Here is a 288,358-nt window from a genome sequence, read left to right on the forward strand (position 1 = left end):
GCTCAGGTCATGATCCCAGGGTCCTGGGATCGAGGCCCGCATTGGGCTCTCTGCTCAGTGGGGAGCCTGCTTCCCCCTCTCTCTCTGCCTGCCTCTCTGCCTACTTGTGATCTCTGTCAAATAAATCAATGGGATCTTTAAAAAAAAAAAAATGGGGTTTCAGTTGAGTGCCCAATGTGACTTAGAAGCAATTTTTAAGTGATTTAGATACATTAAAAAAAAGTACAAACTGAAACTGATGGATCCCCATAAATTTCTGATGCTGATTAGTATCTGATGTGAATCTCCCAAATAGTTTTGATTTTGTCCAATTTAGCTTGCCTGAGTTTTAAAATGTCTAAGCTCAAGCCTACCTTTATAGATCCGTATACATGACACCAGGATTGTGGAATATGGGCTATGTAAGTCATCCTAATGGTACGTAGAGAAAAGAATCATAACATCCAGATAGTCATATAATAAAAGTATGTTCAAATCATTATTGTTGCACACACCAAGATTGAAAACTCCTTTATGTGATGGTATCACTCAACTGAAATTTATTATCCGCATACCGGATGGCAAAAGAAACACTTGAAGGATGCACTGAAAGATATTAAAGAATGAAATGTTCCTGTGGAGTGCTGAGAAATAGCCATGGAAGAGGAAGAAAGCCCACTATTTCCACTTCCATTGTGTTTTCCAAAGAAGCAGTATGCTTATTTGCATATTTCAAAGGGGTTTTTTTTTTTTTTTTTTTTTTTTTTTTTTTAATTTGACAGAGAGAGGGATCACAAGTAGACAGGCAGGCAGAGAGAGAGAGGAGGAAGCAGGCTCCCCGCTGAGCAGAGAGCCCGATGCGGGGCTCGATCCCAGGACCCTGAGATCATGACCTGAGCTGAAGGCAGAGGCTTAACCCACTGAGCCACCCAGGCGCCCCTCAAAGGGGTTTTACTGTCTTATAGCATTGGTTCTCATTTAATGAGGGGGAAAAGCTCTTTACTTGTTGGCCTCTTTCCAGCCTTTCACATTCATACTAGTGGTGCGTCTGTTTTTAGGGAAAGAGAGCCCGAGAGACATTATTGTCAGCTGTGTCAAAGGTGTGGCCTCTACTCAGCACTTACTAATTATCCACTGCGGGGATAACTTTATTCCCCCCTTGGATTTTCTCTATTTAAAATAACAACCACCATGAGGCACCTGGGTAGCTCAGTGGGTTAAAGCCTCTGCCTTCGGCTCAGGTCATGATCCCAGGGTCCTGGGATCCAGCCCCGCATCGGGCTCTCTGCTCAGCCGGGAGCCTACTTCCTCCTCTCTCTGCCTGCCTCTCTGCCTATTTGTGATCTCTCTGTCAAATAAATAAATTAATTAGATCTTAGAAAGAATAAAATAACAACCACATTTCAGGTTACTTGTTCACTGGCATTCTGTGCGATGAAGACACAAAAATACCAAACCTCCAATTCCACGATTTCTACTGTGTAGAACCTTCTCAAGAGATTAGGCTCTGAAATGTACCAGTTATATTTGGAATGCTCGAGATAACCCTTCCCCATGACTGAAAAACACTAACCCAACAAAGACAACCCCAGATATACCACTTTGGCTATGCCTCTCTCCCAAAACAAACATACAGGAAAACCCACTGGCTGAGTGAAACTTCCAACTTCAGAATGACTCTGGGCTGTAGATATCAAGGCTCAGAAGGATTCATTACTGGGGCGCCTGGGTGGCTCAGTTGGTTAAGCAACTGCCTCCGGCTCAGGTTATGATTCCAGAGTCCTGGGATGGAGTTCTGCATTGGACTCCCAGATCAGTGGGAAGTTTCCTTCTCCCTCTGACCCTCTCCCTGCATGCTCTCTCTCACTCTTGCTCTCAAATAAATGAATAAAATCTTTAAAATAAAGGAAAGAAGGAAGAAAGGAAGGAAGGAAGGAAGGCAGGTAGGTTGGTTGATTCATTATCCTTGGGGCTTTTTTAGTTCAGTGACCTGAGCATGATTTTGTAGGCTAGTCTAGAAAACCAATCTAAAAGACATACATACACACTGTTAATAAAAGACTATTTCTAAGAGAAATACTTCCCAGTAGCAAACAATTTAGTTATAGATACCTTTTGGAAAACAATCTTTTCATTATTTTGAAAAATGAATTTGGGTACATGGCCCTTTCATTAGAAACTTACTGGATGAACAGGTCCTGAGGTTTATTTTTTACTTATGTTACATATTACCAAAATGTTGATTCTGGTTATATCAGAGCCATGCTTTGTTCCTTTTATCTGTTAAATAAGGTACTGAAATGTGGAAATGTGCTATAAGTTTGCATTAAAATTGATCAGTAGGTAAATAGATATGGAAGACTTCAATTTACAATCAGTAAAGAACTGAAATAAGCAAAGATTTGCGTATCCAGTTTGAAGGATAAATTTATTAGGGTCAGATTTTTTTGATCGTGTAGGGTTTTGAAGGCCAGTTGTAATCATTTCTGATTTCCATCCCTTAGTCAATCAGACCTACTTCTGATGCATCTTTGGGTACTGGTCTAACTTCCCATTCTCATCACTGCCAACCCAACCACCAACTCTATCCAGTTCCACTGCTCTCACAACCTGCTCATTCAATAGTTATAATGGCCCTTTTATACATCCTATCCAAACCCATTCCAATCCTCTACTTTGGCACATTCATTCTAGGATTTTTCCATTGCAGTTTTAAGTGTGCAAATTTTTATATTGAAAATTATTCTACTCATCCATAAGATGCAAATATTTTATATATTTTTTGCAATTGAGATATTGGAGCTCTGTTGATCCATTGTTATTTCTTTCTTTTTATTTTAAGATTTTATTTATTTATTTGACAGAGAGAGACATTGCGAGAGAGGGAACACAAGTAGGGAGAGTGGGAGAGTGAGAAGCAGGCTTCCTGCTGAGCAGGGAGCCTGCTGCAGGGCTCCATCCCAGGACCTTGGGATCCTGACCTGAGCCAAAGGCAGATGTTTACCTGACTGAGCCACCCAGGTGCCCCTCCATTGTTATTTCTTAAATGGTGCCTCTGAGCAGGGCACCTGGGTGGCTCAGTGGGTTAAGCCTCTGCCTTTGGCTCAGGTCATGATCTCAGGGTCCTGGGATCGAGCCCCACATCGGGCTCTCTGCTCAGCGGGGATCCTGCTTCCCGCCTCCCCCCCACCCCCGCCCGCTCTGCCTGCTTCTCTGCCTACTTGTGATCTTTCTCTCTCTGTCAAATAAATAAATAAAATCTTTTTAAAAAATGGTGCCTCTGAGCAAAAAATTTCATGCTTTAATTAATTGAGCTGACAAATTTATAGCACATTAAGTGAGCCTATGCATTTATATCATACATTAAATATGCACATCAAATACATTCATAATGTATTTCTACTTGGCCAGCCTACGTCCTTTGCCTCTCACCTTTTTTTTTTTTGTACTTGTTTTTCCCTAGTAACTATAGAACATAAACGAATACCTTTTTTTAAATAAAAAATTAAAAAAAGCAATTTTTAAGTAGTCTCTACACCCAACATGGTATTGGAACTTACAACCCTGAGATCAAGAGTTGCATACTCTGTGGTTATCATATACTCTGTGGCCAGCCAGGTGCCCCTAGATGAATACTTTCCCTATGTAAACTCTTGGTTGGGCTTAAGTTGTGATTTAAGAGGAGAAAGACCATCTCCTTTATACAAGTTGCCTACATAAACATTTATTGACCATCTGCTCTGGGCCAGGTGGCATGTTAAGTATTATGGATAAAAAAATGGGCACACGATGACTATTCTGTTGACAAGAGACTTTGGTGCAGTGGTTCTCATACCTTAGCATTCTTAGGAATCAAGTGAGGGTATTAGGTGAAATGCAGATCCTGGAGTTCTCAACTACCCCAATTTTAAAAGTTTGGGGTGAGATCCAAGAATCTGCATTTTAACAAGGCCTCCCAGTGATTCTGATGCAGGTGGTCTGATGATAACACTTTGAAAACACAATATTAAATTCTTTTGAGTGTTTTATATTTGTGCCTCTAGTTCTGTACTGTTATGAAGTTAAAACAAATGCTATTTCAAAGAAAATGTTACTTAACCAGTTTCCTTTTCCATAAGAAATAAGAAATCTCAGATTCAGAGATTACCAGTTAAGTATAAGTAGATTTAAAGTATAAATACGTTGCCTAAAACCTAGGAATTTATCATGTATCTTTTTTTCCCCAATGTTGTGCAATTAAATACCTTATAACAATGTTATCACTTTGTAAAAGTAGATTTCCAGGTTTACTACTCGGAGTCTGATTTTCCTTTATAGGTCCTTTTCCTGAAGGTAGGGTCTCCTGCTTCCTGGAGGAGAGGAACATTTCGTTCTTCTAGTCGAACTACAGGCCTAAATTATGATTTGCTTGAGATATTGCTTCTAGCCATATGCCCACTATTTTTGAAGAGATTATGAAAATAAGGGTTTTTTTTTAAGGTTTTTATTTATTTATTTGGGGGGGCAGAGGGAGAGGGAGAACGAGTCTTAAGCAGACCCCATACAGAGCACAGAGTCCATCTCGGGGCTCAACTTCACAATCCTGAGATCACGACCTGAGTTGAAATCAAGAGTCAGATGCTTAACCAACTGCACCACCCAGACACCCCGAAAATAAGTTTTAACAAAATAAAACATTAAATAACCTCACTAAGTAAATGTCTAGGGGTCTATTTATTTATATTTTAATGTTTCAGGAGTTTGTTTCAGTTTGTCTCACCAAAACCAGAAAATTTGGGGAAAGTGGAATTCTGTAGTTCCAAATTTCTTTAATGAGTTAAGAAAGTAGAGAGGAGGGATGCCTGGGTGGCTCAGTGGGTTAAGCCTTTGCCTTCGGCTCAGGTCATGGTCTCAGGGTCTTGGGATCGAGCCCCGCATCAGGCTCTCTGCTCAGCAGGGAGCCTGCTTCCCCCTCTCTCTGCCTGCCTCTCTGCCTGCTTGTGATCTCTCTGTCTCTGTCAAATAAATAAATAAAATCTTTAAAAAAAAGAAAAAGGAAGTAGAGAGGCAATGATATTTGCATATATTAGTACAAATGGGGGGATAAAAGAATAATATGACAACATCCTGACATGAAAAAATACTTTTGACAATGTTTCCTAATTACTAACAGTGATGGCTGTGTAGAATTTGATATTTTTCTCGTAAAATTTGGTATTTTGAGATTGATCAGCAAAGGCCCCAACCCCTGCCCAACCCCACTCACTCCCCAGTCTACCTTAAACTTTCTTTTCCAACTCACTATGAAGTCTCTCCTACAGCCAGACTGCTTCCTTTGCTATACACCTTTTTTTTGCATTTCAACTGCAAGTTAGTTATTCTTTTAGAGCCGTTTTTAAAGGGATGCCCTTGCTCACGTTCCTGAGAGGAAATTCATTGTTTTACTTCTCTACCAACTCTGCCCATGCAACTAAGGACATGCATAGACATGGATATAAATTGACAGTTACTTGGCGGCCATAGGTTGTTTATATGGTTATATATATAATATCGGCTTAAATATGTCGACTTTTGAGAGCATTAAAAAAAATATGTGATGTTTTTTAATAAGCAGGAGACAATTATCCACATTGCATTTAAATACAATGAAACAGTCCCACCATGTCTCTTTAAAGCAGCTACAATGCCTTTGAACTAATTGGGATCTCAACAGAAAATCTCAAGAGATCAATCATTTTTAGATGTTTATTCACCAAAAAAGAGATCTAAGAAAACAATATCTTGCAAAATGAACAGTTTCAATTGTCCAGGGACGATATACATAATTTCAGGAGCAAAATATGAGTGTATATTTAATTATTGCCCCCTTGAAAATGGTATCTATTTAACTGTAGATCTTGTTCAGGTACTGTTATCTTCTTAGTGTCTGACATTATCTTGTTGGGAAAGGGGTGTTTGGCTCGTGAAGAGTTTTTCATGTCTTTAATGTTGAGGACTGGAAGAATTGCACTAGTTCAATCTCTACTAACAGCAAATATATAAAAATGCATCTCGGGGAAGTGTTGCTATTGACTCCAACTTGCCAGCAGTAGACATTCTGCATTTTGAACTGATTGAGGAAAGGGGTGTATTAGAAAAGGAGCAGGAATTGAGCAGAATAATGATTCATGGAGTCGTTGCCAAGAATTTTGCACTGCAATTAAAATATTTAAAATGGATGTTTTTCTCTTAATAGAAAATAATTACAATGACTTTCATTTCTAATTTTCAAAATAGTTTATTTATTTTTTTTAAAGTAATCTCTACACCCACTGTGGGGCTCAACCTCATGATCCTGAGATCAAGAGGCGCATTCTCTTCCAACTGAGCTAGCCATGAGCTCCCACTTCTAATTTTTATCCAAATTTTATTTTCTTTCTCAACTACAAAATTTTCTCTCAACTACAAAAATTAACTCCATAATAAAGAGTGTGGAACTCAAAGTTAGAGAATAAATTATCAACTTTGCTTCATGTGTGAAAAAAAATTACAGGATTTCATAAGATTTCTTTACATACTCCTCTTCTTCAGTCAACTTACTTCTGCAAGTATGGAAGATTACAGCACAGATCCACATGAAAGATTGCAACACAAGTGTTGTATATAGTTGTGCAGATTGTACAGTCCACAACCTGCACAACCATGTGTGGCAGCTCTGATTGCAGAGACTGATTTTCCTACATCTCCTGGACTTTGTGTTTGCAGACTATTATGAATAGAAACCAAAGAAATGTATTTCATTAATGGAGAGCCCCAGTTAATGTCCTCTATGCACTGAAATGTAAGACATTTCCTTTCAGCACGTAGGTGTAAAAAAAAAAAGGATCCAAATATGTCAAGACCAGGCAATTGCATTATTAAAGCAATAAATAAATAATAAAAGCAAGTGGAAAACTTGAAGTTATCATGGAGTTGTATCTTGTGTCATTTAAGACACAGGGTTTTTGTTATTTTTTTTTTAAGATTTTATTTATTTGTTTGACAGACAGCAATTACAAGTAGTCAGAGAGGCAGGCAGAGAGAGAGGGGGAAGCAGGCTCCCCGCTGAGCAGAAAGCCCGATGCAGGGCTCGATCCTAGGATCCTGGGATCATGACCTGAGCCGAAGACAGAGGCTTTAACCCACTAAGTTACCCAGGCACCCCAAGACACAGGATTTTGATAAGGCTTATGAAGTTGTGGCAGTAGTGATTCTCTTCCTCCTAAAGTAGGCCTTTCATTCACTCTTAGAATCGGTATTTCCTTCTTTCTTTCTTTTTAAGATTTTATTTACTTATTTGACAGAGAGGGACAGCAAGAGAGGAAACACAAGCAGCGGGAGTGGGAGAGGGAGGAGCAGGTCTCCGCTGAGCAGGAAGTCCGATGCGGGGCTTGATCCCACGACCCTAAGACCATGACCTGAGCCAAAGGCAGACACTTAATGACTGAGCCACCCAGGTGCCCCAGGACTGGTGTTTCTAGGATGGCTCCTAACTTCATGCATTTGATTTATCTTAGCATATGGCTGAGCTCACAGATTCCCTTCTTTGATCAAACGCTTGGTTATCGATACAAGTTTATACTTGAGCAGAATGTTTTGAAAAGCCAATTTAAACAAGATTTATTTTTTTAAAGATTAATTTATTTATTTGACAGACAGGGATCACATAGCAGGCAGAGAAGCAGGCAGAGAGAGAGAAACAGGAAGCAGGCTCCCTGCTGAGCAAAGAGCCGGATACAGGGCTCCATCCCAGGACCCTGAGATCATGACCTGAGCGGAAGGCAGAGGCCCAATCCACTGAGCCACCCAGGCACCCCCAAGATTTATTTTTTTAGAGATTTTATTTGTTTATTTATTAGAGAGTGAGCACAAGTGGGGGGCAGAAGCAGATGGAGAGGGAGAAGCAGACTCCCTGCTGAGGAGGGAGCCCAATACAGGCTTTGATCCCAGGACACCAATATCATGACCTGAGCAGAAGGCAGATGCTTAACCCACTGAGCCACCCAGGTGTCCCTAAACAAGATTTCTTATGGCAATCCAAACTGGCATTATTATTAACCAAGGAAAATTAGAAGATTTTGTACCTTAATCATTCCATGGATTCTGTAACTAAAAACTAAAAAGTACATGTGTTAAAGTATTATTGATATAACAGGCAATTAATTCCAAATCTGAGACTACAGCGTGGAAATAAAAGCAAGTAACAGCATCCTCCATTATAATCTTCTCTTGCGAGCAGGTTCAAGACCTGCCTTGTGGGAATGGCTAGAAAAACAGTCATTACATGTTGGAGTTTGAAGTGTGTACAGATAGCCCCCTAACATTGTCTTAAACTATATCTACCCTTTGGGCCATGACACCCTAAAGTCCATTGTTACAGATTGCTTTCTTTTGTTACCAATAGCTCTTTAAAAATCCAAATGCCCTTTGGAGCCATGATATTTGTATTATGAAAATAACAATATCATGAATAAAATCTTTGTACATCCATTTTGAGCAAAAATTCTCGAGATGTATTCTAGGGCTTATATGATCTTGTGATTAAATTAGATTGGGAAATGATGGAATCAAAGACAATCCGCCTGCACTTTTTCAAAACTCTGAAGATACTAGCGTGCAGTGGGAATCTTCAGAGAAGATTCTAATAGGCAGCACTCCCTGAATGTATCCTACCAAAGAAGGAGAGATTTGTGAGATTGATGTTTAGTGGACATTCTTAGAGAAGTGTGTTCATCTTGCTGGGTAAACCCTTTCTTACATCCAAGCAGAAAGACTGTTAACATGGATATGTGACAAATGGTAAGGATACCATGGGAAGAAGAAGAGAACTAACAACTCAACTCCCTTTTGCTTCTTCCTGGGGCCCTCTCCTGGCTGCCGTGGAATGCCTGACCATGACCTTCACCTAAGAAGACCAAGTGAATTCAGGGTACAGTCCAGGGGAATGGACATTTCAAGTGGGCATCTGTAGTCAGCTCTAATTGTGACTTGAGGGGAGAATGTTACTCTTCTTACACTCTTTTGTTCCAAAGGATGTAAAGGTTAATCTGGAAGGCCTTAGAGATTACTTCTTATTGGGGGACTCCCAGGGTTCCTGAGCCTCAAGGACAGATCCTTGTTCCGTGAGGCTTGAAAGTTACCCAATTTGCAGGTAGAGAGAACTTGTTAATAGAAAGAATACAAAATTAGGGACACAAGTGGCCATTTTAAAATGAGGAAAAGAGTCACAACAAATTAGATTTTATTAAACTAAGAAATACCATGAATATCACAAAATCTAGGGAAAACAACACAAATTTGATTAACTCCCTGACACACTTCTATTTTTAAAGTATAATTTTTTGCTGCATGCTTGTTGTTTGCCTCTTCATAGGAAGGTTTCAAAGATTTTATGTAGACTAGAAAAATCATTCAGGCTTTCCTCTAGCAAGCTTGAAATTTGTTATTTAAAACTTAGAAAAATTTCTTTCAGCATCAAAACTTATCAGAAATGTCAGGTAAGGGGCGCCTGGGTGGCTCAGTGGTTTAAGCCGCTGCCTTCGGCTCAGGTCATGATCTCAGGGTCCTGGGATCGAGTCCCGCATCGGGCTCTCTGCTCGGCCGGGAGCCTGCTTCCCTCTCACTCTCTCTGCCTGCCTCTCTGCCTACTTGTGATCTCTCTCTGTCAAATAAATAAATAAAATCTTTAAAAAAAAAAAAAAGAAATGTCAGGTAAAATTTTAGGATTATCGTCAAATTTTGGGAAACTTTTACCTAGTTTCTTTCATATGTGAGATCTCAGAGCATTTCAGATGTTCTCGTCAGTGACTAATTGAGTGCTCTTTGAGTTGAAGACACTCGCTGAATAGTTTGTCACCAATGTTCTTTCAGAGTGGCTTGTCAACAAGCTTTATGTTGAGCCCTGTACCTTCACATCATGGTGCCAGGTGAATTAGCCCAACACTTTCAAGAGGTGCATATGAGTGAGGGAAGCTGACGTGTAAGCTTCATCAGCATCAGGGTAAATTTGCCTCTGAGGTTCACATCCTTTCACAACCAGGTGCCCCTGAGTTGGATCGTCAATACTCCATTAACCTGACCAGTCTACTCTGCGTAGATCCTACAGAAACCAAGAGTAGGGCAACGTGTCAGCCAAGCAGCACCTTTTACAGCTTTTCTTACAGTTTAGGGTGGCCAGGTGAGACCAGTCCTGGTCAAGGAGGCATTAGTGAAAAGTCACTGAATAGAGGGTTCTGAAAAATCTCTTCCAAGTTTTAGCTAGCACATGCCTTTTGCCCTTTGTCACTTTGCCTTGTCACTTTGTTCCTGTTTAGAATTCAGGTGCAATGCCAGAGATGGGGCAGTCATCTTGTGACCACAGAATACCAGAAGGGCAAAACACCATGTGCTAAGATAGAGATGCAGAAAGATGGCTGGGAAGGCTTCTTGCCTGATGTCACCGTCTACCCTCATACTTTTTGTTACTCGAAAAAAACCATTGTGATGTTTTTCTGTTATTTGCTACTGAATACAATTGCAAATGGAAACACTTCCCATGGTAGTGATTCTGAATTAAGGATCCAGGAGACAGAACTTTCTTCTGCAACCCTCTGTGGGACTTTGAACATTAAAAAAATTTGTGAACCTATGCAATGAATAATGCACATTGTTTTTACACGTCTTTCTCATATTTCTCATTGACATTTTAAAATCAAGAAGTATCGGAGGGCGCCTGGGTGGCTCAGTGGGTTAAAATCAAGAAGTATCGGGACGCCTGGGTGGCTCAGTTGGTTAAGCAGCTGCCTTCGGCTCAGGTCGTGATCCCAGCGTCCTGAGATGGAGTCCCACATCGGGCTCCTTGCTCGGCAGGGAGCCTGCTTCTCCCTCTGCCTCTGTCTGCCAGTGCTCACTCTCTCTCTCTCTCTGACAAATAAATAAATAAAATCTTAAAAAAAAATAAAATCAAGAAGTATCTAAAGTCTTGAAATTATGGTGCCATCAATGTTTGGGTTGGTTTTTCAATTTTATTTAAATTCTCTTACTTCGGTCTGGTTGCATAGAGATTTCATTTAGGATGTGGTATTGACTTAAGATGGTTTTCGCAGTCCATGGTTGACTTATCTATTTCATATATCTTTATTTTGTCCTTTCATAAAATGGAAATAATTACTGGTTCTTGTTAAACACAAATTATGTAAATGAGATGTCATTTCTCTGTATGCCACTGAGAGGTATTAAACATTACTCCTACGAGGTATTTTGCTTGGTTCCTAAAGTGCATATTAGGATCCTGTAAAATAAGGGTTTAAGTGTGTCCAGGATTATTGGTTAAGCTAATGGACTTTTGACTTTTCAGAGTAACAGTTGAGAATTGATCTTAATTTTGTCAAAAGCCTGTCAGATATTCTTCACCCAGGTCAGACTTGAGGGATAAATGAACTTCATTTGATCTCTGTGCCAAGCTTAAGGTCTCTTTAAAATTCAGCCATATCTGTTTTTATATTTCATGTCATGCATAAAGGTTCCTACCCCCTCCCATGACTTTGCAATTCAGTCCAGAGTTTACAATATGTCACAAAGTTGCCCCACAACATGAAGTTTCCTTTTGTTATAGAATATGCTACTCTACCCATTTATTTATTTATTTATTTATTTATTTATTTATATCTCTTGGGGCATCTGGGCGGCTCAGTTGGTTAAGCATCTGCCTCCAGCTCAGGTCATGATCCCCTGGGATTGAGCCCCACATCTGGCTTTCTGCTTGGGCTGAAACCTGCTTCTCCCTCTCCCTCTGCTCATGCTCTCTCTCTCTCAAATAAATGAATAATATAAAAAATATATAAATCTATGCTTATGGTAAATTACTTATTAACTCATTCATTTATTCAACAGTATTTAATGAGTGCCACAGTATAAAGGATATGGTTCTAGGCATTGGGAATGCAGTACAAATAAAGCTGATAAGAATCTTGCTCTTATGAAGTTGACATTCTAGGAAAAGTGGACAATAAACAATGCTGTTTTCCAACTAGGAATGGACCTAGAGAATGCTGGAAACTGGTTTCCTAAAAATCATGATCAGAGTAACCCAGAATCTAGCAGTCCAGAAAATATCTCCAACTTGACAGAAATGGTCTTGTGCCCCCTTCTCCTTAAAATTTTCTCTTGCCCTTCAACTTATGGCACTGGCATAAAGTGTAAGTGCTCATTAATAAGTTAGAGTCATGAATGAACTTAGGAAGGACTTGTGAAATATTGTAGACTTTTAATGGGTATTGAATCATAGAATGTTAAAACTGGAAGGGAATTTATATCTGGGATCCACCTGGATTATCACTTTAAACAATTAGACCTGGGACCCCAATGAATGGAATATCAGGTGTTCATATTTTAGGCCAGGATGTCTTTCCTAGGTGGTGCCAAACTGGGGAGGTTTCTGGAGGTAGATTCCAAAATATGAAGGAGACTCCCTGAGATGGGTGGATTGATGGAAGAAAATACTAAAGATGAGGGGTTTTTTTTTGTTTTTTGTTTTTTCTATTTCTATTAGAATTAACCTTACCTGGACCAAAAAAAGGAAAAAGGAATATCTGGATTTAATGACTTTATTCTCTTATCATTCATTCACCTTTCATCAATTATATAATACAGAAATGTAGAAGTAACTATGAATGGTGATTACAAAGTAATCTGATCATTTAAGCCCAATAACCTACACATTATAACAAGGTGTTCCTGCCCCTATTACTTTGTCGTTTCGGTTCAGATTGACTTTTTGTGCTGGGTTTCTCCTAGCCAAATGGAAAATCGAAGATAAATAAAGTCAGCTTCTTTATGAGGTCACTGTGGGCATTTTGGGTGGGATAATTCTTTGTTGTGTTAGACTGTCCTACTCAATGTAGGCTGTTGACCATCTCTGGCTTCTTGAGACTAAATGACAGGGGCACCTCCCTTGCATCATTATGACAATCAAAAATTTCCCCAAACACCAATGGGAGGTGGGGAGGCTGCATGGTCCTCCTGATTGAAAACCACTGGTAATGGGAAAAAATATATTTAGACACATCACTTCCATATGACATAATCTGTGCTTGGCTAAATGTTTGTGTTCATTGCTATGGGAGCACAGAGGAGGGGCAGCTAACCAAATCTGGTGGTTCTCACAGGCATTTAAATAAGGGTTATTCCTATCAAAATAATCCGGTGATACCATTCCTATTCAAAATATGTTAGAAATTCTTTTCTGGATTACTTTTAGAGTCTGAGTCATGTTCTTTTGAATTTGTTCAACCTAGGAAACTTTCTTCCTTTGGAAACATCCCAAAGTTGCTTGTAGCCAAGTCTTGTGAATAAGACAAGTGAACAAGCTGGACAATATTATTTTTAGGTAAAAACAGCTTCAAAGAGCACAAAATTATGAGCTGATACTTAGTGGTTATTGAATTACAAAAACCACTTAGCCTAGGTTTTATTTTATTTTATTTTTTTAAAGATTTTATTTATTTATTTAACACAGAGAGAGAGAGAGAGAGAGAGAGAGAGAGATATCACAAGTAGGCAGAGCAGCAGGCAGAGAGGAAGGGAAGCAGGCTCCCTGCTGAGCAGAGAGCCCTATGTGGGGCTCGATCCCAGGACCCTGAGACCATGACCTGAGCAGAAGGCAGAGGCTTAACCCACTGAGCCACCCAGGCGCCCCAGCCTAGGTTTTAATAAGCGGTACGACTTACTTCATTATTTTTCATATTTTTGTTATTATTACAAGATTGTTAGCACTCTGTTAAGCACTGTGGATACATAAATGAAAGACAATTCCTGCCTTTAAGGTGATCACTATCTAGTGAGGGAGGTAAACAAGTAAATCAACAATTATAGTTGCAAAATGGATAAGTGCTTCCTATAAGAGATATATTTGTGCTGCTATGGGAGTGCAAAGGAGGGGCACTAGTTCAGTGTAACAATGAGGAATGCAGAAAGTTTGCCGAGGGAATTTGATGCTCTGTTTGGAATGTACAGCACTGATTGGCTCAGAGGAGGAATGGAAGGCATTCTAGGTAGAAGCAGCAACATATCCAAGGATACAATGGGTTGAAAGTGTAGTTCATTCTGTGAACTTCAAGTTCTTTGATGTCTGGAGCAAAGGGGCAGGAGATGACACTGGTGGGATAGGCAGCATTCTTTATCATACCATTTTATACACCTTGGCAAGGAATTTGGATTTTGTATTGAAGATGAAGGATGGCCATGAAGGACTTAAAGGGTAGAAATATGATGATACCTTTATTTTAAATCATGCTAGTAATATAGTGGAAAATGAACTGGAGGAGGGTAAAACCAGAGACAGAAAATGGTTAAGGAAAGAGGAAAAGCAAAGAAAGAGAGAAAAGATAAGGTCTTAAATAAAGAGGTAGGAATAGGGATTAAAAAGCGCCTGGGTGGCTCAGTCAGCTAAGCCTTTGACTCTTGATCTCAGGGTCATGAGTTCGAGTCCAGAATTGCTATTTTCTGAAAAAGGAGAGGAAGGATTCAAGACATTAAAAAAATTATAAAGTAACAATAACTAAAACAATATGGTTCTGGGTCAGGAAAAGAAATCCATTCTGACCAGTGGATCAAAATAGGGAGTTCAGAAACAAACATGTGCATAGGAATTATTTATGCAATAAATATGGCATCTTAATTTAGTAAGAACAGAATGGAATATTTGATAAATGGTGTTAGTTAGAGGGACATATTAATTCTAATTAATAAGTTACCAAAAACCTGGTGCCTTAAACAATATGAATTCATAATCTTAGAGATCTATAGATCAGAAGTCTGACACAGGTGTCAGTGAGCTAAAATCACAGTGTCAACAGGACTGCATTCTTTCTTGGAAGACTATAGGTAAGCATCTATTTCCTTGATTTTTCCAGTTCTAGATGCCACTCTTATTTTTCGGTTCCTGGCCTCCCCTTCCATCTCCAAAGCTAACGGCTTTGCATTTCTCTAACCATTCTGCATTCAGGTTTCCCTCTGGCCACAGCCATGAATAATTGTCCATTTTTAAGGATTCATGTTAATTAGATTGGCCCACCCAAATAATCCAGGAAAGTCTCCTCATTTCAAATTCCATAACCTTAAGCACATCTGTAAAATCTCTTTTGCTGTGTAAGATAATGTTTATAGGTTCTGGGGGTTAGGATGTTGATATCTCTTATGGGCCACTTTCTGCCCATCACAGATGGGGGAAAAAAAAGCCAATTTAGATCCCTACCTCACACCATAAACAAAGAATAAATTATTTATGGATTAAAGATCTAAACATAACAACAAACAAAACTATCAAAGTATTAGAAGAAAATATAGGAACCTATCTTTAAACAAGAAAATCTTCCTGGATAGGATAAGAAACCCAGTGGTCGTAAATAAATTTATGGGACAGAATTGACCCAATAAATATTTAAAACATCTTTACAGTAAAAGTAGCCACAAAAATCTGCAAAGAGACAAGCAACAGAATAGAAAAAAAAAAATACTTGCAACATATACAACAGACAAATATAATATCCATAGTATGTAAAGATTATTTCCAAACCAGTAAGGAAAAACCCCAACCTGATAGAAAAATGGGCAAAGGATAAAAGAGATGATTTAAAGAAGAAATAAAAGTAATCAATAAACAAAGAAGGGGGGAAAGCTAAATTTCTTTAGTTGTTAGAAAACATTATTTAGGAATTTCTATATATGTGCTAAGTCTTTAAAGAAAGTGAGGAATGATAAAACATATTCAGGGTAATGTTTCCTGGGTGGAGGTGTGAGGTAGAGAAGAGCCTACTGGGAAATTTAACATTATTGATTTTCTATTTCTCAAAATGAGTGGTAAATTCATAGACACTCATTTTTATTTTTACTTATTTTTTTTAAAGATTTATTATTTGACAGACAGAGATCACAAGTAGGCAGAGAGGCAGGCAGAGAGAGAGGGGGAAGCAGGCTCCCTGCTGAGCAAAGAGCCCCATGTGGGACTCAATCCCAGGACCCTGAGATCATGACCCCAGCCGAAGGCAGCAGCTTAACCCACTGAGCCACCCAGGTGCCCCTCATTTTTATTTTTAATGTCATAAGTTACGTATACTTTATTTTTATTTTTTTTAAGATTTTATTTATTTATTTGAGAGAGAGTATGAGCAAGAGAGAGAGCACAAGTAGAGGGAGGCAGAGGGGGAGAGAGGAAGAGATTCCCAGCTGGGCAGGGAGCCTGACATGGGGCTCGATCCCAGGACCCCAGGATCATGACCTGAGCCAAAGGCAAAGGTTTAACTGACTGAGTCACCCAGGTGCCCCATAACTTACATTTACTTTAAACTTGTTTTTTTATGTGTATGGTTCCAATGATTAATGATTTTAAAAATGGAAAAACAGGGTTTTGTTTTTGTTTTTGTTTACTTTTTATTTTGAAAGAATTTCAAACTTACAGAAAAGTTGCAAGAATTGTGCAAAGAACTCCCATATATCAATTATCTGTAATATTCTTTATAGTAAAGGATCCACTCCAGGTTTAAGTGTTTGTGATCTCAGGATTTATAACAAGAAATATATATTAGATCTTCACCCTGTTTTTTGGCATGGAGATCCTAAAACCCTTGGAATTTCCTAAGTCATAAGAGCAATAAAGGTGTCTTGATATTCATTACAACCCCTTTCAGCCACAGATGACTTGGAAAGCCCCTAAGGATGGGGACTCATTGCCAGCAGAACCAAACATGTAGTTAGGAGGTTGGAGTCCCACATATCTGACCTCTTTTTGGGAGAGGGTCTAGAGGTTGAATCAATTGCCAATGGCCGATGATTTCATTAATTGCGCCTACGTAGTGAGGCCTCCATAAAAACTCAGGATGGGGGACGCCTGGGTGGCTCAGCGGGTTAAAGCCTCTGCCTTCGGCTCAGGTCATGATCTCGGGGTCCCGGGATCGAGCCCCACATGGGGCTCTCTGCTCAGCAGGGAGCCTGTTTCCCTTCCTCTCTCTCTGCCTGCCTCTCTTCTTACTTGTGATCTCTGTCTGTCAAATAAATAAATTTTAAGGAAAAAAAAGAAAACTCAAGATGGACTTCAGCTGTTGAATTTGAGGAGAAAGTGGCATACCTAGAGGGCATGGAAGCTTCTCACCTCTTACCTTGTATCTTGCATATACATCTCTTCCTGTTATCCTTTTATAATACACTAGTAAACATAAGTAGATGTTCCTCTGAGTTCTATGAGCTGCTCTAGCAAAGTAATCAAACCTGAGGAAGGGGTTGTGGGAACTTCTGATTTATAGCTGGTTGGTCAGTAGTACAGGTAACAACCTGGGCTTGTGATTGGCATCTGAACTGGGAAGAGACAGTCTTGTCAGACTAAGCCCTTAACTTGTGGGATTTGATACTATCTCCACAATAGATAGTGTCAGAACTGAGTTAATTGCTTCATGGTGTTAAAAAAAAAACCATATACGTTAGTGCTGTGCCCAGTGGTCATGTCTCTCTAGTCTCCTTCACTCTGAAAGAGTTCTTCAATCTTTCCTTAATTCCATGACCTTGACCTTTTTTTAAGACTACAGGCCAGTAAATTTGTAAAATATCTCTCAACATAGGTTTATTTGACATTTCCTTACAATCAGACCTGGATCATCCTGGAACATCATAGAAGTGAAGTTGGATTTTTCTTATTGAATCCCAATGGGTAGCCCACAAATGTCAGTTTGTTCCTTTCTGATGACATTGATTTGATCAGTTGCTTAAGATGATATCTGCCAGGTTTTTCAGCTGAAATAATTACTATTTGGGGGAGGTACTTTGAGACTGTGTAAAATTTGCTCCTCATTCCTCTTTCACCCTTTGGTAATAGCATCCATCGATGCCTCTTGCCTGAACTGTTACTATGCTGATTCCAAAAACTGATTTTTTCCCTAATTCCATCATTCCTTCTACATTTATTATTACAAAGATTGAAATGTCCCCATTGCCCTGTCCTCAGAGATATCCATTACTAATATTAATTTTGATAGTCTGGTGATTTTTTTTTCCCCCCAGACATTCAGGTATATGAGAGAGAAGCCAATGGTTGGATTGTTCCAAAATGGGTTCAGTAAGTAACCATTCAAAAAAATAACAAAGTTATTTGCCTTGGCAAGACTGAGGTTGAAGGGATGGATTGTGGAGTCTGGCTGGACAAGGTAGGAAGTGAAGCCAGAGACAGCAAACTGATTAGGAGGAAATGGAAAGAGTTGAGGACCTGGAACCTTGAAGTTAACCACGTTGTTAACGTGGTAGAGGAGCAGCTCTGAAGACATACAGACACTTTAGAGCACTTGGGTTCATGTGTTGGCTCGGTTTTTGACTTTGGATTTCTCAAATGGTCATTAATGCTTCAGAGTCTTTATATTTACACCTCATTGCTTAAGCACATGGAATGATTCATACTAATTGAAGTCAAGAAACAAACCAACATTGCCTTCACTTTGGGTCTGACACTTTGGGGGTCTTGGTGTTGTTACAGTTTTACACCATCAACTTCCATGTTTTATTTCCAGTTCATAAAAGAAACACCATATTTTGTTTCAGTTACTATTTTCCTTAATGAGACAGTAATTCTTCTGGCTTCTGTTGAAAGATCAGAACAAATGGCAGACCTTTACTGTTTTTGTTCACAACCCAAACAGAAACTTTTCTTGTGCTCAAGGTTTCTTATAGAACGAATCTGTTCCTTGATCTAAATATAACTCCTCAATCATCATTATCAGAGTTAATCATCTCTGAACTTTTCAATATTTTCACTAGGCCTATAGTTTTATATCTCGTGAGGGGTATCTTCTCTAACTTCGGACTTTATGTGAAAGCTAAAGATACTTCTCAGCATTGTTTTTAGGTCCACATATTTTTCTAACATGTCAAGTGACTCACCCGCAGAATTTACATGACTGAAAGTTTGGTTTCAAATCTTTGTCTAAGTAACAGTCACTCATTTTTAAGCCAATGTAGAACAGCCTTGTGTGCTACTGAAGCAACAAGTTGAGACATGTTGCAATCTTCTCAGCTCAGACAGTTCCTCCTCCTTTTTCAAGAATCATAGGAAAATACAAGTGTCTCCCTAATTTGCAGCACTACTACCTTGCTAATCTGTGATTTCAATGACTATACTCAAAAGGAAAGATATTAATATGCATACAAAGGTCTATGTTGGGACTTTTTCTCTCATCGGCTCAGCATTTTAATTTCTCTGACAAATATCACTTACTAGCACACTGGGGCCTGGAAGGCAGATGCATTCTCCTGCCTTCTCAGATGACTGTTTTTTTTTTTTTTTTAAGATTTTATTTATTTATTTGGCAGACAGAGATCACAAGTAGGCAGAGAGGCAGGCAAAGAGAGAGGGGGAAGCAGGCTCCCCTCTGAGCAGAGAGCCCGATGCGGGGCTCCATCCCAGGACCCTGAGATCATGACCTGAGCCCAAGGCAAAGGCTTAACCCACTGAGCCACCCAGGTACCCCTCAGATGACTGTTCTTTAATGGCTCCTTAAAACATTCCTTATTTGTGAATAATGAAACTGAGGTGTAAAGCAAATACTGTCTGCTTGATTGTCAAACCAAAAACTGCTTCATCTTCTCCTCCTTCTTTTGTCATAAAAGGAGTAGAAGGGGCTAGCTGCTTAAATGTCAGACTCATAGCAACAGAACCTGGCCATGTTTCAAGCCTCTGAAAGATGTCTGGAGGACAAGTTGGGGGCAGTGGAGGAATCCACACCTCTCTAACCTTTTCTTCCTCTTAGCTAGGATTCCAACTCATGTCTGTCTGATTCTCTTAACTGCTAGATTATGAAAAATTAGGTCTTGAAATGAGAGCGAGAAAGAAAAAAAATGTCATCATGTATATTCATTTGGTTTGGGAATAAAAGGGTGCCCTATAATTTAGAACAAGAGACAGGGATGACTCATTACAACTATGAAGGTTATTAAGGAAATGAATAAATCGGTCACACCACTACAACTGTGCTTGTCATCACAGTAGCATTGCCAATTTCCCTATACAGTTGGTAATTGCTATTCCATATCTTCTTACATGGTATATAAGACCCATTCCAGTATAACAATAAATACTAGAATTGTCTACAAATCCATCTTTAGATGAAGCTATAAAAAGCTGTAACCAGAGCAGGTGCCAGCTACCTCAGAACCTTGAAAAGAGCCATTCAATATGACAGCACTGAAAATCCACTGAATTATCCAATGCAATAAAAAGTATATATAAAATTAGATTGTCTGGAAGCCTGGGTGGCTCAGTCATTAACATCTGCCTTTGGCTCAGGTCATGATCCCAGAGTCCTGGGATCGAGCCCCACATTGGGTTCCCTGCTCAGTGGGGAGCCTGCTTCTCCCTCTCCCTCTGCTGCTCTGCCTGCTTATGCTCTCTCATTTTCTCTGTCAAATAAATAAATAAATAAAATCTTTTAAAAAAAATTGATTGTCATCGGTATAAAAGTCTGTAATACTTGAAAATTAAGACTATTTTGATAATGTTCAGTTAAATTGATACCCCAAACCAGGAAAGTGGTACAAAGCTTAAACCTTATATTAATAACCATTTTATATTTCTTTAGTTTAATAAGTCTATAAATGTTTAACAAAAAGAATAAAAGCAATATACATACAGCAGCCTGGCTTGACTCCATTTAGACAATTAAGATCTTAGGGTTCTCGAGAGTTGTGCTTATAAAACTGATGGATTCTCAATCCACGTCAGCTAACGATGTGCTTAGATACGTCTTGGTGACCTTGTTAGCCTCAGAGTTATCTTTTCACTGTTGTTTCGCCTGTTCCAGAGCTTTTGTTACCGCTGTTGTCACAAAGTTTGTCTGCACCGAAGCCTTCTTTTATGTTTCTTCTTCAAGGAAGAAGAAAGACAGTCAGGAAGTAGGAAAGGGTGAGAGCACCTCCCCCCTCTTCAGCTCTTGTCTGTAATCGAAAGCTCTGTGACAGTCCATCCAAAAATTTAGAAGCATAGTCTTGGGAAATGGAAATAAATTAAAGTCAGTGTGCAGAGCAGTTGAGAGCATGGACCCTGGCCCCAAGCAGACCTGGGTTCCTCTTCTGGTTTTTTCCCTTAATTCCTGTGTGACTTTGTTTTTTTTATTATTTTTATGTATTAATTTTTTCTCTGCCTGACTTTAGACAAGTTTCCTAATCCCTCCAAGCCTCAGCTTTCTCATTTGTAAAGTGAGGATTACAGTAGTACCTATCCCATAGAGTTTGTCGTTAGGATCAGGTTAGATAATGCTTGTAATCACAGTGTGATGCCTGGCATATAAGCATTAAACAATGCTAGCTAATAAAACATCGGTGCTATTGATATAAAAATATTTTTTTAAGGTTTTATTTACGTATTTATTTAAGAGTGAGAGAGAGAGCATGAGTGGAGGTGGGGCAGAGGGCAAGGAAGAAGCAGACTTCCCTGTTGATCAGGGAGCCAGATGCAGGGCTCAATCCTAGGACCCCAAGATCATGACCTGAGTTGAAGGCAAGTGCTTAACCAACTGAGCCACCCAGGTGCTCCTATAACTATTTTTGTTTGAAAATACCCTATACCCTTGGGAGGAAATCCCCCCCATATCCTTATGGGGGCCTTATTCAGAAATGACATGGAGCCTAAGAATTACCATACTTGCATCACTTTATTAGTTGTGAAGAGAAAGGTTTCAGACAGAACTTTCTCTAATATCTTTGATACCTCTTCCTCTTCTTCTTCTTTTTTTTTTTTTTTTTTTAAGATTTTATTTATTTATCAGAGAGAGAGAGCACAAGCAGGAGAGCAGCAAGCAGAGGGAGAAGGAGAAACAGGCTCCCCGCTGAGCAAGGAGCCCTATTCGGGACTCCACCCCAGGACTCTGGGATCATGACCAGAGCCAAAGGCAGACACCTAACCGACTGAGCCACCCAGGCATCCCTCTTTGATACTTCTTTTTCTTCAATGACCAGTTCTGTTTCAAATTTTGTTTCTTTCTCCATGACTCTCCCTCTACCCTCAAAACCACCTACAGTTCTGCATGCCAAGGGATCCCACAGCAGTGTTTGAGCTACAACCCAGGGCTTTTTGTCCCCTTCACACCAATGAATATTTCCTATTTCTGTGGTGAATTTCCTCTATGTATATGGTAACCAGGATATAATTTCTGGGGCCCAGGTATATTAACATTCATTCTAATTATTTATATGTTATTCAGTGCTCCCAGTCCATTATATTATTTCTTGAGTGCCTACCACCATATTTCATTGAGTCTAAAATACATTGATTATTGGTGGGGATGGGGTAATTGGATGCAGGGGGTCAAAAGGCACAAACTTTGAGTTGGAAGATAAATAAGTACTGGAGATATGGAATGCCACATGATGACCACCGTAACACTGCCAAAGCATATATATGAAAGTTGCTAAGAGAGTAGACCCTAAAAGTTCTCATCATAGGGATCTTTTTTTTCCTTTTCTTTTTTTTTTCCCCCGCTCTCTTCTTGGCCTGTGTATGAAGTGATAGATGTTAACTAAATTTATTGCAGTAATTATTTCACCATATATGTAAGTCACTATGCTGTATACCTTAAACTTACTTATACAGTGCTTTATGTCAATTATATCTCAATAAAATTGGAAGGAAAGAAAGTAAAATACATTGGCTATAAGAGTCACTTTTATTTTATGTTAAACAAAGAAAAAAAACCCTGCTAATTTCTCTGTGTCACGCCATTAATTGTCAGAGGCCTCCCAATATCAGATATGTTACGTGTAAAAACAGGTGCTGGGAAACCAGATGTGAACAAGCAAAAGTCAGCCCTTAGGGAGCTTGCATTCTAGAGTGAAAAACACAGAATACTAACAAAGAAAGGATACATATATGTAATGTAATTTCAGGTAGTGATGAAGAGCTGGGGAGAAAAAACAATCGGGCGCCTGGGTGGGTCATTTGGTCAAGCACTGGGCTCTTGGTTTTGTCTCAGGTCCTGACTGTCCTCCCTTCCCTGCTCAGTGGGGAGTCTGCTTTCCCTCTCCAATTCCTTCTGCCTCTTCCCCCTACTCACATACTCTCTCTCCCTCTAAAAGAAATAAATCTTTAAAAAATAAAGAAAATAAAGCTGGTCGGAGGGAAAGCTATACTATAAACAGAGTGGTTGAGGGAGGCTTCTTTGAGGAAGGGGCATTTGTGCATAGACCTGTATGAAGTGAGGAAACAGGTCATGTTATGGTCTGGTGAAAGAGCTTTCTAGACAGAGGAAACAAAGTGCAAAGTCATGAGGTGGGGGGCACCTGGCTGGCTCAGCCGGTAGAGCTTGTGACTCTTGATCTCCAGGTGGGGAGTATGAGCCCCACGTTGGGGGAGGAGTTTACTGTAAAAGAAAAAGGTCCTGAGGTGGGCGTGTGCTAGTTCTGTTTGAAGAAGAACTTTAAGAAGGCCAGTGTGGTAAAAGCAAGCAAGCAAGCCATAGAGGATCAGAAGGAAGGCTGGAGATGTAGACAAGGGCTGGGCCATTTGTGGACTAATGATTTTAGCGATTTTAGTGATTTGGATTTTCTCTGAAGCATGAAGATAGCTACTGAAGGGTTTTAAGCAAGAGAATGGTATGATCAATTTTATATTTGTTCAAGATCTCTCTGGCCATTGTGTGGGAAATGGAGGGTAGAAGTCCAGGAGTGGAAGCAGGGATCCTGATTACCAGTAAGAGATAATGACAGCCTAGCCTAGGGCGGTAGCCTGGGAGGAGAGGTGAAATGGTAAAATTTGGAAAATTCTCTTAGTGTATAACAGATCAGGACTGAATTGTATGGATGTGGAAAGTGAAGGGAGTGTGGAATCAAAAATTATTCTCAGGGTTTTGGTGTGAGCAACTACTAAATGATGCAACCATTTATGCAATGGGAAGACTGGGGAAAGAGTGGGTTTGGGGGCAAAAATCAAGAGTTTAGTTTTGGATATGCTAGTTCTTAGATAGCCCAAGGGAAGCTGTTATGAACCAGTTGGATATTCAAGGTTGAAGCTCAAGGAGAGGTCAGGGCTGGGGATATATATATATAGATGTAGATATAGATAGATAGATGACACATATATATGTGTATATATGTATATATCTATATCTATATCTATATCTATATCTATGTCTGTATCTATATCTATATCTATCTATATCTGCATGGGGATGGCATTTAAAACCACTCAGTGTGATCCTCAACACTGGTCCCACAGAATCACTTAGAGAGCTTTACAACCTCTGAAATCCTCACTTTGTCCACAGGGGCTCTGATACAAAACAGGCTGGGATTTGAAATGTTTTTAAAAAGCTTCTCCGGTTCTTGAAATGTGTAGTCAGGCTTGAGAGCCAGGACCAAAGATAATGAAATAGTTGATGGTCGGAAGAGAAGGGACAAGACAAGAAGAGAAGGGAATCAAGGGACTAAGCCTTGGTGGGCTCGAGCATTCAGTGGATCAGGCAGAGGGTCCGGCAACCAGACTGATAAAATGGAGCCCTCAAGATAGGACGGAAAAGAGGATCGTGCCCTAGAGGTAAAAAAAAAAAAAAAAGTCAGAAGTGCAAGGTGGAGGGAGTAATCAGCTAGTCAAATCCTGCTAGAGCTAGTAAGATAAGGACTGAGGGTTAACCGTTAATTAGGCATGATGTTTGTGTTACAAACAGAACAGGAGATACTAAATGCTCTTCCATTCTTTCTTCATTATATATATACATATTAGGAAAAACTGGGAATCATAGGATGTCTGATCAATCAAAAAGAATTGAAAAAAAATAATTAAGATGGTAAAGGTGTTATAGTATTACTGCAAATTGCATTCTCAATCTACTTCTTCTTTTTTTTTTTTTTTTAAGATGATGAATTAGAATGAATAAGTAGCCACAAAAAGTTTGGGCACTTGAGAAAAAGCAAAAAATTATCACTCATATTCTACTGTACTAGTGCAACCACCTTTATTTACTCATTCATTTTCATTTAGTGAATTCCTGCTCGGCAGCAGACTCTGTGCTGGCGACATAGAAATAAACACAACACAAATCCTTGCCCCCAAGTAATTCAGTGGCTAGTGGAGGAGGGATCATGTTAAAAAAAAAAAAAAAACATTACAAAACAAAGCAGTAAGTGACGTGATGAAGGTTATATGCAGTATACTGAAGGAGCAGAGAAGCTAGAGAACTTAACGTTGGGTTTTATTTTTATTTTTTTTTTTAAAGATTTTATTTATTTATTTGACAGATCACAAGTAGGCATAGAGGCAGGCAGAGAGAGAAGGGAGGAAGCAGGCTCCCTGCTGAGCAGAGAGCCTGATGCGGGGCTCGATCCCAGGACGCTGGGATCATGACCTGAGCCGAAGGCAGCGGCTGTAACCCACTGAGCCACCCAGGCGCCCCTAACGTTGGGTTTTAAATGATAATTATGAACGGCACCTTGGCAAACTAGAAAATTGCTCATGTTTAATTTTAGTGAGAAAAATAAGATGGAAAGTTGGGTGTATCCCATGGTTCTAACCCTGCAAAAAATGTGATCATTGAAGATATCCCAGTCAAGGAAAGTCTTGAACTGAGTCTTAGATGATGGGTCAGGCAAATAAGGTCAGGAAAAGATGCGGGACAAAAGAGAGTTCTGAGCTGAAAAAAGCTAAGAGAAGTGAAACACAGTGTATAACCTGTTTGGCCACTGTAATAACTTTAGTGTGACTGGAGTGTGGGCTTCCCATGAAGGAATAAGCAGGCATAAAACTGGAAAGACAGGCAGGTGATAACAAGATAAAAAAGATAAAAAGAACCTCATAAACTCTGGTAGAGAGTTTGAACTTTATCCAATCACTTATGAGTAGCCACAGAAGAATTTCGAAGTGGAAAAACATGCTCAGAGTTGGTTATATTACAAATATAACCACAGCAGCTGGACTGAAGGGCTGAAACTGAAGGCAGGAACACTAGTTAGAAAACTTTTGGAATAATCTGAGTGGGAAATGATAAAGGCAATGGCAGAGGTTGGATGGATGGGATGAATTCAAAGGCCTCTTGAGGAGACAGTGGGGACTTAGGAAATAGTAAAGGTATGAGGAATGGGGGGGAATAGGAATGACTCTCAGATCTCTGGTTTGGGTAATTAAATCCCTATCCCCATTCTTATTCCTGGCCACCTTTCTACCCAAGATAACAAACGTAGCAGGAAGAAATTGAGGGACTCATGGAACATCCAAAGGGACATGTGTAGTGACCAGTTTGAATACTCTGGAGCTCAAGAAAGATGTGTGGGCTGGACAAACAGATTTAAGAGTCTTCATTACATATGTGATCCTTGGAGTTACAAGAGGGTATGAGACTGGGCAGGAAAGTTGTATGCATATCATTTGTGTGTTTTCCTTTTAGTTATTTTATTCTAACATCTTTAGTTATAATAATTGGGCATACAGAATTTTCATTTTCCTTTTTTACCTGACATTATACCAAAAGCTTTTGTCGTGTTTCACTAGAGCTTTCAAAGCAGTCATCACTGTGGCTGAATAAAAATATACCAAGAGGATATGCTATAGTTATAGTTGACTTTAGCTCTGTGATAAACACTTTTTTTTTTTTTTGGATCAAAAACACTTTTTGCTTTTTAATGTGTCCATATGAAAACCTTCACAAAGGTATAGAAATAAAATCTCTTTCGATAGATCACCTGTATTCGAATTCACATTTAGTGAGGCTTACTGTGACTGTGACTTTGCTAAGTACCAGCTGGGCATTATGCCATAGGCTTTGCATTACAGCCCTATTTTACAGAGGAGGAAAGTAAACCCCAAGAGGTTAACTAATTAACCCAAGGTCATAAGGTAAGTAAGGGGTAATTCTGGACTCAAACCCGGGTCTGTCTGACTCCAGAGCCATGTGATAAACATTTTTATTCATAGTTTTCCCCCCATGGTTTTTTTTTTCCCCCTTGGGAAAGTCTCAGAAATGAGAATATATTTGTGTGTTATATAGTTAATGTGTATCTTACATGGATATCCAAATTACTCTCCAAAATGCTTGTGCCAGGTTTTCCTTGATATAAAACAATGCATAAGAATACAAGTTTAGGGGTGGCTGGCTGGCTCAATTGGTGGAATGTGTGACTTTTGATCTTGGGGGTTCTAAGTTCGAGCCCCACATGGGGTGTAGAGATTCCCTAAAAATAAAATATTTTTTAAAAGATTTTATTTATTTTTTTGAGAAAGAGTGCGTGAGAGCACCAGAGGAAGGAGGGTCAGAGGGAGAAGCAGACACCCCACTGAGCAGAGAGCCAGATGCAGACTCCATCCTGGGACTCCCGGATTATGACCTGAGCCAATGGCAGTCGCTTAACTGACTGAGCCACCCAGGCATCCTAAAAATAAAATCTTAAAGAAAAAAAGAATACAAGTTTAACTAGGTACTTGCCATAAGTTTGTATGATATATTTGTGGCATACATATATTTTTATTATATATGTTAAACATTTTAATGATGCAAAATACATGTGCACCAAAATGTACAAATCTATGTGTACAGTTGATGAATCTTCAACATGAACACACTATGTATCTTGAACCTAAATCAAGAAACAACACATTACCACCATCTCAGAAGTCTCCCTCACACACCCCCAAGGGTAACCACTGTCTTGACTTTTTAAAAATTTTTTTCCTTTTAAAACTTTTTTTAAATTTTTTATTAACATGTAATGTATTATTAGCCCCAGCGGTACAGGTCTGTGAATCACCAGGTTTACACACTTCATGGCACTCACCATAGCACATACCCTCCCCCACGTCCATAACCCAACACTGTCTTTATTTTTAATAACATAGACTGGTTTGCCTGTTTGAACTGTATGTAAATGGAATCATGTAGTATGTAATCTTTCTTGTCGATAGAAATCTTTGGTCCAGCATTATGTTTGTACAGTTTACCCATGCCACTGTATGTAATCATCTGTTAATTCTCATTTCTGTATAGTATTCCATTGGGTGAATGTTTCCCCATGTATTTATTCTGGTGGACATTTGAGTAGTTTCTAGTTTGGGGCTGCTATGAGTAGTACTGTTTTATGAAATTGCTGTAGATGTCTTTTGATGAATATATGTATGCATTTCTGTTGGGAATATACCTAGGAATAGAACCGACAGATCGTAACATACGTGTATGTTTAGTTTTGGTAGTTATACTGCCCTGAGTTTTCTAAGGGTATCGCTTTTCAGTCCCACCAGTGTACCACAGGATCCAACGCTCCACGCACTTGCTGACATTTTGTCTTTTTCACTTTAGCCTTTCTGGTGAGTGCTATCTCGTGTGGCTTTAATCTGCATTTCCTTCTTAACTAAAGATGTTTAGCATCTTTTCATATTTTTGGGGCATTTGGATGTTCTCTTCTGTGAAGTCATTGATCCAGTTTTTTGTCCACCTTTCTACGATTTTATTTGTCTTTTCCTTATTGATTTGTAGGACATTTTTGGTTTTGTTGTTTTACGTATTTTGAATATAAGTCCTTTACACCTATATGTATTGGAAATGTATTTTCCCACTCTGTTTGCTTTCATTATCTTTAATCAAATTTTCTGGTGATCAAAAGTCTTTTGGTGATTATATAATCATATTAATATAGCTTCATATAATATAGTTTCATCTGTCAAATTTGTTCATTATGGTAAGCATAGTTTGTGTCCTTTTTAAAAAACCTTTACCCACCTGTATAGGACACGAAGCTATTTCCTTGTTTTCTTGTAAGAGATTTATTTTTTATTTTCATATTTAGATCTATAATCTATCTGACATTTATTTTTCATGTGGATATCCATTTGACAGCCTAATTTATTGAAAAGATTATCCTTGGGGCACCTGGCCAGCTCAGTTGGTAGTGCACATGACTCTTGACCTCAGGGTTGTGAGTTCAAGTCCCACATTGGGCATAGAGCTTACTTAAAAAAAGAAAAGAAAAAAAAAAAAAAGAAAGGAAAAGAAAGGATTATCCTTTCTCCCATTGCACTGGGTATTAATATTTTAATTTTTGTTGTTGTTATTGTTGTTTTTCCAGTTTAACATATGGAAAGTGGTACTTCTTTGTTTAATTTGAATTATTTGATTATTTGGGCAGTTTGACATTTTTCTATTGTATTAATTAAGACAGAACAGGCTATAGATAGCAACTAAAGTACCAAATTTCAGACACTTAAAACACCATAGGTTTTTTTTTTTTTTTCTTCATCCAAAGTCCAGTGCCAGTGGGCCAACTTCTAAGGCAGCTGGTCTCCCTGCAGTGACTGGGAGATCCAGGTCACTTTCATCTTGTGGCTTCACATTATTATGTGGCTTCTGTGATCCCTATTAAAAGAGAAGAGTGTGATGGTGGCACACAGACTCTCAAATCCTGGCCTGGATGGGACACACCCGACTTTTGCTCATGTTCTATTGTCTCTGCCTGGTAACATGGCCCACTGTCCCTGAAAGGAACCCAGGAATAGTTTTCCCTTGTGCTCAGGGTGGAGAGGTAGTGGTTCCACCACATTCCCCAAATTAACAAATTGTATTTTCCACTTTGTGAATTGCTGATGTCTATGGCACACGCACAAGGAGTATTTAGTGTTTGTATTAAATCAAAATAACCTTTAAGATTTTTTGCCTTGAATTCTATTTTAACTCAATAATGCTATCTCTAATACATTTTTACCAATCCTTTCCTTTCTAGTCTTTTTGTGTTATCTTATTTAGATGTATTTTTTGTAAGCAGCAAAGTATTGGATTTTAATTTTTAACACATTCTGAGTGGCTTTTTCTATTAATAGGGAATCTAATTTTAATAACTGAACTTATAATGCTGAGTCTCTCTATTGCCATGTTTCTGTGCCTTTGTTTTCATGTGTGCATGCTGTTTCTTTTCAGTTTTGTCATTTGCTCTGCAGACTTGGTTTTGTTTGCTCTTATTTTCTACTGTGATTTTAGAAGGTCGACGTTGCTCTGATTCTGCTGGTAGATTCCTGAGAATTTTAAACAAGTACTTTTAAAATCTATATTTGTTTAATTCTGCCAATACAAAGTCAAACAATAACACTTGGAAGCTCTATGGGAAAGAAGGCACCAAACATTCCCCCCCCCCCATTTCCTGTTAATTCTTCCTTTTGTTGCTCCTTATTAATCTGGGGTAGTAAATCCAGTCATTTGAAAGCATACAGGTTTTTTTTTTCCTCATAAAGTAACTGTTATTCCTATAAAACATTCGGATAATAGGACAAAGGCCAGCCACAAAAATCTGCCATCATTGTATCACACCAAGATAACTGCTGTTAATACTTTAGTGTACGTCCTTTCAATTTTTTTACTATGCACATTTTATATGATTGAGACTACATATACTGCTTTGTTCACTGAAATCAGTGAATGGGTTGTTCTTGGTTCTTGTAAAATGTTCACAATCATTTTTTTAATTAAGCGATTATTTATTTATCTGAGGGGGGAGGGGCAGAAGGAGAGGGTGTCCTAAGCAGAGGGTGTCTCTGCTGAGTGTGGAGCAGGAGGTGGGACTCAATCTCATGACCCTGAGATCATGACCTGAGCCAAAACCAAGGGTTGACACTTAACTGACTGGGCTACCCAGGCACCCCTTCACAATCATTTTAATGCCTTTATTATATTCTATAAAGTAGATGAGCCGTAAGTTATTACATACCCTTATTATAGTACATAGGTTATTTTAAATTTTTTATTATTATAAATAATGTTGAAAGGTTATATTTGTGCGTAAAGAGAAACCTCACTTTTTTTTTTCTTTCTAATTTAAGATATTTTCTTAGAGGGGGCACCTGGGTGGTGCAGTTGCTTAGGGGTGGGATTCTTGGTTTCAGCTCAGGTCCTGATCTCAGGGTTGTGAGATCCAGCTGCCAGATGGGATGAGGAGGGTGTTGGGGGGGTGGGGAGGCTCCTCACTCAGCATGGAGTCTACTTAAGACTTTTTTTCTACCCCTCTGCACTCCCTTTCCCTCCACAAAACTAAATGAATAATGAATAAACCTTCAAAAAAAAAAAAGATTATTTTCTTACGACAGATTCCTAGAATGAAATTAGTGCGGGGAGCCCTAGGAGGGGCTCCATCTCAGGACCCTGAGCCAAAATCAAGTCTGACACTTAACCAGCTGAGTCACCCATGTGCCCCAGGAATAATTTTTTAAAAAAGATTCTTGATCCATATTGCTAAATGGCCTCCCAAAAGAAATCCCATCATTATAAATAAAATCTCAATATAATTATTTTTTACTACAGTTCAGTTAGCATTTTAGACTTAGTACCAATTCATCTCTCATTATTCGTGTTTATATTAATTTATGTCTGTAGCTAACATCTGTTTTAGATATCTCCACCAATTCTTTCCAACCCCTATCTTCCAAATCATGAGTTTGTTTTTTTTTATGATTCAGTGATTCATGATTTTATGATTCATCAAATTGTGTCAATTTATGGGAGAATGTTCCTGTATGCTTTTTTGTTGATTACCAACGTAAGTAATGCTTTTGACTTCATTGGAAGGCTTCTCTTCTGCATGTCAAGTAATAGATGACTTTGTTTCACTGGGGAAATTTACTTTTGTTACTAGTGTTCCTGTTCTCTCTCAACCCATCCCAAGCCATAGAGCAAAGAGAATGCTAAATTACAAGATGCAGTTCTACAAGGGATTGGAAAGTATGTAGCGGCTTCTAAACAGGAAACCAAAGGGAAAAAAGTGAAGATTGAACTAAAAGTTTAAGACTACAAGAAAAAGAGAAGAAGAAGAAGAAGAAGAAGAAGAAGAAGAAGAAGAAGAAGAAGAAGAAGAGGAGGAGGAGGAGGAGGAGGAGGAGGAGGAGGAGGAGGAGGAGGAGGAGGAGGAAGAGGAGGAAGAAGGAGAGGAAGAAGAAGAATGGAGCCTTAAGTTTGTGAAATAGATCCAGATTCTGATGGTTAAGTTTTGAATCTTAAAAAGCAAATAATTTAGATCACTTTTTGGTGCCCTTGAAGGCCCAGCTAAAATTGCTACTCTTTTAGGGGGCCTCAAGTGTGATCTCTCCTGTCTCGTCATTCTCCCATTTACTTATACTTTACCTCTGGCATGGATCATTTTTCTTTGGATGGTAGTCATTTTCCTGACTCTTCTTTGCTTTCACCTCTAAGCTCCATGTCTGACTCACCTCTGTACTCCCACGGCACCTGGCAAATTGCTTTACGCAGGATAGGTGCTCAACAAGTATTTCCTGAAATGAATGTTTATCAGTCCATAACTGTGTTTACTGATGGAGGTACAGGTCATCAAATGTTGCCAAACAACTTTCTTTACCAAGTGCAAGAAATGAGCAGTAGTGAAGTAGATATTTACTTGAGGATTTTCTCATAGTGGCATTTCTAATAATTTCATTGTATGTATATGGATTTTAAGATATCATTTTCTTAGTCTCTTCCCATAAGATACCACCATTCATCTCCCCTCATATTAACAACATTTTCCTTAAAAAAAAAACAAACTCCTTTTCATTGTCTCATTAAACAAATTTATTTTCCCTTAAATGTGTGTCTATGTGTGTATATATTTACTTTTAATCACAAATGCCAGGGTTATTTTTGTTGTTGTTTTACATTTTGTCTAACTTTTTATTGTAAGTATACAGTTTGATGAATTTTCACAAACTGTTTAACATGCACTTCTAACTAGCACCTGGTTTAAGAAACAGAATATTACTTGCATCTCAGAAAACCTCCACTTGCTTTATGGTGGCATTTTTACTCCTTTTTGGAGGGGGGAGAAATGCTCATCAATACTTGACATTTCTATATTTTTCAGTTTCTAAATATGTATGAGGTTATAGACATCCCCACTTATTTTTGTCATGTATATAATTAAGAAAGAGTTAGCACTTTATATTTCCCAGAAGAGCGTTAAGTGATTTTGAAAGCCTTTAAATTGTGTCCTTGGAAAAATATTGTCAAAAATCAAGAACGGTATTAATTTTTAAAAAAGTAACAGCAGTTTCTGTGCTTACAAAAAATTTTAAGTTGCAGAAACAGAGTTCAGTGTAAGGTTTTGGAAATCTTTCATCTTCCCTCTAATGTGATGAATTTATATTTCAATTTAATCAGTAAAACTTAGAATGAGTGAAGTGGAACACTAGACTTCTTGGTTTTATATTTTTTCTTAATCACTTTTCTAGTAGACTGCTTTGTTAAGAGATATATTGTTGATTTTAAATCTGCTGTATGAGCACTGTTTGCTTGTTGTACTTTGTTTTTGTAAAAATGTTGTAATACTCATGTCCTTGGAGGACAGCTTCTAGTACACTCCAGGGAGGTAATATTGCACTGAAGTTGATTATGATTTTTTAACCTCTGGCGAAATGAATCAAATCTGAGAATCTAGTAATTAGGTATGGATCAACCCTTCTCCCCCATGAGTTGATAAACCTGAAAGAAACCATTTCCAATGCTAGAGAGAGCAGAGAAAGTATAACCTGGCATATTATATACAAAACCTTGGAACCATCTCTGCGGGAATATGGACACCAAAATCTTCAAGCTTTGTGAATTGTGCAGCACAGTAGGAATAAACTCAGTGAAATGAGAATTCTTCATAATCCAATGTGATGGAGTCATTTGTCTAAGCATCTACCAAAAAGACTTTTGAGGTGGCATGTTGCAATGGTAGGACAGGCATCTTTAGAGCTCCCATCTGTGTGCATACATTTGGACAAAGAAAGAAATCAAGTCTGGGGATGAGTCCAAGCAGAGGAGACAAGGAGGGCATCTAAGTTCAGTCTGGTAAAGAAGCCACAGCTTTCTTCATACCTCAAACATTTGTAAGATAGTATTTCGTATGTAATAAGAGTACATCTTACACACGAGTAACTTAAAGAAAAAGAATAAGACAAACATATCTCCATCCTCCCATCCAACTTAACAAGTAGCACATTTATTTATTTTTTTTTTTTAAGATTTTATTTATTTATTTGACAGACAGAGATCACAAGTAGGCAGAGAGGCAGGCCAAGAGAGAGAGAGAGGAGGAAGCAGGCTCCCTGCTGAGCAGAGAGCCCGATGCGGGACTCGATCCCAGGACCCTGGGATCATGACCTGAGCTGAAAGCAGAGGCTTTAACCCACTGAGCCACCCAGGTTCCCAGTAGCACATTTATTGATGCTTTTGAAGCCCCTGTCAGTTACCCCCTCCTCCCTGACAGAAGTAATCACTTTGATTTTGGCTTCTCATCCCCTTTCCTTTTCTCTTCCTTGTTTTGCCATGTCTCCATTCCTAAACAACATATTAGTTTGATTGGTTTTGAGTATTTTCACATGGAGTCAAAAGGACTACATCCTTCTTTAATTTGTCCTTTTAAACCAGCATTATGCTTGTGAGCATTTTAATTGTTGAGTAGTATCCCATTGTGTGAATATACGTAACTGTTTACTTATCCATTCTCTTGTGGATGCACATTTGGGTGGTTTCCAGTTTTTGGCTACTATGGACATTCTTGTCCTTATGTCCTGTAGCTCATGAACAAGAATTCCTGTAGGACATATTCTTTGGGTGGAATGGAATTTCCAGGTCATAATATTCAATTTTACTAGGTAATAACTCATTAACAATTTTCTGCTTAGTTCAAAAGGGCCAAGGTTGCCAGATTTAATAAATAAAAATACAGGATGCTCAGCTGAATTTGAATTTTTCATAAACAACCAATACATTTTTAGTGTCAGTATGGACCATGCAAAATTATATTTCATCTGGCAACCCTAACAAGGTCAGTAAACTTTACCAAATCACAAACATTGGCTAATGGTGTGAGGGGGTGGCAGGATATTTGGTCCTTTCTTCCTCTGCCAGCATGGCCAGCCTGGTTGTTAGCTCAGAGGGCTCAAGCACTTGCTAACCAGTATGCAGGTAATTAATTGGCTCAGCCAATATATATACAGCATCAACTTGATGCCAGGCAGGTGCTAGATGTTGGGAATACAACTATAAACATGAGAGACAACGTCCTTGTCCTCCTAGGCTTTTAGCCAAGGCAGCGAAATGGACAGCAAGGAAATGATGTATGCACTATGGGAGCAGCGGTATGCTGGTGAGGGAGCCCTGATTTGTAGCTTTTGATGACTTTGGAGTTGTAAATACTGATTTCAAGCTATCAGTGTGACATCACCAAACTGAGTGATGTACACAGTCTGCTCTCTGGGCCATAGGAACTGGCTCTAGCACCCCACTGTATGGGGGCATACTTACAAAGGACACCATCCATCCTCTAGGCTCATTTCTGGTTGGTTTGGGGGAAAGGAACTTAGGCATTAATTATTTCCTCATATTTAGAAGAAATCAAATGTTAAGAGGTATAAAGTGTATTGATTGTCTCTATAGTATTGTCTTGACTTGCAAATATTTTTACTATTATATATATAAATGGAGTCTAATAAACATAGTTGTAAATTATGATCAGTGGATAGGTTAGGGCTCAGATATTCTCTTTTGTATATGATCTGTCAGGAAACCCTTCAAGACCTTTATTCTGCATTGTTCCCTCACCTGTATCCCAGTTCACTGATCTTCATCATTCATTCATTCATTCCACAAACACTGATGGAGCCCTTGGTCTGTGCCAAGCATGGTACTAAGGGCTTGAGTCTGTCTTCATGGAGCACTCAATTCACAGAAGGAACATTTTCCCCAGCTCATCCTGATTGTTTCTGGGCAGGTTTACTGCATTCTCCTTTTCCTTGCTCAGTTCACTCCTGTGTTCTCATGCTGGCTGTCCCTCTGGGAATATTTCACAAAGAGCCTTGCCCAACCCCCTCTTTCAATGATCTTTCCTTGCTTTTTTTTTTTCATTTCTCCTTCCGCAGAGTGGCAGGTGTTCCTCGCTGTCTGAATCCGGACTCTCCTGACTGTTCCGTACCTTGTCATATTGTTCAGGTCATCACTCTAGCCATCCCATCTATCTCTAGCAAACAATTTTTGAATCCCTGTATACTAGCTGATGTGCAAGATGTGGGACCCTCTATTCACCCTTGAAGTTTTCATCTATCATAATCATTTCATAAAATTACGGGTTTGTATAATTTTAGTTTTAATTACTTAAAAATGATCAATTTTCCAATTTTAGAAAATCATAAAGGAGCAAAGAATAATTATCTAATCTCACAGCCCAAGGCTAGCTAGTATTAACTGTTTGGGGTATAACCTTGGAGTCATTTGTTATGTATGCTTATACACAAATTGGGGTCATACCTTTTCACTTACTACAGTGTGAACATTTTATCATCTATCTCAGTATTCTTTGAAAACCTGATTTTAAATGATGGCATGGTATTCCATTTTCAGGCTAAGGCATGGTTTATTTAAGTACCTTTGGACTGCTGGCAATAGCCTCTTTACGAGTAAGTTAGTGTTGGCGATCCTTAACATAAACTACAAGAAAAAAGGAACCAATCATTTAATTGTCCTTCCTAGGCAGCACTCATAATCACAATATACCTAAATTGAATTATGTTTATGCTGTGATCCTCTGTTTACCATTTAAAATAAAAGGAGCAGATCTGCTTAAAATGTAACCTGGTTGATGTAAAGATAACTTGAAGCTGTGGAGAAGGCTGGGAGGAAGATAACCTACCATCAAATCTCTTTGGTTGTGCTTTGTTTACTACCATAGAGGAGCTAAGCTCTGTATGAAGTTTAGGCATTGGAAGGCCCTTTAGAGACGACCTAGAGACACTAACCTCTTTTTCACAGGTGAGGAAATTGAATCAAGAGGGATTGTTACCTGCTGAAACTAATACCCAGGTGTCTTGGCTTCCTCTGTCTTTTGCTCATCTCACCACAATCAGCTAAGCTTAGTCTTAAAATACAGAAAGATCATACATTTACCTACATGTCTTTTAGAGAAACTCTGCTTCCCCTTTGAGTGCATGTACTTTGGTATAAAAGTCGAATGTTAAGGTCCTAGGTATGTATCCAAGAGAAAAGAAAGCATATGTCCACACAAACACTTCTATAGGAGGGAAAGTTCACAGTAGCACTATCGGTAATACCCTGAATGTGGCAACAGTGCAATTGTTCATCAGCAGGTGCATGGATCAACCAAGACAGTATATTCATACAATGGAATACTAGGCAATAATAAAAAAAAATAAAAAACCATGAAGTGCAACAATGTAGATGAAACTCAGCTATGTTGAGAAAAAGAAGCTAGACAAGTACAGACTGTACGATTCCATTATCTAAAATTCTGGAAAATGCAAACTAAGTGACAGAAAGCAGATGTGTGGTTATTTGGGGAAGGGGTTGTTCTCTTGAACAACAGGGTAGAGGAAACTGTGGAGACTGATGGACATATTCATTATCTTGATTATAGAATTGGCTTCCTGGTTGTATACACATCAAAACTTACCATACTGTACACTTTAAATATGTGTTTATTGTATGTCAGTTACACTTCACAAAAACTGTTTGTGAGTTCTGCCTTTTAAGTTTGAAAAGCAGAACATGACTAAAAACTCACTGAAGAATCTGAAGCACAAGAAACCTAAAATTACTTCTGGAGATAACTGACAACCAAGGTTCTATTCTAGTATGATAGTTTATCTGAACACAACATTACTGTGAGAAATGCAAAGTCATAAAAATAAAAAATAGAAATGACATTTTTGTTCCCCTGGTAATCATACCATTTCCTCCTGTCTATGCAGTTGCTCTATATCATAATCTGTTTAGTGTTCTATTCAATTTGTTTTTTTTAGAGAGCAATAACCTTGCTGTATTTTTCCTGAACTATTAGACTGCTCTTTTATGAACAAGATGCCCAATCCCTGGTGTGTCTTACATGTGTGGGTGTGTAGAAAGCTACACTGTATCTATAAATTTTAGCAAATGCTGTAATTTTCCTTGGGATTTTCTAGCCGGGACTCAGCAGTGGCATGGAAACAAATTGGAACTTTCTAGAAACCATACCCTCTTCCACAAGATGAACACAGGATAGTTTCCTTAAATATGTGAGTTAATAAAAATTTTCTATTTAGATTGTCAACTTACTGTTAAAAAAAAAAAAAGAACTGCTATACCACACAGAGAGTACACAACACCGGTAGAGATTCTTTCTCTTTTTTGAAAACATTCAAAGTTTTTATTTTCACCCACCCTTGCCCCCAACTTAGTTTCTTAGCTCTTTTATTCGATAATCACTCCCATTCTGCAGACGGGGAGACGCACGCAGGGTTTTTTTGCACAGTACAGAGGGGCAAGAAAGAAGCAACTCTTAACTTTTCAGTTCCATTTTGAGAAATGATCACCCCGAACTCCTGAGAACGACAGCCGGGCGAGAGCAAAAGCATTTCTCCCCAGGCTGGGTGTAGGTCGGGAGCCAGGCGCGCTTCCGCGGGAGGTGGGGGCGGGGAGTCAGGTGGCAGCGGAGCGGGAGCCGGAGCCCGAGCGACGCGGCAGGGGCGCGTGCGGGGTGCGCCTCCCTCCGGCCGGCGCGGGTGGCGGCCCCCGCGCACGCGAGTCAGCCAGCCCCGGGCTCCCGCGCCGCGCTGCTATCCGCGGGTGCGCCAGGGGCGCCCGGCGCCCGCGTCTCCTCCCTCCCTCGCGCGCTGGCTCCCTCTCCACAACCCCCCCGCCCCCAACCCCTGGCAGGTCCCTCCCCCATGCCTGCTCCCGCGGCCGCCGCCGCCGCCGCTACCGGAGGCGCAGGAGCCTCGCGATAGTGTTTGCACAGGCGGCGCGTGACGCCGCCGCCGCCTGTAACTGATGCAGAGGTTACCCCGCCGCCTCAGCCGCCACCCACCGCCCGCCGCCGCCACCCAGGCGACGCCGGGGGCCGACGCACTGCAGAGGTGCCGGCAGGTTCCGCTCGCGGAAGTCTCCTCAGCCGGCGCAGCCCGCACTCCGCCCGCACTCCGCCCGCACTCCGCCTGCACTCCGGCGGGCGCCCCCTCGACGCCTCCGCTGCCGCGCTCCTTCCCTCCGCCTCTTCCCCGGCGCGCCCTCCTGCTCCTTCGCTTCTCCCCCTTTTCCTCCTCCCCGTCCCCTCTCCTCCCCTCACCTCTTCCCTCCCTACCTCCCCCCTTCTCGATTTCCTCCCCCATCCCCTTGACTCTCCCCTCCCAGCCCTCGCTCCCTCGCTCGCCCTCAGCGCGGCCCCCGCCATGACGGAGGCGGGTGCCGGTGCCGTTGCCGCCGCTGCCGTCGCAGGGGGGGAGTCGGGTTCCCAGAAAGTAGCTTGATGAGTGTCCAAAGTAGCAGTGGAAGTTTGGAGGGGCCGCCATCTTGGTCCCAGCTCTCCACGTCTCCAACCCCGGGCTCGGCGGCGGCGGCCAGGTCCCTGCTGAATCACACGCCGCCATCCGGGAGGCCCAGGGAAGGTAAGCGCCGTCGCGCCCGCGCCCGCTCGCGGGCCTTTTCTCCCGCGCCGTAGCCCCCGCGCGGGTCTCTTCCCCCGACCCCAGGGTGGGGGATGGTGGCGGGGTGGACGCGAGGCCGCCTGGCTCCGGGGAGGTGGTGCGCTGGCTGTGGGTGGTGGTTCGCGGGTGGCGGCGGCGACGGACGAGGGGGTGCGCGCTGGAGGGGACGGGGCGAGGCGCGCAGACTCGTATGGGGTTCCTAAGAGCCAATACTGCTAGGGTGGGAAGCCTCCTCCCCGGACGCCAGCCCCTTTCTGCTCCATTTGCTAGTACACTCAGTACTCTTAACCTCCTGGCCTCCGGTCTCTGGTGGGTTTTCCCTCTGGTTGAAGCATTCATCCTTGAGCCCCCTCCCCTTCCCTCGCGCACTCCTCCCACAGAGGCGGTCCCCGCTCTGCGAGCTTTGCAGCCCGGGACCTGGAGGATGCCCTCGCTAGCAGGGTCCCTGCCCTTTCGGGAGAGTCGCTTAAATTATCAAAGCCGACTTTGATCCCCTGCCTGGCCCTTTAGAGCAATTTGAACGACAGACTGACTCGTGGGCAGGCTTTTAAAACCACCCCCTCCAGATGGCTGCAACTTTCTCTCCTTCGCCATCACCTCCTGCGTGTTTGTGCGTTGTCTCTCTTCTGCAAGTAGGCTACTGTTCTCTGACAGGGTCGTGGGTTTTGTGGGAAATATCGGCGTAAAGGTTAATGCAAACACGCTCCAGATCGGTTACAATTGTTTTCTAAGTTTTCTGGTTTCTTGCATGCAAGTGTGCTGCCACCAGATGTAGCAGTTACACAGCTAGTAAGACGCAGGAGTGCTTTTTGACTAAAATTTCAACTTGCTGTATTTAACTTTAAGTATACGACATAAAATGGAATTTGGGAGAACACGCATTTATGAAGGAAGAAGAAATATGCGTGGAATCGCGTTTAACGCTCTTTTGTCTGGGAAAACGTTCAGCGGTATTCATCAGCAATTGGTAAATGGGTTGTTCACTCCCAGTTGTGTCTCACAAGGAGACTGTAGCCACATTTTCAAAAAACGTCTGGAAGTCCAAGAGTCTGGTGAATCCTTCAAAGAAACCAGGAGCTTTGATTTATGTAGGAAATGGTGGGGTTAATTTATTTTTAAAATATCTCTCAATATTTACTACCCAGCCTTGACAATTGTAAATCAAGTGTTTTGTGCCCTGAATCTGGTGGTTCAGGCATAGCATTCTTTGTCATTTTGTTCCTGTGAGCATGTGTGAAAGTGACAATAGGCTCAAAGATTGGCATGAATTTGCTTCAGAAAATTCATGGAAAGGTTTGATTTATGGCATCCATTAAACATGCTGAATGCACCGACAGACATTTTTCCCGTTTTCCATCTCACCCTCAACACTAAGTTCTGATTATTAGAAGATAAAAGTTTATTTATTGACTAATTCAAATTTAGTGCATCTGGCGATTTTTCTTTTTGCACTTGAAAATTTGTAAATGAATGTTTCAAAACACATTTTGTACATAGAGCAGTTGGTGCTTTTAGCATGCTTCTATTTTTGTAGTTTCATTAAGATGCTTAATGATAGTGTTATCAGGGGTAGTGTAATGAGTGGTGGTAAATGATGGTCTTGGAAAAGCCCGTCTTTTTTTTTAAAGGCTTTATCTTTTTTTTTTTTTTTCATTCTTTCGTTTCTCAGGTATTTATTGAGCCATTTCTGTGACCCAGGGACTGTACTAGATACTGAGGACATAGTGTTGAATTGTTCATCTGTAACATCAACTATCACTATTAGTAATTTGGGGCTGCAAAGTCTAGGTTGTGAGTTTTTGAGGTTACTTCAACTGTAGTTAAAAAAAAACTTCTGTAAGACAAACCGTAAGAAACTCTTAATCTCACAAAACAAACTGAGGGTTGGGGGTGGTAGGGAGAGGGTGGTTGGGTTATGGACATTGGGGAAGGTATGTGCTATGGTGAGTGCTGAGTGCTGTGAAGTGTGTAAGCCTGACGATTCACAGATCTTTACCCCTGGGGCTAATAATACATTATATGTTAATAAAAAATTAAAAATTAAAAAAAACTTCTTTACAATTCTGCAGTTTTCCTGATGATTGAAAATTCTTAGGGGTTAGAATAATTTAGCTTGGACTTCCAAATAAACAGAATTCTTTCTAGAAGTTTGGATTCTAGTAGACTTTTATGTAAAGTAAATTAGTGAATCTTTTGTTAATGAAGTAAGACATGCTTTTGTGATTATGGTATTTCACCAAGTACCTCTGTGGCCACAGTGATATATTTTTGACCAACCAGTATGTAAGTTAAAACTGTTAATTTTCTCATGGCGCCTGGGTGGCTTAGTGGGTTAAGCCTCTGCCTGCAGCTCAGGTCATGGTCTCAGGGTCCTGGGATCGAGCCCCGGGCACTTTGCTCAGCAGGGAGCCTGCTTCCCCCTCTCTCTCTGCCTGCCTCTCTGCCTACTTGTGATCTCTGTGTGTCAAATAAATAAAATCTTAAAAAAAAAAAAACCAACTTAATTTTCTTTAGGGTTGTATATATTTATCTTAAAGATATAGTCTCATATATCACTAATGCTAACAGGAATTGCATGTATGAAACCCTAGACATAATGATGGAGACATTTTCTATTGAGTGAATTCCCAGTTTTCATTGTAACAAGTGTTTAGCATCTTTTGTAGGTATACACATTAGTATTACATAAATTGATGGAAGTTGAAAGAGCGTTGGACTTATGGTGACTGTTAGTAGTAATAGTTAATATTAGTGGAATGTGATTATATGTATCAAGGTGGGAACAAACTTTCTGAAAAATTGAAGCAATTTAATGTAATATATAATAGAAAAACTTAAAAGGCACATATATGTATGTGTACATGTATTTTAAAGTTATGTGATAAACTGCTTTTAAGCAAACTTAACTTTGAAAATGGGCTATTTTGGGGGCACCTGGGTGGCTCAGTGGGTTAAACCTCTGCCTTCTGCTCAGGTCATGATCTCAGGGTCCTGCGATTGAGCCCTGCATCCACTCTCTGCTTAGCAGGGAGCCTGCTTCCCCCCTCTCTCTGCCTGCCTCTCTGCCTACTTGTGATCTCTGTCAAATAAATAAATAAAAATCTTAAAAAAAATAAAAGAAAATGGGCTATTTTTGAAGATGTATCATATACCTGTAAAAATTAATTATTTTGAAGTTTTGATGTATTTGAAACCAAAAATCTAATATTATAATCTGATTATTTTCAGTGCTGCATATTTTGGCTTTCTTCCTTTCTCACCCTGTTCCCATTCTCATTTATAAAATAGACTTTTAAATATTAAAAGATTGGGGCACCTGGGTGGCTCAGTGGGTTAAAGCCTCTGCTTTCACCTCAGGTCATGATCTCAGGGTCCTGTGATGAAGCCCCACGTTGGGCTCTCTACTCAGTGGGGAGCCTGCTTCCTCCTCTCTGCCTGCTTCTGTCTACTTGTGGTCTCTGTCTGTCAAATAAATAAATAAAAATCTTTTAAAATAAATAAATAAATATTAAAAGATTTAGGAGCCTGCTTCCTCCTCTCTGCCTGCCTCTGTCTACTTGTCGTCTCTGTCTGTCAAATAAATAAATAAAAATCTTTTAAAATAAATAAATATTAAAAGATATAGGAATTTGTTGGAATTTAGGAATATCTGTGATACAGTGTAGACAACTTCTTTTCCTGAGTCCTGAAGCTTTTCCTTTATCAGTCTTGCAGTTCCCTGAGAGGTGCTCAGCAGTATAGCTCTAAGTTTCATGTTGGATCTTTTAGACCTGTGATCTCTATCCCATTTTAGCTTTAAAAATCCTGTAAGGAGATTTGGGAAGTTAAGAAATTAAGTAAATTTCCAAATAGAGGTCAGTTTTGCTTTACTGAGACCTAGGAACCCAGTGTCATATTGGCTAGCTGAGCAGATGGGTTTTTTTTTTTTTTTTTTTGGCCTATCAGTACATGGGTGCTTTTGAATCAGTTATTGCTAAGAATCAAATGATTATACAGAAGATTTGCATTTTCTTTTCTGTTTCATCTTACCAGATCTGAATAATTTGCTTACTTTTATGTAAACAGTGAAAGTAGTTTGGTTAAAAAGATAATGTCACAGAATAATTAAACTGTTGCTATGTTTTCATGTTTACAGACTGCATCCTTTAGAAGAATTAAAGTATTTGACTTTGGATGATTGAGTGATACCTGTAGGGAGTTGTTAAAAGTAGAGGTGTACCAGATGACCTTTTAGTTTCTCGAAGTCACTAGTTGGAGGAGGACAGGGTTTTATGTTTAAGGATTTTAGCTTATGAATAGATCCATGGTAGATGCCTTCTTTATAGGAGCACTTTTACGCATCAGAGGAGACAGAAAGGAGGGAATCCTAGAATATAGTTAGCTGTCTGGGAATCTGCCCCTGGGAAACACGTTTTTTGGTCTCAGGAACCCTTTATTCTCTTAAAAATTACTGAGGACTCTACAGAGATTTTATATGGTTATGTCTATTGATATTTACTGTTTTAGAAATAATTTCAAAGTTATTAACTTACCTAAAAATAATAAACTGATAACTTTTATCAAATTTTTAAATGAATAAAAATTCTAAAACAAAAGCTTTAGTGAGACTAGTAGTAGCGTTTAATATTTTTTTTTTAAAGATTTTATTTATTTGACAGAGAGATCACAAGTAGGCAGAGAGGCAGGCAGAGAGAGAAGGGAGGAAGCAGGCTCCCTGCTGAGCAGAGAGCCCCATGCGGGGCTTGATCCCAGGACCCTGGAATCATGACCTGAGCCGAAGGCAGAGGCTTTAACCCACTGAGCCACCCAGGCGCCCCGCGTTTAATATTTTTGTAGCACTTTAATTTCTGACTTAGACAGCTGGAGTTGGCTTCTGCTTTTAGTCTCTTGTGATTTATTTTGACTGAGATATTGTGAAGAGACTCCAGCTTCACATAGATATGTAGTTAGAAAACTTGATGTATTTTAATAGTTCTTTTAGAAATTGTATGTATTCTCTTGATACACCAAAATTTGACTAGTGGCAGGTTTAAAAAAAAAAAATGTTACTTACGGTATGGGAGTACATTGTATTTCAGAATTGTCTCCAAGACCCAGAAGAGATCTGTGGACCATACATTTAGCCTAAGATGAGACCACTGAAAGGGTGGGAAGCATGACAGCTGTCTTCAGGTGTTTCAAAAACATAAATAGCAGAGACAGTAGATCCATTCTGCTGTTATAGAGTGTAGACCGTCAGGTGAAAGAAAGGCACAGATGGAATTCAGTATAATTTGTTGACCAGAATGTAACAAGTGTATAGCAGCTGGACTTGTCCAGCAGTAGAAAAAACTGCTTTTATTGAGCGATTCCAGAAACCAACATAGCACTATATGTTAACTAACAAAATTTAAATTAAAAAACGAAAGTATAAAGTGATAAGAATTTAAAGCGTCTACAGGGACATTTTCGGGTGGGGCGGAGATTCTTATTTTGGATGCTCTTGGGTTAAGTGACTTCAGGTCCCATCCCATTTGAAAATGTAAACATTCTGTGGGTTTTTTTGAAAATAGCTGAATAGTGTAGTTAAATTATACTTATATATATATGAATGATTTTGAATATTCTCTTCAGTAACTAGTATGAAACTACTGTTGGCTTTATTTTGCGTTTTTTATTGTGCTTTTTCTCTTAGTATTTTCTGGAATCAACATGTCAGTCTTCCTGAAATCTTGCTAAATTCCCTGTGAAATATAATAAGCTTTGAAGACATTTTAGGGAATCAGATGCTGCTTGTGATACAGTTTAGTAGAGTTTGTAATATATTTGGGCACAGAATTTTAGGATACTGCAGGGGCTGATTTTCAGTTTTGAAAGAAAAACTATCACCATGTATAGTCTTTTATTTGTGATTGTTTATGCAATTTCAGGAGGACTCTGCTTAATCTTTTCTAATGGTTTTAAAGCTAGAGAGTCTGAAAAAGAGGATACATGAAGGGAAAGTGTCTACGTTGATTAATTTTGACCTTAAAACTGCATCTGAGATATAACCAGGACATAAACTAAAATGAAGAGTTTTAGTTCTCATCTTATTCAGAGGATTATGTATGTAATATTTATCATTACCTAGAACAATTCATATTTTAATTTCATAAGGAACATAGCTCTTCTGTGAATTGGGACTGAAAGGTTAGATTTTAGGGAAGTTAAGCATAAATTCCCATCTTTGTTGAGGTCAACTTAAGTATAGTGCCACACAGGTTGAGACTTCATGTACTTGTTGCATTTGGATTTAGAGCTCATTTTCTCTAGAAGAGCCATAGGAATAAGTCATTTAGTTTCATAAAATTCTTCATGCTTATTAATAATTTTCAAAAGTCTTAGAATAATTTAGAAGAATAGTGTTATGAAGTAGGAGAAGCCTTATGGTACAGATGAGAAAGTACATTGATCATAATTGGAGTTCACATATAGTCCCTGCTTTGCCATTAACTAGCTGTGTAACCTTGGGCAAGTTGCTTATCTCTCTGCTTCAGTTTCTTAAAATGAGAATTGTAGAGCTGAAAGGAACCTTGGAAGCAATTGAGTCCAAACCTCTCATTTTACAGATGAGGAAACTTAGATAATTTGCCCAGGCTTTTACTATGAGAGACTTGGGACCAAAATTCAGTTTTTTGACTCTCAACTTAGTGCTTTTTTCTTTATACTTCATGGCTTCTTTTCATCTATAAAGTGAGGGTTTTGAATTCATGGCTCTCAGAGGTCTTTAACAGCTCAAAAATACTATTTTTTGACATTTGACCTAATATAACTCACTGGAGGAAAATTTGGGAACTTTTATTTATTGGTGAAAGAAACGTTTCCTGAAGAAGCAATGTGACTTTTTCAAGGTTATGTTTTGGTTTGTTAAGAGAAGATAGCCTTCATTATGAAAAAAAAAAAAATTTTTTTTAAAGATTTTATTTATTTATTTGACAGCAGGAGAGAGACAGCAAGAGCAGGGGGAGTAGGAGAGGGAGAAGTAAGCTTCCCGCTGAGCAGGGAGTCCAATGCAGGGCTCCATCCCAGGACCCTGGCATCATGACCTGAGCCAAAGGCAGACGCTTAACAACTGAGCCACCCAGGCGCCCCATGAAATAAAATTTTAAGTTTATTCATGAGCGTGGTAAATAGTGTGCTGAGTGATCTGTTTTTTTTTTGTGTGTTTTTTTTAAAAGAATGATCTACATTCTATAATATTGTTATGAATATATTAAGAACTGTGTTAATTACATAAATGACAGTGTGGTACGCTGAAAAAAGTAACAAGGTTTCTGGAGTGTTTGCCCCCCGCCCCCCCCCCAACGCCTCCGCCCCCATTAGGTGCTCTGTTTCTTAGTATTTTACAGGATTGTCATGATTTTGTAGCAGGTCCATCATGCTACCTTTTATATTATAGTTTTATTTATGTTGCCTACTAATGGAAAAGTCTTTAATTCAGAGACTGTTTTTTGTTTGTTTCTGTATTCTTGGTGCATACTAGGATGTCCTCTCTAGGGGCTCCTGGGTGGCTCAGTGGGTTAAGCCTCTGCCTTCAGCTCAGGTCATGGTCCCAGTGTCCTGGGATTGAGCCCCACATCGGGCTCTCTGCTCAGCCAGGAGCCTGCTTCTCTCTCTCTCTGCCTCCTTCTCTGCCTACTTGTGATCTCTGTCTGTCAAATAAATAAATAAAATCTTAAAAAAAAAAAAAGGATGTAAAAAGTTTTGTTGAAGGACTATTATATTTGCTTAAAAATGGAGTGATTACATATCTTAATGTGCTCATATTTTCAGACCCAGGAAGATTTTTATGTTACTTGCTTATTCTTAAGCAAATTATATTTTAGAGCATGATATGCATTGCAGCAATAATGACAGCTACAATTTATTGTTTGCATATATATATTCATTTAATTCTTATAACTCTGTGAGGTATGTACAATTTTTATTCTCATTTTACGGATGAGGAAACAAGCACAGAGAAGTGAAGAAACTTGCCCATGATCACAGTAGTGAATGTTAGGGCTGATATTTGAACAAAATCTGCATTTTAACCATAAGAATATATTGCCTGAGATAGAGAAATTTGGTTTTGGTTAATTCCTCAGTTATTTTTCCTTCATAAATTTTAATTTATTAATCAGTCTTTTAAGCTCATTCACTTTATCTGTAAAGTTTTGTTAATTTTTTTGCATGAGTTTTATACATGTATGAAGATAAGATTAAAAAACACATAATAAGTCCCAAATCAAACAAACCAATTTAGAAAGCTGTACCAGCTGTGCACATCTTAGATTTCATTTTTTTCAGATTGTTTAGTTCTTTCATGGGAAATGTTAGTGGTACACTAATGAAAAACCTTATTTTTATGTTTAATAATCTAAATTAGAATGCCATTTATCTTCCTCTTTTGGCCTCATAAGCCCACCACAGCCATAACAAATAAATGTTAGCATTCGAACAAAGAATATTCCACTGTCAGGACAGGAGTTACTACTTAGCTGTGGAGGCTATATAACCTCGTGCTTAAGGCTCTGAACAAAATTGAAGTGGTTTTGTGGCAGATCTTTGTTATTTGACATGGGCAGGGAAGAGGCTTGAAGCCCAGTATGGCACATCTTTAAGAAGGATTTTTAAAGCACTTAGTTTTAATTACTTTATTGCATACAAAACAAATCTCTTGGTAACATATATTATTTAGTAAATCTAATGAGAGACAGAATTTGAATAGGTTAATAGGAATTCAAAACATGGTGTGGAAAGACACAAAGAGCTGATCCAGGGAGTAGGTTATGAAACGTAAATCTTCTCGTGTGGCTTCATTATTAGGTCTGAAATGTTGGGAATATCAAGAAGACAAGTTATACCAGTTTTTAAGCAAAAATGCTTATATTCTACAAAGATGCATTACAAAGCCAAATGTGAGTGACTTTTGGGGGGTGACTTAGAATATTTGTTCCTTTTCACTTATAGGGATTATTAAGAATTGGTTGTACTCGTAAATGTGTGCCTTTCTTGGAAACTAATTTAGCTGGAGATAATGACAAACTTTTCCTAGATTTAGATTTTTAAGTGTTACTGTTAATAGTATCTGCTAGTATTGTTAAATGTGATACATTGTGTGATTTCATGATTCCACACTTGACACTAGGTATGTGCTTCCTATCTGATGATAATGGGGAAGGTCATAGGGATTTGTTTGAAGCCAGTCAGATTCATTCTGTCTCTCTTGAGATCTGAGGCATGTTCCAATTATTTTTCCTTTTTGGTAAATAGTGTGTTTGCTTCTTTAAAAATACAGTTTTTCCTTTTTCTGGGCACAAATTTTTAAAAATATTGTTGTTATTATATGGTTTAGTCAACTTTGTTACTTTTTTTACTTACATGTCTCATTTATGCATATACTTGTTAATGTTCTAGGTACTTTGTAAATAGTAACTCATTTACTTCCAACAGTCATATGAAATAAGCATCCTTATATCCCTATTTTACAAATGAGGAAATTGAGGCCCAGAGAAGTTCAGTAACTTACTGAAGAACACATAGAGACTATGTAGCAGAGCCAGGATTCAGATTTGGCTCCTAAGTGCATGCTCTTAACAGTTATACTGCTTCGTCAACGGGTATTCCATTGAATAGATGTAATGTAATTTACTCAGTTAAACATTATGATGGTAGCATGTTCTCTTGCTTACCTGTGAGAAAAACTTAAAACATGCTTTGATAAGTTAAAAAAGGAATTTATTAGGTTACATAACTGGGAATTGTATGTGTGGTGGATGGAATGGCTTTGAAAATAGTTTTGAGCCAAGATCTCAAATAATGTCATTGAGCCCCTGTTTCCATTTCTGGGTTCTTCTAGCCTCTTCTTTTTGGAGCTTCCAGAAACACATTGCTTTTTTTTTTTTTTTTTTATTTGACAGACAGAAATCACAAGTAGGCAGAGAGAGAGAGGAAGGGAAGCGGGCTCCCCGCTGAGCAGAAAGCCCGACTTGGAGCTCGATCCCAGGACCCTGGGATCATGACCTGAGCCAAAGGCAGAGGCTCCAACCTACTGAGCCACCCAGACACCCTGTGAAATGCATTGCTTTTTAGTGTGCAACCACAATGGAAAGACAGCCTCTTTCCTGATGTCCATATGTCAGTTAGTTCTGGGTTGATGACGATGTATTCTAATTGTCAGTGTCTTAACCAGTCCCTGAGACCTGGGAGATTAAGTACTGGGAGGTCTTTAGTCACTATGGTCTGGTTAGGGTGAGTTGGGGAACCCACAGAAAATCATGATTGACAATCCCCTTAAGATCATGCAGATTAAGTTGAGTGGCAGTTTTCCTGAGAAAGGGATTATGATGAACACATACAACTATCGTAGGTAGTTATTTAGATTATTTTTTTCTTTTTAATTTAAATTTTATTTTTTGGCTATTATAGATAATGATATAATGAGTATCTTTTGAGTAAAAGCTTTTTTTTTATTTTTTAAAAGACTGTTCTCAATGAAATTGTCAGGGTAAAAAGCATGACAATTTCAGGACTTTCCATGAATGTTACCAAATTACTATTTGAAGAATTGTATTCAGCTCATGTATCAAAAATACATGAGATGAGCATGTATTTTTGAATTAGGTAGGGTTCAACTCATCCTAGAAAGTACTGGACTTCAGTATTATTAACACAGTGTCTTGCACTTAACTGAGAGGTTACAAACCTGACACTGAACATGTATCTAATGGAATTTATTAAGTGTATCCTGCAAACTCTTGGCTCTTCTCTTTCTTCCTAGTGTCCTACTTCTTTGGCCTAGTTGACAACATTATACATAGTTTTTGGATATTGATACCATATGTTAAAAGCATTATGATTTAGAAAGGTAGTGTAGTGTAATAGTTATAAGCATGCATTTGTAGGCCTGGATTCCATTTGGATTTATTACATTTACTAACCTCTCATTGCCTCACCTGTAGGTTTTCTTTTCTTTTCTTCCTTCCTTTTTTTTTATATAGTGGTTCTATTATTTTTAAAATTTTATTTATTTACTTGAGGCGGTGGTGAGGGAGAGGAGGAGAACCCTAAGTAGGCTTTCCGCTCAGCAGGAGGCAGGACTCAGGGCTCAATCTCCTGACCCTGAGGTCATGACCGGAGCTGAAACTTGAGTCAGAGGCTTAACCAACTGAGCCACCCAGGTGCCTCAGGTACCTGTAGATTTTCTTGGTTGTAGGATGAGCTAATAGTAGTAACTACTTCACAAGGTTGTGAGAGTTAAATGAGAAATTCGTGGTATATTAACCAGTCATTATATGTTAAATATTGCTATTATATATAAATAAAATGATGCTTTCAAATTTAAATTTTTTCTTTGTTTAAATGGTAAGAATAAGAAAGTACCATCTGGATAAAGGTCTCTTATGGCTGGAGTACACTTGTTTTCCATGGATTGTCTCCCTGGACTGTTGAATTCTAGTAGAGTTGTGTCTGACAGAGGCAGATTTCAGAGGATGTATAAAATTGCTACTTTCATTATTTTAGTTCTTGCAATTCTTTGTGGCTTGAGAGTTGATCAGATTTATGAGATATGTTTACAACATTTAAGCAAGCATCAAGCACTAGATTTGGATTAGCAGTGTTTATGCTTTATTTTGCTTTCCATCCTGCTTTTGATATGCAGAAATACACTTTAAAGCACGCATTGAAACTTGTAAAAGTGGCATGTGTTGTGTTTTTGTGTGTTCTTATTTGCATCAAGGAGATTGCTTTACGTGCACTAGGTGCTTAATAATGTGTGTTTATTAGTGGGTGTGTAGGCAGTGTAGTATAAGGGTTAGGATTATAGGTTTACTATAGATCTGGGTTTATATCCTTTCTCTGTCACTTCTGAGCTGTTTGACTTTGGTTAAGTTACTTGCTGTTACTATTGTTTGTGTATGTGTGTTCATGCATTGGTGAATTTTTTCTTTTGAGAAGAAAGGCAGGGATAAAAAAAAAAAGTTCAAAAAAATTCATTTTAGAGAGTCATTGAAAATTAATGTTTAGGTTGCATTTCCTCATATGTATATGTTCTCATCTTAGAGTTTTCATAATTATATTTTAAATTAATGTGTACCAACTCATTTAGTTGATATGTATACCAGAATTTAATCATAATTGTGATCTCATTTCTTTTCACTGTATAATGTGGCATTTGTTATGCATATAATATTTTTTCTTCCTTTAAATTGCTTCTTTGGTATACGTTTGAAGGATTTGGTTTATTGGGCAAAAGGATACAAATATTTTTTATGTGTTATGTGTTTTATATTTCATTTTATATTGTTATTGTTTTCTCAATGGGATAACTAGGATTTGTGAGTCTGTTATTGCTTCTCAGATATGAATCAATTGTCAGAGCTTTAGTTTTATAGAAACCTTATTGACATAGTTTGTTTATTCGTTCAGCAAGTGTTTTTGGATCTAGAGCCTAGCACTGGGAAAATAGAGATACATAGATATAATCTATACCTCTTAGGAGCTTGGTCACTGTTTGGTGAGGAAGACTGTAATTCATAATACATAATTCATATTTTGAAAAACACCTTGTGGGCCAGGTAAAACAATCTGTGAGTTGCCAGTTCTCAACTTCTGATATAAACAGAAGAACTGTAGTATAGTTGTAGCATGTAGTATATCAAGGTGTTCTATCCATTGGTTATTTGGTTGCTAGAAAAAAAAAAACTTAAGCAAAACAGATTTATTATTATTAGCTGGGTATATCTTAGTACCCTGTTAGACCCCTAGGGGACTGAAATAAAAACTGGAAATTCAGGAACCACAGTAGTACTGTTCTCTTTTGGATCCTAGAGCAACTCTTCCCAGCTGTGAAGGAAAGTTCTTTAAAAAGGTAAATAGGAAGGGAGGAAATTGTATTTCTATCATGGAGGTATGAACAAAGTGCTCTCTAGAAAAAGGAATTACAGTTTTCCTTCAACTTATTAAGTAGTATCTTCTTGTTTCATTTAATGTCTTGATTGCTAAGGAGATGAACTTAATATTTGTACAAAAACCCATTGTTAATTTTTCTTGAAGTCTGTCTGAGGCATTAGAATATATCTAGTAGTGATGTCGGTCCTTGTTATAGTTGATGGAACAGTTTTCTCCATCATTTTCCTTTTTGTGTTCGTAAATTTTTCATTATATGAAGTCTTCTACTTTCATTAACTTCAACACAAGTTTTCCTTGTGATATTTTTAAATACATGTCTTTAAAAATTATTAGCCTTTAAAGTTCAAGTACTATAATTTTACTGTGATGCAGTTTATTTTTTTTTAAATATTTATTTTTTTGAGAGGGGGAGCATGTGTGCTGGGGGTCGGGGAGTGAGGTGGAGTGGAGAGGGAAAATCTCAAGCAGACTCCCTGCTAAGCTCAGAACTCCACTCAGGGCTTAATCCTAGGACAATGAGATCATGACCTGAGCCAAAACCAAAAGTCAAATGCTTAACTGACTGAGCCACCCAGGTGCCCCATGCATTGATCTTAATTTTTAATTTTGTATGTTGGTTTATCTTTCATTATTGAAGTATAAAACTTAGAGGAAACGCATGCAAATTTTTGCTCAGTGAATTATTATAAATCATAATCGGTGTAACTACCACTCAGTCAAGAAATAGAACATTGACAGCACTTCAGAAGCCCTCTCCCTTCTACCATCAGTCACTGCATTCTCTCTTCTCCCCAAAGAAATCACTATTCTGACTTGTTATGCCAGTTTTTTGAATGTTATATAAATTGACTCACATAGTATATGTTTTATTTCTAGCGATTTTTGCCCCACATAATGTTTTCGATATTCATCCATGATAATGTCTGTAACTGTAGTTGATTTTCATTGTTTTATGTTACTTCGTATGTATATACCACAATTAATATAATCTGTTGATATTCAGGTTGTTTCCACTTTCTTATTACTACTAATGCTGTATGAATGCATTTATACTAATCTCTGCATGTACTATATCTGTTGCATATATACCTAACAGTAAATTTATTGGCTTATGTGTATGAATTTGCTGGTTTTCCAGAGTGGTTGTAACAATTTATATTGCCATGAGCACTTTTTGAGAGTTCCCATTGCTCCACAGCATCACCAGCAAACGGAATTGTTAGTATTATTTATTTTTGCTAATCTGATGGCTGTGAGGTGGTATTTATGGTTTTAATTTTCATTTCCCTGATGAGTGAAGTTGTTAATTAGTTTTTCATATTGGCTTTTGAATATCTAATGTATATGAAGTGTTCAGATCTTTTGGTCAGTTTTCCTTTGTGGTGTTTGTCTTAAAAAAACAGTAAGGTATTTGAAGGAATTCTTTTGTATTTTGGGTAAGTACTCTTTTATTTTTTAATATACTGCCCCCCCCATTTCTGTGGCCTGTTTTTCCCTTCTCTTTATGGTATTTAAGAAGTATGTCAAGTTAAACATGTTTTCCTATATTTCCTCTCGTAAAGTAGGCATTTACAACTGTAAATTACCCTCTAAGCACTCAATTAGCAGTTCATCAAGTTTTGATGTGTTTTTGTTTTTATTAATCTCAGGTGTTTTCCAGTTATCCTTTTGATTTCTTCTTTGGACCTGTTGCTGATCTAGGAGTATATTAATTTCCACATATTTGCGGATTTCCCAAGTTTTTTTCTGTAATTGATTTCTAATTCATTTGTGATTGGAGAACATACTTTGTCTATTTTCAGTCCTTTTCAATTTGTTGACACCAAGTTTTATGGCATAGCATATGGGCTGTCCTTGAGAATGTTCCATGTGTGCTTTAGGAGAATGTGTGTTCTCTTGTTGGATGGAGTATCTTCTACATGTTTCTTAGGTCTTGTTGGTTTATAGTGTTTAAGCTTTCTGTTTCCTTGTTAATTTCTGTCTCGTCCTATTTGTTATTGAAAATGGAGTATTGAAGTCTTCCAACTGTTGCATGGTTGTCTGTTTCTCTTTGATTCAGTCAGTTTTGTGTCATGTATTTTGAGGCTCTGTTGCAAGGTGCATAGGTGTTTATAATTTTTATATCTTATAGATGGGTTTACCCTTTATAATATGTTATAAAATGTTTCTCTTCACCTCTAAAAACATTTTAGATATTGTCTGATATTAGTGTATCCACTACAGTTCTGTTATGGTTGCTATTTGCATGGTGTCTCTGTCCATTCCTTTGCTTTCAGCCTATTTGTGTCTTTGAGTCTAAAGTGTGACAGCATTAGTCAGATCTTGTTTTTTTTAAATCCAGTTTTACAATCTTTGCCTCTTGATTTTAGTGTTTAGTCCATTCACATTTAATGATATTGATATGGTTGGATTTATGTCTGCCATTTGCTTTTTGTTTTCTGCATGTCTCTTTTTGTCTTTCTTTGCCTCTATTGCATTCTTTTGCACTGAGTATTTTCTAGTGTAACATTTTAGTTCCCTTAATGATTCTTAAAGTATTTTTTGCGTTATTTTCTTAGTGATTGTTTGAGGGGGAACATCACACAACTTACCAGAATCTAGTTCAGATTAATAACTTAGCTCTAGTGATATATAGAAACTTTATTTAGCTCTGCCCTGTCCTTCCCTTTTTTTTTCTTCCCCCTTTTTTTAAAGCACATTGCTATGTTACCAAAAAATACATCACTATAATTATTACTTTATATAATTCTATGTCTTTTAAAGAAACTGAGATAAGAAAGGAAAACATAAACACACCTACGGTTTATGTACTAACTTATTCATCATTTCGGTTCTTTTCATTTCTTTCTGTAGATTTGATTTACTATCTGATATTATTTCTTTACTCAATAAAGTTTATCTCTACCTGCCTCCTTCATGCTATTGTCAAATGTTATATTTCTAAATGGTTTTTTAAAAGTTTTTTTTTTAAAGATTTTGTTTATTTATTTGACAGAGATCACAAGTAGGCAAAGAGAGTGGGGGACGCAGGCTCCCCGCTGAGCAGAGAGCCTGATTTGGGGCTCCATCTCAGTACCCTGAGATCGTGACCTGAGCCAAAGGCAGAGGCTTTAACCCACTGATCCACCCAGGCGCCCCATATTTCTTTCTTTCTTTTTTTTTTTTAAAGATTTTATTTATTTATTTGACAGAGAGAGAGATCACAAGTAGTCAGAGAGGCAGGCAGAGAGAGAGGGGGAAGCAGGCTCCCCGCTGAGCAGAGAGCCCTATGTGGGGCTCGATCCCAGGACCCTGAGATCATGACCTGAGCCGAAGGCAGAGGCTTTAACCCACTGAGCCACCCAGGTGCCCCATATTTCTAAACGTTTTAGGCCCAATGATATAATTATATACATGGCATATATGTAATTACTTTTTAAATTAAGAGGATTAAGAAGAAGAAATATGCAATTATGCTGTCTTTGCTGGCACTCATGTTCTTTCATGTAGATTCAAATTACTCTATGGTGTAGCCAGAAGAACTGATTCTGATTCTTATGCCAGTTGCAGTGTGCTATTCAGCTCCTGCAGTGGGTTTTTCATTTTAGTTATTGTACATTTAAACTCCAGAATTTTCATTTAACTATTTTGTAAGATTGCTCTTTTCATTGGCATTCGCTATTTGCTGAGACATTGTCATAATAACCTTGCTTTAATTATTTAAACATGGTTTCCTTTAGTTGTTTGAGCATATGTACAATAGCTGATGTGAGCTCTGTCAGCTGAATCCAACATCTGGGCTCTCTCAAAGGCATGTACCGTAGTCTCCTTGACCATCAGGTATGACTCTGGTTTTGGCCCTGTTCATTGTGTCTCTTTCCCTGATTTTCCCATTAAGCTTTTGACTGGCTTGTTTCTATTGCTGTCACATCTCAGCCTCCACTAAGTGCTGGCTGATTGCTTTGTTTTCATCAACGTCCTGGGAATTGCTTGCTCCACAGTCGGATTGCTGCATTGTCAGGTTTCTGCAGAAGCTAAGGGTTGCCAGTTTTTGAGATTTGTGTTTGCTTTGAGAGGTACCTGCCTTTCTGTTTGCCCCATCCTTAGTAGTTAAACTTCTAGATAGTCTGTAGCTTTGCTTGTTGCTACTTCTGTCACTGAACTACAATTCTTTTAGTTATTCACCTTCAAGATCTCCATAGTTTTAGAAAATGCCCTCGGGAATGAACTTTTCCACAGTTGGCCAGATAAAGTCTCTTCCCTTAGGTAGAGAATAGAGCTGTCAGTTCTTAGGGCCTGGTTTTTTTTTTTTTTCCCCTCTGGAAGAACCTCTGCTTTGCTTCAGTGGAGTTAGGGAGAGAGAAAGGAGAGTAACTGCTTTTTTTTTCTTTTTTTCTTTTTCTTATTTTAAGAGAGAGGGGGAGGGAGAGGAACTTAAGTAGACTCCATGCCGGGCATGTAGCCTATATCTATCTCACAGGCCTTAGGTCATGACCTGAGCCAAAATCAGGAGTCAGGAAATCAAGAGTGGAATACTTAACTGACTGAGCCATCCAGAAGTCACAAAAGGACATAACTTCTGTTGAAGTGACACCCAGCTGTAGCAGTAGGCCCTTGGGTAAGGATGGTAGTCCCTTTTCTCAGCTTGCCTCTCCTATGAACAAGTTTTACTTATAAGTGAGCAATTGTGACCCAGTACTTTTGGCCTACTATACCTAGAACAGAGCTTCAGCCTTATAAGTGGGAGTTGGTTGGGAAGAGGGACTCCATAGTTTTCTCATCCATGCTTGCCTGGTGTAGAGTTTCTGCAACATGGAGCTGGGGGCGTTGGTGGTGAGAGATGCCAGCATCCTTCTCCTCTGGGGTGAAATTATCCTCTTGGACTGGGATAGGAGAGCTAGCTCCTGGAGCACCCATCTGGTGTAGAACTTCTGTCACATGGAGTTGTGGGGTGTGAATGGGAGTGAGTTGTGGCCCAGATGTCATAGATGCTTGCTTTTCTCACCTCAGTTTGCTATATTTTCTTGAATAAATGTTTCTCCATTTGTTGTATGCCCTTAGGATGATCTCCAAAAACATTAAATTGTTGGTGGTTCTTTAAAAGAAAAAAAGTTGGCACCTGGGTGACTCCGTCAGTTAAGGGTCTGCCATCAGCTCAGGTCATGATTCTGGGGTCCTGGGATCGAGCCCCACATCGGGCTACCTGCTTGGTGGGGAGACTGCTTCTCCCTCTATCCCTCCCCCATTCCCCAGCTGATGTGTGTGGGCACTTCTCTCTCTCTCAAATTAAAAAAAAAAGTTAAGGAAAAAAAGTTTCACCAGTTAAATGGTTGTTTCAGATGGTCCACTGAGCTCCTCGTGCCACTATTCCTGAAGTCATCCTATTCTACTAGATTGTCTTTCAGAAACTTTGTTATTGTTGTGTTTTTTGTACTTAGATCTATAATCCTCCTGAAGTTGATTTTTTTTCCTGTGTGGTGTGAGGTAGTACTGTCATTTCCATATGGCTGTCCTGATATTATCTTAGCACCATTTACTGAAAAGAACTGTTCTTTGCCACTGTTTGGCAGTGCTTCCCTTTTTTGTGAATCAAGTGTCTATACCCAGAAATAGGTCTGTTTTGGGGCACCTGCATGGCTCATTTGGTTGAGCCTTTGCTTTTGGCTCGGGTCATGATCCTGGAGTGCCAGGATCAAGCCGCTGGATCAGACTCCCTGCTGGGTGGGGGGGGGAGACTGCTTCTTCCTCTGCCCCTCACCCTGCTTGTGCTCTCTTTCCCCCTCTCTCTCTCTCATAAAGAAAAGAAAGGGAAAAAAGGAAGAAAGGGAGGGAGAGAGGGAAAGAAAGAAAGAAAGGTCTGTTTCTAGGCTGTACATTTTTTTTCAAGATTTTATTTATTTATTTGACAGAGAACACAAGTAGGCAGAGAGGCGGGGGTGGGGGGGTGGGGGGGGGAAGCAGGCTCCCCGCTGAGCAAGAGAGCCTGATGCGGGCTCCATCCCAGGACCCCAGGATCATGACCTGAGCCGAAGGCAGAGGCTTTAACCCACTGAGCCACCCAGGTACCCCATAGACTGTACATTTTCTATCATTTGTCTGTTCTTGTGCCACTATACTGTCTTAATTACCAGCTTGATACCTAGTAAATGTAATTAGCTTGATATCTAGTAAAACAAACTTTCCTGACTTTTTTTTTTTTTAAGATTTTTTATTTTATAGTCGACAGACAGAAATCACAAGTAGGCAGAGAGGCAAGCAGAGAGAGAGAGGGAAGCAGGCTCCCCGCTGAGCAGAGAGCCCGATGCGGGGCCTGATCCTAGGACCCTGGGATCATGACCTGAGCCGAAGGCAGAGGCTTTAACCCACTGAGCCACCCAGGCGCCCCTTTCCTGACTTTTGGTAGGTGAAATTCTAAAGATGTTCTCCCAAGATTTCTTTCCTGTGAGTATTCAGTTGAATACTTCATCTTATGCAGTGCTTTGAAGGGATTTTGCAGATGTAATTAAAGTTACAAGCAACAAACCTTAAAATGGTGAGATTGCCTTGGATTATTTGGGTGGGTCCAGTTCAGTCACACAAGCCCCTAAAATACAAAAAAGGCAGAAGAGAAGGCAGGAGAGAGAGGTGGGGCAGAAAAAGGTCAGAGGGATTTGGCTCAGAAACATGAAAAGGACTTGGCCTGCTGTTGTTGCCTTTTAAAGGGGACGATGAGCCAGGAGATGTAAGTGGCTGAGACTCTCTCACTTGACAGACAGGAAAGAGATGGGGACCTTTGTCCTATCATTGCTTGGAACTGAATTTTACCAGCATCCTAAATGAACCTGGAAACAGAGTCTGTTCTCGAGTGTCTAGACAGAAACACAGCCTATCTAATACATTTCATCCTTGGGAGATTCTAAGCAGAGAACCAATTGAGCCATGCTGATCCACAGAAACTGGAGATAATACATAGGTGTTTTTAAGCCTCTGCGCTTGTGGCAACTTGTTAGAACAGTGATAAAAAATTAATACACATTTTATTGATTGTCTTCAAAATTGTCTTGGCTTTTTTGGGGTACCTTTTACGAATGAAACAGAACTAAGATCTTTTGATGGTTTGAAATTGCATTGAATCTGTTGATCATATCTTCACAATAATGAGTGTTCTAATCCATATAGATTGTGTGAATATTCATCATTTCAGTAATATTTTATAGTAATCTCTATAATGATCTTGCATAATTGTTACACTTGGTGTTTTATTTTTATTTTTTGATATTACTGTGAATAGTCTCTCTTTAACTTATTTTCTGTTGCTGATATGTAGAAATTCAGTTAATTTTTGCATATTGCCTTGGTAACCAGCAATTTTGGTTATAATTCTGATAATATATCTCAACTAGATTGACTTTCTATAAACGTGGCTTATGAGTGAAAAATTCATTTCATTTTACCAATCCTTATACTTCTTGTTTTTCTAACCTTATTGCAGTGATTATAACTGCCAGTACAGTGTTGAATAGATTGTTGTAGTGGGAATCCTTGTGTTGCTCCTATTTTAGAAGTATGGGAAGAATCAGTATTTTACAGTTTAGCTTATAGGCATTTTGGATCTATCCTTTCTCAAATCAAGGAAGTTCCTTTCTATTACTGGTTATGAGTTTGTTTTTGTTTGTTTAAATCATTAATGGATATTGAATTTTATCAAATGTTTTTTAGCATTCAGATAATTTTAACTTTCAGCATTTTAAAAAATGTGAATTATTTTATTGCTCCTTAATTATTACACCAGTCTTGTATTCCTAGACAAAATCCAATTTAATTGTGAACCATTAGTTTTTTTATATGAATTACTTTGCTGATTTTTCATTTGTATTTTTGCACCTACATATGTGAATGACATAGGTGTGTAACTTTCCTTTCACATAATGTCCTTGTCAGCAAGGTAACACTGGCTTCATAAAAATGAGTTGGGAAGTGCTCTTTCTTTTACCACTATCTTAAGAATTTATGTAAGAAGGGTGTTAGAGCTTCTTAAAGTATTTGGTAGATGTCAGTGAGGAAGCTTTCTAGGCCTGGAGTTTTCTCTGTGGAGAAATTCTAAATAATGACTTCAATTTCTGTAATGTCACAGTTTTTCTTTAGAGTTTCAGTTTTCATATCAGTTTTGGTAAATTGTATTTTCTAGTAATTCCTACATTTTATCTAAAATTTCCAATGTGTATGCATAAAATTGTAAATAATATTCCCTGTGATTTTTCTGTGTCTACTATCTATAATGATGTCCTCTTTTCATTCCAGATGGTCACTATCTGTGTCTTGTCTCTTTTTTTTCCTTTTTTAAAAAAATATTTTATTTATTTATTTCACAGAGATTGGAAGAGAGGCAGGCAGAGAGGGAAGCAAGCTCCCTGCTGAGCAGAGAGCCTGTTGTGGGGCTCGATCCCAGGACCCTGGGATCATGACCCGAGCTGAAGGCAGAGGCTTTAACCCACTGAGCCACCCAGGCGCCCCTCTCTTTTTTTTCTTGATCTCTTTTACCAGTTTATTAGTTTTTTCATGGAACTGGCTTTTAGCATTCATTCTTTGTCTTTTATGTTTGTTTTCTATTTGATTTTTATTCTGATTTTTATTGTTTCCTAATTTGACTTTCTTTGGGTTTAATTTGCTGTTCTTTTTCTAGACTTGTGTGACACAGGCTTAGTTCTTAGATTTTTAGCCCTCCTCTCCATTCTTCCGCTGTCCCCACCCACAATGAATGCATTTGAGGTTATAAAGTACCTAAGCATTTGTATAAAGTACCTAAGGTTTGACTTCCTTTCTCTGATTTTTTTTTTCTTGCGTTACCCCCCAAATTGAGGTGAAATTCATATAAAATACAATTAACCATTTTAAAGTTTTCACTACTGCAGGTTTTGATGTGTGCATGTGTGTGTGTGTGTGTGTGTGTATGTATGTATTTCAGCTCAGAATATTCCGCAACTTCCATGATTTCTCTTGATCCATGGATTATTCAGAAGTACAGTTGACCCTTGAACTATGTGGGAGTTAGGGGTGCCAACCCCCACACAGTTGAAAATCTGCATGTAACTTTTGGCTTCCCAGAAATTTAATTACTAATAGTTTACTGTTGGCTGGAGGCCTTACTAATAACATAGAGTTGGTTAGTACATAGTTTGCGTAAGTATTATATACTTTAAAAGGCTTTTATTGCTTTCTAATCTAGCTCCACTGTAGTAAGAACTAAATTTGTTTGATTTCATTTCTCTAAAATAGACTTGCTTGATGACCCAGCATATGGTCTTTCTTGGTAAATATTCCTTGTATAGGCCTTTCCAAAATTTTGACTGTGGTGGTTAGATGCGAGTGTGTGTGTGTGTGTGTGTGTGTGTATAAAAATTATATCAGGTTTGTTTCTTAAGATTATCATTACTTTTTTTTGCTTGTTTGCTCTTACTTAGAGCAGGTTTAAAGGTTTAAAATGTCCCAGGGGCGCCTGGTGACTCAGTCAGTTGGACCTCTGACTTCAGCTCAGATCATGATCCTCCAGGTCCTGGGATGGAGCCCTGTGTCCAGCTCCCTGCTCAGCAGGGGGTCTGCTTGTTCCCCCCACCCCCCGCCCCCTTGTGGACACACTCTCTCTCTCAAATAAATCTTTAAAAAAAAAAAAAAAGTCCCAAAGTGATTGTAGATTTGTCTCTGTATAGTTTGTCATTTTTTAGGTATTTATATAATTTTTGTTGTAGCTGCGTATAGATTAAGGACTTTTGTATCCCCCCCCAAATCTTTTATCATCATGACATGTTTCTCTTTATCTTTTGTAATGCATTTTGCCTTGCAGTGTACTTTTATCTGGTGATTAAGACAGATACTGTTAGCTTTTAGTTGCTAAATGTTTGTATGGTATATCTTTTTCCAGACTTCTCCTTATAACTTTTACTTATATTTTAGCTATCTCTTATAAGTAGCGTATGTTCTGTAAAAAATAACTAGTTTGAACATGTTTGTTTTAGTTGGAAAATTGAGTAAATTTGTATTTAATATACTTAGTGATATATTCGGTTTAAGTTGATGTTTCTCATTCTCTTTACTGTTTATTTGAACTTTCTTTTAATCTCTTTTTTACCTTGTTTTGGATTGTTACTATTTTATTTCAAATAATTCCCCACAGGTGGCTTAATGGTTATATTCTGTTTTAGATTACATCCTAATTTTTTTTAGTGGTTATCCCAGAAATTAAAATATGCCTCTTTGACTTATTAAAGCATAGTATAAGTCAGTTTTTTTTCTGCTTCCTGGTCAAGCAGCAACTTCAGAGACTGTTAACTGTACAGTTCCTGCTCCTGAATTATATACTGCTATTACTGCATAGTAATAGTGGTTTGGTTCTTTTTTCTTTTTCAAGATTTTCTTTATTTGAGAGAGAGTGTGTGCACAAGTAGGCAGAGGGGTAGGGGAGAAGGAGAAGCAGAAGCAGACTCCCTGCTGAGCAGGGAGACCAATGATATGGGGTTCCTAGGACTCTGGGACCATGGCCTGAGCTGAAGATGCTTAACCAACTGAGCCACCCAGGTGCCCTTGTATAGTTTGGTTTTACATTATTTTAACCGCCATAAGATATTATTAGTGTTTTGTATAGTAATTCTGTATTTACATTTACAAACATAGTTACTACTTTTTTTATTTAAGTGGAGTTAATTCTGTTTGTGTAAAGAATGCTCTTTAGGGGTGCCTGGGTGGCTCAGTGGGTTAAAGCTTTTGCCTTCAGCTCAGGTCATGATCCCAGGGTCCTGAGATCGAGCCCCGAATCGGGCTCTCTGCTCGGCAGGGAGCCTGCTTCCCCCTTTCTCTCTGCCTGCCTCTCTGCCTACTTGTGATTTCGGTCTGTCAAATAAATAAATAAATAAAATCTTTAAAAAAAAAAAAAAAGAATGCTCTTTAATGTTTTCTCTGTTTGGGCCTATCTGGTGTGGAATTCTGTTACTGCTTGTCTGATAAGTCTTTCCTCCATATTTATTCTTGAGGAATTTTTGTTGTTTTTGTCTGACATAGGAATCTGAGTAGGCAGTTATTTTCACTCTTTAAGCTCAATGTGTGTTATTCCACTGAGACCTGATTTCCATTATTTTGTTCTGGAGTCAGCTGTCTGTCTTATTGCTTCTCCTTTGGTGGTAATCTAGTTTGCTATCTCTGGTTGCTTTTCAGGTTTGGGGAGGTTGTTTTTGGTTTTCAAGCAGTTTTACTCTGATGTGTATAGGTATGCTTTTCTTTTGTTCTTCTTGGTGTATGGAGGACTTCTTTGATCTTTGACTTGTGGCTGCACTATGCAGTGCCACTACATACATGTGTCTATTTAAATGATCATTTAAGAAGTTAGAAATCTAAGTTCCTCAGGTACTCAGTAGCCACATGTAGCCACATGCCTGCCTTTTTGGCAGATGGAGAGCATTTCATGTCCGTCATTGTAGAAAATTTTGTTGGACAGCACTGTTGAAGCCTTTTATAAGTTTTGGGAAATTTTCAGCCCATATCATTTCAGATAGTTTTCCTATCCTGTCATCATCTCTCTGGGAATCCAGTTGTATATATATTAGATCTTCTTACTGTATGCTGTATATTTGTCATGCCCTTTTCTGTATTTTCATCTTTTTATTCCTAATGTGCCTTTGAAAGGTAAATTTTTCTGAGATATCTTCTAGTTCATGAATTTCTCTCTCTCTCTCTCTCTCTCTCTCTCTTTTATTACAGAGGGAGGGGGAGGAAGGAGCAGGAGGAGAGGGAGACAGAGAATCTCATGCAGGTTCCACACCTAGTGCAGAGCTTAACTTTTGGGGCTCAGTCCCACAACCCTGGGATCATGACCTGAGCTGAAATCAAGAATCAAACATTCAGTCAACTGAACCACCCAGGCACCCCTCATTAATTCTCTCTTAAGCTTTTTAATATGTGTCAAACTCATCTACTGAGTTCTTAACTTAAATCCTCTTACTTTTTTTAGTTCTAGAAAGCAATTTGGTTCTTTTTTGTAGTTTCAGGTTCTCTATCAAAGTTCTTAGTCTTGTTATTCAGCATAATTATTTAGAAGTGTTTGATAATTTCATTATCTAGATCCCTTTGAGTCTTGTTCCGTGTTTTATTTGCTTTTCAGTCATGTGTTACTTTCTTGGGTTTCTCTTTCATTGTTTTGTTTTTTAATTGGATATGGGACATTTTTAATGAAAAGCCATAGAGATCATTTGGGGCCTAAAATAATGGCAGTCTTCCATGATAGGACTTATGTTTAATTTTGGCAGAAATATAGGGGCACTGTAAACCTCAGATTTTTCTTGATCCACTTTTAAGGATTGAGATTAGAAGCTGGACCTTAATCCTGTTTACTTTTGCTCAGAGATGGGGATCCCAATACAGAATTTTGGGGAGGCTCTGGATTTCTTTTTTTTTCTTTTTTCTTTTCCAGGACAGCCCAGTGATACTGCCAAAGTTTTGCTTAGCGTCTCAGTTTCTGAGTCACTAGTTCGGAAGTCAGCAGATACTTCTAGAGTCTGGGGAAGCCTCATTTACCAGACTCAACTCTCTGGAGTTTCTTTTCCTGATTTTGTCCCCATGATTCTTCACTGACTGATAACTATAAGCAAACTTTAAAAAAATAATAATTTAGTCCAGGTTTTCAGGTTTCCCGACCCAGAATATTGGTCTGATTTATCGAATCAGCATTATTATTAATTATTAATAATTATTAATAATTAATTATTATTTATTATTATTATTGCTTTTGTTTTTAATACTTCAATTTGTTGGAACATCTTGGGTGAATTTAAATCTTTTTTCTTCCTCTCAGTAGTTTTTTTTTTTTTTTTTAAGATTTGATTTATTTGTCAGAGAAAGAGAGAGAGAGTGAGAGAGCGAGTGAGCACAAGCAGGGGAGTGGCAGGCAGAGGGAGAAGCAGGCTGTCTGCTGAGCAAGGAGCCCAAGTGGGACTTGATCCCAGGACCCTGGGATCATGACCCAAGCCTAAGGCATTTGCTTAACCCACTGAACCAGCCACCCAGGTATCCCTCCTCCTTAGTAATAGTTAATATATAGTTGAGTAAACGTTATCTGGGACTTTTTTTTCCCCCCTGTTATTACGAAAGGACAGTGCATTGGTAACATTCTGAAATAACATTTGGCACACAATCCCACCACACTAATGATTTTTTCTGATTCTGGGAGAAACTGTTTTTTGATGATTACAGTCATAATGGAGTTGTGTCTTACTCAGGGATTAGGTTCTAAGAGGTCATAGTTAATCTTTGCACCTTTTTAAAAAAAATAATAGCTGCGACATATACACTTCCTTTCAGGTTGGATGTATTCTCTATTTTCTGTTTTCAGTTCTTTCCACTATAGGTAAGAATGTGACACACATCTTTGTTACTTAGCTTCTCTTAGATTATTGCCCTTTGAGCAATACTGTTTCAGCTTTAGAAATTGACTTTGGGGTTTGCTAAATACAGTATAACACTTTGTATGCCTTTGAAAATTGTCATGTCTCAAATGTTACAGTTATTTCAATTTAAGTTAGTAAAAAAGTATGCATTTCTTTCTAGATGTTGCTGTATTGTAAGGGTTGTACCTGTTTAGGGGCGCCTGGGTGGCTCAGTGGGTTAAGCCGCTGCCTTCAGCTCAGGTCATGATCCCGGGTCCTGGGATCGAGTCCCGCATCGGGCTCTCTGCTCAGCGGGGATCCTGCTCCTCCCCCCCTCTCTCTCTGCCTACCTCTCTGCCTACTTGTGATCTCTGTTTGTAAAATAAATAAATAAAATCTTTAAAAAAAAAAAAAAGTTGTACCTGTTTACAGTGTCACCAGCAATGCATATGAACCAGTTTATTGGAAGCATCACTGCTCTAGTAGTAGTATATTTTAAAACTGTTTGGCTTGCGTGGTTGTATTCCAGGTTGTTTTACTTGTATATATTTGATTACCAAGAACATAAGCAGTTTTCCACATGTTTATTACCTTTTTTTTTTTTGTGGTTTGTTTTAAAAATTACTCAGGTTTCTCAGAATTTACTGAAGAGGATATAACTTTGAATTGCTTGATCATAAAATTATTTAGGTGGATTTTTTTGGGGGGGGGGAGGAGCAAAGTTAATTAACTGAGGTCGCAGTGTTGATACTGTGAACCCATTACTACAGGTTATTTTTACCAAAGCTTACTTTTACTACGGTATGTACTGATTACAAGGACTGTGACAGTTCTTATGTTAAAACTACTTGCATTTGTTTGTACTGTCTAATTTAGTTCTCTAGATTACAGAGCAGCAGAAGAAAGATGATGATTGGCAATTTTAAGGGGGGGGGGGTTAATGATTTCAGCTTATTCCCCAAATACTGGCATCTGAGATTTGAAATAGAGATCAGTATATCCTGCTGTGGTAGCCTCCTTGCTAGGATCAATTTATAGTAATTATTTACTCTTTACTTGCTAAAACGTAGGTATATATGTTAAATGTTGTTTTAAATATCTTGAAATTTAACAAATGTTGTTCTTAAATTTTCTGTTAACAAATTATTGACTAAAGCATAGATGCATATCTATCTAGAACTTGATGTTTAAAGCATTTTAGTTATCTTTAACAACTAACATTGTTGCAACCCTTACCTCTACCTCACAGTTTGCTTTTAATAAGAAAATGATAAAAGTGATGCAAACTCTTTATTATCAGAGCTCGCAGCGATTTTATTTTATATTTTAACTGTTATTTAAGATACCTTTTCTATACTGTATAAAGTAAAAATGAGTTTAACCCGGTTATTTGTGAAGACAAAACTGTGTTATTAAGTAGTTGTATAAATCCTGTATTTATTGAGTGCCCGAAGAGCTTATAGTTTACCCTAAGATTGAGGCTTAACTCTAGATGCTGCAGATATTTAAAATAATGCATGTTCTCACATGCCTGTGTGCGTCTTTGTATATGCAGATGTCTTGATGGTAGAAATCAAAAGCCACATAAAAGATGTTTCTTTTGTATTTTGAAAAGAATCATTAAATCAAAATTTAAAAAATTATTTACTCTTAATTTACTTCATTTTATTTTTGCTTTGTACCTAATTCCTTGTTTTGGAATTAGGTATAGAGCATGAGTTGGCATACTTTTTGCAAAGAGCATGTTAATAAGTATTTTATGCTTAAAAGGCCAAAAGTTCTCTCTTAGAACTACTCTGCCCTTGACTCATATAAGGGCAGCCATAGGCAATGTGCAAATGAATGGGTGTGGCTTTGTTCCAATAAAGTCTTATTTGTGGACACTGAAGTTTGAATTTCATGCAATTTCTGCTTGTCACGAAATGCCCTTCTTTTTGATCTCCCCTTCCCAGTCATTTAAAAATTTAAAAGTCTTTTAGGTCATGGATTGTACAAAAACAGGTAGTGCTCCCTATGACTAGTATAGAGTAACTTTTTCTGAGGAAATTGAACACTTTAAATTAACCGGTTATCCAAGTAGATAGCTCCAGATCTGTTTTATCTTGCAAAACTGAAACTGTAATACCCATTATATAAGAGCTTTCCATTCCCCTCTGCCCTCAACCCCTGAAAACCACCATTTTATACTATTAACTACTCTAGGAATATAAATGCATATAAATGCAGTCATACATGTTTGTCTTTTTGTGACTGGCTTATTTCATTTAGCACAGCGTCCTCAATGTTCATCTGTATTGCAGCATGTGTTGGAATATCCTGCACTTTAAAGGCTGAATAATACTCCATTTTATGTATATACCACATTTTGTTTATCCATTTATCCATTAATGGTTACCTGGCTTGCTTGGCTGTTGTGCCTTGGCTGCTGTGAATAATGCTGCTGTAAACATGGGTGTGCAGATATCTCTGAGATCCAGCTTTGAGTACTTGTGGGTATACACCCAGAAGTGAGATTGCTTGGATCATATGATAATTTTATTTTTAATTTTTTGAGGAGCTGCCATACTGTTTTGCACTGCACCTGTACCATTTTATGATTTGATCCACAGTGCACAAGCATTCCAATTTCTCTATATCCTTGCTAACACTTACGTTCTATTTTTTAAATAGTAGCCATCCTAATGGGAGTGAAACGATATCTTTGGGTTTTATTTGCATTTCCTTAATTATTAGTGATATGAGCATCTTTTTCTGTGCATGTTGACCATTTGTGTTATCTCTGGAGAAATGTTTATTAAATTCTTTGCCAATGTTAAAATCATGTTGGCCGACTATATTATTTTCAAGAATACAGTTTTTTTCCTCTCTTGCAGTGTGTTCTATGAGTACAGATAAGTAAGTTAATGTAATTTATTATTACTTATAAAAGTAATAACTTAATGAGGAGCACAGTAAGTGGAAGTTCTAATTGACCAAAAGCCAGTCGAAATAGAGAAGCCAAACATTCTGTAATTGTTTTCAAAGTGCATGAACAGCAGCCTGGGAAGAGGAAGTGCATATAATGTGACTAAAAAAGAAATAGGGTTGATTTTTATGTGTCCTGTAGACTTACTCATTCACACCATGCTGTATATTGTAATCAAATAGTATGTTAAGCAGTTTAGAGAGTTATTATGCTCTGTAGTATTTAGACATACATGGTAAGTAGTTCATAAAATTGGTTCTGATGTATCCAGCCACAATCATTTCAAGTTTTATTCTTTTACATTGTCTTTCTCCTCATTGATATTGTGAGTTCATAGTGTGAGCACTGTCTTGTCTCTTAGGCCCAGTGACTTACAATAGAGCTGATTGTATAAGTGATCCATAGTATGGATGAATTTTTAAATATCTAAATGGTCAGTAAAAACAGTTTTTCCTCATCCTCTGTGCTTTATTTTTTGTATATTGAGCTGGGCTTTCTTTGTACCTATCCTTCCTTCCTGCTGTTCTGTGCTCTTTGCTAATGGTTATTGAACCATTACCTTAAAAATAGGTAACTGTGAGGTTAGTCTTCATTGTTAGGTGAATAGATAAGTGAGGCCTGTGTGAAGAAACTCACTGTTGTCCCTAAAACACATCAAGTTCATTGTCTTCAAATAGGAATTCATGATCTATCTCCCTGAAGCAGTTCCTTTTATAGTGACTGTTCTTACCAGTTATTCATGTGTAAACCAGAAACATTTCCCTTTCCCTTACTTTTCAGATTCAGTCTACTACCAACTCCTGTTGTTTTTTCATCTCCTAGATACCTTTCTGATCTTATGTGGTACTTGTTCAAGTTAGTGCCTTCTCTTACTGGATCACTACAGTGGCCACCTAACTGGTGTCCATGAATCCACCCTGGAGTCTATAATTAGGCAGAAATGCTGCTGCTGGACTACTTCCCCAGTAACAGTACTTAATATTCTACATGATTTAATACATTTTTTAAAATCTTTATTTATTTATGAGAGAGAGAGAGTATGCCTGGAGGTAGTGGGGAGGGGCAGAGGAAGAGGCAGAGAGAAACTCAAGCAGACTACCCACTGAGCATGGAGCCTAATGCAGGGCTTGATCTCACAACCAAGATCAGACCTGAACCGAAACCAAGAGTCCAATGCTTTAACCAACTGCACCACCCAGGTGCCCTTAATTTTCCATTTTTTCATTTTTCTTTATTGTTGGCAGTTTGGGGTTTATGACCAATAGTAAAAAGAGGAAGAAGTGAAATTGCTTATTTCTTGTCACGATAAAGATATGTGTCCTTTTTTTCATAAGGCAGGTAGCTCGGCATTGGGAAATAAGTGTTAAGTCAGAAAATTACTGTAACTGAAAGAAAACTTGGTATAAGACTTTTTGAATGTACAGATTGCTGAAAGACTATGAGGGTCAACCTTATAAGGTATAAATTTAATAAGGCTTTGCATTTATCACTCCCATTTGGGCAGCTTTGAGATAATACACAAATTAAAAATGTATGAGAATGATGTGACCCACAGTTTCTTTGAGTTCTGTATTCTGTATTGAATTTCCATAAAATGACAGTCATAACATTTGTAAAGATACTAGAGGATTGGTTATACTCTAAACTATTCTGGTCATGGAGTGAATAGTTTGAGCCATACAAACCTATTTTATAGACTTAAAATGTGTGAATATAACTTCATGTGGTTCAGCCTGTTTAAAAAAATCACAATTTCTTATCCTTTGTTAAAATTGATTTACTTATATATTTATCTAAAGTTAGAGATTTGTTGGGTGCCTGGGTGGCTCAAGTGGTTAAACATCTGACTTGGTTTCAGCTCAGGTCATGATCTCAGGGTTGTGAGATAAAGCCGTGTATTGGGCTCTGTGCTGGACATGGAGCCTGCTTAAGATTATCTCTCTCTCTCTCCCCCCTCACTTGATATTAGATCTCCCCATCCCCCCCATATATATACATACATATGTATATATATACACATATATATATGTATATGTACACACACACACATATATATATTTATAAATATAAATTTAAAAAGTTACAGGTTGGCATTTCTATCAAGGTTGAAGGTAATAGAAAATGTTACTAAAATTATTTTGTATCTTGGGTGATTTGGTCTTGGAAATGTATCTTTCTAGAGAAACGTTATGATCTTGATGGGTGTATACACTCATTTATGTATCTGGCGTCTAAACTTTTGGCATTCTCTGGAGTTGTACAGTAATTTAGAGTTGGGAATGTTGGTTAAAGATTGTTTTTATTTTCATTGAGCAGCATAATTTATGTTGAACGTGTCTTTGTGGGCATTTGGAGTGGGTAGGGTTCCTGAGCAGAGTGGTTTATTTTTTTGGAAATCTTTTGGATTTATTAATTTAAAAATTCAATTTTTTTCTTCTTTTTTTGAAGGTTTAGGCTAGTGAATTGAAAGTGAATAAAGGAATGCTCTACTGTTTGTTAATATCCTTCTGTTGCTTTCTCTTCTCACATCACTTACTTGGCATGCAGTTTTGGGGAGGTTGCTTATTTTTCTAGGACTCAGTAGTAGTAAGTAATAGTAAGTAGAAATTATGGAGGCTGTATATTCCAGGAACCTGCTAAGGGCTTGCCAGTATCATCTCATTGATTTGCATAAGAATCCTGTGAAGTAGGCTCAGTTATTACCAGGATTTTATGGATGAGGACGTAGCTGGGATTTGAACTCTGGCAGCAGAGCCCCTGCTCTTAACCCTAAAGCTATTTTGCTACAGTAAGTGTCCACAGAAATCCATTTTAAGGGTTATTTTGAAGATATGATAGAGATGATGTTGGTGAAATAATAACCTATGTTGAAATCACTGTATAAACATCTAGAATATTTTATCCTTATTATAATACATTATTTCAGATAGTGTTTTATTTATTTATTTATTTATTTTTTAAAGATTTTATTTATTTATTTGACAGACAGAGATCACAAGTAGGCAGAGAGGCAGACAGAGAGAGAGGGAGAAGCAGGCTCCCTGCGGAGCAGAGAGCCCGATGCGGGGCTCGATCCCAGGACCCTGGGAATCATGACCTGAGCCGAAGGCAGAGGCTTTAACCCACTGAGCCACCCAGGCGCCCCTCAGATAGTGTTTTAAAAGGTAGATAGTGCTCAACTTGGGCTTCTTAGGTAGAGTACCTGCAACTTCCTTGTTGGAGATTTACTTCCCTGTTGCAGGTGGACTGTGCCATGTAACTGTTCTGGAGCCCTTCTTTCACCCTGCCCTATTGGGATAGAATAGACCAAGAAGGAGTACTGTGGGGCAGTAAATCATCACTATGCTTTTGAGGGTATATCAAAATGGTTACCTCTGAGGAGTGGGATTTTGGGAGACAGGGGAGTATTGGGACTTTCATTTTTATATTTCTGTATTATTTATTTCAACCAGCATTTATTACACTGATAATGGGGAAAAAGCATGGAACTAAAAAACATTCTTAAGTAACTAGTACTTAGGTTAGTGATAGGATACCAGTTGACTTTGTAGTAATAAGAGGAAAGTAATAAATAGTCTAGGTTTTACCAAATTCCTATTTTGGACCTTTCTTAGAAAACATTGCTTTTTACATGTACAAGCATGTGTGTGTTCATTTTCTCTCTCTCTCTTAAGTACCCCCCCCCCGCCTTACACTCTCCTTTTGGACTGCTCTTTTGGGATAAGGGGTGCTTAATTGAGTGGATATTAGTTCTAACAATAGGTAATAAGACTTAATCTCTCAGTATCTCAATTGCCTTATCTTTAAGATGAGAACTGGATGTTAAAATAGAGAAATAGCCTACTATAAAAATGTTGTGTATGTATACACATGTACATATGTGCATATATATGTGTGTGTATGTATATGTGTATATGAGAGAGATATTGATTCTAAAAATAGCAAACTACTATAAGCTTAAAGAAAGTAGAGGAATGGGAGTTAGTTACATTACTTTGACATTAACAGAAAAAAATTAGGCATTGAAGTATATGCTGTTTTACCTACCAGGAAATTCTAACCACAGGGAGAGAGCTAGAAGGGAGCTTATGATGTACATAATAAATGCCAGTCTTTATTGAGTACTTGTATTGTAGCATACATATATGCTCACACTTACTGACTGCTAAGTGACAGGTTTAGTTTAAAACTCTTCATATACACTTACTTTATTCTAACAGCTATAAGGTACATACTTGTATTATCCATTTTATTTATTTAAAAAGATTTTATTTATTTGACAAAGAGGCAGTGAGAGAGGGAACACAAGCATGGGGAGCAGGAGAGAGAGAAGCAGGCTTCCCGCGGAGCAGGGACCCTGATGTGGGGCTCGATCCCTGGACCCTGGGATCATGACCTGAGCCAAAGGCAGACACTCAACGAACTGAGCCACCCAGGCACCCCCATTATCCATTTTATATATAAAGAAGCTGAAGCATGGTTAAGGAACTTGGCCATGCTTACACATCTTGTCTATTTGTGTATTTATTTTTGATGAAAGAAAAATTAATGGCCAGACATTTATTTATTTATTTATTCCCCCCCAGATCCCCCAGACTATTTTTTATTTATAAGAATAAAATTGAAATTTAATTATTACTCATTATCTAAGGTCATGAGTGGTAGAGAAGAAGAAACCAAAACTTTACTCTGCTTTACTCTGATGCAAGCTATATATTTTTATATGAATAATTTGGTCTCAATATGTCTGCATTCTTTGCTGTAAGGGTTACAACAAAAGTGTTTAAAATGACTAAGTATCTTAAAGATAAGGTGAGGTATTAATCTGATATGGAGTGGTCCTAGATTAGACCTGTCTTTATTTACCACAGGCATATATAATTGAATGTATATACAGGATTCAGGAATCAGGCTTTCATGCTTACTCTCTTCAGTCATTCTAGATGAAATATTTGGGATGTGTGTCTGTGAAGAGTGTAGTTACGTGTGTGTATGTATATATATACATATACGTTAAAAAATTGAAAGAGCAATACTTTATGATATGTGAAATTCAAATATTAGTGCCTACAAATAAAGTTTTATTGAAACACAGCTGTTTTGCATTATGCTGTTTTGCAAGTGATGCCACTAAACAGAACTAATACTATACACACAATACATACATGTGTAGGTAGATGGACAGATTATATAGCTCAGATAGTTTAGTGAAACAGAATAAAGTACAGAAACAGACCCATATTTATGTGGGAGTATGATAGATGGCTAGAAAAGTATTTCAAATCAGTGGGAAAGGTTGCATTTGTGAGAAATTGTATGACATTTTCCTTTGGAAAATGTTATAACTCTATGCAATGAAATTCTAAATAGATTAAATTTCCAAATGTTAGTATTTAAACTCACAAGGAAAAAAATGTGGGAGATATTTTTATTAGATTCATAGGGGGAAAAGGTTATGAAAGAAATTGGGTTGCTTTTGTGATAGCTCATTTAACATGTTCATTTAAGTACCAAAAAATTAGAATATTTGGTTTTAAATTGGCAATCAAGCTGTGGCATAAATGTTGGAATGTAATGTAGTCAACAAAAATAATAGCTATGTTTACTAAATATGTGATACAAAATACTGTGTATGATAATAGATATATTCTATTAACTGTGTTAGAATGGGTGTTTAAAGATGAGTCAGAAGTAATTCTGGAGTGTTGAGCAGTGTAGACTTCTTAAATTCTTTTTGTTTCCTATACTTCGAAATGCGTTAAAAAACTAATGAAAAGGAGTGATTTAAATGGAATATTTTATCTTGTTGAAATAATTCCTAACTTTATCACGGTGTTTCTATTTTTAATCGAGTTCTTTGCTTTATCAAGTATAATGTGAAAAGTATTAATCGAAGAAAGACCTTAACTGTTCTGTATAAATCAGCTTATCAGATGAAATATAAAAAGTAACAATTAAAATCTGGAATGAGTTAAAATATTTTCAGACTTCAGGAAGTTTTAAATTTAAAAATGTAAGGCAGTGGCTTAGTAGCAGTTGAATCTATTAGAAAGGTCTAAGTGGGCAAACTCATTTACTTTTTGGTAACTGGTATTAGCCTTTCTGGTATTAACATACTTTCTAGATATCGTGATTTTGTTTTGACTATCTGCCAAGGAAGATGAAGTCTTAAGGTAATTAAAAAATGATATAATGAAAGATAAATTCCTTGTCATAAAAAGGTGATATAACTATAAAGTGATGCCGACTAAACAGAACTAATACTATGTCTAAATACATGGATCTTTTTTAGACTGGTCACCTTGGGAGGCAAATTTTATAATAACTAACATCTACTGAGTGAGTTGAAAGTGTGTGTGTGTGTGTGTGTGTAAGAGAAGGGGAGAGAAAATGTTTATTAGAAGGGGCCATGACATACTTCCCCTAATGGTTAAAACTGTGGTCTTCCTTTATGTTTACCTAAGTTTTTTCTTTATAGAATAGGGTGTGATCTCTGATTTGGGTAGTAACATCTCCTTATATTTTTTATGTGAAACTTTAGGTTTATAATACATTTTATGGAGCAGTTTAGTAAGAATAGTAGCATAATTAGGAGACAGGTGGCTGTATTTAGAGATGGGTATTCTTTAAGGATGCTATGGTCTTTATAATGGCTTTTATAATTTCTTTTTCAAAAGTATATTAATGTATAATAAAGAATTTAATGGATTTTAGTGAAATTAGATGTTCTTCAGAAAATCTCACATCTTGTAATTAAGGACCAAACTTCTGGTGTCAGAAATAACAGTTTGATTCCATAAAAAATTATAATCTTTGAAATGTGTTTGCTACAGCAGGAGTCAGCAAAGTACATATTTTTGTATGGTTAAAAAAATTGAAAGAGCAATACTTTATGATATGTGAGATTCAAATATTAGTGCCTACGAATAAAGTTTTATTGGAACACAGCTGTTTTGCATTATAATGGCAGACCAGAGTAGTTGTGAGAGAGACCTATATGACATTCTTTTTACTTCATACAGCTTTTGGTGCACTACAAATTTCAGTATTGCTGTTATAACTTGACAGTGTTTTGAGTACCATGTGTATTGCCAGCCTACAGTATTTATTTTTTTATGCCAGTGCATATCTATCATGTCAAAACAAGAAAAGAAAAATGGACTCTGAGTGCCATGCTTTTTTTTTTTTTAAAGAATTTTTATTTATTTATTTGACAGAAAGATAGAGATCACAAGTAGGCACATAGGCAGGCAGAGAGAGGAGGGGAAGCAGGCCCCCCCAATGAGCAAAGAACCCAATGTGGGCCTCTATCCCAGGACCCTGAGATCATGACCTGAGCCGAAGGCAGAGGCTTAACCCACTGAGCCATCCAGGCTCCCCTGAGTGTCATGCTTTTTAAGGCACAGTGGAGTATGTATTATTTTGTTGAATTAGAGAGCAAAACATTTCTTTTATTATGCAGTGACACTGTAGCTGTTAGAGAAGAATATATGTTGACATTATTAGACTAAGCATATATCATACTATTCTCAATTCTATTTTCTTAAAGTAAGCCAATTTAGAATGGAGTATCTTATCACAGCATAATTTCTTCATAGAAATAAAAATTGAAAATGAGGCTGCCACCAAAATAAGTTTCCAAGTGGCTCATTTGTTAGCCAAGCAAAGCCATTTACTGATGGTGAGTTAATTAAATTGTATTTGATTGCAGCAAAAAAAAAATGTGTCCAGAAAAAATAAACTCGTTTTAGAATATAAATTTTTTGGCAAGAACAGTTGATTTAAGAGTTAAGGACATTTGAAGCAATATCAATAGTCAATTAAAAAAACAAGTAATTTATAGTGGTTTTTCTTGGCTTTTGCTGAGTTGACAGATGTTATTGATACTGTTCAGTTGTTGTTTATGCAAGGTGTCAATGCCAAATTTGAAGTGGCAGAACAATTAGACCCTATGAATAGTCTGTGGAGAACAACTACACACAAGAATATTTTCAAAGTTGAGAAAATACTAAGTACAATCTGAAGTGGAATCTGCTAAGATGTGTTAAAACTGATGGTGGTAAAAATATGTGTGGAACAGAAAAAGGCTTAGTTGGATAACTTTACAAAGCTTATAAAAATGTGAGGTGTTCAAAGCTCTGGTTATTTGTTGTGTTATTCATCAGTAGGTACTTTGCATAAAATTTTGAATTTATCATGTGTTATTGAATCAGTATTGTCAGTAGTGCACTTAATTTGCTCTCATGGATTTAATTAGGAGCTGCATGAATTTTTTTGGATATAGAAGCTGAATTTCTTGACTGGTTTAGTAGTAAAAGAGTTTACAATTTTTTGAGCTTAGGACAGAGTTTGAAATTTTTCTGAATGAAGTGGGATGGCCTTCAACCACTATTGTCAAATACTGATTGGCTTTGGAAATTGGCTTTTTTTTTGATATCTGGAAATACTTTTAAATGAATCTAACCTAAAATGATGAGGCGAAATAGTGCTTACATGTGAAATTTAGCTGCAGTTAAGTCATTTCAGTGTCAACTGATGTTTGAATCACAAGTAACATCAAGCTGCTTTATTCATTTCTTCTGTCAAAACGAGAGCTTCATTCCCATATGAATTTGCATGAATATATTTTCCATCATCAAACTACAGTGCCAGCAACATTTTTCAGACATTGATGCACGTGCAAAGGAAGTTTCCATATCTCAAAATCCAATTAATTGCGCACTTGAGGAACTTCTGCCTTACTTCCAATTGGAAGTGATTAATCTGCAGTGTAGTGACCTATTGAAAAGCAAATATCAAAAGAATCTAAGAGATTTCTATAGCTGCCTTCAAAGTCATGAATATACTTAATTAAAATCATGTACTTGTGGGTTGATATCAGTATTTAGAAGTACCTGTTTGTCAGAAAAGACATTTCAAATATAAATACGTAGGCTGATCAACATTATCAGTTGAATATTTGCAATAGATTTTGATGATAGGCAACTAAAATTAAGTGGTACCCCCAATTCCATTTTTTATTAGCATACTTACATTTTATAATATTGTAAAATATTGTACTTAGTTATTATATCTTGAATTTTGTCAATAAAAAGTTTGTAGGAATTTTTCTCTCATTATGTAAAGTGTCTACATGGTATTGCCCTTGGCCTGCAAAGACTGAAATACAGTTGAGCCCTTGTCAGGAAAAGTTGAGGACCCAGATTCTATAGCAGTGCTTCGACATGAATGCACATGATAATTTCCTGAAGATCTTACTAAAATACAGATTCTGGGGCACCTGGGTGGCTCAGTGGGTTAAGCCTCAGCCTTTGGCTCGGGTCGTGATCTCGGGGTCCTGGGATCGAGCCCGCATCGGGCTCTCTGCTTGGTGGAGAACCTGCTTCCTCCTCTCTCTCTCTCTGCCTGCCTCTCTGCCTGCTTGTGGTGTCTGTCAAATAAATAAATAAAATCTTAAAAAAAAAATACAGATTCTGATTTGCTAGGTGTAGGGGTGGAACCCACAATTTTGCATTTCTTATAAGCATCGGAGGGTAACAGATGGCTGCTGGTCAGTGGACTGCGTTTTGGGAAGCACGGCTCTAGTATTCCAGATTATATTTTTATTTAGATAAGTATGCTAGGGCTGCCTGGGTGGCTCAGTTGGTTAAGCATCTGTTTTCAGCTCAGGTCATGATCCCAGAGCCCTGGGATTGAGCCCCATGTTGGGTTCCCTGTGCAGTGGAGAGCCTGCTTCTCCCTCTCCCACTGCCTGCCGCTCCCCATCCCCTGCTTGTACTCTCTGTCAGATAAATAAATAAAATCTTAAAAAAAATAGACAAGTATGTTAATACTTGTTAGGCATCTGTTATTTGTCAGCAGTTATACTAAGGGTTCTTGCATACATTGCTATTAAAATGTCGTAAAAACTTGTTAGAAGTGTTGATTATTAGTATGAGGTTGGGACTCCCTACAGGAGTTTGGTTAGAAACCAGTTTTTGTTTGTTATTCCTTGAGTGTATAGCTTCCTCTAGGATCTCATGGAGGGCTGAGGTCCTAAAGGAAGCTATATATCTAAGAAAAACAGTGGTAAACAAAATACCACATTATTAGTTGGTTCAGGTAAAAGTAGGGACTTAGGTCCTCATCTTCTCTACTACATTTCAGTGGACTATCAACGAGTTACCAAGCCAAAGAGTAGAAATAATATATAGCACATAAATGTTCTATAAATATTTTCTCCCTGTCTCTTGTTTTTCATTTTTACCACCATGTCTTTTGAACTAGCAAAGTTAACATTTTTATAAAGTCCAATTTATTTATTTTTAAAAATTATTTGTAAGAATCGTAAAGTATACATAATACAACATTTACCATTTTAGCTATTTTTAGGTGTACAATTCAGTGCCACTAAGTATATTCACATTATTGTACTGTCATCACTACCATCCATCTCCAGAACTTTTGTATCTTCCCCATTGAAACTCTGTACCCATTAAACACCTAAGTCGTCATTCCACCACGCCCCCTGTCTGTGACAGCCATCATCTACTTTCTGTCTCTGCATTTGGCTACTACGAATCTCATGTAAGTGGAACTATACAATATTTGTACAATTGGTTTATTTCACTTACCATAATGTCTTCAAAGTTCATCTGTATTGTGACCTGTGTCAAAATTTCCTTCATTTTTAATGTTGAATAATACTCCATTTTATGCATATACCACATTTTGTTAATCCATTCATTCATCAGTGGACATGTAGGTTGCTTCTACCTTTTGGCTATTGTGAATAATGCTGGTATGAACATGGTGTATAAAGGTCTATTCTAGGGGTGCTTGGGTGGCTCTCAGTGGGTTAAAGCCTCTGCCTTCGGCTCAGGTCATAATCCCAGGTCCTGAGATCAAGCCCCACGTCGGGCTCTCTACTCAGCGGGAAGCCTGCTTCCTCCTCTCTCTCTCTCTGCCTGCCTCTCTGCCTACTTGTGATCTCTCTCTGTCAAATAAATAAATAAATCTTTAAAAAAAAAAAAAGGTCTGTTCTAGTCCTTACTTTCACTTCTCTTGGATATATACTGAGAAGCGGACTTTCTGGATCATATGGTAATTCTGTGTTCGATTTTTTGAGAAACTGCCACACAGTTTTCCACAATGGTTGTACCAGTTTACATTCCCACTAGCCTTGCACAAGGGTTCAAATTTCTCCACATCCTTACTAACACTTAGTATTTTCTGTTCTATGATAGTAGCCATCCTAATGGGGATGAAGTGGTATGTCATTGTGGGTTTTGATTTACATTTCCCTAATAATTGATATCGAACCTCTTTTCATGTACTTACTGGCCAGTTACATATCTTTGGAGAAATGTCTATGTCCTCTGCCCTTCTTTTTTTTTTAAAGATTATTTTATTTTATTTTATTTTAGAGAGACAGCAGGGGGAGGGACAGAGAGAGAGGGAGAAAGAGCATCTTAAGCAGACTCTGTGCTATGTACAGAGCCAAACATGGAGCACAGAGCCCAATGTGGGGTTTCAGTCCTATGACCCTGAGATCATGACCTGAGCTGAAAGCAAGAGTCAGATGCTCAACTGACTGAACCACTCAGGTCCCACCACCTGCCCTTTTTTTTTTTTTTTAAAGATTTTATTTATTTATCAGAGTGAGAGAGCAAAAGCAGGGGGAGCAGCAAAGGGAGAGGGAGAAGCAGGCTTCCCGCTTAGCAGGGAGCCCAGTGCAGGACTCGATCGTAGGACTTGATCGTAGGACTCTGAGATCATAACCTGAGCCAAAGGCAGATGCTTAACCAACTGAGCCACCCAGGCCCCTCCTCCCCTACCCCTGTTTTAAATTGGGTTGTTTGGGTTCTTTTGTTGAGTTGTAGGATTTCTTTATGTATTCTGTAAGGGATCTTGCATTTTCCCAGGTTTTTTTTGTTTTTTGTTTTTTGTTTTTAAGATTTTACTTATTTATTTGACAGAGCGAGATACACAGCGAGAGAGGGAATACAAGCAGAGGGAATGGGAGGAGAAGTAGGCTTCCTGCTGAGCATGGAGCCGGGTGCGGGACTTTATCCAAGGACCCTGGGATCATGACCTTAGCCGAAGGCAGACACTTAACAACTGAGCAACCCAGGAGCCGCATTTCCCAGTTTGATATCTAAGAAATCATTGTCAGATCCTCCAAGATCATGATGCTTTCCCCTGTGTTTTCTTCTAAGAGTTCTATAGTTTTAGGTCTATACATGCAAATGCAAGATCCCTTGGATATGAAGAAGGAATGGGATCAAAAGCAAAAATTGAAGGCTTCAGCTTTTTAAAGGTAGCGACCTCTTTGAGATGGAAGAAAGAGGAGTGGCAGAAAATATATATTCAGGTACAGATATATGCAAGTAAATATGGAAGGATGGCCATTATCCATCGAGTCCTCTGTCCAGATAAAAATGAAAGATAATGAGGGGCACCTGGGTGGCTCAGTCGGTTAAGCATCTGCCTTGAGCTCAGGTCATGATCCCAGAACCCTGGGATTGAGCCCTGCATCAAGCTCCCTGCTTGGCGGGAAGCCTTCTTCTTTCTCTCCCACTCCCTTTGCTTGTGTTTGCTCTCTCTCTGTCAAATAAATAAAATCTTTAAAAAAAAATGAAAGAAAATGAAAACAATTTTAAAAGATAAAATCTATAAAAATAACTGTTAACCTTTAAGATAGAGGAATGTAAGAGTGTGTAGAAGGGGTCTAGTTAGTTTTGTTTGAAAGTGTCTACACGTGGCTTGGGATTGCCCCTTAATTCCTTTTAAAAACCACTAATTTTTGTCAGTTCTAAGGTTTTAGTTTTATCAGTAGACAGTTGGCAGACACGAATAAAAGAAATTTAAAATTGATCTTTAGGTAGAATTTGTGGTACTTTAGTCTGCATAGTAGCAATTACACGAGGATGCTAATTTTTCCCCTTTAATTCTCCAACGATTGTTTAATAATAGCTGTTACCTCAGTGATCTATTTGATATATGTATAATTTTTATCCACTGATAGAAACTGAAAACCATCAAATGTACCAAAAATCTCTGGGATGTGAAAGTCATAAAACAATCTTTTCCAGGTTAAAATATAGTCAGATAAGGTATAAACAAATAAAATAATTAACTACTAATGTCACTTAGTGTCAAAATTCTGCATAAGCTAACATTATACCATGAGAGTGGTATTTTTCAAACTTAGGACCTATGGTCAATTAATGGCACATGAAGTCAATTAAATAGCTCACAACCAGTGTTTTTTTCCTTAATGGACAAAAATAGACTAGAAAATAGTGGTGTGCACTGCATGCAGTAAGAAGTATTTGTGAAATTTTTTGATACATGATTGTGTTTGTGTACTGAATTGTGTGGGAAATATATTTCTTATTCTGGATTGCAGTCACAAGTGTTGGAAATTCACTGTTGGTTGTTTCATTAAATGAGCGAAGGACATGATAAAATTTTAAAGTCTCTTAATCTTTTTATAGAATACATTCATTAAGTTTGTGTTGACATCTCCACTAACCACATCCCTATATTTTGTGTTTGTATGTATATGAAGATATATATATACATTTGTTTTTTATTTTCCTTTTCTTAATAGGTGCAATGGATGAGCTTCATAGTCTGGATCCAAGAAGGCAAGAATTACTGGAAGCTAGATTTACAGGAGTTGCAAGTGGGAGCACAGGGAGTACTGGCAGTTGCAGTGTTGGAGCAAAAGTGAGTAGAATTACAATCTTTATTTGAATTCTTTCTTTGTAGTAAATGATCCAGAATATATTTTGTAAAAGAATCCTACATATATGCTTAATAGCAAATCATTACTTACTATAATTTTTATAATGTATGGGGAAAAATCCAGTATTTATAAACCTGATTTTTACTATAGCATAACTTACTTCAGGGGCATAATAGGTTTCAGGAGTAAAAATTAATTTAGTAAATTGAACTGCTCTTCTTCCAGTATATAATTTTTACTTTTCCTGTCCTGTGTCTCTTCTTTGCCTCTGTCATCCTTGGTCCTACCTGTATATGTTCCTATTTGTACAATTGCTGCTTAAAACCTTAGTGTATCTATTAGGCTTTCCAGTGATAGATCTCACATTGTCTTCAACTCCCCATTACCTCACATTGTAGTGGATTTCACGTACTTTGTCTTTTATGGACCTCTGTGAGCATTTATTTAGGATATATTCACAGGAGCATAATCGCTGGGTTATAGGGTGTATATAGAGTTAAATTGAATGAATAGTGTAAGATTGCTATTCAGAACAGTTGTGCAGGCCTAACCTGTACTTTTAACAGAATGCATGATCATTTATGTATCCACATCCCAGAAACACTTGGCATCCTCTGGATTTCTCATTTTTGATAGTTTAACAGGTATAAAATAGTATCCCTCTTTCTCTCTCTTTTTTTTTTCTTGTTCCACCAATTATTTTGAGCATTTCTTCATGTGCTTGTTAGCTTTTTGTGAGTCTTTTATAAATTGTTACAATACTTTTCCTATTTTTGTATTAGGATTACTTTTTTCCCAAACTGATTTTCCCATGTTCCTTGTATATTCTCCATATCAGTTCCTTGTTGGTTGTATACAGTGCAGATAACTGCTCTCATTTTGTCAGTCTATCACCTTTGTTCCTGGTATCCATCATTCTAGAGGACTCTTGAATTTTATTGTAATCAAACTCATTGATTTTTTTTTTCCCTTATAGGCTATAACTCAAGTTTTGAATAGCTGTTGGTATGCTAAGAAAACCGGTCATCACTGTGAACCATCAGGGTCAAATAGGTCCTTTTCCTTTTTTCTTTTAAACATTTATTTATGAGAGAAAGAGAACGAGAGTGAGAGCAAGCAGTGGGAGGGGCAGAGAGAAAGAGAAACCCAGGCAGACTCCCTGCTGAGCATGGAGCTTGTTCTTACACTCTGAGATCATGACCTGAGCCAAAACCAAGAGTTGGATGTTTAACCAACTTCACCACCCAAGAACCCCATCGTTTTGCTATTTTTATATTTTAAGTTATTTTACTATTAATTTATAGGAATAAAGGTATAACGAGTGACTTTATTAGATACTTTAATAAGAATTTAAACTAAAATCCTCTTTGTAGCAAGTAAATCTTGGTTTACAAACATCAAAAAAGATAAAGGATATTGTCATGTATCCTTTGAGCATGAAGTGTCCGATTCGTATAGAAGAATATGATGAAGTCCTTCAGTTGAATGACTGACTAATGAAAATACCATGTTTTCTTTTTTTCCTTAGAAATAGGTTATGGAATTCATTGATTCTTGAATTTAAGAAAATTCATCTAGGATAATATCATTTGATGACCCTGAGATTTCACTTCTGTAGTCATTGCCATCAGTTTTAGAGTCTAGAGGTGTTGTTATCTCTTTACACTTACTTTCTGATTTGTCTAATAATTACAAAATGTCTTCCTCTGTTGTTTTCTTCTCTTGAGCATCTCAGGTGAGAGATGAAATTTTCTAATTCTCCACCGGAGTCCGTGCAATCTAAAATCAGTCTGCAAGGATGTTTCTAGTATCTTTATTTTATAAGTTCTTTTTTTTTTTTTTTAAGATTTTTTTATTCATTTGAGAGAGAGTGCACACATCTCTGGGGGGAGGGACAGAGGGAGAGAAACCCAAGCAGACTCCTTGCTGAGCATGGAGCCTGACATGGGGCTCAGTCTCATGACCCCGAGATCATGACCTGATCCAAAGTCAAGAGTCCATACTTAATTGACTGAGCCACCCAGGCTCCCCGTCTCTAGTCTTTTGTACATTCCTAAAAGATAATGCAGTACTTCGGGCAAGACAAGAAGATAACTTGAGCGATGATCACTTATTTCACTATTGCATCACTCTTTTAGGTCATTAAATCTGCATTGTTTTCTGTTTCTACCATAAAAAACTACCTCAGAGTTGCTTAAAACAAAACAATGTCTTGTTTTAAGTTCTGAGGGTCAAAACTCTGACATTGTTTTATAGTTCTGAGGGTCAAAAGTCTGACATTGTTCTCATTGGGTTAAAATCAAGGTGTGTGCAGAACTTGATTCTTTCTTGGAGGCTCTTGTGGGAGGCTAGGGGACCTTTTCCTTGCCTTTTCTAGCTTCTAAAGGCTGCCTGAATTTCTTGGCTGCTAGTTTCTTTCCTCCATCTTCAAAGCCAGCAGTGATGCCGCTCTCTTACTGTTCTTGGAAGTCACATCACCCTCTGACCACAATCAAGAAAGGTTCATCACTTTTAAGTACTTGTGATTAGATTGGCTCATGTCCATCTGGATAATCTGGTATAATTCCCCCAATTCAAAGTCCTTACCCCCTTACATGTGCAAACTCCCATAACATTCGCAGGTTCTGGGGATTAGGATGTGAGTGTCATTGGGGGACATAATCCTGCCTATCATATCATCATTCTTTTTTTTTCCTTAATGGTTTTTGCTTGTTTTAGCATAGTTGGGAATAACTGATGAACTATGATGAGTAATGATGAAGTAATTCCTAGGATGATGTAGTAACAAAATATAGTAAAAATAAAATCAATAAGATCCCATAATGTAATTTAAATTTGTGAAAGGGTCTATTGGATGTCTGGTGATTAATTACAAGATAGAATGCATTTTATCCCATTAAAAATGAATTTTAGTTTTATTCTTCGGATGATCTCTAAGAAAGAATAAAAGTCCCCAAATACCAATCTTCTTTTAGAGAAAGAGAGTGGATGGGGCCAGGGGAGAGGGAGAATCTTAAGCAGCCTCCATGCCCAGCGTGGGCCTGACATGGGGCTCGATCTCAAAACCCTGAGATCATGACCTGAGCTGAAATCAGGGGTTGGACCCTGAACCAATTGAGCCACCCAGGTGCCACCTTTCCCCTCTCTTACCCCACCTCGTGATAAATACCAGTCTTTACAAATAGGTAGAACTACTTGAAAAAGAAGCTCAAACGTTAAAATTGGGTTCAGTGGATCCTGAGGTATTCTAGGAGTGAAGTACTTTTTCCCCATCCCTGGGCCACAAAGATATTCTGCAGATTCTTCTGTTAATTTTATAGTTTTACTGTCATATTTGCACTTTAGGCCCCACCTTTTATATAGTATTGTTAGGGATCCAGTTTTGTTTTTCTCCATCTGGTGAGCCAGTTTTCTCCAAAGTGCTACTTTTTAAAAAACATTTTTAAAAAGATTTATTTATTTATTTTAGAGGGAGGGGTGGGGTCAGAGGGAGAGAGAGATCATTTCAAGCAAACTCTGCACTGCGTGTGGAGCCCCATGCAGGGCTTGATCTCATGACCTTGAGATCATGACCTGAGCTGAAATTCAGAGTTGGACACTTAAACTGACTGAGCCACCAAGGAACCCCTCTCCACATTGCTTCTTAAATCATCCATATTTTTCCACTGGTTGGTGATGCTACTTTTATCATATATTAATTTGCCATATATATCTATATAGGTATCTATATATATCTATATCTATATAGGTATCTATATAGATATATATATCTGTCTGAAATTTCTCTTGTATTCCACTGCTCTGTATTCTTGTTCCAATATCACATTTTTAAAAAATACTGCTGTATTTTTGATACAGCTTTTTTATAAGGTAGAGCAAGTATCTTCTTTAATCTTCTTTTATAAAGTTGATTTAGTTTATTTTATGGTTCTTTATTCTTTCATATAAAATTTGAGCATGACTTCATTTGTTTGTTAGCATTCGGGGGTCTTCTATAATAGATTATTTGTACCTTTTTCCTTAGATTATCAGATAGAATTCTTATTTTGAATGCATTGCGTTTATAGATTAATTGAGAACTAGTGAAATCTTTTTTTTTTTTTTTGAAGATTTTATTTATTTGACAGAGAGGGATCACAAGTAGGCAGAGAGGCAGGCAGAGAGACAGAGGGGGAAGCAGGCTTCCTGCTTCCGAGCAGAAGCCCGAGCAGAGAGCCTGATGCAGGGCTCGATCCCAGGACCCTGAAATCGTGACCTGAGCTGAAGGCAGAGGCTTAATCCACTGAGCCACCCAGGCGCCTCGAGGAGTAGTGAAATCTTTATATGATTAGGTTGTCCCATCCAAATACATGAAATGTGTCTCCATTTATTCAGTTCTGCCTGTGGAGATCTTAAGAATTTTTGGCTAGTTTTTATGAATTCTTTTGGCTAATTTCTGACTACTTTAAAGTTTTTGTGGCTAAAGTATTGACTGTTGGCCTTTTTTTTGGGTTGTAACACTTTGTTGATTCTCTAGGCCTCTCTCACCAATAATTATCTTCCAAAAATGATGGTTTTATTTCTTACACCTCGTATATATATGTATTTTTCTTTGTATTGGTCGTGATCTTCGGAAATGGAAATATTCTGTATTGTTTTGAGTGATATTTACGCCACATAACAACTGTCAAATCTAGAAGGAAAAGCTTAATTTGTAATTTTCAGAATATTGGAAACAACTCAGCTGTTCTCATCTAAGAGGAATGTATTAAAAAGAAATGTGGTATATATATATTTATACAATGAAATACTATTTAGCAGTAAAAAGTAAGAGACTATTGATAACATGCAACAACATGGATGCATCTCAGATGAATGGATTATTCTAAGTTAAAAGAAGTCAGAACCAAAAAACTAAATACTACAATACTTTTTTCACCTTATTTTTTTTTTTTTAATGTAAACTCTACACCCAGTGTGGGGTTCAAAGGGAAACTCTTGAGATCAAGAGTTGCTTGTTCCATTGACTGAGCCAGCAAGGCACCCCACTTCTATATCCTTTTTTAAATTTTAAAACATTTTCTTTTTTTTTTTTTTGAAGATTTTATTTATTTATTTGACAGAGAGGGAGAGATCACAAGTAGGCAGAGAGGCAGGCAGAGAGAGGGCGGGAAGCAGGCTCCCCACCGAGCAGAGAGTCCCTGTAGGGCTCGATCCCAGGACCCTGAGATCATGACCCGAGCTGAAGGTAGAGGCTTAACCCACTGAGTCACCCAGGCGCCCCTATATCCTTTTTAAGACAAGGGTTGGGTGTCTGGGTGGCTCACTCAGTTAAGTGTCTGCTTTGGCTCAGGTGGTGATTATAGGGTCCTAGGATTGAGCCCTGCGTCGGGCACCCCACTTGGTGAGAGCCTGCTTCTCCCTCTCCCTCTGTCTGCTGCTCCCCGTGCTTGTGCTTTTTCTTTCTCTTTCTCTGTCAAATGAATTAAAAAAAAAAAAAAAACTTAAAAAAAGTAAGACAAGGGTTATCAATGGGAATATTTTGAGCTATTCTTTTGTTACAGATTTCTTTTTTTTTTTTTTTAAGATTTTATTTATTTATTTGACAGAGAGAAATCACAGGTAGGCTGAGAGGCAGGCAAAGAGAGAGGGAGAAGCAGGCTGCCCGCTGAACAGAGAGCCTGATGCGGGGCTCGATCCCAGGACCCTGAGATCATGACCTGAGCCGAAGGCAGAGGCTTAACCCACTGAGCCACCCAGGCGCCTCTATTCTTTTGTTACAGATTTCTAATTTATGGCATTACATTTTGAAAATATAGTTTGTATAACATTAATCCCTGAAATGTGCCCTGTTTTATAAACATTTTATATCTAATAGCTCTTAAATTTAGTTCAGATCTTAAATATTTCCTGTATTATCAGCTGGATCTTTTTCTGAGTGGTGTATTAAGATCTTCAGCTGCATAGGAAAAAAAAATACATATATATATATGAAACATCAGTTGTATTGTAACAGCATTGTATGGTGATAGATGGCAGCTACGCTTGTGGTGACCATCGTGTAATGTATAGATTTGTCCACTCACTCTGTTGTACACTTGAAACTGATATAACATTGTGTGTCAGCTGTGCTTCAGTTAAAAAAAAAAAGCATTAGCTATGATTATTGATTTTATGTATTTCAGCTTGTAGTTACCGATATCTTTTTGAAGTAGTTGAGGCCAAATTTTTACATACATACATCTGATTCTGTTCTTTTTATAACCATGTAATTACTTTTTCCTTAAATACTTGCTTTTTTTCAAATCTTAAGATTATCATCTTTGGCTTTCTTTTGGTTTATATTTGTCTTAGATATATGGACATATGTTTTTCTATTATTTTTTACTCATTTTGTTTTTATTTATTTATTTATTTTATTTATTTATTTGATAGGCAGAGATCACAAGTAGGCAGAGAGGCATGCAGAGAGAGAGAGGAAGGGAAGCAGGCTCCCCGCCGAGCAGAGAGCCCAATGCGGGGCTCGATCCCAGGACCCCGGGATCGTGACCTGAGCTGAAGGCAGAGGCTTAACCCACTGAGCCACCCAGGCGCCCCTACTCATTTTGTTTTAAGTGTACTTCTTGTAGACCACATGTCTTTTTTGATAGAATATTAGTATTTTTACTTTTTAAAGGTAAGTCTGGTCTATTGCAAAATGTAATTATTGTTATTTTCTGACCTGGTCTGCTATTTACTGTCTGATGTCTTCTAATTATACTTCACTTTTATTCCCCTCTACTCCTTGGTTTCCATTGGACAAGTGGAGTTTTTCCTGATGTTTTAAAGTTAGTATTAGGATGATACTTTATACTTACTTATTTATTTATATTAATTGTATATATTCTCAAACTGATACTTAAACATTTCTGCAGGATTTCCCACCCCCCACTTTTTTAAAACAACTTTTTTTTTTTTTTAAGATTTTTATTTATTTATTTGACAGAAGGAGATCACAAGTAGACAGAGAGGCAGGCAGAGAGGGGGAAGCAGGCTCCCTGCCGAGCAGAGAGCCCGATGCTGGGCTCGATCCCAGGACCCTGGGATCATGACCTGAGCCGAAGGCAGAGGCTTTAACCCACTGAGCCACCCAGGCACCCCTAAAACAACTGTTACTTTGAAAAAATATTATACCTGTAGAAAATTGAAAATATTGTACAAAGAATACTTGTATACTCTTTATTTAGCTTTAAGAGATGTAAACATTTTGTGAATTTTTGTGCTCATGTATGGACACATCCCTGCCGTCTTTCTAGTATCACTGTGGTCTCTGCAATGAATGTGAACAGATTTTTCTCCAAGTAGCCCTGCTTCATTTTAGTGGGGAATAGTACTTAGGAACCAAGCTCGGTATATTTGTTGTTATGTGATAGTCTCTTGGAGGAATGTCAGCTAATGTAGAAGGGATGTAGAATCAGGAAATCAACATTCAGTATTGCCCAGCATAATTATTAATTAAGGCAAGGATCATCAGTGGATGTTAAAATCCTTTAGTAAAATGTTTTGGAGTCCAGTATATTTTCAAGATCACAAGGTTTCATCTTATAGAAGAGTTATTTATTAGAAAAGAGAAAATGGATATTTAAAATGAAGAGATTTGTCACCACCGCAATAAGCAAGCTCAATTTTTTTATTGACAGTGGCACACAGTCTGATATAAGGCGCATTCTGAAGTGATGCAATAAGAGGAACACAGATCATCTATAGTTCTCATGGTGGAAATGTTGGTTGTCTCCCCCACCCCCTGCCATGGTGGAAATGTTTGATTTTAATTTGGTCATGAGAAAATACTCCTGCAACATCCTGCTGAACAACAGGCCTGGACTCTTTCTTCAAAGTGTTCAGTGCCATGAAGAACAAAGGGAGGCAGAGGGTCTGTTCCAGAGTGGTTGAGACCAAAGAGACATAGATTGAATCTGAATCCCAATTTGCTCCTGGATTGGGAGAAAATGGCTATAAAGGATGTTTTTGAGATATTTCAGGAAATTTAAGTATGTACTATATGTTGGATGATGAATTAATTTTGATTTACTGTTCTTTTTGGATAAGCTTGTATTTTTAAAGTAATTCATTTGGGGTTAAAAATATAGATTAAGGTACAGAATGTAAGATAGTGTTGAGCAATGACTGTTATAATGGTTTTATCTGAATTGGTAGTGACAATATGCCTGTGAAATGCAGTATTATTGTGTAAGCAGCTTTTAGTCATGGTGAACCAGGAGTTTGTAATGTGGAACTTAAAGCACAAGGATTAAATTTCTGATAGTGACAGTGCTCTGTGAGAGGAGGAATGGGAAAAAGGTAAGAAAATCATCTAGGAGTATAGAGTAAAAATCAATTACCTATAATGAAGTATGTTGTGTTTGCTTAAAAGTAAAGTTATAAGCACAGGCAACAAAGATATTGTAAATAGAACTTCTAAATTACTGTGACAGGGTATAGAAGGAGGAAGAAAAGGAAATGTAATCCAATGAAAGTGAGGTAGAGAGAAAGAAGAAAAAATAATTCTAATTTTAACTATTATATAATATGGAAGAAATAAAGCCAAGTATATATTATCACAAGTGAGAATCCATCTATAGGCTGTTGACAAGAAACATCTCCCCCAGAATGAATATTTTAGGTCATCATGGAGAAGAAGAAAGTTAGAATTAAATACAATTTTGAGGTCAGTTTCTCCCTAACTCAGAAGCTTCCAAAGATTTCCCATCACATTTAAGATACAATTCAGTATCTTCATCATGAAAACCTTCTGACCTAACTTTAGACTAACCACCCTATCAACTAACAACCATCCCACTACAACCACATTGTTTTGTTACTTGCCTCAGACATACTTCTAAATGTTTGCTCAACTGTCACCTCTTCAAAGAGGCTTTCTCTGTCTATTCTATGTAAGAAGATATCACTCTGCCCCTCTCTCCCCTTAATTTCTTTAAAAGTACTTAATTGGTTCCTTACATAATACTAAATATTTATGTTTGGGTTTTGTCTCTTTCCTTTCTTGTACAGTATAAGCTCCATGAGCCCTTGGAGTTGTTGTTGTTGTTGTTTTCCATTGCTATATTTCTGGCATCTGCAACAGTAGTAAGGCCTACAATAAATATTTTTGAATGCATGAATGAATATCAAATAAAATGTTCTTTAGAAACAAAAGCCTGAGTGGTATGAAGATAGATACTTTTAAAGGACTAATTAATAATCCATAAGGAAGGTAGGACAATTATAAACTTTTATAGATCAAGCGGGTCTAAAAATCACATGGTGAATTTATTAAAATGCAGTTATAGCAAGGGCTTTTAATATAATTCTTTTAAATTTTGACTGTTTATGTATAAAACAGCAGGCTATACAGGATTTACTATTTGCACAATATAGTTTATAAGCTTGATTTGGTAGACATACACATACAATAGTCCTCTTTATTCAAGGATTCTGTAATTGTAAATGTAATTGTAATTACATTCTCTATTTATTTGTAACCGCAAAATCAATACTCTGATTTGCTTTTGCTGGTCATTTAAGGGCCAATGCATGTGCAGTGTTGAAAAATTTGTCACCGGGGGCTGAATAAAGCAACATTCTGCCTGTGTGTTTCAGCTCTCGTTAGTTTAAACAAGTGTTCTTTACACAGTTTACTTAGTGCCATGTTTTTCACTTTTTTGTGATTTTTATTGGTAATTTTGCTCTTTAAAATGGCCCCCAAGGTTAGTAGTGCTAAGGTGCTGCCTAGTGTTCTGAGCACAAGAAGGCTTGTGAGATGCCTTAGGGAGAAAATATGGGTGTTTATAAGCTTTATTTAAACATGTGTTACAGTGCTATTGGCTCTGAATTCACTGTGAATGAATCAACAATATATATTTAAAAAGGTATCTTAAAGCAAACTTTTATACAGAACAAGGTTATATATTCATTAGTTAACAAAAATGTGGTGAGAAGCTTGCAGGACCCTAACTGTGTATTTCCCTGAGGTAATGATTTAGCAGCATTCACTAGTTCAGTGTTTACAGCTAATAACAAAAATTTACTGGAGGGAGAGAGAAATTTTATTCTATCATATGCCACTTCTCTTTTTTTTTTTTTTTTAAAGATTTATTTATTTATTTATTTGACAGAGAGATCACAAATAGGCGGGGGGGGGGGGGAAGCAGGCTCCCCGCTGAGCAGAGAGTCCCATGCAGGGCTCGATCCCAGGACCCTGAGATCATGACCTGAGCCGAACGCAGGGGCTTTAACCCACTGAGCCACCCAAGCACCCCAGCCACTTCTTTAATCTTACCTCAAGCCTGCTTCATCTGTTAATTCTTTACTTGCCCTAGATCCTTGTGGCATGAGTTTGTGACTCTTGTAGGATTACAGGGAGAAGGTGAAGGTAAATATTATAAAGTGTACTGATGTAAAAGTTATTGTGTAGCTGTCATGTTGGGAAAAGGAGCTAAATGTAAAGATTTATTTTATTTTACATAGTGAGGAATCACACATGGTTTAAAGAATTTAAAAAATTGTGTTTATTTGGTAAGGTAACTATATGAAGAATTTAAAATAAAAAAGATAAATATATCAGGATGCAGTGGACAGTGGTGCCATTGAACTACTGCCATTGAACTTCGGGGTGCATGGGTGGCTCAGTTGGTGAAGGGTCTGCCTTCGGCTCAGGTCATGATCCCAGGGTCCTTGGATCAAGCCCCAAAGTCATACTCCCCGCTCAGTGGGGAGCCTCCTTCTCCCTCTCCTGCCCCAGCTTGTGCTGTCTCTGTCAAATAAATAAAATCTTAAAAACTAAATAAATTCTTCATCTTTCATGGCAAAGTCAATAAAGAACTTCTTGAAATATAGTATATATAGTAAAATTCTCTGCACCTGTTTGAAAGAAAGGAATTAGCAAAGGAAAAAAGAAGTCAAGAATCTGGTATATGTTGATTTGGAATATTCCAACCTATATTAAGAGAAAATGAAGCAATGCAGGACAGTTTATATTGTTATTTTTTTAAATAAGAAGGAAGGAACCAAGTTTGTATATTTCATTTATTAGTGTAGACATACAGCCTCTAGAAAGATAATAAAAAATAAAGTGAAGTAGCTTGTTTGTATTGCCTATTCAAAAATTTCATTAAAAACAGTTTTTAAAAAAATGGTTGCCTCTGAATATTGGGACTGGTATGGGAGGGAGAAATTTGTATTTTGCAAATGAAATTTTCTTCCATGTGCCTGTGTTGCATTTATATTTTTAAAAATGTCCCATGAGTGTTTGCACCCCCAAATCTATTTTTGGAAGGTTTCAAAGGGCTGAGTGTGTGCTTGCATGTATACATAACTGTGTATCTGAGAATATAAACAGTTCTGTACTAGGTTTTATCAAGCTTTCTTTGCCCCTCTGTGTTCCTTTCTCCTCAATAATTTGAAACTTTTATAATCTTTTCATATTGAGATAGAGGTCACATGCCATAAAATTGACCCATTTTACAGTGTATATTTCAGGGGTTTTTAGTATATCACTATGTTATGTAGTCATCACCACTGTCTAATTCCAGAATATTTTTATCACCCCCAAAAGAAACTCCATACACATTAGCAGCAACTTCCTATTCTCTTGTTCTCCTACCCAACGCTTTAGCCCTGGCAGCCATTAGTCTCTTATCTGTCTCAATGGATTTGCCTCTTAGGAACATTTCATATAAACGGATTCATACAAATATGACATTTTGTGTCTACTTTCTGGCTCTGTGGACCTGCCTATTCTGAATATTTCTATAAATGGAATCATACACTATATACCATTTTCTGTGTGGCTTTTTTCACCTAGCATAATGTTTTCACAATTCATGAATGTTGTAATATATATTGGTACTTTATTCCTTTTTGTGACTGAATATTCCATTGTATTGTATCACATTTGGTTTATCCATGCATCAGTTGGTGGACATTTGGTTCTCTAATTTCTGTTATTTTTTAATTATTTTTCAATAATCTCTGAATTCACGTGGTACAACTGCTTTGAACACTGATACAGGTTTTTGTGTAGACTTCTATTTGCACTTTTCTTAGGTATATACCGGGGAGTGGAATTAAGTCACTGATACTAGCACAGGAAAGGAAAAATGACCAATGGAACAGAATGGAGTCTAGCAACAGACCCATTTATGTCTAACTTGATATGTGATAAAGGTAATACTGCAGTGCAGTGGGGAAAGGGTAGTCTTTTATAATAGATGATGGATCAGTTGAATATTCATATGGGGGGAAATGACTCTTGACAGATTTCATAAATGGGCCGCAAAAGGCACTAACCATAAAGCAAATGTTTAATAAATGTAATTATGTTGAAATGACACCAGTAAATAATATAAGTGAAAAGGCAAGTCTAGAGGATTCATACCCAGAATTATGTAAAGAATTCCTACAGATCAAGAAGAAAAAGATGCAAATCCATGGTCAGAGCTGCAAAAGCCAAATTGTTCTACCAGGCCTATAATGAAAATTAGTAGAACTATGTCCTATTCTTCCAACCTTATATTCATTCCTCACAGAAGTAATCCTTTTCATTTTGTAGCTTTTTATTACATTTTATTTATATTTCTGAGTAAGATTATATGAATTTATGTGTATATATATGTGTGTGATACACACATGTATAAGTAGACTGAAGACTCCATGATTATGTTTCCTCTTTGGTACAACTTTCTGTTTTCTCTGGAGTTTATGGTTGATTTATGTCTTTAGTTTTTTAGTATTCAGTGGAAGCATCCATATACTTTGCAGCAGAGATGTGCACATCTCTTAATATTTTCAAATACAAATTTTTCTTATTTTTCTTTAGACATTCTCCCTGAAATTTTGTTGTTCTCTTGTTATTTAGGATAGTAGTTCTCTTTCTGTTAGATGCCTGTCATCCTGGAATCTCGCTTTTTGACTCATGGAAATTCCTTTTGTGTCTGTCCTGTGTTTGAGCTCTGCTTCCTATATGCCATCTCTTTCTTTTTCTTGGTTTATTCCTTTGCTTTGGTAGAACAGATTGTCTGGTCATTTCCTGAGGAAAGGTTAATGAGTAGTTACATTTTTGAGACTTGCATATTCTCCTCCTCCCCTTGGTTGGTTGTCTTGTAGAATTCTAGGTTGGAAATTGTTCTATTAGAATTTTGAAGGTACTGTTCCATTGCCTTCTAGCTTCCAATGTTACTGCCGAACATTCCAATGCCATTCTGATTCCTGATCCTTTGTAAGTAGCCTGTTTGTTCTTCCCTAAAAGCTTTTACGATCCTCTCTTTAATCCCTGTCATTTAAAATATTTTATTATAATGTGCCTTGGTGTGGGTCTTCCTGAACCAGTGTACTTGGTCAGAAGTCTGCCCTTCACTCCTGAAACCAACATAAAGTTAACTAACTTGAGTTTAAAAAAAAAAAAAAAGTATGTCCTTCAATGCAAGAATTCATGCTTTCCAGTTCTAGAAAAGTTTCTTGAATTATTTCTTTGATAATTTCACCTTCTGGATTTTCTTACTCTTTTTTTTTTTTTTTTTTTTCTGGAACTGTCATTATTTGGACCAGGACCTCTTGAATGGATTCTCTATTTTTTTTTTTTTTTTTAAATTTTTGGGGTCCCTTTCTGGCAAGATTAATTCAGTTTTATCTTCAAATCCATCCTTTTTTTTTTTTTACTCTTTATTTTAGCTGTCGTATTTTCTTTTTCCAGGAGGTTCCTCCCCCACCTTTTGGTGGTGGTTCTCTAAATGTTTCGTTTTTCTAGTTTGCTATTATTAGGATATTTAGTAATGGTTTTATATTTGTGTGTTTATTTGTGCTCCCTTGGTTGTCTTTATCTCTTACAGACTTTTAATTTTTTGTTTGCATTTCTTCAGATATGTGGTGATACTGGGTTTTTTTCATATACATGCATTAGGCACTGAACTCTTGTTGGAAGCTTTGTGTGAGTAGGTAGGGCTTAGGGCTTATTGATCAATAGGTTTTGCATCGTATGCCATGACTGGGTCATTTTTTCTGAGAGATTTTCGATTCCTTCTATCTGTAAGTCTTATATTTTGAGAAGCTCTGTTTTCCTGGAGAGAAATTCTGTAGTTTCCTATGTTTTTGCATTTATTTATTTTCCAGCATATGCCCTCTCACTTTCTGGCTGGTGCACTAGCTCCAAACTCTGGTTTTTCAAGCCAGTAAGACTGCATATTTTGATCCAAGTTCAAGCTGCTCTGTGCTGCTCGGATTAGGGACCTTTCTTCAGGTAAAAGCTGTAAAAACACCCAGTTCTAGTCCATCCTTCCAAATGTTGTCTTCTGTCCAAATTCTGCCTACTTTTGGTTGCTCTCAAGTGCCCTCAGGTAGTTGGGTTTTGTCTTATTTTGTTTTTTAAAGATTTATTTATTTATTTTAAGATTTTATTTATTTGAGAGAGAGTGCATGTGAGAGAGCATGAGCAGGGGAGAGGGAGAAGCAGGTTCCCCACTGAGCAGGGAGTCCCATGCTGGGTTCAATCCCAGGAACCTGGAACCATGATTTGAGGCAAAGGCAGATGCTTAACTGACTGATCCACCCAGATACCTCTAAGATTTATTTATTTTAGAGACTGGGAGGCGGGGCATGTATGACTACAGGGCAGGGGGCGGGGGTGGGTGGGGGGGGAGGCACAGGGAGAGGGAAAGAGTATCAGGCTGACTGCTGAGTACAGAGGCCAACACAGGGCTTGATCTCACAACCCTGAGATCACAACTTAAGCTAAAACAGAGAGTCAGGTGCTTAACTGACTGTGCCATCTTAGGCTCCTCCAGGTAGGGTTTTTTTTTTTTATTTTTATTTTTCCCAGAATATGTAGTTATCTGTGGGAATATTGGTACAATAAGCTATTCTATCACTTGTGATAGAATATTATATTTTTTGTTTGTTTTAAAAGGTACAGATACTTCATGAATTTATATCAATACTAACAATTTACATCAGAACAAGGTTTTTAGTTGTGTCTCTTCTTCTATACTAAGAATTGTAGTTCTCAAGGACATAAAGCAGATGATAGAATTAGAATGTCACATAATATATTTACTTCTTTCTACATCTTACAGCAGTCTCAGAATAACAATACTTGTACTTTCACAGTGACCAGAGTGCCCTTTTCTTCTGGCATGTTAGTCTTGGCCTTGGAAAAGTTTGATGTTGGCTTTCTGGATTGATAACTAGGTGTACATCATGCTTTTTCAGTCAGTAGTTTCAAAAAACTTTTTTAATTTTTAAGGGCATTTTCTTGAATTATAGTTTTTACTGTTTTCTTATGGTAGTACTCTTTTAAGACTTCTTTTTACTTGAATGTTGAATTTTTATTGCTTCATTAGTTGTTGCCTTCTCTTTTATCCCTTCATTTGGATAAATGTTCATTGGATGTATGTTACATGTGTTTTTCTCTCAAGTTCATTCAGGCTTAATCTTCATTTCTGAAACCCGCCCCACCCCCCCGCCTTTCTAATGTTTTCCTGAGTTCTGTTAACCTTAAATCTGAGTTTTTTTGAATTTTGATTTATGTTGTTGTTTTATGTCTTGAGTCATTTTTGTAATTTTTTTTAAAGTTCATTTTGAAATAGTAGGTTATAATTTTCAGCTATTTTGTGGATGTGTTCCTGGTGTGGTTTTATTATTAGGATGTTATTCCATATCTTCTTTTCTTTTTTCTTTCCTTATAATAACTTCATGGGATTGACCTAATCATTTTCTGTTGTTTACATTTTTGTGGTTTAGAATGGCTCTTCTTACAGAGCTCCCTCTGCTGTTGTTTCTTGGCACTCTTCAAAAATGTGGCATTTGCTTTCTGAAATTTCTAGGCTTTGCTTCCTTCCTTGCTTTTATCTGAATATTCTCTTTCCTTTATCTTCATTGTACCTTTTGTGCTCGATTTTGATCCCACACCCAGTAGTTTATCCTCACCCCTTAGTCAGGGATGTTTTAAGAGTTCATAGAGGCTGTATAGCTCCAACTTCTTCAAACTTCACCGTGGACTTCCTATACAAAATCACTATTTGAAAGGGGAAACCCTTTGAGTTAGAGCTTTTGTACTCAAATTGCTATTTTCAGTGTCTCTATTCTCAGATCTGTCAGATACTCTGTTTCCTTTTGCTTCCTCTCATAGGACACAGGTCCTGTGGTTATTGGTGGTCCCCACCCGCTATTTTGGGGGGAACTTGTGGAGATTACTTGTCAGCCAGCCAATGTTGTCTGTTGGTTTGGGGTTTATATTTCTATCTGAGGATTTAGGGATGCTCAAAAACACTTATATGGCTTCTGTTGTCCCTGAATCCAATTTACCACTTCCTAATTGCTGTTCATGGTGTGTTTTGTTTCAAGTTTGATAATCTTACATTAATTAGATTATACTGTCCTCCAAATAGTGCTTGAATCTTAATCAGTTTGAGTGTTAGTTTAAGTTGAAAACAGCATAGTTGAGCATAGTACTAGACATATATGCAATGACTCAGAGTCATCAGTTTAGAAGTTAGCCTAAGGGTAATTGTAGGCCAACTTCCAATTAGTACCTACTCTTATCCCCCCCCCATTCCAGAACTTTTATTTTCTTGTTTGTTTCTTTAATTTCAGTTAATTAACATTTAATGTGTTATTAGTTTCAGAGGTAGAGGTCAGTGATTCATCAGTCTTATATAATACCCACTGCTCATTACATCACATGCCCTCCTTAATGTCCATCACCCAGTTATCCCATCTCCCCCACTTCCCTCCCTTCCAGTGACCCTCAGCTTGTTTCCTGTGATTAAGAGTCTCTTATGGTTTGTTTCCCTCTCTGATTTCATCTTGTTTTATTTTTCCCTCCCTTCCTCTATGATCCTCTAACTTGTTTCTCAAATTCCTTATGAGTGAGATTATATGATATTATCTTTCTGATTGACTTATTGACCCTCTAGTTCCATTTACGTTGTTGTAAATGGCAAGATTTTGTTTTTTGATGACTGAGTGGTATTCCATTGTGTGTGTGTATACACATACACACACCTTTATCCATTCATCTGTCCATGGACATTTGGGCTCTTTCCATAGTTTGGCTGTTGTGGACATCACTGCTATAAACATTGGGGAGCAGGTACCCCTTCAGATCACTACATTTATATCTTTGGGGTAAATACCTAACGGTAGCACGTATTCTTAACAAGTTGCTGGAAAACAGGGCTATCAGGTGGCCTGCCTTTACACGAAGGTCAGTCATGCCTGCATCATCTTTGATGTATATGCCATAGGTTGTCATGCTCTGATCTAAACATTCCTGGAAGACATTGATCTAGTGTACTGATGGTTCAAAAAGTCTGCAAAATAATGAGCATCTTAGAAACATTGGAAACATAGCAGATGTCATCCTACAAAATGATAGCTCATTTCCCTTTGTCACTGTCTAAAAATAATATAAAGGAAATATAGAAACTTTTGGGTGAAGCAATTAAAATGGTCAAGATAGTAAAAGATTTCTTAAAAGACTAAGCCAAAACAAACAAAAAAACCAGGGTTTGTCCAGTTAGTTAGTACAAAGAGAGGCAGAGGGGGGTGGATGGGATATGATGGAATTTAATAAGATTGAGAAGGGAATTAAGGAGCACAAATAATACTTTCAGTTAAAGGAGGCAACTGTTTTTGTATATTGGATAGTAATTTTAGGGATCTTCTTATCCTAGTAATAGCCTAGTTCCTTAGCTCCTGAATTTGGTATTCAAAAAAAGTCAGCCAAAACAACTCAGTTCTGGAAACACAGATTTTTATTGAGTTGGTAAAACTTTCCAAGATATTGATAGTGTTAAGAAGTTGATATTTCTTGGGACGCCTGGGTGGCTCAGTTGATTAAGAGTCTGCCTTTGGCTCGGATCATGATTCCAAGGTCGTGGGATCGAGTCCCACATCAGGCTTCTTGCTCAGCAGGGAGCCTGGTTCTCCCTCTACTTGCTGCTCCCCCTGCTTGTGCACTCGTGCTCTCTCCCTCTCTCTTGCTCTATCTCTAGCAAATAAATAAAATCTTTTTTTAAAAAGTTGATATTTCTTATTTTTAAGATGTTTATTTATTTTAGAGAGAAAGAGTGCACACAGGAGAGGGGCAGAGGGAAAGGGAGAGAGAATCTCAGATTGACACTGGGCTGAGCACAGAGCCTGACATGGGGCTCGATCTCATGACCCTGAGATCAGGACGCCAGCTGAGACCAAGAGTCTGTCCCTTAACTGACGGCCACCCATGAACCCTGATAATTATTTTTACTTCATTTAACTTTCTTGCTTAAAAAAATCACACTTTATTTTCATTTATGAAGATAGATTATTTACCTTGTAGTACGTTTCATTTAAAATTACTCCTAATTTTTACCTTTTTAAAAATTTTTAACAGGCCTCAACAAATAATGAAAGTTCTAATCACAGTTTCGGAAGCTTGGGATCTTTAAGTGACAAAGAATCTGAGGTAAGTAACTTCATTTTAAATATGATGCTATTAAAGTAAAAGCTGGAATCATGTTTTTCTTTTAATAGTTCCCGCCTGTGCCCCCCACCCCCAAATCCTTGTACTAGGAACATTTTGTTCTGCTTTATGAAGCACGGTATTCAGACTGAAGACTATTGGGCATTAGAAAAAAAAATACAGTTTCTTTGGTTACATAGCTGAACTTGTACATTAGTGTTATAGATGTTCTTAATGAAAGGCAGTTACTAGCCATTCATAACTCTAGTAGACGAAAGTGGTTTTTGAACTGTGTTCTACAGTTTTCTATTCTTTTTTGTTATACTTCCATCTTAGTTTGGTTCTGAGTAAGGGTTTGATCATTTCCTGAGTTACAGATATACATTTTTTTCATTTTGAAATTTCTTGTCGAATTTCATGCCGTTGGTTTTCATTTTTCATATTTAAAAATGTCTGGAAAATCTTCTCCCCTCCCATCCACTTACTGACCCCACTAAGAACATACATGGAATTTTACAAGTAGGTATTTGGATCCTTGGTATAGTTAACATTGAGCATGATACACTTGGTGGCATCTGTTTGAAATATGCAGACAAGAAGTTCTTTGGGTTTTAGCATTCACTTGCTGCTGCACCATCACTTTTTGTGGCTACAACCTATATTTCCTCTGCTCAGATTATAGACTTCTGTTATGTTTCAGTGCATGCGCGCGCGTGCGTGTGTGTGTATGTGTGTTTTCCCTTCAATGTTAACTTAATTCTCTTTGATCCATTTTGGTCTTTTTTCTACATGGGTTAGTATAGATATAGTTCCTCTAACACCAATAGGTCATTAGCACTTAGTAACTCTTAGCCATTTGGTGTTGGTGTTCAGTGGAAAGAGAATATCAAAGGTAGCATTTTTAAAAGTCCTGTGTTATTGAAAGCATCTGGGAATCTCTAGGTAGACAGTTTTGTGCAGTACTATGCAGGCACCCTGACACTCCAAAGGAGTGTGGCATGGGGTTTTCACTCATCAGGCTTTCCCTTCCACAGAGACAACTGGCAGGCAGCTGAAAGGACTGTGCAAGTGACGGGACTTTATCTGCAGTAGGTTCCCTTGAGGTAAGCGTTAGTAGCCCCTGTAGTACCAGATTATCACAGTTCAGTCTTTTTGTTTTTTTGCCTTTTTTTTCAAATTAGCACCTTATATTAAGTCCTTAAAAATTGTAGGTTTAGATTTAGTCAAAGTACAGCTTTTCAGAAACTATATCAAGAATGTTTTCACTTTATATCTTCTGGACACGAACATTTCTTGATATTTCCAGATTTTGGACTATTTAGTAATTTCACATGCCTTTCCTTTCATTGACTGTTATGTTATGAAGGGCAATAAAGTAATTTTAGATATTTCCCTTTTCTCTTCACCAAATCTGATATTTTTGATAGATTTTTTTTTATACCAAAACATAGTAAAAGTTAGATAATCTATAATAGTTATTTATTTTTATGTTCTTTATAGGTACCCATGATCCCAATATAAGCTATAGATGCAGTATTTAATTTTTTCAAAGGAATCAGTCTGTAAGAAGTACCACGTCCCTTTAGAGAATTCAAAGAATCACTTTTGACTATATTTTTAGTTAAAAAAATTTTTTTAAAGACCATACTGTAATTTACAGTGAATTACAGTTTGGTTAACCATTGCATATATGTAGCTTAATTTATATAGAAATTTTGACATTTGAAGCAGCAGTAGAAAATCTTAAAAATTTGGGGGCTTTTGCTGGTCTGTGTTTGGTATCAGGAATTTTTACAAATTGTTAAGTCAAGTGGCACAGTATTTTGGAAATGACTGCAGCTTATACATTTTCTTTAAGATTTGAAGAAGCAAGGTTTTTTTGTTTTATCATTTAAGAAGCAGCTTATCTGGAAAATGATTTTCAGGTTTTATCTCTGTTCTAGATACTTTATAACAAATTTCCTTGGGGTGAAATTTTACACACCTCAAAATATAGATTATTTGTAGATCATCATGGGAAGTTGTTGGGTGTAAACTATTGTAGGGTGGAAGTACTACTTTTTTCCCCTGGTACACTAGTAGTAAAGTTTATGTAGTATTTCATTGTCTTCTGATGTCATTTTATTCTTTGGTGTTCCATTCCCTGATCCATTACATTTCCTTAAATAATAGTTTTTGTTTTTATGAAAAAGAGTACTGAAGGTTTATTTAAAAAAAAAAAAAAAAAAAAGCGGTTCTCTCCTGCTCACCTCTACCCCACCTGGCTCTTGAGTCCTTCAGCTCTTTCTGGTATTTATTCCTACATTTTAATACAAATACTATGCATATCTTGAACTTTTGTTTCCTCACTTGGGCATTTTCCTCCCACCCAGTACTCTTTCAGACGCCCAGAACCCCTCTGTTTTCTAGTCTTTTACTTTTAAAACTGAAAAGCATCTGATATTCACTGTTAAACTCATTCGAATCTACTTCAACTGAAAATTTTCATTTCAGTTTATATATGAATTACTTCTTACATGGATTTGCCTTTTATTTCTAAATGTAGAATTGTAGAACAGAAAGTTTTTTCCCTTTTTTAATGAAATCGCCTAGTTGGAAGGTGTCGGCCTTGTTTTTACTTTGTTTTACGTAATTCTAGGTCTATTCAGTATGGTCCAAAAATTTGTTTTCAGTAAGCATTTTTTGCATATGTGTTATCTTCTAGCCTCTGTGCCCAAGCACAGAGAATATAAAAAAGTGAATACAGTACAATCCCTACCTTCACATGAGATCACTATCTGGTAGGACAAACAAACTGCATCACAAAGAGTGTAGCCCATGCTATAATAGATGTAAGTACAAGGTACTATGGGAACAAAGAGCAAGAAACCCCTAATTCTATCTACTGGTCAGGGACAAGAGGGGAGAAAAGTGAAGTCTTCCTTTAAAGGAGAGATATAGTTGAGTTGTTAGGCTATGAATTCATCCTAGAAGACAAAGGCAAAGCTAAGAGAAGAAGACAGGCAGAAAGGCTAGGCTATGCTTCTGCTTTTGCATGAAAGCATGGCAAATAGTTTTGTTCAAGACACGAGGCAGTGATTCACAACCCTAACTGCACTTTCAGATCACCTGAGAAGCTTAAAAAACATACCAAGCTGCCAGCTGGTTTGAAGACGTCTGGTATAGGTAGGCTAATGCAAGAATGGTGAAGGATATGTAGGAGTCAGGGTTAGAAAGTCCTTGTACTTGACAGTAAGGAATTTGGACTATTGTCTAGATAATGGAGAGCCATTTAAACAGAAACAAAAGGCAAAGTAGAGATGAAGAAGCTCCCCCAGTTTGTAGTGTAGAGGATAGAATTGGAGGCAATGAAACCTAAGTTGGGAAAATCACTTAGTTAAGGAATATTGTCTGCTTTACAGAACTCCCCAGCCTCCACGGTTTAATATTAGGAAAAACTTCAAGTAGACAGGGTTCTAGTTAAAATGTTCTCAAGTTTACCTTTTGGGTTCTGCCTTCTCCTTCAGATTCTCAAACTTTGGTTATTGATATTACTACCCAGGCCCATGCTTCTCAAACTTAAGTGTGCAAGTAAATTACCAACAGTTCCTTTTGTCTGTAGATCTTGGGTGGGGTTTTCATTTCTAACAAGCTCTCAGATTCCCCTAGATTATAAAATTAGAATCTTCAGGGTTTGATGACTGAATGAGGGTAAAGAAGGAAAAGGAGGAGCTTAGGGTTATTTAAAGGTATGCAGCTTTAGGTGAATGTTAGTGCCTTTGACCAAGATGGACAACACAGAAAAATGAAACATAGGTTTGGCATAGAAGATAATGAATTAAATTCTTGACAACACTGAGTTTGAACATCTGTGAATTGACCAAATGAAGATGATACTTTGGATAGGCAATAGGAGCTAGAGATGAAGACTTGGAGGAGATTTTGGCACAGGTGACCATTTGAGTAGTTGTAGGATTCCTGGGGGTGGGTCTCTGAGAGTCTTTCAGGGGGTTCCCCAGGTCAAAATAATTTTTATAGTAGTGCTAAGGCATTATCCCCTCCCCCCTTTTATTTTTACAATAATGCTAAGACATATCTGGCTTTTCATTTTCTCTTGAGTTTACAGTGAAAATTTCCGGAGTCTACAATGATGCATGATGACATCATCATTCTGATTTATGAATCGTGTACTTGTATATTCTGATGCTTCAAAACTTCTTTAGTTTTAACATCTAGAATAGTAAACATCGATAGTTATAGCCTATGCAAATAAAAACTCTTCGGGGTCCTTGACAGTTTTTAAGAGTTTGTAAGGGAGTCCTGGGACCTAAAAGTTTAAAAACTGCTTCTGTAGGTGAACTCATCTTGATAGTGTGTGTAATGCTGAGAAATGTTAGCAGGTGAGGTAAGCATGCTAGAGAAAGAGCAGTAGTCTGGGTAAGGAGGTAGACAAGCAGTAGGAAGAAAGGGGAATAAGGAGTAGAATTAAATGTCATAGAAGTCAGTTAAGATAATTACTGTAAAAAGTTACTAAGAATTGTCACTTAGGTTAGTTTTAGTAGACTAATGGGAGCAAGATGCTAGACCGTAGTCCATTAAAGAGAGCTTGGATAGTGAGGAAATAGTGACAGCAAATATTGACTACTCTTGGCAGAATCTTTTTTTTTTTTAAACATTCTAGATTTTTTTTTTTTTTAAGATTCTATTCATTTATTTGACAGAGATCATAGGTAGGCAGAGAGGCCGGCAGAGAGAGAGAGAGAGAGGAGGAAGCAGGCTCCCTGCTGAGCAGAGAGCTGGATGTGGGGCTCAATCCCAGGACCCTGAGATCATGACCTGAGCCAAAGGCAAAGGCTTTAACCCACTGAGCCACCCAGGCGCCCCACTTGGCAGAATCTTGATAAGGGAGATGACATCTAGAGTCTAACAGGCTTAACATATTATGTGTAGGGAAGGGCTTGTCGCAGAATTGTGACGACAGGACGAGGAAAGTGCTGAAAAGAGAGAAGAAAATAGAACCAAACTTAACACCTGTTTTTTGGGAAGTGGTATGAAATGCCAAGACCCAGAATCTGGGTGGGCAGGGTTCATTGTGGACAGAATTGACAGGAAATATCTTTTTCGCTGATGGGCAGACTTCCAGCCTGATAACCTTTCTTTTACTCCAAAGTGAAATAGAGATTATCAGCTGAAGGAAGAGTCATGAGTTGGTTGTGGGTGTGAGAATGATAAACATTTTATGGGAGGGACCAGAAAGTGAGTTTGTAGGGGATGGAGGGAAATGGCTATTCATCTTATTTTAAATGTTTTAGAATGCTTGAAGGAGTTGGAAACAGGATCTGTGCATGTTGTCTGCTGTCTAAAAGTCCAGGTTATTTTATAAAGATAAGAGAAGGAGCCCATATTTCTTGATTATCAGTGTTTTCCAAGTTTTTAAAATCTGCCTGATTCACCTTTTTGCAATTCTTCTTCAAGGACCCATCTCTAACTAAGCACAAAGACCTTCTCTACTTTCTCTAAATACTTGGCATTTGCCCTCTCCACTCATCCTTACCTCAGGATGCTAAGAGAAATTATCTTATAGCTCAACTGGAATTCATAATGAACAGTAATATCATAACTCTTCTCCCTGCCTCTTCTTTTGGATGTCCTAGAATGTATTTTATGTTATTCTGTCTTATTTCCTACTAAGCTTTAAATATTTGTGACTGAATATAAATATGATTGAATTACATCATCTTTAATAATGTTGGAGAAACACCTTGAGTCTGTTTATACCTGTGTGCTTACATACAAAATATTACATAATAATATTGGTAAAGCAAATGTCAAATTATTTTATTTTTGCCTCCATCTTTACTATTCATCTTTTTTAAATGTATGGGTTTGGTTTTTTTTTAAAGATTTTATTTATTTATTTTGACAGAGAGAGAGAGATCACAAGTAGGCAGAGAGGCAGGCACAGACAGGGAGATCACAAGCAGGCAGAGACAGGGGGAGCAAAGAGCCCGACACGGGGCTTGATCCCAGGACCCTGAGACCATGACCTGAGCCAAAGGTAGAGGCTTAACTCACTGAGCCACCCAGGTGCCCCTACTATTCATCTTTTATAATTCTTCTGTGTAACCTGAATTATTGATGCTGCACATTTTATTTATTTATTTATTAAAGATTTTATTTATTGATTTGAGAGAGAGAGAGAGACATCACAAGCAGGGCAAGCGTCAGAGGGAGAGGGGAAAAGCAGACTCTCCTGAGCAGGGAGCCCAATGCAGGGCTCAGTCCCAGCACCCTGGGATCATGACCTGAGCTGAAGGCAGACACTTACCTGACTGAGCCACCCAGGCACCCCTGTGTGGAAAATTTTTAAAAAGATTATTTCTCTTTCTAGAGCCAGTTCCCCCCGCCCTTCCTCTTGAGTAATCAATTACCAGTTCTTTAACCCTCTGTCCACTAGCATTGAATTACTGTTTATTTTTGGTCCAAATTCGTTTGATTTCTGAGATATTTATGATTAAGGATTTTAATTATAAGTATATGGAAGCTAGGATAGTTGTTGTATCTAGACACTTAAACTTAGATCCATTTTCAGAATTGTAATGACTGTAATGAGAGAAAAATATGATATGGTGCCTTGATTGTCTTAATTTACCTCTAATGTTGATTAATGAAGGTCATTTTATGAAAGTTCTGATTAGCTTTGTCATTTGAAAGACGTTTCTAGGAGTGGTCTTGAAACCTAAATGAGATTTTTTTTTTCTCATTCGAATTGAAGTGATGGTATAATACTTTGTTCTTTTTTTTAGAAGAATTTTCAAAGGACCATGTTATGTGTGGTTTCTTATTTTCATATTTTGGAGGAAGTAGAAATTAAGAATACCAGGGAATTAGACCTAAAACTAGGTTGAATCTAAATTTAGGAGGGCATTATTTCCATTTCTAGAACTAATGGTAATTGTTTATAGAGTTCTTTAATAGATTATTTTTAACATAAAATCTTTGTTGAAGGAGGTATTTAAAAATTACACAAAAACCTGTGTAAATAGGTTTAAATAGGTTATTTTCTGATATTAGTAAATTGGCTGAATTAGGAGAGTGGTAAGAGAATGTCCTGTTTTTATCTCGTTTCTGCTCGTACCCATCTCTACTTTTTATATTCTTTTTTGCCCTCTTAATAGTGTTTAGCTTAAATGTTTGCTCAGTGAATACTTAGGTATCCTAGATTGATTGGAGATTGTGATTCTATTTGAAAGTAGAGGTAATACTGACCTTAAATTTTAGGGTTTAAGTAGATTTTTTTAAAAAAATTCATTACAGTTTTACTTGTCTATATGTGTTTGTTATAATCCAGAGAAATCTTTTTTCTTAATGTCTTAGTCGAAATACCCAGTAAGAAAGAAGAAAACTTGAAAAATTTAGTGATGTGTAGTTAAGTATCACTGAAGGTTACATTTTCATGCCTATTCCTCCCCTAGGTGAATTACCTTGTTTTTTACTTTATTCTGTTTAAATATGTTACATTTTCATGCCTATTCCTCCCCTAGGTGAATTACCTTGTTTTTTACTTTATTCTGTTTAAATATGTTACATTTTCATGCCTATTCCTCCCCTAGGTGAATTACCTTGTTTTTTACTTTATTCTGTTTAAATCTGTTCAGCTCCTCAAGATTGTTAGATATCTAGTGTATTGCCCTCATCAATTTTAAGAAATACTCTTTTCTATCCTGCTGCCTACATTATTTTCTAAAATGTTTTAGCCTCTTAAATGATTTTTGTGGTATTCTACTTGATGGGTTCCCCCATCTTATTTTTGCGCTGGTAGTATTTTCTCATTACTTCTTACTGTGTTAGGTGGGCAAACCAAAAATCTTAGTAAGTATTACTACATTAATTGTTTTTCTAAGACATTATATTTAACTGTTGCTGTATACAATATATAATGTGTAATAACAATGTCCTCTTGAAGTAGAGTAATGTGTGTGCATGCAAAATGGTGTATTTTATAACAGTAATAAAGACATTTTCTCATTAGAGGAGTTAAGGTTTTATTTTTCTCCCTTACAAGACTAATAATCGTACTTCTAAATTGTAGGATTTAAAAGTTCTTGTGAAATACCTGGAATTATTTGTAAAATTTCCTTTTATTTAAAAAGAGAAAACTATTTAATTCTACCACTATCCATTAAAGGACATGCTAATACAGGAGCTATATTCACCTAAAAATTAGTGTGTCTGACCGTAACATATGTTATATGACAGGGTTCACAGCAAAGGAAGTGGGTCTGTCTTGGTTGAATATATATATGTCCCTAGTCTCCTGGAAGGAAAAGTGAACTGGAAACCAAATGCAGGTCTGATGCTGGCTTTGTGCCCCATTTCCCATAAAGGTGGTGGAGGACTATGTGTGTCAGAGTCTACTGGAAAGATTTTTCAAAGGAAAAAGAATTTCCTACTTAGACGTTCTAATATACTCTGTATAAATAATCTGTCACTTTCTTATAAATCATGAAGTCTTGAAATAATGTCCTATAACCCATTCACTTAGCCAGGACATAAATAGCTGTTAAATGTGCATTTAGTGTCAGTGGTTGGTTGTTTTTAGAAAAAGAACATTCTGAGTTGATTGATGAAAATAAGATTGGAAGAGAAAAATGCCAACCAAGTCATCCTAAGATAACTTTAAAAGTGGAACCTGGTATAGTGCTTGACCATAGTATTATATGCTCAGTAAAGGTTTGTTGAATGAATAAATCGAACATCACTTTAGTTGTAGCAAACTATACAGGTAGTTTTTGTGTCGACAACTACAAATGATTCTTACATATTAATCACACCAAGATTCCTTAACCTTAATGTTGTTGACATTTGGGATCAGATAATTCTTAAGGTGGGGTAGGGTCGTCTGTAAATGTAGTGTGTTTAGCAGCATCTCTGCCTAACACATTAGATCTACCTACTCTCCCCACCCCACCCCCCCAGCCACCCCTCTCCTGCTTGTGACAACCAAAAGTATATCCAGGCATTGCCAGATATTCCCTGGTTGAGAACTCCGCCCATTAATGAAGGAGAGAAATAGTTTGAGCATGTTACCTGTGGAGCTAGATTACAATTCTTTTAAGTTTCATGTCTTCTAAGTATGGAAGCAGAAGCCTAGAGAGATTACCTAATTTGCCTACAGATAGTAAATTAACAGTCAGAATTCTAATTCCAAGGTATCTGTTTTGTTTCGAAGTAACGCTCTCAACCACTGTCTTTGCTCTGCTCTCTCTGTGTAACTAAGATAATGTGTAACTTATTAGTTAGATAAATGTTCCTAGCTAGTCTTTTGGGGGAAAAAATGGTATTCTTTTATTGGAAATATTTAGATTTAAGGTAATTTATAGTAACATCAAATTTGCCAATCCAAGATATGCCTGGGCTAAGAGCATTTCACAAATATTTTATCTGATAAATACTGCTTTTAGTCTGGTTTTTAAGGGCAGTCAGCACAAGCTGACATTACTGATAAGTTTGACTTTAGTATGTTATACTGTAGTAGAGCTTTAAAAATATTAGATGTATTTTTATGTTAGCAGAACATAGTATTATGATTAATTCTCATTTTCTAAAATAACTGAGTAACCATGACAACCCGCTGGACTTCTTATATCCTAATGAGTTTTCTGCTATATGCGACAATTTCGGTCTTTAATTTTTAATAGAAGATTATATTGTTATTATTTTTTTAAAGATTTATTTATTTGAGAGAGGGAAAGAGTGTCTGTGTGCCTGCTTGTGGGTGGGGAGAGGGGCAGAGAGAGAGAATCTGAAGCAGACTTCCGCTGAGGTTGGAGCCCATTGTGGGAGCTGTTATCTCACAACCCATGAGATCATGACCTGAGCCGGAATCAGGAATCAGATGCTTAACTGACTAGGCCACCTAGGTGCCCCAAGAGTAATTTCTTAATTTTAGACAATTTCCAATGTGGAATATTTCAGGACTTACTGTTGTATATATAGATTGCCTATTGCTAATACATTGGCATCACATTTGGAGCTCTCTCTCTTTTTTTTTTTTTTAAAGATTTATTTATTTATTTATTTATTTGAGAGAGAAAAGAGAGTCTTCAGCAGACTCTGAGCTAAGCATGGAGCCCAACACAGGGCTCGATCTCATGATCTATGAGATCACAACCTGCACCAAAACCTAGAATTGGATGCTTAACCGACTGTACCACCCGGGTGCCCCTGGAGCTCTTTGAAAGTAAGGATTCCTTTGGTCTCTCTCCAGAAGTGGTTAAATTTGGAATGGAGTCTTCAGCATGAACTTCAAATAAAAGCTTTATAAGTGATTATGATGTATAGTAACATTGAGAATCCATGCTAATATCTGAATGATAGAACAATTTATTTTAAAAAACTCACTTTTTGAGGGTTATAAATGTATTGCTATAGAGAATAGCAATGGGATACCACTTTTTTTTTTTTTTTTCTTAACACATCAGGTAGATATTTAAAGGTTGGTGGGCATTCTCACAGTGAAAGTGTGATTGATACTGCCTTTGAAAATGCACTTTAGCAATATGTAAAATTTTTAGTGTGCATATTCTGTGACACAACATTTACACTTAGAAGTGTCTGTCCCAAAGAAATAAATTGTTTAAGGATCTAGCGATTCATGTTCAGAGAAATGTCTGTAGGGATATTATACAGGAGTATATTTTACTCCATCATGAGTGTCACACCGGGAAAAAAGTTGTGAAATCACTGTTCTAAATTTTACTATTGTAAGTACTTTCAAAATGCCAACATTTCCAGAATAAGTTATCTTGAAAATTTGCTTTTTCCTTCCACAGCAGTTGCTCTATATGTCTATTTTATTCTGGTTGTACGATTTGAAAACTTAAAAGATCATATGAATAGGGGGAAAGTCCAACTTTATTTTAATTTTTGGTTTATACTGTTCAACAAATAACGCCTTAAAGGGAAAGCCAGAGAAGGGGGAAATGCCAAGAAGTAGTTATGCTTTGTAAATTGTAAGAAAATGGCTAATAAAATTGCATTCATCAATATTGAAGACTTGGTATGCTCCTTTAAACATACATGAATGCAAATTAAAACAGGTCCAGATGATAGGAGCTTGAGAAGTCAGACTATGAGGATGGCAAGTTAAGGTAGCTTTTAAAAATTGAGAGTAAGATTGCGGTAGTATTACAGTTCTTTTAGGTGCTCATGTGCTTGTGGATATTGTCTATTTGTAAGGCGAGTAAAAATGATGTGAGCTGGCACAGTTTAAGTAACCTAAGACAGCACGCATTTTCATTGGGTAGTTACCCAAGTTTATCTTACTGGCTCTCCACCATCTTTGATAGTACATATTATTAAATAATAAAAGCAGTACAGCAGAAAATAGGCTACACTCATGTAGCCTATTTTCATCATCAACACTGATGTGTTGATTGGATTTACTTGAAACAGCAAGGAGATGCTCTTATTTCGTGATAGGATCCCAAAATGTTGCATACATAAACTTTTTTTAAAAATTTAAACTTTATTTTATTTTTTCAGTGTTCCAAGAAATACATAAACTTGTTATACTAAATATTAAAGTCAGCAGTGTAACAAAGATCTTCTTTAGATGTCAAAGATTCAAGCAGACATTTCCAGATAATAATTGTTCTACATGTTGAAGTTTTGACTCTTGGGCAGAGACAGACTGTGAATTTCAGGTCCTGCCAGCTCAAAATCCTTGAATTAGGATGTACATATCTCATGATAGTTTTAACTAAATGTAAATTGGTTGCAAAGCAGCGAAGAAATTTTTACAATAGAATTTTAGTTTTCTTACAGTACATTATTCTAACCAAATTTTTATAGCAAAAGGTTGGAAGAAACAGTATCTTGTACATCTGATATTCTTGAATAGAACATCTATTTTACATTGACTATTTTTATAAAACTCCAGATTTTCCTTTCTACTTCAGTGCTGTTTTGATATGTGCCATTAAAGTAACAGATTTCTTCAACATTTTCCTGTCTCACATCTAGTTCAACAAATTTTGCCTAGAAATATGGAATAAAATTGAACATTGGCATGAATTTGTCATGCCATTTTTTTGAAGTATAGTGACCTTAAATTTGATACCTGAGTAACCCTATGAATCATTGGAATAGCCAGTGATTTGTACTTTTTTAAACTAATCTGTAGCTAAATGAATCAGTTGGAAAAAATACATTCTGACAAGATGGAGGATTGAATATTTTGTTATGGATATTATTTAATAAAAGAGTAAGTAACTTTTCTTTCTATTTTTTTAAGATGTAATTTATTTGAGAGAGAGAGAAAAAGAGAGTGCGCGCACGCGCGCACAAGGCAGGGAGGGGCAGAGGAAGTGGCAGAAGCAGGTTCAGTCCTAGGACTCTGGGATCGTGAGCTAGCCGAAGGCAGATGCTTAACCGACTGAGCCACCCAGTTGCCCCATTTTTCTTTCTATTCTAAAGTATTTTCTCATTTAATGGGAAGAAATTAAATATATCTATGTCATTAACTGTAGTAATTTTATAGAGATGATGATCTCTGACTTTTCTTTTTGTTGTCCAATCAGGGCTGATGAAATCTACTTAAGGTAGAGGTAAAAATTTTTAATATTCACTCCTTCTTTTTTGTGATGATATCTGAACATACTATTAAAATTTCCTATAATGCTTTTATGCCAATAATTTTAAATAGGTCTATTTGGAGGCTGATAGAGGTGGTTATCTTCTATCATGGCACAATCCATACTGATTTATCTCCCTCCTTCTGTGACAGTGTTAAGATTGTAGGAATTTTTTATATTTTGTCTTACTTGCATTGAAGAAACACATTTATTTTTATTTTAAAAATAAGTCAAGGAGTCAGGTAAAACAGGATCCCATATTAGATTTGAAAACTTGTTTAATAATCACTGGCTTAAATTCCAAATAAAATAGAAGCATTAGTTTAATTATATCACTACCACCTCTTGAGTCCTTTAGATTTGTCTTTGTTTTTGGAACATACTTTTCAGTTGCTAGAAAATACCATGTAAATTATCACTAATATCTTAGAGCATTTAAATGCCACAGTAATCGTTCAGATTTTGGTATGATTACAAATTAGCATTTATAAAGCTAAATTGATAAGAATAGTACCACTTTCTACTTTCATCACTTTCTCCTAACCACTGTTAGATTGTACAGCATAATTCTTTGACTTTTTATAATTGTGGTAGTCTTTCCATCTTTCAAAGCCAAATCAGGGGCACCTGGGTGGTGCATTCAGTTGAGCTTCTGACTGTTGGTCTCTGTTTAGGTCATGAATCTCATAGTTGTGAGATGGAGTCTTGCATTGGGTTCTGTGCTCAGTGTGGTGTCTGCTTCAGATTCTCTCACTCTCCTGCTGGCCCTCCCCCAGCTTGTGCTCTCTCTTGTCTCAAATGAATAAATCTTTAAAAATAAAGCCATATCATATTTTGCTTTCCGTATTTATTTTGCCATCTATTTTCTGGTCAGCTGTAATGCAGTAGTTAAGAAAAAAATTAGAGAAGCAAAGAAAGAAATGACTGCATCAGCAAGAGCAGTAATAAACACTCTATAAAATGTGCAATAATGTGCAATTTTTACACCTTGTGCCAAATGCAAAGCTGGCTTGGTTGATGGCCCTTGGATTTTCTAGGAGATCATTGGTCAAGATCAGTGGTTTTTCAAATCTTTTTTTAAGCTGTAGAACTTTTTCTTCAAAGTAAGTCCAGTATGGAACCTCTGATAAAATGAGGGATGCTGTGTTTGCAAGCATGGAGGTGGAGGTAGGATGTGTCTTTGATAGGCTAGCACCTAGGTCAGCCCCCTGCTCCTTCCTTCCCTTTTCCTCTTCTTTAACATCTTTTGAGGCACAACCTCCTTTCCTAAGGTATCTCTGGAGTACAGTTTGAAAATCGCAGATAGCATTCTGAATTTTTCATCACTGGTGAGCCATTTTAGAGATTTAATATTTGGTACCTTTCTGCATATCCTAAATCTCCAGGGTTCTAAATTCCCAAATCCGTGTAGAAATGAGTAACTCAGGAGAATTTTTAGCAGTAACCTTCACTGAGAATTTTAGTTTTGTTAATATAGGTACTGTTCAGACTTAAATTTAAAAACAACAAAAAAACCCCTAATGCACATTTTCCTGAGGTTAGTGATAGCATATTTAGACCATAGAAAGCTGGTTCTATAGTTTATAGTTGAGAAGAGAGTTGAATAGGACCTTAAAGAGGAAACATCGCTTATTTTGTAAGCCCTACAAATTATTTTTAAGCTATTAGGGAAGAAACTGCTAATCATTTAACACGTGATTGAAGTTTTGAAATAGAAAAGTACATAGATTTTTGGAATAATAATAATAATAAACAGTTTTTGTTTTGAAAATAATAATTTTATACGGGCTGTAGTAATTGTGTGTGTAAAAACTGTAACTTTAAATTCAGATAAGAAAATTTACTGGGTGCTTACTGACATTTATAGATGTTTCAGATGGTGTACTGTTTCACAACTGTTTCAGATGGTGTACTAAGTGTGTCTCTGGTGTGTTTCTTATTTAATCCCCACAATCCTACACCTGTATTACCACATTTAAAATTGATGAGAATAGGGTGCCTGGCTGGCTCAGTCAGTAGAATATGTGACTCTTGATCCTTGGGGTTGTGAATTTGAGCCCCATGTAGGGCGTAGAGATTACTAAAAAAAAAACAGATGAAAAATTGGTCTTGGGTTAAATAATATACGGAGAGTTATGATAAATAATGGACCCAGAGTTTGATTCTTAGTCTCAGTCTGTGGTTCTTCAGAGACCAGTGGTTCTTGCTTTCTGGGAAATGATGTTTCTTTTGGGCTGACAGAACAAGTCTAAAATAATCTGAGGTGAGAGTGAGGAATGAGGTGGTAACAGTAGGACATGGGTGAGAAAAGATTAGGGTTTATAGGAAGGGACAAAATATGGTCTGTTCGTAATAGAAACACTTATTTTATAGGTGAATTTAGTTACATCTCGGTTTTCCTTTTTCATTTTTTATTTTGTTAAACTTTTCAGTTTTTTATTACCTATTTCCAACTTCTTTACCTGCACTAGTCATACATCATAGTCTTAAAATTAATTTTAGTCTTGTCATCCTCCCCCCACCCCCCACGTCTTCCTCAAATTCTCTGGTTTAAAGGAGGTAAACTTGTTGCCTTTTTGGTTGTTTCTACACTGTAATAAATATGCATCTGGGTTTTTTCGTTCATTGTTTTTAACAAAATGACATTTTCTCCAAGGACTGTCCCACTTTCCTATGCCATTAAATTTTAAATTTAGGTAGGGAAATTTTGCCTCAGTTTTTACTTAAATAATCTGTAGGTCTTTAAAAAAAAAAACCTTCAAATATCTTCAAATATATATCCAGTAAAGTGGTTAACGAATGTTATTCCAAATAAGTTTGCGAATTTCTTCATACACTGTAACTTTCCATCCCATTCCCCTTTTGGAGATAGCAGGTGAATGTTAGCATTTAAAAGCTTTGTGGTTAATAAATCTGATTTTGTTCACCCTGGCTGAACTGTCCCACTCTGCTCTGTATTTAAAATGTAGCCTCTCAACCTAACTCATTCACTGTTCCTTGGAAAATATTTTAGAAAGTGATATGAAACCATAGGTAGAAAATGTTTCCAGTATAATTTTCAGAATTCTGTTATTCTATGTGATCTTTTTGTTGTTGTTTATTCAAAAGTAGCTAGTCAGGATTTAAGATGGAATATAGATGGGATCCTGCCATGCTTAAAAATTAGTACAGCATTAAACTGTTAAGAAAAACCGTATTTTATTGATCTTAAGTTACATTTTTTTTTTACATGGATTAGATAAAGATGTGAATAAGTATTATTTGGGAATCCTCTTTTGTTTTAAGATAGATTTTAGGGTTCTTTATAAAAATGTTAGCTTAGAGTTTTTATTTGGTGTTATTTTGAGTAAAATAGAAAATTGGTTATTGTTTGCCTCAGTCTGATAAATAATGAACTATTTACCCTAACCTGCTGATACATCAGTCTACCTCCTGAGTAGATTGCCAGTTAGGGAGGATTTCTTTAAGATCTCTGGTTTGTGTTGTGAAAACGTGAAGGCAGTTTATTGGATATAATTTTATTTACAAACTTGATAAAATTTTTGTGTAGTTGATTCATTCAATTTTTGATACAGGACACATAGCATGTTGTTTACAGAAAAAAAGAGCATTTAGGCCATGGAAGTACAGGCTTGAATTTGATTTAAATCCTGGTCACCTTGAATAAATTATTTAATATTAATATAGCTATCAAGTGATAACTGTATGCTAGACATGAGGAAATGAGGGGGATGGGGAGATGATAGAACTCCTGTTGTTGAAGAATTCAGGCACTGGAACATTCGATTCATCCTCTGTATCTGTTATCATGTTGACAAAATGGGGGGTAAGAGAACTTAAAATCTCCATTATTCTGAAGAGGAATCATAGATGCTCAACACAAGTTATGTGTTGTTGTCATTCATACTGTTTAATCATAGACTACTCAGAGACAACAAAATATAGATTATTTCCCTTTCTTGTTTAGGAACTGCACTGGCTTTAGAGGTTTATTTTAAGTTGCTTCGATGTATCGTTCATTCAAACGTTCTTTGTTCTGGCACCAGACATACTTGCTAATCTAGAATTTGAGGGCCTTGGGCCATTGCATTGTGCTTTTTGTTCTTAGTTTTGATTTTTGACTAAGCATAACAGCTTGTCAGACTCCACAAAAATTACTTGTTACTTTATCCTGATGAAAATGCTAATTTGAGAACAAGCAATCATCTAGGGTTGGGGAATCTGCAGACTTCTTCTGTAAAGGGCCAGATGTTTTTAGGCTTTGTGGACCATATAGTTTCTCTGGGAACTAACTCTGCTATCATAGTGTGAAAGCAGCCATAGTCAGTACATAAATGAATGAGTGTGGCTGTGTTCCAATAAAACTTTATTTATGGACACTGAAATTTGAGTTTCTTAAAATTTTCGTATCACAATGTTGTTTTAATTATTAAAATTTTCAGTTACTTAAAAATGTAAAAGTCATGCCTAGGTAATGGGCTTTACAAAAACAGGTGGCTAGCAGATTTGGCCATTGGGCTGTAGTTTGCTGCCACTGATTTAGAGCATAATCTATGAATTTGCTGTAGTTGTTAGATAATAATTGTAAGGATTGTATATATATTGGGGTTTGAATTCTGCTCTTTTCTTTTTCATCCAAGTTTACTTTTATAGACTAAATATGTGTGAATAATAGAAAACGAATAGGAAAAACATAGGGTTTTTTTCTTTACTTATTTTTTGCCCAGTCAGTTAAGAATTTGAAGAGTGCTTTAAACGGCTGCTTACTCTCAGATTTTTTATCCATCTCAACTCAAATTCTGTAAATGTGAATTTCAAGTAATTTGTACAAGGACTTCTGTACTTTGGATGTTTAAAATTTACATAGTAGCAAAATTTATCTTTTAAATAAATTGTATATAGACAACTATACATTTACATCACATGAGCACTATTGAACAAAATAGTTTTTGTTTTGAAAATAATTTTTATACTGGCTGTAGTAATTGTGTATGTAAAAACTGTAACTTTAAATTCTGTTAACTTGCTTTCTGTAGACACCAGAGAAGAAACAATCAGAATCATCCAGAGGAAGAAAGAGAAAAGCAGAAAACCAGAATGAAAGTAGTCAGGGTAAGTGAAGCAAAATCTTTCAGAGCCAAATAAGTATTTATAATTAATCTGATTTTAATAGCTTAATATTTTGTAGAAGTAATATTGTATTTTTATCATTTTTATAGCTATTATAAATTCATGCATTAATAATAGTTTATAAATGTACTTCCCATAAGAAAGAATAATAATACGAAATTGAAATCTTTTGTACCACAGGTAGTGTATGGTTACTGTTTTTAGGCTTTTGTACATTTCCCTTTTTTTTTTTTTTTTTTTTTTGAGAACTAGAAAGGCCAAATGTCATGTCCAAACCTGGCAAACATTACCTTACCACCTTTCATTTTTCTTTCTTTATCTGAATTACAGTGTTGAAATGGCTTCTTGTCTTTGAGTAAGAACGTTAAATGTCACTTTTAAGTGCAGGTACCAAAAGCTTGCTTATTCCTTTTATTTAAAAAAGAAAAAGGCTGTATAAAAATGGTGGAGATGCTTATTAAAGCATCATCTTTTTCTTTCCATACCTGTTCTTCATTCTTTCCTGCATGCCTACCCTTGTGATATAGACTAAGAAGATGATTTTCAAGTCATCTACAAAACTCTTATAATGGACAACAAAACAGTGTTGTTTAATTTGGTCACTCAAAATTAAATACAGTAAATTGGTTCTTAAGTCATATATGTCTATATACATATGATTCATGTTTTGGAGCTGCTCTTTAGCTTTAAGGACTGGGACCAGGACCCATGGCTTACTAGTACTTAAATGTTGCACTGGTATCAAGGAATATATTCGCAGCAACTATCTGTGTGGAAGGAGGAAGTTAAGTCACTCTAGCGTCTTTCTGTAGAAGTGTGGTATTTTGTATCTCCATCTCAAAGCTCAATTTTGGTTTTAGTGTAATTCCACCAGATTGTGGTTAGTGGCCTTGGAGCTTTATTTAGTGTAAAGTTATATTAGTTACGATAGTTTTAACTTTAGATTTAAAAACCCACTTAAAAGCAGGTCCCAAATTAGGGTGAGACTTCTGGGTTGGTTGATTCAACCTGTGTTTTTAAAAATCCATGTTTATTTCTTTGTGGTCTGCTATCCTTAAGAATTGTCTAATTTTCTTATGTTTTTAGAACAGCTGCCAGTTTTGACTGGATTTACTTGTTTGAGCTTTCACACTTGTATTTGTTTTAGAGAGAGGTTGGCTTTCTGTGTTTTTTTTTTCCCCTCTCTTTCTTTGAATATAAGGTTCTTCAAGTCCAGAGCAAACCTCTCCTGTAATCTTGTCAGCCAGAATTGGATCATGAGTCCACATTCATTCCATACCCAGTTATGTCCAACAGACATACTGTTGCCCTTAGAAAAACCAGGTCCGTCTCTGAAATTCAAAGTGGGTAAAGTTCCTTTTAGAAATGTGGACTTTGTGGAGAAGGGATGTTTGATACCTGAACAAAATTGGATTTCTGATCAGGAGGGGACAGGAACTAGGGTGCGACCAGATAGGAGTCAGCTTTCCCTGATAATACATGTGGTATGTAGTGGAGAAGGAATATTAACAGCCAAGTTTGGGTTCAGTTATGGAAAAAGAATTAGGGACATAGCTTCTGGATAGGAAACCAAAACTGTCTCTTTTGTCTTTAAAGAATAGCACCTTCTTCAGAATCTGCAGGAAAATTGTTATAGGTGGAAGGAAAATTCTTTGGGTTTACAGGCATGCCTTATAAATACTGCAGGTTTGGTTCCCGACCATCACAATTAAGCAAGTATCACGATAAATGAATCAAATAAATTTTTTTGGTTTTCCAGTGTATTTAAAAGTATGTTTATACTGTAGTCTATTGTGTGTCAATAGCATTATGTCTAAAACACATCATACATGTCTTAATATTTAAAATATTACTTAAAAATGCTGTCATCTGAGCTTTCATTGAGTTGTAATCACTGATAACAAATTATAATGAATACCATAATAATGAAAAATTATGAAATATTGTGAGAATTACTAAAATGTGACACAGAGACATGAAGTAAACAAATGCTATCTATTGGAAAAATGGTGTCTATAGACTTGCTCAGTGCAAGGTTGCCAAAAACCTTCAATTTGTGTTTAAAAAAAAAAAACCAAAATCAGTGAAAATCAGTAAAACAGGGTGTGCCTTTAAAACTTTTACAATCCTTTCTGACCTCTAAGTAAATCTGTACAAAACTGTTGTTCACACTTTCTAGGTACCATTTATATAGTCCTGGGCACTTACTTAATTTTTCTTGTTCCACAAAAGAATTTAAGGTTGTTGAACTCTTAAATGTAACCTTTGTTCATCTCAGTAATGCTTGGCATGTAGTAACCACTCAAATATTTGTTGAATAAAATAAATGAATAAAAGTCAGTATTGAATTGATAAATATATATGTTTGTATTATCGACAGGTTTTGAGTTCATGGTATTGTCATTTTTTCTTTGTATTGAAGAAATCATGTATTTTATATAGTTCCATTGAAGGGTGGGTGCCTCTCATCCAAAAAAGTATCTCTAACACTGTATTTCTTAGCATCTTCTTAATTCAATATTTATAAAATTGATGATCCAATTTAGAGCAAAACTTTTAATTAAAGAATTGTTATATGTTATGATTTGGACCACTTTACCAATATGGTCATAAGAGCAGTATTTAAAATCTAGTCTGTAAAAAAGCATCCTATTAATCTGGGAATACCTTTTAGAAATCAAAATATTTTACAAAATAACATTCATGTTAAAGCATGTTGTTGTCAGTTTGTATGATTTTGTGCTAAAGCTTTTTTATTATTTGCGGGTATGAATTGATTTGTCGGTTTTGCAGTTGCCACTTTTTTTTATTCATTGATTTGCTTTTATGAAATTAGTAGTCATTAAGTAATATGAATAATGTAGTTTTAAAAACAAAATCCTTTAATGTCATTTATTTATTTGATTCTCCAGTAATTAGAACTTTAAAAATTGACGTGTTTCTATTGAAATGTCACTTCATTTTTGGATTTCTGAAATTGGCATCTTACCCTCTGAGGGCTATTGATACAATTTTTTCAATGTCCCTTACTAATCAACTAAAATATCATGTTGTTTTTATTAAACAGGTGATTTTTATGTATATTAGGGAAATTAAGTTTGACACATTCTTTTTCTGATATAGTATATGATAAGTAGTCATGACTAACTTTAAATCTGTAAAAATTTTTTACTTTTATATTTTAGGAAAAAGTATTGGGGGACGTGGCCACAAAATTAGTGACTATTTTGAAGTAAGTCTATTAACAAATATCTCTAGTTCTTAATACAATTTTACTGTGGGCTGAAATAATTTCTTTGAAGCACAAGGTAAACTTTTGTAATGTCCTATCTTCCTAGGAACTTTAAAATTTACTTTTACAGTGGAATGGCACATCATAATCTTCAGAGTACTTTTTCACATATTTGCTTATGACAACCCAGAAGATAGGTACAGTAGGTATTAGTGTTTCTTTATTACAGAAGAGGAAACTGAGGACCAGAGATGTAAAGTTGCCTATTTAAAGTCAAATTCTAAGTGGAAGAGCAAAGAGGGGCACCTGGTTGGCACAGTTGGTTGAGTATCCGACTCTTGGTTTAGGCTTAGGTCGTGATCTCAGGGTCATGAGTTCCTGCCCCATGTAGGGCTCTCCACTCAGCATGGAGTTGGTTTAAGATTCTCTCCTCTGTCTGTCCCTCTTCTCTCTGTGCGTATCGGTGCCCTCTTTCTCTCTCTCAAATAAATCAATCTTTAAAAAAAAAAAATGGAAGAGCAAGAAGAGAAGTTAAAGTCTAATAGCCTCTGGTTAAGAACTGTTTCTACTGTCATTGCAGCCTTTAGGATAGCACCGTGGCAACATTTGAGCCCCTTAGATAGAAATTAAATAATGATAGAAGTGTGAATCTAAGAGCCCCTGAAAATAATGAATAGTGGTAAATATAGATTCTTACCCAGTTTGGAATATTTTCGTACATCTATGCAGAAATATTTTTGGCTACCAGTTTTATATTACAGAACATTAATATGATTGTTAAAACAACAAACATGATCTACTCAGTAGAAAAAAATTTATATTTACTTGAGTGTGAGAACAGAATTTGCCATTCAGGGGAAGGGCTGCATTAAAATTTTTTTTTTTTTTTACCATCCATTGTTTTTCTTAATTGGGTTTACGGTATCTATGGTAAAAGTGTTGCTCACCGTCTAGTGTTGCTGACCTGATGCTCTTCAACTGAGGTCAGTCCCTCAGTGTTAATATCAATTAACAATCTTTTCCAAAGATTGGATCAGTTCAAATAGATAAATCTCAGGTCTCTTGAATGCTCATGTGCCACGAGCTTCTAGGCACTGTAGTTTAAAAAAAAAAAAAAATTAGACGAAGTCCCGAGGTTACACGAAGATACATTAGGAGGTCACCTGAGAGGAAGCCAGTAGCAGTGAATTGTTTTCTCCTCCTGCCGTTGGAAGAGAAACATGAGAAATTTGAAAGGTAGCTGTGGAATACATTAGGTGGCTTCTCTTCATATGCACCTAGGTCATGCACTGTAATGCATGTTATGGATGAGAGAAAGGATTGATATTTATAAGATTTTGTGCTATTAAAGGGAAGGGACTTAAACTGTGTAATTTTTTATATAGTACTACAAATACTTGGATTTTTAACAGATCTTGAGGATGATGGTTTATTATATTCACTAACATCTACTTGTAACTATGTTAATTTGGGGGTATTAGAGATTATACTGCTTCAACAAACATTTACAATGGGGCTGTATTAAAATTTGAAGGAAAAATAATGTATGTTCATTGTTTGGGGGAAATTAATTTATCTTGAGTCTGCCACAGTAACAGATTATAGTCAGAATGCTCAAGAAATAAGGGTCATTACTGAATAGTCTTCTCACATTCCTGTGATCAGTATTCTCTATTTAGTCTTTTAGGACTCGGCTGTAACTGACCTTAGTTTTGCTTTTTCTTGATCCATTTAAATCACTACCGAATTTAATTTAAAAGAAGATCTATTTAAATTAATTCTTAATGTCATATCAAAAATAACACCTAGCTAAACCTGTTTTAATAAAGAGTGATGTTTCCTTTTTTTTTTTCTCAGTACCAAGGTGGGAATGGCTCAAGTCCAGTAAGAGGCATACCTCCTGCGATCCGTTCTCCTCAGAATTCACATTCACATTCCACTCCTTCTTCATCTGTAAGTTTTTACATATGTAGGTAGTCTTCTGTGTGCTGAACATATGTGTATATATACTGAATAACTTTTCATTGAGAACTTCTACATACATTTATTTGTATTTATCTTTTTAGAAAATCATTCTGTGAGGTAAGTTAAGTTCTTTTTAATGATCTGATGCTGCTAGAACTTTATTTCTTCAAGTGAGATCTTTAAGTTAAAGATTTCCTGAATTAACTATATCCCAAGAAGTCATGTTTCTATAAAAGAATGTGGTCGAGCCTATGGGACTAAAACAAATACTCTTTTATCAGTCTGTATTCAGTTACTGATTTCTAATTTCTAACTCTCTTAGCAATTAAATTTCTTAACCACTGAAGTATAGCCTATTTCCTTTCCTAGGAATCCTTAAGATAAAGGTAGGCACCCTTTATCCCTGGATCATTTTAGTTCAACATAGGAAAAGGATCTTGGGCCTAAAAATTATTTTACAGCTTTTTGGTTTGTTGCTAGTCTTTTAAGATCTAGTTCTATTTACATGCATTGTCTTCCTTTTGGATTTCATTTTTTCTTTAGTTTTATTATATGAAAGTTTAATGTCTAACAAGAAAAGCAGAATTGGCTTTTAGTAATTTAAAAATGAATTAAAGATATTTAAAAATCACAGTATCTCTTATTTTTTTCAAGTACTCTGGTTTTACTTCAGTGTCCCCTTCTACTCCTTGGCTGTAGACACACACTTAGTTGTATCTTACCTTCTTTTGTACATTGGCTACATCATATTGCCATATGTAAAATAAAGTGTCAGACTCAACAAATTTTGAGTTACAGTGATGGCATTGATACGATAATATAATCTGTTTTCAGTGGTGTGTTTTAAAACTAGTAACTAGATAAACCATGAAACTCATCAGTAGATTGATGTTATACTATATATGTGCACTATTGCCCTTGGTAGTAAGATTTGTATATTAAGATTTTTTCAGTTTTATGTATTGAACCACTGTCCTCTGTTCTTAATATTTTTGTTTTGAGATAATGTATTTCACCTTGTTATATTTAACAGATTGAAAGCATTTAAAATTTTTTTTTATGGTTCTAGAATGTAAGCTTCTCGGGCAAGGAATATAAATGGTGGTTTCTTTTCACTGTGCCTTATGTAAGGGAGGGTACTCTAAAAATGAATGCTTATTGAATAAATGATTAAAAGTTTAAAAAGTCAGTTATGTTTTAATTCAGTTGTTATCCTGATGAAAACTTAAAGAAGTGTTATGTAGTTGTTGCTGAGCAATAGCCTATATTTTTCTTGCTAATGTAAAAATTTTAATCTTTTTCTAAGGTTCGACCGAATAGCCCTTCTCCTACTGCATTAGCTTTTGGGGACCACCCTGTTATACAACCAAAGCAGTTATCCTTTAAAATTACTCAGGTAAATAGTAAATAAAATTTTTTGCATGACTTATAAGAAACTTAGTGCAAATAAGATGTCTTCTCTTTTAGACATAGTTATAAAGTAAAATTATAAATCAAGAAAGCTAATTACTAAACAGAAAAACCATTTGTTGGGTGGGGGTTAAGAAATTGAAACACCCACTTTACTATCAGCTTATCCTTTCTTACATGCTGGTTAAATATGTAGATATAAGCATTTCAAATAAACAATAAGCATGACTTGTCAGTTTTGTTTATTGCTTCTTTTTGAACATACCATCCAAGTACATATAATCAGTGTTTTCCTGAACTTAATACTTGTCACAAGTGAACTTAATTAAAGCAGTTCATTTTGGGTGTCTATATTTCACTTAAAGGTATCATTTGAAAATTAGATATCTTTTATGCTTACTTGATTTTATGAATTTGAGTATTACGTTTTTCATTTTAACTTTTTACATGTGACAGTTTTTGGATTTTAGTGTATCAGACTAGGGGACTTGGAAGAGTAAATCTTTTTGCTTAGCCATCTTTATTACCCCAGTTTATTGCCATTAGACTTTTCTGTTAGGTCATGTCCAAGCTATTGCACATGCATCAAAACATCTTTCTTTAGATGATCTTTAGGCTAGGATTGCAGGTACATTGCTTTCAGTCACTGAATAGCTCATGACAGCTTTTGCTGTGTTCAAAGATCAGCTAGCATTGATAGCATAAAGCGGCAGTTGCATTCAATTTTAATGAAGAACATTACAATATTCTAAAACTTTTAGTAATCAGTTTTTTAAATGTTTCTTTGTAAGCTTGTAGAACTTATACTTCTGAAGATATTAAAACTTAAAACTATACTAAGACTTTTTGGGATAACTTTTACATACACAAACTCAAATATTGTTTTTAGGACTAAAATCTAGTTTTTATTTGCATGCAATGATATGTATAATGGAGTTAGTAAAATAGCTTTCTTTCATTTAGACTGATCTCACAATGCTGAAATTAGCAGCATTAGAAAGTAATAAAAACCAGGACCTGGAAAAGAAGGAAGGTCGTATAGATGACTTGCTCAGGGTAAGTAATAAGTCATGGAGAAGGAAAAAAAATTGAGTTAATTACTTGGCAATAATAAAACTTGAAGAAATACTTAGCATTATAAAAAATTCTTCAGCTGGGAAAAAAAACAAACTTTTTCTGGTGGTTGTAAGTATATAAAAAATAACTAATTTAAAGTGAAAATTATTAGCCTTTAAATGTGAATTGAGAGGGGCATCTGGGTAGCACAGTCAGTTAAGCATCCAGCTCTTTGTTTCAGCTCAGGTCTTGATCTCAGGTTCGAGCCCCAAGTTGGGTTCAGAGTGGAGTCCACTTGAGCTTCTCTCCCCTCTCCCTCTGCCCCTCCCACTTATGCTCTCTCTCTAATATAAATAAATCTTTTTTTTTTTTAAAGATTTTATTTATTTATTTGACAGACAGAAATCACAAGTAGGCAGAGAGGCAGGCAGAGAGAGAGCGGGAAGCAGGCTCCCTGCGGAGCAGAGAGCCTGATGTGGGGCTCGATCCCACTGGGATCATGACCCGAGCCAAAGGCAGAGGCTTTAACCCACTGAGCCACCCAGGCACCCCTATAAATAAATCTTTAAAGTATGTATAAATAAATGTGAATTGAGAAACAGTTGGAGAAATATAGAGAAGTTTGTAAAATTTATTTTAATTTGATCAGCTATCATAAGACCGATGGCCATTTCATGTTAGTTTTAAAGGTAATTGATTTTGTTTTAAACCTCACTGACATTTGATACTACACAAGATGAAGTAACTACTGCAATTCTGTGAGATTTTTAATTGAAGCTTTTTATTTTAATATTTTAAAATTTTCAATTTTAATTGAAACTTTATAAAAGGACATATCAAAAAATACTTAAAATGTGAGTAAGGTAAGAAACAGTGCTTCTCAGTCCTTGCCACTCAGTAGAATCACCAAATGGGAAGGGTGGGAAGCACTTTATAAAGGTACATGCCTAAACTCCATCCTGAGGGGTTGTAATTAAATTGATGTGGTGTGGGACTTGGGCATTGGTAGTTTAAAAAGCTCCTCCAAAAAAAAAAAAATTCCTCCAGATGATTGTAATTATAATTTAAGCCAGCACTGAGAACTGTTAGTATAGAAATTCAATAAAACCAGTGTCTCATCCTACCACAATTACCGATACCTTTGAAACATCCAGCTTGCCATTCCTGATCCCATCCCAGTCACTCTCTCACATTCTTTTACCATTAACTACTGTTCTGAGTTCTTTATTATGCCTTATTATTATGGTTTTATCGCATGTATCTGTACATTCTTAACATACGTCAGTTTTTTTTTTTAATTTTTTTATTTATTTGAGAGAGAAAGAGAGAGAGAATGCACAAGCCAGGGGAGGGTCAGAGAAGCAGACTGTCCATGGAGCAAGGAGCCCGACATGGGACTTGGTCCCAAAACTCTGGGATCATGACCTGAGCGGAAGACTGACGCTTAACCAACTGAGCCACTCAGGCACCCCTTTGGTTTATTTTTGAACTTTACATAAAATTATGCTCTCTGTACCCTTTTGCCCTGCTTGTTTTCACTAAACATTATACATGGAATTGTCATGTACTTTGTTCATTTCATGCTCTCTCTATATAGTAAGGCTTTATATGAATATACCATAATGCATTTTTTCTGCTCTTGGTGGACATTTCGTTTCTGCTTTTTGTTAATATGAACAGTTCTGCTAAGAACATTATTGTACATGTCTTCTAGGGCAAATGTGGAAAATTTGTCTTACATTGTATGCTTTAAGAGAGACATGGCCACAGTACATGGCATGTAAATGTTCAGTTTTGCTTTATAATGCCAGATTTTCCCCAAAGTGGCTAGATTAATTTATACTCCTATGAGCAATAAATAATTTTGTTGCTTATTATCTTTGCTAAGGCTTATTATAATCAGATACAATAAATTTTTTGGCCAGTTCAATGGATGTAACAAAGTGTCTTTTGTCTTTTTTTATGTGTTCTCTATTTTCTAGCATCTTTTAAAATACTTATTAATTTTGTTTCTTCAGAGAAATAACTGGTCATGTTTTTTGCTCATTTTTCTTAATAGGTTGCTGTTTGTGTTTTTTTTTTACTTTTAAAACATTTTTAAATTTAGTTAATTAACATATAATATATAATTGTTTTCAAAGGTATAGGCCTGTGATTCCTCAGTCTTATATAATACCTAGTGCTCATTACATCACATGTATCATACAGTTACCCCATCCCTCCACCTCCCGCCCCTCCAGCAACCCTCAGTTTGTTTCCTATGATTAAGAGTCTCTTATGGTTTGTCTCCCTCTCTGGTTTTGTCTTGTTTCATTTTTTCCTCTCTTTCCCTATGATCCTCTGCCTTGTTTCTTAGAGTCCACATATAAGTGAGATCATATGATATTTGTATTTCTCTGATTGACTTATTTTGCTTACAATAATACCCTCTTTCCATTGATGTTGCAAAAGGCAAGAATTCATTTTTTGATGGCTGAATAATATTCCGTTGTATATAATATACTACCTCTTCTTTATCCATTCATCCATCGATGGACATCTGGGCTCATTCCATAGTTTGGCTGTTGTGGACATTGCTGCTATGAACATTGGGGTGCAGATGCCCTCTCAGATCACTATATTTGTATCTTTAGGGTAAATACCTAGTAGCACAATTACTGGATTGGAGGTAGCTCTATTTTCAACTTTTGGAGGAACCTCCATACTGTTTTCCAGAGTGGTTGTACCAGCTTGCCTTCCCACCAACAGTGTTAAGAGGGTTCCCCTTTCTCCACATCCTTGCCAACATCTGTTGTTTCCTGACTTGTTAATTTTAGCCATTCTGACTGATACGAGGTGGTATCTCATTGTGGCTTTGATTTGTATTTCCCTGATGCCTAGTGATGTTGAGCACTTTTTCATGTGTCTGTTGGCCATTTGTATGTCTTTGGAGAAATGTCTGTTCATGTCTTCTGCCCATTTCTTGATTGGATTATTTGGTTTTTGGGTGTTGAGTTTGAGAAGTTCTTTATAGATTTTGGATACTAGCCCTTTATCTGATAAGACATTTGCAAATATCTTCTCCCATTCTGTTGATTATCTTTTGGTTTTGTCAACTGTTTCCTTTGCTGTGAGAAAGCTTTTTATCTTGATGATGTCCTAGTAGTTCATTTTGCCTTTTTTTTCCCTTGCCTTTGGAGAAGTGTAGCAAGAAGTTGTTGCGGCCAAGGTCGAAGAGGTTGCTGTCTGTGTTCTCCTCAAGGGTTTTGATGGATTCCTGTCTCACTTTTAGTTCTTTCATCCATTTCAAGTCTATTTTTGTGTATGGTTTAAGAGAATGGTCCAGTTTCATTCTTCGGCATGTGGCTGTCCAATTTTCCCAACACCATTTGTTGAAGAGACTGTCTTTTTTCCATTGGACATTCTTTCCTGCTTTATCAAAGATTAGTTGGCCATAGAGTTGAAGGTCCATTTCTGGGCTCTCTGTTCTGTTCCACTGATTTTTGTGTCTGTTTTTGTGCCAGTACCATACTGTCTTGATTACAGCATTGTAATAGAGCTTGAAGTCAGAATTGTGATGCCACCAGCTTTGCTTTTCTTTTTCAACATTCCTCTGGCTATGTGGGATCTTTTCTGGTTCCATACAAATTTTAGTATTATTTGTTCCAGTTCTGTGAAAAAAGTTGATGGTATTTTGATAAGGATTGCATTGAATGTGTAGATTTGTCTAGGTAACATAGACATTTTAACGGTATTTGTTCTTCCAGTCCATGAGCATGGAATATTTTTCCATTTCTTTGTGCCTTCCTCAGTTTCCTTCATGAGTGTTCTCTAGTTTTCTGAGCACTAATCCTTTGCCATTTTGGCTATGTTTATTCCTAGGTGTCTTATGGTTTTGGGTGCAATTGTAAACGGGATCGACTCCTTAATTTCTCTTTCTTCTGTCTCATTGTTAACGTATAGGAATACATTTTTTGGAGACCAGTTTTTTGTTGTTCCTCTATATTGATTTTCTCCCAGATAATGGACTTAACTTAGCCAAGGTTATATACCTTAGGGTGTTGATTTGAATCTATGGAGTCTAGATACAAATTCCATGTACTTTCCACTGCACAGTTACATAGCACTTAACAGTATTACCATGGTTAGTAGATGTGTAAAAAAATAATTTTAGTATCATACTCAAACACTTTTCTTTTTTTTTTTTTAAAGATTTTATTTATTTATTTGACAGACAGAGATCACAGGTAGGCAGAGAGGCAGCCAGAGAGAGAGGAAGGGAAGCAGGCTCCCTGCTGAGCAGAGAGCCTGATGTGGGGCTCGATTCCAGGACCCTGGGATCATGACCTGAGCCGAAGGGAGAGGCTTTAACCCATTGAGCCACCCAGGCGCCTCTCAAATACTTTTCTTTTAATGTAATTTATTGAGAATGTAAGAGTATTCCTAAGTGTCTCATATACACAAATTCTAGACCTTTTCTATTTTTACTTATGTTGTAGGCTAACTGTGATCTCAGACGGCAAATAGATGAACAACAAAAATTACTTGAAAAATACAAAGAACGATTAAATAAGTGTATATCAATGAGCAAGAAGCTGCTTATTGAAAAGGTAAGTTTAAAAAGTTCAGTGAATTTTCCTTTTCATTCCACTGGCCCTTTTTCACCTTGCATAGTTTTAAATGAATAAAATTGATGATTTTTTTTCCTCCTTTTTTCAGAGTACACAAGAAAAATTGTCAAGCAGAGAAAAGAGTATGCAAGACCGATTACGCCTTGGGCACTTCACAACAGTTAGACATGGTGCTTCATTTACTGAACAATGGACAGATGGTTTTGCGTTTCAGAATCTTGTGAAGTTAGTCATTCTTACATTTTAAAAAATGTAGTGTTCCTTTGGGTTTTTGTTACTTTCAGAGATTGTAGATTTGGAATTACATTTTATTTCTACTCCTTACTGCTCTTTGAAATCACAGAATTTAGTACATTTGAAAGGAACGTAAAACAAAAGTATTACAATTTCAACTTTAGCAGACTTCTTGATTAGTCAGCATTCATCCATACTATATATTATTCTAAGTATTACTTTCCAAAATATAAACTGATCCTCTAGCTTTATCGATGATTTGGGAGGAAATTTTAATTTTCATTCATATATATGGATATATATGTATCTTGGAATACATACACACACAGATATATATATCTCTGTGTGTGTGTGTGTATATATATAGATATATATATATATATCTGTTGGGATTTATATATATATATCTATATATGTGTATGTATATATATAGATACATAGATATATATCTCTCTTGGGATTTTTGTACTTAGTTTTTTCCACATTCTCCAGTCATTATTTCATTGTTATTATACAGCACTTGCTTGCTTTCTGTTCCTATGGAAAAGACAGGAACTTTTCCTTTTTGCTTTAGATACAATAATTCATAAATTATTTGAGGAATATGTAGCTTTAGCATTTCTAAACATTGCTAAAGTTTGCTTTAGCAAACTTTAAAACAGATACTGAGTTATGATGATGGTAGATAGGGATAGATTGACTGTGAATTAAGGAGTTAGGATCTGTGCTGCTTTTTTGTTTTTCACTGTAAAAATTCTTAAGCCTCAAAAACAGGAGTAGTGCCAGCATCTACATCAGATTTGCTAGAGTTCTATAGAAAATGGAGGCAAAGCTGCATCTAGTATATAAACATTGCTGTTTCAAACACTTGTTCCCAGGACTTAGCACAGAATGGCCTTCTCTCTCCCACAGTTGATTTATTTAGCTTTTGTTCAGCACCAGCTATGCTGGGTGATAGGTATGCCCTTATGAAGAATAGAGTTCTGGCGATGCTAGGGAGTTTGGCTTTTAATTCAAAGGTTTATATGTAGTGTGTGTGATCAGAATTGAGTTTTAGAAAGATAACTGGTGATACATGTGGGACTAATATTGGAAAAAAGATAAATTATTGACAGATGAGGTATCCAAATGAAAGATGATTAGGCTTGAGCTAAAATGCTGACAATGAAAGGTAGAAAATAGGAGATATATTTTAGATAGAAACCATGATTTTTGGATGTTAAATAGGCAAGAACTTCTGCTACTAAACTCCAATCTACAGTTGTCCTGATAATGAATAAAATAGGCTACTTAATATAACCTTAAATACAAACTAAAAATACAAATCTAAAATATAAGTTCTTTGTAGCAAAAATTTCTTCATCAAGCTGTCAGCAAAATTGGAGCCTCTGGGTTGGTGATGGTGAACACCTGGAGGTTTGGGGAGAATCGTGCAGTTAGAGAGCACCTGGAAGCCCCACACTCTTAGCCCATACCTTACCCTATGCATCTCTTCCATCTGGCTGTTCCTTTTTATAATAAACGAGTAATCTAGTTTTTAAAAAATTACATTTCTTGTATTGTGGGCCTATTTTGTGTTATTACATATGCATATATTAAATCAAGCTGCTTATCAGTGTGAATTAAGTAGTTTATCAGTGACATAACCAAAGTAGTTGGTGGATGAGAAGAGAAATAAATATTAGTAATATTAAATTAGTAATCTCTAAATTCTGTAGGCATTCCTAAATAATCAGATAATAGCTTTCTATTCATTCTAGTAATTCTTTACCTTCCATTAGGATTTTAAACATTAGGATTATTGCCATTTGTTTTCATTTATAGCATCTTGATTGTGCTCTAAACTAGCTTTAAAAATTAACTTTTTTCATTAAATGAAGTTATATATTTCTATTTCCAGAGGAAAACTGGATTAAACTCCTGATCTAGCTTTGCCGTTCTTGAATTTTCTCCACCTTTTACTCTTCGGCCTCCGTAGCTATTGATGCTTTCATTCTGGTCATACTCTGCTATCTGGCTAGAATCATAGGATCAGGCAATATGTGTAAAGGCAGTTTTGGGTCAGCAGAATAGAAGTTCTGTAGTTCTGCTTTAAGTAGGGGTGGGGAGCCAAGGAATTGAAACGTTTGTCTTTTTAAAATCTTAAGTACCATAACCACGTAGAGGTTTAAAATTTTTTTCTTAGCATGTTGAGGTGACCTAACAGGGAAGGAACATGGTTACTATGAGAACAAGTTGTGTGATGGGATAGTTTTAAAAAGCTTCACTGTCACTTACTCTTGCTCTGGTCAGATTGCTGAAATTAGAGTTAGTAAGCTTTAGATTCTTGAATAGGAAGCAGTAATACTTTTATTAATTTGCTCATTTTTCAGTCATGCTAATTTTTTTTGTTTCCCTCTTTTTTTTTCTTGTCTCCTTCAAATTGTCAAAATTCTTTCTTCATAAATTTCTTATATTTAGGTCAGTTTTTGTTTCATTTCAAGGTAGCGCTTACACATTCCCAAAATCTTTTTTTTTTTTAAAGATTTTATTTATTCATTTGACAGACAGAGATCACAAGTAGGCAGAGAGGCAGGCAGAGAGAGATGGGGAAAGCAGGCTCCCCGCTCAGCAGAGAGCCCGATGCGGGGCTCGATTCCAGGACCCTGGGATCATGACCTGAGCCGAAGGCAGAGGCCTTAACCCACTGAGACACCCAGGCGCCCCCCCAAAATCTTTTTGACATAGACAATTTTAGAAACACTTCATTAACTTAATTGTCTTTTTCAAGTTTTTCTAGTAAGTGATGAGATGCATGTTTAAAATTTCTGTGCTTATTTCTGTTCTTTATTTTAATAGCCCATTTGTTTCATTGAACAAGTATTAACTAAATTCCTAGTATGTGCTGATGATTATGCTGGGCACTAGGAATATAATAGGATATAAAATAGATGTGGTCTCGGTTTTCATGCAATAATATGTCTAGAGACATTCTAATCAAGTATCTATAGGAATGATACTCACTAGGAAGAAGGAGGTAGAGATTTTTTCCTACTTCAGGGGATTTAGGGAATTTAGAAATGAATGCTTCAAATGAGACCTGGCCAGTGAGTGTAAGTAGGTTCAAAAAGGTGGAACCATAATATTTGTTAATGTTCCATGCTTTTTCATGTTTATTGGTATATTCTTGTTTTAACTGTGAAGAGTAACGAAAAGTTAATACGGTTTTTTACATATATTTTTATACAGGCAACAAGAATGGGTGAATCAGCAAAGGGAAGATATTGAAAGGCAAAGGAAACTTCTAGCCAAACGCAAACCTCCCACGGCTAATAATTCTCAGGCACCCTCTACCAATTCTGAACCAAAACAAAGGAAAAACAAAGCAGTCAATGGAGCAGAGAATGATCCCTTTGTTAGACCAAATTTACCACAACTGTAAGCCTTCATTTTAATTTTCCTTTTTTTTAAAAAAATCGATGCCAGTGAGCATGAGTGTTAGATGTTATTTATATTTACACTAATACTTAAATACTAAAAATAGTTATGACCAGGAAGGAAAGCAGTATTAATATTTACTTCTAAATTAATAATCTCCAAATACCTGAATTCAGCCTTTGTAAGTGGAGACTTATTAATCCTCTTTTCATATGAAGTCATAGCAGCTAAGAGGAAACTGGAATCCTCTTTCTTCATGTCTGAATGATAGAATCAGTTATTAGTTTTGGTTATCTCAATTCTGTATTTCCGTTAATGTTACTTTTTCTGAAAGAATATTAAACAATATAACTGACATTTATTTTCTTAACCTATGAAAGCAATACATTGGTAGGTTATAGGTATTGTTTTTTCCCTTTCTGCTTTTATTTATTTTCTAAGTTTTCTAAATCAGTGATGAACTACTCTTTATAGTTCAGTGGGCAAAGAGCTTTTTAAATAATTAAATGCTTATTATACATAGAAAATTGGAAAATATGAAAGAACATAGTATTATAGACCATGATTCCATCCACAGAGAAGACCATTGTTAAAATTTTGATTTATAGATGTGTCTGAACATGTAATTTTTTTGTTCTGCAGGAACTTAAGTTTTTTGAGTAGAAAATACACACACACACACACACAGGCGCGCGCGCACACTGTTTGATGTTTCTATGTGGGTGTATTCTTTCTTCCCTTGTTGAAAGGTAACGTTTCATCTGTGCTTTGATTCCCATACCCTGCTACATGCGGGACTCTTCTGTGGATACCTCCTTTATCTTCTATCGTCAGCTTTTTGTTCTCTACTGGTTCCTTCCTTTTAGAAGACAAAATGAAACCAAAAACTCTGCTTCAATTATATATCCGTCTGTTCTAGTCTCCATATCCTGTCATCTTTATAACCAGGTTTCTTGAAAGACTTGCTTGTACCAGTCTCTTCTGTCTCACCTTCCATTTTCTTTCTTAAGTGAAATTGCCTTTTAAAGGTGAGCTATCTTTTTGATGCTCCATGCCATAGACATTTGAGTCTTTAACTTGGCAGCATTGAATAGTGTTGATATTTTTTTTTTTAAGATTTTCTTTATTTATTTGAGAGAGAGAGAGAGAGAGAGCCTGAGAGGGGAAGGAGGTCAGAGGGAGAAGCAGACTCCCCATGGAGCTGGGAGCCTGATGCAGGACTGGATCCAGGGATTCCCTGGATCATGACCTGAGCCGAAGGCAGTCACTTAACGAACTGAGCTACCCAGGAGCCCGATTATTGTTGACTTCTTATTTTTTCCCAAGGGACTCTTTCTTGCCTTTAGTTTTTGAAATACCTTGATCTCCGAATTTTCACTTTCTCCTCTGCTCATCTTCTCAGTCTGTTCCATGGACATCATTTGCATTACCAATTTGTAAAATGTAAGTGTCTTTTAAGGATCTCTCTTGGTTATCTTACTTCCTACTTTACATATTTTTCTTGAAAATTAACTACTCAGAGTTTCAGTTATCACATATATATGCTTCTGACATCCAAGTTTCTGTCTCTTGTCTGCTTTTCTTTCTTGCATATTAAATGTATCTCAGTTTTGAATGTCATATCCTTTCTTGTTGTTATCAGTACTTAAGTGCTTCTAATGTAGGCTTTTCAAAACTGTATTTACTAAAAACACAGAACAAAACAAAAACAGAATCCGTTCCAGTCAGTCTCTCTCCATACACACACACTCATACACTCATCTACACATCCACGTACATACCCTTTGCCTTTTGCTGTGTTTTCTCTGTTAGTAAATGGTACTACTGTCCTCTCAGTTCTATATGCCAGGTTTTTATTATCATCCTTAGTATTTTAGATCAAGATTTCATTTATTTTCCTTAATCCATTTTTATTATTTTCCATTAATAAATAGGTGGTAATAAGCTTATTTTTCAAAATCTACCTTAAAATCTACTTCCATCTTCAAACCTTTTCTAATCCTAGGGGCCTTTTGTAAACTGGAATTAAAACACTCAGCTATTGATATTTAAAAAAAAATAGCAGATGGTTTACTTTTTGTAAATTAGTAAATTTGTTGTTTAATAAAGGGTAGATGGGTAGATGAGTGGTAATACAGAATACAGTGTGTGTTAGGTTTAGCTCCACTCCTGCGAGACACCATTGACAGACACCATTCTAACTCAAGTTACCGTCCTCTCTTACTTGGGTTATTTTTTTCACCTACCTCTCCTTTCAGCTTTGGTTTAGCAACCCAGTTCATTTTCATTTTGCAATCAGAATCATTTTTGCAGAATATCCTTTTGTTCTCTTACCACCTTAACGTAGCTGTTTCTTTTTTTCTTTTTTTTAAAGATTTTATTTATTTATTCGACAGAGACAGAGAGCACAAGTAGGCAGAGTGGCAGGCAGAGAGAGAGGGGGAAGCAGGCTCCCCGCCAAGCAGAGAGCCCGATGCGGGGCTCGATCCCAGGACCCTGAGATCATGACCTGAGCCGAAGGCAGAGGCTTTAACCCACTGAGCCACCCAGGCGCCCCGTCGTAGCTGTTTCTTGAATCATAGAGTCCAAAAGTCCTAAGAAGATTTCTGAAAGCACTTTTGATCTGACATTTTCGGACTACTCTAGCCTCATCTTCTGTCACTAACCAGTGCCTACCCTTTATTGCCAACTTTCAAACTCCCAACCCATGGTTTTTAATTCCTTTTCATCTTTTAAATCCTATACTAGGTATTTCTTCTTAAAAGCTTTTCCTTGATCCCTGAAGTATAGGGGTTAATTATCTCTTTTAATGTGATAGTGTCCTCTGTCTCTTCAGTCACAGCATCACCATTTACTGTGTTAATGACACTAGAAACATCCTTCCTGTTTTCCTTTCCCTCATTCTCTGTTTCTGTAACGTCTTGTATTTGTCCATCTTCATTGCCATGATCTTAGTACAGGACCTCAGCTCTTTTTTTAACCTAGATTATGGTTTCTTACATATCTCTTCATGTCAGTTTCACATTTAACCTCCTTCACTGACCTTCAAGATAAAATTCACCCTCATGAAGGACTCTTCATAGGCCTTATTTTTCTCTTTCATTTCACTCCCTACATCTGTCTTACATCTCTTATGTTAAACTCTTTTAATTCTCTAAGTGGATTAGGCGTCCTTGTTTCTGTGCCTTTATACATCTCGTTCCTTGCCTTTCTTCACCTGTCTCATTGCCTGTTCATCTTTTAAGGCTTGGCTCAAATACCAGTTGCAGTAGAAAGCCCTCTCTAACTTTTGTTCTTCCCATTTTCTCCCCCATTTCTCCTCAGGTTAGGTGCCCATAGCCTTTTTATATGTGCCTCTTCTGTATGTAGCATTTATCTCACTGATTTATCTCTATATTCCCAATATGTAGCACAGTTTTCTGACATATGGAAAGTGGTCAGTAAATGCCAAATTCTGGTACGTAAGCATTTGATTGAATTTCATTTTCTCCTTCTCACTAGTTCCTCCTTCATTTTTCTAGTTCGTCACAGGTATTTTGCTTACTTGCCTTCCAAGATACTTAACAGGCCTAACTGTTGTTTAATAGTCATAGACTTGTCTTATTTCCACCTCACATTATATGATACATGTTGAATGAAAACTAACCCTAAAGTGAAATGCTATGTGTTTTTGGAATGACAGGTGAAGTGATACTGCATAAAAGTTTGACTATCTCTTTATACAAATGCAGATTTAAATAGGGAAAAAAGCCATAGAAGCACTTTTTTTTTTTTTTTTTTAAGACTTGTTTATTAGAGCATGCACGAGAGCAGGGGAAGGAAGGGGCAGAGGGAAAGGAGAGAGAGAATCTCCAGCAGTCTCCCTGCTGTGGGAGTCTCAATCAGTGGGGGGCTTGATCACAGGACCCCAAGATCATGACCTCAGCCCAGATCAACAGTTGGATGTTCAACTGTTCAACTGGCTCACCACCCAGGCGCCCTAGAATCACTTTTGTTTATATATTAACTATATTTTAGTGGCTATTCTCTGCAACTATCTTCTAAAAATTCCTTTTGAATAACTGTTTGGTGGTAACTAGAACATATAGCGTATATGCAGAACGTCTAGTTTAATTAGAAGAGAAACCATGAATCTTTAATTATTTTTCTATCAAGAAATTAACATAGAAAATGAAGCTCCTACTGTGTAGTGGTTAGGACTTTAGCGTTGTAGACAGACAGATGTGGAATCTGTCCTTGACTCTTTCAGGTTATTATTTTTGGTAAGCTCTTTTACTTCTTTGAGTCTCCATTTCCTCATTTGTAACAGTACCTATATCATAGTGTTGAAAGGATGATATGAGGTAATGCATGTTAAAGTACTTGCGTGGTTCCTGGCTCTTAACTAATTTTTAACTACCAGCAAGATTCGGTCAGGTTTGGTTTTGTTTTTTTTTTTTAAAGACTTTTTATTCATTTATTTGACAGACAGAGATCACAAGTAGGCAGAGAAGCAGGCAGAGAGAGAGGTGGGGAAGCAGGCTCCCGTGAGCAGAGAACCCGACGTGGGGCTCAATCCCAGGACCCCGGGATCATGACCCAAGCCGAAGACAGACGCCTTAACCCACTGAGCCACCCAGGCACCCCTCAGTCAGGTTTTTTAGATAGCAGTTTCTAATTGTAGTCACAAAGACTTCTTTTATTCAGATTAGTTTGTATAGATAATATCTATGGCTGTCTAAATGACTCTTGTGTTAATTGTAATTAATTAATTTTAATCAAAATTGTGACTTCATGTTAAATACATTTTAAATTATGTTTTAATTTTATTTATGTATTTCATGTTGCACAGAGGATGATTGCAAAGTAACAGTAATATTTTACCTTCTATTTTATATTAAGGAAATTTTAGAGGTCACTATGTTTTCTCATTAAAGCTTTAATTTTGGGGTGCCTGGGTGGGTTAGTGGGTTAAGCCTCTGCCTTCGGCTCAGGTAATGATCTCAGGGTCCTGGGATTCAGCCCCGCATCGGGCTTTCTGCTCAGCAGGAAGCCTGCTTCCCCACCCCTCTGCCTGCCTCTCTGCCTACTTGTGCTGTCAAATAAATACAATCTTAAAAAAAAAAAAGCTTTAATTTTAACTCAAGATTATATTTTCATATCATAAAGTTATTTAGTGGATTGTCTTGTAAATAATATAATGGACTTTGTTAATTAAGAAAATTTATTTTTAGAGCAGTTTTAATATATACCAAAATTGATCAAAAAGTACAGAGAGTTAACGTATATTCCCTGTCCCCACACACAACCTCCACCACTATCGGTATCCTGCAGCAGAGTGGTATATTTGTTACAATTGAGGAATGTGCATTGGCACATCATTATCGCCTAGAGTTTGTAGTGTACATTAAAATTCACCTTTGTGGGGGGGGGGCGCGCCTGGGTGGCTCAGTGAGTGGGTTAAAGCCTCTGCTTTCAGCTCAGGTCATGATCCCAGGGTCCTGGGATCGAGGCCCCGCATCAGGCTCTCTGCTCAGCAGGGATAAACAAATAAATAAAAAATAAATAAAAAAAATAAAAAAAAATAAACAAAATCTTTAAAAATAATAATAAAAAAATAAAATTCACCTTTGGTATAGTGAACATTTTATGGGTTTTGACAAATGTTTAATTGATTTTTTTAAAAATGCTGTCTGAAAAATCTTTCATTGGAGCATTTAATCTGTTTTCATTTCATGTATTTATCTATTTATTGGGTCTTAAATCTGGTCTTTCTTTGTGCTGTCAATTTGTCCTGCCTCCTCTCTGTCCCCGCCCCTTTTTTTTTTCTTTATTGGGTTGCTCAGTTTTTAATTTCTCTCTCTTTCTCTCTGTGAGACACACCCCCTATGTAAAAACATCTTTGTCTGGTATAGTTACTGTGTTCATTTAAATGTTACTTGCATATTTATCTTTTTTTTCCTCTTCATTTATTTTTACAGCTTCAATTTTTTTTACCTAGTAAGATCTTTCTGCCCAAGAAAACCCTTTAGAAATTTTTCTTTTTAGTGTAGGTCCATTGGTAGTGACACCTTTCAGTTTTTTCTTGGTATGAAACTAACTTTATTCTGCCTTCATTCTCAAAATTATTTTTACTGGTTTTAGGGTTTTAGGTTGGTGATTATTTGAAGGTATCTTACTGACTTTTGACTTAAAATTATTACTAGATAAGTCACCTGACCATAGAAGAACCATATTGAATGGAGCAGAAGCAGTACTTGAAGATGAAATAACTGAGAATATTTTTTTCTTTTTTTTTAAAGATTTTATTTATTTATTTGACAGAGAGAGAACACAAGTAGGCAGAGAGGCAGGCAGAGAGAAAGAGAGGAGGAAGCAGGCTCCCTGCCCAGCAGAGAGTCCGATGTGGGACTTGATCCCAGGACCCTGAGATTGTGACCTGAGCTGAAGGCAGAGGATTAACCCACTGAGCCACCCAGGCGCCCTAACTGAGAATATTTTAAAGCAGATGAATAAGATCGATCTATAAATTCACAGTGGCCAGAGAATTCTCAGTATGATGAATAAAAAGAAATACCTAGGAACATCATAATGAAATTTCAAAATAATCGGGGTGCCTGGGTGGCTCGGTGGGTTAAGCCTCTGCCTTTGGCTCAGGTCATGAGCTCAGGGTCCTGGGATCGAGCCCTGCATCGGGCTCTCTGCTCAGTAGGGATAATGCTTTCCTCTCTCTCTCTCTGCCTACCTCTCTGCATACTTGTAATCTCTGTCTGTCAAATCAATCAATCAATCAATCTTAAAAAAAGATAAAAAATTTTCAGAAAAATCGAGGCAGAGAGAAAAAAATTCTTAACAGTCACCAGAGGGGGGGAAAGAAAAAGATATATTGGGAGTATAAGTTAAGAAAAAAATATTCCAGGTAAATGCCAACCAAAAGAAAGCTGTATTATATGAGACACAGTAAAACTTAAGGCAAAAAAATTATGATGAAGTGGTTATTTCATAACTATAAATGGCTCAAATTACTGGGAACATACAGTAATTCTCAGTTTGTGTGCATATAATAACATGGCCTCAAGATAAATGAAAAATTGACAGTATTTAAGGATATATATAGACAGATCCACAAGTCACAGTAGATTTCAACACACAAATTTCTTAGTAATTGAACATACAGATAAAAAATAAACAATAAAAAAAGGACACCTAGTATGGATATAGAAAATTTCAGTGGGATTGATAAACTCGACACTTGTAGAATACCCCTAATATCTACAGAGTAAGTGTTCTTTCTTAAGCATGGTCTCTGAAATAAAAATTTATCACGTTAGGTCATAAAGCAAGTCTCAACAAATTTCAAAGAGTGAAAGAGTTTATATAGGACTGGGATTATTTCTTACTTAAATTTTTGTTTGAACTCATGGATAAAATTTAGAGGATTAGAATCATAGAATATGTTCTCTGACCACAGTGGAATTAGACTAGAAATCACTAGCAATAAAGTAGTGAAAAAATCTCAGTGGGGGGCGCCTGGGTGGCTCAGTGGGTTAAAGCTGCTGCCTTCGGCTCGGGTCATGGTCCCGGAGTCCTGGGATTGAGCCCCACGTCGGGCTGTCTGCTCAGCGGGAGCCTGCTTCCTCCCTTCTCTCTCTGCCTGCCTCTCTGCCTACTTGTGATCTGTCAAATAAATAAATAAAATCTTAAAAAAAAAAATCGCAGTGGAAACTAGAAAAATATTTTCAGAATGAAATTGCCATATAGCAAAATTTGTGAGATAAATCTGACCAGTAGCCGGGGGAAATTTATAACCTTAAATACATATATACAAAAAGAAGAAAATCTAAAACTTTACAAATTAAGCATCTATTTCAGTAAGTTAGAAGATGAGCAGTAGAATTAACCAAAGAAGGAAGAAGAAAAAGAGCAGAAATTAATGATACAGGAAATAAACATATACAATACAGAGAATCAACCAATCCAAAAAATGTGTGTGTTTTATTCTAAAACAAAATTAAACTAATAAAATTGAAAAAGAAAGAAGACAACCATTATCAGGAATGAAAAAAGGTAATTTACCACAGAGTCTGTAGATATTTTAAGGAAAACAAAATAACATAAATGGCTTAAACTTGAAATTTTTGTAAAATAGATAAATTTCTAGAAAAATCTAACTTACCAGAATTGACACTAGAAGAAACAAAAGTCTAAATAGTTTTGTAACTATTAACGAAATTGAATCTGGTATTAAAAAATTTAAAAGTCCAGGGGCCCCTGGATGGTGCAGTTGGTTGAGCACCTGACTCTTGGTTTCTTGGTTCAGGGTGTGATCTCAGGGTGGTGGGATTAGGCTCCAAGTTCAGCAAGGAGTCTGCTAAAGTTTCTCTCCCTCTCTGTCTCTCTTACTCTTGTGCTCTTTCTAAAATAAATAAATAAATCTTAAAAAAAAAAATAAAAGTCCAGGTACGGATGACATCATTTATGAATTATAACATCCACTTAAGGAAGAAATAGTGTCAGTCTTTTTAAAAACTTTTTTTTTTTTTAAAGTAATAGCTAAGTCAGAAATACTTCCATCTTATTTTGAGACCAACATAATCTAGGTGTCAGAATTTAACAAAGATGATGTAAAGAAGGAAAGTTACAGGCTAGTCTCATTTCATAAACGTAAATGTAAAAATCTTAAAATATTAGCAACCAAATATATAATATATAAAAATGGTAATTTATTAAGACCAAGTTGGGTTTATTTTAGGTATCCAAGGTTGGTTTAACATTTTAAAAAATCTGTAATTTTTCCATGTAAGGAGAAGGATCATACGATAATATTAATAGATGCCAAAAAGCATGAGACAAAATTCAGCATTGATTTTTTTTTTTTAATTATTTATTTTGGAGAGGGTGTAGGTTGGAAAAGGGGGAGAGAGAATCTCAAGCAGCCTCCCTGCTGAGCACGGAGCCTGATGTGGGACTCCGTCCCACAACCCTGAGATCATCACCTGAGCCAAAATCAAGAGTCAAGAGGCTTAACCAGCCAAGCCACCCAGGCACTTCCAGCATTGATCTTTGATTAAAACTCTTAGCAGTCAGTAGAAGAACTTCCTTAATCTATACTGTACATTGATTTTTCTTTTTGCATTCATATCTGCATGCTGTGTACTTGAGTCACTATGGTGCCCGGTATGCCCTTTTTCTTCTTCCTGGCTTCCCTCTGCTGCTCCTCTTTAATCAGGGTTAGATGTTATCTCTTCCGTGTCTTTTCCTACTTTCCTTCAGATAAAAAATTTTTTCTTTGCTCTGTGTAGTCATAGCTGTATTATCCAGGATAATCACCTTATGTTATGATCAGCTAATTAGCAACCTTAATCCCACTTAATCTTTTGCTATGTAAGGTAATGTATTCACAAACTCCAAAGATTAGGATGTGATATCTTTGGAAGCTGATATCTGCTTACCCGGCTCCTCTCTGACCCAAGATTCATATCCTTCCCTTACGTAAAATACATTCGTCCTATCCCAACATCCCCAAAAGAATCAACCCAACATCCCAATTATAGCAACAACTCAATATCCAAAATCTCATCAAAATTTCATCAGCTCAAACTTTCTGAATCTCATCTAAATTAGGTATGGGTGAGAATCTGTATAATCCACCCCAAAAACAATTCCTCTTGATCTGTGAACCTCAAGAAACAACTTCTCTGTTCTCAAAATACAATGGTGGGAACATACATAGGATAACAGCTAAAGATATTTTGTTGAAACAGAAAAAAAACCTGAAAGGAGTCACTGATCCCAAGTAGTTTGAAAATCCGTTCAGGCAAACTGGTTTCAAGGTCTGGTAGTAATTTTCTATGGCTATGGCTCCTCCTTCTGGTCTCAAGGTTCTTTCCTCTGAGTCTTTTTCCCAAAGTTTTGTGTTTTTTTTTTTTTTTTAAAGATTTTATTTATTTATTTGTCAGAGAGAGTGAGCACAGGCAGACAGAGAGGCAGGCAGAGGCAGAGGGAGAAGCAGGCTCCCTGCTGAGCAAGGAGCCCGATGTGGGACTCGATCCCAGGACGCCGGGATCATGACCTGAGCCGAAGGCAGCTGCTTAACCAACTGAGCCACCCAGGTGTCCCTTGTGTTGTTTTTTTTTAAATTAAGGTTAGCATGTATATGTAGCTAAGTAGCTTTGTCAGGCTGTTTCTTGTTTGTAGAATTTTGGGGGTCTGACAGCCTTTCATTTTGTCCTCTCTGTGCCCTGGCAGTGTTTCTGTTTAAACTTGTCAAAAGATCTTGTGGATCTAGCCCCCCTGACACAGGCATTTACTCCTTTAGATAAGAGGATCCTCCGTGTTCTTTTCTATATAATCCCGTTGTTGTTTTTGGCTTCTGCTGAGAAGGCAGAGAGGACCTGTGAGTTGCATACTTATTCTTTTAAAGACCCTTTCATACCACTATGGGGTATTAGCAAAAATGTTGTTGAGCAACATCTTCCTTTTTTTTTTTTTTTTTTTTAATTTAAATAGAGCAGCTTTTTGTGAAACTCAGTCTTAGTGTCTTTCACACTCTGGATAGAATGAGCCATGTGTTTTCTTCTTTTTCTTTTCTTTCTTTCTTTTTTTTTCTTTTTTTTTTTTTTTGAGTATATACCTAGGAATAGAATTACAAGGTTATACGACAGTTCTGTGTTCAAATTCTTGAAGAACTGCTAAACTTTTTCATATCTGCAATATTTTACATTCCCGCCAGTAATAGACAATGAGTTCCTATTTCTTCACATCTTTGGCAACACTTTTTATTTTCTGTTTCTTGATTATAATCATCCTAATAGCTGTAAATTGTCATCTCATTGTGGTTTTGATTTACATTCCTGAATGGCTCATTATGTTGAATGTCTTTTAATGTGCTTGTTGGTCTTTGTATAGAAATTGAAGTCTTTTGCTCAGCTTTTAATCCAGTTCCTTGTCTTTTTGTTGTTGAATTACAAGAGTCCTTTATATATTCTAGATACTAAACCCTTGTCAGATATATGATATGTAGGTATTTGCTCCCATACTGTAAATTGTATTACTTTCTTGATAATGTCCTTTGATTTTATTTTATTAAAAATTTATTTTGTTTTTTGCTTATATTTTTGGTGTCAAATTTAGGAATCCTCTACCAAATCCATGGTCAAAGACATTTACCCCTGTGCTGTGTTTTAAGAATTTTCTAGTTTTAGTTCTTATATTTAGATTATTGATCACTTTTTGGTTAATTTTCTATATAGAATGAGGTAGGGGTCCAACTTCATTTTTTTGCATGTGGTTATTATCCTGTTGTCCCAGTACCATTTGTTGAAGAGGTGATTCTTTCCCCCATTCAGTGGTCTTGGCACCTTGTCAGAAATCAACTGGCCATGGATATCTGTACTCACTTCTATCCCTTTGGCCTGTATGTCTATCTTTATGGTAGTAACTGTTTTAATGACCGTAACTTTATAGTAAGTTTTGAAATAGGTAGTGGGAGTCCTATAACTTTGTTTTTTCTCTTTCAATGTTGTGTTCTTTTTGAGACCCCTTTCAGTTTTTTTTTCCATTTTAACAAAGTGGGCCATTTGTATTTTGATTAGGATTATATTGAATATATGGTTGACTTTGGAGAGGATTGCCCTCTTAACAACATTGTCTGCTAACCCATGAACATAGAAGTCTTTCATTTCATTAGTTTCCATTCATTTCCTTAACACTGTTTTGTAGTTTTTAGTATATAAGTCACTTCCTAGGTTAAATTTGTTTCTAGGTATTTTACTTTTTTTGGATTCTCTTATAAATGGAATTGTAGTCTTAATATCCTATTTAGATTGTTCATTGCTGGTGTATAGAAACACAACTGATTTTTTGTGGGTTGATTTTGTACCCTCCAACTTTGCCGATTTATTAGCTCTGGTGGTGTTTTTTTCTTCATTCGAGATTTTCTGTATCTAGAGTTATGTTATCTGCAAGTAGAGATAGTTTTACTTCTTTTCTCATTCTGATGCATGATGTTATGTTTCTTTTTCTTACTTAACCTCTCTGGTAGGACTTCCAGCACAATATTGAATAGTAATGGTGAAAACATCATTTTCTTATTTCTCATCTTAAAGGGGGAAAGCTTTCAGTCCTTCACCTTTGAGTATGATGTCACTTGTGGGTTTTTAATAAATGCCCTATATCATGTTGAGGTACTTCTGTTCCTAGTTTTTGGGGGGCTTTTCAAAGGCAGATTAGTCTCATGTCCCACCCTCCCTCATGTTAAAAATCTAATCCTCAGTGCATAGCTCATAGCTTAATGTTCAGTAAAGGTTTGCTAAATTGTACAAATAAATGGGCTTGCTATGTTTTTTTCCCTTAAGTGCCTGTAAAAGTCTTATTTACCATAGATTGCATTCCTTAACTTTGAGACTTCAGGTTAATTTCCTTTTTAAACAGAAGGTCTTTAAAGAATTGATTATCAGATTTGTTTGAAATGAATATTCCCTGTTTTCTGTTATTTATATTAGTTACTTCTATTACAGTCATCTCACATTTCTATCAGACTATTGTAAAACAGTTCCTTGGATTAAAAATAAAATCCTCATCCATTCAGACTCATTATAGAAGATTATCAAGGGTTAATAAGTCTTATGTTTGAGGTTTAAATTTCTTGGCTTTTAAAATAAAGTTTTATAGGGGTGCCTCGGTGGCTCAGTTGGTTAAGCTACTGCCTTCAGCTCAACTAGGATCAAGCCCCGAGTTGAGCTCCCTGCTCAGCTGGGATCCTACTTCTCTTTCTCCCTCTGTTGCTCCCCCTGCTTGTACTCTCTGGCTCTCTCTCTCTGTCAAATAAATAAAATCTTTAAAGTTTTATGTAAACCTACTTTAGGAGCTTTAGTGTGCCCCTAAATAAGCACACATGTTTATTTTTGAACATAATCATTCAGGCTGTAATATCAGATACGATTCATATAGGGAGGAATTAGACTTAATCTGTGAATAAAAGATTTGCTAGGTAACCTAACCAACTGACTTGCTTAAAAGTGTAAATTTTTTTAGGGTCTTAAAAACACGTCATAAAAATAATTTTTTTAGGGTCTTAAAAACACGTCATAAAAATAATTATGTAGCAGTTGAATGCCATTAAAATTTAACATTATCCTAGCTTAGCTCTTTTCATTCTTTTTTTTTTTTTTTTTTTTAGATTTTATTTATTTGTCAGAGAGAGAGTGCACAAGCAGGGGGAGCAGCAGAGGGAGGGAGAAGCAGGCTCCCCACTGAGAAAGGAGCCTGGTGATGGGACTTGATCCCAGGACCCTAGGATTATGACTTGAGCCGAAGACAGACACTTAACTGACTGAGCCACCCAGACATCCCTTTTTTCATTCTTTTAAGAGGACTGGCCTCAATTAATTTCTAAATCATCTATCCGTATTATCTAAATTTATATAATTTTTTCATTTTCACATATTTTACATTTTATGTAAAAAAACATTTTTCATTGATGGGAATAGATAACAGAGATATCTTAAAATCTCTAATATATGTCAGATATATTAGAGGGAGGAAATGCAGAGAAATATAAGAAATGTCTCTTTGCTGTTTTGAGGTTTGCTTTCTCAAGCAAAGTTTGGTGAGACAAGAAGCTGGGATAGGAATTCTTAAACGGAGAGCTATGAACCTCCAAATTTATGTATATGTGAAATTTTCTAGAGAGGGTATTTTTATAAATTCCTTTAGATTATTTTTAGATATCCGTGATTGTAAAATGGTAAGAATCACTGCCCTAGAAATAGAGTAGCCTAGTATTTAGTACTTTCTGCAGATTTTGCTTATAACTGCTTTAAAACCAAGCAGAGAGAAAGTGCTTATTTGAAGATTAATAGTAGTTACAGTAGTAATCAAAATGCCGGAAGTAAATAGCAAAGTTCTGCTGATGATGAAAGTTACCATTTATCTTTAGTGAGAATTGTATGTGTTTCATATCAGGAGTACATCTATAAAATAATGCTCTGGGGTCAAAGTTTTTTAAATCAATGAAGAATTATTACTCTACTAAGAAAATTTGGGGAAGAAGTATTTGTATGTATTTGCTCTAGCTACAGGGACATGGATGATTTGAACTGCAACACAGCATACCAACAATTAGAATTAAGTGATATTAAATAGCAAATATGCATTACATTATGCTATAAGATTAACCAAATAATATCCAACAAACTAAATCATCTTGGAACTAATTGATACTAATTCATTTTTAACCCACAAGATTAGTAGCTGTTGAAAACTATACCAACTAAACACAACAGAATATGCTTAGCTCCAAATTACAGAAATTCCCAGCCATCTGCCTATATAAGTGCTTTGCAAGTTTGCATGAGAGCCAGACTTCTTAGTAGAATACAGTTTCAAAAATTTTAGGAAACTCAGATTGCACCAAATTTTCATTGGTGACGTATATGCCTATCCAGTAGCTATTTGCCAAAACTTCCTATAGCTTTTGTTTATTAGATCAGTTGAGATTTTATCCATTTTACTTTCTAAACCTTTTAACATCACCTTTCCCTCTTCCTTTCACTCCATCTGTAGTCACACTGTAACACTTCTCTTAAGTTTACTTGAAGCATCTGCTGCAACTATCCACTGTTGCTGTATTTAGTATAATAAAATCCAGCAGTGGTATTAACCTAAGGCTGGGTAGACAGGTTTAATTTTAAATGTTTCACTCTTAAGATGTTTCTGATGGAACACAGACTGAATTTCTTGGAGCTTTTTGTTTGTTTCCTTTCAATACCGTTTCTTTAGAATTAGTAAATTTAACTACTATCTAGCTAAAGGAGACTAACATTTATACTAAATGTTGCTGAGGGACCTGAATAAATATAAATAAATCATACCTAGGTTAGGAGCTTTGCCAAATACCCCCAGGCCACATGAGTAAACAAACAGTTTTAATAAAAGCAGTTCTTTCAGTGTTGGGATATAAAATGCAAGTTGTTTTACTGTGGAGTGTTTGTTTTGTTTTTTTTTTATCAGAAAAAACAATCATTTTTTTCTCAGGAAATGTTGTAAGTGTTTATGTCCTACTATGGTTCTACATACATTAAACTAGTTATATATGAATATTTGAAATTAATAAAATAACCATAAAATACTTTCAAGATTTAAAGTCTTATGTCTATTTATAAAGAATTTGGTGCTTTGACTATAGTTTCAACATTCCTTTTCCTCACTAACACATGGAAGCAGAAAAAAAAAATTTCCTATTTTTTTCCTTTTAAAAAAAAAAACAGTACACAACTGGACTGACCCTCTTCGTAGTAATTTTCTAGTACTTTTGGAGTAAAATGAAATTCATTCCTTGGTCTGGAAATCCATATAGAAGCTGGCCCCTGCTTGCCTCTCCTACGGCTCACAGCCTCTCTGGCTGTGAGCTTACATTTTTTTCTCTTCTTAAAGTATGCCAGCCTGCGTCCATCTTAGCATCCTTGCACTTGCTGTGACTTAAGTCTAGAACATAACTCGCCCAGGTTCTCTTGTTGTCTTTTAGATGTTTAGATCAAGACCACCTCCCTAACACTCAGTACAAAGTAGTGTAATACGGTGTCATTCTCATACCACCCTTTTTGTTTTCTTCATAACATTTATTGTTATTTGGGATTATTTTATTTCTTTATCAAATTGTTTCTTTTCTGCCTCCTTAGTGGGACTGTAGAGTGTAAATTCAAACTAAAATGAAGGGAGAAAGTGTCTTATTCATTGTACCCTTAGGACTGAAATTCTAGAACATCACTTAGTACGTAGCACTCATTAAATAGTTGCTGAATTTATGAATTAATTGTTTCATCTATAAGTATTAGGTGTACTCTGAAGAATATTGTAAAGAACTTTTGGCTTATTTTGGGCTAAATGTTGTCAGGATTGTAGTATTTCCACTTATTTACCTTCTTTTGCTGGTTGTTAATAAATAACTATTAATCTTAATATCTAGAATTACAATTTCATTTTTGACAGGTTGACTTTGGCAGAATATCATGAACAGGAAGAAATTTTCAAACTTAGACTAGGACATCTCAAAAAGGTATGTGGAGCATATGCTGAATTTTTAGTTTGTTACCAGAGATTATAGAGAGTTTGTATTATAAGTCTTATTGGAGAAGTCATCTTAAGAGAGAAGGAACCCAGAGTTTAGACAAAAAAAAAAAAAGAGGGGCATTAAAGTTGTATTTTTAAGTTGAATATATTAAAATAACGTTCCTTTACCTTGTGGCAGCTTACAGACATTGAGATGCTGATAATACCATGTCCCTATAGTGGAGAAATAACTCCTTGCCAGACTTTCAGGGTCTTAGAATTACTCTGTTTAAATACTATTTTTGTAATAATGCTTCTTTTTTTAACATGAAATGTAAATTTCTATGTTGTTTGTGTCCATTTATAATAAACTGAAATAATTATAAATTAGTAACAAACTTGTTTCTTTGGCTTAACTTTTAAGCTATCAAATGTTTGATAAATGTTTCAATTAATTTATGTACATTGGCAAGTTTAGAAGAACCTAATCATCAGTAATAGTATGAAGTCATATAGTTTATCAAAATGTTGCTGTTATTAGTAGTAAATTTTTTTTAGAGTAAATTTTTATAATGTATAGCTTTGTACTGATTTGTAAACTGTGACATTGTAATCAGTTTATTGTTTTTACGGTTCACATTTTTAGTTCAAACCATTTCAAATTAATAATAATAGATTTTCCCACTCAAATTGAAGTTACTGACAGATGTAAAATTCTTTTTTTTTTGACCCACTTTTTTTATTCTACTTTTTATCACATTACTTACATATTTTTTAATAGGCTGAATGTCGCTAAAATTGAGTGAGTGAATTAATTGAAACTAGATAGTTTCAGTGAAGTTGTCTTCCTGGGGTGGGGTGAGGTAGGACAGAAAAACCCATTCTGATGGCAGCTGCTATCATACTGTGTACTGTTTTGTTTTTTGGAATACTATGAAGGTGCTTTAGACCCCTGCCATTCAATTATAGGGAACAGAACAAAATTATAAGTGTGTGTGTGTGTGTGTGTGTGTGTGTAATTTGCATTACTATTTTCCACTATGTCATATCTGTCTATGCTCCTACTCAGAAAAGTTTCAACCCCAAACTACTTTAACAGTAAATTCTAACATAATTTATTCTGGTCTTTTTTTTTTTTTTTTTAAGGTGTATTTTGTTTTGTTGTAATTAGTATTTTTCCTGCTCTTTGAGATACAGTAGACAACATCAGTCTATCCTCTGTAACAGATGAAATTGTAATGGGACTCTTGAAGGATTTTATAGTACAGAATTAGTACCAGTATTTGTGTGTCCACCTAAGCTATTTTGATAATGAACTCATAGAGACCTATGTTTGAGATGTCCCCTATAAAGATTTATAAATTATTTTCTAACCAGCCTTTCATGATAATGAGACATGTTAATGGGAGGGTTATTATTTTCACATATAATAATTTTAAATTATTCTTTCTGGTGACAAGATTTTACATGTTTATATTATATTTTATGAAAACCTGTTATATAAAATCTAAAATCATAAAGCAGTTAAATTAGGAATTGGTAATTTTTATTACAAAAAAAATTTCAGTTTTTGAAAAGCTTCTGAGAAGGGTTTCCTTCTGGTTTTGATTGGTTGTGCTTGGTTGATTTTAAAGTTTTCCTGGTACTTTAAAAATACTCGATTTCTCTCAAACACTTCTGTGTAAGTGTTCTAAAGTAAGGTATACTTAAATGTCTAGATACTGTATAAACAGTTGCAAGCTGTTGCAGAACACTATGCTTTCACTTCTAACCTCCATATTAGCCTCTTTCCCTATGTTTAACTTCTCCGTTTTTTAATTTACTCATTCTTTTAATAACTGTCCCCTCCATAATCTTTTTCCTGTTTTATTTTTTCAGCTTTTATCAGATTTACTGAGCAGCTCTAAATTTCTAACTTTATCTTCTTAACCTGTTTACAATATTACTTTTTTTTTTTTTTTACCAACATCATGGAATATTTTGGGAGAGTGGATAAACTACTAATGCTGAAATATGCTCTTATGTCTTGAATTCTCACATTTTCTTTTAAGAAGCTATTTTGGGTGAGAAGAATGAATGTATTATAAAGAAAGTTGTTGGTAGTACATGCAGGGAACAAAATTGAGTTAAGTAGTGTCACCTGAGAGCACAAATAAATACTAGTTGCCTGCTTACCACTGGATATTAATTTTTGAGTGGCAAAATTAAATAGTAAACATTGTCACATGTTTTAAAAGTAACTTATTTGGCATTCTAAAGCACAGCTGGAAAATAGGCCACTAAAATAGGTCATTCTGTTTTCTAAAAAAGTAGATTGAACACTTTTAACACATAGAGAACAAGCTTCAGTTAAGAGAAAAGATGTAATCACCTCTCTTATCAGCTCCCTGTGCTCCTGGGTTTATGAAGCTGGCGTGAACTGTACCTAGCTTGTAACTATATAGTTTCTACCGTAGGCTGGTTCTGATACATGAATATTTTAAGGTCCTTGTAACCTGCACAGGAATTAACCTATACTATGTCAGCTTAGGGTTTAGTTTTGGAGCCTAGCATACTCTTGGTCTCTCTCTCTCTCTCTCTTTGTCTTTAATAAAAACTCTTAAAGTTCAGTAGAAATGTTAGATTAAATTTGTGGGCACCAAAAGAGAAAATGTATTTCAATGAGGGAAGTCCATGATGTTGGACATATGAGACTAGAAGTCCTGTTTACTTTTTCTTGAAATGAATAATTTATGTTGTACTTTGTGTTTTATAAAGATTAGCATAATAATTGAATAGGTAAACTAAAATATGAAAAGATATATTTGCCATAGAATAAATCATAAAGTTCCGTTCACATCTTGTGTTATTCTGCAGGGTTAGAAATATAATAAATCCAAAGCTATTAGTAGGGTAGAGTAAGGGAATGAAAGTTAAGCAAAAGCCTCCAATAGTCAGTCCATGGTTAACATAAATAGATGTTTTGGGGGCTTACAGGTGTATTAGTTTTGTTCTGAGATTAGGAAAATCACTCTGCAGCATCACTTTTTTTTTTAATATATCAAGAATTCTTTAATATTTTCAGTTATTCTTTTTAACAAATCATTGCTTACTCATTCACTAAGTGATTGATTTATTTCCAGACTTTGTCTGATACAGGCACGATTCAGATTCCCATTTCAGGAGAATTACATGATATTACATTTTACAGACTTTGAAGTTTTAACCATTCTGAGTGAATGTTAATGTTAACTTTTTGAATGCCAAGATCTTCTCCCTATGTTTTGTCAAAATTAATAACACCCGTAACCTACAAAGCCAGACCTGAACCTTTTCCACTCCCGTTTCAATGGTGGTATCTGTACACTTACTCCTTACAGTTCTTCTGTTGTACATAGACAGCAAGTTGGTTCTCTGTATTCAAAAGAAGTAATCCACACACGGTCATTTTTGCATCTGTCCTAGCATAGTGACGGTGTTTGCTTTTTGTTTGTTCAGAAACAGGCTTCATTTTCATTGCAGATAAAGGAGAGCAGTTAAGTTTTTCACATACAGAAATTCTCTTTGCCTCACATATTATTTTCCTTGAGTATTGTTAGTGACTATTTTATCAGCTAGAATATTTCTTATTAGCTGGTTTATTGCTTTTTGCTCTAAATTTATTTTTAAAGGTCAACAGAAAAAGCACATTTTTAATAAAAACTATAAATGCTCTCTAAAATAATCTTGCCTTTTCTGTAGCTTTAGGATTTAAAAGAATAGAACAGAGAAGAGAGCTATATAATAAAATATGTGGAGACTATGCAAATTATTCCCAAAACAGGTTTTTAAAAATAACTTTGGCAATAGTTATGTACAAACTTAACCAGTTATCCCCTATTAAAAGCTTGTAGTGGCAGCGGGAATAATTTTCTGTCTTGAAAAAGTTGGTTCTTTGAGGCAAGGCTACTAACTATCCCATTTTATGTACCTGTGCCACATGTGGAATCTGTGGACTTAAGGAAACTAACAATTTCTTTGCCAATTAGCATTTATGGTTGATCCTGTTTTGATACCAGTCTTTGATAAATTCTAGGTATGGGAATTTATCTTTTTGATGTGAGGCGTTCTGCTAGGTTGTTGTTTGTATAGTTCAGATCATTATTCTGGAATTGCAGAGAACTACATGGATATGCTTTTCTAAGATTATTACTAAATTAACACAAATAACTTTAAAAAAAATCCCTGCAAAACCATCATCCTTGTAATAGATTCTCTCTGTAGTCAGTATTTAAATGATAAAAGTTACCCATCTTAGTATCCCAAAATGATGAGAAAAGAAGAATTTTGAAAGTTATAGGACTACTAACTATTTCTTGCCACTGCTGTTACTCAAGTGTGTGATGGGAACAGCATGCAGGTGTGTGTTGCTCTTTATTTAGTCTTCAAGTTTTGTCACCTTTTAGATTTAAAATATTTGATCAGCTGAAGAAAATAATGCATATAAAAAAATTGACATCTCAGTATGGAATATGGAGTAGTGTTAGTAGGGATTGGCCTTAATGTATGTGTTTTGGGTTGTGTGTTTGCATGAGAGGGAGAGAGAGAAAGAGAAAGAGTGAGAGAGAGAATTTTAAGTCCTGAGTATAAGTGCTGGAAGATTTTTTTGAAAAACATAACCAATTTGTAATTGAAACAGGATTAGTCAAGAATCATCAACACCAACACAAATGTATCTTGCAGACCGAAGGAATCAGCTAAACAATTTGCAGTCATCTCAATCTCTACTAAAACAAAAATCACATCCAACATGCCACCTGACACCATTTCTTTCTCTCTCTCTCCTTTGCTCCTTGCGATGTGGCATTCATCTCTCCCTGTGCCTCCGTTCTGAAGAGATAACAGTATAGCAACAACTCTGCCATTGAAATCCTGTTCTCTGACCGATATTGGCATCTGCAAAGAGAAACAACCAGTAACAGGCAGCAGCAGCATCAGTACTAATCTTCCATGATGAAATCTTTACAGGTCAAGAACAAGCACACAGCTCTTTTTCTCACTCCTTCACAGTGGACCATGCAACTAGTTGAAATGGAAGACAATGGATTGTCTACAAGCCTTTTGAACAGTGGAGAATACAGGGCATTGGTTTTAGGTGAATTGACCCCCAAATATTCTTGAAGTTTGATATCTCCTTTGGTCTTTCTTTCTAGAATACCATTGTCATCTGATTTATCAAATCCTTAGTATAACCACAAAGAATAAGTTTGCATATGACATTTATTATCACTTTAGGTTTGAATAAAAATATGAAAATAATGAACAGTTTAATTCTAGAGGGCTTAATCTCTAAATTTCGTGCTTACCTTTATATTCATGGCCATGACTGGAAGAAATCTCTTGGGAATTCTTTTCTCAGTTAAAGCCAACCACATTGTACATTATATTTCTCTAGAACATAAGAAAAGATGCTACTCGTATAAGACAGTAGTTTTCAGTGGAAGTCTGATGAAAATACACTGTAGTAGAAAAGGTTGTGATTAAGCCCATGTTATGAGGTTCCTGATTTCTTGGCATATTTGAGCAGGAAAAGTGCCAAGAAGAGTGTTAGAATTCTAAACTTGACATTCTGTCCTTACTACTGTTTCCCGTTTAAAAAATGAGTAGTAGTCTATAAAAGATGACTCTGCTGAGAGAATATGGGACTGGCTGTAGACAGGAAGACTCCCAGTGTTCATATTTTACCTCCTACTCTTATGAATCTATAAACATTACTTGCTCTGTGTTTCCCCATTTGCAGTCATACATCTTAACTTGGTAGTTGATTTTCAATTACCAAAATGAAAATTTAGAGGTAAAATGTGTTGTGCTTCTTTAATTAATATTAATTAATCAATTTTAATCCAGTTTTATAGCTAATGGAATTTTTTTAATTTTAGAAAGAATTTTAGAAGTCATGTTAGCCATTGGTTAGAGCAGAGTTCAATTCATGTTTCTAAATTCAGTCTAGAGATCATTATTTCACCAAAAAAGAAAACAGTTGCTTGGCCACTGGCCCTTCCCAATCAGAACTATAACTCCATGCCATTTACAGTTGACCCTTGAACAATGCAGGGGTTAGGAGCACCAACTGTCCTCCACCCTGAGTGCACAAAACCCTCATATAACTTGTCTCCCCCCAAAACTACTAATAGCCTACTCTTAACCAGAAGACTTAACCAGTAACATAAGCAGTCAATTAACACAAATTTTCTATATTAAATATATACTCTATTTTTACAATAAAGGAAGCTAGAGAAAAATGCTCTTAAGAAAATTATGAGGAAAATACATTTACAGTAATTTGTTGAAAAAAATCTGCCTATAGGTGGACCCGTGCAGTTTAAATCCATGTTGTTCAAGGGTCACCTGTATATTCATATGCATCAAGAGAGTCTAGAAGACTAAGTTCTTTCCATCATTGTGTAGAAAGTTAAATATTTTCATGCTTTAAAAAAAATATATCAATCCATGCAAATCCTGAGGAAGGTTCAGAGGAACCAGCCAGTGTGGAGGACTACGATGTGCTATAAGGCATGATGCCTGTGTGTGCCATGGTGTGGTGTCAGCATCTTGCTTCATGTTTAACGTCAAGGAATATCTAATATAGCAGCTGTAATTTCTTTTTCAAGAAGTGTACTAAATATTTAAATTTTGCCAGTCAGTTGAATTGTTACATTTATTTGCTGCTGGGAAGCGTTTTATTTTGTCTTGTTCTAATAGAATGGGGGAACTGACAGAATCAAAACCTCCCTATTTTAACAGTTATTCTCAGGGGTTTTAATGTATGTATTTCAGCATTTGAAGAGAATAAAATACCACCCCTACCTTCACACCCTCCCCCTAAAAAAAGAAGGAAATGAAGTGTAGAGAGAAGAACACATTAAAGTTCTAAAATAATTATCTAAGCCAGTGAAATACATCTGAGGGAGACAGTATGCTCCCATCAGTAATAACCAGTTCAGTGATTGCGGAGGGGAGTAGAGGGAGCATGTAGTTATGTAGTTAGGAATGAACTCGCCCCCCAACCCCAGGAATTTCATAATTTTTGTCCCCTCTCCTCCTCTGACCCAGTTTTCAATCTTCATAATCATACAAAACAGGGTTATGGTCAATTGTTTTAAAACTGATCTCTGGAAGTTCACACTTGCTTTATCTGTTTTTTTATCTGTTTTTTTGGTTTGTTGATTGGTTGGTTCATATTTCTAATGGTTCATATCTCATATCCACATTTAAAGTATTTGAAAGCATGTAATAGAAATAATCTGGGAACATACGACAGGGATAAAGATTAAGTAAATTGTTAATGATTTTCTTTTTAATTCTTTTTTTCTGCACGGCTCTTTCTCTCCATTAGCTTTCAATAGTGCCTTTGTGAATTTCACCTTTCACTTTCCTGGTGATGAACTTTTAGAATGACATTATAGTTTATGAAATTAAAAAATTTGAGGACCTATGGATACCAGCTTTTGAGGGATTAATATTGTTCATATTACTAAAATGAATATGGAGTTAAACTTTTTGAAACCTCATTCTGAACTAGTTTTCCTAGACTGAGTAATGTGACAGTGCTGTTGAATAGACTGTTGGAAGTGATATGCTTTTCTCCTCTTCTGCCATCTTCAAAATATACCATACAGAATTTATTTTTTACCAACTCTCATTCTCAAGCTGAGAATGTTATATCAAAATACTTTCTATCTTATCTTGGCTTTATAGAAAAGCAACTCTTTGAAACTGAGGGTTTTTTGTGGATATAACATGTAACATACTCAAGATTTGCTGAAGTTGTTTAAACTAGTATGTTTAATTCTTTTCAGGGAATATCAGTTTTACATGTGAAGATGCATTTTATAATTCTGTAAGCTTTATAGCTTTAATGCCTACACACCCCACCTTTCTTTTAGTAGTTGCTGTTTTAAAAATCGCCGTTATGGGAAATGCACTGAAATCGACCTAGTAGTTTTAACCTGGCATTTTACAGAGATTCTGTATTACTGTTGCTGACTTTTGGCTTAGGAAGTCGAGCCAAGGGGATATTAAGTTGCCAGAAAAGACTTAGCTTACAAATACAAAGCATTTTTATGTCAAACTTATGCTGAAGGACAAACCATTTTGGTTAAGTTGCTGTGGAATGTGCCTTCCACATAAATTTTTTTAAAGTTAAAAGTTTTGGGAGGTTGTGTGTTTTGCAGGTTAAGCAGTGGGGCAGTATTGAGATCTGTTGTGTACTTGTATGACTTGGGTTTTAATTCAGAATATTAAGAGCTTATTTTAAAATACTGTTAGAATAGCTGTACTGTACACGGTTAAATTGTCCATTGCTGTATCTTTCTGTTTAAACAGAAAAGAGCTGTTTCCTTTTACCGTATGTGATCTCCAAACCTACCTCTCCCTCTCTCTCTCTCTCTCTCAAAAGTCTGTTCTTATACATGTTTCTTCTTCTGCTTTAACTGCTCAGCTAGTGGATGACTCAAGGATTGAAATTGGTATTCTTAAGCCCCATCTATCTAGTTGGATTCTCTCTCTTGTATTTTAGTAATCTGGCCTAGTTTTGCCATGGGCGTGAGGATTCCATTGTATATAAACTCAGGTCAGTTGTGAGTCTGGGTCACACTTGGTTCTCCTGAGCCCTCTGAAAATGATTAATTTTGAGGACAGCCCAGAGATTAATGCTGATCTCAAGCAAGGGGAGTGTAGTCTACAGGATAGATCTTTGGAAATGACTGCACTAAATGTAGATCCGTTGATGAGACTACTGTATTCTAGACTGTTGAACCCTGGGGCCATACAAAAACTGGGCTTTGCCCCTTTATGTAAAGAGAGGTTACTAGGCTGTATTATCCTAACATTTGCCTGAAAGTATGTGTATTAATCTTTTGGGCTGCCATAACAAAATACTATAGACTAGGTATCTTAAACAACAGAAATTAATTTTCTCACAAGGTGGAAATCCAAGATCAGGGTCCGTACAGCACAGTTCAATTTTTTGTGAGGATCTGTTTCTTCCTGGTTTTATTTATTTTTTAAGATTTTATTTATTTATTTGACAGAGATCACAAGTAGGCAGAGAGGCAGGCAGAGAGAGAGAGAGGAGGAAGCAGGCTCCCCACTGAGCAGAGAGCCCCATACCAGGCTCGATCCCAGGACCCTGGGATCATGACCTGAGCCGAAGGCAGAGGCTTTAACCCACTGAGCCACCCAGGCGCCCCTTCTTCCTGGTTTTAGATGGCTGCCTTCTCAAGTCCTCACATGTCCTATTATCTGTACTCCCACAAAGAGGGGACCAGGTGGGGAGGCTAGAACTCTCTCTCTCCGCCTCCATGTAAAGCCATTAATCCCACCATGAGGGCCCCACCTTCATGACCTAATCTAATTCCCAAAGGCCCCATCTCCAAATACCATCACAGTGGGCTTAAACATGAATTTGGGGGGAACACAAACCTTCAGTCCATAGGAGTATGTATACTTTTTTTTTTTTTGCCCCCAGTGAGGTTTAAGAATTTCAGAATTATCTTTCCCCCAGAAGTGTGTCACTTTAGTTTAAGGTCCAAGATGTGTGGAATAAATAAAAAATTACAATATGGAAGATAAGATGTAAATATATTTCACTGACTATAAAGGAGTTATGTTTATTGGTATATAAGACTTGGTTATTAGGAAAAAAAAAGTTCCTTTACTTGACATTTCCTCTTAAAATACAGAGGATCCAGCTTTTTCCTTTTCTTTTTTTTTTTCCTTAGTGCTTCTGACATTTTGTTTTTTCCTGTGACCTTTATAATTCAAACCAAATGCAGCTTGCCTGTGCTTTTAGATTGTAAGATTTTATGGGACATACCTGTCATGTTTTATAGAGGATAAAAAGTTTGCTTAACTCACAAAGACTTACATTCTACTTTCTTTAATGAGTATTTATTTTGTTATATTGGTTACTGCCATTGTATGGACCTCTGAAGATTACTAAAAAATATTAAGCAAATTAATTCTATCAACAATCTAGTTGAATCTCATAATTATGTATTTATTGACTCAGCAAAATTTAATTTCTATAAATTCTCTTTTGAAATAGTATCCCTATACCACAATTTCAAATAAAAGTTAAATCAATTTATTTTAGTTATCCTAATAATTAGACATTGTCAGATATTTAAAATTCCACCAGCCTACCAAGTGTTTAGTTGCTTCCTACATGTGTGAGAATCAAATTAATGGCAAATTTTAAGACTGAAAATGTTAGTAATACATAAGGAAAGAGTTACCACTTTCAGTGTTCTGTGGTATAAATGAATTTGAATTTTTCATACTCGGACATACCTATATAGCCAGTTTCTTATTCTACTTTATAGGTCTTTATAAATTAAGACAATTAAGCTGTGATTTGAGTCTTGTTCCAAAAGTTTTTAATCTGTTTGCTGTCCTTGTGATGAATCTTCAATTATTTAATCCCCTAGACTATTTATTACTTTTTCTTTTTTCATTAAAATAAGAAATATTTGTGACTGAAGCTGTATTAAGAAATTTCAGTTAAATTAAGACCATCTGTTTAGTGTATTTAAAAAAACTCCCCAAAATTCTAGAAAGGTTTATCTTCATTTAAATTTCTGTGAAAGTTTCTATTTATCATCTAATGCCTATTCCATATTAAGTATCTGCAACAAGTAATGGTTGAGTTTCATTTTATTTTTATTTATTTATTTATTTATTTTTAAAGATTTTATTTATTTGACAGAGATCACAAGTAGGCAGAGAGGCAGGCAGAGAGAGAGAGAGAGAGGGAAGCAGGCTCCCCACTGAGCAGAGAGCCCGAAGTGGGACTCGATCCCAGGACCCTGAGATCATGACCTGAGCCGAAGGCAGCGGCTTAACCCACTGAGCCACCCAGGCGCTCTTGAGTTTCATTTTAAAATAATAAAAATAACCTTAAGGGTCAAATGGAATACAAACAATATACTCAGATTGTTTTTTTTAATCTGCAAACATTTGTTTTTCTCTGTCATAATTAGAATATTCCTTTCAGTTTAAGCCTTAGATAAAGGTGTTAGACCTTTTATACATCTCTCTGCTTTGGAATGAAATGATACTTATATTTTCAAAGTAAACTTCACAATTATTTTTTAGTTAAAGGATTTTTTAATAAAAAATCATTAAAAGGAGCTAATATAATACAGATATGTTTAAGTATAATATTCAGAAACAACTTCTATTCCATGTAGTACAGATTTATAATGTTAGTGGATACACATTTAGGCCAAGGCAATTTGTATTTGTTTATTTACTCAACAGATATTCAGAAATATTATAAAATTGGGCATTTCAAGAATTTTCCACCAAAATTTGGTATATCCTTGTCTGTCCCTTGTGGAGTATTCAGATTTATATTGACAAATCAAAGAGATGTGTAAGATGGGTGGTTGTTTATTTGGGGTCTGATTTTTTTAAAATGTTCTCAAAATTGTATATTTTGAGACATGAAATATATTTATCAAAATTTTCATATTAAATGTTAATTTCTTTAGACTTTGCCTAGAGCTGCTCTGATAACTGAGGATCTACCACAGCTGTCCATATAATTTTTGTTTTTAGAGTCTTTTAAGAGTGTAGGGGGATTTATCCTAAGTGAGTGGTCAGATTGTGTGTGTGTGTGTGTGTGTGTGTTTCAGACATTGTAAGGTTTAGAAATAATCAGTGGTTCTGTCTTCTTCCTTTCTTCCTTTTTTGACTATTGTAAAATACCTTCATTTGTTTTGTATTATTAAATTATTCCCTCTTAAATTAAAATTGGGAGTACCAGAAATAAAACTTTCATCTCATTTTGTATGTCAGCCTCAGTTGAGTCAGCCTCAACTACCTTGCAGTCATTTTCAGTTTAGATATTATAAAATATCTAAAATATTATAAAATATCTATTCAGTTTAGATATTATAAAAATAGATTTCTTGTAGTACAGAATAAAACTCAGCATCTCATTAGGTATAGATTTTCATGTGGAGGATGGTTTCTTGAAATAGGCTTTTGCCTTATCTCTTTCCATCTTTCAGGCATTGAAAAGTGCACTTTGGTCTTTTAACTCAGTGGTACTTTATAATACACTATTCTTCCCATCACTGTAAAAAATTGATGCATGGGTAAAAATATCTTTTTTATACTGCAAATAAATTGAGCTTGTTATAGTCCCCTCTCTTCATTTTCAGGAAGAGGCAGAAATCCAGGCAGAACTTGAACGTTTGGAAAGAGTCAGAAATCTTCATATTCGAGAGCTCAAAAGAATAAATAATGAAGATAATTCGCAGTAAGTTGTTATTCATAATTTACAATTTTATGTGATAAAAAGTTTTTTCTCTCCTGTGGAGAGCATGCACACAATATTTTCTTGTTGGGGGGCTTCTCAGAGCACTTAGAAAAAATCCAAAGTCCTTCCCATGTTTAGAAGGCCTTTTGTGATCTGGTCTCTGGCCACCTCACCACCCCCATCTCTGTCATCCTTCCTTCATTTATATGTTGTGCACAAGCTGGCCCCCTAGAACATGTTTATTTAGCACATTCCCATCTCAGGACTTTTGTGCATGTCATTTCCTCTGCCTGAAGTGTTCTTCCTCTAAATATCTGAGTGGCTTACTCCTTATTTCACTCCAAATGATCATTAGAGAGGCTGTCCCTAGGCCACCCTGTATAAGATAGCAGTCCTTGCCTCATTCCATCTCTTCTCTCAGTATCCTTGCCTTTCTTTATTTTTTCATAGCATTTAACACTACCTGGAATTACAGATTTATTTTTCTGTTGTTGTCTGTCTCCTCACATTTGAATGTAAGCTACATGAGAGCAGAGACTTCGTTTTATTTTTGCTATATCCCCAAACCTTAGACCAGTGCCTGGCACATGCTAGGCCCCAAATATTTGTTGACTGAATACCAAAGTAAATACTACAATAGTGAAGGAGAAATTGTTTCAACTAACATTATTTCAGTAAGCCATAGTTGAAATTATTTCAATTTATGCAAAAACTGTAGAAGAAACAGAAGTTTAAACTATAGTCTCTGTCTTTATCTTGCTTATCAAAATGAGTGCCATAGATATTAAATGCTACCTCAAAAGAAGAGAAAATAACTGTGGACTGGTGGGAGCTTTATGAAGAAGATAGAAATTAACCAAGGTACTACTTGGGATTTAATTGATGTGAAGGAGGGGAAGAGTGTCTTTTTATACTTTATCTATAAGACTTGTGTCATTTAAAGCTTCATGACCTAATATGAAAGTCGCAGTTAGAAATGGCCAGTTTCTCTAATGAACGATAAATATCTTGCTTAAAAGAAGGCCTATTCATGATCATTTGTGTATGTATAATTCATAAATGTACAGATCCTTCCTCTGCATAAGGTGAATGAAATAATGTAGCTATGTACCAGATGAGAGTTCTAATAAAGAGGATAGGACAAAACTAATTTACAGTTGTCTCTTCTGAAAATTATGTTCAAACTTATTTGTGGGTATGAGTTAGCCCACTTGATGAAAATTAAGTGAATTGTTACAGCTTTTCATTTCACTTTAAAATGAAACGGTGGAGTGCCTCGCTGGCTCAGTCAGTAGAGTTTGCGACTCTTGATCTTGGGTTGTGAGTTCGAACCTCACATTGGGGTTTGCTTTACAAAAAAGTTTACTTTAAAAAAAGCAAAAACAAAAACTTAGCAGAAATCTCTTCTATTAACAAGTTCTTCAAGAAAAGAAATTGCCAAAGCTTTATCCAATTGACTTTGAATAAAATAAAATGTATTTACACATGGAATTAATAAAGCTATCATTGTTTTGGGTTTTGTTTTGTTTTTTAATTTCAAGAGTGCGCATTTTGGAATCACTTTTTTCTGGAAAGCCCTGTCATATATTAACTGTTGACCTGAGCAAGTTACTTAACCTTTGGGTGCAGTGGTGCCCTCATCTGTAAAATAAGAAATAGTAGCAAGGCCTACTTCATAAGGGTTGGCTGAGAAATAAATGAGTTAATACATGTAAATTCTTAATATATAGCAGGAGCAGTAAATGTTAAATAGTAATAAGAGTATAAATCTGTGAGTGATTTTTTTTCTAAGTTTCTTTTTTTAAGCTTTCATTTTTTAATTGGGAATTGAAATTTTATTTAAAGAAGTCCAAAGACAGTAAAATTTAATCATGTATGAAGGCCAATTTATACATATAATTATTTTTAATCATATGTCAGTACTACTGTAAAATCTTGATTAACCGTACTCCCATATAAAAGTATATTTTTCCATTGGAAATAATTCCTACTGAGTAGTTGTGGGATTTCATAAAGCTCTTAGAAATACAGGAGTTGGTAAGTGGTAAGTCTTTATCAGAGTGCTGTTGGTTATTGAACCTGAATGTTCAGCTAAACATTAAGCTTAGTGAACATCAAAGAGATCAGATTGAAAGTAGCCATGCAGGTGGAGAACGAAAAGCAGTACAGAATGGAATTCAGAATAAGCAGAAGAGTTGCTGAGAAAGAAATAGCTTGAAGTAGAAGAGAGAATGAAACGTTATTGTGGTAAGGAACCTTTTTGTATGTGTTTTTATGTACCTAAGTGTCTTTTTCTCCTACCCTTAAGGTTCAAAGATCACCCAACGTTAAATGAAAGATATTTGTTACTTCATCTGCTTGGTAGAGGTGGCTTTAGTGAAGTGTATAAGGTAATATAGATTTTTTTTCTGTTCTTACACTAAAATAGCAAAGATAGAGAAGTACATGGTTAAGAAGTACTTGCCTTTCATTGATTGATTTTATGATTTTTGACTGATTTTATGTCCCAGCTCTCATTACAAAAGAGCCTCATGGCTTATGTTGTCTTAATCTCAAGAGTGGAGACTCCATGCATCACATCGATAATCTGGGTACCTCATTACCAGTAGCCAGTCTGATACAAATAATGGTCATTAGAATCATGAGAGGCAGGTGGCCATTTAATACAGTACATTTGTTGAAAGATTGTACCCCTTAATTTAAACGTGTCACAAGACTTACATGTCCTAAATTTACCCAAATCTCTACCCAAGGCCAGTATTTCTTAAATGCACCTGTATAAATGTAGAAAAATTTTAGTCAACTATGTTCAGTGTTTTGTATCTTACCTTTTTTCACTTTATGTTGTATCTTTCTGCCCAACCTTTAAATTTTGTGGTTCTTGGGGCTCCTGAGTGGCTTAGTCCGTAAAGTGTTGGACTCTTTATTTCAGCTCAGGGTCATAATCTCAGGGTCATGGGGTTGGGCTTAAAGCTCAGAGGGGAGTCGCTTGTCCCTCTCCCTCTGCTCTTCCCCCCCAACTCATGCACTCATTCTCAAGTAAATAAATAAATCTTTAAAAAAAAAATTGTAGTTCCTAAGGTCTTTTATCATTCTATATTCTTCTTTTCAAATACAGGTTTCCCCAGCTATCCAAAAGTAGAAGGTTCTAGTGAAACCTTTCGTAAGCCAAAATGGCGTAAAGGGAAGTGTACCCCCTGCTTTCCAAAGTTTGTGTTAGGCCTCTTCACTTTTTTACAAAAGACCTACATTAATGCCTGTTTCTCCTAACCAAGAGAAATCTGAAGAGGATTTTCATTCTTAGGAAAAGAAAGCCATTATTGTAGCAGTATACATAATATCCATCTTACACTTTCCTTCTGAGCTCCATACCTGTTGGTATACATGACTTAGTCTTTTTACCTCACATGGATGCTTCATATGCAGTACAAACTCAGGTCTGACCCAAAAGTTATCTTCCTCTTCTCCAAAACCTTTCCTTTTGACACTGCTCCCCACTGTAATACATCCATCTAGTCCATCCCTCAAGTGAAAAACCAGAGGCCATCCTTTGCTCCACCTTTTCCGTAACTTCTTCCCTCAACATAAAACCAGTCCCTGGGGGGTGCCTGGGTGGCTCAGTGGGTTAAAGCCTCTGCCTTCAGCTCTGGTCATGATCCCAGGGTCCTGGGATCTAGCCCCGCATCGGGCTCTCTGCTCGGCAGGGAGCCTGCTTCCTCCTCTCTCTCTCTCTGCCTGCTTCTCTGCCTGCTTGTGGTCTCTGTCAAATAAATAAATGAAATCCTTAAAAAAAAAACAACAACAACAAAAAAAACCAGTCCCTGGTACCCACTGCTAAGTTATATCATTAAGCTCTCTTATATCTAGCAATGACCCTGCTCCTCTCTGTCTTAGAAGGCCTCCTTGTTTCTTGTTTGCATTGCTCCCTGAGCCTCCTAGCTAATCACCATCTTTAGGGCTCATTGAGTCTCTCCAGTTTATTGATGTATGCTGCAGCTGTAGTGGCCTTTTCATCTCATGCTCCTGCTTATAAGCCCCAGGGGCTGCCCATTTGCTCCTAATTAGGATGAAGTCTTATCAGAGGGCATATCCTCACCTTAAACTTAATTCCTGTAGAAGACTTCCCTGTGGGTCTACCTTTTATAGCTCCTTGTTGACACTCTGTGCTTTGTTTTGTTATGTATTAGTATAATTAGTGGTTAAGAGCTTGGGTTCTGAAGCCAGATAGGCTGGGTTTGAATCCTGACTAGAACTGACTGCTGTTTACTAACTGTATATACTTGGGCTTATGACTTGACCATCCTCTGCCTCAGTCTTCCATCTGGGAATAATAACAGTGCTTACATCATAGGATTGTAGTAATGACTTTTTTTTGTAAACATTTATTTACTTATTTTTGAGAGAGAGAGAGAGAGAGAACATGGGGATAGGGATAGAGGGAGAGAGAAACTCCATGCTGAGCATGGAGCCCTTCGCAGGGCTCAGTCCCAGGACCCTGAGATCTAGACTTGAGCTGAATCCAATAGTCAGACACTCAACCCACTGAGCCACCCAGGTGCCCTGGATTGCTGTAATGATTAGGTGAGCTGTATCAAGGAACACTGGTGCTTAGCAAATATGAGCTCTTCAGACTATTATTAGAAATCCTCTCTTGTTAAGTGAGGCAAGGACTGTGCCTTCTCAGTTTACTGAAGACAAACCTGGATTCTGTTGCTGACTCTGGGAAAGAATAATGGGATTTGGATTCAGAAAACTTCAGTTCTTATCTTTGTTCAACTGTGAACCATTTTGTTTTTGTTGTATTAAGTTGGACAAGCATTAAGCATCGAGGCTCTGTCCCTCATCACTCATGAGAAGTGATCTATGGCTCTTCCAATTCCTGGTTGTCTGATTCGAATAGTAGTTCATCGTCAAGCACTTAGTGGTTCAAGTAGGCTTACTCAAGCTACAAAGTAGAACAGAAAATCATAATGGCTCACTCTGGATCTAAAAATCACCAAAAGTACAGTTAGCACTTGCTCAGCCTTAATGTTGCCCAGTTTCTGAGCTTTTTGTCATGACCTTTCATGACAGCCTCCTGCCAGTGCCCTATAGCCTTGGCACTGTTTCTAATATCGCAGATAGAGGCTAAGAGGAGCTTTTCTTTTTGAGGAAAGGGCTTATGTAGGAAATAGAAAATGCAGATTGGGGCCTAATAACTTTGTTCAGTACTGACCTAAATACTAACCACTTTCTCCAACCCCTTCAAAGCCTTTTCACGGCTGACAGGTCCACTGTGAAACAAAGTAGCAGATTGTGAGTCAAAAAATACAGACTTTTATCTACACCAAAGTGGAAAATACTGAATCAGTTGCTCAGTAATCGACCATATTAGCCTTATGGGAAGGGTATACTTTACTCACCTAATCTTGGGAGAAAAATGTGTCATATATAAGTCCATATATATTGATAATATTTATTAGTAGTCTTTTTAAAATGTTACTTTCTTCTGTTACCCTTTATGCTTTTTTACATTCTCTCACACGAACTTTTCTTTTTAATCTTTTCTATTTCTTTAAGCTTTTAATAATATAATTAGCTAGTATTTAACAGTTTATGTGTTTTACCCCATTTAATCTTTTCAGCAACCCAGAGTTTTGTAGTTGATAAGTTTATCTGACTCCAAAATGAATATTATTAACTACTGCATCCTATAATATTTCTGATCTTAGGCTTTTATAGTTTTGTGATAGTCTACTGTTCTTATTTTTAGGTTAAGTTGATGGGGGAGTAGAGACTGTGGACCTTCTTTCTAATACATAAAATTTAAGTGTTTTTTTTTTCAAGGGGGTACCTTGTCTATAAATCACAGAACCTAAATTATTAGATTGCTCTTAAATGACATTCAAGTCTTTTTAAAAATTTTTTGATTACCTGAGACCGTAAAAGAATACTGATCTTTCTTTTTTTTTTTTTTTTTCATAAGATGAAGGCTGTTGATCAAACCAACCAGTATAAAACCTCTTTTTTAGAGACAACCAATAAAAATTGAAGACAAGTTGGGTATTAGAGGAGATTTTAAGGAATCTTTATTGATGTAGTTAGGTGTGATACTGATGTATCGTTATGTTTGAACAGTTTCATAAAGTTTAGAATTTTTTAAACAGTTGAAAATTGTTACAAACTTGTTTATTTTTATTTTATATCTTATTTATTTATTTATTTATTTTGCCCGAACTTGTTTATTTTTAAGGAAGTGGGAGGGATCACTAGGAAAGGTAGAGGAAAAAGATTTGCTTTATCCAACCCATAAAAAACACACTACAGCCATCTGTTTTGTTGGCTGATTACTGCTTTTGCTACTGTAGAGGAGCCAGATCCGTATTAAAAAAACAAATAACGGCTTTATTGTTTTATTGTGATTCAGTATATTGGCATTTATGAAACCTGAATGTGAAATTTCACATTAAAGTTTTCTCTGATGTATATAATGGAATTTGTATCTTGTTTCTGACTGTAAATATGTTGTTGAACTATATATAATCATAGCAGACCAAAAACTGTAGTGTATATTCTAATTCCATATTATTATAAAAATTATCACCAATTTTTTTAAAATCTCTTTAGCTATTCAGTTGGTCTTTGGTCCTAACTCTTCTGTGCCTTGAATCTTAGGCTTTTGACCTTTATGAACAAAGATATGCTGCTGTGAAGATCCACCAGCTTAATAAAAGCTGGAGAGATGAGAAGAAGGAAAACTACCACAAGTAAGTATTAATACTTTCTGGTTTTTATCAAATGAAAATACATTTAATAGTCATGGAGAATAAATAGACTCTCTTTTCCCATAGACACGCCTGCAGAGAATATAGAATACACAAAGAACTGGATCACCCTAGGATAGTTAAACTCTATGATTATTTCTCCTTGGATACAGATACGTAAGTGAATATAAGGATTAGCTTTTAAAAAAAAGTATGTTTGCTTTTTTTTTCCTTATTCTGTAATGATGATATACTCTTCATTTCATCACTGTGATAACAAATTATTGGATAATGTTTTATGTCTAATTTTTTCTCTTCTTCATTGTAGGTTTTGTACAGTGTTAGAATACTGTGAAGGCAATGACTTGGATTTCTATCTGAAGCAACATAAATTAATGTCAGAGAAGGAAGCTAGGTCTATTGTAATGCAGATTGTAAATGCACTAAGATATCTCAATGAAATCAAACCCCCTATTATACATTATGATCTTAAGCCAGGTAATTAATAAAATTTGTCTGAATTTTTTAAAGTTCTAAAGCCTATAGTTTTTTAAAAGTCATATTTATTAATTATCTGAAAACCTTCTTGGTGTAGTTCTGTAAAGTCAGTGGAATACTAGAAGAATTTAAAATGCCCATTGAATCACCATATTTTAAAATTATATTTTAAATTTACATTTTTAACTACGTATGTTAAATATGTATCTATTCCCCCGATGTCATCTATGTATCATTAAAAAAAGCCTTTATATTTTGTTCTTAGGAAACATCCTTCTGGTAGATGGCACAGCATGTGGAGAAATCAAAATCACTGATTTTGGTCTGTCCAAGATCATGGATGATGATAGCTATGGTGTAGATGGAATGGATCTAACTTCTCAAGGGGCAGGCACTTACTGGTAAATGTATAATTTAAAATAGCAAAATTGTCTAGATTACTTTTTATGAGAGTTTAATTTTTATTTTCATATATCTTTGAGTTTACTGTGGTAAGAGTTCTAATATGAAGTGTGAGTCAAAAGGGAGATGACTGTTGTCAAGTCTTCTTTTCTCTTCTGGTCTTAACCGTAAATATCAACAAAGTAAAGGGAGAAGAACTCAGCATTGGCAAGTGACTTCAGTATCTACCAGCCATGAACTCCTCACATGGAGAATCATGGATTTTCTTCTGTATGCACAAGTGAGGTTTATCATCGGTTAAAAATACTTAAGTGAAGATAACATCCTGATTATTATAAGCAGTAGCCATAAGCATGAAGTCCTCTGTGTAGAGGTTCTATGGTGACAGTTTTTATTGGAGATGTGGATTTTGTTGATCATGCATGGGAAAGAAGTTTGGAATATTCTTAGTCTTTGGACTTGGCTCTCAGAAATCCCATTTCATAACTTCATACATATAAACTCTAGATAGAACTGTAGATTCACAGATCTAAGTCTAAAGGAATGTCATTCCCTTCAGAATACCTAGGTGTTGACAAAAATCACTTCAGTGTGAATTTTCAGACTTACTGTCAAATTCACCAAAGTGAAGACTATAGACTATAAAATTTCAAAACAAACTTAGTGTAGCAAAAGGAGTAAGATTGTAATTGGAGAGATAATTGTACTTAACTTTACTGAACAAGATGGAGACTACACACATAAATGTGACATTAGGGTTTCTGGAACAGTCTTCCCACAGCCTAGGCAAATAATAACCAGTTCCACAAAATGCTCTGGATCTGTATGAACTTAACTTTTCATGAAATAGGGATTAGTCATGTTCATATGTTCTTTTAAAGCCGTTTAACTTTAAAATTCTGCTTGTAGCATTTTCTAGGAGTATGAGTAAGATAATCATGGATTTTTTCAGCCCATATTTGAAGAAAATCGTCAAACTAGCAACCCCCTAAAAGGTGGTATCCTCAATCAGTAGTCTTCAGACTTTTAGCAACAAGTCTTTCGTAGAACTCTGGATTCCATGGAAGATAGCCTAAAATAATAGATTTAGACAGTTCTCAATAATAGATCATCCTTCCTCTGCAGAGACTTCCACAATTTGTTTCCCTCGCATTCTGGCTTTGCTAGTGGAGAGCTGGGCAAGGAGATTTTCCTCTGGCTGGAGCATTTCTATGTAGTAACCTGGAATGTATTTCCCATAGAAACATGTTTTAAAAAATGGTTAGTTTCCTACAGCCATAGTAGCTTTTTTAGCTTTGTATTTGGTAAATTGGGATGTTCTGTACAGTCTTTTAGGAGTAGATGTAAACTATTTGTCAGTATCACTTAGAAGAAAATCAGTTTTGTCCCTCATTCCTTCTCAGGTCTCAAATGCAGTCCTTCACTAAATCCTGGTGGTCATTTCTTCCCAACTAGCTTTGGTGTCTTTCCTATAATTCTCTCCTTGCTTATAGCTTTTTGTCTTAAGAGACAGTGTAGCATAGTGTTTAAGAGCTGTTTTTGTTTCATAAGTATACACAAAATATACACTTTTATTCATAAATCGGGCTTTTTACTTGATTTGCACGGGTAGGAAAGGATTTACATTACAAATGAGTTATTGGTCATCTTTAGTGGTTTTTTTTTTTTTTTTAGATTTTATTTATTTATTTCAAAGAGATCATAAGCAGGCAGAGGCAGGCAGAGAGAGAGAGAAGCAGGCTCTCTGCTGAGCAGAGATTCTGACACGGGGCTCGATCCCAGGACCCTAAGATCATGACCTGAGCTGAAGGCAGAGGCTTAACCCATTGAGTTTGATTTGTTTTTTAAGAAATCTGTGCATATCTTGCTGAAATTTAAATGATTTTAAGCATAGTATAAAACTAAAGGAAAAGAGTTAGATTCCCATTTAGCTGTATTATTCCTTTTCAGGATTTTTTAGTTTATCTAAATTTTAGAGTTGAGAGATACTTGCATCCCTGATGGGTCTTTTTATTTAAAAGCTAAGATGTGACAAATTTATTTTTACTTTCCTTTATATAAAATTATGAACTTACATATAGCACCTAAAAGTAGAAAATAGTATTTTTGAATACTTAATATATTTCAGATCCTGCTAGTGTTCAGAAACTGCACAGGGAATAATAACTCCTTGAGCTGCTCACAGTTTAGTGTGATTTTTAGTTTAATGCCCTAATAGAGGTACCATAATACTAGCTGGTTACATGGGGGAAGAAGCAAAACTCAGCCTGGAGGGAACAGAGGCTTATGGAGGTCCAGTCGGTCTTTAGAATAAAAAGGTGCTCACCAAATAAGTAAGAGTGGTTAGGGAATGCATTAGAGTTGGTCACATTAAGAAGCGTGTAGGGGCGAGGGAGCAGTGTTGGGAACCAAGTGAATTGTCTGCCTAGCCAGTTGCTTCTAGAATAGGATGGGTCTGTGTTACAACCAAGAGCAGTGAGGTCTTACCTTGGCAGTGCATGATGATGTGCTTTTCTAAACAAAAGAGCCAGCTGGTCAGATATGTTGTTAGGAAGAGAATTGCCTACAGTTTGAACACAGGTGAAGGGGTATGGGAGAGCATTTATTATTGCTTACTCAAAGTAGAACACTATAATTTCTACTGATATATGTATATTACCTACAGAAATGGAAAATAATTTAGTATATATAATACACATACACAATAGGTATGTGTTGCATACTTTATCACAAAGTTGTAAATGCTACAAAGTTTTGATTTTCATTCATGAAAGTCCTAAGATTTTATGTATTGAGTATTCTGAGTGTTCTACAGGTATGTTTAGAAGACTTAAGTTACAGATTGTTAATAGTATCCTTTCCTCTTTTCTCCCCCAAAAACTGTAGGTATTTACCTCCCGAGTGTTTTGTAGTTGGAAAAGAACCACCAAAGATTTCCAACAAGGTTGATGTGTGGTCAGTTGGTGTTATTTTCTTTCAGTGTCTTTATGGTAGAAAGGTAAGTTACAGTATACAACGTTTTGCTGTGTGGAGTTAAGTTGAATTTTCCCTCTTAAATGTAAAGTTTCATTAACTTGAAGTCAGTGTAGATCCTTCTAAGGAAAGCCAGGCCTTTGTTTCTTGCTAAAATTTCCATGGGTCAAACAGATTATTTTAATGTCACAGCAGCTTTCTTTATCTGCTTTTTGCCCCTTTACACCACCCCCCCACCCCCCTTTTTTTTTTAAGTGAAAGAAGAAACTATCAGTAGTGCCATCATTTTCTCCTGTTAGGGATACTCAAGCCAACAAAACACTCCATTCTTTCTACTTGTTCACATTGTCTCCCCCACTCCTACCTCACCCCACACACGTACTCAGTTTGGCCTGGGCATAGTGTCCCCTTGTGCTTCCTCAGGGAAACTCTGTCAAACTTAGTCTTAATTCTTCCAAAACCTCGCTTTATTTTGAAGTCAGAGCTGCAGGCTCCTGTAGATACTTTCCAACTCCTTCATCAGTGTGGAGAGAGGGTGAAGGGACTTCTATGGGAAGTCACTGCAAGTTAGGAACAAATCCAGAGCTGTCAGTGAAGGACAGTACTGTAGTAAAAGTATTTTATTCTTTGGAATTTTCACAGACGTTTCCACTATTTCTTACTTTGAAAACAGCCATAATAAATTCTGATTTTTTAATATTTTTATTTCATCTTAAATATATCGCAACAGCATTATTTTCTGTGCTTATTCACCGTGTTTAAGCTATGTTAAGGATTGATTAGATGGGTTTACTCAGCCTCATCAGTTGTAACTTTGTTTCTATGAGAATGCATCCCAAGATCCAGATAACGAAGAAGATTTTTTAGAACAGAAATCATGTATATTTTGGGGATTCACTGATAATTACTCTGCTTAAATATTTTGGGAGAAATTTCTAAACTTTTTTTTTTTTTTTAAGCCATTTGGTCACAATCAATCACAACAAGACATTCTTCAAGAAAATACAATATTGAAAGCCACAGAAGTCCAGTTCCCTGTAAAACCAGTTGTAAGCAGTGAAGCAAAGGTATTACATTTATGTAAATAGGTTTTGTGAAGTAAATTTCATTTCATAAATTGTGCTTAAGTACAGTTGACTTTTGAACCACATGGGTTTGAACTGTACAGGTCCATTATTAATGTAGATTTCTTTTAGCAAACAGTACAGTACTGTAAATGTACTTTTTCTCTTATCATTTTCTTAACATTTTCCTTTCTCTAGCTTTTTATTGAAAGAATACAGCATATAATACATATAACATACAGAATCTGTATTACTCGACTGTTTATGTTATTAGTAAGTCTTCCAGTCAACACTAGGCCATTTGTAGTTAAGTTTTTGGGCAGCCAAAAGTTACATTTGGATTTTCAGCTGCACCCGCTAAGCCCCCACATTGTTCAAGGGTCAACTGTACTTTAAGGGATTGCTTTCACAGTAGAATCTGTCCATTAGGTCTTTGGTTTTCGTAGTTTTCACCTTTTAGAGATCCAAATACACTCCCTGATTCTTTAAGCACATCGGTTTGCTTTGAAAATTAGGGAAGAATCACAAGACCTTTGTTTTACATATCTGCTTATGTTAATACTGAGATACTTAAATATACAAGAAGTAATAAAGTAGTAATAATTGCCATCTAGTAATATGTGCCAAGTATTGTGTTGATACTTTATCTTTTAACAGCCTTATGAGGTACAGATTAGTTATCTTCATTATTTCCATTTTATAAGTCAGCTAAGCCATAGCAGAATTACCTTGTCCAGAATCATATGAACTAGTAAATAGCAGAGCTGTGGCCCCAAGTATTCACTTCTGCTAGACCCCAGAATTCACTGTTGACCTTCTTCAGCCCTACAGTAGCTCTCGAGAAAGCCTGACTTCTTCATCCCTTCTCTTTGTAGGGAGCAATCTATGAATCAATGATGAATGGCTTCCTGTAGTTCTAATTCATCTGTTAGTAACATGGAATAGCATTTGTAATTAATAACAAACTGTTTATGGTGCTTAATGTCTTTCCACTTTCATCATTGTGGCTTTTCACATTTGTATTTTCACTCCTGCTTTGTTATCTCTGTGATCCCTGTTGGAATCTTCTCTTTCTTAAACCCTATGAAATTCCTAAGAAAAACACATGAAGTTCCCATTTTCCAGGTATGACTGGTCTAGGCCATAAAGATAATTCATAAACAGGCATTATATAGTTTCTGTATTTTTAGAATATAGATAAGCACAGTTAGATATTGCCACTGATTGAGGTCATAGTGACCTTCAGAATTGAAAATGTACTGGTTTTTTTGAATCGCAAATGGTCTTGTATTTCATTTTGTCTGTTGCATCTTAATTGGCTTTAGCAAGTTATTTGGATGACTTTTAGAAGATAATTCATTATGCTTCAGAATAAGAAGATCAGGGGCGCCTGGGTGGCTCAGTGGGTTAAAGCCTCTGCCTTCGGCTCAGGTCATGATTCCAGGGTCCTGGGATCGAGCCCCGCATTGGGCTCTCTGCGCAGCAGGAGGCCTGCTTCTCTTCCTCTCTCTCTCTGCCTCCTTGTGATCTCTGTCTGTCAAATAAATAAATAAAATCTTTAAAAAAAAAAAAAAAACTTGACAATGCTAGCATCTATATTTTGCCTGCCTTTTCTATCTGCAGCATCGGTGGGAACAGAAACTAAATAAATTAACTGACGGAAAGGAACAGGAATGAGCGTATAGTGCCAAAAAGAAGTCCCAATTAGCCATCTCTGGTGCTAGCCTTAGGCTCTTCACAGGCACCACAGTCACAGATCTGGGAGGCAGAGGGGCACATTGTTTTTTGTGGGGTTTTGTGTGTGTTGGTTTTTTTTTCAAACCTTGTCCTGACAGAAGACACCTTTATTAAGTACCTTCACTGACCTGGTAGTGTGGGCATCTTCAGTACATTTACTCCTTGTAGGCTTCCTAACCTCTCTGTCACCAGCTTTTCAAAATCTTCTCAAATTCTCCCTTTGACATATCAGTCACTCTTCATTTTTTTATTCCTCCATCTTAAGTTTCAAAGACCACTCAAATGATTAAGACCTAAGGATTCAGAAGGATTTTTAATAAATATTAGTAAGCTAGCCAAGATACGAGGGTAAGAAGAGCTAAGTTTGCTTTTAGAGAAAAAATTGTATATAATGAATTTCAAACAAAGACAGTACAAAATACTTTTTAATGTGATTAAGCTTTGATTTTAGTTCGGTATCTTAGTTGTAGTTTTCCTGTAATGCTTTTAATTGATGAATGTATGTGGATGTTAGGAATTTCAAGACAAGCTGAAGTTATTTCTACCATAAATAAAGGAAATGATCAGTTTACCCTTGAAAATGTTGCAAAACTTCGATATAATTAAATACATATTATATAATATTGAGTGAAAGACACCAGGCAAAAGAGAACATAAGTTGTAATTCCACTTAAGTAAAGTTCAGAACAACCAAAACTCAACTACTGTAGAAGTCAGGACAGAGATGACCCAGCTAGATTGGGAGCAGAGCCAAAGCCTAGATAGGGGTGGGGCATGAGGAGACTTAGGAGGTTCTCGTTCTGGTTGCCAGCTACAGACTTGCTTTGTGCTGTATACTTAGAATTTGTGTACCATCTTATGTTAGATTTTTTTTTAATACAACATTTGAAGGACAATATATAAGAACCAATTTGAGAAGGAAAAAGGATACTGATTATACAGTATCAGCCTAGGAAACAAACCCCAATAGAAGTATCACTTTAGTGTTCCCTTCATCTAAAGAAAGTCTTTATGCTAAAAAGGAAAAAAAAAATGGCACCATACCCTCTAGCCAAAGTAAACGGACAGTAAGATGGAATGAGGGTGGAGGGTTGTTTTAGCAGAAAAAAATTCCAGAAGTCTGGAATTATATAAGAAGAAATGGAGCTTTCTTTTTTCAACATAATATTTGGAAGTGCTTGCCAGAGCAGTTAGGCAAGAAACAGAAATAAAAGGCATCCAAGTTGGAAAGGGAGAAGTAAAAAGGTCACTATTTGCAAATGACAATATATATAGAAACCCCTAAAGACTGTGCCCAAAACTGATAGAACTAAACAACCGATTCAGTAAAGTTTCAGGACACAAAAATCTGTTGCGTTTCTATAAACTAATAAACTATCAGGTTAAGGAAGCAGTCCTATTTACAGTTGCATCAAAAAGAATAAAATACCTAGGAATAAATTTAATCAAGGAGGTGAAAGATGTGTACTCTGAAAACTAAACAACATTGTGAAAGGAGTTGAAGACAATGCAAATAAATGGAAAGATACTCCTTGCTCATGGATTAGAAGAATATTAAAAAGTCTATACTATCCAAAGCAGTCTAAAAATTGAATACACTCCCTATCAAAATTCCAGTGGCATTTTTCACAAAAATGGATCATCCAATCCTAAAATTTGTATGAAACCACAAAAGACTCTGAATAGCCACAGCAGTCTTGAAAAAGAAGAACAGAGCTGGAGGCATCAAATTCCTTGATTTTGAACTACATTTCAAAGCTGTAGCAATCAAAACAGTATGATCTTGGCATAAAAACAGACAAATCAGTGGAACAGAATAGAGAGCCGAGAAATAAACCCATGTATAGATGGTTGATTAATTTACGCCAAAGAAACCAAGATTATAGAGTTCAAAAAGGACAGTCTCTTCAATAAATGATGTTGGGAAAACTGGACCACTGTCTTAAACCGTACACAAAAATAAACTCAAAATAGATGAAAGTCTTGAATGTAAGACCTAAAGCCAATAAACTCCTGAAAGATGATGTGGCGATTAAGCTCCTTGACATCAGTCTTGGTGAGGATTTGTGGACCTGACATCAAAAGCACAAATAACCAAGTGGGACTGCGTCAAATGAAAAACTACCTGCACAGCAAAATAGACCATCAAAAAAGATGAAAGGGCAACCTGCCAAATGGAAGAAAATATTTGCAAATCGTAGCTGATAAGGGGTTAATATTTAAAATATATAAACTCCATAGCAGAAAAACAGTCGGGGCACCTGGGTGGCTCAATTGGTTAAGTGTCCGACTCTTCATCTCAGCTCAGGTCTTCATCCTCAGGGTCATTAGTTCAAGCCTCACGTTGGGCTCCACACTGGGAATGGAGCCTACTTAAAAAAAAAAAAAGAAAGAAAAACAATCTGATGTAAAAATGAGCAGTGTCTGAATACATAATTCTCCAAAGGCAACAGATAGCACAGGTATATGAAAAGGTGCTCATCATCATTAATTAGGGAAATGCAAATCAGAACCATAGTGAAGGGGCATCTGGCTGGCTTAGTTGGTAGAGCACACAACTCTAAATCTCAGGGTTGTGAGTTTAAGCCTCATGTTAGATGTAGAGCCTGCTTAAAAAAAAAAAAAAAAAAAACACCACAGTGAGATGCCACCTCAAACCTGTTAGAATGGCTATTTAAGAAAGTAATAATAAAAAGATAAGTAAGTGTTAGCAAGGTGTGGAGAACAGTGAACCCTTGTGCACTGTTCGTGAGAGTGTAAATTGGTATGGCCACTGGAAAATGTGGTGGTTCCTCAAAAAATTAAAAATACAACTACCATATGTTCCAGCAATTCTACTTCTGGGTATTTATCCAAGGAAAGGAAAAGACTAATTGGAAAACACACCTGTACCATCATGTTCATTGCAGCAGTATTTACAATAACCAAGACATGGAAACAGCTAAGTGTCCATCATTGAATGAATGGCTCAAGAAAATGTGTATATACACAATAGAATGTTACTCAGCCATGAGAAAGGAGGCTGTCTTGCCAGTTGCTAAGTGAGATTAGTCAGAGAAAGATCAATACCATATGATCTCACTTATATGTAGAATCTTATTTAAAAAAAAAAAAAAGTTCATGAATACAAAGAACAGACTAGTGGGAGGTAGGGGTTGGGAGATAAGTGAAATGGACAAGCTTCCAGTTATAAAATAAGTCATAGGAATGTAATGTACAGTATGTGACTATAATTAGTAATGCTACATATTTGAAAGTTGCTATGAGAATAGATCTTAAAATTTATCAAAAGAAAAATTTTGTAACAGTGGTGACAGATATTAACTAGTCTTATTGTGCTGATCATTTTGCAATCTATAAATACCGAAATAAGTTGTACACATAAAACTAACAAAGTTATATGTCAGTTATATTTGAGTTTTTAAAAATAATTACCATGTCATCCAGCAAGTCCAGGGATCAGATATTTATATGCCATTGCTTACAGCAGCATTATTCATAATAGCCAAACGGTGAAAACAGTGCAGATGTCAATCAGATAATGGATAAACAAAATGGGGTAGGTACATGAAATGGAGCATTATTCAGCCTTAAAAAGAAACAAAATTCTGATCCATGTGACTGTATGGATGACTCTGAGTGAAATAAGCCATACACAAAAGGACAAATATTGTATGATTCCACTTACAGAATAGTGGTTACCAAGTGCCGGGGGAAGGACAAGTGAATTGTTTGATGGGTACAGAATTTCAACTTTTGTTTTGGATATTGGATAAGTTTTAGATGATGAAAATGATCTGGAGTTGGATAATCTTGATGTTTTACAACAACATGAATTTACTTAAAACGTCACTGAATTGTACACTGAAAAGGAAGTAAAATGCTAATTTTTACTCTTGGAATAAAATTCTTTAAAAATGAGATGCACTTTTCCTTAATGCACGTTAAATGGTAGCAGTAATAATTTTAAACTATGAACTAAGAGCTGTGAGATATAATAAGATATACTTAATATATAATAAAATATAATGAGACATACTTATTATCTTAAATGTGTTCATCCTTCTTATAGGAGTCAGCTGACTGATGTTTAGAAGGGGCAAAAATTTTAATTTCTGAATCCTCCTTTTTTTAAGGCCTTTATAAGACGCTGCCTGGCCTACCGAAAAGAAGATCGGTTTGATGTGCATCAACTGGCAAATGACCCGTACCTTCTCCCGCATATGAGAAGATCGAATTCTTCAGGAAACTTACACATGGCTGGGCTTACAGCATCCCCCACACCCCCTTCCTCAAGCATCATCACTTACTGATTTTCCTCCAAAATTGGCATGATCTCTTTGAATTGCTTCCAGATGCACACTTGAGTTTGAGAGCATTTGATTGTTTTCTGTTGGGTTTTTTTTTTTTTTTTTTTTTTTTTTTTTCCACACAGGACATGGTTGAGAACTATTTGTTAACTGAAGTTCTTCATGGCGTCATTTGTATGAGAGTGGATCATGGACAATGAATAAAAAGTACACTTTTGACTATAACCTTGAGCAGTGAAGGATGACTGCCTGTTGCACAGAAACAGGAATACCATGTTAAGAAAAACTGTTTGGGGGAACACTGTAAATAACGTTTATAATACTTAAATACATTTGGTTGTTACTAGAGAGTTCTAATATGAAGGGTAGTTTTTCATTATTTAAAAACACATGGAAAAAATATTTCTAACACAAGAACTATAGTGCCTGGATACATTCTTCAGCATTCAGCAGTTAATCTGCTGAAACCAAAGTAAGAACTGAATGACAGTGACATTTGTGTTTTATAGTAGAATGTGAGAGTTAGAATCATTAGACATAGTTAGACTTTGTCACTTGCCTATTTTGGCTTTTACCAAGTTGTACCTCGAAACCATGTGTCCATTTTTGTTTTATTGGGTTTTTTTTCCCCACTAGTCATTAACAGGAGAGCTGTTACTCCTACATACTTTACACCTTTGACAAAATGAGCTGCTTGTTTTAAAATCAGTTGAATTCACTAAATATCTCTGGTGTTTTCAACATGTTTGAATTAAGATATTTTCCCTTTGTTACCAGGCCTTGTTCATAAACAAGTGACAGTATGTAACCAAATGCAGATCAGACCAGTTCTATGCAGGATAATGATAAATTCCCTTCTAGCTCTATTGTAAATTGTTGTACAGATGTTGTATTTCAATTACCAAGTTTCAGCAGCTTATTCTTGTACAAATGTTTAAAAATATGGCTTTTCTAATTGGATATTGTATTTTTTTTAAGTCTTCTTGAAGGCGCTTTAATTGCTGCTAAATGATGTTGCTTCTTTGCTAAAAAATCTAATGACCTCCTTAAAGGTGCAAGTTGACTGTACATCATAGAGGGATATTAAAGGCTGGCATTCATTAACAATCAAGGCATGTAAAAATGACCCACTAAATCAGATTCTTGGGTTCTAGGGCTGTGGAGCACATAGATGACTAGATTTATAAATTGTTCATGTTTATCCTACATTTCTAGAAGGTTCTTACCAGAAAGGTGAGATGATGGTCCCATAAATAAGTTTCTTGTGGTTTGTACAGATTTGTTAAAATGTGAACATTTCTAACTGCGTTGTATGGTAGAAACCATTATTTTTCAGGATGTTATATTTTACTCCTGTAAGAATTATTTGTCACATTCACAATACTGATACTTACATGTAAGTTGTTCATGTTGCCGAAAAAGGAGGTGATAACCACAGATTCTCCTTAATATTGTACAGTTAAACTGTGGCTCTTATTTCTCATGTTGCAAGCCATTTTGTTTCATTGTACATATAGACACATTGTCTCTTTAAGATGCTGCTGAAATTGTAGAGAATGTAGCCAAAATAGTAATAAACAATGACAATTAAAATTTAAGGACTATGAAAATTACCTTTCATGGGAGCTTTGAAGATTTAGGATATTGACTGACTTGGCTCCTCAAGAATCTACTCCGTAAATCCTTAAGTATACTTCAGGACAGGTATCAAGTGCTTCATGCTGTGAAAGTGAACCTAATAGTCATTATCAAGGCTAATCCTGGGTAAGTAACACAGCACTGTGAGGAGTGGCCTCAGGGCTGTACCTACTCATCTCTAGATTACAACAAATCCTGTTTTTCAAAAATACAGTTATAATAATCAAATGTTAGCATTAATTGGGTGTTTTAGGTGCTGCCTACAAATTTTTCAGTTTTGTTGTTTGCGTTTTCATCTTTCCATATAATTAAGTACTGTGTTCCTATAGTAATTGTCACAAAGTCCTGAATTAAAATGCTTGGTTTTTAAAATTTCAATGAGATACCAAGTGGACACGTACATCTAACACTAGGTGGAATAAGTGGTGTAGACTAAATCATTGTGTTCCCATACTCTTTCAAGTGAATGAAAAGGACTGCTAGTGTGGAAATGCAGGAAAACAAGCCACAGCATGAAACTACCTCCCTAGTTCAACTTACACACCTACGTAGGCTTTTTCCAACAAATGCTATACAGTTTGGGTCACTAACCCAACAGGTACAAGATGGTTAACTGAGCCAAACTAAACCATTTACTGTTAACTTCACGTGGGAAATTGGGGTCCATTGCTGAATAATTTCAGTCACTGGCTAGCTTTGGCTCTAATATATTTTAAAGCTTACATTGGTTTTGGTCTCCTGAATTCTGTCCTCAGAATTAAAGCAGGTCTTCTTCCCCTAAGACATGAGCCAAGGGTCTCCCTTTAGGAATCAGCACTGATGCAGATAAAATACACAGTTTTTCATATAATTTAAACATCTTTCTTTAATATAAATTAGCTGTAGTGTATGCATGTTGAGAGGAAGTATAGAAATCACCCTAATAATTTGTAAGTCGGGAGTTGAGTAGATTGTTTTGTTTTTCAAAAGTAGAGTCGGGTTTATTTCCTTATTGATCACCATTCCCCTCTGCTAACAAAACTCTTTCAGTTTAAATGGTCCATAAAATGTGAACCCATATTCTACAAATACCTTATTACATGAAGCCAAAATGATGGGAGAGTTTCAGCGAAACATTTAAAGAGTATATTGTTCATTTTGCTGTTCATTAACTTAATACAATGTTGATTGACATCAGTTGTGATTAGCTATGTTTTAGTGCTAATGTAGACAGCAGTTCTTTTAGCTTAAGAATTTAATTACATTGCTGTTTGAAACGTGAAAACCTTAGCCTTATACCTCGATACCGACAGGTCTTTCTCCAGTCCCACTTTAAATTTTGACGTGTTATCTGATCGTTAAGTACAACTGAACTTAAATGTTCTGAAGGCTTAATCTAATTCAAAAAGTGCTTTAGCAGCTACTTTTTAAGATTCAGGGGGAAGATGGTGTTATACAAAGATCCTGAATTCTTCCCCTCCCATGACCATACCAAGTCTACTGCCACATATGGGCCATTTCTCTCTGGAAAAGATCTGAAAACAACATGAACTGCTCTCTACAACGAAAGATATAAAGGACCACATTGTGATGGGTAGGAGAGGCAATCCCCAGTGTGGCAGCACAGTAGGGAGAGATACCAACGAGATAGCCGTGCTGCCTCAGGAAGAGCAGGGGCTTGGCATCCCACATTGGGCACTCCGGACCCTGGGGTCAGCATCAGAGACAAGCCACCAGAACATCTGGCTCGAAAAACCAGCAGCCTTGACCTGTAGGAGGTGCCAAAGTGCTACAGGAAACAGAGTCACTGCTTAGAGAGCTTGCCTGTAATTTGGCTCACCCTTAGGCCCAGTGAAAAAAGAGCAGCTTGAAAAGCACTTGCAGTAATCCACAAGCAGAAGAGGGTATCACAGGTGCAGAGGTCTTCCTTGAGGAACATGTGGTTGCCCTCCCTGTCCTAGGAATCTGTGCCAGGAAGATTATCCCCCATAATGTCTGGCTTTGAAAATCAGCTGGGTTTAACTGGAAGAGCAGTAGGAAACCAAGTCTCTGCTCTTAAAGGGCCAGTGTGCTATAACAGTCCAAGACCCAGCCCTGAAGCAGCATATTGAAAAGCACCTGGGTTGGGGCACCTGGGTGGCTCAGTCATTTACGCATGTGCCTTCGGCTCAGGTCATGATTCTGGTGTTTCAGGATCAAGTCCCGCATCAGGCTCTCTGCTCAGTGGTGAGTCTGATTCTCCCACTGCCCCTCACCCAGCTCATGCTTGCTCGCGCTCGCTCACTCGCTCACTCTCTCTCTCTCAAAAATCTAAGAAAAAACAGCGCCTGGGTTAAGACGGGTTCTGTGGTATAATGGCTAGCAGTCTGGACTCTGAAAAGTACCTAGGTTATACGTGTAGAAGATTTATTGACTAATTTTAAGGCAGATGACAGAGGGATACAGATCTGTAGGAACTTCTCTGGAAGGGATAGCACTGATGGGCACGATTGTTCTTGGCATTCCCCACCCAGCTCGCATCTCTGTAGTTGCCCCTCCAAAGTAGCAATCACCTCACCACCTTGGTGAGGACTGGTCCCCTTTAAAGTCCTTTGGCCCCAGAGATGGAGGCAGCCCTGCCTATCAGCACATCCACAGAATCACTGCAGGGCCTTGCAACCACCCTCACTGGGAATTAGCCACGCCCCCCGCCCCTGCTCCATCAGCATACCCACAGAAGTCAGTCACAATTGGAGGATATATGCAGCTCCTCCCACAGGGGAGACCTCTAAAGCCCCTTGTTCTGGTAACCATGGGGGAATTGTGTTTCTGGACCTGACAAGACACCAACATATGTATACCTCCCAAACAAGGACATGTAGCAGCCCTATGTATTATACAGAAACAAACACAGACAAAATGAGAGAAATATGCTCCAAATGTAAGAACAAGACAAAAACCTCAAAAAATTGAAATGGAGTTAAGCAATTCACTGATAAAGTAATGGTCATAAAGATGCTCACATAACTTGGAAGAGTAGATGAATTCAGACCCTCAACAAAACGATAGAAGGTATTTAAATTTTTTTAAAAAGCTGAAGAATACAATTAACTGAAATGAAAAACACTAGGGGCAATCAACAGCAGAATAGAGGATACAGAAAACAGATCAACAATCTGAAAGAAAGGGTGATGGAAATCAGCCAAGCTAAATAGCAAAAAAAAAAAAGTTTATGAAGCTAGGTTAAGGGACCTTTGTGGCAACATCAAACATACCAACATTAACATTATAGGGACCCCAGAAAGGGAAAAGAGCAAGAAAGCAGCAAGAAAGGGACAGAAAATTTAAAGAAATAATGGTAATGGAGAAAGAAACAGACATCCAGGCCCAGAAAGCACAAAGAACCTCAAACAATATTGGACTCAAAGAGGTTCACACCAAGACATAATAAAAATGTCAAAGTTTAAAGACTATCTTAAGAGTCAAAAGAGAAAAGCAACTAATTATATGCAAGGGGATATCCATAGGCTATCAGCTGATGTTTCAACAGAAACATGACAAGCCAGAAGAGAGTGGCATGATATATTCAAAGTGCTGAAAAGGAAGGATGACTAGCTGGCTCGTTTGGTAAATCATGCAACTGTTGATCTTGGGGTTGTGAGTTCAACCCCCACGTTGGGCATAGGACTTACTTAAAGTGCTAAGAGGGAAAACCTACAACCAAGAATAAAGAACAAGACAAAACCTCAAATAAGTAAACAATGGAGATAAGCAATCTACCTGATAGAGTAATGGTCAAAGATGCTCACAGAACTTAGAAGGATAGACGAATTCAGAACTTCAACAAAGGGGTAAAATATATTTTAAAAGAACCAAAGCTGAAGAATACAATAACTGAACTGAAAAACACTGTATCAAAAACAAAATCAACAGTAACAATAACCTGGCAAGTTTATCATTCAGAACAGAGGCGAAACTAAGTTTTCCAGACAGACAAGACTCAAAAGGCTACTAAGCTGGCCTTCAAAGAAATGCTAAATGGAGAGAAAATGCCATAAGAAAATTATGAAAGAAAAAATTTCACTAGTAAGAGCAAACTTACAGTAAAGGTAGTAGATCACTTGTAAACCTAGGATAAAGCTGAAGAGACAAAAGTAGTAAAATCGCCAGTATCTAAAACAGGAGATAGAAAGGATGTAAAATGTCAAATACATAAATTATGGGAGGGTGAGGAGTAAGAAAATGTACTTTTAAAACATGTCCAATCTTGAACATCAACTTTCAATAAATTGCTATATACATAGGGTGCTCCATATGGACCCCATGGTACCACCCACTAAAACCTATGACAGATTAAAAAAAAAAAAAATCCAAGCATAAGAAAAAGTCATCAAGGGGCACCTGGGTGGCTCAGGGGGTTAAAGCCTCTGCCTTCAGCTCAGGTCATGATCTTAGGGTCCTGGAATTGAGCCCCACATCGGGCTCTCAACTCAGCAGGGAGTCTGCTCCCCGCCCCATCTGCCTCTCTGCCTACTTGTGATCTCTCTCTCAAATAAATAAAATCTTAAAAAAAAAAAAAAGTCATCAAATAAGACAGCAAAAGAGAAAGGAACAGAGAACTACAAAAACAACCAAAAAACAATTAGCAAAAATGGTATTAAGTACATAACTACCAATGATTACTTTAAATGTGAATGGACCAAATGCTCCAAAAGACAAAAGGAGACTATGATTAAAACAAAACAAAACAACAAGACCCTTTATATGCTGCCTACAAGAGACCTACTTCAAATCTAAAGACAGAAACCAAAAAGTAAAGGAATAGCAAAAGATATCTCATGCAAATGGAAGCAAAAAAGAGCCAGGAGAGCAAGACTTAAGTCACATGAAGTAGACTTTAGAGACTGTAATAACAGGCAAGGGCACTGCATGATGATAAAAGGGTCAATCCAACAAGATGACATAAACCAGTATATGTATCTGCATCCAACACTGGCACATCTACATATATGAGACAAATATTAAAAGATATAAAAGGAGAAACTGATAGTAATATAATAATAGTAAGGGACTCTGACACCCTTCTCACATCAATGGATAGATCATCCAGACAAAAATCAATAAGGAAAGAGTAGATTTTAATGATAAATTAGATCAGATGGACTTTGCAGAAATATACAGAACATTCAGTTTAAAAACAGCAGAATACATTCTTTTCAAGTGCGTATGAAACATTCTCCCGGATGGATCACATGTTAGGTCACAAAACAAGTCTCAATAAATGTAAGAAGTTGAAATCATGTCAAGCAACTTCTCCAACCATAATGGTATGACAATAGAAATCAATTAAAAGAAAAACGAAAAGAAAAGAAAAAAAACCTGGAGGCTAAAAATGCTACTAAACAACCAATGGGTCAATGAAGGTATCAAAGAGTAAATTTTCAATTAGCAATAATCGTGCCTCGGATAAACCTCATTGGCTACGATACTGCCACTGCGCAAAGCTCAAAGAGTAAATTTTAAAAAATTGTGGAGACAAAGTACATATTCTAAGATATTGGGGACATAATAAATGCAGTTCTAGGAGGGGAGTTTATAGTGATACAGACCTACCTCAAGAAACAAGAAGATTCTCAAACAATCTAACCTTATCCCTAAAGAAACAGAAAACAAATCAAGCCCATAGCTGAAGGCAGGAAAGAATAAAAAACTCGAAAACATTTGAGAATCTGCCTTTGTTCCCAGAACGTGCTTGAGATTGACACTCAGATCAATCAGGGTTTCAGTCTTCTGCTTGGCACTGTAGCTTAACCCTCAATCTCTTCAGAATGCCCAAAGCCTTGTTTCCTGTCAACCGTAGACTGCAAAGCAGTCTAAGAAGTCTATGGGGGAGTAGCACTTAATTAAAGGAGGGGGGAAAAAAAAAAGTATTTTACTTCAATGTTTGAAAATTTTTGTTGTTACTGTTCTCCTTGTTCCTGAATCCTATTCTGATCCTCAACCACGTAGCAATATAATTAGTGTTGATCTAAGGTGTTACCCATCAAAAAATTGCCACGATCTTTATAGCTGAATAAATACAAACAACTGTGTAATGTTTAAAACAATAATAAAATAAATAAAAATCAATGTGGAAATAAGTGAAATGGAGAAGAAAATGACAATATAAAAGATGAAACTAAGAGCTGGTTCTTAAAAAAAAATAAAGACTGATAAACATTTAGGCAGATTTATCAAGAAAAAGGACTCAAAATCAGATGAAAGAGCCGTTCTAACCAACTCCACGGAGAGGATAAGAGACTAATATAAACACTTAAAGGCCGACAAATTGAACAACCTAGAAAAAATGGATCAATTCCTAGAAACATACCATCTTCCAAGACTGCAATCAGGAAGACAAAGAAAATGAGAAGAGGCTAATTACTAGGATATTGAGTCAGCAATCAAGACCTCCCAACAAACAGAAGTCGGACCGGACAGCATCAGAGGTGAATTCTACTAAATATTTGAGAAGAGTTAATACTCAACCTTCTCAAACTATTCCAAAAATTAGAAGAGAAAGAAAACTTTCAGATAGATTCTATGAGCCCAGCATTACCATGATATCAGAAGAAGACAAACTACAAAAAAGAAAATTATAGGCCAGTATTCCTGATAAACACAGTTGCAAAATTCTCAACAAAATACTAGTAAGTTTGACTCAACAATAAATTAAAAAGGATCATTCACCAGGATCAAGTAGGATTTATTCCAGGGCTGCAAGGATGGTTCAATGTCCACCAAGCAATCAATGTGATACACCACATTAACGAAGTGAAGGATAAAAATCACTTGATTAGCTCAATAGATGCAGAAAAAGCATTTGACAAAATTCAACATCCATTCATGATAAAACCTCTCAACAAAGTGGGTATAGATAGAACATATCAATATAATAAAGGCCATTTATATAAAAATCCATAGCTAACATCAAACACAGTAGTGAAAAGTGCAAAGACCAGGAAGAAGATAAGGATGCCAACTCTCATCACATTCATTCAACATAGTATTGGAAGTCCTAGTCAAAACAATCAGACAAGAAAAATAAAAGACATCCAGATTGGTAAGGAAGAAGGAAGAAGAACTTTCTCCAGGCCAGAGAGACTGGCAAGTGCCACAGTTTACAATCCCTCTCCACTTGCTAGCACAGAGGGGAACAGGGTCCACATAGAGCTGGCCTGCTGTCTCAAAGCCCTGGGCCCCTAACCCACACCGGCCCCAGATGTCGCGGGGGCACAGAAAAAAAAAAAAAATCCATGGCTTAAAAGAGCAAATATGGTATATCGGAACTAACCCTAGAACCCTGCAAATGGCAGGGGAGCTGCTGGAACACTCTTTAGGTCATAGGTGCTGGTGAGCACCACTGTTTACATGATCACCTTGACAGCGTGGACAAGAGCAAGTTCACGGTGCTCTAGCCATCCTAATGCTTCAGTGAGCCCTGGGACCCTAGCCCACACCATTACTAGCCATCACACCAAGGCAGCCCAGCACAGCACACAGCAGGACACCCCTGGTCAATGCTCACCACACTCTCACCCACTGTGCAGAGGTGACACAGGCACAAAGCACTCTGAAATACTCCCAGCTTTCACCACTTTGGCACCAGAGGGCTTGCTAGGCACCCCCTATTCAGAGCCCTCTGGGAACTCCTGACCACAGCTGCTTTGGCTCCAGGGGCCCTCCCGGGATACCCTTTGCGCACTGTATCCTGGAACCATCCTGACCCATGCCCACCTGAGGTATGGCTGTCCTACCAGGCACCCTCTGTGCAGACAGGCCAGGACTTCCCTGGCTCACAGCCACGTGAGCTCCACCCATCCCAGCAGGGCAGCCCCAGTTGCAGAGAGCCCCAGGACCCTGACACATGCCAGCCATAGCTCCAGCCCGCCAGCCTAACATGTCACCAGGCACATAGGCTACACAGGGGACAACCACACACAAGACCATTCCTTCAAGTTTAGAAGTAGCTGTTCTACATGTTTCAAGGAAACAAACACAGAAAGTGAAGCAGAACCGGGAGATAGAGGAATGGGCACCAAATGAAAAAAGATAAAACTTCAGAAAAAGAACTGAATGAAATTAAGATAGGCGGGGCGCCTGGGTGGCTCAGTGGGTTAAAGCCTCTGCCTTCGGCTCGGGTCATGATCCCAGGGTCCTGGGATCGAGCCCCACATCGGGCTCTCTGCTCAGCAGGGAGCCTGCTTCCTCCTCTCTCTCTGCCTGCCTCTCTGCCTACTTGCGATCTCTGTCTTTCAAATAAATAAATAAAATCTTAAAAAAAAAAAAAAGAAGATAGGCAATATGTCTCATAGTGAATTTAAAGAAATGATCATAAAGATGCTCAGTGGACTGAAGAATGGAAGAACTTAGTGAGAACTTCAACAAAGGAAAAATATAAAAAGAACCAATCAGAGTTAAAGAATACAGAAACTGAGGGGCACCTGGGTGGCTCGGTGGGTTAAGCCACTGCCTTCGGCTCAGGTCAGGATCCCGGGGTCCTGGGATCAAGCCCCATATCGGGCTCTCTGCTCAGTAAGGAGCCTGCTCCCTCCCCCTCCCCCCCACTGCGTCCTTCTCTGCCTACTTGTGATCTCTGTCTGTCAAATAAATAAATAAAATCTTTTAAAAAATATTTAAATTAAAAAAAAATACAGAAACTGAAAGGAACACATTCTAAGGAATCAGCAGATGTGCGGATGCGGAAGAACCATCGGTGATCTGGAAAACATGGTAATGGAAAGCACCCAAGCTGAGGAACAAAAAGAAGAATTAATTTTTATTTTTTTGATTAAAATTTTTTTTAAAGATTTTATTTATTTATTTGACAGACAGAGATGACAAGTAGGCAGAGAGGCAGGCAGAGAGAGAGAGGGAAGCAGGCTCCCTCCTGAGGAGAGAGCCTGATGCGGGACTCGATCCCAGGACCCTGAGAGCACGACCTGAGCTGAAGGCAGAGGCTTTAATCCACTGAGCCACCCAGGCACCCCTATTTTTTTGATTTTTTAAAAAATATTTTATTTATTTCTTTTAGAGAGAGAACGTGAGCAGGGGGAGGAGCAGAGAGAGAGGGAGAGGGAGAGACTCTCAAGCAGACTGTGCGGAGTGTGGAGGTGATGAATGTTAATTAACATGGTAGTAGTAATCACATCACAGAGTATATGGACATCAAATCACCACACTATAAGCTTGAAATATATACAATTTTATTTGTCAGTTATACCTCAATAAAGCTGGAGAGGGGTGCTTGGGTGGCTCAGTCGGTTAAGTGTCTGCATTTGGCTCAGGTCATGATCCCGGGGTTCTGGGATCAAGCCCTGCAAGGGGTTCCTTGCTCACCAGAGAATCTGCTTCTCCCTCTCCCCACTTCCCCACCCAGCTCACGCTCTCTCTAGTTAGCTCTCTCTCAAATAAAAATAAAATAAAGCTTGGGGGAAAAAATTATCCTTCTCTTACAATTTTGTGTTCAAGAGACTTTAAAATCCCCAACACGGTATTCACTAACCTTTCAAGTGACAAAAGTAATAGCATGGCAAAGTCTTTAATTTACAGTGGAATATCTAAGAAAAATTACATTTGACTTCCACAGGTTTTGATATAACCTTTTCAGATTTATAAAGTTATTTAGTGAGATACTTAATTACCTTAAGAGAAAAGCAATTGTCTTATATGGGGGTATTTGAAACACTTCACCACTAGGGATCCAAGACCCACTTGGTAAAAGTACAGGTAGTGCTCTAGTTCTGAATGGTGGTCTGTAAAATGCTGTTGGGAAATCCCTATCTCTTTATTCTGCGAGTATCGAATTCCAATTTAAAGCAACATTGTTCTGGGGCAGGTGGCTGGCTCAGTTGTTAAGAGCATGGGACTCTTGATCTTGGGGTCGTGAGTTCAAGCCCCACGCTGGGTGTTGAGATTACTTATTTGAATGAATTAATAAATGAATAAATGTTTAAAAACAGAAAAACCAAAAAAACCATTGCTCTTCCTTTCCAACCAGGACCTGGAAGCATGGCTCCTGCAAAGGAGAGTGGTGAGAAGAAGGGCCATTCTGCCATCAACTAGGTAGTAACCAGAAAACACACCATCAACAGTGACAAGTGCATCCATGGGGTGAATTTCTTTTTTCTTTTTTTTAAGATTTTATTTATTTATTTGACAGAGAGAGAGATCACACAAAAAGGGGAGCAGCAGAGAGAGAGGCAGAAGCAGGCTCTGTGCTGAGCAGGGAGCCCAATGAGGGGCTCGATCCCAGGCCCCTGGGATCATGACCTGAGCCGAAGGCAGATGCTTAACCAACTGCACCACTCAGGCGCCCCATGGGGTGAATTTTAAGAAGCATGCTCCTTGGGCACTCAGAGAAATCAGAAAACTTGCCATGAGAAAGACGGGAACTCCAGATGCATGCATGGACACCAGGATCAACACAGCTTTCTGCCAAAGGAATAAGGACTGTTCCATACCGTACCTACGTGCAGATGGCCAGAAAACGTAACCAGACTCCCTGGCCCCAGTGGCCAGGGCCCCACAGAACCGTAACCAGTGGAAAGTCTTAAATGGCCGCCACCCTGAGGGCACACAGCAAGAGGCAACAGTCCAGGGATCCCAGTCTTTCTGTGAAACAGGCCAGTAGCTCATGGACACCACTGCAGGCTGTGGGACAGGCTTCTAGCTCAGCATACATGTGGGGGCTGTGGTCCCTTCTAGAGACCGGGGTGGGGGAGTGCCAGGATGCTCGCCCTCTGCCACACTCTAGAATGCCACCATCTCCTGGAGAGGAGTTCCTACATATCTAGTGACCCAGTTTTCCTGGCTGCTACCCAGGGGGGAACACTTGATCCCCTGGCTTGAGTGGCCAGGAAGGCTGTGTTCCTAGGCCCCACAGGGCTCTAATATTTGGAGAGACGGTTCTTGGCAGGCTACCGGCCTCAGGGCACCGCACAGATAGTAAACTGAAACATACTCCAAGTCCTTCTGTGAAAAAGCCCGGTTTGCTCTTCCAAGAGCGTCAATCGGAGTGCAGGCTTGAGGTCCGGCACATGTGGGGAGGCCTGTGGAGGTGTTCTCAGGGAACAGAGGCTGGTACGTGTAATCCTCGTGCTCTCCAGCTGCCCTGCTCCAGCTTACTGGTATCTCCCTAAAAGGAGCATATACCCTTCTCCAGCACCCAACTGGTGCAGCAACTGCTATGGGACCCCTCAAAATCTCCTGGCCCTGGTGGCCAGTGGGGCTTAACTCATCAGTCCCACAGAGAAAGGGTTGAGTGGGCAACACTGACAAGGCACAACAAGAGGCAACAGATCCAGGAGCCCAGTCTTTCTGGGAAAGAGGCAGATTAGTCTATGATCCTAGCTGTAGTCTGAGCGGCAGGCTTCTCATTAAACACACATGGAAGGGTGGACATCATCCTTTCCAGACACCTCCCAGAAAGGAAGGATACACTTGTCTGGTGCCCAAATTTGGGTGACTGGTTCCAATGGGCTCCTCTAGATCAACAAGCAGTGGGACCTCTGCCTGTGGTCTTACAGGACTGTATATATTTGCATAATTTAATGCCTGCTGCCCCAGGGCCTGGCTTCCAATCAGCCTGAATCTGGGTGCTAACTGAGATCCTCCCCATTTGGGACATGGTGGGTCCCCGCACACCCTCACCTGCTCCGAGGCATTAAAAATAAAATAGGCTGCTTGGAAAATCAGAAAGGTCTGAGAGACAGGAAGAGCGAGGGCAGAGTTGAATGACATTCATCTCCCACCCAAAGCCACTCCTTCAAAACTGGGAGAGGTGGCTGTGTTATCCAATGCATTGAAACCGACCCAGACGTGGGGCATCTGGGTGGCTCAGTTGGTTAAGTGTCTGACTCTTGATTTTGGCTCATGTCATCTCAGGGGCCTGAGATAGAGCCCTGTGTCAGGCTCTGCACCCAGTACCGAGTCTGCTTGAGATTCTTTCTACATCCCCACTCCGCTTCTTCCCCACCTGTGCGTTCTCTCTCCGTCTCTCTCAAATAAATAGTAAAATCACAAAAAAAAAAAAGAAAGAAAGAAAGAAAAAGAAGAGAAAGAAACTGATGCAGTGTGTCAAGAAAGGTGAAGAAACTGAGGACTACAGAACAAGAAAAACCTCAGAAAAAAAATTCTTAATGAAATGGAGATAAGTAATTTACCTGACAAAGAGTTCAAAATAAGAATATAAAGAAGCTCACTGAACTTGGGAGAAGAATAGATGAACACAGTGAGAACCTCAACAAAGAGAGAGAAAACATAAGAAAGTACAGAGAGAAGTTTTATCTAGAGCAATTAAGCAAGAAAAATAGAAGCACCTATATCAGAAAGGTAGAAGTAAAACTGTCATTATTTGCAAATGACATGATATTATATGTAAAAACCATAAAGACTTCACCGAAAAATTGTCAGAACTAATCAACAAATTCAGTAAAGTTGTAAGATGCAAAATCAATATACAAAAAAACCTGTTGCTTTTCTTTTCAGTAAGAATGAACTATCAGAAAGAGAGAGAAAAAAATCCCACTTATGATTACATCCAAAAGAATAAAATATCTAGAAATAAATTAAGTCAAGGAAGTGAAAGACTTATCCACTGAGAACTAGAAGACTTTGATGAAAGAAATTGATGAAGACACAAACAATAGAAACATATTCTGTGCTCACAGATTGTAAGAATAAATATCATTAAATTGCCCATACCACCCAAAGTAATGTTCAGATTCAATGTGATCCCTATCAAAATTCCAATGGCATTTCTCACAAAAATAAATGACAGGATCCTAAAATGTGTATGGAACTGCAGAAGATCCTGAAATGCCAAACGAATCTTGAGTAAAAAAGCAAAGCTGGTGGCATCACACTTTCTGATTTCAAACTCCATTACAAACTATAAAAGTCAACACACTATGGTATTGGCATAAATACAGACTCATAGGTCAACAGAACAGAACAGAGAGCCCAGAAATAGACTCACACATAGATGGCCAGTTCATTAAGGACAAAGAGCCATATATACAATGGCAAAAGGACAGTCTCTTCAGTAAGTGGTGCTGGGAAAACTAGGCAGCCACATGCCAAAGAATGAAATTGGACCACTGTTACAACATACACAAAAATAAACTCAAAAGGACCAAAGTCTTGAACATAAGACCTAATACCAGAAAACTCCTAGTAGGAAACATAGCTGGTAATCCCCCTTGAAACAGGTCTAGAAGAGGATTTTGTGGATCTGACACCAAAAACAAAGGCAATAAAGGCAAATATAGATGGGGCGCCTGGGTGGCTCAGTCGGTTAAGTGTCTGCCTTTGGCTCAGGTCATAATCCCAGGGGCCTGGGAACAAGCCCTGCATTCGGGCTCCCTACTTAGCCGAGAGCCTCCTTCCCTGGCTCCCTCTGTTGCTCCCCCTGCTTGCACTCTTTCAAAGAGATACACAGAATCTTAAAAAAAAGAAAAAAAAAGGCAAATACAGAAAGTGGGACTACATCATATGAAAAACCTTCTGCACAGCAAAAGAAGCACTCAGCAAAATTCAAAGGCGTCTTATCAACTGGGAGGAAGTATTTGCAAATCATATCTGATGAGGGGTTAATATCCAAAACATATCAAGAACACATACAATTCCACAGCAAAAAACAAAACAAAACAAAACAATAAATGACCTAATTTTAAAGTGAGCACTGAGTGACATTTTAAAATGTCTGAATAGACATTTTTCCAAGGAAGACATTCAGATGGCCAACAGATCCATGAAAAGGTGCTCAACATCACTCAGCATCAGGGAAACGCAAATCGAAACCACAATGAGATGCCACCTCACAGCTGTCAGAATGGCTACTCACAAAAAGACAAGAAATAGCAAGTGTTGGTGAGGGTGTAGAACAAAGGGACCTCATGCATTGTTGGTGGGAAAGTACATTGGTGCAGCCACTATGGAAAATAGTATGGAGGTTTCTCAAAAAAAGGAAAAATACAACTACTATATGATCCGGGAGTTTCAGTTCTGGTATGTATCCAAAGAAAATGAAAATTTGCAAAGATACCTACACCCCCAATACCTGCACCCCCATGTTCACTGCAGCATTATTTACAACAGCCAAGACATGGACGCAACCCAAGGGTCTACTAATGAATGAATGGATAAAGAAAATGTACGCAAACCAGGGAATATTATTCAGCCATAAAAAAGGAAATCCTGCCAGTTGCAAAACATGGATGAACCTTGAGGACATTATGGTAAGTGAAGATGTCAGACAAAAAAAAGATAAAACCGTATGATCCCACTTACATGTGGAACCTAAACAGAACACCACAAAACCTCAAAAACAAAAAGGCAGAAACGAGAAAACCCCCAAACTCAAGTTTGTCTATGGATACTGAGAACAGAGTGGTGATGGCCAGAGGCGAGAGTAAGTGAAATGGATAAATGGGACCAAAGGTACAAACTTCCAGTTGTCAAATAAATCACGAGTGTGTGACGTACAGGATGGTGACGGTCGTTAATTCTGTATTACATACAAAGTTGAAATATTGAAAGTTCCTAGGAGAGTAGATCTTAAAAGTTCTCATCATGAGGAAAAACTGTAATTATGGATGGTGACAGATTTTAAGTAGCCATTTTGGTGATCATTTTGTAATATATACATTACACCTGAAACTAATGTCATTGTCAATTATAGTTCAATAAAAAATTACTTCACCCCAGTTTCTTCATCTGCAAATAAAGGCAAAAGTGTCTAATACATGTTATTTTCTTCAAGGGAAAAAGCTGAGAAAATTAGACAAGAGGTCAACATATCTAAGTGGTTTTAGCTATGAATACATTTAAGTGAATCAAAGAAAGGTTTTCAAGATGAGAAAAGGTATCATTTAAAAGCATAGATTGTTAGATGACAATTTCATCCATTACAATGCTTTTTTTTTTATAACAATGCTTTCTGAGCATTTAAAAATTAATGCATTCAGGGGTGCTGTAGAACAAATACTGATTTAGCCTCGCCTAAAAACCTCTCTTAGGTCCTTTCATTCACGCAGCAAGAATTATGGAGCATATACTCTATGCAAGACTCTTCCAGGCTCTGAGGAGACAGAAAGAAGCAGGAAAAAGTGTCCTTGTGGAACATCTTGTGGAACACAGAGCCCAACCGTGGAGACAGGCATCAATTCAGAGAAACACACAAATAAACGTGAATTACATTGTGGTAAGACCGGAACATGCTCAGCGCGACTAAAAAATTAAAAATAAACAGAGGTTCACAGAAAAAGCCAAAGTTGTATGCAACTCGAGCATAACATAACTCAGATCCTATCACTATAAAAACTTTTCACTTTGGAGATGAAATAATAGGTCTAGTCAAATTTGCAGAAAGCACCGAAGTCCACCCTTGGCTGCCGACAGAGAATACTTGCCCTGGAGGCTGGCAACGCTCCAGGGATCCCAGGCATTGTCGTCTGAAGAAGCTGATAGAGACATTTTAATCCTGTCCATTCTCCTTGACTCTTCAAAAGAGACAATTCTGGACAAAATGCTAGCTTTGTAAAATAGGAAATCACTTACGCTGAAAGTCTTTCCTTGGTAATTCTCTAACAAGGTTCTCCTATAATAGGTGTCAGTTTTATTACATGTATAAATTCCTTAAATCCCTAGATTATTGATATGACCACAGTATTCTTTTAATACTCTTGCCAATATTTTATCCAATGCAGTTCTCTCCAGATACCATTCTGTTCTAAGATAAAGCAAAGAGTTGGTAGTTTCTGATATGCTCAGAGATTACAAGTATTTTATTTTTTTCCCCTCAGTGTTGAGAACTTTTATTATTTCTCCCAACTTGTAAGTGAAAGAATAAAGCTCTGAGAATGAAAGTGAAAATCCCACCAAATAAAGACTCTTCAGTTCCTCCCCATAACTTACTGTTTACTCTTGAGCAGGACAGTTAAGCCCCTAATCCTAAAACAAACAAAATCCCGTTTTTAACCCCCCCTCCCTGCATTAGACAGGACACAGTGAGCCTAGAGCTTCCGTTAGAAGCAGAGCAGCAGGTGTGAGGAGTCCATGCCTTTGGTCAGGCGGGCTCACATGCACAGCTCGCCTCCTGCTGGACACAGTGGTGCCCCGTCAGTTAGCTCTCCCCCTGGGAGGGAGGATGTGCTCAGCCCTCTGGGTACTCCCCCTAGGAAGGCACACTCCTCCCTCCTCGCTGTTGAAAGTCCCTGGCCCAGGGATGGACGCAGGGAGCTGTGCATTTACCACACAGACTCACTCTCACCTCCGTCCCCCTGCTAGACTCCAGGCTAGATGACAGCAGATCGTCATGGTTGCTCATTCAGTAGACATGAAGTGCTTGCTGAGTCAGGAATGTTCTAGATGCTGCAGAAGCAATTAAACCAGACAGGGTCCCTGCTACTGAGGTAAGAAGACAGTTGTGTATAAGCCCGGGTGCCTCCCCTCAAGGGTCACACTGTAGCCTGTTCTCACCTGCATCGTCTCTTCATTCACTTCGCTGCCAGTTTTCGGGGACAAAGGCACCAGTGCCCAGAGCGAGTTGCATGCCAGGCACATGGTTCCCCTCCAACTGCAGAGATAACACCCCCCCCCCCCCCGGCCCCAAGAGCCTGCCTTTGAATGACCTCCGTTTGACCAGGCTGGTTTCAGCTGGGTTCTTCTCACAACTAAGTGTCCTGATGACTGCCCTTTCTTATTGTTGAAAAAAGGGAAAATCACTGGCATTTTCAATTCTGATGAAGAAGGAAGGTCCTGTTAGCTCTGGTTTGCCTTAAGAACATCCCCTATGAGAGTCCCTCAGGGGCCCAGGTTGTGATCACGCTGAAAGAACAAATGAGTGGTTCCTGTTTCCACCTGGACGCCACGCCGGGAGCTGGGAGCCTGCGGGAGAGTCACTCAATCTCTCTGGATTCCACTATCTTCATCTAGAAAATGAGGAATTGAGGGAGAAGACCTCCAAGGTCCCCCAAGCTGCTTCACCTGATCTAGAGGCATCGTTTTTTGTTTGTTTGTTTTCAGAGCAACCAGAGTTGAGAAGCCCTGGACGGTGAGTTGCGTTTCTCAGCCCAGGCAGAAAGGATGGCCTTGGCTGGAGAAGAGGAAGAGGGCTCAGCCTACCGGCTTCTGGCTTTTCCCAGACCTCTGCAAGACCGGGAGAAGCTGAAGGTGCTCCCCAGCCACCCCTAAAAGCAGGGTACCAGGGGTACAAAATGGGGTGGACTGGGAGGCAGGAGACCAGGTGGATTGGGAGGGGCGTCACAACACTCGTCTGGGGACGAGTTTCCCGGGCGCATCCCCCGCTCTGGGGTGGCCGTGGCCGCCTTCCCCTGGGGTGCCACGCCTCTTCCTCCTGCTCAGAGGTGGCCTGCAGCTACACCTTGAGCTGGTTTTTAAGTCTATGTTCCGTTTGATATTTCGTTTTCAGAAGGCTATCTGCTTGCTCAAAAGGATTTTCAAACCACTGATCTTTATAAAGGGCAAGCTCTTCACTTCCTGCCCAAACCAAAATAAAACAAAAGACCCTTCATCAACTCTCCATTACGGTCCGGTCTAAGCTCCTTCGCAGGGCACCCAAGGTCTTTCATGATCTGGCCCCGAATCCCTCGGGCTGCAGCCGCTGCCACCGCACACGGCAGCCCCACACGCCAGCCGCCCCCGGCAATCTGCTGTTCCCGCACACGCCGGGCGCCAAGTACCTCCCGCCGCTGCGGACGCCCGCCCTCGGCCCGCAGCGCCGCCCCGGGGAGCTCCGGCCACCGCCGAAGCCTGCCCTGGCCTCCCCCGACGGAAGGTTCCGGCGGCCGCGCTCTCGCCCCCTTATGCCGGTCCCACGCGACCCTGAGTGGCTGACTTAGGAGCGGTGTGCGGGAGGGCCCTCGGCTCCCGAGACACCTGGCCCCAAACCCAGCCGCCCCGCTCAGGCGCGCTCGGGCCTGCGCGTGCGGCGGGAACAGCGGCCTCGCGCAGCTGCGGGGTCGGCGAGGCAGGCGTGGAGCCCCCCCCCCCCCCCCCCCGGCCCGGGCCGAGGCCTCGAGGCGCAGCTGGGCCAGCCACGGCCAGGCTCCCCCAGCCTCGGGTCGGGGAGCTACGGAGAGGGGTGTAGGGAGAGCGCAGGAGGGGAGGGTGGGAAGCAAGACCCCCACACCTCCGCCCGCACCGGGCACTGACTCCTGCGGACTTTTAGTGTCTGAGGGGTTCACAGACATCCGAAGGGCTTTTCCTTTCTATCCTGACAATCCTGAGGTTGACATTTTTACTTTGAAATTGTGCGGAAGGCTCCCTTTGGAGGATGCACCCAGGCTTTTCGGCATCTCCACCCAGAGAAACGTCTAAGCCCCAGCACCCCTTTCCAACAAACAAGCGCTCGCGCCCTCGGGCCGCTCCCGCCAGGCCCCAGCCCCGCCCGGGGGCCCTGCGAGGCCGGCCCGGAGACCCCGCGGCCTCCGAAGCTGCGCGGCTCTCCCAGGCTCGCGGCGCCACCTGGTGGCCGCGGCGCGCACTGCGGGTAGGCCTCCCTCCACGTGGGTGCCGGAGAAAACTGGAGTCCCAGGGCCAAAGTCAATGTTGGGCACCAAGCTCTCTTGCCGTGTGGGGACAAAACAGGCTTGGGACCGGACAGACCTACCCCATAGCTTTCCGGCTATGGGAACTGGAGGAGGTTTCGGAACTGTTAAGTGGAGATATCAGTGCCACTTGCTGGACTGCACGGGAAAATTAATAAGAAAAGTCGCCCAACATGGCACCTGGCACCTGCTGCCAACTTAATACTTCTCTTTATATTGGTTCCTTTTGCTCACCAAAGTTTATTTGTAAAGGACGCTACTTTAGCCTTATCCAAAGCAACTCTATTTTTTCAATACGTTAGATATATAGGTATTAAAATTAGAAAATAAAATTTTCCTTCATTTGTCACACTCGGCAACACAGATCCATGTGATAAAGTCCAGAATCCATGCTTGCCCAAGGCCCCCTCCTCTTTCCCCCCTCTTCTGCCACTTTACATGTTCCAAGTACAATCAACCCTCATTTATCCTCTCCTGGAACACAGCAACATCAGGGGGCAAAGACCCTGGGGGCCGGGGTTGTTTCCCTCAGGTTATATATACTATTGCCTAGTAGAGATCTGAATTAGGGAAAATGAATTTCATTGCCTATTGAGTTTTCATGCCCTTATTTCAGGTCAACCCAGGAAAACAAAAGCAAAAACTTGGCAGAAATCAAGGTGGGTAAATGCCTTGTTTACTAAATGAACTCTGAGCCCCTGGACTCTCGCAACAGAAGCCTGTTTCAGCTCCCTAACGAACAGAGCAGGCTCTGGAACAGGCTCTCACATGTTCCGCACCGCCCACAGGCACGCAGGTCGCTCAGCTGCAGATATCAAATGAAACAATGTTAGAAGGGTATACGCTTCATGTATCTGACAGCTAACATTGTTTTCAGAGATCTAAATGCCAAAACAATGTGGACTCTTGCCGAGTCTTTGGGTCTCTCTGCTCAACACAGCTGTTTGAACATTTAGAATATTGGAACATTTCTGGTCGGTAAACTGATTTACAAACACAACACTGTAGATCAGTCACAGTGCAAGTCTGTTAAGGCCAATGTCGCTGATAATTCCAACCTAGGACCAGCGTTAGAGATTTCTTAATAGAGAGCTCCCTGTGTATATGACCAGCCATACAGTCCTTTGAAATGCTGCTGGAGATCACCAGCCCCTTATCCTCCAAGCTAGGCAGCTGAGGTTCCATAAGTCTTCCATTTCTCCCCTACACGGAAATGATCCGATTGTTTTGTTGATTAAAAAGTAATTCAAACGTGTTTTTAAGGATTCTGGCAATACTCGTGTAAGAGAAGAAATGAACAGTTCCCATAACCCTACCACCAGACACCCTAGTTCAAATGCTTCTCAAAAATGCTTTCCCCACAACCTCAGGTGGACTTACTAGTTCCAGTCTCAAGCCAGGCCAGCCTGGTCAGAGTTGGCCAGATGTGACCCACTTTTCTTGCATCAGAATTTGAGGCCATAGAGAGTAGAGGGCAAGAAAGCCATTCAGGAACTCAGGACCTCTTAGAACCCATTAAAAGAGAACTGAGTGGTGGCTGGGTGGCTCAGTTGGTTGAGTGTCTGCCTTCTGCTTGGGACATGATCCCAGGGTTCTGGGATCAAGTACTACATTGGGTTCCCAGCTCAGCAGAGAGCCTGCTTCTCCCTTTCCCCCTCCTCACTGCTTGTGCTCTCCCTCTTGCGCCTGCTTGCTCACTCTTGCTCTGTCTCAAATAAATAAATAAAATCTTAAAAAAAAGAACTGATCATGAATTCCAAGAGTTGGTTCCAAAATTGGCTTCAGGAAGAGGCTGGTGAAACTCAAGTCCCTGTCACTGTCCCCATCACTGTCCAGGGCCATCACTCCCTCAACTTTATTATAGTTTACAGGACTGCTTCAAATTCCGTAAACCTTAGTGCCCATTCCACCAGGACTCATGGACCCAAAATAATGAAGTCCATGAAGAATCCTATTTTATGTTCTTTTTTTGAGAGTGAGGGAGAAAGAGAGAGGAGGAGGGGGCAGAGGGAGAGAATCTCAAGCAGATTCCACGCCAGCATTAGCTTGACATGGGACTTGATCTCACAAACCTGAGATCATGACCTGAGCCAAAATCAAGAGTCAGAGGCTCAGCCAACTCAGCCATCCAGGTGTCCCAGAAGCATCTTGTTTTCTGATCCTGGATCCCCTGGGCTCTGGACCACGTAACATTTTGAAGCCTCCAGTTTTTTTACCCATCCCTGCCAAGATAATACTTGAGACACTGCAAAATTCAGATGCCAGTGGGACAGGCAGGTGGCAGAAACCAGTGGGCCGGGTGAGGACCATGTCCAACTGAAGGGCTTAGGCTCATGGGGACCCTTGTTTCCTTGTGGGACTTTTACTCAGTGTTGCCAAATCTTGGGACTTTTTGAGAAACCAGAAATCTGAATTTATGTGAGGTGTTCTTATTTTTAATGTTGGCACTTAATTCACATTTTAATATATAGGCTGGATCGAAGGAACCATGTCTGGGAGGGAAGCCCGTTTGCTACCTCTTGTTCACCTGACAGATTGTCCCGGCTGGCTCAGCAACTTGCTTCCTTTTTTACATTTAAATTTTAATTTTTAAGAAGATTTTATTTATTTGACTGAGAGAAAGCACAAGCAGGCAGAGCGGCAGGCAGAGGGAGAGGGAGAAGCAGGCTCCCCACTGAGCAGGGTGTTCGATGTGGGGCTCGATCCCAGGACCCCGGGATCACAACCTGACCTGAAGGCAGATGCCCCACAAACTGAGCCACCCAGGTGTTCCATTTGTTTTTTAAAGAAAACCAAGAGTTCATTTATTTTTTTAAGTAATCTCTACACCCAGTGTGGAATTCGATCTCAAGACCCAGAATCAAGAGTTGCATGCTCTACCAACCACCAGCCAAGAACCCTCTTTGCTTCTTTACCCCCCAGAAGTGAGCACGTATTATCTTGAGTCCCAGTGGCCTTTATGGAAGAGAGGCCTGTTTTTGTCTATTGCCAGAAAATACTGTGCAACCTCAACTCTGAGAACACTTCAAGTCCCTGGGGCCCACCTCCACCAGTGGATGGTTTCCAGTGCCCAGGATGCCACCAGCCTGAAAGCGGGCCCACCTGCTCTTCCACTGGCCTGTGGTTCTGCTGCTTAAATAACTGGCCTTGGTGTTACTCCCCTGATCTTCTGTTTAATCTAACTGGCTCATATGCAAGAAGCCTCTATAAAGGAACGTGTTGGTCAGCAATATGGGAAGATGTTCTTCCTAAACCTCATGGAAAAAATATCAGCAATAAAATAAATACAAGCAATAGTCTCTTAACATGTGTAATTTACTAAGTGGTAAAATGTCTTAGTAGACAAGGACCTTTGTGTTGTCTTCTTACCCCCGAGTTCTGGAACAGCCTGATTCAATGACCACCTAGGAGGAGGTGTGTGTCAGTGCTGCTAATGGGAGCCAGGGAGGGGACAGGTCCGGGGTGGAAGAGAAATGTCAGTGTTCTGTGGTTCCCATCCCCTGGGAAGCTTTTTAAGACTCCAAGGTCCCAGGAATCATACTCTAATTGAGGTGATTCCAGTTGCAGCTAGGACGGTGAGAAAATTAAAGGGAAAGCCCTCACCTTCGGGCCAAGGCAGAGTGCATCCCTGAACATTATTAGCTAGTGTCTCACAAATAACAAAGGTCTTTTTTACTTCCTTTCCTTTTTCATTTGAGGAAATGAGCTAAACTTCGTTGTCCTTGGTAAGTGTGCTTAATAATGGGCTAAGGATAAAACAGGAACAAAAACCAAAGGGGAAGGGACAAGTCATATCACACTCAGCCTTAGGTGTCAAAGGGGCCTCTGGATGGGGCGCCTGGGTGGCTCAGTCAGTCAAGCGTTAGACTCTTGGTTTCAGCTCAGGTCATGATCACAGGGTCAGGAGATGGAGCCCCACACTGGGCTCTGTGCTGAGCACAGAGCCTTCGTAAGATCCTCCCTCTCTCCCTCTACTCCCCCCATCCTCCTGGCTCTTTCTCTCTCAAATAAAACAATCTTTAAGAAGATCCTTTAAAAAAAAAGTGACCTCTGGATGACAGCTGCAAGTCTATTTCTTCCATCTGCCCTGAAGCTCTTCCTTCTTTTTACTCATTTCTGGGTTGGTAGCCCCTGGAGGGACTGTGCAGCTCCTTCTGGCCTCCCTGATACTAGACAGACTTTCTCACATGCTGATCTGAGCCTGTCCCCCATGGAGTTTCTTCAGTGACTCCCATTTTTAGAAAGACAAAGCCACCACTCCCCAGCCTGGTCCTCAGGGCCATGTGTACTCTACTCAAACACTTCCTAACCTAGGTCTCTGCCCCTCTCCCTCTTCGCCTAATTCATGTCCAATGTTGTCTCTCAGAAACCTTCCTGTCCAACTCCCCAGCACCTGCACCACACTGCCTCTTCTGGCTCAGTCCTGCTCCCCGGGGTGCAGCAGGGCTGCTCCCTGGGCCTCACGAGTTCCTCTTCCTCCTTCTCAGTAAGGGCAGAGCACGAGGCGGGATAGAGTTCCCTTCTCTGCTTTGCTTTAGCTAGAAGTGGCCACAAAGCTCCACACTGGCCACAAGGATGTATGCCACAGTACCAGGTGTGACATGAAACTGCTCTGAACTGTCCCCCAAAGAAAGGGGAATGTACCTTTCTCTTCTTCTGGCTGGTACCAGATGGCCTGGTTGGGACTGCAGCTGCCACCTGGGTCCGCGGAATAACAATGGAAATGGAAGTGGACCCTGTAGAACTCCAGATGGGAGCTGGTCTCAGACACTGCCACGGACAGGCCCTGCCTTGGCCAGACTACCTCCAATGGGCTGTCTGAACACAGGAGAAATGAACTTTAAGTCACCATGATTTGTAGAATATTTGTGATAATGGAGTTTATTCCAAACTAATGTCCTCCCCTATCACTGCCTCATGGTCCTCTTGTGTGCACTTAGGGACACAGGGTGATAGAGGGGGTTCAAAGGTCATTCTGACTGCACGTGATCCTCCCCACAAAGGCTGGCCAGAGAGCGCCTTGCCACAGTTATAACACTTATTCTGGGGGGCCCCTGAGGCCTGATACCCCCCAGGTTCCCTCCCTCACACGGCCACAGTAAGTGACGTCCTGCCAGGGACACTATCCTTTACATCCCTGTTTCTGGTCCCAGTGCAGGATGTGCTCCTATTTAACACTGAAACTGGTTTTCTTGAAGGAAGCGAAGCATATCTAAAATAACTGTTTTGGCCGTCAGAAAGACCCAGTGAGCCCACACAGGCCACACCTGTGCCCATCTCCCAAACAAGTGCTAAGAATCCCTCCTGCCCCAGAGCTTAGTGTTTTAGATATGCTTATGGACATTTTCCTGGGAAGATGGCCCAGGACTGTCATCATTTTCAAATGAGACAAGAGGTAAGTGATTACTGGAAGAACTGCTGGTTTGTTGTTTTTTTTTTTAATCACTTTTAAACCTTAAAATTTATTTACTTGCCTTCCACTAAGGTATCTCTTCAACATTTAAAAAAAAAATGACTATCTTTTAGAATGCAATAACAACTTGCTCAACTGCCTCCTAATCTAGAAAGTAAAAAAATGTAACATTTAAATATGCTTGTGAATATTTTTTCTACCTGTCAGAAGGTCTTCTCCAAAAACAGGATTGTTAATTGAGAGGAATATTCTAGAAAGATTTACAATGCAAACAGGAAGCTATACTCAGAGCTGAAGTCTTCTTTTACCATTTAGCTTTACGTACAAACGTGGCTCCAGCAACGGATATGACCTAAACAATGGCTGGTACGGAGGCCTCTATTAGGGACACTGGTCGGTGCTGCTAGGTCTAGTTTCTGGCTGAGGAGGTGAAGGTCAAGCACATGAGCTGCTCCCTTAGCAACATTCATGCTACTATCAGGTCAGTAACCAATGAACCTCTTTCGTCTTAGTTAAAAAACAGATATAATATGCATTTAATTTCATTCAATAAATCAATTCCACTTAACTTACCATCTCTTAGAAAACTTAGGAAAAAGCAAACATAAGACATGAAAAATTACATTAAAGATCTGTGACATCCCAGAGAGGAACAAGTGCATACACGGTAATTCCTTCTCATTTAAATGCACCACAAGAAGAAAAATAAAATTACTGTAATTTATTGCTGTATCTAGCTGTTCCAGTAGAGCTATAATAAGTAGCCACAAAGTGCCACCTTCTGGTTTAAAACTGTGCAACATCTCCTTTATTTCTTTTTAAATGCCATTTTATGGTGGACGTATAAAGCAACAGCAGCAGTTACAAAATGTTGTCTGAGTAATTCTGAGAGCTCTAAACAAAGATCTGTGTACAGGCTGAATAAAAAGATGTTCGATTCATAGTGCACACTGTTTAACTTTAACATACATCTTTAGTTGGAATTTTCGTGTAAACCTTTAGAGAGATGTGACTCACAGAGACCAAAAGTAAAATAGCTTCTCCTTTTACGATTTAGTGAGGTGGTCTGCATTCTCAAAAACGATTTACAAAATACGAGAAATGTTGCGTGTGAGTACTAGGCATAAAATATTCTGTTTTCTTACAGAAGGAGCAGCAGGGGGACAGGGAGCCTAGTGGATGCCCTGTCACCACCCTTCCCAAAGATGTATACCCCCAAGAATGGCAGTGGAAACCTGGCAGCAAGCCACTCTCACAATTCTTTTTGGTTGTTTTAAAATACAAACACTCTCCAACATTTCCCTCCCCAGCCTGTGAGCACCACCCCGGCCTGGCAGGATATAAGCCCACGTCCTCTTCCTCAGTTTTCCCCTTAGAATTATTTACAGGATGCCTACAGGTACGGTACAAACTAGGATGAAATTAATGACAGTTTGCATTTCCAGACACGCTCCCGTGGTTAAATAAGCCCACCACGCTGACTCCGAAGACCGCTTCAAAGCTAGGGTGACTCGGAGGCACTCGCATCCGTAACCGCAGAGACAGGCTTCTCGCTGGCTGGGGTGGGTTCGCAGCCTCTGTCCTCAACAGTGCTGGGGGCCTTGGGGGCGGGGGGCGTCACATCCACAGCGGGTGCGGAGGCAGCGTCTGCCCTTGCAGTGGTCGTGACAGGGTCGGAGGGTGGGCTGCCGGTGGGTGGGAGGGAGGACAGCAGCTCCCCTGAGCTTGCTGCAGAAGACACCTCTGGAACCAAAGGGAATGACGGGAGGAACTCGGATGGCATGGGGAGAGGTGCAATGCCAGATAAGTTTCGGGGAGGCAAGGAAGGAAGAGGTGGCAAACCTAGGACAGAAATGGCAGAGATCATACATCCTACCAGCACTAAAAAGGCAGCAGTCATCATCACAAGAGTGTATTTGCATTTCACCAGAGAACCGAAGCCGAGGAAGGGCAACACGCATCACAATCCCTGCTTGTCCCCAGCTGGAGGCCACTCCAGACCTAAATATCCACGGCCAGACCAGCTGGCCAGGAGGCAAAGTTCCGGGCTTCTAGACTCCAAAACCCCCATGTGACTCGGCCAGTTCCGAGAAGAAATGATTCTCCCAGTTAGGACAGACAGAAGCCTGCCCAGCAGGCAATGCTACTACACTAGCATTGGATGGGGGGGCTCCCAGTCCCCCGGCCAACTGTAAGTTGAGTCAGAGCTGCCCTCTCGACAGACAACAGAAGGAGGACAGGGAGCCAACGCTGAGGGGAGGCGAGGAAGGGAGGAGCTTGTCGTGTAGCCCCCACTCCCCATTAGCCTCACCGAAAGTACCCAGCCTCTCTTCAAGCCCTGTGACTGATAACCATTAAACTTGGTGGGTTTACTGTGATGATTTCAAAGTGCACAATGAAGGAGTACTACTTCTTTAAGAAACAAGGAAAGGTAGAACGTACAACATGTTCAGAGCAACCACTGGGCTGGTTAAACCCTTGATGCACTTAAGAGTCTGTTAATTTGGGAAAAGGGTGGAAGAAGCCAAGAATACGGGGGCATAAAAGAAAAAACAAAGGGAGCACTAAGACAGGTTAACGTTAGACTTTACAGTCTTCATTTACTTTTTAAACCACTGTCCTGAAAAGCAAACGGGTTAATGAAGGCAGGTAATGAGTACACCCAGAGAGGGGGTGGTACATCTGGGCCATTATGACCCAGACAGAAACATGACAGTGTACACTCACTGACATTACTCATGTGCCTACCTACGGAAATTAGAAATGAATATCCCTGACCTGCGGCCACCTCCAAGTTAAAGGTAATGTGGATAATCATTAACTACAAGAGCAGATCTGTGGGACACTCTGCTGCTTCAATCCCATCAGTGTATAAAATCAGAGCCGAAGGACTTGATATTGGCTAGCTTAACTATTTGTAGCTAAAATCTCAACAGTTTTTGTTATAAAAATATCTGTTAATAAGAGAGAATATTTATCAAATAACAAATGCAGCCAGCTGAGCCAGGATGAGGGTTTCATAGCCCAAGGTCCTGGGCCTGAGTGCTCAAAAGCACCACTGGGGGCAGCCGCCCACGACAGGAGAATGGCAGGGAGTTCATTCACCTCCACTGGAGGGACTGAACCCCTTCCATCTAAGTCAGTGACGGCAGCGCCACAACACTGTTCTCTTTCTGCAGACGGCCTTTAAGGTACTCGGGCTGTTGGGTACAAGGAGAGGAAAATGGAGAAGAGGCAGCCACGTAGAGGACAATCACAAAAACATTCTTCTTCCTCTTCTTTTTAAGTAAAAAAGATTAATATTTATTTGAAGCAGCTGAAATTTGTTGAACTGATCTACCCTTTCTGGAAAAAAGTGCAATAGAGGATTTGCTTTCCTGGATAAAAGCTTTTTATTAGCCAGAGTCCTAGGAAGGCAGGATGGGCAACATACCCGGGTTCACGAGTTCCGGTAAGCTGACGCCTGGCATGACGTGCGGTGTGGGGAGATTGAGGTTGGGGAGGGCAGGCAGGTTAGGCAGTCCTGTGGGTAAAGGCATCAGACCTAGAGAGAAGGCAGAGAATAAAAGGTAAACCACTCCCTCTGGGAAAAACGTTTCATCCTTGTGTTCTGAAACAAGTACTACCCACTTCAAAGCGAGAACACCAGAAGTCCACTTGCTGGCTGGCAGCTCTGTGTTCTAACATTAACAGTAACCAGAGCGAAACAGCTCACTTCAGCAAACTGTCTTTCTGTAGCTCCGTGATTAGGTGGCTAAGTAAGGCTTAAAACCCATCCACATACTTCCAGACCTGAGAGCCAGAATGAAGATGGCCTGAGTGTGGTGGAGAAAGGGCTGATGTGGCTCAGCAAGGGCGGGAGTAAAAGCAACTTAGCTTCTCTTTGATGGCGGAGGTTTACAGTGCCTCCCACTTTTCAATTTTTTTTCTGAAATAACTTCAGACTTACAGTTGCAAAAGTTTATACAGAAACCCCCTATATACCTTTCCCTCAAGTTTCCCACGTGTCAACATTTTACCACACTTCACCATTGCGTGTGTGTGTGTCTACACACTTGGTTCATGGCTTCATATGTGTATGTAATGACCTCTTTAGTCATACAATTAAAGGTTTTCACAATGCAAGTATATTTGAGCCCTCAAATAGTATTTGATTGCTACCTGATGAATAAAGACACTTGGTTGTCACTAGGAACCGTAAGAGAAAGAAACAAAAATCTAACTTATGTTAGAGCTTCTGAAGAACGTGATAGGGAATGCTCTCTTTCAGGACACAACATTTATTCACAGAGACGACTGACAGCCCTAAGGAAGCCCAGAAGGACAGACTTTTACATGCTGCTTCTTCCTGCCTCACGCTGTACTGGTGGGGTAGCAGGCAGAGGATAAGGAGCCTGAGGCTCAGCCGCCAACAGCTGGTAATGGACAGCTCAGTGACATCTGCTCTCATTTATCAGAGTTACAGCAAAGGTAAAAGGAGATTTAAAGACTTCTTTTTTTTTATTAATTATTTTTATTGATTTAAAGACTCTTTGAAAGTCACCACAAAGGTCTAAGATTTTTTTTTCCTTTTTTTTAAGATGCACAATATTAGTCATGCTATTATTAATACACGCACCTCTCGTCTCCGGCTGCTTACCTGGTAATGTAGTAGCTGGGTTCATTGGTGGCACAGAAGTAAGGGACTGGTTTACTTGTGGTGGCAATAATGGTACTGTTGGGACACCTGAAACGAATTTAAAAAAATTTCTAACGAATTCAGTTGACAAAGAATGGACAGACTTTTTTAGGACAGTCGTCAGTGCCCTTCCTTCCCCACCATGGTAAGGCCTTCATTCAGTCCTGGTTTCTAGCTGCTTCCCTGTCTTAGCTGATCTACATACTCTGCCTATGGCCTTTAGTGATGACTGTTAGCAGAGTCTGGCCTAACAGGTGTAGGAGGCTCTGCAAACCCACCCCAGCTAAGTCCTCTGGACAAGAGTTTTACATCTGACCTAAGCAGGGATAGATTAGAAAATTGTTTTAGAAATTCAGAAATGGGGGTGCCTGGGTGGCTCAGTGGGTCAAGCCTCTGCTTTCGGCTCAGGTCATGATCTCAGGGTCCTGGGATCAAGACCCACATTGGGCTCTCTGCTCAGCAGAGAGCCTGCTTCCCCTTCTCTCTCTGCCTCCCTCTCTGCCTACTTGTGATTTCTCTCTGTGTGTCAAATAAATAAAATCTTAAAAAAAAAAAATTCAGAAATGGGATTCCAGGATTCCAGTCAATCTCTCCTGGGCTCCTGAACTAAACGCCACATAAACCGAGGGCTTCTAGGGGCAGCGGGGGCATGTGCCCTGTGAGAGAATGGATGCCAGTCTGTGAAAAGGGAGAGTCATGAGGACGGCCTGAAAGAGATGAGAGTATGAGGGCCTAAAGAGATGGAGAGAATGACCTGGCTTCCCGAATTTCCATTTCTTTCTGATAGGAAATGGATGGATTCTGTGACCTTCCTCTGAAGTCTTTTTACTAATGCTAGCTTGAGGAAGTTATGTTCTTCAAATACAAGTAAGTCTTAGGATACTACATAATAAAGGTTATCTATTAATGTTTACCACCTACTCATGTGAGAGGTTTTGCTGTCCAAACAATAGTAACAATATACATGGATTCCAGATTGTCTTATAGAAATTTGCTTAAATATGGTAAGCAGGAATGAATTGTGCCTAAAAAGCATGAAGGAACCCTTTCCAGATAGTTATTTAGTTTTCTGCAGAAATGGAGGTAAAAAGTTGGGTAGCTGATATGTTCATCCATTCAAGGTTTTGGGGGGCACCTACTATATGCTGGACACTGTTCTAGGCCCTGATGCACTCTACAGCATAACGAAATGACAAATCATGACCTGTAGGATATATTCTAATGAGGGGAAGGAAAACGGAGTCTGATATTGAGCAAGTAAAATACACAGCCTGTAAAATGGTGTGAGTTCTCTGTAGAAACAGCAAGCAGGGGACGGGACAGGAAGCATAAGAGAGTGTATAAAAATGGAGAGAGTATATAAAAATAAGGGAGTATATAAAAAATAAAAAATTAATGTCCTTTCCAAAGGATATATTCATTTTCTAAAATTTTATAATCCCCAAATTTCCAAATCCATATATACATATATATTTTTAAGACACTTTTTAACGTTTCTACAGTTACAAACTGGGCTACTCTGCAGCAATTTAATTAAAAATAAAGACAGGTAAGTAACAAAAAAAAATGGGTTCTCACATGTTATATGTTGCTATAATATTCAATTTTTAAACCACTTTTCTCTAAGTTGAAAATGTTGATTTTAGTCTTTTCTGAGCAACTGACTGACATTTCTGTCTTTTAATATTCAAGAAGCCATTTCTCTACAGTGTAACAAGGCCAGGGATCTCAGTGCCTGTGCTTCTAAGACAAGTGTAACTATAATGTAATGAGGGAAGATTTAAAATGTCAAAAAGAAACTGCAATTTGAGGAGAGATGTCAGAAGAGCTCTGATACGGCACTGGAACACTTACTCTAAAAGAGGAAAGAGTTATTCAGACAGAGAGCGGTCTGCTGCTGTGGGCGTTACACCAGCCCACCTGTACTAAGTCTATTCAGGAATAAACTAGAAGACCATCTGATGGAATCTAAGAAAAAGAAATCACAATATGAAAAAGGATTCCAACACCGCTCAATTGAAATAAACTTTAAATTCCCTCGCAACTGTATCTATGACTTATATTGACGACATTAGTATTTCATTTCATCTAGGAAATGTTCTAAACCTGGATTGTGGTCATGACCTCACAACTCCATAAATTTACTACAAATCATGGAACTGCATACATACAGTGACTTAATTTTATGGTACGCAAGTTACATTTCAAAAAAGCTGGGAAGAAAACAGCAAAGGGTAGAGGGTAGAAAAGCAGGTCACCATAGTGCAGACTGGTGAGGCTGGGTGGTGGTGGTGGGAGGGGGTGGTTCATAATACCATGCCATCTACCTTAGGCTATGTCTGAAATTTTAAATTCTAAAAAATTGAAATTTTACATTTTATCTAGAAAAACACATCTTTGGGAATGAAAATGAAGACTGAAAAGGGCTGGAACTTGAACCTAGGGGACCAAGTGTAAAAATCATACCATTGACCTTAACTGCATCTTGGTGAATCCATCTCTTTTAAGTCCATTCCAGAACAAAGGACAAAGGGAAACGTGAACAAATCGTGAACACAAATATTAAAAGGAGCTCAAGAATAAAAGGTATTAATGAGATAAAACTAAACTATGTATTTCTTTCACTTAACATTTATTGAGTAGGAATATACTCTTGGTTTTATGAAGAAACAAAATCAGGAAACAGGTGATTTTTAAAAAGGCAACAGATAAATAAACTCAACCAACATACCAAGTTAAGATCTATTATCATGTGACCAAGCAATCCCAGGCCTAGGAATATAACCAAAAAAATGAAGACACAGGTTCATGCAAAAACTTGTACATAAACATTCGTAGCAGCATTATTCCTAACAGCCAAGAAGCAGAAACAACCTAAATATCCCACAACTGATAGATAAATAACAATATGGCACGTTCACATGATGGAACATTAACTAGCCGCAGAAAGGAAGTATTACTACATGCTACCACATGAATGAACCTTGAAAACATTATTCTAAGTGGAAGAAGTCAGTCACAGAAACCATGCATATTGCATGAAACGTCTGGATTAGGCAAAAATACAGAAAGAGAAATAAGATTAGGAATGGTCTAGGCCTGAGGGGTTGGGGAAAAACAGTGAGGGGCTGACAGGGCATAGGGTTGCTTTCGGGGTAATGAGATGTTCTAAAATTGACTGACGTGATGGGTGCACAACTTTGCAAATACAGAGAAATAAATCCCACTGCATTATGTATTTTAAACGGGTGACTTGTATGCTATGTGAACTGTGTATCAATAAAGCTATTGGAAAAAAACTAAAACAAAAAAGGACTGTATGGGTAGAATAAGAAGTAAGAAAAGGGAGGAAGACATGCATGTGTCCCCTGCGCAAGACTGAAACCCCAGGGAGAATGGTGTCTTGCTCCCGTTTCTATCTCCAGTGTTTACTACCCAGGGGATACTGCAAACATCTGCTGAGTAAAGAGACAATTAAACAGAACTGAAAGGTACAGTCCTGACTCTACAACTTGTCCAAGCTAAGAGAAGTCCCGACTCTAAAATACACTAAGAGGTTTAAATGCAGAGTGTATTTACAGTTTTCAAAGTACACCGGCATTAAGTTCTAAAATTCTATAGCCAGAGACGAAAAAGAGTATCATGTAAAACAAAGTGGGCTGAAAAGAGAATAGATTTTTCTGCACACCTGTACTGAGAACATTACTGACAGCCGGTGGAGTTGAGCTAATAGAAAGTCCAGACAGACCCTGTTCAATTTCTGTAGTTCCCGGTGGTGACAAAGATGGAGGATTAACTGAGGACAGCTGGACCTACCAAAAAAAGAAGGAAAGAAAAAAATTACTCAAGTTTACTTGAAAGGACATACAGATATTGTCTCTGATTGTTCCTACAGATACTTTTTTTAAACAAAAGTTTTTATTTAAATCCCAGTTAATACACAGTGTAATATTAGTTTCAGTTGGAGAAAAGTGATTTAACACTTCTATACGTCACCTGGTGCTCATCATGAGTGCCCTCCTTAATCCCCATCACCTGTGTCACCCAACCTCCACCTTCCCCTCTGGTAACCATCTGTTTATTCTCTATAGTTAAGAGTCTGTTTCTCAGATTGCCTTTTTTTCTTTTTTGTTTGCTCATTTGTTTTATTTCTTAACAGATACCTTTTTTGATCAAACTAGCTGTCAGAAGTTTTACCTGGGACTTCTGCCTTCAGACACTCCTTCCTATTTCTGTTACATGTCAAAGCCCAATCTCCCCGTCGTGTCACTTCCAGTCTCTTGATAATGTGGCATCTCCCCCCTCACACACACTACTCTAGACGGAGATTCTCCTCTTTCCTCCTTCATAGCTGTCCCCAAATCATTTTACTCCACCTTTCCTTTACTCTGAGTTCTCAGCCAGTTTTTAACTTTCACTGTTCACGGAAGAAATCAGCTCAGAAGTCTTAATACCATGATAGCATCCTTGGAAGTTTCTCAAGATTCTAACCTCGTGAGTCCATCTTATCTTCTCTCACCAGTGAATGAATGTGGCAGCCAGACCTCTACCTTCCGGGGTGCAGGAGGGTTAAGTAAGTCTACATGGATTCTACAGATGGGTGGTTTCACCTCTGGATACTCCCAACTTCTGCCAACTCCAGTGCCCCCTGGCACAATCCAACACAACTTGCATTCTGGCTCTTTTCCCTAGCTGCCATTTCACCCTCTGGTCTTCTCAAACTCCCCACAAGCTTAAAACTGGGGCAGAAACCACTGATGAGGAGCAGCAGACACGGTGGTAGGAATCTAAGCATGAAATGACATGGGCTCTGGCCATCGGCCAAAGGCAGGGGTGGAGAGTGAGGAAAGGTTCCACTTCTCTAGCTCCTCTTCACTTTCTCTAGAACTCGGGATGGCCAAACCGTGTACCAGAAAATGAGAGTGGTGGCAGCACTGTCTTTACAATGGTAGCATTCCCTTCCCGATGTTCGGTTCTTACTTATTCATGCAGACAAGAAAGTTAATGTCCTGTGAGACTTGCATAGAAAACACTTTAAAAGTCTATAAGCCTGTGCAAATATCTTATTCCTTAAAAAGCCTCACTTTGATCCTGTAATAGTTCCCACACAGCATCTTGCTCTGCTTTCTCATTTAAGTTTCTTGAAACACTAAGCACCAGCTCTCATCATCACCTTATCACCCATGTTTGCCCTCCGTCCCCTGTGGTCTGGTAACTGCACCCTGCCAGTCTCTGAAATGCTCTCACCCAGGACATGTGTTTTTCAGTCCTCTCACCTGACTTCTCTCAGCACCTCAGAGTCGACATGCCTTCTTTCTTGAAGCTCTGTCCTTCCTTAGGATTTCTTCTGAGCTCCCTTTGCTGAATCCCCTTTCTGCCCATCCATTTAAATATTAGGAATGTTCAAGATTCCAGACTCAGTCCTCTGACCACCCGTGCCCAATCCCTTGACAATTTTTATCACTGTTCACATTAAGCTAAATTACCCTCCCTTTGCTGAGGATTGCCAAATCTATATCTCTAGTCTTATCCTTGTTCCTGAAATCCAAATCCACAGACTAGCCATCTGGCTATCATACAGGAACTTCATATTTACCTCCTCATCTGCCCTATCGCCTTCAGGGCTACCCCCCCCACCGCCCCCCACAGACACCTGATTTGTTTTACTGGAAATTGTGTGATGTCACCAGTAGTGAAGTTATCTTACCTCTGTAAACCCATCTTTAAGAGGAGTAATAGGTGTACCAGTCATCTGTCCGGGAAGAGAAATTTTCTTCCCTTCTTCAAATGGGCGTGTTGGTATTCGATGCAAATAACCATATCCAATGCCGCATCCTAGGCTACGAAAATATTTTTTTTTTCTTGAAGTTATTGTTATCAACCATAGCTTGCATTTCTCTGAGGTTTTGAAATACAAAACCGATTTCCATTCTTTTAAATAACGTCATCCTATCAGAGCTCTTTCCTGACCACCCTTTATAAACAGCACCCTTCCCTCCACCAGACATTACCCTTACTTTCCTTTATTTTTCTTATTTATTTATTTATTTGACAGATAGAGATCACAAGTAGGCAGAGAGGCAGGCAGAGAGAGAGGGGGAAGCAGGTTCCCTAAGCAGAGAGCCCGATGCGGGGCTCGATCCCAGGACCCTGGGATCATGACCTGAGCCGAAGGCAGAGGCTTTAACCCACTGAGCCACCCAGGTGCCCCTCCTTTATTTTTCTTCAAGCATTTATCATCATCTAACACACTGCACATTTATTTATTTTTTGTCTCCCCCAATAAAATGTTAAGGTCCTTCAGGGCAGAGACCTCATCTTGTTTACTGCCGTAACAGTTCCTGGCACACGGCAGACAGTCATTATTTGCCTAATGAATGACATATAGCCTTTCCACTGAAGAGCTCCAAGCACTTCTGTACGATGATGTCATTTACACAGCCCGAAGTTCTATTTCAGAACCTGACACAAATCAATCCAAATTAATCCAGATTCCTTCTACTTCATCCTCCCACTGCCACCAGAGGCATCTTTTTAATAAGACATAATCACACTGCTTCTTTTCATAGTCTGCTGGCCTCCCAAGATTCTGTTTTCCTTCTTTCCTTTGGAGAATACGTCTCTGTGTTCTGTGCAGTGCTGGTGGGACTGCCCATCAGGGGGCCTTGTCCAAACCAAGGAATGGTTCATAACCCAAAGCAGGCCAATCTACCTCTCCTGCCCATGGCTGCAAAACTTGGGAGTGACAGAAAAAACAGAAATGGCTTCATCGCTTCAGAAGAATACTAATGAAAACTGCTCATTTCCTTCCTCTGTAACTCCCCAGCGGTGCTGAGTTCTGTCATTCCCATGTCTGATACTTTAGCTGTTTCTCTGATTATACGAGCAACTCCACAGCAGTAAACTCATGTTTGCTTATGACAACAACAGTTGGTTTCTTCTGTTTGGAACCAACGACCGCCTCCACAGGTACAGTGATTTAGAGTCCCACTGCCCGGGGTATATCCAAATTTTTGTCCATGGTAAGTTCTTCACAATCAGATTCCACCTTAGGTTTCTACCAAGATTGCTTTTATCTCCCAAACTACTTGATACTTTCTGAGAGGGCCACGCACAGTTATCTTTGTGCCTCTCTCCTGCCAAGGCATCTATTATTTCTGTGGATACTACCACCACCAAAAGCTGGGAGAGCATGCAGTGGCCAACTCCAGCTCTTCCTAATCCAAATCTGATTTTACAATGATGTTTCATATTACAAAATTACTTACTTCTTGGCTCACTTTTCATCCTTTCTACCATCAAATCTGCAAAACTGAACTAGACTTGGACTGAGAGGAAGAAAGTAAGATTAAATAATTTAAACTCATCAATGATAGCCTTTCAGAGGCAGGCATTTAAAAACAAGGTTCTTGGAATTAGTGATGTTCTTTGCATCTGGACTTCACCATCTTCAGAATCTCTTCCTTGCACTTTTGATTCTGTTTACCAAGTACTCTTGTGATTTTAATCTGACCTGAGTATTCTTCTAACTGGAGAGGGGAAATATTTCTATTATAAACCAAATATTTGCCATGCTAATAAACACAGCAGCTTCTCTACAAATTTGGTTTAAATATGAGGCAGTCCCTCTGAAATGAGTCGATTTTGAATGCCCTGAGATCATATTTCTGTGTGTTTACAAACCTGGACAATGGAAAATAACTTGATCAAGAATTGCCCCAGACAGTCCAGATTCTTAAGGTGATACCTCTATCTATTTTCTCAAATTACAACAAGCTAGCATTCTGGTTGCAACATATAGTCAGCTACAGAATCTCAGGTAGTGTGGGGAAAGATATTATGAACAAACAGTTTCTTTCTCTGCCTGTCTCAACTAAGTCACTCTCTCCCCAGCAAATGCTAGAACTTTTATAAAGTATTTAGAAGGTTTCCAAACCCTAGGCTTTCCTCTAATTATGGCTTATACTCAATAATTCCTCAATTAAACAAGGCTTTCAATAATGAAAAACTTGTACAATTTAAACAACAGCTGAAAGACCTGAAGAAGCGACGTCAAGTCCTCATATTTGCTTCGCTTTGGCTTTTTGAAATTAGGGAAAATGACTTGATGAATGGTCCTGGAAAAATGATTTTCTACAGTTTGCTTCTCTGCTTGGCTTGATAATCTTTTTAAGCTACTTTTCTTCTTTTTTTTCTTTTAATATTTTATTTATTTGTCAGAGAGAGAGTGCACAAGCAGGGGGAGTGGCAGGCAGAGGGAGCAGCAGGCTACTCACTGAGCAAGGAGCCTGAATGTGGGGCTCTATTCCAGGACCCCATGATCATGACTTGAGATGAAGGCAAATGCTTAACCAACTGAGCCACCCAGGCATCCCTCTAAGTTGCTTTTTGTTGTTGTTGCAATTCTGTCTAATTTTTGCTTGAAATCAGTCATTTTTGAAAGCCAACAGTTTCCACAAATGGCTAAGAAATTTCCCCAACAGCTAGAGAAAGTTACACCTGTGTTACCCCATTGTTGGGGAAGGGAACTAGGAAAATAAAACTGAAAACTATTTTATTAAATGAAACAAGGCTGTTCGCTCTTAGATCAGTAAAGAAAGGACCGTAGTGTATACACATACCACACTACCTAAATATATGCTTTAAAAAAAAGGATTACTAGTTGATTACCAGTTTCAGGATTCTAGGTTAGCTCTTTCCTTTTCTCAACAGAAATCTTTTAATAAACGAATAACGTGTTTCAAAATAAAAGCAATGATTTTATAATATCTACTGGTAAGTTTAAGAAATCATAACTTTGTCTGAAAAATGGCCTTACCTGCCTTCTCCACCCCATGCAGAATTCGGTGTAATAATCACTTCTCGACAGTTATCAGTGTCTGTATTATACACATAAAGTTTCAGTGGTTTTGCTTCATGTGTTTCAATAAGGCTGAACAGATCTTCAGACTGTAGAAGCATCACAGGAGGAAAACATATTTATGTTACTCAACTTCAGAACAGTGAGTCTCAAACCTGGCTAATAGCAGAATAACCTGGAAAACTTTTAAAAAGTACAGATTGTAGGCCCTGCTGCTAGACATAAAATTCATTCCTTAAAACCAATACTCCAAACAAGATTTCAAATATTTTACCTATCTCCTATGTGCAGTGCTTTATCTCCACTTCCTTAAGACCTGGTCAGCAATTTTAGTAAAACTCTTCTACACCCAAATTCTATATATTCTGCTTTTACTTTTTATTATCTTCTTTTAAACATTTATTTCTTCATTTGAGAGAGAGCACAAGCGAGTGTGCACACAGGGTGGGAGGGAGGAGGGAGAGAATCTCAAGCAGACTCCCTGGGGAGCCTGACACAGGGTTCGATCTCACAACCCTGAAATCATGAGATCATGACGTGAACCAAAATTAAGACTCAGATGTTCAACTGACTGAGCCACCCAGGTGCCCCTACTCTTCATTATTAAGACCTGGTTATCTGGGCCTCTTATTTTTTTCTCATTTTCCATTTAGCAATATATACTTCCACTACCTAACAGACAAGGAAAGGGATCTAAAATAGCTGAGCCAAATTTGTTCCCGTAAAATAAGGGGAAGAGAAAATGAAATCAATAACCAAAATGGGCATCTGCTTTAGTCCTGAGGTACATGTAAGAGACTTTTATTTTTCAAGATTTATTTATTTGAGAGTGTGCTCACAAGAGTGAGAGGAGCAAAAGAGGGAGAGAATCTTCAAGGAGACTCCCCACTGAGCACAGAGCCCCACTTGGGGCTCCATCCCACGATCCCAAGATCATGACCTGGGCCAAAATCAAGAGCTGGACACTCAACTGACTGAGCCACCCAGGAACTCCTAGAAGAGATTTCTGTATATCATATACAAAATCTGTGCAATTGCCACATGGTATGTATTTTTCCCTACAGCTATACCTTATAGGACACCTCCCAGATGTTCTGTTTAACATCTATTTAACAGATGCATAAGTTATCTTGATTAGCAAAGACCTAAATTTCAACTCTAAATGTGAAGTATGTAAATACACTTCTGAACGTACACATTAATGAGGAAACGTTATGTAACTTTCATTATTAATAAACACACCAATTACCTCATTCATGACTGTATCTGCTCCAATGATATAATCACTGTGAGGTCTAAGACCTGCCAGTGCTGCGGGAGAATTTGATTCTACTTCCTAGAATAACACAAAAACACACCCCAAAATTAATGTACATAAAACAATCTTCCAAATTTACATTTCATAGTCCTTAACTTTAGTGATTTAAAAACCCCTTGTATTTCCTTTTCTTTTTTTTTTTAAGATTTTCTTTTATTTACTTTAAAGGGTGTACAAGTGGGGTAAGGAGCAGAGGGAGAAGCAGACTCGAGCAGGGAGAGAGAGAGCAGCAGGCTCCCTACTGAGCAGGGAGCCCAATGTGGGGCTTGATCTTGAGACTCTGGGATCATGACCTGAGCCGAAGGCAGACACTTAACTGAGCCACCCAGGCGCCCCATAAAACCCTTATGTTTCTATCTTGTTAGACATATCACATATCAGAAGCTATGGAAAAAATACATTTAAATCACAAGCATTAAGAATCACATATTTAATAAAAATTTAAAATATTTATTAATCTATTTCATTTTTTAAAAATATTTATTATTTCAGCTATCTGTAGCTATCTGCTTTGACATTTGTCCTTCTAATGGAGGAATCATGAGAAAAATAGTTCTTAGGCATCTGTATTTGTTTCTCTTCCAAAATCATTAAAATCTGTTAACCTACAGGAATGAATTCTAATTTTCAGAAACCAAAAATAGCCTAATAATAACACCTCTACAATCCAACTAAGATGGAGACAGCACCCTTCTACATCGTTTCGTAAACTGTAAGTAACAGCTCAGAGCTAATACCTACCAATACGTGCCAAACATTTTCATTTGCCCCATCAAAGCTGCAGAAACGAATGCTCACTCCCAGCAAGCCCTGGCCGCCCCACATGTTGCTGGGGGTGACAGATGTCTCTCGCAGCTCCAGTGTTTTACTACTGTAAATCAGCATTTTTACAGGCTTTTCAACATTTGCTTTCAGTAGATCCTTTAGAGTGTCATTGTCTTTATTCTGTGAAGACAAAGAAATCATTTTTCTTAATAAATAAAAACTTAATTAGCTTAAGCTAAGGCCCTATGGGAGTAATATTAATAATCAACATAAATAAAACATCCAACAGGTAAAGCTGCCACTAACATTCAAATGTTCCTTGAGGTGAAAGAATGTTGAAAATTAAGAATTCCTATGTTACCAACTTCAGACTTTCTTCTAATAGCAGACTATGGATTATGAATTTTGCAACCCAACATTATTTGAAGTGATCTAGGGTTTTAGTGCTAAAAAAACCAAAATATTCCATAAGAAGTCATATTACTAACAGAGTTGGTATGACTTTGATTTTAAAATCTAAGACATTTGCTGATGTTGTGGTTTAATTCTGGACAGCACTCCCAAATACACGTCTTATTTATTTACTGGAAACTGGCAGGAAAGAAAAATAGAAGCAGCATGTTAAATATTTCATTACATAAATGAATAAAGGCCCTTACATAGGAGATGCTGATAAATAATGAACAAAATCTTAAAACTGCTATAGAAAAAAAAAAAAGACAAGTAGCCATTGTTGTAAGAATTTCCTTTGGTGAAATTATAATTTTTTTCCTTTAAGATTTTACTACAAGTAAACTAAAAGCAACTTATAAAAGGTGGTTTTAATTCTGTACTTTTGGAACACACCTCTCTATCTGGTTCTAAAAACATTATTTATATATCATGAAATTTAGCTCCAAGCAAATTGATATGTTATTTGAGAAGGTGTCTTTACTAATTCAAGCATACAAAGGTCTGAAATCATTGAAAAAGCAAACTTTTTCATCTTATTTCTGCTTAAAAAAATGAAATATTCAACATAGAAAAGTGTCCTAATAAAAATATTAGGAGCTATTTTATTCTCCTACAATAATCACTGAAGGGTGAGGTATAGTATTCTGTATTAGACATTTTCATATTTCCTTACATAAGTTTTATAAACTGGTATCATACTCCATATAATGTTTATAACTAATATACAACCACCACAGATAATCTGAAAAAATTCCATTTTCAAAGGATTACAACACATTATAGTTGAAACTACAAAAAGCTTAACTTACTAATCTCGAACCATTAATAGAAACAATAAAATCAAAGAATGGCTCCAGTCCAGCTCTATGTCCTGGGGAATTTTCTTGTACCTGTAAAAACAAAGTGCCAAAAATGTAAAATACAAAGCTTAACTAAAAACTGTAAGCTAAATTTTAATACCTATCTATTTTCAGTAAAAATAGACTAATTTCACTGATAAGGAAATATAGGTAAAAACACATGAATTCTCTCATTTCTCGTCATCTCTCCCAGATGTGGCCCTTGTACCTCCCTAAATTCTACCCATTCTTCAAATTCATCCCATATATGAGGTTCTTTCTCTACAGTTCTATTTCACACCACCTACTTTTGGGGTGTCAACCTTTCTAGGATATAGCACATAACAGTCATCACAACTAAGGGACAAATTCAAATTAATTTAGCAAGCATTTATTCCACAACTACTACTGGTAAGGCACCATTCAATTACAAAACTAACAGGAACATAATTGCTGATGTCAAGATATTCACAATCTGTCAAGGAACAGAAAAGAAGAAGGGAAAACAGAGGACACGCAGCCCTCTAATAACTGTAATACAAGACCAACGAGTTTAAGAGCTATGATGGAGTTACAAAGTTCTAAGGAGAAAATTAATTCTGACTGAAGAAGCTTCACAGAAAAAAAAAAGAGATATCTGAACTGCGCTTTAAGTTGAGGGTTTTAAAGGTGAGGATAGATAAGAGGGACAAGTTGAAATATTGAGTAAAAATCTAGGAGTCTGAAAAAATGAAGTTAATATAATACAGCTAGACAACAGGATGGTGTGGGATAGAAATACAGAATTACAGATTTTGAAAATCAGAAAATCTACAATCCAGGGGGATCTTTAAACTGAAGTCTGTGTGGATGGCTTCGGGAACACTGCAGCTCCTGTAGTTATATGCAACATTTTATATGAATCAGCAGTTTTCTGGGTATAAAGATCCACAGCTTTCATTAGACTTTCAAAGGTCTTCTCCAAATAAAGTGCTAATACCACAGAATTTGTGTTGTTCCTTTATTTACAGGTGAAGAAACCATCCCATGATCTGCCTGTGGTCCTGCTGGCTCATGGTAGAGGTTAAACTCAGAAGTGTATCTTGCAACTATTAGTTCAGTATGAAGGCTGGAAAGAAAGCATGGAGCCAAACTTATACGGGACTTTTTTTTTTTTTTTGTACGATTTATTTATTTATTTGACAGAGAGAGAGAGAGAGAAAGCACAAGTATGCAGAGAGGCAGGCAGAGGGAGAGGGAGAAGCAGGCTCTCCACTGAGCAGGGAGCCCCATGTGGGGCTCGATCCCAGGACCCTGGGATCATGACCCGAGTTGAAGGCAGCCACTTAACCAACTGAGCCACCCAGGCAACGCTAGAGGGGACTTTAAATGGAAGACTAAGATTACTTAGATTCTCAACCACTCAAATATTTAGCATCCCAATTTTGAAACAGACTAAAATTTAACTATTAGGGACGCCTGGGTGGCTCAGTTGGTTAAGCAGCTGCCTTCGGCTCAGGTCATGATCCCAGAGTCCTGGGATCGAGTCCCGCATCGGGCTTCTTGCTCGGCAGGGAGCCTGCTTCTCCCTCTCCCTCTGCCTGCCTCTCTATCTGCCTGTGCTCATTCTCTCTGACAAATAAATAAAATCTTTAAACAAACAAACAAAAAATTTTAACTATTAAATTTTCTGAATTTACAGTAATAAAAATATTAGGCGCTATTAAGAGTAGTAATGACAGAACAACAAAAAATTTAAACAATACACTTTGCATTTCCTCTAAAATATTTTCATGTTTTAAGGACTTTTTGTTCTGACTGACATTATTTTATACTGTCAATACTATCCTATGAAAGCAAGGTTTGCCTTGATATTTGCAGGCTGATGATCTGTAATAGTCCTAACAATTCTAACAGTGAATTCTTAAGTTATCAAAATGATACACATTCATCCATACATAAATCTGTAGCTATCTGCACAGTAACAAATCATTTTAATGCTTTCAAAATGGAACCCAGATTGTTCCCAGAATCTGTTCCTCTAATACCAAACTTCTTGGAATAATGATACTTAATCTTGGATTAATAATACATTCATTAGTTCTTGAACTGATGCTACCTTTTATTTATTTAAAACCAAATTATACTATCATTACTTCTGAAGAAGTAAAACTAGGTCGTCTTCATCTGTCACAGTAAGAAACAGTTGTCCATTACAAAGATGGTTCAACGCTTAACGTACTTCAACCGTTTAATCTTGCTTTACATAAATTTTCCTGCAAATTTGGGACTACATCACTTTTGTAAATTAAACAAGTTAAATATCAAAGGGATTTATTCTTTACAAGTGTTAGCTCTAATGAAAATAATCAGCACATACTTGTTTAGTTTCCTTATAAGCACTTTTCTTAAATGAGGGATATTTTACATTCTACGTATTACCAAGCAAAACGTCTAGAACTCAAAGTAGCAGGCAGATTTCTCCTCAAAAGGCAACTCTGAAAGGGAAACAGTAGCTGTCTGGAGCTATTATGAGAAGAAAAGTGAGGTCAAGTCACTGCTAGCTGGGAAAGAGTCATCATCTACTAGGTGTGAAATGCCTATTAGGTGCCTAGCAATCAGGTGTGAAATGCCTTGGGTTTGAAAAGAGGATAATTACCTCTTTTAGATAGAGGTATGATTTAGACGGATCCATGGAGCCCTCTCACCGTGGAGTTTCTCATTTAGTAAGGTCCTTATCTAATCATCTAATTCTCTGAATATTTCCAAATGACCTTTTTCTAGAAACCAACTAGTCCATTGAGCAGTTTCAGAATTCTCCACTAAGGCTGCCAAAAGTTCATCTTTTAGTTAACAAGGACCAAAGACAGTACTTTTGTAATATTATCACCACCTAAGAAAGTTGATCCCACACACTGATGCCTATCATGCCACCCTTCGAGTCTAAAGTTTTACCACTATTTGTTTGAAATGGAAAGTTTCCAATGCCATTAGAAGTGTTCTGCCCCATAACTCAAGAGATTCAATAGCCAAATAAGAATTCTAAAATAAATAAGCTTAGAGTTCCCTAACTCTATTTTTCTATTTGCATTTGCTACAAACATCGATCTCGTCTAATAGACCTTGAAATTAATTTCTTTCCTAAATTACTTACATCATTAGTACCAGCATCATTCTGGCAACTAGGTATCTTAATTACTAATAGAAAGCCAGCAGAGGGAGCCCTAGAAAATGCTCTTTGACCCTAATATACTTAAAAGAAATTTCCCACATTTCATAGCATGGAAAATAAGATCTACAACACAGGAAATTAAACATCCACAGAGGTAAGTTTTTCTGGCCATATTATCCACTGACAAGAATCTCTTAGGCACCCAGTTTTTCAAGTATCATATTGTTACTTCAATTCTTTCTGTCCACTCTAATACCTTTTAATTGTTGATTCATTGCCAGCTTCCTTCAAACCACGTTAAATTAAAAAACAAAACAAAACGAAAACCCATCTATCTACCTGCCTACCTGGTTCTACAGGTCATTAGCCTTTATTATTGGGACAGATACTACAGCAATTTAAGATGAATAGGTTAAACTGGTTAAGTTTAATAGTTAAGATTTTACAAGATTTTGAAAAAATGCACAATGAAAAGACAGAATTCTAGAACTCTTAAATTCTAGAATTCTAGAATCCTTAAATTCTAGAATTCAAGACTGATGTGGTTTGAGGCATGATTTTACCTATTTATTAGCTGCGTGAGCTTGGGAAAGTATATTTATCTTTCTGGGCCTCAGTTTTTTTATTTGCAAGTAAACGATAATGTCACCTACTTTACAAGAATACTGTAGAGATTGAATGAGATTATGAAACACTGAGCTAAGGCTGACATATGATAGGAGTCATACAAACCTTTTTTTAAAATTATGTACCGGCATGTTTGATGCTTGGAAGAAATTTTTTTTTTTAAGTTTATTTATTTATTTAAGTAATCTCTACACCAACATGGGGCTGGAACTCATGACCCCAAGACCAAGAGTAGCAGGCTCTTTTGACTGAACCAGCCAGGCACCCCAGGAGTCCTACAAATCTTAAAGTTTACTTCCTAACTCTGCAATCACCACCTGAGGGCAAATTTTTATAACCAACAAATTCCTGGACACTACATTATATTTCTAATCAGATATTAATGTCTCTCACCCCTTTTGGGAAAAAAAAAAAGGAAAGAAAAAGACCTAAGATGTTAAGAGAAACCATTTTTCAAAATGTGTCTCTCAAAAATCAATTCCAGATGGACAACAGACAACAGAAGATCAAATAATAAAAGAATAAAAAGAATAAAACAATAAAACCATAAAGGTAAAAATGACAGAGCCTTTAGAGAAATACATAAGAGAATATCTTTCAAGATTTTCAAATATGAAAAGATAAACTAAACAAATTTATAAACTAAACTATACTAAAATTACAAACTTCTGCTTATCAAAAGACAATTAAGACACTGGAAAGATATAATACACGTCCAACAAAGGAACTGTATTCAGAACAGCTTTAGAACTACGCAAATCATTAAGAGACAGTAAAACCACAATGACATAGGACTTCAAAACCACAAAGTTGGCTAAAATAAAGACAATAACAAAGGCTGGAAACAAACCCTCAAACATTAATGGTAGGAATGTAGAATGGTGCAGTCACTGTGGAAAAAGTTTGGCAGATCCTCAAGTGTTAATGAGTTATTGTATGACCCAGCAATTCTACTCCTAGATATATAAACAAGAGAAATGAAAGCATGTCCACATAAAAATCTGTACACAAATTTCACAGTTACATTTTTCACAGCAGCCAGAAAGTGGAAACAACCCAAATGTCTTTTAACTGATGAATGAATAAACAAAATGTGGCACACCCATAGAATGAAATATTATTTGGCAACAAAAAGGAATGAAGTATTCATGTTACAACATGAATGAACCTTGAAGACATAATGCTAAATCATGAAGACCACAGATTGTATGATTCCATTTATATGAAATGTTCAGAGAAGGCAAATCCACAGAAACAGCAGATTAGTGGCTGCCAGGGGTTAGGAGTAGGAGGAATGTGAAGTAGTTGCTAATGGGTACAGAGGTTCTTTCTGGGGGTAATAAAAAGGTTCTGGAATTAGCTACTGGTGATGATGGCCTAACTGTGAATATACTAAAAAAAAAACAAAACAAAACAAAACAAACAAACAAAAAAACCCCCAGTGAACTATATACCTTAAAAGATTGAATTTAATGGTAGGTAAATTATATCTCAATGAAGCTACTAAAAAAACCCCAATATATAACATAATGGGGAAATGGGGAAAGATTTTAGTTGACCCTAAGAAAAAAGGATACTGATGTGACCAATAAATAAGAAAATATGCTCAACTTCAACAGTCATCAAGAAAATGCAAATTAAAACCACAACGTGATACCACTACACACCTACCAGAATGGCCAAAATGAAAAAGATGGAAAATATTGATACAGAACAACTGGAAATCTCAATTGCTGCTGGTGGAAATATAAGGAGCAAACTATTTGGCAGTATCTGTTAATATTGAAATATTCGACCAAATACTGTATTTTGTATTGTACTGAATATTGTATATATAAATTTAGTATACCCAAGAAACATGGGTACACATATGTTCTCCCAACACAGTTAACGTTCACAACAGCACTAGCTCTACTAGCCCTGAACTAAAAACTACACAATGCCCATGGACAGCAGAATACATAAACAAATCCTGGTATATTCTCTCAATGGCATGAAATATATTAATAAAATGAGAGACCTACAACAATATACATTTCACAAGCAGCATCTGAGCAAAAGAGGCCAGACACAAATGAGTACATATGATTCCATTTATATAAATCTAAGAACAGGTCAACTTAATCTATGCTGTTAGAAATCAGGACAGTATACACTCTTGTTTTTTGCTGTTTCCTTTGCTGTGCAAAAGCTTTTTATTTTGATGATGTCCCAATAGTTCATTTTTGCCTTTGTTTCCCTTGCCTTTGGAGACCTGTCTAGCAATATGGTGCTGCAGTTGAGGACGAAGAGGTTGCTGCCTGTGTTCTCCTCTAAGATTCCTCTCTCACATTTAGACCTTACATCTATTTTGAGTCTATTTCTGTGTATGGTGTAAGAGAATGGTCCATTTTCATTCTTCTGCATGTGGTTGTCCAATTTTCCCAACACCATTTGTTGAGGAGACTTTTTTCCACTGGATATTCTTTCCTGCTTTGTCAAAGATTAGTTGACCATAGAGTGGAGGGTCCATTTCTGGGCTCTCTATTCTGTTCCACTAATCTATGTGTGTGTCTGTGTGCCAATACCATACTGTCTTGATGATTACAGCTTTGTAACAGAGCTTGAAGTCTGGAATTGTGATGCCACCAGTTTTGGTTTCCTTTTTTAAAACATTCCTTTGGTTATTTGGGGTCTTTTCTGGTTCCATACAAATTTTAGGATTATTTTTGCCAGCTGAAAAAAGTTGATGGTATTTTGATAGGGATTGCACTGAATGTGTAGACTGTTCTAGGTAACAAAGACATTTTAACAATATTTGTTCTTTCAATCCATGAGCATGGGACATTTTTCCATTTCTTTGTGTCTTCCTCGATTTCTTTCATGAGTGTTGTATATTTTTCTGAGTACAGATTCTTTACCTCTTTGGTGAGATTTATTCCTGGGTATCTTATAGTTTTCGGTGCAATTGTATATGGGATCGACTCCTTAATTTCTTTCTTCTGTCTCATTGTTAGTGTATAGAAATGCAACTGATTTCTGTGCATTGATTTTTATATCCTGTTACTTTGGTGAATTCCTGTATGAGTTCTAGCGATTTTGGGGTGAGTCTTTTGGGTTTTCCACAGAGTATATCATATCATCCGCAAGGAGTGGCAGTTTGATGACTTCTTTGCCAATTCAGATGCCTTGAATTTCTTTTTGTTGTCTGATTGCTGAGGCTAGAACTTCTAGTACTATGCTGAACAGCAGTGGTGAGAGTGGATATCCCTGCTGTGTTCCTGACCTTAGTTTTCTGAAAACTGAAAAAAAGTTCTGGTTTTCCCTACTGAAAATGATATTAATGTGGGCTTTCATATATGGCTTTTATGGTATCTAGGTATGTTCCCTCTATCCCTACGCTGTGAAGAGTTTTAATCAAAAAAGGATGCTGTACTTTGTGAAATGTTTTTTCTGCATCCATTGAGGGTATCATATGATTCTTGTCCTTTTACTTATGTAGTGTATCACACTGACTGATTTGTGGATGCTGAACCACCCTTGCAGCCCAGGAATAAATACCACTTGGTGGTAGTGAATAATCCTTTTAATGTACTATTGGAGCCTATTGGCTAGTATCCTGGTGAGAATTTTTGCATTCATGTTCATCAGGGATATTATTAATTCTCCCTTTTGGTGGGTTCTTTGTTTGGTTTTGGGATCAAGGTAATGCTGCCCTCATAGGAAGAGTCTGGAGGTTTTCCTTCCATTTCTATTTTTTGAAATAGCTTCAAAAGAATAGGTATTAATTCTGCTTTAAATGTTTGGCAGAATTCCCCTGGGAAGCCATCTGGCCCTGGATTCTTTGGGGGGGGGGGTTGATTACTGCTTCAACTTCCTTGCTGGTTATAGGTCTGTTCAGGTTTCCTATTTCTTCCTGTTTTAGTTTTGGTAGTTTATACTTCTCTAGGAATGTCTCCATTTCTTCCAGACTGCCTAATTTGTTGATATGTAGATGCTCATAATATGTTCTTTTAACTGTATTTCTTTCGTGTTGGTTGTGATTTCTCCTCTTCCATTCATGATTTTTATTTACTTGGGTCCTTTCACTCTTCTTTTGGATAAGTCTGGCCAGTGGTTTATCAATCTCATTCTTTCAAAGAACCAGCTCCTAGTTTCGTTGGTCTGTTCTACTGTTCTTTTGGTTTCTATTTCCTTGATTTCTGCTCTAATCTTTATCAATTCTCTTCTCTTGGTGGGTTTAGGCTTTATTCACTGTTCTTTCTCCAGCAAATTCTCCAGATGTTCTTTCAGCTCCTTTAGGTAAAAGGTTAGGTTGTGTATTTGAGACCTTTCCTGTTTCTTGAGAAAAGCTTGTGTTGTTATATACTTCCCTCTTGGGACTGTCTTTGCTGCAACCCAAAGGTTTTGAACAATTGTGTTTTCTTTTCTTTTTTTAAAGATTTTTTTTTTTTAATTTATTTGACAGAGATCACAGGTAGGTGGAGAGGCAGGCAGAGAGAGAGGGGGAAGCAGGCTCCCCGCTGAGTGGAGAGCCCAATACGGGACTCGATCCCAGGACCCTGAGATCATGACCTGAGCCGAAGGCAGAGGCTTTAACCCACTGAGCCACCCAGGCGCCCCTGTGTTTTCATTTTCATATGCTTCCACAAATTTTTTAAATTATTTTTTTAATCTCCTGGTTGACCCATTCATTCTTTAGTAGGATCCTCTTTAGTTTAAGGACCACTCTTATAATTTATTTATAGTTACATGGTTTAGCTACTTGATTTCCACACCATCAATAGACAGAGAATAGCCAAAAGAACCGAAAGAGATGCTACTGCCACTTGATTACAGCGAAAAATGATAGCTGGCAGAAAATGAGAATAAAAATTTCAAAAATAAAAAGCACTGGTGTTAAGCCACTTACCAAATTCTACGAGTAGGTACAATGCATTTATGAAAAAGCTGTAATAGTGGGGTGCCTGGGTGGCTCAGTCAGTTAAGTGTTTGACTCTTGATTTCGGCTCAGTTCATAATCTCAGGGTTGTGAGACTGAGCCCTGTGGGGAATCTGCTTGAGATTCTCTCCCTCTCCCAATCCCATCCCACGGGCTCGCGCTCTCTCTCTCATAAAATAAATCTTTAAAAAAAAGTTGTGATTGTGTCTAGTTGTAGGGAACGCAAAAATTAAAAAAAAGCTCTGCCATTAAGCCGTTTTTAGAAGTTTTTACAATTATGAAAATCCGCACATGTGCTGTCCAAATACAACAGCCACTAGCCACACGTGAAAATGTGGCTTGTGTGACTGTGGAACTCAATTTTTAACTTCATTTAACATGAATAATTTATATCTAAGTTTAAACAGCCATATGTGGCTGGAGGCTACCATACTGTACACCGAAAGCCTAGGTGATTAAGTACATGATTTGTATTCAAATACAAATATAATACAGCATATGGATACCATCACAACAATTAAGATACAAAAAGGCTAAAATATATTTATCATCTGTGAGTGATGCTGGGAAGCATGAAATACATTTTAAAAATAGATTCACATATAACATATTCTTGATACTGAAAGCAGTAAATAATCCATTTTAAATAAGAAATTGACTCCATACAAATCCATTCCCTGAGAGTTCTAATAAGCATGCTGAAGTTCCACTTTTTCCAATTCTTCTCAGGCCTCATAGTTTACTTTGAACAATTAAGAAATACAATGCAGCAGCTGAAAATAGTAAAGAGTATTTATACTTACAAATGAATGATAAAAATAAACGTTATCAAAACACGGACAGATAAAATAAATTATGAATACAATTACTGGCACTTACAGAAGTTGAACTTTACACTTGGAGGTTATCTTACGAAAATAAAAATCACATCAGAAAAATACTTCCTTCATAAACACTCTAGAAAAAACAGCTACAATAAGCAAGACAAAACTTGTGAGACTTTTTTTTACTCAAGAAGCAAAAAATGAGAACCTTATGACAGAAACTGCACAGTGAAGGGGTATCCATAAAAAGAAATTAGCATCCATGATTAGGAGCTGGATTTGGAATCACCAACTATATTTAAATTCTTCTTAAAGTGTTGTCATTCAGTTACTACAGGGAGTTTCAGTGGGTTCTGAAATTAATTTAGTGGGTCATTAATGAACAAATGCCAAAATAAAATATCAGAATAGATAAAATATAAAAAACTCAGGACTTAATAATGATCATTATTTTTCATGAAATGTAGTAGGACACACCAGTTGCAGATCTAAGTTGTACTTAGATCTGTAATAAGAATAAAGTTTGAAAGACAGCCCTAAGAGATACATTAACTGCTTTGTCCAAACAGCTAACCGCAATTAAACTTTTGGCTTTTCTCTCACCTTCTGATCCTAGATCATTAGAAAGTTTTACCAGATTTATCATGGATTTTTCTTTGTGTACAGACCTTATTGTTTTTTCTATACTGGTTGCTTTCCAGTGAAGCATCATTCTCTTCTGGGATTAAAAGTACAATAGTACTTTATACTAGGTTTGGGTCATTTCACATGAACCACTCTCTGTTTTAAATCTTGGCTTGGGGGGGCGCCTGGGTGGCTCAGTGGGTTAAAGCCTCTGCCTTTGGCTCAGGTCATGATCCCAGGGTCCTGGGATCCAGCCCCACATGGGCTCTCTGCTCAGTGGGAAGCCTGCTTCCTCCTCTCTCTCTCTCTCTGCCTCTCTGCCTACTTGTGATCTCTGTCAAATAAATAAATAAATAAAATCTTAAAAAAAAAAAAAAATCTTGGCTTGGGGACAGAGGAACAGCAGAGTAGAATGGAAGAAAAGTTTGTGTGGACTCAAGGAAAGGCATTCTCCCAATTCCATCAGTCATATATATATTTCCAGCTGAGGAAACGCCACAGAACTGCCACCTTAATGTAACACAGAAAGGACACTGCAAAGCTACTTTTGGAACACAGGATATCATCAAAGTAGGCATTTTATAAGGTGGTATACATTACCCACATTTCTGACTAGTATGTGAATTATTTCTCTTAAGTTTTCTAACCATGGAGACGTTTCCATAAAATGGGCTCAGTGGAATGTGTAACTGTCTCTTTAGCACTGCACCACCAATTCCTTCACACATGAAAGTTAAGTCCCTCTGAAAGACTTTCTGTCTACACCATTATCTCCTCTCTCATGTTAACATTCTCACTTTTGTATTATTTTTAAAAAGAGCAGGGATGTTAAATAAGGCTAAAAATTAAGTTCAATCCAAGTATTAATGATGACTCATTCCAACCATACACATAAAGCCTCATTTGTATGTATATGCTTGGGTGATCAAAATGATGGGGTAAGACTTAGGAATGTGATATATAAAAATAAACCCTAACTCCTTCAGTTATTTTTTTAAAAAAAGTACTTTTGGAGTTGGGGGGGGAGCTCTTCTATGTCTGAAAAGGGCCAGTTTTCCTCTTTGGGACTTGACACAAATTATGTGCAAATTATTTTGACTAGAAGAGTTCAAGCTTTACTTGCTAAAACATTCTCACATGTTCTACCAAAATAACTCAGAGTTATGTTTTTCTGACTGACCCTATGGTGTAATTTATAACATATGAAGCAATCTGAAATAAAATTCTAATGATAACTAAAAGGAAATTAAAACCTATCAGTATACAGTACCTTCTCAGAAAAGGTTGTGTATCAGGAAAATGATGTTGAAAGAAACTGAAAGTCTGCTCCAAAAGAAGCAAAAATTCTGACGACCTGTCACCAAATTTTACATCAAATACCAACTTAGGTATTTGTTTCTTAGGGAAAGAAAACCTGCTGCGTGACCTTAGGCAATAATCCTTCTGTACTCCTTTTCTTTAGCTGCAAAGTGAGGAGGTTGACAAGATAGTTTCTAAAACTGAATGACTCACCATGAAATAAGTCTAACTGTCGCCAAGCTATCTACAGCTTCTACAGTGCAGATCAAACCTAACAACAGCTTTTTAATTACAGAGACTCTCTTAGGCATTTTAATTAACATGCTTAGTATCACTGTGATGCTAAGCAGTGAAAAGGATAGGGGTACCACTTACCTTTTAAAGACAAAATTTCCTTAAAAATGAGGATCCTTGGGGTGCCTGGGTGGCTCAGTGGGTTAAAGCCTCTGCCTTCGGCTCAGGTCATGATCCCAGGGTACTGGGAAGAGCCTCTCTGCTCGGTGGGGAGCCTGCTTCCCCCTCTCTCTCTGCCTGTCTCTTTGCCTACTTGTGATCTGTCTGTCAAACAAATAAATAAAATCTTAAAAAAAAAAAAGAGGATCCTTAAAAATTAGCAGGCACATAAATAAAATTAATGGGTCAGATATGATCCCAAACTTGTGCGTTAGTTGTTTTTTTTTTTTTTCTTAAATTTATTTAAGTAATCTCTGAACCCCACATGGGGCTGGAACTTACAACCCAAGATCAGGAGTCACATGCTTTTCCCACTGAGCCAGCCAGGTGCCCCAAAACTTAAGCAGTAAAGTATTGGGTTAGGTAATGGACAAGAAGTAGCCACTGAATGATCAACTAAATGTAAATGCTACCTAATATGCTTAGAGGTCTATTTTAACTAGTACTGCCACTATAATAGTGGTTCTCACTGGGTGATACAATAACACAGATGCTAATAATAAAGGCATCTGCTAACATTTACTGAGTCTTTATCATATTCCAGACGCTATGCTAAGGTAAATGGTTTTATTATGGAATATCTCATTTAATCCTCGGGATAACCAATGAGGTAGATAGCACTGTTTTATTTTTTTTTCACATTTTCCAATTTTAATTTTCAAATTATTTTTTATTATTTGTTTACTTTTAACTTTTATTTATTTTTTAAATTAACATACAATGTGTTATTGGTTTCGGAGGTACAGGTTTGTGATTCGTCTTATATAATACCCAGTGACAACACTATTTTAATAAAGAAGTTGAAGGGCAAGGTCTTCTGTATGGTGGCAGTGGGCCAGAAAAAAAATATTCACGTGCTCAATTCTTTCCAAAATATATCATATACAATATCTAATATGGTTTTTAGTACAAAAGGTATAAGACGTACTACTATTATCCTTACTTTTCAGATAAAAATAATAAAGCTCAAAAAAAGTTAAAAGGCTTGTCTAAGAAAACACAATGATGGAGCCAACACTAGGATCCAGTGATTCCTGTGCTCGCTTCGGCAGCACATATAGGATCCAGTGATTCCCAAGAGTGGTCTCGGGTGGTCTACTCTGAAGTCTCTCAATGCATTTATGTCTACCAGATAACAAGGTTCCTTATTGCGGATCATGTGCTGGAATGCTCTCTCACTGGTGCTTAGAACAAAAACAATCTTTAGCATCATTCTGCTTATGCTGCAGTAAATTTATTTGCAATGCCAAGAGGGACAATGTACAGTCTCTCAGAGTAACTATTTTGGTTCTGCATACTGTTTGGAGGAAAAAAAAAGTCATCTTACTTAATCACACCTCTGAAGGCAATCTACAGTTAAATCTACAATCTTCAGATACATACTGAAGTATGTATCAAACCTTTACAGATAAGTATTTTCTAGATTAACTAGTATTAGTGAATCAATCAAAATAACATAATCCTTTCAGCATAGTATGAAAGCCAGCAAAATAAATGTACTGAAATTAATGGTTATTCTATGGTCAATTCTTTTTTTCCCCTAAATTCTGTTCTTACGAAAATTTCAGCAGTATCATTTAAAAAAGCCCTGTCAGTATGTGACCCAGAGACTACAGAGCTACAGTCAGCGCTGTGTACTCTACTACTTACTGACCAGAACAGAAACTGTAATTACACACCAACTGTAGGTTTCCCCAAATAAGGATCCTGAGGATGACAGCCCATACACCGAACCACACTTCATCACAAAATATGAAAGTGTACACAGTGTAACACTGATTTGTTCGAGGTCTAGTAACAGTAGGAAAAATTTATGTTCAATGATAATTATAAGTCCTAAAAATGTGTAAGGTTCACATACATTGTATTCCATAGTATTTATGAACTGAAATAATCTGATTCCCACACTTGAAAGGAATTTCAAAGAATGTTTATTAAACTTCATAGTCTTTCTTTAAGATTTTATTTTTAAGTAATCTCTATACACCCAATGTGAGGCTCAAACCCACAACCCAGAATCAAGAGTTACATGCTCTACCAACTAAGACAGCCAGGTACCCCAAATGCCCAACGTGGGGCTTGAACTCATAACCCTGACATCAAGAGTCACGTGCTGTAGACTGAGCCAGCTGGGCACCTGTATTCATAGTCTTTTAATAGGAGTGATCACTTTTGGGGGGTCACAATCTTTTGGAGGGTGTTTATAAAGCTTTTTCCATTATAACTTTATATCTGAGAAACATCAAATAACCCAGCGGTTTTCCTTTTATACCCACTGTTTTCAGAGCGAGTGAGGAGAGAAGAGGGGAGTAGTGAGATTTTTGTTTTTCAAATGGGGGCATGAATTTAAGTTTGAGAAACACTGTGTTAGTGGAAAAAATTATGACTATCAAATATTAGGAATTCCCTTTCTCAAAATAAGTACCAAGTTGAAATCCTGCAGGATTTCATCTAGATTAGTGAGACACCATTAAAAAAAGGACGGATCCATGTAATAGTAACTATGTCTAGATATTCCATTTTCTTTTTAAAAAATATTTTATTTATTTGAGAGCGAGAGCATAACCAGGGGGGAGGAACAGAGGGGGAGGGAGAGAGAGAGAAGCTGAATCCCTGCTAAGCAGGGAGCCCAACATGGGAGTCATCCCAGGACACTGGAATCATGACCTGACCCAAAGTGAGACACCCAACTGAAAGAGCTACCCAGGCATCCTCCTTTTTCTATGGAAATAATTCTACTGTCACTTTCTCCTCTAAGAAGAGTATTTAATGCCACCCAGTCTGCAGCAAATAGCTCTGGAGATAAAGGCCTATTATTATACTGGACACATACTTCGTCTCAATGACCTTTCCTTTAAAACATGCATCATCTCAGAATCTCTCTTGAAGGAAATGACAAAGAATAGTGAACATGACATTTTCCATGTCCCCATAGTGGTGCAAACATTGGTTCCAGAATGTCCTCAGATAAGCCCTATCTCAAAGAATATTAAGTATAGAATGCAATTAATTTGAATAATTAAATTTAGAAACAAAGCTTGTAATGGTATCATGAGGCGACTCCAAAATGTAATTTTAAAAATGGCCTTGTGTGGTTTACTTAGTCATTAAAAGAGAACCTAGGCAAGAATTCTGTACTCAACATACTTCAACTGTAGTAACTTATAATAACTTTTAACAAACCTAAGAAGCCCTGGCTAACATTTTTCCTGCCTGATGTTAAGATTGGCGAGTGGGAATAAAAGTGGTACTCATGATGGACATGGAATTGGACTTACTACATAAGTGAATCTGAAATATAATGCTATTTTTAAAAGAAGGCTTCTGGGAGCATCTGGGTGGTTCAGATGGTTAAGCACCTGCCTTTGGCTCAGGTCATGTTCTCAGGGTCCTGGGATCGAGCCCTACATCAGGTTCCCTGCTCAGTGGGGAGCCTGCTTCTCCCTCTCCCTCTGCTGATCCCCCTGCTCATGCTCTGTCTCTTTCAAGTAAATAAATTCATTAAAAAAAAAAAAAGGCTTCTAAACAAATTTAAAAATTTCCAATAGTTCACCTTTAAAAATATCTTTCAATTATTTTTTGTGAATATACAAATATTTCATGACCACTGTGGAAATTTTAGAAAATATACTGAAGTTTAAAAGGAATATAAAAATGTCACCATTAACCAATAATCCTTTTTAATATCCTGGCTTATTACCTTTCCATTTTATTTTCCTTGGCACTTGACTGTACATGCACCTACACAGAGAGGAACACCTACAGCCACAGAGTTTTGAAACACCATTTTCATTAATGTATAGCATTCCAATCTATGGTTAGGGCCTGATTTATCTACCAGTTCCTCAGCTATTGGATATGCAGGTAGTGACTAACATCTTAGGGTAACTTCAGCCCATACTGTACTGGAGTATGTCTATCATTCACAATCTTTGTGAAAGATGGCTAAGGAGCATGGTTAGGCACAGGAGAAATACTTCTGCAGTATTTACCTTAAGAGGATAGAACTATAGATAATTTATACCTTTTTATAACTTATACTTTATTATTTAAATTTATAATTTATACTTTTTTAACTTATCTGAAAGATCTGTAATGAGCGCATGTTGATTATCAGAAAACAATGCAGTAATCTACTAAAATGAAGATCAATGTTTGTATAAATAGACATTAAGTTTCAGTAAGTTAGGAAAATGTACATTTTAAGTGAAAACAAAGGTAGGGTTTAAGGTGAACAGGTACTGGTGACAGCAAAGACTGGAAAAACTAAATGATCATCACCAGGAGGTGCTGTTTAACTAAACTATGGTACAACAAACTACTATGGAGCTAAGTGAAACCAAGAGGCGGATCTCTATGTGCTGCTATGGAAAGACTGCCAAGATGATTATCAAGTAAGACAGGAGGGGAGTAATAGTATGTATCTTATGATTCCAACAGATACAAAAGGAAACAGAAAGAGTGAAGGGGAGCAGAATTCTTTTACATGTATAAAACATTTTTGAAAAGATATGTAAGAAACTACAGTAGTTACTTCTAGGGTAGGAATGGGGAATTGGATATACAATATGATCACAACCTGAGAATGTTCACTGATACATAAATGCATAATACATAAAAAGGAAAGTATACTGCTCACAGCAGAGACTCTGAAACTAATTCAAGGTTGTCCCCTAAAAAATTTTAAAAGCAGAATCTACCAATGGATATGGAAAATAGAATAAAATGTAAAGTTCAATCTATGAGAATGTAAGGACTTGGAAATAACAATAGCAAAACAGCAGTGGATATGCGTGTCACCATAATTATTATTTCAAAACCCAAACAAGTTTTTATTACTAACAAGGAAATGGCCAGGGAACTGATTATTAAAGAAAACAAACTTCTAATGAAATCATTCTAGAACTTGTTAACATGAGTGACTTTATTCAAACATTATCTTACAATATTTATTCTAGTTTACAAGCTCAGTAATCCAGCGGTGGAATATATCACTGCATATTTAGGCCATAATAAACGAAAGGAAGATTTTTCTGTATGTTCAGATTTAACATAGTACTTTCCCTTCTGAAAACAAAGATAACTGGAAACCAATTACCGAATCAAGGACAGAGTGGGTTAGGAACTCAAACACATTTAAAAAATTCTCCTAAGTTAGATAGTCATTACTATTTTAAAGCTCCCTCTAATAAAACCTGAGTAAGATTTCATCTTTTGCAACATTTATGCTCCAGATGCAGACTGAAAACTAAGGTTGTCCCTAGTGCTTCTGAAAATCAGATTTATACATTTATAACATAACTACACTAATGAATATACAGGAGTGATTTACAGAGGTGCACCAATGTAAAGAAAATATACTTCAACTTATTTCATGTGAAACACAGTCATTAGCAGAATCATTCAATTGCTATCCTTTTGATGTGTACATCTTTCTGAAGACTTTTAAAACTCAATTACGCTGTTTTACTGAGCACATGTATCATTAAAATATCACGAATCCCCAAAGATTCACGACCACAATCAGCCACTGTGAGAACCAGCTGGTAATATTGGATATCACGCCCCAGGGTGGAATACTCAAAATCAAACCAGATAATAGAAAAGTACTGCCACTAAATTTCACTTTACATTTGGATCTGGCATTTCTCCTTCAATTTGTCCCACTGGTGTGGCTCTTGGGATTGGCTTAGCTGAAGGAAATATGCTTTGTTTATTTTCTGGGAAAATCATCCTTTCCTACCAACAGCGTGGCTTCAAGAGATTTTTAGTAGAGTGGAGAGGCAACAAGACAGCATAATCCCGAAGATCAGAAAGGTGATCAATCACAGTGCTATCACACCCACAGCTGGCTAATTCACTGTAAGAACATCCTCTCCCCTAAAACATGGGATCTAAGGCATAAAATGACTATAAGTACCAGAAAGTATACTTCCTCACTTTCAGTTAAAACGTTCTTGCCTGTGAGCAGCTAACATTTAGTGACCCTCTATTATGTCCGGAAATGGTGCTGCAGATTGGGGCCACCTTGCTGACAATCCATCATGTTACCACTCACGCAGGTGTCACAGCACATAACCATCAATACTACTTTTAAAGACTTCCAGTTCTACAAGAACCACATGCTTTACAACAACTTAGGTTGCTCATAAGCAGGGGCTTACCTAATGCTTTTTGAGATACTATGTTCCTCCATCCTGGTGACAGAGGTTGCCTTCCTTTGTTTATCTAGGTTGTTTTTTTTTTTTTTTAAACAAAACAAAACAAAACAAACATTTCTCTCCATTACCTTTTTACCACTGTGGATCTAAACCTTAATCTGCACCACACCCTGAGCAATCTTAGAACAACGGAAGCTCCCCCCTACCAGGAAATGTGGAAAAGGAGGGTTGGAAAGGTCAGGAGCGACCCAGGAGAGAAAAAACTCCTGCAATATCAAGTAAATTTACGTCCGTCAAACCTACTTCTGGGCCATTTTATTTTGTTTGCCTAATTGGCTTTTCCGGACATCCAGACAGCGCCGAGGTGAATTATCACCTGCCCGTCGCATCCCCCGCCTCTAGCCTGTGAGCTCCAGACTTCGTTTTCTCAGAAACTCAAACGCTGCCTTCACCATCACCTCTTCTGCAGACTTTGCTCCAAGCCTTTCCTAACTTTGTAAGCTAAGAATTTAGAGACAAGGGACAGAGAAGGCCGAGGAGAAAAAGATTATCCCTCCTGCCCCCCTGGCTGGGCCGCCCCCCGATCAAAGGGCCAGCTGCCGCCCTGGCTCCACCCGGTCCTCCCGGAGCGGCAGACCCCGGGCCCGGAGCGCTCCGGGGAAAGGGATGCGAGCGGCCTCCTGAACCGGCCTCGGCTAAGGCAGAGCTCGCGGTCGCCGCTCTTCTTCGCGGTCGGGCCTGGCTGTCCCGGGAAGGGCCCCGCCTCCAGCCCGCCCTTCCCAAGCCGTCGTCGGAGCCCTTACCCGAAGGACGTGATAGCCTTCCGTCCCCCCGCCAGGGATCTCGACGCTCTGCGAGGACCCCATGGCGGCGGGCGATCAGTGTGGCCGGGACGGGATCCGCGTTGCTCCCCGCCCCCCCCACGCACCGCCCGCTCCGCTCCTCCGCGTAGCACTTGGGACGTGGCACTCGCTGCCGCTGGAGAGCCGGGCCGCACTGCCCGCCGGGAGAGCGTCGCCGCGGCACCCACGGCCGCTGCGACGCCGCAGACAGCGCCACCTGCCGTATATCACCGGAAGGGGCCTGAACACGCACGGGCGGGGAGGGGCTTACTCGTGCTCGCGAGACCACAGAGATACAGTTCCTCCAGCCTCCGCATCAAGTTACGAATCCTTGGGTTGGACAAGCTTTATCGAGACGCGTTCCCGCTCGCCCGAAGGAACGATTGCTTTGTCGTAGCTCCCCCTGGTGGCGAGAGACCGTGAAAGGGCTGCTACTGAAAAGAATAGGGGTGGGTATGAGCTGCATTCTGTTCTCCATGTTTATGGGTCTTGTCCCAGATTGTAGAGAGGGTGATGGTGCTTCTCTGTGGGCTGAATCCCGCATCCGCTCAGCTCAACTCGGTTTTATGAAGGAAAACGTTCTGTCTCTGTTTTTGCCTTCCTAAGTATAAGAACAAGATCAGAGGATTGGTTACATTCTGAGCGATATCAGAGTGGGAAGCACAATTGGATGTCCTGGGTGTCCTGTTTCCTGCTGCTGGGTTTCCCACTTCCTTTGGGTAGCCAAGTTGTATTCACACTTTTCCTATTCCGTTTCTCCTTTTGCCCTTTCCCTCTAAAGTCTCTAATTATGGCCATTGCCCAAGGGTCAATTTGATCATCACTAATGGTTTGTCAACCAGGTTTTCAGACAATGTATATTCTGATGTGAAGGAATGTAAAGTACATATTACCACCTGTGAAATATTCTAGCCCAAAATGTCTAACGTGCTTCTACCACGTCTTTAGCTAGATCTTCCAGTTGTAGACAGAGGTTAGAGGAAAATGTAAGTAAAATGATATCACAAGGAAACAACCAGTCAAGTAAAAGAGGTGGACGGTCCCGCAGAACAGCTCACCAGTTCTTTTCATCAAGTCAGAACGATAAGAAAGGGACTATACTGGATTAAAAGAGATAGGAAGGATGTAATCAAGAGATGCAATGTAAGGGCTTGAGTGGAAGGCTGATTTGGAGAAATTAACTGGAAAGGACATTTTTGGCTCAGGTGGGAAAATTTGAATATGTGCTGAGTATTTGAAGCATTTGCTGATATGGAAAAGTGGAAATTATTGACTGAAAAAAAGCAGGTGACAAGATACAGTATGTCTGTAAACAATATGAAAACCTTTTCATGAGCAAAATATGTAATACACACACACGTATATGAAGATGTGAAAGGATATGAACCAAGGATTACAGTGATGATTTCTGGGTGTGCCAGAGATGTTTTACTTTTTGTTTTTGCTGGTTCTCTATTTTCTAATGCTCATGGACTGCTTCTGTAACAATAAGAGTATTTAAAATTTAAAAATAAAAAGTCATTTATCTTTCTTTGCTGTCAATAAATCAACAGCAGGTTTTTAGGAGGCCTAATCAACACATAAATACACAAATGAATCTCTAGTTATTAGGTTCCTCAAGGGCAGGGACTGCAGTGGAATTAGCTCTATGTTCCTAATACTTAGCAGAGTGCCTGGCAGCTAAGTCATTAATGAATTTAATGTAAAGAAAAACATATAAGAACTAGATTTGATAACGTTCTTGTTTTGCTTGACAATTATAATCTTCCTCATGGTGGTGTGATAAGCTGTTGTTATGTTCGGTGGTCAGATTTTTGTTTCCCAGACGTTTGGCACTAGCTGTGGTTTGCAGAACCCAGGATGTGGACCTTTGGTAGTCCATCAGCAACTCTGGCCCTTCCTTAGAGCTATATTTTGCTCCAATCATATGAGTGACTATCTGCTATGCTCCACACAGGCCATTTATTTTCTTCCCTTCTTTACTTTATTCATGCTGATCCATACATCTGGAGTGCTGCTTCTTCAATTTACACTTAGAAAAATTCTAACTATCCAGTTAGGTCCATCTCAAATATTACTTACAGATCCTTAAATTCAGAGGAATGCCTCTCCTCAGTTTTTAGTTCCTAGAATAGTTAGTTCCTTCATTTCTGGAAACATCATCTTCATCATAGACCTGTCTTACACTCTTTGTGGTCCATTCATTCAGGGTGAGGGTCAGGTTTTTTTCATTTTCAGACCCCTTGTTCCTGGCTGAGTCTTGGAAACATGGTAGTAAAGTCTGTTGATTTGAACTGAATGTGTGAAATAGCCTCAAAGCCTTTTCTTTTTCAGGATCAGTTAACAAGTTCCCTCTGCTGCTCCGCTTTGTGCCTTATCAAGATCTGTGTTATTTTTTAGTGGCAGTTGGTAGTGGGTAAGGTGCAAGGCTCACCGGATTTGGGACTAAAAATGTGCAAACCATTGTTCCAATTTTCCCGGTGCTAGTTGTTTCCCTCTTATAGTTACGGAATATGCTCAGAGGGCAATGAATAAAATCCTAAGTATGTGGCCAAAGCTAAGATAAATAAATATAACATGATGGAGGGGGAATGCATGGGAGATTATTGTCTAAGACAGTTTCAACTGAGGTAGGACTCTGCTGCAGGCAAGCTGGTATTCTAAAACATTACAAGGAGTAGAAAAGTGAAAACCCATAAATAGTTTGTGATGGAAGGATCTCTGTATCATATTGACCAGTGCAGCCTAAATATTTTTGCCTCCAGACTGCCCTGGGAAAGTTTGGCTCCCGCCGCATTTGGATAACAACCACCCTTCATGGTCACACACCAGGGTCTCCTTAACCTATGGACCCTTCCTGACCTAGTTAGTTTTGCTGAAGAACCAAACTTCAGGAGGGGTCAAGTTTCAGAGCATGGAACCCCAGCCATAGCTGACTGCAGTAGAGGGGAACCCCCGACTTACTGGAAACCAACACCTACACTAACTAATAACCCATGAAGTAGCCTGTTAAGAAAAGCTTTGTGGCCCCTTCCCCCCCAAAACAAACAGCAGATGGTAAATGATTAGCTAGGCCGATCAGATTTTTTCTCTGGGGACTTGAACTGGGTCATACAAGAGACTCAGTGTAGGTTTATATGTGTATTAGAATATAAGCCCCATGAGGTCTTTGCCTGTGTGTCTACTACTGTATACTTGGTACTAAGAATGGGCTGGCATAGAATAGTTGCTCAATAAATAGTTATTGAATGAATAAATGATTGAATGAATGGATGGATGGATGGCCCTGGTAGTAGAAAAGTGCTAGAGCTGTGGTTCTCGGGCTTGGGTATGTATCAGAATCAGGGAGCTCTGTGAAAATACAGTAGTCCAATGTTAGTTTATTTCAACGAATCTAGGCCCTAGTAGTCTTTATTAAATTTCCAGGATTCTGATACACACAAAATCTGAGAACTGCCATGCTAGAATAATGCTCAATGGGTGCAGTTTTGTGGGCAGATAACCAACAAGAATCTCTAGAGTTGAAAGGGATCCTTCCAGCAATCAATCACAGCCCCAAGGCCCAATTTATACCAATGTTGCTACGTTTCTTTGACATTCCCATCACCTTTATTGCCAAACTTTTTAATTTATTTTTAAACAAAATTTTGTTTTGGAATTTTTGGAAGATTTACAGAAAGATTGCAGATAGCACTGAGAGTTCCCATATGACTTTACCCGTTTTCTCCTACTGTTAGCATCTCACATAGCCACAGTACGTTTGTCAAAACCAAGAAACCAACATTTGAACCCTAGCATTAACTAAATTCTAAACTTTGTTTAAATTTCTCCAGTATTTCCCTGACATTTTTCTGTTCTGGGATGCAGTTCAGGATCCTATATCACAGTAAGTTGTCCTATCTCCATAAACTCTTTAGTCCTCTTTGGTTTGTGCAGTGTCTCAGACTTTCCTGATTTTCAGGACCTTGACAGTTTCAAAGAGTGCTCTGGTCAGGTATTTTGCAGAATATACCAGCATTTGGGTGTGTCTCATGTTTCTCTCGTGATTAGACTGGGCTTATAGGTTGGGGAGGAAGACCATAGAGGTGAAGTGCCCTCTTCATTACATTATATCAGGAGTGCCTGCCACTAACATGACCCATTACTGGTGATGTTAACCTTGATCACCTTTTAAGGTACTGTCTTAATAGTAAAATTACCATTTTTCCCCTTCCCCTGGAAGCAAGTTGCTAAGTCACTGGAGCCCACCCTCAAGCTCCATCTCCTGGAAGAGAGTATCCCAAAGATAGAATTTGGAATTCTTCTATAAGAAATTTTGCTTCTTCGCTCCTATTTATTTATTTAATAATTATATTTATATTAGTATGGACTCATGTATACTCATTTTGTACTTTGGTTATAATCCAATACTACATTATTCAATGCTGATGGGAATGCAAAATGACATATTTTGTTGTTCAAATTCTTCCAGCTTTGCCCTATTGAGAGCACTCTCAGTTTAAGCTTCTGTGTCCTTTTGGCAGGCTCTTGTCTTTTTTGTCTGTGGTAAAATACATAAAACATAAAGCCTACTATATTAACCATTTCTAAGTGTACTGCTCAGTGATACTAAGTATAGTCACGCTGTTGTGCAACCATTCCTTTATTGAGTATTTCTGTACTTTCTGGCACTACAAAATGCTCCAGGCTCATCTTCTATTTTTTCCGTTCCAACCCTAGAATCAGCCATTTCTCCAAGAAGCCCAGCTTCCTTTAATTGCAGAATGACATTTAGAAACCAAGATCTGGGCTCTGGGTGTGCTCATTGCTATTGAAATGTCACTGCTTTTAGACATTCTCAGCAGACAAAGCTAGGAAACATGAATATAAATTGATCTAATGTATATACACATATCTATAATTATTTCTATATCCATCTGTGTATATATTAAACTAAATATGAGTTCACACCATCTCTGACTCTAATTGAGCCCCACAGAATTCATTTTAGAATTCTCCTTTTACTCATTCATAACTTCTTTCTCTGACAGTGAGAAACTTAGCTCTAATTATCAACTATTACATACTACACACAAAATACTTTCAAAATTGTTAAAATGTACTCCTGTAAGAAGCAAATTTCTCAACTGGAGTACCATATTTGTATAGTTTTCTGTCTTTAGTTTTATTTATTTATTTGAGAGAGAGAGAGTGTGTGTGTGTGTGTGTGTGTGTGTGTGTAGGGGGAGGGGCAGAAGGAGAAAATCTTTAAGCAGACTCCCCACTGAGCAGGTAGCCTGACAGGGGCCTAGATCCTGTGACCCATGAGATCATGACCTGAGCCAAAACCAAGAGTCAGATGCTTACCCAACTGAGACACCCAGGCACCCCACTATCTTTAGCTTTGTGGTTTCCAGTCAAAACACCATTTTCCAAAGTCACTTAGGTCAACTCTATTTTCCCCCTACCCTCTTCAGTGTAATATATGAATATATATATATATATATATATATATATATATATGTCAGATATATACAATTTTCACTTGTGTAATACAGTTAGATTCATTGGTTCCAGTCTGCATTCCATCCCAGGGATACCTGACATTCTGACATTCCTTTCTTTCCTTCCTTCCTTCCTTTCTTTTTTAAAAAAAGATTTTATTTACTTATTTGAGAGAGAACATGAGCAGAGAGGGAAGGAAGAAGCAGGCTCACCACTGAGCAGGGAGCCCGATGTGGGACTAGATCCCAGGACTCTGGGATCTTGACCTGAGCTGAAGGCAGACACTTAGCTGACTGAGCCACCCATAAGCCCCTGGTTGATTTTCTTTTAATTTGCACACATTACTGTTCACTCTTTGTGATGTACTATTCTATGGGATTTTTACAAATGCATGCACCTACCACCCTATAACCATACAGAACATTTCCAACACCTGAAAAATTTCCCTGTGTGTCCCCCCTTGTGATGAACCATTGCTCCTTCTTTTAACCCTGGGCAACCGCTAATCTGTTTTCCAACCTTATAGTTTTGCCTTTCCCAGAATGTCATATGAACAGAATTACATAATATGTAGACCTTTGGGTCTGGCTTTTTTCACTTAGCAAAATGCATTTAAGATTCATGCATGCTGTGTGTGTCTGTAACTCATTCCTTTTTATTAATGAACAGTATTCCATTGTATGGATGTACAAATCATGTACCATGATTTGTTTTCCATTTATTTGTTAAAGAACATCTTGGTTGCTTCCAGTTTTTGACAAGTATCAATAAAGTTGCTATAAACATTCACATAGAGATTTTGCCTGAACATAAAGTTTTAATTCACTTGGGTAAATACCTAGGAGTGGATTTGCTCTGTTGCATGGTAGGTTTGTGTTTAGCTGTATAAGCATCTGCTAAACTGTATTCCAAAGTGTCTGCACTATTTTGCATTCCCACCAGCAATGAACATGCATTCCTACTGCTCTGCATCCTCACCAGCGTCTAGTATTATCCGTTTTGGGTTTGTTGGGTTTTTTTCGGTTTGGGGTTTTAAACATTCTGTTAGTTATGTAGTAGTATCTCATTATGGTTTTAATTTGCATTTCCCTAATGACAAATGCTATTTGCTATTTGCTCTATTCATATACTTATATACCATCCATATATCTTTCTTGGCAAAGTGTCTGTTCATATATTTTGCCCATTTTAAAATTGGATTATTTATTTCCATACTGTTGAGTTTTAAGAGTTCCCTATATGTTCTGGATATGAATCCTTCACAAATATGTGATTTACACTCACGTTTGGCTTTTCATTCTCTTAACACTACCAATCACGAATATTTATAATTTTTATAAAGTCCAATTTATCATTTTTTCAGGTATTGCATTTTTGGTATTATATCTAAAATTATCACCAAATCCAAGATCACACAGATTTCCTGCTATATTTTCTTCTAGAAGTTTCATAGTTTTATATTTTACATCTAGGTCTCTGATCCATTCTGCGTTACATGCAGCGTGTGCTAAGGCTCACTTTTTGTGTGTGTATGCATGTCCCAATGCCCCAGCATCTTGTGTTGAAGCAACTATCCTCTCTCCACTGAATTGTCTCTGCATCTTTGTCAAAGAGAATCTCTACAGCTGGGTGTGATCTTCCCAGCAAGCAAACTCAGTAATAAGGCCCAAGATGTACTAATGCTCTCACTTTTCTTCGAGACTTCCATCACCTTTATTACAGCATGTATTTTTAATAAAAACCTCTATTTTTCAAGGTAGGCTGTTTTTTGATGGGGTGTTTGTTTGTTTGTTTGTTTGTTCAGATAAAAGAGCCTGCTTAAATAGCTTTCCCAGGTCTACTTCTTTCAACGGTCTCCTAGCCCCCGAATCTTTCTGGCAACTGTTGTGGGTCTCTAACTTTAGGGAATGAGTGATTACGTTAATTATCACCTGTTGACCCTTTGAAGATAAAAGGTGCTGGTAGGGCCAGTTAGTAGAGCAGTTAGAACAATATTGACTTCCTGATACTTGCTTTCCTTTCCTGATGGGGTTTTTTCCCTTGATATTGTGGAGAGATGGAAGTTCATGAGTTGCTCCAAATTACTCCCTCGGAATGTGGAAGAGGTTGGTGGAATTCTCCATGGTCCTAGGTGATAGAAACCAAACTTGCCATCCCAGGTAATTTATTTCTCCTTGTCCCTGTTCTGGATCATGGGACAATGTAAATCATGTTGTCAAAGCAAAATGTGTACAGATGTTAGGGTGATTGTTGACAGTCTCTGTGCAAAGATCAGAGTGTGCTTTCAGAAACTTGCAAAGGGCTTGATAACACATTATTCCTCATTCCCCCTGGAAATTACCCCAAGGGGATAGCTGTTTCATGTGAAGACAAATTCTTTCCCCCCCACACTTAAATAACGTGTGGGTGAGATAGTCATCCTTCACCAAATTGCATTTCTAGCTGTGGACCTGTGAAATCAAACTGTCATATGCTTCCAAAATATAATCAAGGATCATCAAACTTTTTCTGTGAAAGACCAGATAGCAGATACTTTAGGCTTTGCAGCCGCTACATCTCCATGGCAATTACTAATCTCTGCCATTGTATGTAGTGAGAGCAGCAACTAACAGTAAGTGAGTGGGTGTGGCTGTGTCCTAATAAAACTTTATTCACAAAAAACCAGGATGCGCTGAACTTGGCCTATAGGCCCTAGTTCACTGACCCCTGAACTAGACAAATCAATTTGTGTAGTTAACAAAAGGTCTTAGTGTTTTTATTGGGATCTTGTTAAACTCATTATTTAGCGAGAACTGACAGCTTTATGATGTTGAGTCTTTCTATCTTAGAATAGGAATGATTTCCCATTTGGTTAATGCTTATGTGGTATCTGTCCTTAGTAGTTAATTTTTCCTCTATTTATTCAAGTATATGCTCAGATTCAATATTTTAGTTCTCATTTTTAGGGATAATGTTTATATGTTTAGATATTCCTTAGCTATTTTCTTTCTCTATAATTTTTTTCTCTAATCCTCTTTATCTCTGTTCATCTGTTTTATTTTTCTTGCTTTTCTTAATCCTGTCCTCCTTGTTTCTTATTGTGTTTTCAACAAAATCTGTTCTCCTTTGTCTTGCCTTCAATGTGGGCTGTAATAGAAAGCATTCAGGGCAAGTAACATAAACCAACTAAAAGTGGCTTATACATTGAGGTAATTTTATTATTTCACATAACAAGAAGCTTGGAAGCAGTGAAATTCCAGAATTGGTTAACCCACGGTCTCCATGAGGTCAGGGTACAGGGAGGGTGACCTTCCCTCCGCTTCTCTTAGCTCTTCACACATGAAAACCAGATGGCTATAGCAGCTCCACACATTACATTGTCATGTGACAGTGTATGAGAAGAGAATACATTTGTGGCTTTGTATCTTTTTTCAGACCGAGGAACACTTCCTCAGAAGCCATGCAGAACACTTACACTTTATCCACCAAGGTTGTATCATATGCTCATGCCTAAATCAGACTCTGACAAAGGGAATAGAATTACCAGGCTTAACTTGTGATATTTAACCTTGGGACTATTTAACCATGGGAGGGGCCCATGAGGCACAACATATAGTTTTAGTAATCAAGTCATGCTGATATTGGCTATAGTACAGACACATAGATCAGTGGTATAGATACTTATAAGGTTAATGATTTTTGGCCAAGATACTCAGGCAATTCAACGGAGAAGGGATAGTCTTTTCACCAAATGGTGCTGGAATAATTGGACACACATATTTTAAAAAAGACAAGAAAAGATAAAAAGAAAAGAAATCTCAATCCATACTCCACATCATATATAAAAATTAACTCAAAAAATGCATAACTTAAAATATTTAAGCTTCTAGAAGAAATTATAGGAAAAGTTTTTTCTATATGGGACACAGAAATATAAACCATAAAAGAAAAACTGACATATAACATTTTAATTTTATAAATTTTAACTCTGCAAAAGACAGGTACTAAGAAAAAAAGGAAAGCTAACCATGCACTAGAAGAAAATATCTGCAAAACACATATCTAACAAATGTATATATAATATATAAAGGACTTTCATAACTCAACATAATAACTCAAAAAAATTTTTTTTAGTGGGGGTGACAGGCAGAGGGAGAGGGAGAGAGAATCCTAAGCAGGCTCCATACCTAGTGTGGAGTCCGACACAGGGCTCAATCTCACAACCCTGAGATCATGACCCGAACCAAAATCCAGAGTCGAATGCTTAACCAACTGAGGCACCCAGGTGCCCCAAAACAACTCAATTTTTTTTAAATGGACAAAAAGGATTCAACAGGCATTTCACACACACAAAGACATATGGATGACACATAAGGACATGAGAAGATGTTTAACCTCATAAGCTTCAGGAGGTGAAAACTAAAATCACAGTGAGACACCACTATCTGAAATTTCAGTAGCTGAAATAAAAAGAGCAGACAACACGAGGCATCAGCAAGGGTGCAAAGTAACTTCAGTGCTGAAATGTTGCTGATGGAAACGCAGAGTAGCACAGCTACCTTGGAGAACCATTGGCAGTTTCTTATGAAGTTAAACACCACACCATCCAGTGATCTCACTCTTGGATCTCTACAGAAAATGAACATGCAAAAACCTACAGACACATGTTTACAACACTTTATTTATAATACCAAGATCAGAAACAACCCAACATCCATCAACTAATGAATGAATAAACTGGGGTGCCTCCAAATAAAGGAACATTACTCAGAAAAAAGAACTACTGCTACAGCATAGACAGCTCTCAAAACATTATGTCAAGAGAAAGAAGCCAGACAGAAAAGGCTACATCCTGCAGATCTTATTTATAGATCATTCTGGATAAAGCAGAATTACAGGGAGAGAAAACATAGCAGTCCTTGCAGGGGCATGGGAATGAGGGAAGGGAATTGATTATAATTCCTGATGAAAGGGTCACCTTGGCCACAGGCATATCCATTTCCATCTCGTATGAATCTAACCATGCAGGAAGATACTTTATAACCTATCAGTTGGACTTTTTTGACTGAGACTTATTGTTTTACTAGAAAATTAAAATTCTTCCATGAAATACATGATTTGAAAATAATAAAAAGTGCTGAGAGGCCAATAGAGATTTTGGCGAAAAGACAGAAAGTAGATAGGAAAAATCACAGAGGAAGTGAACATAGTTTGATTTGAAACAAGCCAAATGTATTGCTTTATGTAATTTCAGATGTGTCTCTGTAAGAGTTTGTGTTATGCCTCTGTGACTTCCCAAATCAGGATGAGGTTGAGTGTGTGGGTTGGGGTGGGGGGAACTTGGGAGAGGTGAATTTTTCTGGGTAATGAGGTGAAGGATTAGAACACTGGGGAGGGGTGGGGAGTAGGAAGAGAAAAGAGAGCAACACTGGCATGGGGGCGTGTACATGGCGGAGCAGAAAGAGTTGAGAGCCCTCAGGTAAAGCACCCTATAAAGGGTCTCCCTTTGACTCCAACACACATGCATGCACACACACACAGATACACACAGAGCTTGACCCAGGCCTTTCCTCCTGGAGACTGATCAGGAAGGTGCAGTCTCAGTAGAAGTGATTAGGGCTTCTCTTTGATCATAAAGAGAATGTGTGATCATAAAGGAATGTTGTTAGGCCATCAGCTTCTTTGGGGAGGGTACCTTTAGTGCCTTCCTTCCAGCTATTACACTAAAGGAGATGAGAATTTGCTGAATTTGGTTACTGCTTTTTAGTTAGGACCAACCACCCCACATGTAAACCCATAAATGTCAGAGTCTGGTGATGACGGAGATGACTCATATGTACCATCTTTGCTCTAGCTGTTCTCTGCTGAGAAGAGCCCTCTTACTGATTCTGTCTTCAGTAAACACTGCTCATCTTTCAAACGGAGCTCGGGCATCACTACAGGAGTCCCTAACCATCTGATTAAAAATTAAAAATTCTGTTTTAGATGATAAAAGGGACTGATTTTAAAATAATACAAAGATATATAATTAAAGCAATAAAAAGTCCACTAACTCTTACTCTCTAACTCTACTTCTCTGAGATAACCAATGTGGAGTTTGAGTACGTATAGTTGAGTTGAGTATGTATAGTTCCACTTCTTTCCCTCGCCAACTACAAACTGATACACACCTATGTACAAAGACGTGCCTGTTCTTCCCACCTACCCTGCCCCACCACCACATACACAAGACTCTGCAATTTGCTTTCCCTTCTCCTTTTATTTAATAATATATCATGGACAGGGGCACCTGGCTCAGTTGGTTGAGCATCCGACTCTTGACTTCAACTCAGGTCATGATCTCAGTGTCCTGGGACTGAGCCCTGTGTTGGGCTTTGCACTCAGTGGGGAGTCTGCTTGAGGATTCCCTCCCTCTCTCTCTGCCTCTCCCCCCATTCATGCATGCTCTCTCAAATAAATAAATCATATATATATATACATATACATATATACATATATAACAGATAATTTTCTATTTTAATAGCAATATCATAGTTTATAATTTGATACTTGCTACAATACCTAAATTTATTTTTTTAAAAGATTTTATTTATTTATCAGAGAGAGAGATAGAGAATGCACAAGCAGGCAGAGGCAGAGAGAGAAGCAGGTTCCCTGCTGAGCAAGGAGCCCGAAGTGGGACTCGATGCCAGGACCCTGGGATCATGACCTGAGCCAAAGGCAGCGGCTTAACTGACTGAGCCACCCAGGTGTCCCTCCTAATTTTAATTTTTTAAAAAATAAATTTGTTTTATTATCTAAGGCTTCCTTGGAATTATCAAAATCATCAAAACAAGATGATTGCTATGGTATCTTACTCCTGCTTTACAGGGAAATGTGGTAAACAATTTACTTACTATGGTGTTTGTTTTCAGTTTTTGTTAACTAATCTTTATGATGTTGAGATGGGATCCTGCTAATCTGACCTCAAGCTTTTATTAGGAGAAGCTGCTGAATTTTTTTCAAATGACTTTTTGACATGTTTCCCTTTAATCCATGACTTTTCTCATTTAACCAATTTTAAGTTTTTTTTTTTTTTAAATGTTGAAGCATTTTGCATTCCTTTGGTCATGGTATCATTTTTTTCACTATACTGCTGAATTTCATTTGCAATACAGTATTTTACTTATTTAGAAATTTTAAGCCTATATAACTGAAATTTCTCTTTAATTTCTTTTTTCTATTTATCAAGCTCTGTGCCCGTATAGCACCATAGTCATAACTCCATCATAGTATTTATTACCTTTATGAAAATCGTGTATCTAATTGTCTATGCATTGGCAACCAGAGAGCAGGGGACGAGGTCATATTCAATTTTCTGTCCTTTGTGTCAAGCACAATGCCTAGGACATGGTAGAAGCTCAAAGCATCTGTGTTGAATAAAGGAATGAAAAGATTTTAGAAATGTTTTCCTTTAATTTTACCTGTTGGTAGTTTGCCATATATTATCTTTATATCTCTTTTATTCTAATGCCAGTAATGTCCATGTTTCTATCTCCACTAGTTCCCTTGTGGAAATACCATTACTGAATACAACATTGCAGTTAAAATGAATAAACCAGAGCCACATGCATCAACATGGACAGATCTCAAAGGATAAGGTTAAACAAAGAAGCAAGGAGACGTAGAGCATGACACTATCTATACAGAGTTTTAAAAATGCAAACAATACTGTGCCCTCGTGTGGGTTATGTGCTGTTGGCTCTCAAGCCCACTCCAGCCTTTCTGTGCACTCTTCTGTGTTGCAAGGGGTTGACAACCGGGGAACTCCAGGTCACAGGCTCTGGTTAGGTGTTGCCAGTGCAAAGCATTGACAGGAGATTAGAAAACGGATGAGGGTCACCTGAGTAGCTCAGTGGGTTAAGCCTCTGCCTTCTGCTCAGGTCATGATCTCGGGTCCTGGGATCGAGCCCCGCATCGGGCTCTCTGCTCAGCAGGGAGCCTGCTTCCCCCCCCCCCCCCCCCGTCTCTCTGCCTGCCTCTCTGCCTACTTGTGATCTCTCTCTCTCTCTGTGTCAAATAAATAAATAAATAAAATCTTAAAAAAAAAAAAAAAGAAAAGAAAACGGATGAAAGGGAGAAGCCATTTTCCTGTCTGTTCCAGTTGTGCTTTGGGCAATGGCAGCAGGAACAAGTGTAGGAAGTGACTGAAAATGAGCATTTTGGTGGTATCAGTGGCTCTTTTAGCAGCCGTGGTGCCAACGTGCTAGTAACCCAACAAGAAGAAAGCCAAGGGAATAGCTCCTCTGATCCCATTCTCCTCTTCCCCTCAACCTCTTGCCAGTAGTTCCCATGGTGGCAAAACCAACCAGAAGTCAGAAGCCAAGAGAGTACAGGGAGACAGTCTGTGTGGCCCTGTTTCCTGAGCCCAAAGAAGGATGGAGAATTGATCTGGGGAGGCAAATGGATGAAACTAAACATCATCCCATTTGCTTCTCCAGCCCTTTCTCTACCTCTGTAATTCTTAGTATTAAATCTCCCTTTGTGTGTAATACATAGAGTGGTTCCTATTTTCCTGACTGGACAGTGACTGATTCAGTCTAGTTTATGAATACCAACACATGTAGCAAAGGAACAATAATTTGCATAGGAATGATAAACTCCATACTCAAGATAATGTTTATCTCTCTCTTTTTCTTTTTAGAAATTGTATTTATTTGTCAGAGAGAGAAAGAGCACAAGCAGGGGAGCCACAGGCAGAGAGAGAAGCAGACACCCCGCTGAGCAGGGAGCCCAATGCCGTACTCGATCCCAGGACCCCAGGATCATAACCTGAGCTGAAGGTGGATGCTTACTGGACTGAGCCACCCAGGCATCCCAACATTGGTTACTTCTCTATGGAAGAAAATAGAATGGCACTGGGGATAAGTAAACAGGCAGCATCCTCTGTGTTGGAAATTTTTAATTTCTTAAGCTGGATGCTGAATATATGGATATTTTTAATGTTATTCTCTATGCTTGTTATGTTAGTCTCTATTTTTCCTATTCCAGAACTATTTAGCCATCCTCATGATTATATGTGTGTACAAATAGAATAAGCTGATGAATAAACAAATAGATAAGACCTGACTCTGAATTCTGATTTTGTCACTTAATAGTTATTTGAGCTAAGTTATGCTATTTAAGTCTGTATCTCTGTATCCTCACCCATAAAGCTAAAGATAATAGTACATGCCTTATAGGACTATTCTGATGATTAAGTGGAATGATATATGTAAAAAGGTCCTAGCACAGTGCTTAATACTTGACAAGGCCTTAGAAAATCAGAGTTTCCTTTTCCCGAACTTTCAGGAAGAGTAAGGCCTTGATTTTGATAAACTTTTAATTTCAACAATTACACTATGCCTCAAGGAGGTGCTTTCTTTCTTTTGTTTTTTAAAGCCTTTCATGTTCCTTCACTGATTATAAGAGTGGTTCAATGTAGAAAGTTTGAAAAACACAGAAACAGATAGGGATGAAAATAAAAAGTACACTGTAATTCTTCCCCTCATAAACTGCTGTCACTACATAAAAATATTAAAATTAGAATAACACTGGATAGTTCTGGGACATGGTTCTTTAACTTTGTAATATAAGATAAACATTCTTCTGTATCAAATACCCTATGATGTCACTTCTGCCAGCTGCATATTATTAAAGCAGTTGGGATGCTTAGGTTTCTCTAATATTTCACTACTATAATTAATGGTGCAATGAACGTCTCTGTTGAGAAGTGTTTGTCCACGTTTCTTACTATTTCCTTGAACATAACAGTTGTGGAAATTTTGGTCAAACCGTATGTGCATCTGATGACATCTTATGGTTATGGCTATTTTGCTTTCCAGAAAGACTGTAAAGAAAGAAAAGTTGTACCAATTTATACTGCCTCTAGCAATGCTGGAGTGCACTACTCTTCCATGTCAGGAGGGTACTTATTACAAGAGAAATAGGAACAGACATGGACTTCATAGCAGACTCTACAGCAATAGAGTCTAACTGGTTTGGTGTTTAAAGACTACCCACAAAGGGCCATACCTTCGTGGAGCAGAGGACTTCCGTGGGCCCCTGAAGTCTAATTTAAACAGGATACCATGCAGAGGGATTCCTGTCAAGTTTCTAAGTGTCAACTTCTATCTGAAATCAACTAAACATAGACACCAGTTGGACGTGATTTGGGAACCAGTGGATCTGTGGGTTTTCTAAATCCAGACCCGACAGTGATGTAGCTGAAATATAATGCAAACAAGCCAATCACTCTGCTCCTGGCCAAGGCCCACGACTTTAATTTCTTGTGTCTTGAACATTCAGCTCTAACCTTTCCCCCGCCTCTAGTCTGAAGGGTCTGAGACCCACTCTGAAGTGGTTAAATGAAAAAGAAAAGAAAGGAAGATAGCAAAAAGCGTCGGCTAATAAGAGCTTCCACTCTTTGTTAATTAATTTCTGCAACTCTAGCCCTCTGGGATTTGCCAGCTTCACTCTGTATTGGAGCCAATGAATTTCAAAAATAATTAAAGTTAATGAACTGCTCTTTGTGATAGGACCCTGAAAACTTAACAGCCATAATTAGTGGGAAGTGCAAAGTGGGGTAAAGTGTCACTTGCTGATAAACAGAATTTCCTCATCTTGTTGATACAAGAGTCCTGCCCATATATGGAAGTGATGCTCTATTGAGTCAAAGAAGACATATGACTGGGTTTACACATTGAAAGTAAATGAAGGACAAGTACTGATCTTGAAAATGATTTCCCTAGGCTAAAAGCAGACCCCTCTCCCAAAGTTCCACAATTATTATATCAAAATGTTGGTAAGAACTCATGACAAAATGTCCAACAACCTTAGAGGGTGGGTCAGGCGTCACGGCCAAAGTAAGGCATCAAACTTTATATTCCTGAGTAACAAAAATAAACATGGAAATTAATGGGTGCTGAGAAGTCAAACTCTAAGTTGATGGTAGCTCTCTGATTTCAGTTTGGGAAGGATTTTTCAGTGTGAATTTCCTTCTTTCTTTCTGTTTCTTTTTCTTTTTAAGGACTTTATTTACTTATTTGACAGAGAATGAGACAAAGCGAGAGAGGCAACACAAGCAGGGGGAGCAGCAGCGGAAGAGGGAGAAACGGTCTTCTCACCCAGGGAGCCCGATGTGGGGCTGGATCCCAGGACTCTGGGATCATGACCTGAGCCAAAGGCAGAGGCTTAACCCATTGAGCCACCCAGGTGCCCCACAGTGTGAATTTCTTGAAAGCAAATGCAAATGAGGAGCTGGAACAGTGGCAATGGCTTAGTGGCTGGAAGGAAGTGATGGAACCTCACCTAAATGTGGGGTGTCCCACGGAATTCTGCACGTCTGCATTCTACTGTAAGATGATTTTATTTATTTATTTATTTTAAGATTTTTATTTCTTTATTTCACAGAGAGAAGAGAAAGAGCACACAAGCAGGGGGAGCTACTGGCAGAGGGAGAGAGAGAAGCAGGTTCTCTGCCAAGCAGGGAGCCCAATGTGGGGCTCAATCCCAGGACCCTGGGATCATGACCTGAGCCGAAGGCAGACACTTAAACAACTGAGCCACCCAGGCGTCCCTCAAGATTTTAAGTAATCTTTACACCCGACGTGAGGCTTCAACTCACAACCCTGAGATCAAGATTTGCACACTCTACCAACTGAGCCACTCAGGTGCCCCAGTAAGATGATTTTAGATGGTAAATGGTCAAACATGTTTTTTTAGCTTAATGGTTATAGATTAATTGTAATTCATATTTAAGCCATTCAACGAGCCCTGTAAAACCTTCATTTCACAAGTGTATACTTTTTCTTTCAAAAGAAATGTATTTAAGTTTAAACAATGAGAGGAGTTTAAAAATTAAATATGAATGTAGGTAGAGCCTGGTTTTGCCAAAAACTGAACATTTGGAATGTTGCGGAGAATGTCAAGGTAGCTATTTCATGATCTTCCTTCTTGAGCTTTAAGATGTACATTTCAACAAATCTAAGAAAATTTTAATTATAAAATGAACCATTGTTTTATGTACCATGAAGAAACAAAAGGCTGCCAACTGAACTATGGCCCATGCTTTCTTACCACTTAGAGTTTTATTTTATGTTTAACGAAAGTGCTCTTTTAGACTTACCAGTCACATTTTTTTTTTTTTTTTTTTTTTTTTTAAATAGGGAACGCTTCACGAATTTTCCTGTCATCCTTGCTCTGGGGCCATGTAATCTTCTCTGTATCGTTCCAACTTTAGTACAAAGTGAGCACAGTCATCATTTTTTTTTTTTAATCACATATTACAGGACTGTTTCTGCGCCCTCCTGCATGTAAAGTAAGTTTTCACTTCAGTTCATAGCACAGTGGCATCATCTGGAAGGTATTTTTACGACAATAAATCTCAAGTCCTGTGGTTTTGACATTGCACATCACTCACGTGAAGTGGCGGCCGAGGACCTACGACTACATTTTTGCATGTAGAGCCAATGGTGCCCACAATACCTTTTTGCTGCATCTGATTTCAGAAGAATAAAAAGGTGGGGAAAAATGTGCATCTTAGAATCAGTAACATACAATAACACCTTCTTCAGGAGTCTTCTCACAGGTCACTGGGAATTGTTTCCTTTCTTGTGTCCTAGACTTCTTCCAGGAGCAGAGATCACCACCAAAGCTGAGGTCATTCCGAAAGCCTTAGAGGACAGAATGAGCTGGATATCAGAAGGCAGTGAGACTTCACATTATCCTGGCCGGGACAGGGTCCTAACTCAGTCACTAGCCAGGCTGTGGCAACAAGGTGACTTGGTCATGCAGCAAATCGTCACACGATTGTGATGTCTGTGCAAAATTCCCAATCAAGTCCAGAGTAAAGTTTATGTAGGACTCACCTCTGTGACTTCATTACCCACAGGCCTTGCACAAAACCCACATGCCTTTCACCTTGCACAGGTGAAAAACAGTTGATAGGACAGTTAACTGTAGATACTTAATCTCATTCCTCAGTAAAATAATACTGATCTTTCAGTAGTGATAGCCTCTAACATGAGGAGTTACTATCAGTCCAAGCACTGTTATAACTGCTTTACTTTCCTTAATTAATTCACTCTTCAACAAGCACAAAAGTAGATACCGTTATTATCCTGACATTACATATGAGGAAGCTGAGGCATGGCGTCATCACTTAACTTGCCTAGGATCACACAGCTGGGAAATGTCAGAGCCAGATTGGAACTCAGGCAATTTGGCTTAGCATTCATGCACTTAACCATTTCACTTCATCGCCTCTACCACGTAATACTGAAAAGTTGTCATAAAAGAATAAAAACAAATACGATTACTAAATTTGCAGATAGAAAATGTATGACGTAAACCATGCTTTCTGGATTTTCAAGAAACGCTTGTTTATTGATTGTTCAAAGAATGAGCAGAAAGAAGTACTCCACAGTATGTTGATATTAACAGTAACAAAACCCACATGATCAGCAAATGCACTGAAGAGGGGAAGGGAAGACTGATCTTAAGACTGTGACCATGAAGTTGAGGCAAAATGTCAAACCAAAGCAAGAAGTTTCAGGCTCTCCAAAGAGCACCTACAGTGGATACACTAACTCAGTGTGAAAGTCCTCACGCAGGCCGGTCAAGGATTAAGTTCAGGCCTTATTTTGACCACACAAGCCATGAGACAACATTTGGAAATCAGTGAGCTATGACAATGAATTACCTTGAACTGAAATCAAGGATTACGAAGTCTTGTCATTGTCTGGACCCCGGCAGGCTGTGGTGAGTACTGCATTAGGAAAGCTAATTAAGCCAAGGAATTGAATTTTTCTTTTCTAAAGAAATGGCCATTGGGTGTTAATCAGCTGTAAAGAAGAAATCAGAAAGCAAAGGGTATCCATAAAAGAGCTTTGCCCTATAAGCACAGTTGCCTCCCCTCTGACCTCCATAACTGGGAAAGAATTTGGCTCTGGCAATATTCTCTGTGAAGTTAGCAGCTTGAATCACTGCCACCAGCAAATGAGTTTTCTCTCCTTAGAATGAATTTTCCTGAGCTGCTGAAACACAGGTCTATATGTTCCAGGATGGCTACTGTTTGGAAGATTGCTAGAGATACTGCAAAATCTGTCCTCTTACCCCACCCCCTTGCCTAGAAGCTGTGAGTTGGGGTATTTAGCCTCTGGTCCTGTGGAACAAAATTCACAGAAAGGAAAAACTGGTTGGGCAAGCAGGTGATACGCCCAAGGTGAAAAGTAAAGACGGCCTCACAAATAGGAAGACACAGAAGACAAAGGAGGAGGGACTTATTTATTGTGCTATCTCTTACCTTTGAGATAATCCACATGACTGAATTACTGATTTTTGATGGCCCCAGAAAGCAATATTTGGGACAGGCAAGGAACAGCAGCTGAATTCTACTGAGTCTGAAATCTTCTCTGAGTCAGCTGTAGTGAATGACTGACCGGCTGGCACGGGGTCCATCATATTAGGAAACTTCCACTTCTCCCATGTCAATAGTCTGGAGATTTTCACATTCACATTCACATATAACATATGTTATATAACATATATGCTAACACATATTAACATATAACATTAAAATGTTATAATATACATTTCTGTAAAAACTGATAGATGTTCCACTACCACTGCTGGTTCTACTACTTCTATCACTACTCGAAACAATCTCTTGATTGTTTGCCTTTTGTGAAAACACGTTCCCATGTGGTGAGTTGGCTGGCCATAACGTTCTATCACTCTCTCCAGAGCCAAGGAAACCATTTAAGGCATTGTTGCAAATCCTCTTGTCAATGCCAGGCCCTGTTTAGTCACGTGGTTCTATAAAAACAACATATCATTTGGAGAAGTACTCTAGCTCATCCATTCAGATCCTATCCCATTTAGTGTTCTATGCATGCTAACTGTTTCAAATGAAATACCCCCTAACTGGGGTACCTAGGTGGCTCAGTCAGTTAGGCGCCTGCCTTTGGTTCAGGTCATGATCCCAGGGTCCTGGGATGGAGCCCCGTGTGGGCCTCCCTGCTTGGCAGGGAGGCTGCTTCTCGCTCTCCCACTTCCCCTACTTGTGTTCCCTCTCGCTGAGTCTCTGTCAAATAAATAAATAAAGTATTCAAAAAAAAGAAAAAAAAATACCCCCTAGTCTACTGAATGTTGAAAAATGGAGTCCTTTTGAAGAAGCAAAAACCAGTAGTAATATTCCTGTAGTATAAGTATAGTAGTATAAGTAGTAATATTACTATAGTATATTTATTTATTTTGGCAAGTACCATTTCTGGCTCATAGTAAATACTCAATGAATATATATCAAATAACTAAAGCATAAATATGTGGTGGATACTGAATGCAGCTGGGTGTTTTGTGTATCTCCCCCACCTTATGCTATCACTTACTGTCTTCCAGTTGTTTTTTCTACGTCTTGGCTCCTGGACTGTTCCAGATCTCCTCGTGTCCTGGCCCTACTGTGACAAGCAAGGTGCAAGTAGTCACCTGAGGGCTGCCTCAATTCCCCCCACATTCTTAGGGGCACAATTTCTAGAACTCCCTCCTCTCTGTGTCTGCAGCATGTTACCTAGGGGCTGGGGGTGCAGGGTGGGCACGTGGGAGCACATGGGCTTGTCTGCCAGCTCCAGGGACTCCTAGAGGCCTTCCTGGAGGACTCCCTCTCTCTTTGCCCCTTCACCTGTCACGTGTCACCCATCTGTTATATGAAGGTGGCAGCAGCTATGCCTATACAAGAGAGCCCAGGGATAGTCCCAACAGAGAAAATGGACACGGGACATAGACGGACAGCTTTCTAGGGAAAATACACAGAGCTCTAGGAAAAAGAAACAAAAAGAACAAATCCCACTTGTTGCCAAAGAATGCGAAATTAAAAGGATTTATATATACCTGTTGGAAAGACAAAAAGTAAAAAGAATGAGAGAGAGGATGGGGAAAGGCATTCTTACTGTTGGGGGAAAATAAATTCATACAACTCACTGGAGGACAATTTGCAGTATGTATAAAACCCTTAAAAGAAGGATAGTGTCAAATTCAGGAATTTCACTTCTAGGAATTTTCCAAAGGAAAATGAAATTAGACAAGATGTACAGCTGACCCTTGAATAACACTGGGTTGAAACGCATAGATCCACTTACATGTGTATTTTTTGTTTTGTAAACACAATACAATTCTGTAAATGTACTTTCTCTTCCTAATGATTTTCCCAATAACATTTTCTTCCCTCTAGCTTACTGTAAGAATACAGTGTCTAATGCATATAATATAAATGTGTTAACTGTTTACATTATCAATAAGGTTTCCAGTCAACAGGAGACTATTAGTAATTAGCCTTGGGGGAAGCCAAAAATGATATATGTGGATTTTTGATTGAACAAGGAATCAGTGCCCCTAACTCCTACATTGGTCAGGGTCAACTGTATATACAGGGATGTTCAATATAGCACTATTTATAATAGCAAAGCAGGAGCTTGATGAAAGAAATTGTACTCCATTCTTAGAATTGTGTGTGATCATTAACATGGTGTGTGTGTGTGTGTGTGTGTGTGTGTGTCTGTTTGACATAGGAAGGTTTGAATATGGTGTTCAGTGAAAAAGCAGACCACAGGACAGGTGATTGGATGTGATATTTTTTGCAAAAAGATTTCTAGCATGCTTACGCTTTAAGTCTGTAGGGATATGTACAAAATAGTAACGGCGGTGAGAATATGGACAATTTACACTTTAATCTTTCTTCCAATATACATTTGTGCTTTTTGGCAAAGTAAGTGTGTTATTTCAGTAATAAAAAATAATTGTTCATGTGAAGTCAAAAAACAAAAGGGAGGTTTTCATTTTTCTATTCCCAGTAAAAAAACCCACAAAAGTTATAACATTTTGGGGCACCTGGGAGGCTCAGATGGTTGAGCATCTGCCTTTGGCTCAGGTCATGATCTCAGGTCCTGGAATCGAGCCCCACGTCAGGCTCCCAGCTCAACGGGAAATCTGCTTCTCCCTCTCCCTCTGCCTCTCCCCCCTGCTCCTGCTCTCTCTCAAATGAGTAAATCAAATCTTTAAAAAAATTGCAACATTTAAAGCTGAAAGCGTTCTTAAAAAATACTTTAACCCCTTATTTTACTAATAAGTGGACTGAGGCCGTGGGAGATTAACTGACTTTCCCAAAGGTGTCCCCCCAGGCCACTTCTGAGTGAGGGACAGAGTCAGAATCAGAACCCAGAACGGCAGTTCATTGTGCTTTCCAAAGCAACACGGTCCTTCTGAAGGGGACCCGAGGTGAACGGCAGCCCAGTCTGTGGGCACAGCCAGTCACTGGCACTCAGTAGAACTTGAAAATGGCCCAGAGCACGGCTGGCTGAACAGCTGAAAGAAAACTTTCAGAGCATGAAAAATGTTCCACCCATCTGCCTGACAAGCTGTAATTTCCCATTTGGTCGGTGTAATCCTCTCCAGAAAGTGCTACACGGTAAAGAGCTTGTTTCTCAAGGTGTGAATGACATCTTTCATAAGGAAGGCTCTGAGGTGATCAGCTGGATGCTGGGAATAATAAAGCAAGCCCCACAGCCAGAGGAAGATTAATGCAGGGCATCCATTCAGGGTAGGTTGTACCGCATGACCAGATTGGCTGAGATCAATTAAAAAATATGTAATTAGAGATTCTTATTTGTGTGTGCTGCCCTTGCCACAGGGTTTGTTCTTGAGGTGACACTGAGAAGCCTTACCTCCTCAGTTTTGGGATCTGGGTAACACTCTGGATTAATTCTCGCATCTTTACATCTATCTGAGGAGGCAGTTAGCCTGCGTGCAATGGAGTTCTTCGACAGTGCTCGTTCCCCTGGTCCCTTCACCCAGCCTCCCTTAAGTGTCCTCAAGGGACTTGGACCAAAATCCAGTGAGACTTAAAATCATTTTCTTCTGGTCAGGCCAAGGCTATATTATCACCTTTGAGCTGGTTAGCAGAGTGTTTTCTGTTTGGTAACACCCTCTAGCACTTATATATTTTTCCTGAACTGGTCTTAGGTACCTTTTCCTTGAATTGGTCATTTCTCTTTGCTTTCCAGGGGGTCCTGGGCTAGGAAAGCTCAAGAGCTTATCAAAATGTGAACCCCACTTCCATTAGCAGGGATTAGGCTGGGCTCTATACCACAGAAGAATGCGTAACATCAGGCTAACCTGGAGAAGTTTCTGTTCTGGAAGCGGACCCCCTAGGTGTGGTGTTAGAGCCACTTTCTGTGTCCTCAGTGACTCAGCCTGCCATTTTTTATTTGCTATATTCACCAAAGTGGCTTCTATTCTCAATGCCATCTCTCATGATCCAATATAACTGAGGGTTCCAGCCATTTCAACCCATTCCAGGCAGCAAAAGGGTGAAGAGCAGAAATGACATGACAACAGGTTCTAACAAGCCTCGCCAGCCTGGGAGGCATTGTCTACTTGAGGTGACTGCGATCCCATGTACTCTGATCCAGAATGCATTTCTCTGGCATTTTAACTTTTAAAAGGCAGGCATTTCCCTCACTTTCCATGTCTGGCACCGTATAGTAGTCCTAAACTATTATAACCAGGATTATCTTAGAGTGAATGATCTCCCTTGGCCTCTCTCTAGGTTCCAGGCCAGGATTCCTCCAACTTGTCCTAATGCATCTCAAACAGCCCGGACCTGCCAGTGCAAAATAAATGATGCCTGAAGAAGCAGCATGTGATTCCTCCTCTCTCCACTTCTAGGTCCTGACTTTACTGATCAAGCCTCTTAGAGATGGACAGGTAACTGCCTTTTCCCCATACTTAACATTATAAAGAACTCCCTTATATTTAATCTAAGTGCCTCAAATATAACTCAAATCCATTCTATGTTTTACCTTCTTCGGAAATGGAGACCAATTAGCTGTATTATGCCTAAATCTAAGACTATACTTTCGGGGATCATTTCTATGGTTTGTATTATGCCCAAATCTTGGAAATAAGAGAAGACTTTAGTTAACAGGTAAGATATGGTGGATTTATTTAGATTTCTATTTTGGGGGAGAGGATGGCAAGGAATTATAACATTTTTAAAAATGATTTTATTTGAGAGAGAGAGAAAGCTCACAGAGGGAGAGTGAGAGTGAGAAGCAGACTTCCTGCTGAGCAGGGAGCCCGATACTGGACTGGATCGCAGGACTCAGAGATCATGACCTGAGCAGAAGGCAGACTCTTAACCAAAGGAGCCACTCAGGTGCCCCAGGAACTGTAGCATTTTTAAAATACTATTTAACAAGCTAGAAAATACTTTGGAAATACAGTGGTCTATAAGCACTGTACTTCCAGGGCTCAAAAACTCATGCACACATTTGAAGATATCAAGGTCCAATATTGTGACTATGACTTGTAGAAAGGGATAAACTAATCCCTTTCTACAAGTCACACTAATATAGCTCATCTAGGAATCAGTGACAGATATTCCATGCCTGGTCTTATTTATCTGTGGTAAGAATTTAGTATACCGGAAAATTTCTCAATACCTGCAGCAACCCTTTGTAAATCCAAGATTTTAATTAAAAATAAAATTCTGAAAATTTTCAGAAAAAAACTTGAGAGGAACCATGCCATATTAAAAAGAGTATGATCTATAGAGCCAAGGAAACCTGGATTCAAATCATAGTTCTGTCACTTAATGGCTACATAGTTCTGAATAAGTCACTTAGTTTTTCTGAGCCTCAGTTTCTTCATCTGCCTAATGGAGTCAATCACACCTGTCCTGCAGGCGGGGGTGGGGGGGTGGGGCACGGGGCAGGGGGTAGAGGAAAGTCTGGGAAGGATATTGCACTAAGCTGGTGGACTGTAAATTGCTTATTCCATCAATGTTTCTAGATTTGAAAAGTAGGGACATGGTAGGTTTCGTGAGGACTTGACAGGTTTTTTTTTTTAAGGGACAAGCTGGTCAATCAAGATTTCAGTTGTTGGGCACCTGAGTGGCTCAGTTGGTTGAGCTTCTGAATCTTAGTTTCCGCTCAGGTCATGATCTCAGGGTCGTGGGATTGTGTCCCTGAGTCAGCTCTGAGCTCAGCAGGGGGTCTGCTTGAGATTCCCTCCTTCTGCTCCTCCCCCAACTGGTGCAGGTGCACACACACACACACGCACGCACACACACACACACTCGCTCTCATAAATAAATTAAAAAAAAAAAGAAAAGATTTTAAACTGTAGTGAGAGGGAAAGAAAGAAAAGCCAAGACAAAACTGTAAAACTCTGTGAAAGACCTCAGGAACTTCTTTTGTTCTGAATTTCTTCGTCAAGGAGAATTCCCTTCAGACAGGGAAAAGAAGGATGGGACAAGTTCTGACACGAGGAAACGAGCTCAAAGAGGGGAGAAGAGTTTATGGGCTCACCCAGCTCAGTGGTTCTGTGTGCCGCTGCATCCGAGTATCATCTCAGGGCCTTCCAACTGTTGATCCCTGATCCAACTATCTGATCCCAGAACCACAGAGATTCTGATTCGGTGGGCCCTGGGAATTAGGGTTTTAAAACCCTCAACCCTCTCTTCAATGGCTCTTGAGACTGCAGGCACACTACAATCACCCAAAGCAACACCCTGCCGCGCTCCTCCCCCGAGATGCTGATCCAGTCGGCCTGCGGAGGGACCCACGCTCTGCTAGTGTTGAGCCTGTGCTTCTGATGATTCAGGTGATTCTAAGGTGCAGCCAGTGAAATCCAGTGACCCAGATGCTCTAAATTAGTTCGAGTGACCTAACCCCGATGAGCTCCACAGTGCTGAAAACACTTGCAAATGAAATCGCTGAACCCCTTCGATCATCTTTAAGGAACTGTGAAGAAGGTGTTGGAAGAATATTTGGGGCAGTTTTGGAAAGACTCGAGATGGGGAAATAGGATTCCAATTTTCAAAAAAGCCCCCCCCCCCAATACTCTCATCTGTGTTTCTGGCAACTTGGTATTAAGCCCAGGCAATATTTCTTTTTATTAAAATACTAAAATAGCAATTTTAATATTTTATTAAAATATTAAAATAGCAATCAATATGAGCTTGCACAGGTTCAACAAGAGACACATGAAACTAACTGTATTCCTTATTTCAACAGTAGTACCTGACTTCCAGATAAGGGGCAGGTAATGAATAAATTCATTAAAGGTACAGTCCTCCTTATCCGCAGGGCAATGTTCCAAGGCTCCCAGGGACACCCAATACTGTGGATAGTCCTAAATCCTATATATGCTATGTTTTTTCCTCTACATCCACACCTATGACAAAAAGTAATTTATAAATTAGGTGCAATAGAAGGTTAACATATCTAATAATAAAATAGAACAATTATAGCAATATACCATAATACAAGTTATGTGCATGTGGTCTCTCTCCCTCTCAAAGTATCCTCCTGTACGGTACTCACCCTTGTGATGATGAGAGCTGACAAAATGCCTGTGTGATGAGATGAAGTGAAGTGAACGAATGATGTAGGCTTTGTGATGTAGCGTTAGGTTGCTGTTGACCTGACAATATGTCATTAGGAGGGTCCTCTGCTTCTGGACCATAGTTGACTGCCAGTAACTGAAATTACAAAAAGCCAATTCTCAGGTAAGTGGGGACTACTATATGTGGCAAAATTGTGTGTATGTTTGTGTGTGTCTGTGTTAAGGTACAGAACCAAGATCCATGCTTCTCAAACATTATTATGCAGTGATTCCCCTGAGCGTCTTGTTAAAATGCAGATTCTGGTTTCTGTAGATCTGGAGTGGGGCCTGAGAATCTGCCTTTCAGTGAGCTCCCCAGTGTTGCACTAGCCCCCATGCCGCACTTTAAGCGCAAGAGTGTAGACTGCATAACAGTAGTGAGGTGCACTAGTAAGCAACTGAACAACTATATGAAAAGAAGCTTGGGGCACCTGGGTGGCTCAGTTGGTTGAGCATCCATCCGACTCTTGGTTTCAGCCCAGGTCACAGTCTCAGGGTTGTGGGATCAAGCCCCTGTGTCGGGCTCCCGGCTCAGTGCGGAATCCACTTGGGTTTCTCTCCCTCTGCTCCTCCCCCTGCTTGTGCCCTCTTGTGTTCTCTCTCTCTCTCTCAAATAAATAAGTCTAAAGAAAAAAAAGATTCGTCAGTGGGCTAGTGTCATTCTGGAGGAAGGTTTCTGCAGTTGGGATACAGTTTTGTTTTAAGAATATTAATAGTGGCTTAGACATTTCCTGGCTATTTATCAAATTTTCAGATGACATAAGGAGAGCTGGTTGGCATGGAACTGGAAGAGCTGATGACAGAATTAGCATCCAAATAGCTTTCAACGGGGCATTCTTCTCTGACCCAGCAAGAAGAGATGGTTCATGTCACCGTCTTTTAAAGCCTGCTTTCCAACTAGCCACATTACTAACTAGATGCGTGGACTTGGGTAAGTCAGTTAACCTCTTGGACTCCTGGGCTCCTCATCTGTTAAAATGAGTGGGATTATTGGCTCGAATTCTGGTAATGGCATGTGACAGGAAACACACTCAAATTAGTTTAAGAAAAGAACAAACAAACATGTATTGGCTTCTTTGGGCACAGTTACATCCAGGAGGTCAAACTATGTTATGAAGGTACTCTCTTTCTCCCCCACTCTGTTCTTTTTTTTTTTTTTGAGATTTTATTTATTTATTTGACAGAGATCACAAGTAGACAGAGAGGCAGGTGGGGCGGGGGGCGGGGTGGGGGGCAGGTGGGAAGCAGGCCCCCTGCTGAGCAGAGGCTTGATCCCAGGACACTGAGATCATGACCTGAGCTGTAGGCAGAGGCTTAACCCACTGAGACACCCAGGCAGCCCTCTCCCCCACTCTGTTCTATAAGACCTCTTGTTCCTCAGGTTGCCCACAGGCTTTGTCAGACCATGGGAAGAGGGCCCCTGGCAGCCTCAGGGCTTGCTAGTTCAACAAGTTCTAGCCATCACAGAAAGACTCTAGAGAGTCTAGAGAAACTCTACAGATCCACTTCTGCACCAACTACTGAGGCCAGACGGATGGTGGACTAGAACTGATCCAGCTGTCAGCGGCCTAACTCTGGAAAAGTGTGAGGAAGAAGTTTCCCGAGAGAGGGACAGCGGGGCAGTATCCCTGTGGGTCTACTTGGACTTTCTACCCATCCTTATCAGTCTGTCATTTCATCCATCCAGCTCACAGAGTTTCTACAGGCAGTATTTCCCACCTGGAGTCCACCAGATGTACAGGAGACTTTGGCCATGGTAATTTTGAAAGTCTAGTAGATCTTGCTACAATGGCCCCAAGAAAGGACTCATGAAGCATTTTATGGGGTGCTTTTGGAGACCATTAAATAAAATGGTTGTGTCATAAAGCAGTTGGGAGTTTATCAGTTGAATAAAAATATAAGAGGGCCATTTCAACGAGCCAGCTGGTAGAAGTCTTATTAAAATGAGCACTAGGAGCAATACTAGCAGCGAGACAAAATATGAACAAAGATCTTAATAGACTTCCGTACAGTGGTTCCCAGGACAACATACCAGGGAAAGGCATGGAGCTATTACTTTGGAAGAGCTGCAGAGCAAATGAAGCTGTCTTGAAGCTGTCATTGTGCCTGTTTTCGGGCAAGGACTTCCATCCCGCCGACAGGGCAGTCAGGGCAGTGGGCACTTTCTCTGGCTTATACCCACAGCTGTGGGAAGGTAACTTGACAAGGTACAGCCTACGACATCAGATTTCAGAAGCCCTGGGCCTTTGCCCTGACTGAGGTATTTAAGATGTGGAGAAAACCTTTCATTCACTCCCTAGAGGTAATTTTACAGAGCACCCATCACCGGGAAATGTAACACAGGGATGGCCCAAGATCCTATCATAAAAATAAGCTTTGCTCAGACACGTTCTGAATGTCTAAAGGTGAGAGGGGGAGAAAGGGAAGAGGTTAATGGGACCAAAAGCAAACTTTGAATCCCTGACACTTCAGCCTGGGGTCCGTTCTTAGGAGAAGTGGTTCCCTGCATAAAAAATATGTCTGGGAAAAGATTACTGTGGCCTAGCTTAAAAGGGAAGAAAAAGTATAGAAGAAATAATGTTTTCGAGTACTTACATGTAAGAAATCTTTTAATGGGATCCATCCATAGAAAATAAAGATTTTTCTGAGAAGTGGGACCACAGTAATATCTTCTGCTCCAGGGTCTAGTTTCAGGTTACTGAAAGGAGATGTTGGGATGATCAGAGCACCATATTCAAGGAACACTTTGAAGGAAGATAGAGCTAGGTTTGTTATGGGTGAGGCGAGGGGGCTGCCTTCTTTTGAGTCATCTTTGTGGCCTATTGTACTTTCACATGATAAACAATATCTCAGAAACCTTCCCTTTAATTTCACTTATTGTTCTTCTAATGCCATTCATGAGGCAAGGCAATCCATCTAATTAAGTGTACTTGTATACGCAGGTGTTCCCATTACAGAAATAAAAATCAATGGCAGATTGTGCTAATTTTCACAGCCAACAATATTGGCCCACATTATTGGACTGTCATTATAGTTAGTGTGCTGTCTGTTTATCTGTCGCTGACTTTTTTTTTTTTTTAATGATTGCGTCAAGTGTAATTATCAAGTAATCTTCAGGGCATAGAAAGGAACTTCATTCAACTCCTCAGTAATAACAGTCATTACTGTACTCTCTAAAAACAATTGGCTAGTTACTTGCAGCTTCCAAAGAGCTCCCCAATCCGGAAAACTGCAAATTACATAGTAATGATTATTGAGGTTCTGTGGTAACTCCAGTCATAATTTCAATGTAATTGGTAGAGCACAAATAACTATGAATTATGTCATATATACAACCTATTTACAGGGAACTCACAGTTATGTGCGGTATGCATAATAAAGCAAAACTTAAACTGAATGTTAATTTTAATAAAAATCACTTTTATACCTCATTTTCATTTGAATGGATACCATCTGTTTTTAAGGTGCTAGCAAGGAGCAAGGGGAAAAAAATGAACTTTGAACATACAATTATTCGGTGTTCCCATCTTTTCGAATTTCATGCCAAAAGCCCATGGGTGAAACAAGAGACTTTGACACAGATTATTCTTCACCGCAAGGGGTTATCAAAGGCATTAATAGGCATTAATTAAGAATATTGAGTTATTTTTCCCAAGCATATGGAGAAAGCTCTTGGATTTCAGTTTGGTGTCAGATTTGTGGTCATTTTCTAAGTTTAGGAATGTCTAGCAGCAAACCCTCAAGCCAGGGTTTGATCACAAGTGGTAACCCCAAGAAACACCAGTGAGGGAGTGGAGATGCAAGGTTGGGAGGGGACGGAAGCCAATAAATAAGGGCATGCATTACCACTGTGGGAAGCTGGTGGTCAATGCTCGTGGGGCATCTGAAGATGACAAGAGGGACACACCTCAGAACTGTCCCAACCAGGGCGCAAGGAAGTTGTATTTATCTACCCACATGTCATCATCTGGAAATGGCTGAGGGATGCTTCAGGGGCATTTACACTCTAGGCTTGCTTTGAGAGTGCACCAGAGTGGATAAGCGGCCAAGAGTGCTTCCTCGGACAGAGAATCACATTCTCCAAAGTGCCCCTAACATATGTGGCAGACTTTCAGCTGAAGATCTGGAGTAACAGAGGAGGCTTACATCTAAATGAACATATTCATTCTAAATGAACATTTAAACCGAAGAGTAAACATTGCTATTCATCAGCGTCCTTGCCATCCCTCCCCTCACCATTTGCTATGGGTTGAACTATGTCCCCCCCACCCAAAATATATGTTGGAATCCTAATTTCCAGTACCTCAGAATGTAATCTAATTTAAAGATAATGTCTATACAGAAGAAATCAAGTTAAAATGAGGTCACCAGGATAAGCCCTAATCTAATGTGACACAATCCTTATAAGAAAGGAGACATTTGGACACAGAGATAGACGTGTGGAGGGAAGATGATAAGAAGAGACACAGGCAGAAGACAGCCATCTGTAAGCCAGAGAGATAGGCCTGAAACAGATCCTTCCCTCAGAGCCTTGGGGAGGAACCAACCCTGCCTACACCTTGATCTTGGACTTTGAGCCTCTAGAACTGGGAGACAACACATTTCTCTTGTTCAAGCCCCTCAGTTTGTCGTATTTTGTTACAGCAATCCTAAGAAACCAATGCTCTGTTATACCAGATACCTACTCCACCAAGACCTTTCTCTTTCTGTCCTGTATTCCCACTATCATGCTCTTTTGCAGAACAGGAAAAAATTCAAAATCTCTGATTTTACTGTGAAGCTATGAATGCTCTTTAATTCTTTCTCATCAAGGTTAATCTGCAAGGAGCCTAGATGTTCATGACCAATCCCATTCATTAGGCTTTCTTAAAAGAAAAAAAAAAAAGCAAAAAAAAAAAGAGCAATTCTTTCTCTACCACTTAGCTTGTTACACAGATAGCTGGACATGGGATCGTCACTGGGGCTCAGGAAGAAGGCATTCCTTGGGAATGGAGGCCATGCTATCTAAAACAGGATAGAAGAAGCCTTGATCCCTGAGATCTTTATGGAGCAAGCCGCAATACTCGCCCTGGGATTCTGATTTTTGGACTTTTACATTATATTAAAAAAATATAAACTTCTTTTTAAAGCTGCTATCTCCCTCTCCCATTCACAACTCAACCGAATCCTAACATATATTCCTTTAGCTACAGCTCCATCACAAATTGGAAAATTCCTTTAGTGTTTGCTAGCTGAAATTATCCAAGAGAAAGATCTTTCTAGCCTCATTTTTTTAATGCTTAGAGCTGAGATGGCTGCCTTCCACCAGAGGTTTTGTTCCCTTTCCAGTGTAGAGTCATGTCTGGGAAGTAGTTTTATGCTCTAAGAATACAGTCAGTCTCATATGTAGGTGAAACTGTGTGTCTCATTTCTGAACCAAAGTTCTTCAGAAGCACCTGTTCTCACGTCTCCATCCTCTCTTTCTCCATTAGCCAGCTGGAAGAGAATTCTAAGGCCATAAGGACTAGTAGAGTAATTACATGGAAGGAGACTGGAATCCTGAATTGCCATGTAAAAAGCTACTTGCCAAATATGTTAAATTATAAGGTGAAAAGGAAATAAGCATTCTTTGTTGTAAACACCTGAAATTGAGAGCTTTATCTGTTTCAGGAATTAACATTACCCTAATACAAGGCAAATCTGTATGTCAGGGTCCCCCTCTTGGACTGTGGATTGGCTGCCTGTGGTCAACTGTCTAACTGTTCAGTAATTTCTGGTTCCCCTCCCTGAGGAAGGATTATATTCCCCATCATCCTGATCCCAGGCTTGGCCATGTGACTTGTGTTAGCCAGTGGAATCTGAATAGAAGTGAAAAGCTTAATTTCCATATAGAAGCCTTCACAAGCCAAAGGATGACTCATCACTGGAAAAGAAGAGGTTAACAACTGGCCTGCAACCAGTTCTCCTTCTCCTTCTGATACAAACAGGTAGTAGGTGGGATTAAAAGAAAGAAATTATTCTTTGTAAAAGAAAGAAATTATTCTTTGTAAATGCGCTAAGTAGGCCTCCTGGTGACAGATAATAGAGAATCATGCCTAGGGAATGCTTTCAGCAGGAGATTTATCTAGGTTGCTGAAGGTAAACAAATCTGAAATTTACACATTTATGGGGTATGGCCCACTGGAAAACTGTCAGTCGGCTATGTAACTATTAACTGTAGATATTTCATAACCAAAACTCCCTTTTTCTAAGTGAAGCCTTCCTTAAAACTTTAAATCTGAACAAGAATGTGTTCTAATGAGAAAGGGAGAACCACACTGGCTGTCCCAAGTTTCTCATGTTTCATTTAATCTTGGGATTGCCTGTATCTTTTGAATTATTAATACATTTTAGTACCAAGTAAGATCTATGATCCCTGTGAGTCTGAATTCAACAATTCAACCTTTTGTATTATCTTGGCCATTTTGTTCCTCTGCTGTAGTGACCAGCAATCCCCAGTAGGTAGGTGCCCCTTCAACCCATTTGGAATTGAAGACAGTTAGAAGAGGAACACGACCTGGCTTGTCATGGACAATAACCCCATGTTCATCACCCCTCTCCCCACCATATTCTTCTAAGCCACTAATACTGAGGGTGTTACTTGTTAAGGCAACATAACCTAACCTATCCTGACTATCTTGGGGGCCAGCATCTGTTCTCAGCCCAGTTTTAGGTTGGAATAACATGCTTAGATCCACACCTTCATCAGGATATTCTAGGCAGGACAGTCCCTTAGAAGGGGCTACAGGCATGTAGGTAGAGTGATCATGTTTACTGCCTTACTGCCACTTTATTTCTGACCACTGGCCCTTCCCATAATCCTTTGCAATAGGTTGAGCAACTATATTATTTAGGATTCTTTTGATTGTAAATGTCCAACTCAGTCCAAATAACACTGGCCCAATCTCTTACACCATACACAAAAATTAACTAAAAATGAATTGAAGGTTTGAATGTGAGATCTGAAACCATAAAACTCCTAGAAAAAAATACAGGCAGTAAGCTCTTTTATGTAAGTCTTGGCAATGAGTTTTTAGATTTGACATCAAAAGCAAAGGTGACAAAAGCAAAAACAAAGCGGGACTGCATCAAACTAAAAAGCTCCTGCTCCGCAAAAGAAACCAACAACAAAATGAAAAGGCAACCTACCAAATGGGAGAAAATATTTGCAAATCATATATTTGATAAGGCGTTAATATACAAAATATATAAATAACTCATACATCACAATAGCAAAAAAAAAAAAAAAAAAAAAAAAAAAAAAACAACCACCCAAAACACCACAACCAGATTTAAAACTATGCAGAAGAGGGGCACCTGGGTGGCTCAGTCTGTTGAGTGTCTGACTCTTTTGATTTTAGCTCAGGTCATGATTTCAGGGTCATCAGATTGAGCCCTGCATTGGGCTCCCCGCTTGGTGGGGAGTCTGCTTCTCATCTTCTCTTTCCCTCTTCTTCTGCGGCTCCCCACCACTCATGTGCTCACTCTCTAAAATGAATAAATAAATCTTAAAAAAAAAAAAAAGGCAGAAGACCTAAAAAGATGTTTTCCCAAAGAACACATACAGGTGGCCAACAGGTATATGAAAAGATGCTCAACATCACTCATCATGAGGGAAATGCAAAGCAAAACCATAACAAGAGATCACATGACACCTGTTGGCATGGCTACTATCAAAAAGATAAGAAATAACAGGGGTTGGCAAGGATATAGAGAAAAGGGAAACCTCATGCACTGCTGGTGGAAATGTAAATTGGAGCAGCCACTATGAAAACAGAATGGAGGTGACTCAAAAAAAAAAAAAAAAATTTGACGGTATAACTACCATATGACCCAGCAATTCCAACTTCTAGATACTTATACAAAGAAAATGAAAACACTAACTCAAATGCATATACCTATATGCATTCCCATGGTCACTGCAATATTATTAACAATAGCCAGGACATGGAAGCAACCTACAACATGGAAATGTCCATCAGTGGATGAATGGATAAAGAAACTGTAGTATATATACACAATGGAATTTTATTCAGCCATAAAAAAGAGGTAATCTTGCCATTTGCAATGACATGGATGGACCTTGAGGTCATTATGCTAAGTGAAGTCAGACAGAGAAAGATACTGTATGTGGAATCTTAAAATAAAAACGAGATCCAAGCTCATAAATAGAGAGAGCAGATTGGTGGCTGTCAGTGGCAGTGGGCCGGGAGGTGGGAAAAAATGTAAAGGGGGTCATAAGGTACGAGCTTCCAGGTATAAAATAAATCAGCCTTGGAATGTAAGGTACAGTATAGTGACTATAGTTAATAATACTGTATTGCATATTTGAAGATGGCTGAGAGAATAAAACTTAAAATTTCTCATCACAAGAAAAACGTTGTAACAGATGTTAACTAGACTTACTGCATTGTCTGCAACATATACAAATACCAAATCATGTGCTCCATCTGAAACTAACATGTTACAATTATACCTCAACTTGAAAAAAATTCAGACTGAAATATTCCTTAGACTCCTGTGGTCCCCCAAAATCTTCTCCAGGACCAGAATGCACCTGCAGTGGAATAAAATACAGAATGGTCAGAGGACAGACGGTCTCTGCCTAGAAGGAATCTCACCACCCTATTTCTGCTAACCGTCTTGAATAATAATGACCTTCTAAATGTCAGACTTTGGTCTTGAGGACCAGAATTCCAACCTGCCTTATCAGATCAGATGCCCCCAGTTCCAGGCCCTCGCTTCTTGCTAACCACCCATCGCCGTAGCCCACCCCCCAGTCTTCTACCTCTTTGGTTCTAGACTCCTAAGTCCGGCAGCTGCTGAGATCCCCGCGGTCTAACCTGGCTCTCAGGGGTCCCTGGCCCTCCTGGCCACTTTCCACCCGCGTAAATTATCTGCTGCCTCTACCCCGCTGTGATGGCTGCCTGGGAGGGACTAAAACACCATTCACACCCCTGCCTTTGGCAAGCGAAGCAAAGCGGGTTAGAAAGGTCAGAGTCGGTCGGGCCGCTCCTGCGGCGGGGCGGAGCCGGTGTTTGCCCACTAGGTGGCGCCGACCGAGCCTGAAGAGAGCAAGCGAGCCTGTTCACAAAGAAGCACAAAGGCGGTGTTCCTTCGCTTCTCTTCTTCCTTTCCCTTTATTCCACTCACCGCCATCCCCACCCCACTGCCTCCAAACCTAAAAGTAACAGTAAAACAAGGCGCCTTTCTACTTCCTCCCTGAAGGATTCCAGCTTCTCTCAGACTCCCCTGACTGCAGTAACGCAAGAAGGGGCTGCTTTTACCTCAAGTCCGCCATGATCGCCAAACTAGTTTTGCCACTGGGTGGTAACCGGAGCCTGCTGAGTGCCAGGAACCTTACCTCCTCCCATTCCTTCCTTTCAGCTGCTTTTCTCCAAAGCCCACAACCAAGCTTTGCCAAGCGTTTTCTTTTCTTCTTTTCTTCTTTCCCCCTTTCTCTGTGTTATGCCCCCCCCCCCCAAATGGGTCCGTGATTAAAGGAGGGAGACTGATATAAAGGGAAGGTCAAGCAAAGCTTTATTCCACGCCAAGCATCAAGAATCAGACCAAGCGTTCGCGATGCACCTCTTACAAGAGAGGGCGACCCATCTCTGTTTCACAGGCCAGCTTTTAAGGGCAAAGGCCATGTGGTTGGGCCTGGCCATGCACAGGTGGCCAATGAAATCGTAACACACAGAGAAAGATGCACAGTGATGCTCGGTGACCAATTGAATTACAATTTACTCTAGTAGACATTTGGCCCAGCCTATCACCTTGGTTAGAATAGGCGCCCAAAAAGGCTCTCAAAGGGCAGGGCCCATACTCCTTGGTAGCTAGGGAGACAGTATGCAACCACCCACTGATCGGATGTCTCCACCTGGCCTGACCCACCCTTGTATCTGGGCTTTGTTACGTGGGGCTGATTTCCGGGACTTGTTTTTAAGTAAGTCCCCTGGGGGAAGGGGAGCAGGGATAGTTTAAGGGTTAAACATTATTGTTTCAACCTTGATGGAAGCCTCTGGCTAAATAGGTCCTTACACTCTGTCTTCTTTTACATTAGCTCCATTTTAAATTTACTTCAGAAGACAGTGCAGCGGAGGTAGAAAATGGCTACTATCACCTCAGCAAGACTCAACTACAGGCCCTTTGTGGGGGGAGCATGAGTATCCATGCGGGCACACGTACACCGGGGTGCAGCCTGTGAATTTGCTCCCACAAAGTAAAAACTGAAGCTATGCTGATAAAACACGTTGCTATCTCGAGGTTGGACTTGTGGCTCGAGTTCTTTATAGCGTCTGATTGTCTATAACCCATTTTCCTAGGACACCTGCACATGGAAGTAAAAATAGGGTCATAGCATTAGGGGCAAAACCCTTTATCCGTTGGGCTACCCCCATCTGTTCTCAGAGGGCACTCCAGGCCTGCTCAAATTCTCCTTAGCTAGTTCAGAAAGCCCCAGGAGTGCAGGTGGGGTGCTGTCCTTTGGGTATGGGGGGAGATGGGGGAGGACTCACCATTTCCTCTGGCCATGCTGGGATGCAGTCGCCACTGCCTCCTTCCTGCTGCAGCTCTTGCTGGGAGGCAGGCACCGAAGGCTCAGGTAGGGGCTGCCCAGCCAGGCCTGGCGTGGGATATGCTCTCCTGCATCTGCAGGCCATCTCCACTTCACTAAATCAGGGAAGAACCTGATGCCCAGGCACACCTGGAGCCATTTCCTTGATTGGGCCCCATGCAGATTCCTTTCGCGCCTTCCTTCCCATGTGTAAGGACTTAAGAAGTCTACTGGAAGTTCTCTGACTTCATCTGCTGACAAATCAGTCCAGCCAGCTTCGTGCTCGTTCCTTTGTTGTGGTTCTCCAAAGTCGTTTGGGGAGATAGTCATCTCTCCAGGTGGTTTCTACCTTCTAGGAAAGGGTAGGGCAGCTTGCCTACTGTTAGCAGAGCGGAAGATCTTTGGCGCTTAATCTGTTATTACTATAAATTCACTGTAAGCATTCTTGAATAATTCTGAGTGTGTGGAGTAAAACATGAAACTGTTTTATCTTCTAGTCTCTGGTCCCAAATGTTGAACCTCTTTTTCTCACTATGCAGTGAACACTTCAGCGGCAGCTTATACGCCATACGCCATAATGGTCTTATCACTCTTGATTAGTAAATGACAGTCCTGCTTTTTTTTTTAAGCACTAAAAAGGTCACTTTTAAATGTCATCTAAAAATAACCACTGTTTACCAGTTGGCATATTTTTCCCCGGAGACTTTATTTTACACGGTGATGTATTTTCAACTAGGGCTCACCACTAAGAGGCAAAGTCAGTTTTATTTTTATTTATTTATTTATTTTTAAAGATTTTTAAAATTTATTTGAGAGAGAGATTGAGAGAATGAGTTGGGGGAGGGGTAGAGGGAGAAGCAGACTCCCCGCGGAGCAGGGAGCCCATCGTGGGACCCAATCCCAGGACTCTGGGATCATGACCTGAGCTGAAGGCAGAGGCTTAACCGACTGAGCCACCCAGGTGCCCAGGCAGTTTTAAAACCCACATTTAATCCACAGCAGGCCTCAAGACTTCAGCGACCTTCCCACCTTCTCTACACACCACACACTCCAACCGACATCCAGAGTTGCTCCTGAGAGTGAGATGGGGTGGGAACACACATGTCTTCCCACCAGGTGTGGGCCACCCTGTGCACCATCCCACCATCCCCACGTACTCTGTGACATCTTCCAGAACCTTCTACATGGGTTCGCTGCAGGCATCCATCAGGTTGTCAGGTCGCTGCACAACAGTGGCTCTCCCATGTCCCCAGACCCCGAGGCCAGGCCTGAGGTGGTCAGAGAAGCCCTGTCCCCTCACACTCCTCACCCCTAGATTCCCTCACCGCCCAGTCTTGGGACGCAGGATACCTGCCCAGGTCAAGCTCTTCAGTCCATTTCCCCATCTGTCCTGCCTTTGCACCTCCAGGGATCTGAGGTTGGAGAGGTGGGGGGTGAGCTGGGGCCGTCCTCTAGTGGAGGGGGCTCTGGCTTCTCTGGGATGCCTCCTCCCCCTTGACTGCCAGGGTCCAGTGGCTCTGGGGTGTTTGGCCCCAACTCACAATCCTAACCAAGTGTTTCTGTTCTCTCTGGTGAGGAGGTGAGGTTGGAAGTCTGGTTTGAGGCCACGACTAGGGTTGGAAGGGCCAGTTCTACCACCTCGAAGTAAGCTGTGAGCCAGGAGAGTAGCTTAATGGTGGTTAGTTCTCTTTAGAACGTGGTCTTACTGCTTTTTGATTCCCTAATTGGATCTAAGCACCAGTCTGGGGACAAACAGAAAAACGTCACTCAGACACATACTACGGAGTACAAAACCATCCCTCAGGCCCCCATTCCCTCATACACACGTGCTCTGAGGACCAGGAGCGCAGGCAAAGTCTTAAACAGCTCACCAAGCCATATCCTTCTGCCATTGGGTCTGCCTGTTGTTCCTCCACTCAGGCCTGCTGGAGTGACCTGAGGAGCACCATGATGGCCTAGGAGTCCCGGCACTGGAGCAGACATCTGCACTCCTGGCAGCGGGCTAGTTTTGTCCCTTTTGCCCTCTTCTCTTCCCTTGAGACCTTGAAATGTATTTATGGCTGGGGGAAAAAAATACCCTGGAAAGTTAACCACTTGGAAGCCATTATCATTAGAATCTTTTTTTTCAAGCCAAATTTAATCCAATAATGTGAAATCTAGACATAAGGCATGGCCCTTTCCCCAAAAATCCCCATGTGGATTCCACTCTGTTAGGTGGCTACAAAGCCATACCAGCTTGTGTTCTGCGTGCCTCACAGTTTGTAGTGAAACAGCTTCTCTTCTTACCACCTCCTCTTCAGATTCCTGACACTAGTTCTTGGGAATAATCCAAGGGCTGCCTCTTCAAAAATTAAAATCTCAACAAGACCTTACCTGCTGAACTTAAGAGATTCCTGTTCATACCAAATTGTTGTCCTTAAACCATTAATGGTCTCTTTTCTTCCAGTGAAGTTTTTGTTGGGAGGTACCTTGGCCTCCAATGCGAATTTAACTCATGGTGGAGCCTACCCTTAGCACTCCTGCCCCCCACGCCCACGCCAAGATGTCTTTGTGCCTTCTACTCCCAACCAGAACTGATGAATGAATACGTTACCTTACATAGTAAAAAAAAAAAAAAAAAAAAAAAAGTTTGCGGGTGTGATGAGATTATGGATCTTGAGATGGGTAGATTATGCTGCATTACTTAAGTAGACCCAATGTAGTCACGAGGGTCTTTGCAATGGAAAGAAGGGGGCAGGATGGTCAAAGATGAAGATGCAAAGTAGGGCTATGAGCCAAGGAATTCAGACAGCCTCTAGAAACTGGAAAAGTCAAGGGAATAGAGTCTCCCCTAGAGTCTCCGGAAGGAATTCAGCTCCATCTCCAGGACTGTAAGAACATAAATTTATGTTGTTTTAAGCCACTAAATTTGTGGTAGTTAGAGCAGCAATAGGAAACTAATATAGCCCTTTGGACAAACTGAGCCCTTATGAAACAATCTTAGTGTGAACACAGCGTAGGCTTCTAAGGTGGGGCCCTCCCTGTCTCATCTGTTATAATACAGCCAAGATTGCCTAGGCTTCTTACATGTTGCCTTACTTGTGGAATCCTTATTGTCTATGGCTTTATAATCTCACTTAAGGAATATCTTGACCCTTCTAGGGTCAAGTCTCCATTTCCTATGGTCCAGGGGATGGAATGTCCTGATTTGCCACACCCAAGTCAGGCAATCTCTAGTATCCGGGAGTGGGCTCATCCCTTCAAATTACACTGGGCAAGAATAAAGAAAGGATATTCTGTCAAAGGAAAATTAGAGTAATATGATCAGAAAAGGGAAGACTAGATGCCAGGCAGGCATAAAACGCAGACGTTTATTATGGAGGCCAAGGGAATTAAGAAGAGACGTTTTGGAAGTGGTTTTATTAGATGTTAAAGCAACCTTGTATTATAAAAAATTCCAGTTTTCAGCCCCAATATAGTAAGATGCCTTTTGTTAAATTGCTTTATATCATTTGGTCAGATTAAAGGATTTTAAGATTCTTGCAGGTAAATTTGATGCATGTATCTGGTTTCCTTTATCTGTAAGGGATAACAGATTCCCCATAATGCCTAGGAACAGAGCCCCTTGATGTGACTGAAACATTTCCTGTTTAACAAAGTCACCTTATCTAATAGTTACCCTTTCCAGCTTCAAGGCAGCAAATCACACAAATGATGCCCAGGAATAAATTTAGAGAGCCCATTCTCAGAGAGTGGCTATTAAAAGGCTTCAGTAAAGAAAAGTTCAAACACATGCAGATCAAGGAAAAAGAAAATTACTCAAATGGAAGGTCTGAGATGTGAGAACATATGATGCATAAATAGAGTGGTAAATATGTGGGTATAACTAGGCAAAAATCTATTGAATAAAACTATTAATAATATACAGATTGTACAGTTAAAAAAGAGAGACCTAAAATACTGGAAAACAATGGCATGTATACTGGGTGGATGATGGTCAGAGTCAAAGTGATCTAAGGTTCTTAGATGATTTATGAGGAAAGTAAAATTATTAACTTTTGAGATGGTATAGTATTTGTGCTAATACAGTTAGGGTAAGCGATGAAAAATAGACATAAAGACAGTAACTTATGAGTAGTTATAGTCTCATAAGTTAAAATCCAAGAATAACAGAAACCTCAATTAATTAAAATCTTTTACAAGAAAAAGAAAAAACATAAAAGGAAAGGACAAATAGCACAAAATAACATAGTAGAATTAATCCAAATATAATAATAATCACAAGAAATGAAATCCTTCAGTTAAATAACAAAGATGGAAAAGGTAATATAATGTAGCTATATGAGATGCAACTGAAACATGAGGATATGTAAATATTATAATTCAAAGAGGAAAAGGCATATATTAGGCAAAGACTAAAGAAATGTGGCATAGCTGTATTAATAACAGACAAAATAGAAAAGAAGGCAAAAAAAAGTGGATCAGCATGTAATGGTAAAAGTTATGAATGACCAGAAAAATATGACAATTATAAATTTGTTTATACCCAATAACAGCAAAAATTAAACTACAAGGGACAAATCAACAAATCCATCACATTTAGAATTGAGTGACAACAAAATATTGTGTGTCAAACTTGTGGTATATAGCTAAAGGGATGGATGCTTGAGGGAACTATCCATCCTTAGATACTTCATTAGAAAAGATGAAATGCTCAAAATTAATGACCCAAGCATAGAATTTGAGAATTTAGAAAAAGTTACAACAGATAAAACTTAAAAAAAAAAAAAGTAGAGGAAAGGAAATCATAAACACAGAAGAAGAAATTAATGAGGTAAAAGCAATCATACAATAGAAAGTATTGACCAAGACATTCTCTGAAGAGTTTAATGAAACTGACAAGCCCCTGCTGATATTAACCAATTAAAAAAAAAAAAAAAGCAGGGTGCCTGGCTGGCCCAGTTGGAAGAGCATGTGACTCTTGATCTTAAGGTTGTGAGTTCAAGCCCCATGTTGGCTTTAGCAATTACTTACAAATAAAATCCTAAAAAAAAAAAAAAAAAAAGCAGACACAAATTACCTTATAAGGAAGAAAGTGAAGACTTTAAATATGGATGCAACAGATTAAAAAAAGGACAGGTTATTATGGACACCTTTATGCCAATAAATCTGAAAACTTAAAAATATGTAAAAATTCCTGAAGATTGTAACTTGCAAAAATGGACTCAAAAAGATAGGGAGGTCATTTCCAGGTGGCACAGGACAGAGTGGCCAATGGCCTACAGAGCAACATGTCTAGGTTTTAACGTGACGGCTGTGACACATTCCTCACCCATGATTCTTCATCTGTGAGGAGGACACACTGCAGTGGTAGGAAACAAAGAGAATGTGAAAGACTATTAGGAGAAATGGACAGAAGAGCAGGCTCAGAGCTTGATCAACAAAACGAGTCCTGCTTTTCAATAAAGAAATCTACCTCCTTCTCCATTTGCTGTTTCTCCTCCTGCAGGGACAATGATCCTACCACCCCCAGTCTTCTGGGTCCTCCTCACCCTGGTATGATGCCAGCACCCTATATGGGGGGCCCTCCCATGATGCCAATGATGGGTCCTCCTCCTCCTGGGATGATGCCAGTGGGACCTGCTCCTGGAATGAGGCTGCATGTGGCTATGGGAGGCCACATGCCAATGATAAGACCTCCCACCTATACCATTATGGTGTCCACTTAAGTAGTGGGACCAAAAAAAAAAAAAAAAGTAATTTTCATTTGTATTGTGAAATGTGGAAATAAAATTGCCAAATCATTTCATTAAAAAAAAAGCAAAGACATGGAAAACAAATTGTTTATGAGTAATACTACATGAATTAAACATTTCTTTATTGCAGAAACTTAGCAAACTAGGAATAAAAAGAAATTTCTTTACCCCAGTTAAGGGCATCTATGTAAAAACCTAAAGGAAATGTAAAACTGAATGATGACTTGTGCAACCATTCCCTCTAATATCAGGATTAAGGCCAGGGTGCCTGCTACCAACACTTCTTTTCTGCATTGTACTGCATATCTTGACCAGTGCAGCATACCAAGAAAAAGGGGTGGGGGAAGGTAGAAGAATCAAAAAAAGAATAAATAAAGCTGTCATTATCTATAGATGGTATATTTCCCTATTTGGAAAACACCAGAGAACCAAAATCATTTGAGTTTTAGCAAGCTTTCTGGATACAAAAATCATCACCCTAAAGACAATTACATTTGCATACCTCAGCAACAGTCAGTTAGAAAATGGAATTTTAAAATAAAAGTTTTATTTATTTATTTTAGAAAGAGAGAGCAAGCATGCATGAGCAGGAGAGGGACCCACGGGGAGGGAGAGAGAGAGAATATAAAGCAGATTCTGCTGAGTGTGGAGCGCGACATGGGGTCAGTCTCACAACCTTGAAATCATTGCCTGAGCCCAAACCGAGTTGGATGCCCAAGTAACTGAGCTATCTGGGTGCCCCTGGAAAATGCAGTTTTTAAAAGATGCCATTTTTGAGTGAAATAGATCAAGGGGGGTTAAGAATACACTTATCATGATGAGCACTGAGTAACGTATAGAATTATTGAACCATATATTGTACACCTGAAGCTAGTAAAATACCATATGTTAATTATACTTCAATTTAAAAAATGCCATTTCAAATAACAACAATATAGAGCACCGAGGAATAAACCTATCAAAAATTGTGCATATCCATTGTGAAACTTTATTGAAAGACATTGAAGATGACCTAGTTAAATGGAGATATGTACTATAATTATGATTACTTACATTCAATATTGAAAATATACTGATTTTCTTCAAACCAACCCACAGATTCAATAAAATTCCAGTAGGATTTTTTTGTGGAACTTGATGTATGTATTGATTCTAAAATTATATGAAAATTTATATGGGAGAGTCAAGAGCTAATAATAGCTCTCACTCTTGAAGGAGAACCAAATATTTAAAAAAAATCAATTCAAGACAAATAGAGAGTTAAATGTGAAAGGAATAAAACCATAAAACTTAGAAGCCAATATATATATGAAAATATCTTTATGACTTTAGGATAGGGAAGAATTTCTTAAGACACACAAAAAAGTAGAAAATATAATGATAAATACTGATATGTTTTACTACATTAAATTTAAGAACTTACATTTTCAAAAAAGAGCATTAATCAGATAAAAATTCAAGCTCCAAATTAGGAGAAGATATTTGCCAAACCTGTAATCAAAAAGAATTAGTAATTGGAACATATAAAGAACTCCTAAATATCATAAGAAAAAGACAAACAACTCAATTGAAAATTGGACAAAGGGCATGATTTAGGCATTTCCTAGAAGAGAGAACACAAATGATTCATAAAAATGTGAAAAGATGCCTCATTTTTAATCAGGGTAAGACAAAACCACAATGAGACAGCATTTCATATGCACTAAACTGGCAAAATTATTAGGCCAAGTGATGGTGAGGTTATGGAACAATGTGTCCCTGGTTAATGTGAAACCTGGTATGACCACTCTCCTTTACTCAGTGAAGTTCAACAACATGACCCAGTCATTTCACTTCTGGACATAAACCTTAGAAAAATATTTCTTACACATGCATCTGCCAGCAAGTACAGAATGCTCATAGCGACACTGGCCCTAAAGGTAGGAAACTAGAAAAAAATCCATATATCCACCCCTGATAAAATGGATAAACCATGGGGCACCTGGGTGGCTCAGTGGGTTAAAGCTTCTGCCTTCAGCTCAGGTCATGATCCCAGGGTCCTGGGATCGAGCCCCGCATCGGGCTCTCTGCTCCATGGAGAGCCTGCTTTCTCCTCTCTCTCTGCCTGCCTCTCTGCCTACTTGTGATCTCTGTCTGTCAAATAAATAAATAAAATCTTTTAAAAAAATGGATAAACCAGCTAAAGTATATTTATGCAATGAAACAGCCATAAAAATGAATTCATCCTGACTGGAATCATCATCAAAGGTAAATCTCAAAAACATGAGGCTACCACATAAGACTGTGGCTGCAGGCCGTGGCAATGGGTTCAGTAGGCATGGCAATCTACTCTATGCTCCATGTGCCAAGCTATACATGCTGGCACAGGGGATGCCTGTCCCCGAAGGGAGAGGGAAGGTCTTTTTAATTTTTTTAACTGCACAAAGACCTTCTACAGGTTAGCTCCGGTCCTACAAAATCATAAGGTTGAATAGAAAGACAAATGACAGAAGTACATATATTCTGTATTATTGTATTTCTATATAGTGTGAAACCAGGTAAAAGTAAACAATAATGATTCATATATATGTGGTAAAACTATATAGAAAAACAAGAGAGTAATTAACACAACATTCAGAATAGTGATTACTTCTTGGGAAAAGGGAAGCATCCTGTTAGGAAGGGTTCATGATGGGTTGGACAGCTCTAAGGTACTGAGAATATTCCATTTCTTTGGCGGAGTAGTGGGTACTCAAGTATCATGTTGTCATTCTTTATCCTTTACATGCCCGTTTTTAAAAAAAAAAATACCCTCCTTATATACTCCACGTCATGATTTTAAATAAAAGGGGCTCCACCCAAGAGTACTGCCTGAGGAGAAGGGCTTCCAATAAAAGTTAGGACAGGGTAGATTGCCAAGGGGCTCAGAGCTGAGGGTCTGAGTCCTAAGTGGTCGCAGGAGAGACCCTGATGGCCTCATGTGCGATGAAGTGGGAGAGCATCAGTGGGATGCTTCAAAAGTGTTTCATGAAAAAGCAAATTAAAACTACAGCAAGAAACCACTATTAGAATGAAAACATGCTCATATAAAAATTTGTATACAAAGGCTCATAGTAGTAGTATTTATAATAACCAAAAAATGGAAACAACCCCAATGTCCATTAACTGATGAATGGGCAAATAAAA

General features: G+C 38.2%; 2 protein-coding genes across 2 annotated transcripts; one reads left to right on the plus strand and one right to left on the minus strand.

The window, feature by feature from the left end:
* The first annotated feature begins 38,650 nt into the window (after nt 1–38,650).
* On the plus strand, nt 38,651–182,130 carry TLK1 (tousled like kinase 1). The gene is made up of 21 exons (XM_080798070.1): nt 38,651–39,349; nt 82,227–82,345; nt 100,747–100,818; nt 118,469–118,544; nt 121,748–121,794; nt 123,652–123,747; nt 125,066–125,155; nt 126,133–126,225; nt 130,704–130,814; nt 130,924–131,060; nt 134,298–134,486; nt 150,456–150,522; nt 162,704–162,801; nt 165,110–165,191; nt 169,456–169,547; nt 169,632–169,721; nt 169,873–170,042; nt 170,308–170,443; nt 173,331–173,442; nt 174,377–174,484; nt 180,355–182,130. Exons 1-21 carry the CDS (start codon nt 39,211–39,213, stop codon nt 180,529–180,531), a joined length of 2,301 nt encoding a protein of 766 aa, XP_080654196.1. The 5' UTR covers nt 38,651–39,210; the 3' UTR covers nt 180,532–182,130.
* A 24,803-nt stretch (nt 182,131–206,933) lies between these two features.
* Nucleotides 206,934–242,119, minus strand: GORASP2 (golgi reassembly stacking protein 2). The gene is made up of 10 exons (XM_080798657.1): nt 241,925–242,119; nt 223,032–223,112; nt 221,746–221,949; nt 220,936–221,022; nt 219,645–219,775; nt 216,534–216,666; nt 214,515–214,638; nt 210,788–210,874; nt 209,582–209,692; nt 206,934–207,990 (listed from the first exon to the last, which is right to left on the minus strand). The coding sequence occupies exons 1-10, from the start codon at nt 241,985–241,987 to the stop codon at nt 207,650–207,652; spliced, it is 1,362 nt and encodes a 453-aa protein (XP_080654783.1). The 5' UTR covers nt 241,988–242,119; the 3' UTR covers nt 206,934–207,649.
* Between the last annotated feature and the right edge of the window lie 46,239 nt (nt 242,120–288,358).

The sequence above is a fragment of the Martes martes genome (genome assembly GCF_963455335.1).
Source record: "Martes martes genome assembly, chromosome: 3".
NCBI lineage: Eukaryota > Metazoa > Chordata > Mammalia > Carnivora > Mustelidae > Martes > Martes martes.

Excerpts from the sequence above, each read along its gene's own strand:
- TLK1 (XM_080798070.1), top strand. The coding sequence starts at position 39,211 with ATGAGTGTCCAAAGTAGCAGTGGAAGTTTGGAGGGGCCGCCATCTTGG. Across the intron at positions 126,226-130,703 it reads GTATAGATGACTTGCTCAGG|GCTAACTGTGATCTCAGACG; the intron begins GTAAGTAATAAG and ends CTTATGTTGTAG. Across the intron at positions 134,487-150,455 it reads AGACCAAATTTACCACAACT|GTTGACTTTGGCAGAATATC; the intron begins GTAAGCCTTCAT and ends CATTTTTGACAG.
- GORASP2 (XM_080798657.1), bottom strand. The coding sequence starts at position 241,987 with ATGGGGTCCTCGCAGAGCGTCGAGATCCCTGGCGGGGGGACGGAAGGC. Across the intron at positions 223,113-241,924 it reads AAGGCTATCACGTCCTTCGG|GTACAAGAAAATTCCCCAGG; the intron begins GTAAGGGCTCCG and ends TTGTTTTTACAG. Across the intron at positions 221,950-223,031 it reads CTATTAATGGTTCGAGATTA|AATAAAGACAATGACACTCT; the intron begins GTAAGTTAAGCT and ends TTGTCTTCACAG.